General features: G+C 45.3%; 4 protein-coding genes, 3 non-coding genes and 1 pseudogene across 15 annotated transcripts; 6 read left to right on the top strand and 2 right to left on the bottom strand.

Annotated features, from left to right (window-relative positions):
* The first annotated feature begins 512 nt into the window (after window positions 1-512).
* Ubap2 (ubiquitin-associated protein 2) lies at window positions 513-82,216 on the top strand. 9 transcript variants are annotated; one of them, XM_006538225.4, is made up of 30 exons: window positions 513-1,489; window positions 24,858-24,994; window positions 31,037-31,073; window positions 40,935-41,012; window positions 42,815-42,925; window positions 46,681-46,834; window positions 49,253-49,330; window positions 50,195-50,249; window positions 53,070-53,173; window positions 54,908-54,973; window positions 58,166-58,218; window positions 59,896-59,963; window positions 64,635-64,824; window positions 66,960-67,176; window positions 69,425-69,696; window positions 70,204-70,376; window positions 70,792-71,005; window positions 72,957-72,996; window positions 74,090-74,255; window positions 74,996-75,065; window positions 76,627-76,813; window positions 76,944-77,035; window positions 77,264-77,311; window positions 79,721-79,799; window positions 79,996-80,201; window positions 80,486-80,585; window positions 80,676-80,783; window positions 80,857-80,921; window positions 81,004-81,195; window positions 81,283-82,216. In XM_006538225.4, the coding sequence occupies exons 2-30, from the start codon at window positions 24,915-24,917 to the stop codon at window positions 81,376-81,378; spliced, it is 3,399 nt and encodes a 1,132-aa protein (XP_006538288.1). In that variant the 5' UTR covers window positions 513-1,489; window positions 24,858-24,914; the 3' UTR covers window positions 81,379-82,216. The 9 variants fall into 9 exon arrangements, with proteins under 9 accessions (XP_006538288.1, XP_006538286.1, XP_006538287.1 ...); XM_006538223.4 differs by having other exon boundaries at window positions 74,072-74,255; XM_030253756.1 differs by lacking the exon at window positions 513-1,489 and adding an exon at window positions 1,779-2,498 and having other exon boundaries at window positions 74,072-74,255.
* Window positions 23,667-23,912, bottom strand: Gm12401 (annotated as a pseudogene).
* On the top strand, window positions 62,676-62,753 carry LOC115490070. The gene has a single exon (XR_003955540.1). It is a non-coding gene; the product is annotated as a small nucleolar RNA SNORD121A (small nucleolar RNA).
* Window positions 64,947-65,027, top strand: Gm24837. Its single transcript, XR_003955541.1, has one exon. It is a non-coding gene; the product is annotated as a small nucleolar RNA SNORD121A (small nucleolar RNA).
* On the top strand, window positions 73,396-73,472 carry Gm22888. Its single transcript, XR_003955542.1, has one exon. It is a non-coding gene; the product is annotated as a small nucleolar RNA SNORD121A (small nucleolar RNA).
* Window positions 82,217-83,158: 942 nt separating the features above from the next.
* Window positions 83,159-140,508, bottom strand: Ube2r2 (ubiquitin-conjugating enzyme E2R 2). The gene is made up of 5 exons (NM_026275.4): window positions 140,283-140,508; window positions 102,402-102,488; window positions 93,187-93,284; window positions 87,243-87,377; window positions 83,159-85,924 (listed from the first exon to the last, which is right to left on the bottom strand). Exons 1-5 carry the CDS (start codon window positions 140,457-140,459, stop codon window positions 85,705-85,707), a joined length of 717 nt encoding a protein of 238 aa, NP_080551.1. The 5' UTR covers window positions 140,460-140,508; the 3' UTR covers window positions 83,159-85,704.
* An 11,681-nt stretch (window positions 140,509-152,189) lies between these two features.
* Window positions 152,190-162,102, top strand: Nol6 (nucleolar protein family 6 (RNA-associated)). The gene is made up of 26 exons (NM_139236.3): window positions 152,190-152,370; window positions 152,870-153,070; window positions 153,154-153,270; window positions 154,226-154,405; window positions 154,582-154,750; window positions 154,943-155,077; window positions 155,164-155,318; window positions 155,402-155,522; window positions 155,747-155,805; window positions 155,890-155,991; window positions 156,140-156,255; window positions 156,345-156,522; window positions 156,653-156,775; window positions 156,968-157,116; window positions 157,217-157,292; window positions 157,506-157,646; window positions 157,763-157,880; window positions 157,957-158,111; window positions 158,276-158,439; window positions 158,717-158,869; window positions 159,037-159,134; window positions 159,810-159,934; window positions 160,064-160,153; window positions 160,451-160,645; window positions 160,746-160,847; window positions 161,023-162,102. Exons 1-26 carry the CDS (start codon window positions 152,284-152,286, stop codon window positions 161,170-161,172), a joined length of 3,459 nt encoding a protein of 1,152 aa, NP_631982.2. The 5' UTR covers window positions 152,190-152,283; the 3' UTR covers window positions 161,173-162,102.
* Window positions 162,103-178,345: 16,243 nt separating this feature from the next.
* On the top strand, window positions 178,346-183,805 carry Aqp3 (aquaporin 3). The gene is made up of 6 exons (NM_016689.2): window positions 178,346-178,527; window positions 181,258-181,384; window positions 181,691-181,828; window positions 182,145-182,263; window positions 182,530-182,747; window positions 182,827-183,805. The coding sequence occupies exons 1-6, from the start codon at window positions 178,420-178,422 to the stop codon at window positions 182,993-182,995; spliced, it is 879 nt and encodes a 292-aa protein (NP_057898.2). The 5' UTR covers window positions 178,346-178,419; the 3' UTR covers window positions 182,996-183,805.
* The last annotated feature ends 41,567 nt before the right edge of the window (window positions 183,806-225,372 follow it).

Raw genomic sequence — 225,372 nt, 5'->3', positions numbered from 1 at the left:
GGGTGACTCTTGTCTATAATCCTTGAAATACCACCATTTGGGAGACCAAGGCAGGATGACTGCTGAGAGTTAGCGGTCACCATGTACTGCACAATAAGGCTAGGTTAGTCTGGGCTGGAGTTAAAGTGTTTTAAACATCTAAAAAAAAATTATTTATTTAATGTATGTGAGTACACTGTGCTGTCTTCAGACACCCCAGAAGAGGTCATTGGATCCCATTACAGATGGTTGTGAGCCACCGTGTGGTTGCGGGGAATTGAACTCAGGACCTCTGGAAGAGAAGTCAGTGCTCTTAACCACTGAGCCATCTCTCCAGCGCAACATCTATCTATTTATTTATTTTTTAAAGATATGCTAGTGATTAATCTTTATTTGAGTCGGCCTGTGGTGTCACGTGCCTTTACTCCCAGCACTCTGTGAGTTTGAGGCCAGTATGGTCTACAAAGCAAGTTCCAAAACAGGGAAGCCCTGTCTCAAAAAATCAAAAAACAACAAAACTCCATTACTTTTGCTTAATCTCCTGAGGTTAACATCTTTACTAAGAGGTGGATCAGGTAACTTCTCAACAAGGAAAACCTGATTTAGGTTTCTTATGCCAGAAAATAACTTTTCCTTTCCTATTTGCAAAACCGGTCCGATACTAGTAGCCTTTTGGGCTAGAACACCTCTAACATCCCGTTGGCGTTCAAGGAATGGTAGTTGTTTCCTGCAGAAGAGAGTTGGGAATGCAGAAAGCAGTCCACATTTGACTACATTGAAGTCTCGTGGCCTTCAGCCGAGGACGTTCTGGGTGTCTGGCTCAGCAGCTGGCGGTTGGCGTTTTCCCGCGCAGAGGGCAGGGCGGAGCGCCAGCCTCGCAACGTGGGAGCTAGACCCACTCTCCGCCAGAACTACACCTCCCAGCAGGAACCACGCTGGTTCGCTTGGCAGGTGGCACCCATTGGTACTAACTCGGAAGCTAGCCATAAGATGCTCGAATAAGTCAGAATCAGGAGTTGTACTTAGGAGCACGCTGAGAAAAGGCGGTCGTAGAGAGTGCCTTTGCCGCGCAGCACTCTGGGAGTTGTAGTTCGCCCTCAAAACGTCTAGAAGCCAGGCTTGCTTTGAGTGGCTGCACCATGTCACGTGACGAAAGAGCCGCACGCATCGAGCATCTTGCAGTGTTTCTGAGGTCATCATAGCGCGACCGCACGCTTTAATAGTGGGTTCTCTATAGGCGGCGGATAGTACGACCCTGAAATTCTGACCACAAGCAATGTCACCATCTCCGCCGCCTCCACATAGTTCCTCTCGCTCAGCTCCCAGAGCTGTGTTAGCCAGCCGGGTAACCCCGTTCAATCTTCAAGTACTGGCTCCACCCTCTCCCGTGACGTAGGGATCACGTGACGGGCAGGGCCGCCTCTGCCGCCGCCGCCGCTTTGTAAGAGGCACATTGGCAGGTAACGAGCGGCGGCGGCGGCGGGTCCCGAGTCCAACGAGAGCAGCAGCGGTAATTGTCACCCGGTCCCCTTCATCCTGCCTCCCAGGGCCCTGAACCTTGCAGTGTATGCTTTCTGGACCTGGGCTAAGGTCTTCTGAACTCCCAGCCCCCTTTGGGATGCCCCAGCGTCTACTCGGGTGGATCGGGCCGAGCTTCCCTCGCTGGCTTCATGTTTCCGTAGTGTGTCCAGGCCTGAGCACTCTCTTTCCTCTCCCGCTCAGGTTGCCCTGTGCTTCCTGCTCCACCCCCCACCCCCCATCCTAGTTGGCCGGCCCCACCCAGCCCCAGGGGGCGCCTTCCCCTCCCCCCCCTTTGGGTTTTTATCCTGGAGGGTGTGGTTTTCTCTCCCACCTCGGTCCCTGCACGTTGGCAGGAGCTCCTCCGCCACGCTGTCGCCCCATCCGGACCACCTTTCAGCTTTCTAGTCTGGCGCCTGTCCTGGGACTGGTCTTAGTGCCCAACTTCTGCGCTCTAGTCTCTCCCCACTTAATCTGAAGGCATAGTTCAATTTTACTACTTTTCATTACTGTGGTCTTTGGTGTTAGTTGAAACTCTGTGAGTTTCCTCTTCATGCCCTATTGAAGTCTGGTGGTGTCATAGTTTATTTATTCTTTAAGGTGAGGTAAGAGTGCTTGTGAACTGTAAAGCGTTGTTAGAAATTCAAACAAATTCTTTAGCCTGGTGCGTTCCAGCTCAGTTTTCCTAGTCAGCTCTCCCACCTTCCCCCCTGCATTTTCAGGTTTAGTTACCCAGGCATAGTCAGCTCTCCCACCTTCCCCCCTGCATTTTCAGGTTTAGTTACCCAGGCATGTCAACTGTCACCACTTAGGATTCGTGTTTTCTCTTTGGGTTGGTCTTGGAAGTCTTCCTGCAGTTTTTTGCTTTAACATAATCTCGTAGTTTACTACCACTAATACGCCTTTCTACTTTATTTCCAAGGTGCATAGTCTGCCTACTCTTTACTTTTCTCCAGCAATTGTGTACAGTAACAATTGGAGCTTTTAGGTGATTCTATGAGGTACCCAGAGATCATTTATTTGAAGAGCATGCCTTTTTTTGGGAGGGCGTTTTTGAGAGAGGGTTGCACTACCTAGCCAAGGCTGGCTTTTAACTTGAGAGCCTCTTGTCTCAGTCTCTCTAGCTCGCTCGCTCGCTCGATAGTTTTTACAGGGTTTCTTCATGTTACAACCTTGGCTGTCCCCCACTTGCTTTGTAGACCAGGCTGGCCTTGCACCCATAGAGATCCACCTGCATCAGCCTCCCAAGCACTGGGATTAAAGGCATGAGTCACCATGCACCTCTTGCTTCAGTCTTTCTATGCTGGGATTTCAGTTTGCATGGATTACAGTCAAACACTACTGTGCCTGGTTACAATGATCTCTCTCTCTCTCTCTCTTTCAGTGAATAGTGTTTATATTTATATCTTCTATTGTAAAGTTTTTAAGCTTTTTTTTTTCTTTTTTTTTCTCCTATTAATGGGCATGCTAATACGCCCTCTGAATTGTTTATTTTTGTTGTTGTTTAGTTTTTTTTTTTTTTAACCTCCCTTAAGTTTTTCAAGAAAGGATCTCTGTGTGGTCCTGACCGTCCTAGAACTTGCTCTGTAGACCAGGCTGGCCTTGAACTCAAGAGATTGTCTCTGCCTCCCGAGTGCCAGGCTTAAGGGCATGAGGTACCACCATCTGGTGCCTGTTCTTTTTTTAAGAGTTGGTTTTTCAAATAACCAACACTAAAACAGTAAATAAACCAACAGAGGGGAGGTGGCTATCATGCCTAAGTTCTCCTGTAGTGTAGCTTAGACATCGGGATGGTTCTTTGGTGTGCTCTTTACCTAGTTTAGGAGAGAAATTCTACTCTTTGGAGGTGGTCCAATATATCTTGTCTGCCTTCAGGGCCTTTTGGCTAGGGCCCTTTTCCAGTTGCTATGAGATTTGTCTTACTGGGCAAAGGTTTAGTTTCCCATTCTACACTTGATTGCTGTCATTATGTTCCTGCCTGATTTTTCCTACTTAGGGGTCATTTAAGTTCTGTAATTGATCCTCCCCTCACTCCCAGTGGGTGACCTTTATGTTTCCCACACTTCTGACCCCTCCCCCGTTTGTTTCCTTGCTGCCTCTGACTTTCAAAAACTAAACATTTCAGAGAGAGGGAGATTGTTTTGTTTGAAATATGGGTGGAAGTAGTAACATGGCAGAGATGAGGCCATGAGGAAGGATTGTGGTAATTGCTCTCGGGGCAGCTTCCAGCTGCTCTGCTTTCCTCTGGACTCTAAATGTGGATTGGTGAGCCAGGGTCTGCCGTGGGGAACTTCCTTTAGAACTGCTTTGTTTACTTCCCTTTCCAGGTGACTCAAGTACTCATCAGGGGTCTCTCTTAGTATTAGTTTGAGTAAATTTTATTGTTTTGGGAGAAATGATGGAAGAACATGGCTACAAGAGTGAATTTATTTCAATGAATGCACATTTGAGGTGAAGTTTTAGCCAAGATACATAGCTAGGCTGACCTCAAAATCCGCCTGCCCTGGTCTCCTGAGGGCTGGGAGGACAGGCATGTGGCACGCTCTTCTGGCCTCCTTTTAGGTTTGCTGTTTGTTTACCCTTAATGATATAAATGCATCTAGAAAGTAGAATCCCGACTTGCAGTATATAGACTGGTCTAAAGTGATTTTACTTTCCATTGTTAGCCTTGAAATTGTTTTAGTTTAAAACAGGGTCAGCCTGGGAGTGCAGCTTTGATGTGTTACTTTGTAGCCAGGTTGGTTTCTAACTCATTGAGTAGCCTCAAACTTGTTGCAGTCCGGGTCTCTATAAGTCCAAGTGCTGCCATGCTCATCTTCTGATAAGAGTTGTAGCTATTTTGTTTGTAAAATGGGGAGTGGAGATGAACTTGGAGTCAAAGGAAACTGTCACCAAAGAGCTTGAGGTAAAGTTTTACAAGTTTTGACCAAGAAATCCTTTCCTTTCCCTTTCTTTCTTTCTTTCTTTCTTTCTTTCTTTCTTTCTTTCTTTCTTTCTTTTTTCTTTTTTTAAAAATGTATATGAGTACACTGTAGCTGTCTTCAGGCACATACTAGAAGAGTGCATCAGATTGGATCCCATTAAGCATAGTTGTGAGCCACCATGTGTTTGCTGGGAATTGAACTTAGGCCTGCTGAGCCCTCTCTCTAGCCCCTGCTTTAAATTCTCTTGTAGGCACTACTTCTTCCAGAGTTACCTTTGCTTTGCCTTCATTGACTTTGGGGGGTGGGGATGGTGCTGGTGATTGAATTGAGGATGTACCCTGTAACAGTGCTATAACCTCAACTTCCTTCTAGTGGAAGGAAACTTGTTGAAAATACTGTTTTTTGTTTGTTTTTGTTTTTAAATTCAGGGTCTTGTCAGCCTTGAACTCTATAGGCCCACAGATGAGCTTAAACTACCTATTACACTTCCACCTCTACCTCTTTCTTTTTTTAAGATTTATTTATTTATTTTATGTATATGAGTATACTTTAGCTGTACAGATGGTTGTGAGCCTTCATGTGGTTGTTGGGAATTGAATTTTAGGTTCTCTGCTCGCTCTGGCCCAAAGATTTATTTATTACTATAGATAAGTACACTGTAGCTGTCTTCAGATGGCATGAGAAGAAGGCATCAGGTCTCACTACATGTGGTTGCTGGGATTTGAACTCAGGACCTTCGGAAGAGCAGTCAGTGCTCTTAACCGCTGAGCCATCTCTCCAGCCCCCACTTCTACCTTTTACAAGGTGAGATCCACACGCACCTGTCTGGAAGTCTTTGATGAGGCATTGAAGACCAGGTTTTGTGACTTTTTGGCCGAGGGACATAGTTGCTTGTGGATGGAAGTCAGTTTGAGTTGGTGCCTGGTTAAGGATTGGGAATTGAGGCACACATGGATCGGGGCTTGTGATGAGCAGTGAGTGTTTCTGTTAATAGGCAATAGCCTCCCTTTAAAAGTTGGTAGAGCTGGGTGTGGTGGTGCACACCTTTAATTCTGGGGTTTGGGACATGGGAGGTAGAGGCAGGACGAGCTCTGTGAGTTTGAGCCAGCCTGGTTTACAGAGCATTCCAGGACACACAGCCAGGGCTACACAGAGAAACCCTGTCTTGGGGTTATGGAGAGGTAGCTCAGTTTCAGTTGCTGCTTTTCAAGAGGACCCGACTCAACTCTCAGGACTGATATGGTGGCTCACAGCTGTCTGTAACAAATCTCAGGCCCTCTTTTGGCCTTCTTGGGCACCGGGCCTCTGTTGGGATGAATGGAGATACCTGCATGTATACCCATACACATTTAAAACAAAACAAACCCTTGTAGGCCAGTGAGATGGCTTAGTGGTTAAAGGCACATGCTTCCAAGTCTGGTGCCAGGGTTTGATCCCTGGACTCCACATAGCAGAAAGAAAGACTAGACTTCTGCTAGTTGTATTCTGACCTCCACTTACACACTGTGGAACGTGTTCACACACATAAAATATAAATAGTAATGTTTTAAAAAGTTGTGGGGAGGGGCTGGGAATGGAGAAATGGCTCCGTGGTTAATAGCACTGGCTGTTCTTGTAGAGGTCCTGAGTTCAGTTCTCAGAAACACAAGTCTGGCATGTAGATGGGGTACTCATGTAAATTAAATAAATTTTTTTTCTTTTTTAGATTTATTTATTATATGTAAGTACACTGTAGCTGTCTTCAGACACACCAGAAGAGGGTGTCCAAACACGTTACAGATGGTTGTTAGCCACCATGTGATTGCTGGGATTTGAACTCAGGACCTCTGGAAGAGCAGTCAGTGCTCTTAACCACTGAGCCATCTCTGCAGCCCAAAGTAAATAAATGTTAAAAAATGAAAAAGTTGTTAGTAATATAGGGTCATGGGTTAGGCTCAGTAATGGAGGGTTTCCTGCCAAAGGGTGAGGCCTCATCCTAGCTCTGAGAAAAAAGTTGCTTTTCTTTATTTAGACATCTAAAACTTGTTTCTGAAGCTTAAAAATTAATATGGGGGGGGTGTGGCTGGAGAAATGGCTGAGTGGGATAAGAGCAGTTGTTGGTCTTGGAAAGGTCCCAGATTCAGTTCTCACCACTCACATAGTGGTTCGCAACCATGTTCCAAGTTCCAAGAGATCCAATTCTCTCTTCTGACTGCCTCAGGTACCAAGCACACACATAGTGCACATATGTACACACAGGAAAAATACACATAAAACAAAATCTGAAAATCTAATAAAAAATAAATAATTTTCTTTACCGGTGCCTGGTGCCTATGGAAGTCAGAAGAATCATCTGATCCAGTAGTACTGGAGTTATAGGTGTTTGTGAGCCACCATACTAGTGCGGGGAATTGAACACAGGTCTTCTGCAAAAGCATCAGTGCTCTTAATGCTGAGCAGTCTTGCCAGCCTCAAGAATATATGAATAAATATATTTTCTGAGACAGGGTTTCTCTGTATAGCTCTGGAATTCCTAGAACTCACTCTGTAGACCAGGCTGGCCTCGAACTCAGAAATCTGCCTGCCTCTGCCTCCCAAGTGCTGGAATTAAAGGTGTGCTCTACCACTGCCCAGCGAGAATATTTTTTTATTTATTTTATTTATATGAGTACACTGTCACTCTCTTCAGACACACCAGAAGAGGGCGTCAGATCTCATTACAGATGGTTGTGAGCCACCATGTGGTCAGTGAGAATTGAACTCAGGACCTCTGGAAGAGCAGCCAGTGTTCTTAACTACTGAGCCATCTCTCCAGCCCTGACAATTACAATCTTAACCATATTTCACAGTTAGGCTGGGGTCGTCAGCATTCTCAGATTGGTTCAGTGACTGTTTGGAGTGTCTTTGTATAGGAGGTAAAGGAAGAAAAGGGGTGGGGGCTGCAAAGGAAATGGGGAAGAAAGTGGAATTAACAGAGGAAGAACTAACTATCCAGCAATTCTGAGCTCTCCAACTTCTCTCCTGTTTGTTTGTTTTTTTTTTTTTTTTTTTTTTAAAGATTTATTTATTTATTACATGTAAGTACACTGTAGCTGTCTTCAGACCCCCCAGAAGAGGGAGTCAGATCTCATTACGGATGGTTGTGAGCCACCATGTGGTTGCTGGGATTTGAACTTCGGACCTTCGGAAGAGCAGTCGGGTGCTCTTACCCACTGAGCCATCTCACCAGCCCTCCTGTTTGTTTTTTAAATGTGTTTATTTGTTTATGTGTGTGTACGCATGTGGGTATTGGAACACGTGTGCACCTGTGAGAAGAAGGCGTAGGAGTTGGAGCTGGAGGCAGGTGTGAGCTGCCTGACAGAGGTGCTGGTGTCTGCAGGGAGCAGATCCTCTCTCAACTGTTAAGCTAGGTCTCTGGCCAGAGATGTCTGTGTGTGGCCCTTGGGTTTTTGGTTTTTGTATTTTGTAATTTTGTTGTTGTTGTTGAGACAGTTTCTTTATGTAGTCTATGCTGTCCTAGAGCATATATAGACCAGGCTGGCCTTGAATTCAGAGAGATCTTTTCCCTCCACCTCCTGAGTGCTGGGATCAAAGGTCATTCTTGGCTTTTATTCATTTATTTATTTTGAGGCTGGATTTTAGTATATAACTCTGGCTGGCTTGGAGCTTGCTGTGTAGACTAGGCTGGCTTCAGAGTTTCTGTGGTCCTTCTACCTCTGCTTCCTAAATGCTTGGATTAAATTCCTGGGCCACTGTGTCTGATTTTTTTTTTCCCCATTCCAGATAGCTGTCAAGGATGAATGGCTCTGAACTATGTCTGTACTTCAAGACAAGAGCTGAAGGCAGGAGGTTCAGGTCTGTTATTTGTGGTGCTCCTGCCTGCCTGTCTCACAAGTGTAGGAACACAGGAGTGCTCCCAATCCTGGGAATAGTGGATCTCATCAGGATTTAGAGCAATTGTTCTCAACCTGTGAATTGTGTCCCCTTTGGGGGAGTTGTCGAAAGACCCTTTCTCAGGGTTACCTCAAACCATTGGAAAAGAGAGATTAATATTACTATTCATAACAGTAGTGAAATTAGATATGAAATAGCAACAAAAATAGTTTTATGGTTAGTAGTCACTGCAATGTGAGGAACTGGATTAAGGGGTCGGCAGCATTAGGAAAGTTAAGAGCCACGGCTCTGGACCTTTGCTAAAGCTTAGTTTCCTACTTGGGTTATTTATTAAGTTGTCTTTAGAATCTTTCTAGATTAAAGTTCTGTTGTATATACACAATTCAGTAATATCTTGTATTTCTGTTTGCACATTTTAAAAACGTTTTAATTTTTTAATTTATGTGTACATGTTTGTGTGTGTGTTAACCTCATGTGTGGGTTAGCTCTCGTGTTCATGTCTGAGGGCAGCGGAGTTTACAGGCAGTTGTGAGCTACCTTATGGGGGTGCTGGAAACTGCAACACACACACACAAACACACACACACACCATCACGCCAGTGTGTGTGCTCCCCCCATCCCCCTTTAAAAAGACAATGGCACTGCACTCGTAGCTGGCCTGGGATTCTTGTGTACCAGACTGGCCTTGAATTTACAGAGGTTCCTCTTCTGAAGTGCTGAGAAAAGACATGCTCCACTATGCCTATTTTAAACAAGTTTTTGTTTTGTTTTTTGTTTTGTTTGTTTGTTTGTTTGTTTGTTTGTTTGTTTTTGGTTTTTCAAGACAGGGTTTCTCTGTAGACCAGGCTGGCCTCGAACTCAGAAATCTGTCTGCCTCTGCCTCCCGAGTGCTGGGATTAAAGGCGTGCGCCACCAAGCCCGGCTTTGTTTTTGTTTTTAACTGTATTTTCATCTTAAATTTTGAGAGGCTGTAGAGGCATGAGATCATAAGGAGTTCCAGGACAGTCAGGGCTACACATACCTTTTCTCAAAGGAAGTACATGAGGCTGGAGGTGATGCAGCTCTGGAGTAGTGTTTGCCTAGCCCTTCCTCGAGTCTGCTCCTAGCACAGATCCCTCTTTAGAACAGCAGTGCTTGGAAAATATCCCTGCATACTAGGGTAAGCCAGCATCACGTGAGCCAAAAGCCTTGTCAGTTAAATGGCCATTTACTCTTGTATTACCGCAGACGATGGTAATGTGATAGAGCTAGCAGAGCAAGATGTATCTAGACCAAGGTGGCTACTCTAATGGTCAGGCAGGGCTTGGGACAGGGAAATGACAGGTTTTATTTGTTAAATTGTAGTGATAGTTGCAAAGCTTATTAGCAAATACACTAAAAGTCATTTAATTACATACTTAAAGTGAACTTTATGTTTTGAACATACCCTAGTAAAATTATTCAAGTTTTTAAAATATTGTGAGATAAGCAAGTTGAACTGATAAGCATGCATTCTGTAATTATTACTAGTTATAGTCAAGTATTAAAAGTCCATTTGCCTTTTTTTTAGGTTCCCCACTGGCTTGGGAAACCGTATTTGAACAAGGTTTCTTAATCTTAAAATGAGTAGACTTCTGACTTGTACTCTTAATCATATTATGTTAGTACCTGGCCTGTCTGAAACGTGTGTATCTGGGAGTACAGCCAGGTGCTAGGTGATAAATCAAAGTAAGCAATGGAAAGGAAATTTAATCCCTTTGGGGTGTAAAAGGCTGTGTCTTGATTCTAGAAAAGGAATAGGGGTGGGGTATAGAGATGGCGGTGTCTTTGAACGGTGTTCTGTTCCACTAGACTTTTCACATCTATTTTTGCTTTTGTATTTATTCTATATGGAGAGGAATTTAAAATTGGTTGCACTTGAGTTCTGAGATTAAATACAATAAACTGCTTTTTCTTTTAACCTTTTTCATTCTAATTTTAGTAGCTTTTGAATCCACATGAAGCCTTCTGCCCTCTGAAGTAGTTAACCACATACACTGAGCATTTCATTTTCTCAAATGGGCTATCCTCCCAGCCTTCTTTCTTTTCAACTGCTGGTGCTCTGACCCTCCAGAGCCTTGCCATATTAAGCTCTTGCTTTACCCTGATCTGGCTGTTCCCCAGGTAACTGCAGGTGCTAGCAGGGCACACTTTGTGGCAAGGGGGACCGACATACCAAAGGACTGACTCATGTATTTCAGGAATAAGAACTGAATAGTGTGGAGAACAAAGGGAAGCAAGGATGGGTTCTCTGTCTGAAAAGACAAGGGAAGGATGTCTGAAGTTATACTGAGCAGTAGAGACAGATGAAAGAGAGCAAGAGGGAAGACTGCTGACAGAATCCTGACCTGGGGGTAGCATTTCTTTTGTAGGTGTGATAAAGTGGTGGAAACCAGGTCAAAGGTGAAGCAGGTGGTTAGAGAAGAATGGAGACCATGAGTGTATTCCTTAGGGAAAGAGCTTAAGTAGTCATTGCTTAGGACATTGAAGATTTAGCTTCCAGTAGTGATTGAAGGAAAAACTGCAGAGCTTTTTTTTTGAGGAGACTGCAGCTTAACAGGGATTAATTAATTAATTTTTAATGATTTATTTGTTTTATGTATGTGAGTATACTGTAGCTGTCTTCAGACACACCAGAAGAGGGCATCAGATCCATTAGAGATGGTTGTGAGCCACCATGTGGTTGCTGGGAATTGAACTCAGGACCTCTGGAAGAGCAGTCAGTGCTCTTAACCTCTGAGCCATCTCTCCAGCCCTGTTTGTTTGTTTTTAAAGATGTATGTATTTATTATAAGTAAGTACACTGTAGCTGTCTTCAGACACCCCAAAAGAGGGCATCAGATCTCATTAAGGATGGTTGTGAGCCACCTTGTGGTTGCTGGGAATTGAACTCAGGACCTTTGGAAGAGCAGTCAGTGCCATCTCTCCAGTTCTTAACAGGTATTTATAATTACCACCAGGGGATACTTTTTTCGGTACACAGTGGGAGGTCCCTTATTTAAGGGATTCTGTGTTTTGGTGTTTAGTGAGAGCCCTCCCTGGTAGGTGCATAAGTAGCCAGTGTGTTAGAGTTTGAATGGGTCACATCACTTGATTGGCACATTTTTTTAGGTAACTGACATTAAAAAAAAAAAGAAATAAGATGATGATCTGATGGTGGCCCACACCTTTAATCCAAACACTTAGGGGACAGAGACAGGTAGAATCTTTGTGAGGTCCAGGACAGCCTGGTAAACAGATCAAGTTCCAGGACAGCCAGGGGTACACACAAAGAAACCCCAATTTTGAAAAAAAAAAAAACGACAAAAAGAGAAAATTGGTACAGTAAAATAGTAATAAAGATGCTAATAGAATAAAAGCAATATGCTTTTAAAAAAAATTGTAGCTTGGGTTGGAGAGTTGGCTCAACAGTTAAGAGTACTGGGTCCTTTTCCAGAGGTCCTGAGTTCAATTCCCTGCAACCACTTGGTTCACTACCATCTGTAATGGAATCTAATGCCCTCTTCTGGTGTGTCTGAAGACAGAGACAGCATACTCATACATAAAGTAAATAAATACTTTTTTTTTTTTTTTTTTGGTTTTTCGAGACAGGGTTTCTCTATGCAGTCCTGGCTGTCCTGGAATTCACTCTGTAGACCAGGCTGGCCTCGAACTCAGAAATCTGCCTGCCTCTGCCTCCCGAGTGCTGGGATTATAGGCGTGTGCCACCACTGCCTGGCTATAAATAAATCTTTAAAAAAGAATTGTAGCTCCTCCAGAGGCAGATAGATATCTAAGTTCAAGGCCAGGCTTGTCTACAGAGCAAGTCTGGGACTAGCTAGGGGTACACAGAGAAACCCTGTGTTTTGATTTTTTGGGGGCATGGTGCTGGATTGAAGGGGGTGGGTAGTGGTGATCAATCAACAAGCAGCAAATTATAGCTTTATTCTGGATTTGTGAGATTTGTGAGCAAAGTTGAAGAACTGACTAAAAAACTGGGACCAGCTGAAGAGCTGGGAAGCTCATGCTCTCGGCTAAGGCAGGATTGCTGAAACTTTGAGGGTAACACACTATATCTAGCAAGTTCCAAGGTAACCAGGCTACAAAATGAAACCTTGTCTCAGCCCTTCCAAAATTCAAACAAAAAACCAAACTAAAACAAAAATCAAACTGAGAGAGAAGTGTTTTAAGGTATAACTTTTTATTTATTTTTTATTTGTTTTGATAAGACGGGTTTCAAGACTTGAGGTTGACCCTGAACTCAGTATATAGCTAAGAATGACCTTGAATTTCAAATCTTTTACTTCCACAGTCTAGCACCACACCTAGTGTAGGTAGTTTTGGGGAAGAAACACTGGACCTTGGGCACACAGGCAAACATTACCCAATGAGTTACATCCCCAGCCCTTCACTTTTTGATGGTGGCCTCATTTTTGTTTTTGGTTTTTTTTTTTTTTTTTTTTTGAGGCAGGGTTTCTCTGTATAGCTCTGGCTGTCCTGGAACTCACTTTGTAGACCAGGCTGGCCTCGAACTCAGAAATCCGCCTGCCTCTGCCTCCCGAGTGCTGGGATTAAAGGCGTGCGCCACCGCGCCCGGCGCCTCATTTTTGGAGACAAGGTATTGCTATTTATGTAGCCTATGTTGGCCCTTGGTATATGATCCTTGTGTTTTAGCCATTGGAATGCTGAGGTTAGAGCTATGAACCCCTTGTGACAAGGTAGCAGTTTTACAGTTCATTTGGTAGAGTGCTTGCCTACCATATAGAGGTGGTCTTGGATTTGACATAAAACTAGATGTGGTGGTGTGCATTTCAAGCCAGATTTGCTATATGAGACCTTGTCATAAGAATAATTCTAGCTGGGCGGTGGTGGCGCACGCCTTTAATCCCAGCACTCGGGAGGCAGAGGCAGGTGGATTTCTGAGTTCGAGGCCAGCCTGGTCTACAAAGTGAGTTCCCGGACAGCCAGGGCTATACAGAGAAACCCTGTCTCGCAAAACAAAACAAAACAAAACAAACAAGAATAATTCTTAGCTTTATAGTATTATCTATGGATTATATACTTTTGTTTTGAAATAGCTTTCTCACCAGCCCCCTCACCCCCCACCCACCCCTTTATGGGAGTCAGTATCTCTGTATTCCTGGCTGGTTTGGAATTTTGTACATAGACCAGATTGGCCTTGGAATTACATACTTCTGCCTGCTTCTGCCTCCAGAGTGTTGGGGTTAAAGGTGGGTGCCTCCAAACCTGGATTAAAATTGAACTTTTAATCAATTTGTGGGGCTTTTGAGGTGGTGAGTAAGGATACTTGCTGCTGAGCCCGACAACCAGAGGTCAGTATTGATCTTTGACCTCCATATGTGCACTCAGGTGTGCCTGTGCCTGCACCACACATAAGAAACGGATGTAAAAGGTAAGTTGATTCAAGGAGAGACTCAGACACTTTACTGCTGAGCTATGTGCAGTACAGGTTTTTTTGTTTTTTATGCAAGACTTAAGGTTTTGTCTGTTGTCAAGCAGAGTTGAAGTTTCAGCCATTTTGCCAGAGCAGAGTGACCAGATTGGACATTACATAAGTATGAACATAGTAAGTTGAGGTTGGAGAGATAGATGTCTCAGTCGTGTTCACATCAGGCACACGGTACACAGACATACATGCAGGCAAAAAATAAGTGAAAAAAGACAACATCTTTAAAAGGTGGAAATAAGTTGCTGTGAGATGGTAGGTGATTGTCTTCCTTCCAATGCAGTGGGTGAGAAGGATGTGACTGCGTCCCTGCCTCACTGGGGTTTAGAAAGAGAAAATACGCTACATGGAGATGGGCACTTGCCTTCTTCCTTTTTTATAATTTTTATTTTTATTTCATGTGCATTGCTGTTTTTCCTGCATGTATGTCTATGTGAAGGAGTCAGATCTTCACAATTAACAGACAGTTGTGATCTGCCATGTGTTTGCTGGGAATTGAACCTGGAGAAGCCAGTGCTATGAACAGCTGAGCATCTCTCCAGCCCTTTTTTTTTTTTTTTTTTTTCCAAAACTCTGTAGACCAGGCTGGCCTCGAACTCAGAAATCCGCCTGCCTGCCTCCCAAGTGCCGGGATTAAAGGCCTGTGCCACCAGCCCTTATTTTGAGACAGGGTTTCTCTGTGTAGCCATGGCTGTCCTGGAACTTGCTCTGTAGACCAGACTTACCTGGAACTGAAAGATCTGCCTGCCTCTGGCCTCCTGAATGGTGGGATTAAAGGTATCTACCACCACCACTGGATCCCCCTCTCCCCATGTAACTCTTCAAATGGTCTTCCTGTCATGCATTTGTTTCTTAGACATCTTTACTGTTTTAAATCAATGATTCACAGACTTTTTTTTAAAGTACGAAGGGTATTTTTAACCCTATCATTACATTACAAGGCTCAGCAGACCCTTTTAAAAACAGGGTTTGTCACTGTACTTGGAATACTCAGACTTAGTTAGACTGGCAGCCCAGCAAGCCGAGGGATCTTTCTGTCTCCACCTTCATAGTGCTAGGATATACAGGTCCTGATTTTTGTAAATGGGTTCTGAGGATTAAATATTGGTCATATACTTAGTTACTCCAGACCATTGCCTCAGTCCCTGGTACCCTTGCTATCCTGGAACTCACTGTGTACACTAGGATGGCCTTAAATGCAGAGATCCTCCTGCCTCTGCTTCTCAAATGCTGGGATTATGTGTGTAGCACAGTGCTCAGCAGGGCAAGCATATTTCTGCCTCTTCAGGTTAGGATTGAAGGTAGCATGAACCACCATGTTTGGCAATACTGTATTTTAGAAAGAATTAATGGACTGGAGAGATGGCTCAGAGGTTAAGAGCACTGGCTGCTCTTCCGGAGGTCCTGAGTTCCCAGCAACCACATGGTGGCCCATAACCACCTATAGTAGTGAGATCTGGTGCCTTCTTCTGGTGTACAGGCATACACATAGGTGAAATACTGTATACATAATAAATATATCTTTTTTTAAAAAAGGAAAGAATTTATATTGAAAAAGGATGGGACCAAAATTTTTTTTCTCCTTTTACTCTTGTCTTTAGGGGAATGAGACAATGTATGCTTAATGCTAGTGGATGCTTGCAGACAGGAAGATAGCTTCTTAATTATCAGGGGAATCCATTCTGGAACTTGGTGAAACTCAAACTAAGGTCTTTAGAGTGAAGGCTTGCTCTGTAATGATAGGGTTAAAAATACCCTTTGTACTTTAAAAAAAGGTCTGTGAATCATTGATTTAAAACAGTAAAGATGTCTAAGAAATAAATGCATGACAGGAAGACCATTTGAAGAGTTGCATTGCCCTTGACTTTGGAATTTTGGTTTTGGAAAGTAGCCATCTTATGCTGCCCAGAAGTTATGCAGACATAACTTCTGCCACTTTGAGAAATCAGCCAAGGAAAAGAAAACAAAGATGTGATAAACTTATATCAGGAAAGCAAGACCTTAGATATGTCTTCAAGTCAGGCTTGGAAGTCTGTCCTTTTTTTTTTTTAAGATTTATTTATTTATTATATGTAAGTACACTGTAGCTGTCTTCAGACACCCCAGAAGAGGGCATCAGATCCCATTACAGATGGTTGTGAGCCACCATGTGGTTGCTGGGATTTGAGCTCAGGACCTCTGGAAGAGCAATCAGTGCTCTTAACCACTGAGCCATCTCTCCAGCCCAGAAGTGTGTCCTTATGTCCTTAGATACATCTTCAGACAGGCTTGGCAGTGTGTTCTTGGTTACTCACTACACAGAGGAACTGACAAGTCAGGAAAGTTAGTGTGTGGTTGGTTTTTCAGACAGGGTTGCTCTGTAAACCAGGCTGGCCTCATCACCTGCCTCTGCCTTCCAAGAGCTGGAATTAAAGGCACGTGCTACCATGCCCTGTTTAAAATTAGTGTTTGTAACATTCCATTGTTAAGGAAGGAAAATACTGCATCTATCCATCTGTCCATTTGAGACTTTGTCTCAAATGGAGTTCTAGGGTCCTGGCTGTCCTGGAACTTATGTACACCAGGCTGGCCTTAAACTCTTGGAGGCCCCCTGCCTCTGTCTCTTCAGGCTAGGATAGAAGGTGGCATGTATCACCATGCTTGGCGATAGAAAAAGGATGAGACCAAAAATTTTGGGCCCAGCATGATAGTACAGGCCTTTAAATCACAGTACTTGGGAAGTAGAGGCAGGTGGATTTCTATGAACTAAAAAAGGTTAGCCTAATGGGGGACTTTTGGTATAGCATTGGAAATGTAAATGAGTTAAATACCTAATAAAAAATGGAAAAAAAAAAAAAAAAAAAAAAGGTTAGCCTAGTTCCAAGCCAGCCAAGACTACATTATAAGACAAGCATTGCTTGATGGATTGAAAAATTTAGTGCATGGGGGGGGGGTATGCTTTCACGAGTGTGTGCTTCTATGAGTGAGTGCTTGCATGCACGGTGGCGTACATGTAGAAATCAGAGAGAACTATGTGTGTCCCAGTGACTAGACTTGGTTGTAAGGCTTGGTGGCAAGTGCCTTTAGTCGTTGAGCCATTTTGAGATAGGTCTAACTGTGTAGCCTAGGTGAGCCTGGAGCTTCTTATCTTCCTGCTTTCAAAGTCTCTTGAATGCTAGGATTCCTTTGAAGTTTGCTTTCATATTCATAATACTGATTACTCAGATTAACAGGGTAAGTGATGTGCTATATATTTTAAGATTTTTTTTTTTGGCTGGCTCTTTGTTTTTGTGACGGGGTGTATCTTTGTATGTTGGTGCCTGCAGAGGTCATAAGATGTCAGATCCCTTAGAGCAGGAGTCACAGGTGGTTGTCAACTGTCTTTATTATGTACTGGGAACTGAACTTTGTCCACTAGAAGAAAGAATAGTAAGTTCTTTTAACTCCTGAGCTCTCACTCCAGCCCCAACATTCCAGTGATGCTACTTGGCCTTTATTTATGTGTAGCCATCACTGTGATGCAAAGAGCCTTGGATTTGTAGTCACTAAGCTGTTTATTTGTTCTGAGAATGGATCTTTTGTAGCTGTGATTGGCCTACATATAACAATCCGTCTTCACACTTGTGATCGTTTTGTCTCAAGGCCCCAAGACTTAGAGGCACGGGTTTATAGACAGTCACTACACCTGAATCGCTGTGCCTAGTTTGCTTACTTCTTGAAGATAGGGTCTGAAGTAGAGGCTGGCCTCAAACTTAATGTGTAGCTCAGAGAGACTTCATATTCTATTTGTTTGTTTTTTAAGAGTTTCTCTGTATAACAACTGTTCTGGAACATGCTTTGTAGACCAGACTGGCTTCAAACTGCAGACCCCCCCCTCTCCCCAAATGCTGCGATCAAAATGGTGGGATTTGCCATCGTTTTCTTGGCAATTATCCTATTTCATTTTCCCAAGGGAGGATGTGAATTTAAGCGCAGGCTGCTGTGCCCAGCATAGTATAATATATTCCTAATGACAGTATCATCTGGATATTATTTGAGAAGTGCTTGTCTGAATGAATATAAAGCACAAGGTAATTTTGGGATTGGGTGTGTGCATGCTGGACTTGAACCCAGGCTTCAGTGTCCTTCATGCATGCAGGAGGAACACTATATTACACTTGATGCATGCTGTGTGTAATGTGGACTTTTTTGTTTGAGACAGGTCTGTGAGAAAAAATGGTATAGATTAGTTATGAATAATGAGCAGCCTTTCAAGGGGGATTCTCCAATAGAATCTTGAAGAATTCTTGATAGCTGCTAGGTTAGAGAGGGTTTAAAGGCTGGGCTATGTGGCTCAGTGGTATAGAATGGTTGCCTAGCATATCTGATGTCCTGGATTTGATCCCTAGCACCATGAAAGACTGGAGCAATAAAATAATAATAATTAAAAACTGAGGTTCAAGCCGGGCGTGGTAGCACACGCCTTTAATCCCAGCACTCAGGAGGCAGAGGCAGGCGGATTTCTGAGTTCGAGGAGTGAGTTTCAGGACAGCCAGGGCTACACAGAGAAACCCTGTCTCAAAAAACCAAAAAAAAAAAAAAAAAAAAAACCCAAAAACCTGAGGTTCAGAGCTGAGAACGCTGCGTAGGAGTGGGACGTATGTATGGAAGAAGCCACAGGCATGCCATGCTTCTCCTGCTCTGCCCTTTGGTAGCTGAAGAGAATGTGGGCTGTACCAAGGAAAATCTGATATCTTCAAATGTTCAAGAGTTGCCCAGTACCATTCCTTTTCCATGGGCACTCAGCACCGCCCAACTGATAATACTGTGTGGGTGTAGGGAGGCCATCCTTGTCCACCAGCTGCTGGGGGCCTGACCCTGCCCTCTGCAGCTGTGGAGAATAAAAGTATCAGCTTGCTCAGCTCCTGGCATTCCAGCACTAGCAGTTGAGCCTCATAACTGAGTGTTTGGCACCCCTCTTGCCTTGTTCTCTCCAGATTGGCAGTGGTGGTTTCTTCTTGCTGTCTGTTGTAGACTTTATAAACCAGTAGAGAGTCTTTACTAAAAAAGATTGAGAAGAGTGGATTCTGATAGAAAAAGCAAGAATGCAGATTGAAAATTAAATGAAAGTAATAAAACACAGCTAGTCACAGAGTACAAAAATGTAGGGAGTCCTTGCTGGGTATTTGAAAGGCTGTGGAGGGCTGGAGAGATAGCTCAGAGGTTAAGAGCACTGACTCCTCTTCCAGAGGTTCTGAGTTCAGTTCCCAGCCACCACATGGTGGCTCACAACCATCTGTAATGAGATCTGATGCTCTCTTCTGGAGTGTCTGAAGACAGCTATAGTGTAATTAGATATAATAATAAATAAATGTTAAAAAAAAAAAAAAAGAAAGAAAAAGAAAGGCTGTGGAGCTTAGTGGGTTTCTGGCCCAGACTAGATACTTTTGGTTAGGGATAAGGCATTCAGATGATGTCAACAGTAATTGCCTCGTAGAGAGAAGCCAAGATGGAGACTATTGTATTTTTATAATTGAACGTTTGAATATGGTGTAGTGCTTAAGAACACGGACTAGGGACCAGATGGATTTGAATCCTTTTTGTTGTCACTTAACAAACGGTGACTCTGTAAAATGGAAGCAATATGTACTTGTGAGTGCTGGAAAGTTTGTTTTAATCCTCTAAAGCTCTTAAAGGTCAGGCACATACATGTCTGCACTCTTGGTACTTCAGAGGCTGAGACTGGAGGACAGTCATTCTGTGAGGGTATCCTCTGCATAGCAAGTACCAGAGTATCTGTGATCTTAAAGTAGTATCTGTCCCATAGTAAGACAGTGTATGTTTACTGCTGTCAACATTACTTCTTTTAGAATTGTAGGGATGAATGTGTGCCTAGGATCATCCTTACCCAAAATGTCTCTATAGGCATTCTCCCTTATTTGTGAGCTTACAGAGGCCAGAAGTTGATGCTGGGTTGCAACTCACTGGTTCAGAACCATTGTTATAGGATATATATAACGGCTTTAAGCTATTTTTGCCTAAAATTTGGTGTCTCCATGATGAAGTTTGTTTGTATGAATTTGAGAGATGTAGGTGGCTTTTGAGACTTTTAGCTCATTCTAAACTGAGATATCTTATCTTCTTCTTCCCACCATGCCAAGCGGGGATTGAACCCAGGGCCTCTTAAATCCTAGGCAAGGAAAGCTTCACCTGGGGTCCCTTGGAAGTAGTTGTCCCATGCAAAGGAACACAGTAACAGTTTAAACTTTCTCTAGTGGGAAATCACTTGTGTCAAAACTTGACGTCCTGAGTTTGACCTCTAAAACCAGGTGGAGGAAAGAGCTCATTGTCTCAGGCAGATCTGACTGCCAGCCATGTGCCAATGGCACTGTCCTATCACAAATACAGACCGTTTGTACCTTAGGTAGTGGGAGAAAGTTCCCATTTTTGTTTTTATCAGCAATTCTAGGTTAAAATCTACCACTGAACCATATCTTATAGCTTATTATGAATATTAGAAATTTGATTGGGTTTTTGTTTGATTTTTTTTTTTCTATTTTGCTTTTCATTTATGTTTTGAAATTTCACTTGATAGAGAGGGGTAACTGCATGCTTTCTGTAGCTCAAGAACCCGATATGGCAGAGTTTCTGACAGGTTATTTTTAGAAGTCTCTGCTCTTGTCTGTTTCTATTCTAAGAATTCTCTTGGAACCTGTTCCGGAGGAGTAGAGCTGATGGAAAACAAGTGTAAATGCAGTTCCTATGGTCTAGCAGCTGGGTGCGAGCCGCAGGCGCAGATCTATTTACTACACGAGATTCTGTTTCCAAAGGAAGGTGGAATTTCCCCCAAGATTGCTTTGGTGTGCTAGTTGACGGCATTTCCTCAGAATCTGGTCTCCATGCCCTTCACTTTCAGTTAGAAGTGGTAAAAGACTTTAAGGGTTCTTGGTGATTACTTTGGGAAGTCTCTCCGCTCCTTTCCTCCCTCTCTGCCTCCCTTCTTAGTGAATGAGGGGGGAAAGGGTGAACGGTATGAGTGATGTGTATGTGGGCGTGTGTGTGTGGGTGTCGCTGTGCTCAAGTGGATGTGTGTGCTCGAGTGCATGTACCATGGCATTTATGTGCAGAGCAGAGATTTGAAGTTGGTTTTATACTATAGGGATCTTTTACACTATATGGATCCTGGTGACTGAACTCAGAACTTCAGGCTTGTTGACAAGTGCTATCACTTGCTGGGCCACCTCACCAGTCCTTGAAGCTTATTTTTTTTATTTTTTATTATTTTTTTGGTTTTTTGAGACGGGTTTCTCTGTGTAGCCCTGGCTGTCCTGGAACTCACTCTGTAGACCAGACTGGCCTCAAACTCAGAAATCTGCCTGCCTCTGCCTCCCAGGTGCTGGGATTAAAGGTGTGCGCCACCACTGCCCAGCTGAAGCTTAATTTTAAACGATATAGATGTAAAGAAAGTTAAGCATGGTGCTACATAGTACTTAGAAGGCTGAAGTAGAAAAATCTTAAGTTCGCCTAGCCTGGGCTACATGGTGTCACTTTGTCTCAAAAAAACCTAGCTATAACAGAAAATACAAATGTTGGTGATGAAGTGGATTATGAAAATAAGTAGAGGGCTAGAGCTATAGGTTAGAAGTAGAGTGCTTATTTTGTATGTATGAGGCCTTAGGTTCAATTCCCTGTACTGCCAAAATGAATTGCTTCGCTTAAGCTATAGAAATATTTTTTATATTTTTACAATGCTTTGTGGTTTCAAAAACAATCATTTGTCTTATTCCTACTAATAGCTTTAAATTCAGAGAACAGGCTGGTGGGATTGTCAGTGGCGTACTCCCCTCCATGATAAAAACGCACTAACAGCATAAAGTACTTGCTGTACAAGGCCAAAGGCTGCGTTCAGTTCCCAGATCCTCTGTACAAGGAAAAGAGCTGATTCTCAGATGTTTTCCTCTGACCTCCACATATTGACTGTGACATATGTGTTGGGTGTGAACACACAAAAATCATAAGTAAAATAAAAATTCAAAAACTCAGAGGGTGCTCTAAAAGTAATATAATTATGGTAAAAACAAAACTTATTCTGAGTAATGAAAAAGTTCAGAGTGTGAAAGTTGTTAACCTCAAAATAGGATACAGAGTGTGATTCATACAACTGAGAGGCAGTTTGAAATAAGATAAATGTTTAAACTAGCCTTTGGGGCTTGTGAGATGTTCTAGTTAGTTATTTGCTGCTATAATGTAAAAAGCAGTGCAGTGCCGGCCAGTGGTGACGCACGCCTTCAATCCCAGCCCTTGGGAGGCAGAGGCAGGCAGATTTCTGAGTTCGAGGCCAGCCTGGTCTACAGAGTGAGTTCCAGGACAGCCAGGGCTATACAGAGAAACTCTGTCTCAGAAAAACAAAACAAAACAAAACAAAAAAAAGCAGTTCAATTCTATTCCCTGGGGCCTTTAGCCTTAAGAATATCCAGTTAATGCAGGACGTCTCTGTAAGGAAAATCTTTTCTGGCGAACTAGCTGAGAGCTCACATTTGATCCCAAGTTTCAGGAAGAGAGAGACTGGGCTTCTAAGCCCACCCCCAGTGACACACCTCCTCCAACAAGGCTACTTCTTTTTTGAGAGGAGTGTTTTAATACAGGGTTTCTCTGTGTAGCCTTGGTTGTCCTGGAACTCACTCAGTGATCCACCTACTTTTGCCTCCAGAGTGCAAGGACTAAAGGCATGCACCCATTAGAGTTCACTTCTTAATCATTTCCAGAGTTCCATTAACTAGGGCCCAAGTGTTCAAATTAATGAGCCTAAGGAAGCTCTTCTCAGTCAAAGCTTCACATCTGTGTCTTGTAACTTACGACAATCAGATCTAATTTGGAACATTAGGTGCAGTGCTGTGTCTCTAGCCTGAAACATGTAAACTAAAATGAGAGGGATAGCTTTTCTTTTAGCCTTTGAACATTCCATCCTGGTAAGCAGCACTCTGGATATTGTCCTCTGGAAGAACAAGCGCTCTTAACCTCTGAGCTGCCTCTCTAGCTTCTCATTTATTTTTCTGAGGTTGGGTTTCATTTAGTCTGGCCTGGTACTTCCCAATCTAGCTGAGGGTGACCTTGAACTTCTGATCCTCTTAGAATTACAGGGATATGCCACCAATATCCAGTTCTACCGGGAGATGAGGATTGAACCCAGGGTATATGCTATACAGGCACTCTACCAACTGAGCTACATCACCAGCCGGCTGGTCTTACGAACACTTAAGAGTACAAAGACAAGTCAAAAAACAGAATAGGTAAAGTAAAATATGAGAATGTAGATTCTGAAAAGTCCAAAGGGGAGCAGTCCATAAAAGGAAGGCCTGTGGTAACAGGGGGCTAAAGCAAACCAGTTGGTTTTGAGGTCAGCTTGGACAGCATAGTACAATTTCATAGCAAAGACAAGAGAACAGAGGAACATGGGAGATGGGGCGCAGGGAGAAGCTGCTAGGAAAATAATCCTGGGTGCTGGCATCCTGTTGGATATTTCAGTAGATGAACTTGGGTAGAAATGTAACTTGTCATTGTGATATGACCTATTTGGATTATTCCTCTTTATGCTTAGGGGTGGTTATGCAAAAGATTAAAATTATCCAGAAATTTGCATTTAATTTATTTGAGGTAGAGTCTCATGTAGCCCAGGCTTCCCTCAAATTCTATGTAGCTGAGGATAACCTTGAACTTTGCCAGAAATATAGGCATGGGTTAATCACCGTGCTTTAAATAGAACTAGGGGTGGCTTTTGGTTTTTCGAGACAGGGTTTCTCTGTGCAGCCCTGGCTGTCCTGGAACTCACTCTGTAGACCAGGCTGGCCTCAAACTCAGAAATCCGCCTGCCTCTTTTTTTGTTTTTTGTTGGTTGGTTTGTTTGTTTTCTTTTTTTAGTGCCAATTTGCACATTTATTGCTCGCTAAGTCTCAGACTGTAACACTTCTCTGATCTTTCAGTTCCCTGAGTCTTCTGATGGCAGGCAAGATGGTAGAAGTGTTGTTGCAGGTCCAGGCTTGCCATTGTTTTCATGCAGGAACCACAGTGCCACAGAAGGACCAAATGTACTTGGCATGATGGCTAATTTCAATTTTCTTCACCATTTTCTGGAGGGAGGCACCATAGCAGATCCCATGTTTCTTGACAGTCCCAACCAACTTGGTGTATTTAGCCATGTTGCTGTAACCGAAGCCCAAACCCAGAGAGCACCTAGGGGTGGTTTTAAGATGCGCTGGGTTTAAGGCTTCTTCAGTCGGATCTGGGTTAAAGGTAGGCTAGGATAATAAAATCCTGTCCTCACAATTGCACAGCAAATGTTCCTAACTGTTAAGCCAGCTCTGTGCCCCTGGAACTCTTCTTAATCATTTTGTCCAGTGTCTCAAGTACTGACACGGCAAGCATGTGCCAGTGTGTGTGTGTGTATTTGTGGGCATTGAGTGTCAAAGTGAATGAATACAGGAGTTGGTTCTTTCCTGCTATAGGAGTCCTGGGAATTGTGCCTTTACCAACTGAGCCATCAGCCCCAGCCATAACATTTCTGATTGCAAGAGCAAAGTTAACTTAAGATTCAAAAGTAGGTGATGTAGCCAGCTATGTTGTATAGTATACATCTAGTATTTATGAGGCCCTGTCCTGTGCTCAATCCTTTCCCACCCCCCAAAATGATACAAGTATAATTTAGAATGCTACTGGGCTAGGGTTTTTGTTTATTTTGGGCAGGAGGCGGTTATTTATTTATTTGTTTGTTTATTTTTTTTTCATTGAGACCACATCTCTCTATGTAGTCCTGGCTAGTCCAGAACTTGTTATGTAGACCAATTTGGCCTCAATTCAGTTTTGCCTGCCTTTTCCTCCCGGGTTTTGCAGCTAAAGGCATGTGCTGCCATACTTAGCTCTTTTTGAGAAAACATTCTGAAGCATTTTTATATCTTTTTTGTTGTTGTTTTGTTTTGTTTTTCGAGACAGGGCTTCTCTGTATAGCCCTGGCTGTCCTGGAACTCACTTTGAAGCATTTTTATGTTCTATTTTGTGTCTCCCCACTCCCCGAATTAGATGTTTGATTTTTTTTTTTTTTTAACCATGATTTGGAAGTTTTGCTCACAATGCCTTCTTTCTTGCAGATTTTGTATTTTGTACATACATTTTGTATATTCTGTATATGATGACTTCTGTGAGCAATGATCGTTGCCGAGGTGCTCGGGAAAAACCACAGATGCCAACAGCACACGCAGCCCAGTCACAGAAACAAGTGGTGCAGGTAAGCTCCCGAAAAGCCTGACTCCCTTAGACGGAACTACACTTTCATATACTCCCCTTCCTAGGAGACTCAGGATTTAACCTTGTCTTTATAGAGTGACTAATAAGTGTAGGAATGAGGTGATCATGGTAAAACTGAATGTTGTTCCAGGAGAATCATTGTGTAGTTCCGAATTCCAGTTGTCACCATCTCCTATAGCAATTCTACAGCAATTTTCTTCCTTCCTTCTCCTTTCCTTCCCTACTCCTTTCCTTTCCCTCTCCTGCTTGTCATTGTCTGGCATGTAATACTAGGAAGTGAACCCAGAGCCTCCCTGTTCTAGACGAGCACTCTACTACTGACCTGTACCCCTAGCCTGTTATTCTTCTAAATGAGACGGTTGAGTAGAGCATGGAGCACAGGGTCTGGTACAAAGTTAATTTTGTACAACATTGACTCCTCAGGTGACAGGTTTCTTAACAGAAACAGTATCTTTTTCCCCCTTTATATATATGGTTTTTAAAAAAATTTTTATATTTATTAACTGTATATTTATTATCTGTTTATGTGTGTACACGCATGAACATAAATCACTGTGGTTTTTGAGGTTAGACATCAGTTAGAAAGAGCTTCTACCATGTGAGTTCAGGGTTGGAGCTCTGGAGTTGGCAGTGAGGGCCCTTACTTATTGAACCATATTGCTGGCCCTCAGAAGCAGAATCTTAGTGGATAATGAATCATTTCAATTTCAGATCCCTGGCTTGATACATTTTTATTGTTGGTTTTGTGATTTGAGACTGGGTCTTACTTAGGTCTGCCAACCAGGTCTTGAATTCCTTATTCCTCTGATTAAGTTTCTTGGATGCTGGAGTTCCAGAAGTGGACTACTTCAGCTGACTTTGATAATTTATTGTATTAATGATATTGGGGTTGGTTTTACCAATGAGCTATATCCCTTGTCTTTTTCTGGAACTTTGTGTAACTCATACTGAAGTATTCTGTTAGGTTTTGGTACAGAGTAGATTTTTTAATATAATTTCTGTGTTAAATTGGATCTAAAATTAGTTTTGTATCTTGCTGCTGTTAGCAGATAAATAGCTGCTGTTTGAGTGTTTACCCTAAGTCTTTTTACTCTTACATGTGGTCTTCACAGCTGATCAAGAAGAACTGCTATGCCAAGAGTTGTGGCACAAGCAGAGAGGCAGGCAGATTTCTGAGTTTGAGGCCAGCCAGAACAGAACAACATAGGAGACTGTCTTAGGTTTTTATTGCTGTGAAGAGACACCATTTCCAAGGCAACTCTTATAAAGAAAACATTTAATTGGAGCTGGCTTACAGTCATTCTCATCATGGAGGGAAGCATGGCAGTGTCCAGGCAGACATGGTGCTGGAGAAGGAGCTGAGAGTTCTGCATCTTGATCAACAGGAGATTTCAGAGCACCCCCACAGTGACACATTTCCTCTAACAAGACCATACCTACTCCAAAAAGGCTATACCTCCTAATAATGCCACTCCATATGGGCTAACCATTCAAACACATAAGTCTATGGGAGCCATACCTGTTCAAACCAACAGAGAGACCCTGTTGTTGAACTGTGGGCCTAGGCTGTTCTTTACGCTTCTTTAAGGAATTGCCTTGTATTAAGGAAGAAGCATAAGTTAGTAATAATCACAAATCCTAGTAATAGTGTAATAACAATAATGATAATAATGTTAGTCTTTAGAAAGAAATTAAACAAAAACAAAGAGTATGAGCTTTTGAAGGTGGGCCAATGAATGCAAGTGTTCATTTATGTTAGTGGTTCAAATGGTACCCCTGTATGCTTTGCAAGCAGATTTGGGCTTATTGTCAATCAGATTGCAGGTTGGAGCAGGGAATTAATTCTTTTCCTTTTAAAAGGGTTTTATTTTTATTGTTTCCTTTTAGGGTTTGAGACAGGGTTTTTCTCTGTAGCCCAGACTGTTCCAGAACTTTCTATGTAACCAGTGGTGGGCTCAAACTTGGATTTTCTTGCCCTAGCCTCCCTGGGATTGAGAGTACACTAAAAGCTTCTCACTGATAGCTTTTTGTGAACCCTCTAGGGGATGGCTTAGCTTGTCCAAAGGAAAAAGCTGCCGACTGAACTGTGGGGAGGAGTTCTTGATCTTAGGCTTCTTCTTTTTTTTTTTTTTTTTTTTTGGTGTTTTTATTTGCTTTGCTTTTTTCTTTTCTTTTTTTTTCTTTTTCTTTTTTCTTTTTTAGAGACAGGATTTCTCTGTATAGCCCTGACTGTCCTGGAGGTCACTTTGTAGACCAGGCTGGCCTTGAACTCTTGCTTTGCTTTTTAAAAACATCTTTAGGTTATATGCTTGGACATTTTACCTGAGTATATGTCTGCACAATGTGTGTGTGCATGCCTGGGAAGGCCAGAAGAGGCTCTCCTTCTGTCTGTCAGATCTCCTGGAATTGAAGTCCTGAATGGTTGTGAGCCACTGTGTGGGTGCTAGAAATTGAACCCAGCTCTTCTGGAAAAGCATCCAGTGCTCTTAACTGCTGAGCCAGCTCCAACTCACTTTTTGTTTTTTGAGGCAGGTTTCGTAGTTGAGCTGGTTCAGCTTTCTGTGTCACCCAGGCTGTCTAATTGAAGATCTGCCTTTAACCCTCCAGTGCTTGCTTTGTACCATCTTATGTCTTGCTTTTCCTTTTTTCTTTTCTACATCTTATTTATTTTATGTGTATGCATATCTTGCCCTGTGTAACACATGCACAGTTAACAGACAGTTGTGAACCACTGTATGTGTTTTGGGAATCAAACCTAGGTCCTCTGGAGGAGCAGTCAGTGCTCTTAACCACCAAGCCATCTCTATTGCTCTCTTTCCTTTTATTTTTAAATTGGGCCTACAAGGTAGCCTAGTGGGTAAAGTCCCTGCCCTACAAGCCTTTGGAACCCATGTGGAGGGTGGACCCTCTGAACCCTACATGTGCACTATCATGCACATACATACCTTTATAACTGAAAAGAAATGGGGTGTTGTCAGCTGCTGTGATTGCTTGGTTGACTCACCATACAAACCTTGAGCCCTGAGTTTGAGCCCAGGAACTCACATGTTGGAAAGTAAGAGAGTCAGTTCCTAAAAGCTGTTTTACTTCCACATGCATGCCACACCATTCACAAGCCTGCATTCATACATATGTTTACAACAATAATATTAAAAAGGGGGGGCTTTTAAAAACTTATAAAAAATTTACTATGTTACTCTAAGATGGCCTAAAGCATTTGGACTTAAGCTGCTATCCTGTCATGGCTTCACATAGAGCTGAGATAATCAAGTTTCTTTTTTGTTTGTTTTTGAGGTAGATTCTCTATTAGGTAGCCCTGGCTGTCCTGGAGCTTGCTATATAGACCAGGCTTTAAACTCACAGAAATTCACCTATCCCCACCTTCTGAACGTTGGGGCTAAAGGCACTATGCCCTGACTGATAATTAATTCATAATATCTTATACATCTTTTTATAGAATTATTTTGAGAATCTTTTAAAAAATACTACTAGGGAAAATTTTATGTTGGGCTAAGGGCATTGCTTGCTTGGCAGTAAAACATTTGACTAATGTACATGAAGTTCTAGTCTCAAGCCCTAGCACAATACATGCACACAAGCATGTATGTGCGCACATACTGGGGGTATAACCTAATTACGGTAAAGTACTTGCCCAGCTTCAGTCTTCAGTACCATTAAAACTGGGCATGGTGGAACAAGACTGTAATCCTAGCACTTCAGGAAGTGGTGGCAGGAGGATCAGAAATTCAGTATTATCTTTGGCTGTAGTGTGTTTGAAGCTAGCCTGGGCTATATGAGAACCCAGAGAGAGAGAGACTATAAGTATAAAAAATGTTTCCTGGAGTTACCTTAAAGTAAGAAAAATGAAGCCTTTATTTGGTAGAATACTAAGAGAGCTGTTTTGAATTTGTGTAAACCTGAGTGTGGGTTTGGGTCTATGTCTTACTAATTAGGTAGGATGCAGTTTTGGAGCCCCCCCCCCCTCCCCGTAATGTCTGTTCTTTCAACCAAGCATTGTTTAGGTATCAGCAGATCTCCTCAGTCAGTGTGTCTCATCCTCTTCCTTTCCCTCACACCAGTCCCATGATGTCAAGTGCAGGCAGGCAGGCTGTCCCTAAGTCTCCACTGCCTCTCCTTTTGCTTTTTTTTTTCTTCCTACCTTTGCCTCCTGAGTAGCTGGAATTTCACATCTGTGTCAGTAGGATGTGCTTGTGCTTTGGTTTCTTGTCGTTGACATATTTGAAGAACATAGGGTAATTACATTCTACATTGCCTTCTAATCTGGGTTGGTGTGCTTTATGATTAGAATTAATTACATAGTCTTTATATAAGTAGGTATGATCTGTTATTTTCAGTGCTTGGAATCACACACAGAATCTTACATATGTTGGGCAAATGTTCTGCTATTGAACTAGACGGTAGTTTGTTTTTAATGTATCAAATTATCACATGAAATAATAGGGTCTAAGTTAATTTTAAAATATAAAGTGGAGTATAATTTGTAGATTGCTATCAAGAAGTGGTAATTTTTATTGTATATTCCACATAAACTATAAAATAGCTTTTTAAAATTTGAGGTGGTTATAGGATTCTATGCCTGTAATCCCAGTGTGAGGCCGGATAAGGCAGAGGATTACAGATTAGAAGCCAAGGTTGGTGACAGGCTCTGCTGTAAAGGCCCTTGCTACCAAGCCTGACAACCTGAGGTTGCTCCTGTGTCTCACATGATGTGATGGAGGAAGGCATCCACTCCTACAGATTATTCTCTGCCTTCCACCCAAGTGCTGTAGGGGATGTACATGTCCACATAGCACAACAAATACATTAATTAATTAACTAATTAATTAATTAACCCAAGGTGGCAGGTGTGGTGGTGCATGCCTTTAATTCCAGCACATAGGAGACAGAAGCAGCCGGATTACTACACCAGGACTTAAGGGGCTACATAGACAGAAACCCTATCTCAACAAACAAACAAACAAACAAAAAAGAAAATAAAATTACATCAAACATATAGAAAACCCATGGCTTCTGTTTAAGAAGATATGCAAACAATAATATACCTACATAACTTTTTATTTTACTGTTTTGTTTTGAGACAGTATAAACTGTTTAGAGAAGATGCTCTTACTAACATCTTTCTGCCTTTGCCCACTGAGTGCTCTATTACGGGCATGAATCACCATGCCTGTCTATAAGGATGCTTTAAAAAATAAAATAGGCACTCAGTGGATAAAGGCAATTGCTGCCCAGCCTAATGACCTTAGCAGGGTTTCTAGTGCCCACATGGTAGATGTAGAGAGCAGTCTGTCTTCTAACATACATATATGTATGTATATACATATACATACATATATGTATATACATATACATACATATGTGTATATGCATATATATGTATGTATATATATGTATGTGTGTGTGTATATATATATATATATATATGTATATATATATATACACACACACACACACACACACACGCGCGCACGCACACACACATATACACATACACAAAGAATAGATAACTGTGATTTTTAAAACATTTAAAATAATAAAAAAGTAGGCCAACTGAATATGATAGCTGATGTAGGAAGATTGCTGTGAGTTCCAAGGTAGTCTCCTATTGAGTCTAATAATGAGTTTCTGGCTGCCTGGGTTACAAAGACCTTGTCTTGACCTCTGCCCCCAGACAAAACAAAAGCCTAATCCAAAATCAAAAAGATAGCCTTACTTCAATAACTTATCCAAAGATTTTCTGAAAAACAAGTCTATTAAAAAGAAAGCGGGGTGGGGGGCTCACTGGGGAATCTTCCAGGGTAGTTTTCTTAGAAATAAAAAATTATATATGTATGTGATTGCTTTACCTGTGTGTGTATTTATTATGCCTGGTGCCCTTGGTGGCCAGAAGAGGGCACTGGAGTCCCTGGAACTGGAATTACAAACTGTTGGGGAGGGTGCGCTGAAGTTGTTAAAGTTGGAATTATTAGTTGACCCTGCTTTTTCCTCTTTTTTCCCTAAGCTGTACAGACCTCTTGACACTTCTTGAGCTCAGCCTGGTAACTTCCCTATTATACTCTTATGTTTGCTGCTTTGTTTATTGAATTGAATAATTGAATTGTGTATTGAATAAAGTAGTGTTTTATAAGGTTGGTAGAGTATTTTATAAAGGTAACAAGTTAGCGTTTTGACTGAGACTTATTGAAACATAGCATCGCTGTTGTAATAATGTGCTTGTTACAGTTGCTAAGTCTATCAGCTGTGCGTCCAGAAGTTGACTAGTTTGTACTCTGTTCAGAATTAAAATATGATTCACAGAGATATGTAAAGAGTGTTTGTCAAAGTCATAATTCTTAAACTTAAAAGGCTAAGTCTGAACAGATCAGTAGTTGACATTTCCATGAGTAAGTCAAGGAATAGTGCCTTTATCACTAGAAATATAGGAATGACACTATCAACATGAAAATGACACCTAGGCACTGAGATGGTGCTTAGCTTGCTTGAGGCACTGGTAAGGAATCCGCTGAAAATCTTCGACCATGCTCGTTTATGCAGATGCATTTTTTTGATTTATTTATTTATTTATTATATGTAAGTGTAGCTGTCTTCAGACACTCCAGAAGATGGAGTCAGATCTCATTATGGATGGTTGTGAGCCACCATGCGGTTGCTGGGATTTGAACTCTGGACCTTCAGAAGAGCAGTCGGGTGCTCTTACCTACTGAGCCATCTCACCAGCCCCTGCAGATGCATTTTAAGATTAATATTTTATATGATATTTTTATAGGGTCAAGGAATAAAATGTCCTTATAACTTGTGTGTAAATACAGGCAGTGGACATTTATCAAAGAATTTTTAAGCTTAAATGTTGCTGCCTCAGGCTTGGAGGCGTAGCTCAGTGGCTGGGTATTTGAGTAGCCTTTGGTTCAATCAATCCTAGCATTGCAAAACAAAATAACATTCTTTATAGAGCTGACATTTGTTGCTCTTGTTTTCTCAGACATCTTTAGTTTTTCGTACCCCTATTCAGGAAGATAATACACAGCTCCTGGCTTTGTTAATTATTTGCATTCTTGGACTCTCTGAGATTAAAAAATAGATTTATTTTTATAATTTTCAAATAAGGTTGTGTGTGTGTCTGTGTGTGTGTGTGTGTGTGTGTCTGTGTGTCTGTCGATATGCACATGTTGAGTGTAAGAACACAATCTTAGTGGATGCCCAATCCTTTGATTACAACTCAAGTTACAGATGGTTGTGAGCTGTCTGATGTGGTTGCTGAGACCTGAACTCTGGTCCTCTGAAAGGACAGCAAAGTGCTCTTTTCTTTCTTCCTAAGATTTATTTATATAAGCTTTGCTTGCATGTATGTAAGTGTACCATGTACAATTAATAGCTGCCGGGGCTAGAAGAGGGTGTCCAGTCCTCCGGACCTGGGCTTAGAGACGGTCATGAGGTATCATGTGGATGCTTGGGATCTGACTGAACCTGGTTTCTTTTTTGCAAGAGCAACAAGTGGTTTTTGTTTTTTTTTTTTTCTTTCAAGATTTATTTTATGTATATGAGTACACTGTAGGTGTCTTTAGACACACCAGAAGAGGACATATGATTTCACTATAGATGGTTGAGTCACCGTGTGGTTGCTGGGAGTTGACCTCAGGACCTCTGGAAGAGCAGCCAGTTCTCTTACCCACTGAGCCGTCTCTCCAGCCCGCAACAAGTGTTCTTCACCACTGAGTCTTCTCTCCAGTCCCCAGAAAATTATTTATTATCTGTCTTGTTTGTCTGTCTGTCTAATTTGAAGCTATCTATATTTATCTTATGAGCTGTAGACTAGTCTTGAACTCTGTGTAACAGAGGCTGGCCTTGAGTTCCTGGTCGCACTTCATCTACCTTCTCTTTGCTGGGATTATGGGCATGTACCACCATGCTCATTTCTGGTTTTGTATGGGGCTGGGGATCAAACCCAGGGCTTCTTGTGAGTTAAATAGAGAGATAGTAAACTATATTACCAGTCTTGTATTTATTTTTTGTGATGCTGTGTGTCAGTATATAACTCAGGCTGTCCTATTAACTCTCTGTCCAGATATGTTTGTGTAATAATATCACTATTAATTTTACACACTTAAATTGTTTCCTTTTCTCTATTTCTTCACTGTGAGACAATGAAGAGCTCACCTCCTTTAGCTCATGTCTATTTAATACTTGCTTGACTCTTTTCTCTTGGCCTGTTTTAGGGATGTTTGCATATATGAAACTCCTGCCTCTAGCTGTTTTAGTTTGTTCTTAAATAAAAACGTGCAAGCGCTGGGATTTGAACACTGCACTTTACTGATTGAGGCATCTCCCCAGCCCTGTACCTGGTCAGCTCTCATTTCTGTTGCTGCGTTTTCCTTTGAACTCCAGAGACTTGTCAGTTTGCCTGTCACTGATGTGGATTGTGCTTCCTTGGATCTGAGTCTTTGCACTCATAGATTCACCTCAGAAATGTGACACTTGAGTATTCAGTACCAGAAGTAGTTGAGGTCATTGAGACGGCCTAGCAGGTAGAGATGCTTGATGTTAAGCCCAAGGATCTGAATTTGATTATCCTAACCTGCGTGGTGGAAGAAGAGACCCAAATCTCACAAGTTGTCTTGACTTGTACCTGTGGGCTGTGGGATTCTGACACTTAGACAGACACACTTGTGCACACACAATGAACTAATGAGTGAAAGAAAAACACAACTGCCTTTCCCTTGCTTTCTTATCAAGGCTCTGTACTAATCCAGGTTCCTGTTGCTAAAACATTATTACATGTTAAAATTCCTGTGTGGGGGGCATGATTAATGTATTTTCTACTGTACCCAAAAAACGAATAGTTCAAGGTTGTGTCAGTTGGGTTGGACACAGTAGCGTAGAGTTGAGTTTCAGGGTCCTGTCTAGCAGTGAAATCTGTTTTGATTTTGTAATTTTTTGTTTGTTTGTTTGTTTGTTTTTCGAGACAGGGTTTCTCTGTGTAGCCCTGGCTGTCCTGGGACTCACTTTGTAGACCAGGCTGGCCTTGAACTCAGAAATCTGCCTGCCTCTGCCTCCCGAGTGCTGGGATTAAAGGCGTGAGCCACCACTGCCCCACCCTCTTCTCTTTTGACAGGATCTCTCTAGCTCTGCCTGTCCAGGAACTCACGCCTTAGATAAGACTAGGCTCAAACTCAGATCCACCTGCACCTGTGGAGTTAAAGGCTTGTATCATCAGCTTATTTTGATCTTAGGGAAAATGTTTTAGTGTCTTTCATCATTATGTATTACAATTGTCAATTTCTGTAGTTCCTTTTATCAGGATAAGGGTTTTCTCCTCCATGCTGAAATTGTTGAATAGTCTTTATAATAAAAAAAGGTTGGATTTTATAGACCAGGCTGTGGTGGTATATCCCAGCACTTAGGAGGCAGAGGCAGGCAGATCTCTGAGTTCAAGGACAGACTGGTCTACAGAGTGTGTTCCAGGGCAGCCACGACTATCTAGAGAGACCTTTTCTTTCTTTAAAAAAAAAGTTGAATTTGTCAAGTACATTCTGTGACTATGAGGATGCTTATAGGGTTTTGTTGCTGTTTTTATTGATAAAGTATCCTTTTTTTATGTGTTTTTTTTGTATTACTACAATCTGGTTTGCATAGAGTTGAAAAGTGTCCCATGTTGGTTTTGAGAGTTTGTGAAGAATTTGTTGTTGAAATAACTTCTCCCTCCCTCCCTCCCTCCCTCCCTCCCTCTGTCCGTCCGTAAGTCCGTCCGTAAGTCCGTCTGTCCATCCGTCCGTTCGTCTGTCCATCCATCCATCCATCCATCCATCCATCCATCCATCCATCTATCTATCTATCTATCTATCTATCTATCTATCTATCTATCTATCTATCTATCTGGCCCAGCGTGGTGGCGCATGCCTTTGATCCCAGCATTTGGGAGGCAGAGGCAGGCAGATTTCTGAGTTTGAGGCCAGCCTGATCTACAAAGTGAGCTCCATGACAGCCAGGGCTACACAGAGAAACCCTGTCTTGAAAAACCAAAAAAAAAAAAAAAAAAAAGAAAAAACAAACCCCCAAAACCAAAAAAATCTATCTAGATGGGGTCTTAAATCAGGCTGTAAGTGTAATTAGGGTTAAATCAGGCTTGCCTGGGACACACTGTGGCCCAGGTTGCCCTTAAACACATGAGATCCTCCTGCCTTAGCCTCATGAGTGCTACAGATCTAAACCACCAAGCTCCACTTTTCTGGGAAGTTTTGATGACTAGTTTAGTTACTTAATCTATTACGAGTCTCCCTTTATAGTAGTTGATGACCCCATTCCTCTTCTATTCATCTTTGTGGCTTTTTTTATGATTAAAGTGTGAACAGTTACAAGCTACAGTGTGGTTTGTAGGTCAAAGGACAACGTTTGGGTGTCTATTCCCTTGCTGAGGTAGGGTTTCTTTTGTTCCTGCTGTCAGCATATTGCAGGCTGGCTGGTCTTTGATCTTCTGGAACAATTCTCTAGTCACATCTTTTGGTAGACATGCTGAGGTTATAGATACATGCTCCTGCATCCTGACAACTTACATATATCTCTAAGGTGTCAGGTGTCACGGTTGTATGGTTAGAGCTTTTACTAGCCGAGCCCCCTCCTTGGCCCTAGTTTGTGTCTTTTTCAGTATTGTATTTTATCTAGGCTAATTTGGTGACACATACTTACTTGTTCTAGGTTTCCTTTCATAAACCCCGAATTTTCATTTTTGTCGTTTGTTTGAGGCAAGGTCTTACTTTGTGCTAGGATGTCTCTGAACTCACTTTCTCCCTCCCTCCCCTTCAGTAACGGGATGTTAGGGATGTATTAAGCTTTGCAGTCTCTCCAGTAACTGTGCCCCTTCTCTCTTACTCCTAATATTACTACTCTTGAATCTTGTGTCTTTGTAGCTGGGTATTTATTGACATCTCCTCAACTATGAGTCAACTCTTGAACAGGTAGCAAAGAAGCTAGCTCAAAAGAAGAGTGACCACCTACCTTGCTAAAGCCCTGGGTTCTGTCTCGAGGACCACCAAAAACCAAAGCAAAGTGACCCCCCCCCCCCGAAACTTAAAGACTCACGTTTTCCCCGTTTTCTTTTCTTTTTCCTCCTCCTCTTTTTGAGATGGGGGTTTCTCTGTATAGCTATGGCTGTCCTGGAAGTCTCTCAGTCGACCAGGCTCCCTTCACCCCCTTCCCCCCCTTTTAATATAGCATTTTAATCTTTAACACAGGTGATTTGGAACTCAGTACATAACCTGGGATGGATTTGAATTTGATCAGATCCATCTTCTCTGTCTCAGCAGTGCTGGGATTGAGTGTAAGTGACCACACCCAGCTGGGAGTTATGTTCTAATTTGTTGACATCCCTCTTTCTAATCTTCATTTATTTTAGTTCCTCTGTCTTCTGTTCCTTCTTTTCTATTTGCTTAGATGTATTAGTTTGCTGTTCTCTCTTTAATTTCTTAAGGTATAAACATAAATATTTTTTTCTTCTTTCTGGTTTTGTTTAGTTTGAGACAGGGCCTTTGTAGCTTGATTGGCTTCTGCCTCATGATCCTCCCTCCCTGACTCTTGAGTGATGAGCACTGCTGTGATGGCAGATACATGTTATTTTTAAAAGTAAAGTGTGTGTGTGTGTCTGTGTGTGTGTGTCTGTGTCTATCAGTGCATGAAGGCACAAAATGTAAGCTCAGGCACACACACACACACACACACACACACACACACACACACACACACACATGAAGACAAGCATGTCATGGTTGCATATGCTGCTTGGAGGGCAATTTTGTAGAGTTGTCCCCTCTTTTCACCTTTATATGTGTTCTGAGGATTGAACTACATCACCAGGCTCATTTAACCTGCTGAGCCATATTATGCCAGCCCATACGCCTTGGTAGAGACAGGGTCTCACTGTGTAGCCCTGACTAGTGTGGAACTCACTTTGTAGATCAAGCTGTTCTTATAAAGATCTGCCTACCTCTGCCTTCTAAGTCAGTGGTAGGATTATAAACTTTTGTTATGCTCATCTTTTTATGTTGGTTCTAAAATGTATCTCTATTTTATATGTATAGATGTTTTGCCTGCATTAATGTGTGTGCACCATGTGTGCCTATTACCTGCAGAGACCAGAAAAGGGTTTTGGGTCTTTTGAAACTGGAGTTATTTATAGGTGGTTGTTAGTTGTTATGTGGGTGTCGGGAACCGATCCCGGGTTTTCTGCAAGATCTGCCATTATTAATCCCTGCCACTATCATGCACTGATAGACACACACACAGACAGACAGACAGACAGACAGACAGACACTGTACTTTTAAAAATAACATGTAAAGGTAAAATGAAAATACATATTGACAATGAGCCATCACAGCAGTGCGTAGGAATAGAGAGCTCCTATCTTCTACCCTTCCTCCAGACATGTTCAATCAAAAGTAATAGGCAATGTTTAGATGCTATGAAAGACAGTAGGAGGCACTGTATTAATATAGGACAAACTATCCTGGTGTGCTTCTAGCTCCAGGAGCATCCATGGTTTGCTATCATTCAGAAATGGCTCTCATCCAGACTCCAAATATAATGTGATCATTCCGTCAGGTTATTGTTTTCTTTGGTTGTTCCTATCTCCTTGTTCATTGATCATGCTGTTGGGCTTTTGTCTATAATAATGGTACTTCTCAGGTGATGGTGGGTCCAGGGAATGGTTATCTGGTGTGCAGTAGGAATAATGAAAGTATATTTATGGTTTTTGAGTATACTGGGAAAGATTGCATTGACACTGTCAAGAAGTGTGGGTGCTGAATTTCTATACAGACATCTTTCTGGGTTTAATGCAGTAAGTAGTGTTTGGCAGTTAAGCTGAGGTAATAGCATGAAAAGATTGGGATGACAGGCTCGGCATTTAGATTGGGCAAAATAGGCCACAGCTGCTGGAATTTGTATAATACAATCACCCACCTACATGAAATAGAAAGGCCTTGTAAAAGGTGTTTTATGATTCAGAAACTGCCAGTACCCCCTTGTATCTTCAAGTTCCTTGAAATGAGTAAAATTTATAATAAAAGTTGAATGGAGCTAGGCTGTGGTTCAGTTGGTATAGTGTTTGGGCAGCGTGCACAAGACCCTGGTTCAATTCCTAGTTTCACATAAACTGGGAGTGATGGCACAAACCTGTAGTCTAAGCACGTGGAAGGCAGAAGTTTAAGATCATCTTCTGTATGTAGTGAGCTACAGCCTAGCTTAACCTATACATTCTTTCTTACCAAAACAAAAGTGAGAAAAGCTTTGAAGAAAAGCTTTGCTGTGTTGATTGAGACCGGCTCCTGAGTTCTGATCATCTTGCTTCAGGTACATGCCATACTCGATCAGTTATTTAGAGTTTTGCAGACTTGAGTTCAGCATCCTAATTTAGTCAAGCATGGTGGTGCACACCTTTAATCCCACTGCTGAGGAAATAGAGGCCTGTGGATCTGTGTGAGCTCCGAGGCCAGCAGAGTCTGCATGGTGAGTTCCAGGCCATTCAGGCATTCACAGTGAAATCTGTCTCACAAAACAAAACAAAGAATGGGAGTGTAGGGCTAGTGGAGTGGCTCAGCATGTAATGATGCCTGTGATCAAGACTGACCTGAATTCAATTCCCAAGACTCACATGGCAGGAGGAGAATGATCTCAAAAATATGTACTATAGTATGCCCTTCCCTTAAATAAAAAACAATAAATATATATTTAATTATAAAAGAATATAGTTTGGCATGGTACTTCATACCTACAGTCCTGTCATTCTAAAAGTGAGAATTACCACGAATTTGAGGCCAGTCTAGGTTAAAGAGTGACTTCCCAGCCAGACAGGTAATAAGACTTTGTCCTAAAATCAACAGCGACCCAAATAATAGCAACAAAAAATTCTCCCTCTAAATAGTATCCTGGGCCTGGAGAGATGGCTCAGCAACTAAGAGTGTTAGCTGTGCAATCTGAGGACTGGAGTCTGGATCCCAGCACCCATGTGGCAGCCTGGGGTGCCACCCATGCTGATGAACCCAGCTCAGACGGGGCAGAGACAAAGGCTTTATTGGGTTTTCTGGCTTCCATCTAGCCAAGGAAACATGAGCCCCAAGGCTGAGGAGAGACTAACTCCTGGCCCTGTTCATACTGTCCACACGTGCAAATAGACTGTCAACCTGAGTAAACAAAATGGCTTTTTAAGAAAGAACAGTAACTGAAGAAATACTTTTGAAGTAATCTTAATTTTGTTAGAAACTTGTACTGAGATATGGCAGGAAGTTTATATATTTTACCTATTCATTTGTTGACCTAATCCTGGTATATTTTCAAAATTAAGATACTGTATGGGAGCCAGAAATATTGGCGCATATGCCTCTAATCTCAGGACTTTGTAGATTGAGACTGGAGAAAGAGTTTGAGCCTAGCCTGGGCTATCTAGTAAGACTCTTATCTCAAGAAAGAAAATAAAAGAAAATCCAGTCAGGCTTTGTGGTACAGTTTTATAATCCCCAGTACTCAGGGGCTGTAATTAGGACTTCAAGGACTGTCTGGATTATACAATGAGTTCAAAGCCAACCTAGGCAATCTTATCTATTTTTGAGATAAGAAATCTCTATCAAATAGCTCTGTCTGTCCCAGATTTCCTTCTGTAGACCTGACATGTAGTTCACAGAGCTCCCCCTGCTTCGGCCTCTGGAGTGCTTATAGAAAAGCAAGGCATATGCTACCAGCCTGAGCATCTAGAGAGACTTTGTCTCACAACAACAAAAATGTAAAACAGATTGGGGAGGAAAAGAAATAAATATTTATCACTGGTAAGTGCTTGCCTAGCATGTGGGAGGCTCTCGATTCAATTTCTATTACCATAAAAACTAAACAAAACCAGCAAAACATCAAACTACCACAAATCCCAAGTGAGCTTTTGTAGTTCTGATACTGCAGTGCTACTAATATTTAACTGCTGTGTTACATAGAGAGAAACCTTAAACATTGAGGAGTCTGTTTTCTAAAAACAGGATTTAGAATAAAGAATCGTATTTTCTGTGGAATTGACTGAAATCTCCACCCCCTCCCCACCCCCCGACTTATACATTTGTACGATTGTAAGAGAATTAACTTCAGAATTACTCTCTTCAGCTAAATGCATGCAGTTCTTTCCCTTCAGAACCAATCAGAGCCAGTTGGGTGTGGTTTGTAGTGTCTTATGTGCAGCACTGTGACTTGGTGTGTAGATGCTCCTGAGTACTGGGAGTGCAGGCACATGTATTGCCACAGTTGGCATCTTGCTTTGCTTTCTTCCCTACTTTCTCAGTGGAAGGCAATCCAAGCAAGCAGCATGACCCTCGGGTCGTTGGGAGGGAACGAGTCCCTTCGGCTGTTTAGTTGGATGGTAGCTTTCTTTCTTTTTTTTTTTTTAAAGATTTTTATTTATTATTATATGTAAGTACACTGTAGCTGTCTTCAGACACTCCAGAAGAGGGCATCAGATCTTGTTACAGATGGTTGTGAGCCACCATGTGGTTGCTGGGATTTGAACTCTGGACCTTTGGAAAAGCAGTCTTGTGCTCTTACCCACTGAGCCATCTCACCAGCCCGGATGGTAGCTTTCTTATGCGAGCAGGTTATATATAGTCTTGAGTCCCCAATTAAATACTTCCTCCCTCCCTCCCTGAGATAAGAACGCAACAAAGCCCTGGGTGTCTTCCTATTCTCATGTAGTCAAGTGTGACCTTGAGCCTCCTGTCCTTGGCCTCTCCGGTGCTGGGATGAACGTATGCTACCACACCTGATTAATCAGTATTTCTGTCTGTGTCATGCTTAGTGGTTGACAGTTGTCTTTGACTGACATTCCAGCATCTGTTAATATTGTAGTTGCTAAAAATCTACCACTTTTTTTGCTTCCTAGGCAACAGCTGAGCAGATGCGGCTTGCTCAAGTGATCTTTGATAAGAATGATTCAGATTTTGAAGCTAAAGTTAAGCAGGTATGTTTCTATCAAAGAATACTGTGACTTTTCCTTTATTCTTAGTGAAAAAAAAGTATTTTCTAGGAGGCTGGAGAGATGGCTTTGTGGTTAAGAGCACTGACTACTCTTCCAGAGGACCTGGGTTCAATTCCCAGCACTCACATGGCAGCACAAAACTGTCTGTAACTCCAGTTACAGGGGATTTGACACCCTAACACACACATGCATGTAGGAAAAACATTGCATATAATGTAAAAATAATAAATTATTTAAGAGAATATTTTCTTTATGTATGTGAGGGTTTTGCCTACACGTATATATGTGTACCACATGCATTCTTATCTGAGGGTGTCAAAGGGGACATTAGATCTCCTGGAATAGTAGTGATGGATGGTTATGAACCACCGGGCGAGTGCTGGGAACTGAACCTGTGTTTTCTGCAGCAGCAACAAGGGAGCTTAACTGCCAGGTCGTTTTTCTAGCCCCTTCACTAATTTTACTAGGAATTTTAAATTTTAAAACTTATTACTTAGTCTGATCTTGTATTCAATAATGAATTTTGGGCCTGTGATCAAGTACTCAATACTGGTAGCCAGACAAGGAAACACAGCATGAGCGTCTTTGTCTTGACAGTGGGATCTCAGTAGTGTGCTTGCATGTGACCAGTGGGCTAGACATTGCTGCAGTCCCACTGACAGTTCTGTATACCTAGATTTAGAAAGTATAACTTTTGAGATGTGAGGAATATATTTTTAATTGTAGGAAAGAAACAACACCTACCTTACTGTAGAGTACTTGTTGTTCACTCTCATAGTGAAGGGGAAATGTGAATCCAGCGAGTGGTTAGAACTGGTGGTCCTGTGTGCTCATGTAAAGAGCTGTGCTTATGTTTATTAGACCAAGAGGTCTCCTTTCTGCACTTCAGTTTATTTACTTTTGTAGTGCTAAGAATCAAACCTCATACATCCGAGGCAAATGCTCTTACCGCTGAACTACAGATGCAGCCCACAGGATGTGTGTTCTAGACAGGTGCTCCTGTGCTACTACAGACAGGAATCTCATGAAATGTTGAAATCAAGCAGTTTTTGAACTTGAGTACATGTTAAAATAATTAAATCCTGTTAATACACAATACTTATGCCATAGATTTGTTCACCGATATTTTAGGATCGTTCTAATTAGGAAGATGCTAAGAAGTTTGTGGGGCTGGTTAAAGAGAAGGGGATGAGATTTACTTTGACTGCAGCTATAAGATGTGCTGAAGCTGTGACAGCTGTTGAATTCTGCTTGTGAGACTTCAGGCTGTTAGTAAGTTTGTAGATAGGATGTTCTAATGCAATTAGTGAATGCTGACTATGTTCAAATGAAGTCCCAGTTAACATTTTAGGAATCAAAACTTTGCAAATTCTATGCTATTCACTTAAGTTTGAGCATGATATAGGAGTTCTGAGAATGCTGGTCTGTGCATATGTTATGCTGTTTCATAAGCTGAGGGTTGTGATGAACACCTTTCATTCTAGATTCTAGGTAGAAGAGGTAGGCCGATCAATTAGTAATGAGTTTGAGTTTAGCCTGGTCTGTATAGCAGGTTGTTCCAGGCCAGTAACCACTACTTAATTTAAGACTTTGCCTAGTTTTATTTGGGGACACAAGAGACACAGGAATCTCAACCTGCTCTTTGAGCCTAAACATAATAGAGTCTAGAAAAGGCCATTGGGTGGAAGGACAGCATAATTGCTGTATTTGAATAGAAGAATCACAAAGTTAATATTGAATGCCTTTTTCCCCCCCTTTTAACCATTTTCTGATTCTTTTACTAGCTTATGGAAGTGACGGGAAAAAATCAGGATGAATGCATCGTGGCCCTACATGACTGTAATGGTGATGTGAACAAAGCTATCAATATACTGTTGGAAGGGAATTCTGACACCGTGAGTATCACCCACTGGTCCAGCTCCAGTGTCAGATTGCATTTTCAGTTTGACTGTGGATGGGAGCTGTGTTGCAGGGGTTGGGCAGGCTGTATTTTTGAGGGAGTGTTCTGGGAAACAAGCCTGGGGTCATTCACATTATAGACAAGCACTAGAGGAAAGGTCCAACAGGAACCTGGCTGGCTATTTCTTCCAGCTCAACAGTTTCTAAAAGTGTCCAAGCTTGTGGACATTAACACCACCTGAGAAGCTTGTGGCTCCAGACTACTAATGGCTACTCATCTTAGTCACCACTTCTGACTACTAGATACTAAGATACTAAGATAACAGGATGCACCACCATACTGGATTTATGCAGGGCTGGGGATTGTGAATGCTAGGAGCACTCTCCTGACTTACATCCCCAGCCCTACCTTTTTAAATGTTTTTTAAAGAAAAAGATGTATTTATTTTGCTTTATGTATGTGGCTATGTATGTAGTATGTGCATACATATATGAGGTAAGTGCCTGTTTCCCTAGGAGGTCAGAAGAAGGCATTACTATCCCCTAGAACTGGAGTTCTGGGTAGTTGTAAACCACCATGTAGGTGCTGGGGACTGAATCCATGTCCTCCATAAAAACCAGCAAGCATCCTTTGTTGTTGTTTTTCCACTCAGGGCTTCTCTGGGTAATCTTGGAACTCCCTCTATAGCCCAGAGTACCTGCCTCCGAGTGCTGGATAACAAGTGCTCTTAACTGTTGAACCATCTTTCCAGCCCTTTCTGCCCTAATTCTTACATCTGCAGGATTTGCTAGTTCCTTCTTGCTAATGAATGTTAATAAATATTCCATAAGCATGTGGTTTTGAAACTTAGTAATACAGACCCTTACAACGCACAGACATAGAAAATAAGTTGTAGTGCTTAAAAATCATGCGAGAATGTTGTCTGCTCTATTCCTTTGACCTCCTTATGGAAATTTGATTGTATTTGATTTATATTTCTAAACTGAGGAAACTGTTTCAGAGAAAATTTAAACAAATAATATGTCACCTAGAAGAAAATACAGCGATGACTGCATCCAACATGGCTGTCTTGGGGCTGGAGAGATGGCCCGTTGGCTATGAGCATGAACTGCTCTCTAGAGGACCTGAGTTCAGTTTCCAGAGCTCTTCTGTGGTAGTTCATAATGGCATGTAATCCCAGCGCGCGTGCGCACACACACACACGCACACACGCACACAAACACGCACATGCACACGCACACACACACACCCAGAGGGGTGGGGAGGGAGGGAGAGAGAGACAGTCAGACTGTCTTTTTATTTATTTTTATTTTTGGGGGGTTTTGTTTGTTTGTTTGTTTCCGAGACAGGGTTTCTCTGTGTAGCCCTGGCTGTCCTGGAACTCACTTTGTAGACCAGGCTGGCCTCGAACTCAGAAATCCTCCTGTCTCTGCCTCCCAAGTGCTGGGATTAAAGGTGTGTGTCACCATGCCTAGCTCATACTGTCGTTGTTTTAAAAGATTTACGTATCTTATGCATATAGATGCTTTCTTTTCTAAAGATTGATTTATTTATTTATTTTATGTATATGAGTACACTGTAGCTGTACAGGTGGTTGTGAGCCTTCAGGTGGTTGTTAGGAATTGAATTTTAGGACCTCTGCTAGATCCATTCAGCCCCGATTACTCAGTCCCTGTTGCTCCGGCCCAAAGATTTATTTATTATTATAAATAGGTACACTGTAGCTGTCTTCAGACAGCACCAGAAGATGGAGTCAGATCTCATTACGGGTGGTTATAAACCACCATGTGGTTGCTGAAATTTGAACTCAGGACCTTTGGAAGAGCAGTCAGTGCTCTTACCCACTGAGCCATCTCTCCATCCCAGGTGCTTTCTTTTCATGTATGTATGTATGTGTAATACTTGCTAGCCTTGTACATGTTAAGGCCAGAAGAGGGTGTCAGGTCCCTGAGACTGGAGTTATATACGGTTGTGAACTACTACTATATGGATACTGGAAATCAAACCTAGGTCTTCTGGAAGATTTGACAGTGAATGCTCTTAAATGCTGAGCCATCTCCCCAGACCGTATACACACATATTAAAGTAAGTGTGTGTGGTTTTAATTTTATGTGTATGAGTGTTTGACTGCGTGTGTGTCTGTGTGTCATGTGCATGTAGTGCCTGTGGAAGCCAGATGGGTTATCAGGCTCCCCAGAACTGCAGGTACACATGGTTATGACCATCCTGTGGGTGCTGAGAATCAAACCTGGATCCTTTCTCTGGAAGAGCATCCAGTGTCTCCTCTCCTCTCTCTCTCTCTCTCTCTCTCTCTCTCTCTCTCTCTCTCTCTCTCTCTCTTTTTCTTTTTCAATACAGGGTCTCACTATATAGCCCTGACTGTCCTGGCACCCACTTTTAGCTTTGAGTCCATGTTCAAGGCTGGTCTTACACCCAGAGATCTGCCTGCCTCTGCCTCCCCAGTGCTGGGATTAAGGGTGTGAGCCACTAAACCTGACAGGTGCCATTCTTTTCAATGTTTGGGTTTAGTCACATTCTTGCTTTGAGGGGAGGCTGTTACAAATATTCACTGAGTAAAATTGGAGTGCTGTGAGAAAGCAAGTACTGTAACTATACACTGCTTTTTAACATTTTGATGTTGAATAGAATGAAGTTTTTGGGCTGGAGACATGGCTAAGCAGTTAAGAGCACATGCAGCTCTTTCAGAGCACTACACAATAGCTCACGACTGCTCAACTCCAGTCTCAGGAGATCTGGCACCCGTTTCTGACCTTTGTGGGCTCTAGTCAAGCACATGGTACACAAGCCTACATGTAGACGTGTATTTGTGTGTGTGTGTGTGAGAGAGAGAGACAGACAGACAGACAAGTTTTTACTTTCTAGCCCAGGTTGGTCTGGAATTTACTATATAGGGTAGATTGACCTCATACTCAAAGCATTCTTAAGTGCTGGGATTATAGTGTGAGCCACCATGCCTTTAATATTTAATTAATTAAAATTAAAAAAATATTTCTATTGATTTTATTCATTTTTTTCTGTGGGTGTTTTGCTTGCATGCATATATATGTGCTGGGTGGCAGAGGATGTCAGAAGAGGGTGTTGGGTCCTCTGAAATTAGTGTTATAAGTTACAGATGGTTGAAATCACAAATGTAGGTGCCGTGAACCGAGCTTTGGTTTTCTGCAAGAGCAGCAAATGCTCTTAACTGCTGAGCCAATTCTCCAGCCCCATCACCAGCTCTGTCTTGAACATAGAAATCTCATAACTGCGAGCCAGAGCTGGATCTTTGTTTTTGTCAGAGAGCGTATGATAGTAAGTTAGGGGCTGAACATATCACGAGTACTCTTGTTAGCGGGTGAGTGGTCGTGAAGGAAATGGAGCAGAGAAAAGTTCTTTTGGACTTCTGACTCCTTCTAGGACATTGTGGGACATAGTTTCTTCCATGCTTCCTTGCCATGGGTCTTACCTGACAGTGTCAGCAGCTTTGTTTCTAATGACTAACCAACAGCAATGACAGTCTTGGCATACTAACTGCAGTGGGGGTAACTGTGCAAACACTGGAGGGTGGCCAGCAGCCAGAGTGTTTCACCTCAGCCTCAGGTGTGTGCCCACTGAGTCTCCAGGTCTCCCCTTGCTCAACTTTACCTAACTTTCTGTCATAGTTTTACATCCCACAAATGGGAAAGAAATAGAATGTAAGTTTTCAAAGCTGTGTGACCACTTAGTGGTATAGACTCTACTTTTTGACAGACTTCATGGGAGACTGTAGGAGGGAAGAAGAAGAATTTTGGAAGAGAAAGTTCAGAAAACAAAGAAAACAGAGAGAAGAGGACGGAGAGAGAAGCGAGTCGTGGACGGGGAACCAACAACCGCAAGGGAAGAGGCGGCAACCGAGTCCGAGAGTGTGAGTGTAGCTCTTCTCCTAGCCGTTCTCACACACCCGAAGACTGGGAGAACAGCCCGACTACCAATCACTCCCACTGACACTGGGTCACACAGGGCAGTCTGTAAGATCCTGTACCGACCTGAGCTGCAGGTCGTTCATTCTTGTCCTTTCAGACTGGCTAGAAACCAAGCAAGCTGGGAGTGTGGTGGGTATAGGCCTGTTTGTATGAAGCTGTTTTTTCTTCCCCTACAGATATTCATGCTATAGACATAGATTAAATTAATTAGAGATGTCTAGGTGTGTCTTCAGCCCCAGGTAGAGGCATGTGGGTTCCTGTGAGTTTTGAGGCCATACAGATTTACATGGAGTTCCAGGCCACCCAGGGTTACATAGTGAGACCCTGTCACCCACCTCCCCCTCCCACCACACAAAAAAAAAAAAAAAAAATTAAAGGAGGCAGATTCAGAAGGCAGAATTGTTTGAGCAGTTTCCTTTGATCCATATTTTGACACCAATTTACTTGGAACAGCCCAGGAGACAACTTGTTGCTGTGTAGGGAGTACTTGGCAACCTGTAGTAATGAACACATAGATTTTCAAACAGCTCACAGTGAGCTCATGTCTATAATCCTAGAATTTGAGAGCTTTTAATAGAAAAATTGTGAGTTCCAAACCAACCTGAGCTATATCGTAAAATCTTCTCTCAAAGAGCTCTCCCTAGCCCTTATGAAACTGTTATACTTTCAATATATACCTTGAGCCGGCTTTAGCTAAGATTCCTTTTTGTCCAGCAGTGAAATTACAGGCACCCACTTCTGTCCCTCACTCTAAATTTTAAAAGTACATATATATTTTATTTTCATAACGGGTGTGGGTGCACATGTCATGGTGTACATGTGGGGGTCTGAGAAAAACTTTGGGGTTGACTTTTTCCCTTCACCATTTGGGTCCTGGGAGTGAATTCAGGCTTGGCAGGAGCCCTTACCCACTGAGCCACCTCACCAGCTCTATTTTTAAATGAAGGTCGATTGAACAATAACATCAAGATCGAGAAATGAGTATTTAAGTAATAGAAATGTATAGTTTGTGCTGGGGACTCACTCAGGGGCCTTTGCTTGGGCTTTTATTTGACCACACTTCTAGCACTTATAAAATACTTGGTTTTTATTGTTTTTGAGACAGGATCTCACTATGTGGCCTTGGCTGCCCTTAAACTTCCTGAGCTTTGCCAGCCCTCGGCACCCAAGTGCTGGGATTAAGGGGTGGGCCACCACACCTGGTCTCAATAGTTTAGTAATGTTTGTTAGAACTTGTTCTGGGGAGAAATAAAGTTCAGAAGCAGGTGAGGATGATGGGAAGGGATAGGATAAATTTAAATTTGTACTGCAAATGAAGCCAAGCTCATGTGAGCTAAGCAGCAACTAAAAAGTGGAGTAATGATATCAATATCTATTGACTAGTTTTTGTATGGATCTATTGGATCCAGTATGAATATGAGAAACAGAAGTCTGTCCTTGCCTTTTCTGGTAGGATGCTACAAAGCCTGTCTCTTACACTTTACCTTTTGTTCTGTGATGTTTATAGATAGCATTGTTTTGTAGTAAGTGTTGGGTTTTAGTACTTATTTATAGAAAATTTATTTTACAGGAGGGTACATGTAGACAGAAAGTAAAATGCCCATGCTGTATACTGTTTTAGTCATGGTCTGACTGACTGCCCTGGAGCTTGCTCTGCAGACCAGGCTGGCCTCAGAGCTCTCGCCTCTGTTCTGAGTGTTGGGATTAAAGGACTGTGCCACCATGCTCAGCACCATGTGATTTTCATTTTAGTCTTCTATCTGGGATTGCATCTGGTGCCATTCAGGATTTTGTTCCACACCACCCTCCTTCCTTCCTTCCTTCCTTGAGCTTTATTGTAGAAATGCAGAGAGAAAGTAAGAGAAAGAGAGAGGCCAGCCATGGCCATGTGGAGAGAGGGTGGAAGGGAGAGAGAGAAAGAGAGCTGAGAATAAGAAAGGTGAGACCTTAAGAGCTCTTTTTCTTTTTCTAAATACTAGGTCTGATTATGTGGTTCATCTGGCCTTGAGCTTGAATTCACGATTCTCTTGGTTTTGTCATCCTAGTGTTGGATAAGCCTTTGGTCATGTGCTTCTAGATTTGTGCTACTTTTTATTCATCATGATTTCTAAATGTTGTTTACATTTTAACTTCTTTTTAACCTTTTTTTTTTTTTCCTTTTTGGCTTTTGAGACAGGTGCTCCCTCAATATGTAGCCCTTGTTTGAATTTAGACCAGGCTGGCCTTGAACTTGTGGGATTGCAAAGAAGAGTGTTGGGTTTTTGATTCTTTCTGTGCATTTTGATCTTGGTTTTGTATCTCATAAGTTTGGTAAGAGGTTTGAAAATGAAAAGTTGACATGTTTGCTTTTTCTTCTTTAGTCAAAGGTGAAGAGAATGGGATTGACTGCAGCCAAGGAGACAAGCCTGCGGAGCGGGGCAAGCGGGCCCGAGGCAGAGGTGAGGGGGGAGGAGGACCAGGCCAGCTGCTGCCACCCTGGCTATTAAGGATGATTGGAAATGCAGTATGAAGGAGTGTTCTCTAAGATGGCTGAGAAGGAACCCCTTAGATTATGCCCGGTTCTTTTGTTTTTACATTTTGCTTTGGTTTTGTTATTTTTGGTGCTGAAGGTTGCCTGTCCTTGGTAAGAATGGCTCCATCCCTGAGCCATCCCTCAGATCCTGGATTATGTCTGTCACTTTGAAGAATCCTTTTGGTTATTTTCAGATGATTTGTTTAAGCCACTTTTATAATCAGTTATAGTGGTGTACAGATGTAATCCCAGCATTTAGGAAGCTGAGACAGAGGTATGATATACATGGTTACACTACCAACAAAGCAAGGAGAGCTTATTATTTATTTGGGGGTTTGGGGTATTTTGTTTTCTACACATAGTTTCTCCATAGCCCTGAGTGTCTTGGAACTTGCTCTGTAGACCAGGCTAGCATCCAGTTCAGAGATCTGCCTGCCTCTGCCTCTGGTATTAAAGGCGTGCGCCACCATTGCCAAGGCATTATTTATATTTTAAATTGTTTTATCTGTGAACGGTTTGCTTGCATGTACATCTGTGTGCCATGTGTATGCAATGCCTGTGGGGGCCAGAAGAGGGCATCAGATGCCCCTAAGAATGAGTTAGCTGCTTAGCTGCTTTTTTTTTTCTTCTTTTTTAAGGAAAAAAAAAAAGGCTCATACTGTAGTCTGTGATTGACTACAGGTTGAGAAGTCACCCTGTAGCCCCAGATTGGCCTGAAACTCTGCTTTATTTAATCATTATATATACATGTACAAATACAATTATATTCTATAATTGTGTTTTGTTAAAGGATTTGGACGTGGCAGGGGCAGAGGGACAGGAAGGTTCTCCGCTCAAAGCATGGGGTAAGTCACAGCCATCCCACTGCTGTAGGTGCTTCCTAGTTGTTCTGTTTTATCTGCCTTTGACCTGCCTGTACTTTATCCCAGCTAGAGGTGGTTGTACTTCTGAAGGGCTTTCTAACCATAGTGAAAATAGTGTTGTTGTTGCTGTTGCAGTAAATGCTGCGTCAGCACTGAAGCCTCTGCTCCGTGCAGTTTGCTTGGATAACTTCATTGGTGTGCATGTGCTGCACAGTGATGCTACATCATCCTTCTCTCTAACCTGACACCCCTCTCCTTCCTCATGAAGTTACTAACATGTCTGCGGACACCACATGTTCCCAAGGGAGTAGGCATATGTGCATAATGTCCTCGGCTGCCAGGTTGAAAGCCACTTACAGATGCGGCTAAATCTAGCTATTTAACATGAAGTGTTTATGTGAATGATAGTGTTGTCCTGAGTGATGGTAGTGAATGCTGAGCATTCTAGGTAGGTGTTAGAGTTAGCTACTGTTATGTCTAGTTTTTCTTTCTCTTACTGTTTCTTTTGTGCATGGCAAGACAACTTGAATTTGGAACCCTAGCCTTAAACTCATAGCATTTCTGTTTACTTATGTTCTTATGCGTGCATTGTAACATGGATGTAGCCTGTGAATCCTGACAGCTAGTTCTTTTATTTCTGAACCATCTCACCAGCCCCCTCTAGTGATAATACAAAGAAGTGTGAACAAAACATTTCTTTAGCTATATCCATATATGAAGAATATAATTCTACTCAAATCCACAGTTGGGGGTGCTGGAGAGATGGTTCATCAGCTAATAGCACTTGCTGCTATTGGAGAAGTCTTAGGTTTGGTTCCAGCACCCAGGCCTTTCATCATGTCTTACAGCCATTTGTAACCCCAGTTCCAGGGAATCTGATGCTCTCTTCTGGACTCTGGGCAGGCAGCATGCACATGGTACATATATGTACATGTAGGGAAAACACAGAAAATATAAAGAGTTTTAAAGTTCTTTTGGTGTTATGACAGACCCTTCCTTAATCCCAACACTAAGGCAAGAGACCAGCACATTTTTGAGTTCAAGGCTAGCTTAGTCTACAAGCAAGTTTCAGGACAGTCGAAGCTTCAATTCTGACACAAGAAGGAGACACGTTTACACTTGATGTATTTGTTCTCATTGGGACTTTTTTAAAATATGCAGTTTTATGTGTGGGCTTGAATGTATGTTTGTGTGCCATGGGCATGAAGGGGCCTGTGAAGCCAGAAGAGGTTTCCTAGGAACTTTTGAATTCCAGGCCATTTTGAGCTTTCGAGTGGGTACTGGGGATGGAACCTGTCTCCCAAGTCCTGCAAGAGCAGCAAGTGCTCTTAACCACTTTGAACCTTCTCTCTGGTCCTTTCATTGGACATTTTCAATGGTGTTCTTTCTAGACTGGGAAGGCTTCCAGGTCTTCATAACTTTTCAGGATGCCAAAGACTATATTGTAGAAACTTGAAGACCATTTATACAAAAGTAGGTAGATGATCCTAAAGTAACGTCTGTTGAAGATATGTACGCTTGGCTGGCGATGTAGTTGATAGAGTGCCTCCCTAGAACAGGCAAAGAAAATTCCGTCCCCAGCATACCATAAAACTGGGAATGGTGGTATAAACTTGTAATACTTGTAAACTTGAGGTATCCACTAGAGAAGACCACTAGGACACAGCTCAAGCCAATAGAAACTTTTATTAGTAACTACTCCAGGTGTTTGAGACTGAGTTGTAGCCCTGAGCATTTCTCAGAACGGGCTTTTAATCACAAAACCTACATTCCTGGGTTGACACACTTCAGTTAGCCAGAAGTGGAACTATAGGAGCCAAAGAGCAAGGTCACTATATTTAGGGACTTTCCCCAAAGCAAGATGGAGAAGGTCTTCTTTGTTCTTCTTTTGACAGGTGGTGCTGCCTATGTGCTGAGGTACCCAAGGCCTGTGTTAAGGTCTGGGAATCTATTACAGTATCAGAAGTTCAAGGTCATCTTTAGTTACAGCGTTCACAGATAACCAGGGATACATGATACAGACCCCATCTTCAAGAATGATAAGGCTCACTCATGTCTTTAATCTTAGTACTTAGGAGGTAGAGGCAGGCATATTTATGTGAGTTAGAGGCTTGTCAGTGCTACATTGTGATACCCTGTTTAAAAAACAAAAATGAAAACATTCAAATCACTGGACCTAAAGGTTAATAAAGGTCCTTGTTACCAACGCTTTAAAGTTCTGTCCCTAGGACTTTTAAGGGTAGAAGGAAAGTGTGCTGTAGTACATGTGAGTAACTAAATAAAACAGTTTTGTATGGGGTTGGTTGGGGTGTCACAAGCCTTTAAACCCAGCATTTGGGGGCTGGGGGGCAGATCTCTGTACGTTTAAGGCCACTCCTGGTTTACATATTCAGTTTGAATACTGCCAGGGCTACATTGAAAATACTGTGTCTGAAAACAAAACAAAACAGAATAACCCAAACAGAGATCTTTATTATAGGCGCAAAAAGTGTATAAAAAATACCTACATCACAGTGGCTTAAAGAGTTAGCCATTATCCAATATAAGGAGGGAGGACTTTTTATAGCACCCCTTTGAAGGGACTTGAGCTGATTTGGTTTTGAATATTTTCTTTTTTCTATTTTCTTGTTTTTAGAGTCTGTCTATGTAGCTTTGGCTGTCATGATGCTTGCTATATGGATCAGACTGGCCTTGACTTTCAGAGATCTGCCTCCCCAATGCTGTTTGGTATATTTTATACGGTTTATTTTGTGATTTTGATGCTTGCTTTAGTTGCTTGTTTCTTTACTTCAACCCCCCCAGGACATTCAATCCTGCAGACTATTCAGAGTCCATGTCTACAGATGGCTGTGGGACAAAGTTGGCAGTTTGGGAAGCTGCTCAGAATGGTACAGATGAGGGACCGGGTAAGTGGTTTTTTGGTCTTGTTTTGTTTTTGTTAGAAGTCTTTGTTTTGTTCTGTGTCTGTTTTTGAGAAATAGTCTCATTGTACCTTAAGCTGGCCTTGAATTTTCAGTGATCCTCTTGTCTAATATTCTAGAAGTCTGGGATTTCAAGACTCATCACAGCCATCTTCAGAGACTCTTCTAGGATTGATTAGGGGTGGAGTATGGGCACAGTGTGTGTCTGTCTTATCTGTCTGTCTGTGTCTCTGTGGGGTAATGCATGGGAGTTTGGGTGCTTATAAAGATGAGAATAGGGTGCCAAATTCCTAGAGCAATGGTTGTAGGTATTATAATCCACCTGACATAGATGCTGGCAACTGAGTGGAGGGCCTCTGGAAGAATAGCAAGCATCCATAACTGCCAAGCCATCTCTTGAGTCCCTAGAGCTTGTTTTAAAATTGTTCTTATCTGAGTATGGTGGGTCATGCCTGTAATTCCCAGCACTGGGGGGTCTGTTAGTAGCTGCTGAGTTCACAGCCAATCTGGACTGTGGCATGAGACCTTATCTAAAGAAATGTTTTGTGTTCTTCTTTTTTTAATATATATATTTATTTATTTTATGTATATGAGTACACTGTAGCCATACAGATGGTTGTAAAGTCATCCTGTGGGTGCTGGGAATTGAACTCAGGACCCCTGCTCACTCTGGCCCCGTTCGCTCCAGCACCGCTCCCTCTCTCCCAAAGATTTATTTATTATATGTAAGTACACTGTAGCTGTATTTAGACACACCAGAAGAGGGCATCAGATCTCATTACAGATGGTAGTGAGCCACCATGTGGTTGCTGGGATTTGAACTCAGGACCCTTGTAATTGCAGTCAGTGCTCTTTACTGCTGAGCCATCTCTCCAGCCTCTTATGCTCTTGTTATATAAGCATGCTGGATGGAGAATACTCCCAACTCCTTTTAGTTTATTGTTACCTTCAAAGCCTCTCAATGGGAAATCTCATTGACAGCCAGGTGTAGTGTCTCATATCTATAATCCCAACACTTGGGGTTGACAGTTATTAGGCAGTGTGCAGCTAACAGAAGTGTAAATGGACAGATTGACAATGTATTCTACTGCCAATCAAGAGTCTCCTGTCTAGCTGATTGGGGCAAAGATTTGCTATTTCAGTGTTATTCATTACAGAGAATGCAGCCTCGCAATCCCACGTGAGAACATGGGCCCAAGTGAGGTCTATACATTCACAAAGAAGACAGCAAATCTTAATAAGTCATCAAGAATTTGTATCTATGTTCTTGTACCCGTGGGTGTGGGTTCTTGTGCCTATGTGCACACCTACAGAAGCCAGAGCTTGGCCCATGTGTCTGACTTCATGCTCTCTACCTTTTGATCTTTTCCCCCTTCATTTTGTGAAGGATTGTGAGTGTGTACACACAAGCTGTGGAGGGCAGAAGACTTTCCGCTAGTGGATTACAAGAGTGTACTCAGGATCTCCGGCCCTAATGGTTTGATCACCAATCCAGCGTAGTCAGACATTTAATACTTAGAACCAATTACATGAAATAAAAATTATCATAAGCATTATATGAGTGTTGTTGATGTTTTGTTTCTATTATTTTCCATTTAATGGTTTTGGGCCTTGCTCCCTCTATGAGGGACTGCTGTAATACATTGACTTTATTTTGTATGCTGATCAGCTTCTCTTGTTTTCATATACTAAAAGCTTACCTTTTATTTTAATTGACAGAAGGGCTGGCCAAGTCTCACAGTATGTCTCAGGAACCGCCAAGTAAAAGTTCTTATGGACTTAAAGGTATGAAGAATGTTTTGTTTTGAAATTTTGCAGTTAAGCATTATACAGAACTGAGTGTATCATTAATTGGTAGGCTGTTCACGTAGACTTCCTGAGGCCTAGGTTTGAGTTTGACACCAGAGCTACATAAGGAAGTGTGGTCCATTGGTACAGTTTGAATAGGTTTGAGGTCAGCCTCAAAAGAGAAGAAACAAACCCTTTTTAGCCTTTTGGGTAAGGGCACTGGTCCCAATCCTGATGAGTTTGATCCTGGGGCCCATAAGAAAGAGAAAATGGACCCTTACATTCATGCTATAGCACCTGTAACCTTCCCCCACTTCCATCACAACATAAATAAAACTAACATTTTTTAAAAGTGTAAAGTTGTGTGGCTCCTATATAATGGTTTTGGGCTGGGTGCGGTGCTTGTGCACTGCAGGCAGAGGCAGGCGGGTCTCCTCAAGTGTAAAGCCAGCCTGGTCTGCATAGGGAGTTCTGGGATAGCCAAGATCCCATCTCAAAAACACAACAAAAAAGAAAGAGGGAGAGAGAAGGGGGAAGGACAAGCATGTTTACATTGGTCTTTGTGTACACACACACACACACACATACACACACACTCTTGCAGCAATCTAGCTTATGAATGAGACTCCCACTATGGTTACATTATTTGGCTTTGACAATTACTGGGGGGATAACTGCTAATCTACTTTTCTAACTGCTGGCCTGGCTGCCTCCCCAGTGATGTGCCCAGACACTTACTGTTTCTCCTGGCTGTGCTCATGCTCCATCTGCCCTCACGGCAGCTTCCTCTTCCCTCCCAAGTCCTCCTCCTTCCACTCTCTGCAGCCCCTAATCAGGTAACTCAAAACCTCCCTACCTCTATCTAATCCCTCCAGTAATTGTCTATACTATTTTTATTTAACCAATAATTTTAAAATAAAGAACAAGGTTTGTACAACAAAATTTGGTAAGTGTGAGAGTTCACTCATAGGCAAGTAGATCTTTGGGTACAGAATTTTAGCATTACTGTACATAACAACAGACCAAATCGCAACAGTTCTTATCTTCCTCATGGCCCCCCTCTCACTTACTCCAAATGGGCTTCTAGTTTTTAAGTGCTTGGCCTAAACCCAGAGCATTGTATATACTGTGTAAATACTTACTTAGTAGCGAACTAAATTCTCAGCCAGCTCAACCCAAACATACTGTTGCAGGCTGCAAAGGATGTCTTCAAAGTTATCCCATATGTTTTGGGGTATAGGACAACAACATTTCTGAAATGTAGTCGTTTGCATTGAAATTCTTATTATAAAATTGTAGTGTTTTAGAATTGCTAAGAATTAGAGCTCACCTCTTGGCATTTTTATGCGGCTGGGTATGTGGCAAGCCACCGCAACACATGCTTCTGACTTCCCCTGCATTTCCTGATGCAGCAGTTATGGGGTTCATGCTTACAGTTGTTATTATGCATTATGTCTTTCTGCTTGAAAACCAACTCAAGCTTCTCACCTGAGTATGCATGGCCTCGTTTGTGTTAATTCTGGGCGTAGAACAGGATGACATTTAAAGCAATGAGATGCGAACTCTGAAGTAAACTATGTGTTATTGCTAAGATTTTTAAAATCTCGTTCTCTAAATCTTATGGTCAGATATAGATCCGACTTAATCTTCATATCAGGCCTTGGGCAGATTTACATTTTAATAGTGTTCCTTTAAATTTTTAATTTTACTTTTGTGATACAGTTTTATATTCATGTGGATATCCATGCATGTGTAAGCTGAAGTCTCATAGCTTTGTGTTTTGAGACTGGGCCTCTCACTTAGCTTGGAGCCTCCAGCAGGCTCGGCTGGCGGCCAGCGTGCCTCAGAGGTGAGCCTATCATCCTCACTCTTGAAGACCCAGCACATGCCAGCATTCCAGCTGATTTGTGTGTGATGTATGGAGGGAACACACCCAAAATAAGCACTCAGAGAGTCTGAGGGAGGACATGAGGTGTCTTCCTCTCGCTTTCTACCCTCTTCCCTTGAGGCAGGGCTTCTGACTGAACCAGAAGCACACCACGATGGCAATCTGGTACCTGCATGTCTCCATTCCCCAACACTGCCTGCCTGCCCGTGCTCTAGACTTGCGTGCTCTAGGCTTGCACAGCACAGCAAGGACTCTTATCCACTGAGCTGTCTGTTTAGCCCGAGTACTTTTTTTTATCTTAATCATGGATACTCAGTATGGATTTCACGTTCTCATACTTTTTGTTTTTTGGTTTTTGGACACAGGGTTCTCTGTATAGCCAGCCCTAACTGTCTTGACTAATACTTACTCATTAGACCAGATTGGCCTCAAAGTCACAGAGATCCACCTGCCTCTGCCACCTGAGTGCTGAGATTAAGGGAATGAGCCACCACTGCTCAGAAATTCTTATACTTGTATAGTAAGCACCTAACTGGTTGTGCTAACTCTTCAGCCCTGTGTGTTTGTGTTGGCAATGCCAGAAATTGAGCCATTTGTTTACTAGGCAGGTAGTCTAAAGTTAAGCTGGATCTTGCCCTGGTATTCCATTTTATTTGTTTGTTTGAGACAAGCAGGGTCTCCCTACATAGCCCTTACTATCCCAGAAATATATATATACCGGGTTGGCCTTGAACTCACAGAGCTCCCTCCTAACTGCTGGGATTGAATGTGTATCTCATCATATTATAGTATTTAATTTCTAATAATATGCATCAGACGGAGTAAATCATTAATTGTATTTATCTTTTTTGTTTGTTTGTTTTGGGTTTTTTGTTTTTGTTTGTTTGGTTTGTTTTGGTTTGTTTTTTGGTTTTTCGAGACAGGGTTTCTCTGTGTAGCCCTGGCTGTCCTGGAACTCACTCTGTAGACCAGGCTGGCCTGGAACTCAGAAATCTACCTGCCTCTGCCTCCCAAGTGCTAGGACTAAAGGCGTGCGCCACCACGCCTGGCGATTGTGTTCATCTTTAGCATGTTTGTATGTTTTCTTAACAGCAGAATTGCTAAAATATTTTTAAAATTGCTGTTTGGGAAGTATGATTTAAGGATATATAGTTAGGGATATTTTATATAGAAACATTTGATTTTTGTCAGAACTAGATGTAAAGAAATTATGTTTCTTGGATTGTCAAGTAAATACACAGAATCATTAAGTCGTTAGCGTTATGGCTGACTTTGTGCTGTATCGTCTCTTGTTCCGTCAGGTGCCTGGAAGAATTCTGTGGAAGAGTGGACAACAGAAGACTGGACTGAAGATGTAAGTGTTTGGCATCAGTTCAGACCTTTCTTCCCCTTCTTCTTGCTGTGTCACAGCATCCCTGCTTCACAAAAGGCCCGACCACTTACTTCATCATCTTACCTTTTAGTTCTTTTGGCTTCTGTCTCTTGCTTCTCAAGTAGTTGGGTTTTTGTTGTTGTTGTGTTTGTTGTTTTTTTCTTTTTTTTTTCCTAGCACATGGATCTTAGAAAGAAATTGGTATTTTTAGGTTTTTGTTTGTTTGTTGAGACTCTGTTTATATATGGCCCTGGCTGTCCTGGAACTCAAACCAAACTGGTTGAACTCAGAGATCCTCTGCCTCCAGGGTGCTGGGTTAAAGGCACATTCTGCCACACCCAGATTTTTTATATTTAAAGATAATGGCCTTGAACTCTGCTTGCCTGTTGCCTGGGATTAAAGGTGCTTGCCAGCATGTCTGGATCTAAACCTAACTGGATAGGATCTTGCCCCTAAAATCTCTTAATCTGCTATCTCCTAGAACATAGGATTCAGCTCCATGTCACTTCCTGGCACCCCTTTAATACTTGAACCATATATTTTATATTTTTCCTTTCTAAGTGTGCTACGCTTGTACCAACAGAGGCCAGAAAAGACGTTAGATCCTCTGGAGCTGGAGTTGGTTAGCGATGAGTGTTAGCAACTGTATGGGAATGAGAATGAATCTTTTAAAATTAGTAAATAGTTTGTAGGCCTGAGCACCATAAATTGTGTGTTAGTGGGACCCGGTACGTGGTTATGAGCTGTGACAAGTGTGACAGTTAAGGCTTCTGAGTACGAGGGACCCAAGACTAAATGTGTAACATGCCCGTGGCTGCTGTGCAGCCTTGCTTCTGAACACAGACCACAAACATTGCTGGCTCAGGCTAGGGGCTGCCAAGTGTCATGAATTGCAGTCTGTTCACTGTAAGTACAATTCTGTTGTCATATGAACAGTAAAGGTTTACCATGAAAATAACGATGTCCTTCTCAGCATGGAAACCTCCTTAGGATATAACTCTCTCTGGGCTATCTTCCTGTTTCAATTGCTCAGTAGTTCATAAAAATGGTTAATTTTGCCTTGGAATTACAATACTCTTTCCAACAATTTCTAAAGTATCCCATCTGCCATTTTATTCTATATATTTGGGTGAGGTTTTTCCAATATTGATAATTATAAAAGAGTACCTATCTGTGAGCTCTGAAAAATGTTGACGATACTAAACCTAAGTCAAGATTTAAACATTTTTTTAAAATCATTTATTGGTGCAGAAAGAACTGAGCGGCAGGCAAATATTTACGTAAAAAAAAATAAGCCTCTGACTTTAAAATGAAATAAAGATTACTAATCAATTAACGAAATAGAAGACACCAAAGCACCCACTTTCCCTAAATTCACTGTTTTTCAGCACTCCTGTTGCTCTCTGGTGTCGCCAAAAATGGCCGACTAAGGCTAGGAGTTGGAGGCTGGTCTCTGTCATGTGAGGACACTCCTGCAGGTGTACTGAGCTGAGGCTCCATTGCCTGGGGAGATTCTGGGATGGTTTTGTATGTTTCAGTCCTTTAAACTTAACCCTCTGGTGACCATAATGATGCCTGAAGGACCCCAGTCAAACATGCTTTGGGTTTGTATTGTGCAAACAGAGAGTAAAGGTTTTTTTCTCCTAACTTTCCATACAGCTCTCTGAAACAAAGGTATTCACTGCTTCATCTGCTCCAGCAGAGAACCATGTCACACCTGGGCACAGGTAAAGGCTTTTGCTGCTTTGTCTTTTTTTTCTCCTCATTCAAAGCATAATTAGAACATAGGACAACTGTTTACCTTTGAGTCAGATCCTTCCATTTCTCCTTCACTTCTCTATTTTCCTTTATCTCTTCTCCCCACAGTTTTCGGAGGGAGCTTCATTTACGTCTTATTAGTTGTGTGCGGTGGTGATTGGATGACAACTCTTCTTGTGATTTGTTAGCAGTTTGCTAGAGATTATGCTAAACCTAGTTATAACTGGTTAACTATTTACATTGATAACTATTTAGTATAGTTATTAATTACTATACCATAGTTATCTATTTACATTAGTAAACTTATTTCCTGCTCTTCAAACAGGCTCTCAGCTTGGTTCTTAGAATTCTTCCTGCTTCTGCCTCCAGAATTCTGGGTCTATATCATTATTCTTAGCTAAAGCAATTACTTATATACTGATTTAAAGAATAAGCCAGGTGGTTTCGGCACATGCCTTTATTCCCAGCACTCAGGAGACAGAGGCAGGTGGATCTCTGTGAGTTCAGGGACTAGTCTAGAAACTTCTAGGACAGCCAGGACCACACAGAGAGACCATGTCTCCAAAACAAAAGTAAGCTTGCTACATTAAATTCTTTGGTTTCATGCATTTGTTTAGATGATCTCTACCCTAGTTTAAGTGTCATTTTGAATAGGTATATTAGTTCTAATATGCTTAAATTCCAGAAGAAGAGGGGCCTTAGAGGTTAGCATGCTTTGTGTGTCTGTGTGAAGATGCAGGTGTATAGAGATTACAGTACGGCCAGCCAGCCCTGTGTTGTTTTTCAGGAAGGCTGTCCACCCTGAAAAGTACTGCTTTACGTTTGTCTATTCATTTGTTTGTTGTTGTGTGCTTGTTCGTGCATACAAGTTTGTGCGTGTACATTGTGCCTATGTGTCAAACCGCATTTGTGGAAGAAGTTAGACATGAGCAGGCATCTTGCGGGATTCAGTTTTCTGCATCATGTGGGTTTCATAGATCAAACTCAGGTTGTCTAGCTTGGCAGGACCTACCTTTATCCACTGAATCCTGCTGCTTGTCCCTGGCCCACATTTATATTCTTTCTTTGAGGTAAGTTTCTCAGTGGCTGGGAACTATTAAGTAGACTAGGCTGGCCTGCCCAGCACAGTGCCACCATACCCTGCATTTTTTCATACAGATTTTGGATATCAAACTCAGATCCTTAAACTTGCAAGGACATCTCTTTACTGACTGAACTATTTGCAAATGTAGACCTCAGGATAATAACACTCTTAAAGCTGTATTGGATAGTCTGAATCAGTAATGTGTGCTCACTTGCAACCCCAGTGTTCTAAAGGGTGGTGGAAATGCATCTTGAGTTTAAAGATAGTTTCTTGTATATAATGAGACTGAACACAAATGTATACATAGCTGAATTACTTAGTTTCCCCCTCATGATTTTGCTATGTAGTCCAGGCTGCTCTCCCAGCAGTCAGATTGTCTCAGGTCGATTGATTCAGGACGCCAGGCTTCAGTGAGTGCTTACAGTACTACCATGTCCACAGTCATTTAAGCACCTTTGAAAATGGGTTTAAAGGTCTATGTGACTAATCTGTTCTCTCCTTAATCCAATCATACAGACACATATGCATACACATGTTCTAAAGGTAATTTTAAAATTAAAATGTAATTGCTAGAGGACCTGGGAAAATGTGTATGTATCTTAAAGTAGACAAATCTGAATCAAGCATTTTAAAGCCAAACTAAGTGAGACAGTTAAGGACTTTATCATAGGAGAGGAAATGTGCATAGATCTCAATTGCATTTATGACTAAATGAATTTTCTTGTGGTACTTTAATTTTTTTAAGAAGGTAGTTGAGGGCTGGTGAGATGTCTCAGTGGGTAAGAGTACCCGACTGCTCTTCCGAAGGTCCAGAGTTCAAATCCCAGCAACCACATGGTGGCTCACAACCATCCGTAACGAGATCTGACTCCCTCTTCTGGAGTGTCTGAAGACAGCTACAGTGTACTTACATATAATAAATAAATAAATCTTTAAAAAAAAAAAAAAAAAGAAGGTAGTTGAGAGGGCTGGAGATGGCTCAGTGGTTAAGAGCAATTGTTTTTGCACAAGATCAAGGTTAGATTCCCAGCACTTACATGGCAACTCAAAACTGTCCATAACTCCAGTTCCAGGAGATCTGCTGTCCCCTTCTGATTCTCCATGGGTGTGAGCATGCATGCAAGCGAATAGTCACACATTAAACAAACAAACAAACAAATAAGAAAACGCACAGCGTTAGGTGTGCTGCTGACTACCGTTTAACATCAGCACAACTAGTCCTTCTGACTGGTGTCTTCTACACCAGGAGCTACAGACTCCGCTGCTGTCCAAGACTGTTGTCCTTAGAGTTTGGCAACTCACTCTTACTTCAGTATGGTATGTGTTTTTGTTCATTTGCTTATTTGAGATAGGATCTAATCTTGTAACGTTGGCTGTCCTAGAACCTGCATAGACCACGCTGGCCTTAAGCTCACAGAGATCCACTTGCACCAGCCTCCCAATGCTAGAATTAAAGGCTGTGCCACCCCTGCCTGGTTTAGTTCCTTCAGTATGGGGTTTTGAGGAATTCACCTCTTAGCAATAGTCATCAAGAGCTCATGGCTCTGATCTTACAGTTATTTTTTCATAAATACTAAAATGCTGACAGTAAATTTATATCCCGGAAACAATGATGTGATTTCCAAGCACATAGCTGATGATTCCATGTGGAATTTTACCACTGAGTTTCCTGGGCCAAGGTAACAACTTCTTTCCTTGTCAGTAAGTGAAGGGTGCCTCATACTAACGGTTTTTAAGGCCTTTCTCTCCCCACTCCCTCTGTGTGTGTGTGTCTGTGTCTGGAGTGTAAGGTGCGAATGTTCCCACATGAGTGTGAGTGGAGGTCAGAGGTCAGTTCTCTCCTTCACCATGGGAGTGAACTCGGGTTGACAGGTTTATGTGACCAGTATCTTAATTCTCTAAGCTATCTCACTGCTCCAAACTCTGGTCTTCATTCATTCATTCATTCATTCATTCATTCATTCGTGAGATAGAGTCTCTCTCGTATATAGCACTGGCTGTCCTGGAAGTCACATTTGTTTGTTCATTCGATTGTTTGTTGTTGGTTTGTGAGACAGTCTCTCTCAGTATATAGTACTGGGTGTTCTGGAAGTTACTATGTAGAGGCTTCTGCCTCATGAGTGCTGAGATAAAAGGGTCCCACCAAGCCCAGCTATAGCGCTTTTACAGGAGACCCTGCAGTATGGTTACTCACTTGAGTCTTGGAATAGAACTTGCTTTGGTTCTGGTAATGTTGCAAGGTTTATGGTCACCATGTATAATATACATAACTTGTTTGTGTCACTGGAATACATTAAAAGAGAAGCTGTTCACCAAAGCTTCTCTTTTAATGTATGGAATAGAATACTGGGATATCACCGGACAGTGGTGGCGCACGCCTTGGGAGGCAGAGGCAGGTGGATTTCTGAGTTTGAGGCCAGCCTGGTCTACAGAGTGAGTTCCAGGACAGCCAGGGCTACACAGAGAAAAACCCTGTCTCGGGAAAAAAACAAAAAGCAAAAAAACTGGGATATCATACATTAGAACATTGACTTAGGTTTTGGATTATTAGCCTTAGAATTGAAGTTGGTTTCAGAAGAGTAAAAATGGTTGTTTATATAAGAAAAAGAACCCTGCTAGAGGCTTACTCAGTGTGGGAATAAATCCTGATTGACTGACTGCCCAGGACCTGGCTCACTGGCATGGTGAGAGTGTCAGTTAGAGAGCTGTAGTGAGCAAAGCTTTGCAAGGCCTCCAGGAGCATCGTTCTGGCGACCCTCTTGCAGGGCCCACTCTATGGGTGACGTATTTCTTTGTCTGGCTATGTTTATTACGGCCTCATTCTTCTGACACCATACTCATTGGAATATTAGGTGGTCTTTTGGGCAAGGTCATGGGGCGTTATAAGATACTCTGTTGCTAGAGTCTTTGCTAATTTGTAATTCCTTTATTCTTAAGTATTTTAGGGAGAAAATTATATATGTATAAATATGTTATGGGATAGAATACAGAATATATGGATATTTCAAATAAATTTAAGATTTAAACTTCCGCTATAGCTTCATGCTTTGGGTCTTAATGTTTTAAGAATATTGGTTCACTCTGTTTCAAGAAAATTGAAGCTGCAGAAGTGGCACACCTTTTTAATCCTAGCACTGAGACGGTAGAGACAGGGGGGTGGGATGGGTGGGGACGTGGAACTCTTAATTTTGGGGCTAGCCTGGTGTATATAGTGACACTGCCTCAAAACAAATAAAAGCCAAAGGTTCAAGGGGGTGGAGGGGAGAGGAAATTGAAGAAATCTGAGCTCATTAATGGTATCTGTAAGCTATTACAGTTCCTCTCTTTGAATTGGCATGCAATTACAATGCACCTTCTAAAGTGCACTTCACTCTTTGAGTCTCTAACCTGTTTTTGGTGACCGGCTTCTCTTTTCATCTCTCTGAAACTCCATTTTCCTGTGGTTTTGCTTATGACTCTCTATCTTAAGTTTTGTTTGTCCTGATGTTCTCTCCATTTGACTGGCTGGTGCAACTTGCTCATGACAGCTGATTGTGTTTGTCTTTCATGTGCTTAGCATTGATCTGGTGGCCTTGCTCCACAAGCCTGCTCCTCCCACCCAAGCCACCGAAGTCAACTCCTTTGAAACATCCCAGCAGCAGGGCTTTGGCCAAGCCCTTGTCTTCACAAATTCTCAGCACAACAATCAGATGGCACCAGGGACTGCAAACTCCACTTCTGCCAGCTCATATTCTCCTCAGAGTTTGGTAACGCACTTTTATTTCAAGTTGGGGTCTTAAGGAGTTGACCGATTGGCAGCAGCCATCAAGACTCTGGCTCGTACCTTGCCTCTAATTCCTCAAACAGTCAGTGTTGTCAGTGGATCTTCACCCAGGAAACAGTGATGTAGTGACGTCCAAGCACATAGCTGATGATTCCATGTAGAGTTTAACTGCTGAGTTTCCTGGCTGAGATAAAAACTTCTTTATGAATTCTTGTTGGTGAATGGTGACTGGGGTGATGGCATCCTTTTTATTAGTGAGTTTTTAAAACTTTCTCCCTTTTTTATTTCCTGTGGGTGTGCTTGTGTGTCTGATGTGTGCACTCCATGTCCCACTTAGATTAGAGAAGAGCGTGTAGGAGCAGTTCTCACCCTCCTCTGTGTGTGCAGACTATCTAGGCAGCATGGGAGATTGTTTTCCCCTGAGATTTTTGTTTCAAAGTCTGTTTCTATTCTTAATGTTTTTCTTGTCTGTGTATTCCTAGTTTGCACTTTTCTTCTCTATTGTATAAAACATGCCACTTAAATTGCAAAATAATATGTTAGAGGCCCTTCCCTTGGAATGTTTTCCTTGATGGTGTCACCACAGATCCATGTGACTTCTTAGTGCCTTCAGTTCATCAGAAAGAATTTTGGGATTGCTAGTGAAGATGACAGTCAGGTAGGGCTTAGAAGCTTGGAATGCAGTCTGTGAGGGACATCTGGAGCCGGTTCTAGTGCTGAGTAAATATAGAAGAAAGTCCTTGGTTTGTACTGACAGATCAACGTGCATTTCCTCTGCCTTTCCGTTGCTGTTGGTGTGATGTTTTTCTGACTTCTGGAGCCTCTGTCTGGTTGCTGAGATGAGAGGAAGAGCTGGACCATCAAATCTGGTTTATGTATAATCAATGCATTTTAAGAGCTGTGACCTTAAACACTGCTACTATGTATAACCACTGGGGGAAATTAATAAATAACAATTTAATAATAACATTAAAAATAAGAAAGAGTCAGAATGTGTGTGATTAGGGCTGAAATGCTGTGTAGGTATGTATTTCATACACATGCATGTTAATAATATGCTTTCTTGTGTCTTACTAGTTCAGTGAAGTAACTGGAATTCAGAGACCCTATACTGAGTGTTCCTGAGAGCAGAGCAGTGAACACAGTGAAAGTGTGTTTGATAACAGTAGATGCACCTGTGGGTGCTGGGCCAGTGCGAAGAATCACATTTGGGTAGACTTGAGCCAGATGGACTTGAGCAGGAGCTTGATGCAGGCAGGAGCCGTGATTGATGGGCCTCAGCTGTTCATGACTTAGTGTCTGCTGTGGGAGACTCTAAATTTTCTAACTGGTATATTCCAGACTTAGAATATTGATAATAGCTAGGCATGGTGTTGCATACCTTTACACTGGCGCTTGGGAGGCAGAAGCAAGTGGATCTCTTATAATTTGAGCCCAGCCTGGTCTACAGAGTGAGCGAGATCCAGGACAGCCAGGGTTATACAGAGAAACCCTGTCTTGGCAACCCCAAGTGGAGAAGAAGAATATTGATAATAGAAATAACAGTCTCCTCTTCTTTGATCGACCTTGCTCTGAGATACTCTCTGGAGGACAGAGCTCTGCTTTTCTCTTGCTTAGTTTCGGGATGGTTGCTGTTCCTAGTCATCTGAGCACAGGACTGCCTGCTGCTAGGATAGAGTAGGAACACTCAGCATGCCCTGCTCTTCCTACCTGAGAGATGCTCTCACTTCGGGAAAGGTTTGCGTTTGGCTTTGTCATTTACATGTTTGTTTTTTTTAAGTTTATTTTGGAGTTGGAGAGAAGGCCTAGCAGATGAGCGCACTTATTGCTCTTGTAGTTTGGTCCCGAGCACTCATGAATTAAAAACGATAAATCAGTGCTAATAACTAAAACAAGTATTTGTTTTCTAAGTTTGTGGTAAATGTTTCACTTGTCTTCACCTCACTTAGAATAGGGGAGGAAGACAGTTCTATTCAGTGGACTTTGACGGCCTAGTGGCATTTCTTCATGGACTGTTCTCTAAAGAACACCTGCTACAGTGTTCTTCCTTCTGAAGACACGTGTGTTTACAAGCCTGGGGTCAAAATTAAGGGCTTGTTCTCTTTATATCTCTTAAAGTCATCCGTCCTTGGCTCAGGATTTGGAGAGCTGCCTCAATCAAACATGGTGAACATCTCCAACTCCCAGATTTTGGACAAGTTGAAACCGCCAGGTTTGAGCCCATTTCCCGCTGCTTCAAGCGCACAGCAGAATGACACTGCGAGCCCCCCAGCCACCACTGCTGCTTGGGACCTCAAGCCCTCGGCGCCCCAACCCTCAGTCCTCAGTCGTTTGGGTAAGTGGATGTTTTTTGAGCTGGTTTACTATATTTTCTTCATCGGAGCTTCTGTATGTGAACAGTATGGAGGGACTTGTCCAGAGTCTCTGAGAATATGTGCAGCTTGGGAAAATTAAAGTCAGTGGACTTCCTGTATAGTATCTGCATATATTTAACAGGAATAGGTAGATGCCCGGCTAAAAGATAAGAGCAAAAATATTGCATGGTGGCTCCTACCTGTAATCCCAGCACTCAGAAGACAGGTGAGAAGATCTCCATACGCTTGAGACTAACCTAGGGTGTAGAGTGAGAGCCTGTTTCAGAAATCAAGCACAAGCCAGTGTGGATAGCTTGTTATCTGCCTGTGATCTCAGCACTTGGTAGGCAAACTGATCTCCATCAGTTTGAGCCCAGACTGGTCTAGATACTGAGTTCCAGGTTCACCAGAACCATAAAGTAAGACCCTTTCAAAAAATACAAAAAAAGGAACAAAGAACCATAAGCAGTTGAGGCTAGAGCAGTGAATTAGTACTGAAAAGTCCTGGTTGATCTTCCAGAGGACCCATGTGGAATCCCAGCTCCACAGCTGTCTGTAGCTCCTTTTTCAGGCAATCCTGTATCCTCTCCTGGCCCGGATGGACCCATCCATAGGTACGGTACACAGATATGCTCGTAGGGTAAACACCTATACACATAACAAATAATGACTGCAGACCAGGCTGGCCTTGAACTCACAGAGATCCACCTACCTCTGTCTCGAAAGTTCTGAGATTAAAGTCATAGCTTTATTCTTTATTTGTAAAGGGATCATGTGTGAACTTGATGTTTTCTATACAAAACTTCTATCAGCACACACCACACACACACACACACACACACACACACACACACATACCATTAAGGTTTGCTTTCCAGATATACTCGTGTGAAAGCACGTGTGAGGGAATGGTGGGGTGTTTCAGTCCTAGAGTTGATTACATACTTGGTTTTGCACTTACCATAAATGGCAGGCAGATTTCTGTGCCTCATGAAATGACTTGCTATTCTCAAAGTAATGCACGCGAGGGCCACTCCTTCAGTTCTAGTGGAAGCTGGGTTCATTCATAGGCACCCTTTGCCTGACAGATAGCATAATTACAGATCTGATAAAGGAAAACAGATGTTAAGCACAAACCATGTTTGTGTAGATATTCTAGACACAGCAGACCAGTCTTATTAGTTAAAGTATTGGCAGCTAACACACATGCTGGATCCAGCCAGCATTTAAGCACACCATTAACAGCTTCTGCTGTTAGCTTTCCCACATAATTAATAAGAAGAGAAGGTTAAAGATAGAAGTATGTTGTTTCAGTGTTCCGTGTGAAGCCTTTTGGGCACATGCCGCATTCCAGGCTGAAATGAATTGATTTAGAGGAGATGCGCTGCTTTTGTTTTATTTCTTCTTTTTAAACAGGGCATTGTTCCCAGGCTGACTTTTCACTTGCAATCCTCCTGCCTCAGCCTTCTAAAGTTCTAAGATTGGAGTCATACATCCAAACACCCAGTTTGCATTTCTTTTACAAAATTCATTTCTTTTTGCATTTGATATCCATTCAATACAACCAGAAGAAATTTAAAAAAAAAAAAAGGTTGTAATTGGCATAGTCTAACAATTGATCTTGTTGTATTCAGAAATGACTGGTACGTTCATTCATTACCACTTTGTTTTTCATAGCTCATCCATATAATAACAATTGAAAAAAAAATAGACTGAACATCCTGAGTTCAGCCTCCTAAATGTGAGGGAGGAAGCCAGTGTGAATGAGCATGTGTGGCCTCCAGAACTAATGAGATGCTCGTGTCGGTATCTCTGATAGGAACCTTGGAATGGATTTGCATCTCTACAGCAAGCAGGAAGAGCAGTGGAAAGGGTCATGCTTGTCACACATACAATGTTTACAACATAAGGTAGAGAGCAACTCTGGAAAACATGTATTTAGTGTTGACCTCTGGCTACACACACTCTACAGCAAATTGATATATATCTAAGTCTCACCTAATAGACAGGTGTGTGATAGCTCTACATCATGCCCTCTCTGCATGGGAATGAAGAACAGATCATTCAGGCACCTTTCCAGTTACCAAGTGTGTGTGTGTGTGTGTGTGTTTTCTCTTCCCTCCTATTGCCTGCTCTTTTCAAGTAGAGAATTCAGAAAGCCTGTGAGTCAGGATAAACGTGCTCCAGGATTCCTACTCATTGCCGATTGTTTTCCTTCTCCATTTATAGACTTCAAATCTCAGCCTGAACCATCTCCAGTTCTCAGCCAGTTGAGCCAGCGACAGCAACACCAGACCCAGGCCGTCAGTGTCCCTCCTCCTGGTTTGGAGTCCTTTTCTTCTCTGGCAAAACCCCGAGAATCCACAGCTGGAGATGGTCCTTCTACTGTTAGCAGACTTTTGCAGCTTCCTAACATGACTGTTGAAAATATTGTATCTGCCCACCAACCACAGCCCAAACATATTAAACTTCCTAAGCGCCGGGTACCTCCAGCGTCTAAGGTAAGCATTCCATCATGAATTGGGAAGTAGGTATAAAAACATTGTGACGGTATCTTCATCAAAATGTGAAATGTCTTCAGGCATACCATATTGCTTTGGGAGGATTTGGCCATCTTTTAGTGCTTGGGCTAATCTTAGAATGAACTCATGCTGAGAGCCAGTGCAGGCCTGTGAGTGTAATTGAGAGTTATCTTGTCCTTGTGCATGGTATCTCATGGTTGGAGGATGTATGATACCTGGGCAGACAATCTGTCCCTGAAAGCAGTAGCGTATCCTTGCCTACCTGCTCTCCTGACACCTCCCCAATATAATGTTAATGTGGACCATTCCTCCGTGACCCATTAAGTTGTTTGCTCCACTTCCTCACTGTTCAAAAGGTTCTTTTTCCTCTTCCTTTTCTTGTTCTCATTCGTTTTTGCCAGTGTAGCTCAAGGAAGTTACGTCTTTTATAAGCCCGTGAGGGCTGAAGTCCCTGTCCTCTGTCACTGATGAGCTCTGCTTTCCTAGGTTCCTGTGTCCGCAGTGGAAATGCCCGGGTCTTCAGATGTCACAGGGCTGAATGTTCAGTTTGGGGCCCTGGAATTTGGATCAGAGCCATCGCTCTCTGAGTTTGGATCAGCAGCTTCAGCCAGTGAAAATAGTAATCAGATTCCTATCAGCTTGTACCCGAAGTCTTTAAGGTACAAACTCATTTCTTTGGTTGTGACTGAGCGTAGTCCTTTCTTTGCAAATCAAGCCAAAATGGAGTCAAGAGCTCAGTGAGGACAACATGAGAAGTGCTTTAGTGCAGCTCGCAGCGAGCCCACGCTTGCTTGGTTCCCTCCATCCTTGCTACCCTCTGACAAAGTATGTGTCAGAACTCTGAGCTGGACATGTCACGTGACTAGGGTCATGTAAAATGTGGCGTTTGCCCCTCTTATCTTTTACTTAACATTTTCAAAGGTCATCCATCCTGTGTGGGCTTCTGCTGCCAAGCCTTTCCCTGAGCAGACGGGACACATTGTAGTTGGTGGGCGTTTAGGTTCTTTTCTATTTCCCTTGTGGTGATCTTGCTGCTCTGTTGTGTGTCTAATCCTGTGTGTGTCCTCTTCACAGTGAGCCCTTGAATGCCTCTTTCCCAATGACCAGTGCTGTACAGAGCTCTACCTACACAACCTCAGTCGTTACCTCCTCCACTCTGACCAGCTCGGCCTTGAGCTCCACTAGCCCAGTAACAACTTCTTCCTCTTACGACCAGAGTTCTGTGCATACCAGGATTGCATACCAAAGCTCTGCAAGCCCACCCGACTCAGCTCCAGGCTCTGTTGCTGTAAGTGGGTCTTTGGAGTTTCTTTTCTTAGGCTATCCTCCTTTGAAGTTAAAATACAGTTTGGCAAATTATTCTTGAAATTGTAGTATATTTATTGGTGTATGTGTGTTGGGGGGTGTTTGTGTTTATGTCTGCGTTGCACACAAGTAGAAGCAAGAGGACAACTTACAGGAGTTATTCTCTTTTTTGTGTGTCCCAGGTATCTAACTCAGAGCATTAGCCTTGCGTGGGAGTTGGTGCCTTTGCTCACAAAGCCATCTTGCTGGCCCAACTTAATATTTTAGGGGACAATTTGACAGAAACACAGTGCCATTTCTCAAAATAAAAGCAGTTCCTTCCTCCCCAGGCATGACCGGCTGCTGTGGGACAGTCATCAGATGCTGTCAGAAAGCATTGGTTATCCCATAACTGGCTTGTCATTGTTAATCAGCAGGCTGCATTGTTGCACACAAGGTTCACAGCTGAGTAAGACAGATGGTTGATGGTAGCTCTCTCCTAATACCTTAAGGGCTAGCCAGTATATAGACAAGAAGTTTTCTAGCTTGGTCTACTTGATGCCTGTCATGTGGAGCTGTAGCAGTAAGGTCTTAGAATTTGCTCTAATGAGATCCATTAGCAGTAATGAAGATTGCTTGTATTGTGTTGGGGACCTCAGGGACGTTCTTGGCTAAGGATTATAGAACAGGGTATCTAGCTTCCAGTACTGGGAGTTTTGTTTACTGTCTTATTGCTTCTGAGAATAACTTGGTCCATGCATACTGGCTATGTCTATTCAAACAGTCTCAAGAACCATTTTGTTGGAGTTTGAGAGAAAACCAACAGGACAGACAGGTATAAATCCTGTCAGTTGCTGGGAGTAGGGAAAAGAAAGAGGGGCGAGGCGTGGGTTTCGGGAGATGGATAAGCAGCTGTGGATAGGAGCCTCTGAGGAGTGGCATGAAGCCCACTCAGCACCTCAAGCTGGCTGTGGTGGGTCCCTTAAACCTGGAGCTGTAAACCACCACGTGGGTGCTGGGAATCAAATTCAGATCCTCTGGAAGAGCAGCTAACGCTTTCCTGCTGGGCCACCTCTCCCTTGGACATTTGTCACTCTGAGAGGGACGTTAGCTTCTTTCCCTGCTGCTGCCTCTTCCTGGGCGGGATCTTGAGTGCACTGCCGCTGCACACTCTGTGGGTCCTCCCTTGGCTGTGGAGGCGGTGCCAGTTTGTTTTCGTCCACCAGGGTCTCCAGTGTGTTCAAAGCAGTTGCTTTTTTAGGTTCTTAATTTTGTGGACATCATGGTCAAAAGAAAGCTGTGTCTTAAGATCACATCTCATTTTTTCAACATTTGGTTCCTGTTATGCAAATTACTCTTTATATATGTATTTATACTATCTAGAATTTGCATATATATTTTAGAATTATATATTATTTGCATTATGGAATTTGCATGAAAAATGGAAAGTGTCTTACAGTTTCATTATATTGGGACTTCATCTTCCTTTTATGATGTAACAAGTCGATAATTGTTTTAGACATGCTTTTAGCCTCTTGTACTTTTTATTCCCTAAATTCTGATTATGGTTTTCAAAATGCCTACTTCTTGTTATATACTAAAGCTAGTTGCATTGCCTCTTCTCATTTATTTCCATATTCTTTTTCTTGTAAAACAAAAGAATGAAAGAGATCCAGGCTGGAGAGGTGGCCCTGTGTTTAGAGCCCCTCCTGCATCCGCCTCAGGCCGCTCACAGCCACCTGTAACTCCAAGACTCTTCCAGCTTTGACTGGTACCTGAGGACATGCATCCGCCCAAATATACACATAAGATAAAGTAAAATTGTTGCAAAAGATGAGATAATTGTTCCTTTGTTAATCTGCTGTGCATATGGTTGCTGCAGTCCTAATTGAGAGTCGCCCTAGTGTTTGTCTGGGCATGTCTACCTGTTAACTTTTTCTCTTTGCTCTTTGTAGAACGGACATGGCGGTGGTCGAAGTCAGCACACAGTAGACAGTAAGTGTCTCTTCTCTTTATGGCTGCTGGAGACCAGTCAGAGGAATGTGGCTAATGTAATTCGGAAAGCCCCAGTTGATTGGCGATTAATGCTCCAAAATCAGAACTTGCCTGTTTCCCCTGGAAACCAGCGGTTTGTTTTTGAGAAGGTCTCACTCGTAGCTGTGGCTGGCCTGGAGCTTGTGTGCAGACCATGCCGACCTGGACCTTGTGCTAGCTGTGCCTGCCTCTGTCTCCTGAGTGCCAGGATCAAGGATGCATGCTACCACACCATGCCCCCAAACTGCTTGTTTTGATCAGTAATTGTATCCACTCAACCACAGGCTCCCTCTTCCTGTTAAGACTAGAGTGCGTCCTCACAGGGATGTCTACAAGAGGGAAAGCAGGTCTCTCTCCTACCTGGAAAAGGCAGTGATGTTTCCAAGCACATATCTGACTTATATGTGTGGATGGTAATAATGCTGAGTCTTTTCCGAAGGTCATTAATTGTGTCCATAGCACCCCTGAAACATAAAAACCTTATTATCTGTGCTCTTTGATTAATCTTTTGAAACAAAACCCAAGAAAGTTCCCACTGTGCCTTTGCAAGTTGGTGTTGGTGTGCACTCTCCCTGCAGTGCTGAGTGAGCAGACCTTTCACATTTGCCCTCAGGTGCCTATGCACTCTGGCAGCCTGGACCTTCTTCGCTGGTGCCAAGTGGATGGAAATGCTCTGGGGCGGTCTCCCACATCTACCCTCACTCCCTCATGCCATGCTTTTGAAAGGAAAATTGTCTCACTGTGTACACTCAGATTTTGCCCAGCTTTTCTGGGTGCTTATGTCAAGCTTCTGGAAATGGGAGAAATATGTCCGAGTCAAGACAATTTAAAGGTGTCATTTTCTGTTCCTTGTCCAAACCTATCACATCTGGTTCTGTGGTCCTAGCTGCAAGGATTAGAGCTGTCTGATGATATGCTTGTACACAGTTCCAGGAAACATACCATGCTGTGCCCCTTAACTGCATGGGACCAGATACTGACTGTGTCTCCCCTACTGAAGAATGCTTCTGGAGCTAAAGTGGTACATGTCTTACAGCTACTTCATCCGTTCCAGCTCCAAAGAAGACAGACCCTTCCGCACTCCCATCTGTGAGCACCCTGCCCGGCCCCGCCTCCTGCACTGCACTTCTGCCCTCCTCAGCCCAGCACACTGCCACCTTGCCCTCCCTGACCCCGGCTGCTGCTGAACTGTCCAGCAGCCCTCTCTCTCAGCTCAGCAGGTATGTGCACCACAGTGAGAAAGCATGGGGCGTGTCGTGTAGACCCAACTTTCATATGTGGCCTAGGGTTTGTCCTTGTGATATCCCAAACTCACTAGGAATGAAAACCTTGACTACGTGTAATGTTTCTGCTGTCAGGATCCTGGGGAAGCAGAGGGAGGGGACCGCAAGCACACACTTAGTCCCTGTCCTGTCCCCAGTTCTTAGCCTATCCACTTTAATATGAGTAAGAATGATTGATAAATATCTGACTTAGGTTCACCCTGACTCCAAAGATACATTGTTGGAATAGGGTGCAAGAAAAGGAGTTAGCTTGTCACCCAGACCTTCTGGTTAGGGTTCTTGATCCATTTAGTTCAGAGCATTGGTTGGAACTCAGAATCTGATGGAATTCAAGCTCTGCTCTTAGTTATGGTCACACATACATAGAACCTCTCTTGACTGGCAGTGTTCTGAGCTTTCCAGGTGCATTCCTGATTTGACAATTATTATAACCCAAAAAAAGTTATAATTTATTGAAGCCAGGCTGTATCAGATATGTCATAGTGAATTGCCCTGTAGGTCATTTCTGACCACCAGGACTTTGCCACAGGATTCTATGGGCATAAAGTTTGATGTCCAGGCATCTTCAGAGATAGGTTTGATTGATTTTCATTATAGCCTGTTAAACCAGGTAGGTGTATTGCTTCTGTGTATAAATACACTTGGTTGGACATGTGAGCCTCTGTTTTATCTCTTAGCTCCCTCTCTGGCCACCAGAACAGCATGACCTCTGCACATGCGACACGTTCCACAAGCACGCCACACACTGTAAGTGCCTACCCCTTCTGCTCAGTATACCCAGACCTTCCTTTCCATGGTTAACAGGAAACTGGTTAATTTTGATCTGAGATTGATCCAGAGTCTTGTGGCTTGATGCCTTAGAACCCTGTGCATCTTCTTAGGAGATCAGGCGTGTGTGCTTGATCTCAAAGGCTTGGAGAGTGCTCTTTTCATTCTAGGGCACATCTGGTCAGCAGGGACAGTTTGTTTCTTGGTCTTTTTACTTGACACTTTGTTACCAATAGGTTTGTTTCTAATTCCTGCCTGTAGATATCTTTAATTGTTCTGCTCTTGGCCTAAAAGATATAATTTAGTTGCACCCTATTGTATTAATGTCATGGGGGCTTTGCTAGTGGTAGTGATTGGATGCCCACTTTAATCATCCTTCATGCTATCTTCCCATGCTTAGAGATTAACAATTTTCGGGAAGAAGTTTTTAGAAAGTCAGGAAGTCCAGACCAGGACGCTTTGAGGAGGGAGCATGAGCCAGGGAATGCCCTTCATTTATTTCTTCCAAACATGTAAATGCCTATGCATATTTTTTAAATGTAAATGAGTGTTTGCCCACGTTTGTATGTGCACCATGTATGTGCCTGTCACCCACAGAGGTCAGGAAGGGTGTATCAGAGTCCCTGGATTTAAATCTACAGAGAGTTGTGAAACACCAAGTATATGCTCCGGACCAAACCTAGGTCAGCAAGAGCAGCCTGTGGTTTTAATCACTGCACCATCTCTACAGCACCCTTTTTATTTCTATGCATGCATCTACTTGTGTCTGTGTGAGATTGTAGGTACCCATAGAGTCTACCAAGGGGTATTGGATCCCCTGGAGATGGTGGAATAGGGGTATTGGATCCCCCTGAGATGATGGAATTATAGTTGTTTGTGAGCCTTCTGATGTGGATGTTTGAAATAAAACTTCTCTGTAGATTGTCTGTAAGAGTCGTACCACTGAGCCATCTTTCCAGCACCTCATGAATAGTTTCTTTGTCTTCATATATATATCTCAGACAGCATTGTATAGGGATTTTTTTTTTTTTTTTTGAGACAGGGTTTCTCTGTGTAGGCCTGGCTGTCCTGGAACTCACTCTATAGACCAGGCTGGCCTCAAACTCAGAAATCCACCTGCCTCTGCCTCCCAAGTGCTGGGATTAAAGGTGTGCACCACCACTGCCTGGCAGGGATTTTCAATATCTTGTCTTTGTTGCCTTCCCATCCTTGGAGAGATGCCTGCCCTTTCCATGAGACTAGTTATGCCTGCAGTTCGTTCTTCTGTGGTACTGGGGTAGGGGCTGTGCTCTTCCCCTCTAGAAGAGCAATAAGTACCCTTATAGGTTGCTTGCTTGGTTGGATTGTCTGAGAAAGTGTCACTGTCCTGATGGCTGGATCTGGCCTTGCTACTAAGTGTTACAGTGATCCCTAAGAGTAGCTCCCTCAGCTTACTAGAGTCACCAAATACTGGCCTTGGCCACTGCCGGCCTGTCTGTTCAGCCATAGGCCCTTCGTTCTGACTGTTCTACCCCACACGCCTTGGCTTTTGTTTTGCCAGCATGCCAGCGTGGAGAGCACCGCATCCTCCGCCGCCTTCTCAGCAGCGGCGACCTCTGCTCCAAGTGCCCCGTCCTCAGGGGTTGTCCTGCCTGGGAGCATGAGCACTGTGAGCAGCCTGTGCCTGGGGGGGACCACTGTGAGCGTCCCTAGCAGCAGCACCAGGGCCACGGCCTTGGTGACCTCAGGTATACACCCCAAGCCTCTTAAAACCTCCTCAATAAGTGAACTTCCAGACCTGTGCCTCGACCCCTGAGCAGACCACGAACCTCATTGAGAAATGGGTGATCCATTGTGTTTGGGTTTTTCTCTTTTTAGGCAAAGCACCCCCAAACCTGCCTCAAGGGGTGCCTCCCCTGCTACACAATCAGTACCTCGTGGGCCCTGGAGGACTGCTTCCTGCTTACCCGGTGAGTAGGACTGAGGCTGAGGTGCTGGCACCTGGCAGGCCCTCCTGGTAAGAGAGGTGGTGGGTTAGGCCAGGGCTGCGAGCAGTCTGTCCCTGTCTCTATCTCATATCTGATGTATCCTTCTCCTTCTAAAACATCTGACCCAAGTCCCATTCTTGAGTGTGTCTGTTTTGGCTCCCTCTGTGTCTGTGTCTGTGGTCCCTAATGTACCCACCGATTCTCTTGCAGATTTACGGTTATGATGAGCTCCAGATGCTGCAGTCACGGCTGCCAATGGTGAGTGACAGATGCTTAGTGAGGACCTCGGCAGTAGAGGCTCTCGACTTGCTTGACAGCCACTATGCTTGGCCTTCAGAATCCTCAGCTATGGATCTCCCCCAAACCACTATGAGACGCTGTGTCTAGTGGTGCTATGCTTTGTTTGACCATTGTCTTGGCAGATAAAGGTCATTGCTCATCCCTGGGGAATGAGGGACTCTGGAACCCTGAGCATTCACTGTAAGACATGCATAGCTCGTACCAAATGTATTATCTTATTTTCCTGCTCCATTAAAAACAAAACAATACAACAACAAAAACAACCAAATACTAAAAACAGCTGAACATGGAGATATGTTCCTGTAATCCTGGCATTTGAGAGACTAAGCTTGAGTTCAAGACTAGCCTAGAAGCCGGTGATGCACACCTTTAATCCCAGCACTAGGGAGGCAGAGGCAGGCGGATTTCTGAGTTCGAGGCCAACCTGGTCTACAAAGTGAGTTCCAGGACAGCCAGGGGTATACAGAGAAACCCTGTCTCGAAAAACCAGGGCGGGTAAAAAAAAAAAAGACTAGACTAGGCTACATTCTGAGAACAAACTTATCATACAATCTAAGACTTGTGAGTTGTGCCTGGAAATGTCATACTGTCTTCCTCTCATGCTTGGGCACAGGGCTGCATTCACGAGGAGAGCATTGCTGTTCTGCCCTAGGAGGAGGAGCAGCGTACCCTGGCTGACTTTATAAAGTATCATCTGGGTCTAGCCTTCGCCCTTACTTACAAGAATGCTGGCCCAAGTGCTGCTACTACTTCACCTCGTCCAGGGTTGTCTGTCCTCTGACCCTGGGCCTAGGAATAAAGTAATGGATACTGTGGGAAAGCCACCGTGAGATGAGAAGCAAGGAAGCAGGGGCAGGCCATCTCCACACAAGCAAGAGTGCCCTCTAGGTAGACAGTCTCAGCCTTATACTTTGTAGGGAATCTGTCAGTCACAGACACAGAATGTGGTCTTTGATGTTCTCAGAGGATGTGACTGCCCGGGCACGGGCTGCCTGTGCTTGCTGTCGTGCCTACTTCTTGCCTACACCCACTCCTGTTGCTGGGTTCCTTGTCTTCTGCCAGGCCGCCCAGAGTGAGCCGCTGCAGGTAGCGCCTCCACTTGATCGAGTGGAGTCCTGTCTGAGGGAGAGGCTGGCTGAGGGTCTGTTGAGTCTAACAGGATGTAGAAGGACCCCTGGGTAGCATCCAAGATAGCCTGAAGTGACACTCACAGCTGCATCTGTCCTTAGGGGCTTTTCTTGCCTCTCCACCCATACCATGAGTCTCCTTTTCCTTGGATTTTCTGGGTATACAAGTTGGGCTAGGATTTCTGCAGATGCACCATTGTGTGCCTAACCACAGGACAGAAGCCATCGTATCCCTGCAGCTGAAGTGTCACAGTTGTAAGCCGCCACATAGGTTACTGGAAGAGCACCCAGCTTTTTTAACCACTGAGCCATTTCTCCAGCCTCTCCCTTTTCTGTTTTAAAAGTTATATCTTAGAGGACATCTTTAGAGAGTCCGCAGTGGAAACAAGCTTTACATTTTTTCTTGGGTCGTGTTTAGCCTTTCTTTGGGGCTAAACTGCTGCCTTTGGATTTCCTTGTCTGTGAAGGTGCTCCCTTGTGGGCCTCCTTCCTACTAGTCTCCTTTGTCTCCAGCTAGTCCCTGCAAGTTCCTTGTCATTTGGCTAGTTCTTTTTGCCTCTTAGAATTCTGGCTGAGGATTCCATGTTTTCTTGGAGTTTGCCTAGACCTGCAGCCTAAGGAATGTGAGAGCCATTCCCAGCTATGTGTTCTTGACTAGCGTGACTCAGCTCAGACGGCCCAGGGCCCTGGGTGGTGAGGGCCAGGGCAGAGTTTCTTCCTCCAGAGTGCAGCTTTGGTGGCCTGTGTTTGCACTGTTGTACCTGCCATTCTCCCCTGCCATTTAGCTCTGTTGCTGTAGCTAAAGGAGTTGGCAGAAGCTAGACCCATGGTCTTATGCCTGCCTAGCATTGCTTTCTGCCCCTCTTTAAGTCTCTTAGGCTTGGCCTCTTTTACCATTCCCATGGCTGTTCCTTTAGTCTCTCACTCAGTAAGGACCAGTACAGTTGGTTTGGCCTGTAGCATTTACCAAGTCTCCGTATGTGCTGTGAAAAGAGTTGTGAGATTGATTGTGTCTGGTTCAGGCATTAGGGTTTGGCAATCTGCCCACATGCTGTCAGCTAAAGCAGAGGTTCTGAGCTGCACACACCCAGGGTACTGTCATACATGCAGCTCTCTGGACAGCTGCCTGTTCTGGGAGTGTGGCATCACCCAGAGTGTGCATACATGTTCTGCCACCTGGATCTGCTCTCTGGGGATGGGGTGAGACCATTGCTCAGTGAGTCTCCTTGGTCTTTCCTAGGATTACTATGGAATTCCCTTTGCAGCACCCACAGCCCTTGCCAGCCGAGATGGGAATCTAGCTAATAATCCATATTCAGGTTAGTTGGCTCAGCGGGCAAGAGTTGGGGAGGTGATGGGCTGTCCTGTCTAGCCACAGGAGGCCAGAAGGTGGATGAGGCGGGCTGAGGCAGTCTTTGAAGGTGTGAGTACTTGAGCTGGCAGTATGAGCTATTCCTGTTTGTAACAGCTAGCCTGGCCTTTCCCCTGGTAATACAAGGGTCGTTGTTCTTCTAGGTGACGTCACAAAGTTTGGCCGAGGAGACTCTGCATCCCCTGCACCTCCAACGACCCCAGCTCAGGCCCAGCAGAGCCAGTCTCAGACCCACCACACGGCCCAGCAGCCCTTTTTGAATCCTGGTCTGCCACCTGGCTACAGCTATACCGGCCTCCCCTACTACACAGGCGTGCCCAGTGCCTTCCAGTATGGGCCTACTATGTTTGTGAGTATTTCCTGGGCTATGGGTTCTTCAAAAGTTGAAACTTTGGGGATGTTTTCCAGCATCTATCAGCAGCAGATGATGCAGCCACGAGCCCATTGAGTTGCAGCCAGCCTTGGTTCAGGGGTCAGATTGTATTTCCCAGCTCCTTTAGATTCATCATGGATTGCACTTAGGAAACTAGTGGTTCTCTGCGTTCTGACTTATTTTTGCCTGACGCTCAAGCCAAGGCTGATCTCCTCTTTGCATTATTCTTACACTCAAACCTCGCCTGTTTGTCCAATCAGGTCCCTCCAACCTCAGCGAAGCAGCACGGTGTGGCCCTCAGCACTCCCCCGACCCCTTTCCAGCAGGCCAGTGGCTATGGGCAGCACGCTTACAGCACAGGTAAGGACTGCATCACTCCCAGTACTGAGCGGCACATGCTCAGAGAGACCTGCTTAGCCCACACATGCCTCTTGTGCCCTGTCATCCTAGGTTATGACGATTTGACCCAGGGGACGGCAGCAGGAGACTACACCAAGGGTGGCTATGGTGGATCATCTCAGGCACCAAACAAGTCGACTGGTTCTGGGCCTGGCAAAGGTAATGTCAGCTCCTCTCCGGGACTGGAACCTGGAGTAGTAGTCTCCTGTGTGACAGCTGTTTTTTTTCCTAGGAGTGTCAGTATCTTCAGGCACTGGCTTACCTGATATGACTGGTTCCGTCTACAACAAGACACAGGTGAGGTCGCACAAAGGTGGGCACAGTTAGATGGGCGAAGAGTGCAGTTCAACCTGACGGCATTGCCATCTTTATCCTACAGACTTTTGACAAGCAGGGATTTCATGCCGGGACTCCTCCACCATTCAGCCTGCCGTCTGCCTTGGGCTCCACCGGGCCCCTGGCCCCTGCAGCGGCCCCCGGCTACGCGCCTGCCCCGTTCCTGCACATCATGCCGGCCCACCAGCAGCCCCACTCCCAGCTGTTGCACCACCACCTACAGCAGGATGCCCCGGTGAGCGCAGTGATGGAGGCAGCCTCCCCACGTGGGGCCTGGGGTTCTGTTCCAGCCTTTATAGCCTTTTCTCCTCTTCCTCCTCAGAGCGGCTCTGGTCAGCGCAGCCAGCCCAGCTCCCTTCAGCCCAAGTCTCAAGCCTCCAAACCCACCTACGGCAGCGCTCCATACTGGACAAACTAGACCCTGAAAAGGAGGGGGTGGGCTCTGGGCAGGAGGGAACACATGGAGCACCTTCCTGGAGCCCCGTGCCCTTGCTGGGATCCTGAGACAACTGTCAGCTGAGCCCTGTGGGAAGCCTGCCTCCCAGACCCTCTGCTGTGTGTAATGTATTTATGTATGTACTTGTAAATGTGATACAAGCCTGGAGGAGCTGGGCTGTGGTCACGGGTAGCACACAAGTGTGTGCTCCCAGTCCAGACACCCTTACCATAGCCAAGTAGGCCCCACTCCGACCCCTCTGCCTTCAGATCTTCCATGTGGCCCCAGCTCAGTGGGCTGCTGGGTGTGCCACTGAAGGACTGGTGGTTTGGGGCCAGGTCAGTACCAATGAAGAATCACGACTTATCTCATTCCCTGTGAACCATTATGTTTTCTCCTCTGTAATTACTTCATCCTTGTGTTTGAAAAACTGATCCTTCTGTCATTTGTCATGGTCCCTCTTCTAACAAATCTTAATCTGGAAACAGAAGAAATAACCCCTGTCCAGCAGAAGCCTGTCCGTCTGCGCACAGCAGAAGCCTGTCCGTCTGCGCACAGCAGGGCTTCCGCTTTGGGTCTGGTCCTGCTCTGGGGACTTGTCTTTCTAACCAACATTTAAAAACAAAATCTGCACTAGGTCTCAGAGATGTGCAGCCAGTCAGCTCCCTTATAAAGAAATCAAAGATCTGCTTCCATCCATCTCAGTGAAAGCCTGTCTGCAATCAAAGGCTCCCCCATCCCAGTTGTCCTGAGCCAGGTGGACAGCTGTTTCAGGGTTTTCTCTCACCCAAACTCCACCTAATAAAATCCTGAGAGCATTCTTGGTCTCCGTGTTCTGGCTAAGGGGGTGGCTTGGGAGAGGCACTGCCTCACAGGGAGGGTCACTTGAATTGCTGTTCCCTTCTTTCTTCAGGGCCTAAGCTGGGCCTAGTCAATAGTCAAGTTCATGGGCCCAGAGAACAGAGTGCTGAGATAGTGCTGTCCAAACCCCACCTGCCTAGTCTGGGAAGAAGCCGAGTGCCCAGACTCAGAGCTGGAGAGCTGCCGCTGACAGTCACCTGTCCTACCACTGCCTGTGGCTGTTGGTTAAGTCAGAGGTTGGGGGCAGGGAATATTCAGTACCCTGAAGTGTTGGGGCTCTCCAGCTCCACTGTGTGAGACCAGGCTAGAGGAAAGAAGAGTGTGCGTGCCTCATTCAGGATGTTTTAGGTGGGCTCCTTAGGTAGGCAGGGGTTTACTGAGTTTGAGACTGGACATATCTATATGTGGGACACTTTTTTAAAAAGCAGTTCTTTAATGGTCTCAACGTTTTGGGGGAGAATTGGTGATCACGGCATAGTTAGTGATCAAGCCATCAGACACTTAAAGGTTTTGACCCATAGTTAAGGCAAGCATCTGACTGAAACGGGCCCCCGTTTTCTCCTTGCGCCTTCTTCTGCCACCTGAGTGTGCAGACTGAGTCACGGTGCTGCTGCTCGCCATGCTCTTGCTGGACTATGAGCACAAGGTGAGCTCTGTTGGCACAGGGTGGGCAACACCCGTCAGGCAAATTAAACAAATGTCCTTGCCCTTAACCTTCTATCTTAAAAGAAAGTATGGCTGAGAGTAGTTAGTTTCTAAGAAAAGGTCAGTGGAGCCCAAGGAGTGCCTTTAACTTTCTAGCGGAGACCTGAGAATTATTAAGGTAATGAGATGTATTTTTTAACTAGCAAGGGGCTAGGGTCGATCCATGGGGAAATAGCAATACAGGTATTTTTTATTTCACAGTTTTATTAGACAGGTGGGCAGAAAGAGACAAACCACTAAAGGGGAAGCCAACAAAAAGCATCAGATAAACTTCTCATTCGTTAAACTGAAAAACCATCTACAATGAAAACTAAGAAAACTAGTAAGGTCAGGATGTCTGCTGGTTTCAGTTGAAATTGCATCTGAATCTTTTAAAGTTGTAAATGTAAACCTGGTTGATGAGGGCTGGGGAGGGGGCAATTCCCCTTCCAGTGGCCAGGATCAAACACGAGGGACCCAGCAAATGGTGGCCAGGCCAGGAGGGAGAAGTGATTACAAACGTAGTGTGGTTAAGAGAGTTCTAGAATGAGAAAGCCGGGCGACGGAGAGGGAGGGGCAACAGTGGGATCAGGATAAAGAGCACGCACTCAGCGAGGCCTGGATAGACCCAGAGGAGTCACGTTCATCTCACACCAGGCAAACAGCACAACTGCTCAAAACTTCTACTTGCACCCCAAAACTATCTATTCCCAAAAGGGAAAATTAATGCACTCAAGGCTTTTCCCACAGGACAGGTGTTCAGGGACCTAAGTGTGTGCATGTTAACTCAGTTTAGACTGCAGCATCTGGGCTGCCTAAGTCCACACAGCCTTGGAACTGACCACCCCCACCACAGGCTGAGGCCCACTTCCTCTTGCCTCTCTGCCTCCGAGTTAACACGCACCACAGGCCAGCGGGGCCTCCCACTGGCCAGGTGCCTAACCTGCCCTTGACTGGGGTGCTTTAGTATGGAAAGGGTTAGTTTTAGGGTGCCAAGAGAGTAAGGCCAAACAACTGGCTATTGAACTTTCAGTGGTAGGCAGGTGGGCACTGGGGAAGGAGGATCAGAGAGGATTTGGCTGTACATCTATCTGCAGGCTATCTGGGAGCAACAAACTCGAAATGTCTCTTTACTGTGTTCCTGAGTCAGGAGACTCAGGTACAGCCCTGACTGTAAACTCACTAAATTTCACTGTTCACCACTAAACATTCTCATTTGATAACAGACCGAACTTTTGAAGCCAGGGAAATAGCATTCGTTCAGGAGTGTGAAGAGAGAATGAAAACCCTGAGATCAGAAAGGAAAGGGAACCATGAGAGGAGGAAGCATGGTCTGTCTACTTAACCAGAGGGTCAGTCCTTCCCAGTTTCCCTCTGCCCTTTGGTTCCGAGCTGTGACCCTGGCACACACGAATCTTAAGCCCTATCCTTGAAGTCTGGCTTTACTTAGACAGTTTGCTAAACAAAACCCTCTTTCAAGTCTAGGATGAAGCTACCGGAGCTCAGGCTTGGGGGAGCCACGTGTGACTGACACCCAGGAAACAAGGCTGCCTGGAGTCAGCTGGGGCCAGGGGAAGCTCCGCACACCATTTCTGCTTGCACTCCTTGGCCAAAGTACAAGAAGTCCAGATCATCTCCAGTGAGGAAAAGGACCAGTCCCAAGCTGCACACATCCACAGTTGTCACTATCAAGATACGCAGCTCAAAGACAGCACAATCTTAACCCATGCATGTAGGACTAACACTGAGTAATTAAAGTGGCTACTTAAATCAACCCTCTTATGAGTACCTGGGCTGCATCCTCCCGCCGCAGCCCTCACTCTTCCTTCCCCCGAGGCATCAGCCAACACTGGGATAGGCCTTCTGTGGTTTCAGAACCAGGAACGCACACACACTAACCACCTCCCCTCCCCCACTTTCTGGTGGAAAAAGTTATCCCACCTTTAAAATAAATAGCAACCAAGTGCTCGGTTCTATGTAAAGTATGAATATTTATTTCAGGCTTTCAGATCCCAATCAATTCCAAAAAACAAAATCTGATAGCTCCTCAGAGTAGCTGCAGCCTCCATGTTGGGATGGTGTCACTGAGGCAGCACATTTCATCAGACTTAGCGAGAGTAAGTCCCTGATGCCCACCGCAGCCCAGCCTTAGGAAGGGAAAGAAACAAAACTCACCACCACGGGGCTGAACAGATGCACACACGCTAATGGAAAGGAGCAGCTAACCCTTGGCAAATTGGCTTTTTTTTTTTTTTAAGTTTGTTTTGTGGGCTTTTTTTATTTTTATTTTTTTATTTTATTTTTTTTTGGTTTTGTTGTTTTTTTTTTTTCTTTTTTTCCCATTTTCTTTTGCTACCCAATATATGCAGCACTTGTGGACTCCCAGTGGGCTCCCAGCTTTAAACACAATGTCTTGAACAGACTAATTCTTCAAGAATCTAAAAACAGACAAAGGTGTTTTGCTGTGAACATTCTGCAGAGATGAGGTGAGGTGGGAGTTTGAGGGGTGGTGGCTGTTTTTAAAAAAGAATCAATACAGTGATGGAAGGGAAAGAATGCAAGACTTCAGACATTCTGTGGAGGGAACTCTCTCCAGTAAAGGTCCATAAAAGGAGCAAACTGAGATCCGCAAAGGGTCAGCAGGGGCTGTTTGCTTCCCCGCCCCGGGAGTAAGTTTTTGCTGAGTGGCCACTGTAGATCCCCACTTGCTCCCTCCCTTTGGCCTGAGACGTCAGGGCAGTACAGGGGCACTGAAGGAACATGTCACGACTCCTCATTTCCAGAATCATCATCATCATAACAGTCGGCATCTTCTTCCTCTTCATCTTCATCATCAATGTCGTCGTCATACAAGTCGTCATAAAGCAAATCTGAGCTGTTGTCATTGGAAGGCACTTTAGTTTTGATGCAGTATTCTGCCAGGGTTGTGGGGACCTTCACTCCATCCTTCTCCGCCTCAGCTTTAGTGGCTGAGACCTGTTTCCTGCACAGGACAACACAGGAAAGGTTTATAGGTCTGTTTTGAGAGGGTCTCACACTACCCACACTGCTCCACCTTCGTTTCCTCAGTGCTGGGATTATTAGGAAAGCCATCACACTTGGGTTAAGGCGCTGTTTTGAAGACAGTCTTATAACTGAGCATCATCAGATTCCCTGTGACTCACGGTTCACACTCCATACAGAACAGATATCCCACATCACACCACGGCTCTCATCACATACCTTCCTGTCATGGAGGGGCTTTGTCCTAATACTTCAGCCTTGTTTGAGGTAAGATCTCTCTTGTTCGCTGCTGCAGAAATCAGGTTAACTAGCTCAAAAGCATTTGAAAGTTCTGCCTTTTGCCTCCCATCTCTTGCTAAGGGTTGAAGGATTACAGAGGTTTTATATGTGAGGTCTGTTTTCTAAGTGCAGGTTCAGGTTTGCAGGGGTGCTGGGAAGCACACACTGTGCAGCTGAGCTATGGGCCCAGCATCTTTTTAGTGCCTGTCATCTGCTAGGTTCCCCCAGAGCACCAAATGTCATTGTTTTTGAGGTGGTAGGGGCAGAATGCCAGGCAGGAGCTTGCAGCAGAGCCACACCCTGCCTGCAATCCTACTCACACCTACTACTGCCTGGCTCCCATCACAATGTGCCCTGTCTTCCTCAGGCTTTTCCATTATCCTGTGCCGGCTTGGCAGGTAACAGCTCTGCAACAAAATGTCGCCTGTGTAAGTGTAAAACTTTCTTGCCAAAGTACAAAACCCAAAGCCATTGAGATTGGAGAAACTGAAAACATAAGAACACCACTTTCCTGAAGCTTCAGTTTGTTGCCAGGCCTTACACAGTGATGTTCTTGTAGCTTCTATAACACAAGTCTCCATAGTTTACATTAACTATTCCTTTACTCCTTCATCTGATTCATTCAGCTCAGCGGCTGACCACTACAACCAAGCAGGGCACAGGGATGTGCTCTGTAATCCTAGGACCTGGGAGGCAGAGGCTCGATCTCTGTGTTCAAGGCTAGCCTGGTTTAAACTGCACCCCCCCCCACTACCACACACACACACACACACACACACACACACACACACACACACACACACACACACACACGACAACCAAAACAAACCCAGAAGAGAAGGTCTGCTATCCTGTCCAGTGAATTTTTTACTGTGTCTTGTTTCTGTTGGGGTTCTCTTGCAATAGCTAAATTCATTAGGTTACTCCGTAAATATAATTGAGAAACTGTTTTAAAGTAAACCGATTATTGAAGTCTGACTTGAATCCTTTAGTTCCAGAGTGTACATGGTCTGCCTTACCTAATGATCTCAGCATATTCCTTGTCTTTTCCTTTGCTGTCCCTCCATTTCCTGAACATGACTGAAGCATCCACATTGGCTGGAGAAAAGGTGTTGGGCTCATTAAGCAGTGAGATCACACTTAACAGGATAGTCCTGAGAAGGAGAGAAGGTTCACTGTTAAAGTCAGTCCCCACTGTCCAACAGCACAGGCTTTAAGACATCAGTCTCCCTTAAAATATTTCTCATACAAATATGAATACAAATATGACCTATTATGGAAAATGGATTATACAACTTTGGTTTTAGGGCCAGTGAGATGTCCCAGCAGGTAAAGGTGCGGATGACCTGAGTTTGATCACGGAGATGAAGAGGACAGGAGGAGATCTCCCCACAAAGTGCTTTATACTTTATACCACTTACAGGACACGGCGCATAAATATACACACAGTACATGTCTTTAAAAAAAAGGATTGATTGATTGATGTGAGTGCACTGTTGCTCTCCTCAGACATACCAGAAGATGGTTGTGAGCCACCATGTGGTTGCTGGGATTTGAACTCAAGACCTCAGGTAGAGCAGTCAGTGCTCTTAACCTCTAAGCCATCTCTCCTGCCCCGTAAATGTCATTTTTTTTTTTTTTAATTATTCTTTAGGACCAGAAGCCACTTCAGCTGCCAGAACTCCAGGTAAGCCACCCATGCATGACCACTGTGTCATCACACTGACTCTCCCCAATCCCTCTCCTCCTTTCCTTTTCACTGTGTCTTAGGCCAAGTCAGGCAGAGCCTCTTTGCTGGATCAGAGCCCTGAACTCAGGTGGAGACACTACACCCCCACCCCTCGCAGCTCAACACAGGCCACAAATAACAGAAACCAAGAAACAAAAAATACCCATTCAACAAAGACACACTCAGAGATCAAATGGTGCTGCTCTAACTGCGTGTCTACGTGTACAAGAATGCGAAGAGACCCACACCTATCACATAGTACAAAACTCAAGTCTAAGCGGATTAAAGACCTAACATAAAGTCAGATACACATTGGCTCGGGAGACAACATCCTGAACAGAACATCAATAGAGCAGGCACTGAAATCAACAATAAATGGGACCTCAGCTGGGCGTGGTGGCACATGCCTTTAATCCCAGCAGAGGCAGGCAGATCTCTGAGTTCGAGTCCAGCCTGGTCTACAGAGTGAGTTCCAGGTCAGCCAGGGCTACACAGAGAAACCCTGTTTTATAAAACCAAAGGGGGGGAAAAAACAATAAATGGGACCTCATGAAACTGAAAAGCTTCTTTCTATGAGATAAAAGACACTTTCAATAGGACAAAATGGCAGCCTACAGAATAGAAAAGATTTTCACTAACTCCACATCCAACATAGAGCCAATATCCAACACATATAGAGAACTCAAGAAACTAGGTATCAACAACCATATTATCCAATTGTGGGATACAGATGTAAACAGAACTCTCAATACAAGAATCCCAAATGGCTAAGAAGCACTTAAAGAAATGTTCCAATATCCTTAGCCATCAGGGAAATGCAAATCAAAAGATTCCATCTTTTACCTGTCAGAATGGCTAAGATCAGAAACACAAGTGGCAGCTTATGCTGGCAAGGGTGTGGAGCAAGGGGACACTCTAGAAATCAATTTGGCAGTTCCTCAGAAAATTGGGAATAGATCTACCTCAAGACCCAACTATACCACTTTTGGGGCTCCATCTTACCACAAGGACACTTGCTCAACTATGTTCATAGCAGCTTTATTCATAATAGCCAGAAACTGGAAACCACCTAGATGTCTGTGAGCTGAGGGATAAAGAACATGTGATGCATTTATACAATGGAGTACTTACTACTCAGCTGCTAAGAAAATGACATCATGAAATTTGCAGGCAAATGAATGGGACTAGAAAAGATAACCTTTTCTACCTGAGTGAGGTAACCCAGACCCAGAAAGACAAACATGGAATGTACTACTCATCTGTAAGTGGCTATGAGCTGCATGGTAAAGGGAAACACCCTACAAGCCACAGACCCAGAGAGGCTAGCTAAGTAACACGCTGGGCTCTAGAGGAGACGAATGCATCTCCCTGGGAGGGAAAAACAGAACAGACTTTGCGGGTGAGGAAGGAAATAGAAAAATCAGGGTGGGGGGAGGGGTGCATAGAAGGAGAGAGTACAAGGAGGGATTGCTGGAACTGGAGAGCATTTGGGGGTGCTGTGGAAACTCCCTGGAATCTATGAGAGTGACCCCATGGAGGATTCCTAGTAAAGGAGGGTACGGAGCCTGAACTGGCCATCTTCTGTAACCAAGGCTTCCAGTGGAGGGCCTGGGACATCAACCCAGCCACAAAACCTTCAAGCTACAATTTGTTCTTTCTGCAGCTGTGCTGAGGTAAAGGTGGCACAGAACTTATAGGAGTGGCCAGCCAATGACTGGTCTTCTTTGAGGCCCACCCCACGAGAGGAAGCCGATGCCCTACCCTGTCTGGACAGCCCAGAGACCTAGGCTAGGAGAACAAAACAAAAAGCAGTTAAATGATTCCTAGTGACATCTTTATAGACTCAGAGATTGGCGCCTTGCCTAACTGTCATCCAAGAGGCTCCTTGGCAGCTGATGGGAGTGATGCACAGACTCAGTCAAACATTAAGTGGAGAGAGCCCAGGTTGGAGGTCTCCACAGGGTTCCTCCCGTCGGGAACCCCATGGAAGTGGGGGAGAAGAAATTATGGGAGCCAGAGGGGTCAAGGAGTCTAGGAGAACATGGCCCATAGAAGCAACATTCTATAGGTCTACATAGTAAGTTCTAGGATAGCCAGAGCTACGTAGGAAGACCCTGGTCTTACTGTATAGTGCTGGCTACACATGTATTATGTAGACCAAGATGGCCTCAAACTCACCAAGATCCAGCTGCCTCTGCCTCCAGAGCACTGAGGTTAAAGGTGTGTGCCACCACTCTGTCCAACTAAGCAGGGCTTACAGAGGCTCAAAGACTGACATGACAATCACAGAGCCTGCATGTATCTGTGCTAGGTTCTCTGTGTAGGTTGTGGCTGTGTAGCTCGGTGCTCTTGTGGGTCTCCTGACAGCGGGAGTCAGCTAACTCTGATTCTTTTGCCTGCTCTTGGAACCATGTTCCTCCACCTGGTTTGGTATGAGTTTGCCTAGTCTTCTTGTACCGGTTGTCCATGTTCAGCTAACATCCTTGGGAGGGGTGTAGGTGTGTGCGTGTGTGTTTGTGTGTGAATAAATAAATTATAAAAAGAAATTCTTTTTTTTTTTTTTTTTTTAGTATGGAATAGTTTATTTAGGGCGCAAGGAGGGGAGTTAAGAGGGCAGTAGAGGCAGGGAAAAGCAGAGAGAGAGAGAGAGAGAGAGAGAGAGAGGGTAGAGAAGTAGAGGTAGGCCATGACCACGTGGAGAGAAAGGAAGTGAATGGGGAGAGATGGGGAGCACGGGGCAAGAAGCAAGAGGCAAGAGAGTAAGAGCAAAAAGAAATTCTTAAATATGTTTTGGGGCAAGAGAGATGACTCAGTGTTTGTAAAGGGCATGGACTGTTCTTCTAGAGGACCGAGTTTGGTATGTAGTCCCCACCACCCACACCTCCCATCAGGCTGCTCACAACAGCCGCTAACTCTAGCCTTCAGGATCTAAAGCGTCTGGCCTCTTTGCTCACGTGTGCATACCCACAGATAGATACACAAATGCAGAATTAAAATCAAATACATTTGTTTTAAAAACTGTATTTTAGCAATCAGCTGGCTAAGCCACAAAGCAGGCACAGAGGGTGGCACAGGTGTCAAATCTCAGCACACTGCAGTGTCTAAGCTAGAGCAAAAGCCAGTCTCACACAGAGACACCAAGGAAAGTACAAGGGAAAAAGAGAAGCAAGGAAGGAGATGTTTGATTTGAGGCCAGCTTGCACTACACAGCAAGTTCCAAGTCAGCTAAGATTACATAGTAAGACCTTGTTTCTAAATAAATAAATGTATAAATACATAAACAAATGAGTGAATTAAACAAACAAATAAATACAAAACAGCCTGGCCTTTTTTGTCCCACTCCCCCCCACTCCCGCCCCCGTTTACATATAACCACACCCGAATAGCCTTTGGAAAGTAGAGCTCTTTCTTTCTTTCCCCCACCCTTTCTCTTCTCCCTACTGCTTTGGCCCTCTAGGTCACTCTGGCCCATAGGTTTTGTTTGTTTGTTTCTCATTACAGATGGTTGTGAGCCACCATGTGGTTTCTGGGATTTGAACTCAGGACCTCTGGAAGAGCAGTCAGTGCTCTTAACCACTGAACCATCTCACCAGTCAGAGCTTGTTCTTAAAAACCTGACTTAACACGGGAACTTGTAGCTGGGATTTATTTGTAGGTTTAGTATAACCTGGTTCTTTTGCCAGCAGTAAACGCCACACACTGCTGCTATCACTGACATTAGCTTATATTCTACCCTGACTCTGCTAATTAGAAGGGATTCTTTGAAAAGGCCGACAATAATAGCAAAGATAGCCCAGTTAAACTGTCCTCATTATATGTTTCAACATGAAGAAGATATTTAAAGAGGACACCGGGGAAAGAATCCAGTTCTAACTGGTAGAACAGGGCAACACATGGCAAAATATAGTAGTTTAGATGGCTGACATATTAGAGTTTCTCTCACTGCTACTAAAGCAACGGTGTCATTTTAACAGTTCCTGCTGAGCAGTGTTGCAACTGTTGTTGGTGTATTCCTAGCATAAAACGCAAAAACAAGGATTCCCTGGTTAAATGCACAAAAGTACAGAGTTTAAAAACTAAGTTCTAGGATAGCCAGAGCTACGTAGAAAAACCCTGGTCTCAAAAAGATGGCCTCAAACTCACCAAGATCCAGCTGCCTCTGCCTCCAGAGCACTGGTGTTAAAGGTGTGTGCCACCACACTGTCCAAAAAGTATATTTGTTACTTCATCAAAACTATAACTAGTAGGGTGTGCCTAAGTTCCTCAAAATCACCCAGGTGGGGTTGGCAAGTTGAGCAAAAAAGGAGCTTGCATCCTGATGAACAAAACTGGGATCTTGGAATCCACATGATGGAAAAAAGAGAACTGATTTCCATAGTTCACACACACACACACACACACACAGAGAGAATAAAAATTAAACAATTTACACAAAAGCTAAGGGATCTAATGAGGAGTAAATTGTAACGTAAGAGGAAGAAGCAGATAGGGAAATCCGAGTCCCAACTACCACTGCTCAGGGAGCCCACCCTTCCGAGTGATGCAGAGGCATGTGTCAGGCAGCCAAGACCACCCACACACCAGAATCAGGTCCCATGCCATGTGTCCACTGTCCACACTGGTGCATATTCTCCCTACGTCCATGTCCCCATACCCTGCTATAAACCCAAGCCATCACAGCCTGCTCTCTTTCTTATTCCCACTTATGCCCCAACCCTCTAATAACTCGGTTGTATGAGGTCTGTTGTGTGGTGTGAATTTTGTGGCATTCCTTAGCCCGCTGACCACCAGGATACACCTTCACCTCGAAACCTGGAACACACCCTCATGCTCTAGCCAGGGAGAAAACTATCAAAGATTCTATCCACAGGCGCAAACAGAATGAGACACAGCACATACACCCAAAAGAAGATTCAAGGAGCAGATGGCTTGTACTCCCTGTTTATCTGGGAGGTTGAGGTAAGAGGTTTACTTGAGCACAAGAATTTGAGGCTGGTCTCAAAAAATAGCCAGGTTACTGGTGGCACATACTTTTAATCTCAGCACTGAGGAGGAAGAGGCAGGTGGGATCTCAGTGAGTTCGAAGCCAACCTGGTCCACAAATTGAGTTCCAGGACAGCCACAGGGCTACACAGAGAAACCTTGCCTCAAAAAAATGAACCAACTAATTAACCCAAGAGTAAATGAAAGCAAGGCACAGCAGAGTGAGAGTCACTTCATATTGCACACCTTACCTAACGTTCTGAGTAGGGTTCCACCTTTCAGAGGGTAGCTCTCCACTCTGCGGGTCATCTACAGGCGGATGAAGAATTGAAATGCATACATCTCCATTCTACAAGACAATAATACAATATTCAGTAAATATGGAAGAAACTGATATGAGCGACGTGTGACCACACACAGCTGCAATCCCAGTACTCAGGCTGAGGCAAAAGCATCTCAAGTATGAGGCCGAGATGGGCTGCATAGTCACGCCGGGTCTCAAGACAAATGTAACTATGTGCACGCATGTGCACACACACACTCATACACAGAAACACACACACAGGCACACAGACACACAGACAGAAAGACAGACAGACAGACACACACACACACACACACACACACACACACACACACACTCAAAGGCAGGAATGACGATACATGCCTTTAACTCCAGCACTTGGTAGATAGATATATGTGAGTTTGAGGCTAGCCTGGGCTATACAGCAAATCCCAAATGAGCTAGGGCTACATAGTAAGAACCTGACTTTAATAAAACAAAAACAAAAATAAAAAATGTGATAAAATTAGACACATCATTTTTTGTTTAAAAAATTTTTAGCAATAAATTTTTTTAATTAAAAAATTCTCGCGGCCGGGCGTGGTGGCACACGCCTTTAATCCCAGCACTTGGGAGGCAGAGGCAGGCGGATTTCTGAGTTTGAAGCCAGCCTGGTCTACAGAGTGAGTTCCAGGACAGCCAGGGCTACACAGAGAAACCCTGTCTCGGAAAAAAAAAATTTTTTTTTCTCCATGTTCAAATTCTAAGTTAAAGAAGAATTAAACATTATTAACTTTTATTTGGACCAGGTATGGCAGCACATGTCAGCACTTGAGGAGACAAGAGGCCACTCCAAGTCTGAAATAGCCTCATCTATACACATACTGAGTTCCAGGCCACAAGACAGATGGGCTAGTCTCCAAGATGTATGTCCTGTCTGTAGCACCATCTTTCTCAAACAGAAAAAAAACAAACAAGCACGATAACTCCTAAATATATGGTTACAAACTAATTGCTGTGGTCATTATAATTTGCATAATGCATAAACATTATAAGATCTAATCTAACAAGTACATTCAGATTATTTCAAACACACAGGCCACAGGCAAGTATATAAATATGCATACACACTATAGAAAATAATAGGCTAAGTAAAATAGAGTCATTTGTTTTTTTTTTCTCCCCCTACATTCTTTTTTCCTGGTTTTTTTTTTTTTTTTTTCCCCCAAGACAGGGTTTCTCTGTGTAACCCAGGCTGTCCTGGAGCTCACTCTGTAGCCCAGGCCGAGCTCAAGCTCAACAGAGATCCACCTGCCTCTGCCTCCTGAATGCTGCGATTATAGGTGTGCCCCACCACTGACCAGCAGTTTTTTAAGTATCAAGGATGGTAGATAAGAGTTAAGATTTTTGAACTGATATCTATATATACATACACACACACATGTATGTATGTATGTGTATATGTATATATGTTTGTATATGTGTGTATATATATATGTATATATATATATGTGTGAAGTATAAAATTATTGTATATATAACTCGAATTTAAAACAAATACAGATGGTTAGGCGGTGGCAGCATAAGCTCTTTATCCCAGCACTTGGGAAGCAGTGGTGTGGGGCCCACACAGCGGCAGGTGGCATCTCTGAGTCTGAGGCCAGCCTGGTCTACTGAGGGAGTTTCAGGACACCCAGGGCTACACAGAGAAACTGTGTCTGGAAAAATTAAACAAAACACTTGTTTGTACATGTGTGTGAATATGAGTGAGCCTGTGTGAGGGAGTTGGTGGTCACCATCATGTCATTTCTTCAACTGATCTCTACTTTATTTTGTGAGCACTGAGATAGTCAACTACACTGCTTAGCTAAAAATCAGCAGGGAACCTCCACCTACACAGCACTGAATTACAGATGTGCGCTGCACTGTCATACTTGGCTCTTTACAGGAGTCCTGGGGATAAGCACTCAAGTCCTCCCGTTTGCACAATTATCACTTTACTGAGGCATCTCCCCAGTGCAAGGCATCTTAAAATTGTGTTGTTTTGAATTCCTTTTTTTTTTTAAGATTTATTTATTTAGTATATGTAAGTACACTGTAGCTGTCTTCAGACACCCCAGAAGAGGGCATCAGATCTTATTTTGGATGGTTGTGAGCCATCATGTGGTTGCTGGGATTTGAACTCGGGACCTTCGGAAAAGCAGTCGGTGCTCTTAACTAACCACTGAGCCATCTCTCCAGCCCTGTTTTTAATTTCTTAAATTATATGTATGTACCAGGAGGAACAACTGCAATGTATGAGAATTTTTTTTTTAATGTTTTTTTAAAAAGATGGGCATGTTGGGCTGGAGAGATGGCTCAGTGGTTAAGAGCACTGACTGTTCTTCTAGAGGTCCTGAGTTCAAATCTCAGCAACCACATGGTGGCTCACAACCTTCTCTAATGGGATCCAATGCCCTCTTCTGGTGTGTCTGAAGACAGTGACAGTGTACTCAAATACATAAAATAAATAAGTGAATGTTTTTTAAAAACATTTTTAAAAATGTACATGTCAGCTGGGCGGTGGTGGTGCACACCTTTAATCCCAGCACTCGGGAGGCAGAGGCAGGCGGATTTCTGAGTCTGAGGACAGCCTGGTCTACAGAGTGAGTTCCAGGACAGCCATGGCTATACAGAGAAACCCTGTCTCAAAAAAAAAAAAAAGTACATGTCTATAAATCCTGGCCAGTGTTACTACTGCTGTGATAAAACAGCATGGCCAAAAGCAACCTGGAAAGGGCTGATTTAGTCACACTTCCTTATCACTGTCGTCACCGGGGGAAGTCAGGGCAGGAACCCAAGAGGCAGGAACTGGTACAGAGGCCATGGAGGGCTGCGACTTACCTGGTTTGTTCCTCATGGCTTGCTCCGCCTGCTTTCTTATAGAACCCAGGAGTACCAGTCAAGGGCACCTCACACACAGCGGACGGAGCCTTCCCCATCAAGGGCACCCCACACACCATGGACCCGCCTGGCCGACACTGACCTGAACCCCTCCCCATCTCCCCCTCAGCTCTGGCAGAGCTGAGCTAAGCTGAGCCAAGACAGGAGCAGAGGGCTGGCTACTGAGTGAAGTGCAGGGGACAAGTGACAAGTGACACTTCAGTCACAGACAGGGCACCTATAGCGCCCTCCTCAAGTGCACATCTCAGAAGGAAGGGTCAGAAAGGCTGTAAGCAATCTCTAGGAGATTGGAATGCTTTCTTCTATACATGGAGTAGCAGGTGCACTCTTGAACTCACAGCAGCTATGAATACTTCAAAAGCCCTACAGGAGATTACCTGTCACTCAAAGAGCGGAAGCTCAGTCAGCCCCACCCTTCCTTGAGGTTTTATAATTAATGGTTGCTAGGGAGGAAAAGACAGTTTCTCCAATGCTAAAGTGCCGGCACCAGTAGTAAGGTGTCCAGGCACTTGTAAGCAACCGTATGCCACCCATTTACCACGACAAAAAAGCAACAACAGCAGCAGCAGACAGGGTAGAACAAGGACTAGCTGGGCCGAGAAAAGGAATTCAAGAACAACAGTGGGACGGACGAGGGGGAGTAGGAAGGGAGTGTGGTAAAATTATGTCCATGTATGAAACCCGCTGTGTACAGTTAACAGATACTTTTTTGTTGTTTTGTTTTTTTTTTTATTCAGGGTGTCTCTCTGTCCTCAAACTCACAAATCTACTCTTTGGTTGGTTCGTTAGTTTTTTTCCTGAGACGGGATTTCTTTGTGTAACAGAGCCCTGGCTGTCCTGAACTCACTTTGTTAGACTAGGCCAGCCTCAAACTCAGAGATCTACCTGCCTTTGCCTCTGCCTCTGCCTCACTAGAGCCTAGTGATAAAAGATATGCATCTCCACCTCTAGCCACAAAACTACTTTTGTAGAAGGCAAGATCGTATCCTTTTTAATAAATTTAGATGAATTTCACTTATTAAATTAAACTTTGGTCTTGTCGTGCAGCCTGGGTTAGCCTGGGTTAGCCTGGAGTTCTATTTGCACTAGGCTGGACTTGAACTCACTGAGATCCACACATCTCTCTGCCTGCTGAGTACTGGGATTAAAGGCCTAGGTAACCATGGCTGGCTGGAATAACTGGATTGGACATGGTGGCACTTGAAAGGCAGAAGCCTAGTTTACACAGTGAGAGGCACACCTGTCTGTCATCACTACAGTAACCTCAAGCAGGCAAACAGAATGTCAGCAAAGGGGGAGGGAAGACGCTGGACTAGGAGGAGAGCTCAGTAGTAACATGCCCACCACAGAAAAGCAACCTACCACGCAATCAACACGCCTACCACACCAGTTTGTAATACTCTGCTTGGTGGTTTCCCCCACTCCTTTGCCTTCCCAGGCTCCCATTGCTCCCATCTTGCTTTTCTGTTGACTACCTGGACCTTTAATAAAACGTAATCATACACTATGCCACCCTCCTCTGACTCCTCTCACTTACGTGCATGTTTCAGACTCTGCAGCCAGTGCTTGAAAATTACCCATTGCACGGATGTGCTAAGTCTGACCTGTAGGTCCTGATGGGGGACACTGGTGTGAGCAGTGCTGTGCTTGCCTACACTGAGTATTTGTTTCTTGCTCTTAGACCGGAACTGTGGTTAGCTACGAGACCGGCACTTAGCTTTTCCTATGAGCAGATGCGCTGCTCAGTGAGTTAGCAGCGTGTGTGGCATTTCCCTTCTTCCCAGCCTTCCAGGTCTTGTTCTCTGTTGCTCAGACGCTGTTCCCCTATGCTGGTGTGAGGTCTCACCGTGGGTTTGATGCTCACAGCAGTTCATTAACTGTCAGGGTCTCCTCTCCAACAGGTAGTTGTCCAGTGGGCCTCAAACTCCGGGCTTTGGTAACCCTTCTCCTTCAGCCTGAGTATACATTTGCGGCTAACTTTGGCTATTTTTCAATTAGGTTAATCTTCTTACTGAGTTTTTTAAAAATTCCCTAAAGGGCTTTACAGACTGAGCTAGCCTCAAACGCAGGAATCCTCTTGCCTCTCTCTGCCTCTAGAGTTTATTTCTGAGCAGTTTTTGAATACTTTTTTATCATTGTTCATTTTTGTTTGCTTGTTCATGGAAATGCAACTGATAATGAGACTGTCACATCTCACTGTGCTGACTCTTATGTCAGCTTGGCACGGGCGAGGCCACACTGCTCTGTGGACAAGGTTTTCCAGCATCGCCTTGACTACTGATGGATGTGGGTGTTGGGCTGGGGTGGTATCGCCCCTGGGCAGGTGGTCCTTAGCTGTATAAGAAAGCAGGCTGAGCAAGCCGTGGGATACAAGCCAGAAAGCAGACTTTCTCCATGGCCTCTGCATCGACCAGTTCCTGCCTTGGCTTCCCTCTATAGACACAGGATAATGAATACAGCATTAAGGCTCTATAGTGAGTTCTTTCAACATTCAGTCTTACAACAAAGTAGAGGTAGTTCCTTAGCAACTTAACACTGGCTGCTCTTCCAGGAAACCCTGGTTCAATTACCAGTACCCACTATATTTATATTTAGTACTGGGTAAGACGAAGCAGAGATGCGAGAGTCTGCTGTTACCCAGGGCAATGCAGTGAGACACGGCCTCAAAATATCCAAAGTATCAACTGTTTCTGTAACCTTTCCTAAGCCTTTACATTTTACTTTATGTCTATGAGTGCTTTACTTCATGTGTCTGTGGACCGCATGTGTGCCTAGTGTCCACAGATGTCAGAACAGAGTACTGGGTCTCCTGGAACTGGAATTACGGATGGCTGTGACGCTGCATCATGCTGGTGCTGAACACTAAAGCTGGATCCCCTGCAGGAGCAACAACTGCTTTTAACCACTCAACTCTCTCTAGTCCCATGTAACTTTTTTAAAATCTAAAGATGCTGCAAAAATCATTTTTAAGAGTTTATCTAGGGGCTGGCGAGATGGCTCAGTGGGTAAGAGCACCCGACTGCTCTTCCGAAGGTCCAGAGTTCAAATCCCAGCAACCACATGGTGGCTCACAACCATCCCCAACAAGATCTGACTCCCTCTTCTAGAGTGTCTGAAGACAGCTACAGTGTACTTACATATAATCAATAAATAAATCTTTAAAAAAAAAAAGAGTTTATCTAAATGGTTTTTTTAAAAGATTTATTTATTTATTATATGTAAGTACACTGTAGCTGTCTTCAGATACTCCAGAAGAGGGCATCAGATTTTGTTACGGATGGTTGTGAGCCACCATGTGGCTGCTGGGATCCGAACTTGGGACCTCCGGAAGAGCAGTCGGCGCTCTTAACCACTGAGCCATCTCGCCAGCCCTATCTAAATGGTTTTTAATGTGGCTAAAACATTTGGACAATGAAAACAAAGCTTATATAAATATTACACTAAATCTTAATTTAAAAAAATTTTGTATTTAAATTTTCTATGAGTTTAATAATAATGAGATAGTAATAGTTTCTCTAGTTTAAAAGGTCATAAGACTGCAACAGTACAATCTGTGTAATAAATCCTAATGTACCAGCCTTAGCTTTGTCAGTTGACTCCTAATTAAGAGAAATCATTGAAATTAATATTTAGAGAAATTAGAAGTTCTATAAGATAATAGATAATCCTACTACATAGAGAATAACTCAATTTAGCAAAACCAATATAATGACCATAAACAATCAAGAGAAATGAAGCAAAAATGTGCTCTGTCTGCCTCACGTTCTAAGTTCTGCTGCTGTTGAAGTCACTACATAACAATGGTCTTATTACCAACACCACCACAGCCAAGGCTGGGCACAGGGAGGGGCCCCAAGCTGCAGCAAGAGAATGTTCAAGTCCAACTCTGGCAATGTAAGCAGATGGACAGGGGGAGGGAAGGAAGGCAGATCAAGACAGCAAATGCCTGGTTTGTTTTGTCCATGCTGGCCTTTAGTTCCTGGGCTCAGCCTCTCATGATACCAGGCTCTCCCATAAACTGTAAATGGAGGTTGCAGGGTGGGGTGGGGGTGGTAGTGAACAGTAATATTTTGAGTCATCCTATCTGTAAGGTTTGTAATCATCTGTATGAACACAATAGTGTTTATAAGTTCAATAGGACTCCAACTGTATAATTTTGAGCACAACAAAACATATAACCAGAAAACTCTCTATGCAGACCAGGCTTACTTCAAGCTCGCAGAGATCCACCTGCTTCTGCCTTCCAAGTGCTAGGATTACAGTGCACACCATCATATCCTGTTACAGCTCTAATTCTTAGCAGTACGGAATAGTACAAAAGGAGTCTTCTTTTTCTTCAAAAGATTTATTTATTTTACATGAGTGCTCTGTCTGCATGTGCACCTGCACACCAGAAGAGGGCGTCAGATCCCATTACAGATGGTTGTGAGACACCATGTGGTTGTTGGGAATTGACCTCAGGACCTCTGGAAGAGCAGACAGTGCTCTTAACTACTGAGCCATCTCTCTAGCCCTTTTCTTTTTTTTTTTCCATCATGTGGTTGCTGGGAATTGACCTCAGGACCTCTGGAAGAGCACACAGGGCTCTTAAGCACTGAGTCCTCTCTCCAGCCCCATGCAGAAAGGAATCTTACTGTACAGTATAATCACTGACGGCAGGTCCGTGTTAAATTTATTTTGTTTTTAAAGATGCATCTTTAATTCTGAGTATGTAGGATTCAGTTATATGCATGAGAACGTAGGTGCCTGCAGACACTACGGTGTCAGATCCCTGGAGCTGGTGCTACAGTTCTGCACTTGCACTTGACAACAACAGGAGCGTAACCGGGCCCCTCTGCGAAAGTGGTATGCGCTCTTCACTGCTGACTCATCTCTATGGCTCAAAATAAATTTCTTTCTTTCTATATTCCTTCTTCATCTTCATTAATTTTACATAGTATTTTTAAAATAATTAAATTCACAAATATTACAGTAAAGTTTACTTCCTTTTGGGCCATCCCATAAAGGGTTTTTCTGTGTCCCTGACTATCCCAGAACACTCTTTGTAGTCATGACTGGCCTCCAACTGAGACTCACCTGCTTCTGTCGCGGTTAAAGGCAGAGCCACGATGCTGGCCCCAGCTGCTGTTTTTTGACATGTATGTATTTACTGAGGGAGGGGTGCCATGGTACGTGTAAAGACCAGAGGACAACTCTCAAGAGTCAGTTCTCTCCATCCACAATGCACCATGTAGGTTATAAACTCAAGCTGCGGTGCCTCTGCTCATTGAGCATGCAGGTCCTTAGGATTAGGTTAAACAGTAAAGGAGGCTGCTTCTGAAGAGGTAACCACACATCACCATTTGTTAGGTTTGTTCTGGCTGGAAAAACAAAAACTGTGCATGCCCAGAACCCCACGTGGGAGGTTCCAAGGACAAGTGGAAAGACAGCCTAAAATACATTAGGAAAGCTGGTCTCAAATATAAAAGGAAAGGCAATGAAGACACCTCATAGGAAAGGCTAACACATTACTCAGTATTGTCTTGATTTAGCCCAAAGCTAAGTGTGTTTCATGTTTCAACCAACAGTCCTAGCAGAAATGCTGTCTTCAGGCACACAGATGTGTCCACAGAAGAACCTCGCCTTGGATTTACTCCAAAAGAGGCTCATATGCTCAGCAGTAACTCCTGAAAGGAAGCCAGTCTACATCAAGTAGGAGAAATCCCCCCAAAAAGCTGAGTCTCTGCTCACAGCAACAGGTGACCCTTGCTCTGAAGTTAGAGGACAGGCACACAACACACTTATAATACTTTACTAAAGTTTTAAAATGTAATTGTTAACACATGTGCATTATAATCTTAGCAATGAGTTACAAAGACTCCATCTTTAACTGGAGTATAATTACTACATATTATAAAACTACCCTTATTTTAAATTATTAAGCCAGATACTACAAAGTAGAAGAGCAAAAATCATGAATATCTCTCTGTGATTACAGCACAACACAATTTACTAAGATATACTAAGATATACACTTCAATTTAGAGGTGGGCAGGGGCTGTGGTGTTCTGACCGAATTCAGATCTTGTGCATGCTAAGCAAATGCTCTACCACTAAGCCATGCCCTCTAGCCCAAGTAACTTATTTTATGTGGTGCTGATGATCAAACTCAGGACCTTGACTGGTAAAATCCTCATCTCTTTTTAAACAACTAATCTAAAAACTAAAAGCACAGAGAAAGTTATGACAAATATCTCTTACCTCATAAATGTTGGGGTGCCACATTTTGGTCAAGAATCTGAAGGTAGGTGGTGAATATGGGTAATCAATAGGAAACTTAATATGTGCCTGAAAGAAAAAGAAGACATGCTAATAAATAAGTTATTCGTTTGCCTAATAATTCATTCCTTTATATCCCAAACAAACAAAGTTCCTTTCTAATAATTTATGTCAGAGTTATTAGCATGTCCTTTTAGCATCTCATCAAAAATTGATGTCTATGTTAAATTCCCCAACTCAAAAGAATGAAAGGTAGGATACGCCCAGTACTGAGGAAAGGGTACGCCCAGTACTGAGGTTGCTGTTCCCATGCACACAGTGGGGTCAGACCACTGCACACAGAGGTGCACACTCTACTCCCATGCTAGTCCTCATTCTCTGCTACTGTTACTGTTATGTCAAACAAAACAATACAGTTTTCTAGTAAATAATACAGAATAAATACATGTTCTCTTTTTACCAACATCGGGCAAGCACTATCTCCCCACTCAGGAACAGCGAGGCTGACCTCAGTGGCTCCCACATGCTCTCTTCTCCTCTCCCCACCAAACCCAAGTCATTCTGCCAACTCACATGCAGCTCCCCAACACATAATTTTAAATTTGTTATGTTTGTACTGAAAGTCTGTCTGTATGTGCACCATGTTTGCCTGGTAACTGCAGAGGTCAGAAGACGGAGTGTGGCCCTGGAACTGGAGTTATGGATGACTGTGAGCCACCTCGTGGGAACTGAGAATCAAACCTAGGTCCTCTGCAAGAGCAACAAGTGCTTTATCCACGGAGCCAACTGTGTAGCTACTCTAACTAAACACGTTTTTAAGCAGGCTAGGAATGTATTCCCTACCATTCAATCTCTAGCTCTAAGTTCAATTCCAAGCACCCATAACAAGAAAATTGACATGGGGGTAGTAAAGAGGCAAAAATGAACAATATTTAACAAGGTATGTATATTAAAATGTCACAATAGTACATTTATGTTAACAAAAAAAAAGACTCAAAAGGAAATATTAACAAGTAGACATACAGAATTCTATATTCTGGTTTTGCCTATATTATATCATGAACTTTTTTACTATAAAATATCCTTATGCTGGGCCAGCCTAGGCCACTTAAGACTGTCTCAAAGCCACAAACAGCATGCCAGGGTGGGACACACCTTTAACTCCAGCATTTGGGAGATAAATGTAGCCAACCTAGAGGTCAAGGTCACTTTCAGTGGTACAGTGAGTTTGAAGCCAGCCTGGTGCTACGTTAGACACTAGAAAAGTACTTGTTTGGCAGTACATATACTAACACTGGTATCGTACATAGATTAACATGGCCCCTACCCAAAAAAAGATACACAGTTTATAAAGTAGTCCATATTTTTATAACAAATAAAATAATGTATCCTCTGAGTGTGGTTATTAGTGTTAACATAATATTTGATTATATACATATATAGATGAAGCCTTTTTTGGAGACAGGCTATAGCTATGTAGCCAAGGCTAGCCTCAAGCTTGCAGTCCTCCTGCCCATCATGTACTAACTAGGATTATGGGTATGCACCACCACCATACACAAATTCTTTCTTTCAAAAGTGGTTTTCTTACCTTAGGACAATCAGGTTATTCCTTGCTCTTTTGATATGATATCTTATAATATATGTTCCTTTCAAGAATTCATATTTAAAATATTATAAAATACAAAATACGGGCCTGGAAAGACAGCTCAGTGGTTATAAGCACTGCCTGCTTTTGCAGAGGATCCAGGGTTCAGTTTTCAGCACTCACTTGTGGCTCACACTGTCTGCAACTTCAGCTCCAGGGCATCTAACATTCTCTCCTGACTTCCTCACTGCATGTATGACTGCATGCATGTACTCAGACATACATGCAGGTAAAACACTTATATGCATAAGATAAAATAAACTGAGCTGGAGAGATGGCTCAACAGTTGAGCACTAGCTGTTCTTCCAGAGGTCCTGAGTTCAATTCCCAGAAATCACATGGTGGCTCACAACCATCTGTAAGGTTGCTCTCTTCTGCCATGCAGGTGTACATGTAGCAAAGCAAATAAACAAATAGGAAGTACTTTTTAAAAAACTTAAAACTAAAATCATTTTTAAAAATCCAAAATAAGGAGCCTTAGGAGTTCCATCATAAAAGCAATGAAATAGTTTTGTAAAGATCAACTACTTCACAACTCTAGAAAAATAATCAAAGCCAAGCGTGGTAGCACAAGATCTGTGGTACAAGCACTCAGGGGGGCCAAGTCAGAAGGACTAACAAACTCTAGACCAACGCCAGCTACACAGCAAGACACTGTCTGAAAACAAAAACGTCTCTCGTCCCAGAAGCTAGTCAAAAAAGGGCAGGGCTCCTGAAAACCCAAACCTTTATGGCTTAATTCAGTCTAGTCCAATCTGCTATTGCAAAAGCCTTAAAACAAATATTTTATAAATTTAATCTAAAAAAATAAGGTGGGGTGGGATGTGGGTGAGAGGGCACGCACTGGAGAGAACCTGCTCAAACCACATGACACTTCCCTGTACCCCACCCTTGAGAACGTTCATTATGTGACCCTTCTACATGTTTTCTGAAAATGTCCATTTGCAGAGAGATGTCCGTTTCACCTCATTTGAAGCAAGGCCACCATGTAAACAGTTTCCCTTATGGCTTTTGATGAAAATTAGTGCCTAAAATTGATTGTGTTCAAATGTACCCTAGGCAGAGAGAAAACACACACACACACAAAATCCCACCCCACAAATCCCAAGTAAAGCTGTATAACCATCAGCGTATGTTAAACTGAAATGTCTATAAAAATAGATAAAGACCATGATAAAGAAACAGACTTTAGGAAATTAGGTTAAAGTTACTAGGCAAGCTAACAATTACAACAAGCACATTAAATGTCAGATGGTTTGATGGGTAAAGGCAACTGCTACCACAGCTGACGACCTAAGTCTTCTCCAAGCCAGCAGAGCCCTCATGGTAGGAGGGAACCAACACTGGCCTTCATTCCTGCATTGGAACATGAATGTACACAAACATTAACAGTGCCCCCTTCTGGTGTGTCTGTAACAAGTGTACTCATATGCATAAAATTAAAAAAAAAAAGATAATGGATCACAGCTTCTAGGTTTGGGCCCTGACACAGTTTAATTTACTAGTTCTAGTATTTAAGTCCCTAGCCTTTTTTTTTTCTTTTTCCTTTTTAGACAAGGCCTCGTTATAGTAGCCCTCGCTAGCCCGGAACTTAAGAGATCTACCAGTCTCTGTCTAGTCCATGTCTGTAACTAGAGCAAGAGGGCAACAGATTGCCTCAAACTAGTTAACAATGTTGTAAGCCACCATGTGGATGCTGGGAATTAAACCTGGGTTCTCTAGATGAGGGCAAATGCCCTTAACCACTCTGCCAGTTCTCCAGCCCCTCAATCCCCAACCCTCGACTCTTATCAGTAGGCTGTTTGGTGGAAAAATGTCCCTGTCACCAAGGCTGCTGACCTAATTGGGATGACCCTGTGAAATTGCAACACGGACCCCATAACTGTTCTGACCTACACTTGTATACCATGGCTCATGCATACCCACACATATATACACATACAATATAAAAACTGGAGTAATTTTTCAAAATGCTTTGTTTGTTTATTGGTCTGTTTTTGTTTTGTTTTGATTTTTAAAACAGGGTCTTTCTATATAGCTGGCCTGGCACTCAGGTCCATCTGCATCTGGCTTTTTGTTGCTGTTGGGTTTTTTGTTGTTTTTGCTTTCTGGGGATTTTGTTTTTGTTTTGTTTTGAGACAAAGTTTCTCTGTGCCCCACTCTGCTTCCTGAGTGCTGGCACTCACCTGGCCTGTATTTTTTTAAGTACTTAACAAACAGGCTTAGTGGAATATATATAGTGCCAGTAATCAGGCAAACTGAGGAAGGTCAACCTTGAGTTCAAGGCCAGCCTGGTTGCATAACAAGATTCAGGTTAGCCTGGGCTACAAAACCAGGGCCCTGAGAAAGGAGAGAGGTGGGGGACAAACAGTTCCATAAACTATGAAAAGAGCAGATTTTACTTGGCATAGTCCTCAAGTAGAATATATGAGGAACCAGAGGTAAGAGGATCAACAATTCAAGCCTATAGGACTATTCAGATGGTTCAGGGATAAGAACATTTTCTAGCCTGCCATGGCAGTGGTGGTGGCTGTGTGCTCAGGAAGCAGAGGCAAACAGATCTCTGAGTTTAAGACCAGCCTGGTCTACATGAGTTCTAGGACAGTTAGGGCTACATAGAGTATAACCCTATCTTGAAAACCCAAAAGAACATCTACTGCTTTTTCTTTTGTGGGTGCAGCAAACTTTATTGATGGTATTCAAGAGAGATGCTCCTGTTATTATAGGGGTCTGCGGTAGAAATTGTGAGAGAGAGATGCTCAGTGTTGGGGGCCGAGTTGGGACAGGGACTCCTCAGCAACCAAGGGCCTCTCTCTTGCTCTCAGTGTCCTTGCTGGAGTGGGTGGTCCAGGGTTTCTTACTCCTTGGAGGCCATGTAGGCCATGAGGTCCACTACCCTGTTGCTAAAGCTATATTCATTGTCATACCAGGAAATGAGCTTCACAAAGTTGTCATTGAGAGCAATGCCAGCCCCAGCATCAAAGGTGGAAGATTGGGAGTTGCTGTTGAAGTTGCAGGAGACAACCTGGTCCTCAGTGTAGCCCAGGATGCCCCTCAGTGGGCCCTCAGATGCCTACTTCATCACCTTCTTGATGTCATCATACTTGGCAGGTTTCTCCAGGTGGCATGTCAGATCCACAACGGACACATTGGGGGTAGGAACACAGAAGGCCATGCCAATGAGCTTCCTATTCAGCTCTGGGATGACCTTGCCCACAGCCTTGGCAGCACCAGTGGATGCAGGGATGATATTCTGGGCAGCCCCACGGCCATCACGCCACAGCTTTCCAGAGGGGCCATCCACAGTCTTCTGAGTGGCAGTGATGGTATGGACCATGGTCATGAGCCCTTCCACAATGCCAAAGTTGTCATGGATGACCTTGGCCAGGGGGGCTAAGAAGTTGGTGGTGCAGGATGCATTGCTGACAATCTTGAGTTGTCATATTTCTTGTGGTTCACACCCATCACAAACATGGGGGCATTGGCAGAAGGGGCGGAGATGATGACCCTTTTGGCCCCACCCTTCATGGTGGTGAAGACTCCACGACATACTCAGCACTGGCCTCACCCCATTTGATGTTAGCGGGATCTCGCTCCTGGAGGATGGTGATGGGCTTCCCGTTGACGACAAGCTTCCCATTCTCGGCCTTGACTGTGCCGTTGAATTTGCCGTGGTGGAGTCAGACTGGAACATGTAGACCATGTAGTTGAGGTCAATGAATGGGTTGTTGATGACAACAATCTCCACTTTGCCATGTGGAGAGCAGACGGCAACCCTGGTAACCAGGCACCCAATATGGCCAAATCCTTTACCATTTTGTCTACAGGACAAGGCTGGCACTGCACAGGAAAAGAAGATGCAGCTGTCTCTGGAACAGGTAGGAAGAAAGAGCCACATCTACTGCTATTATTGAGTTTGTTTCCCAGCACTGGCAGAAAGAGGACCCAACACCCTTAGCCTTCATGGGCACCTGCACTCATGCACACATATAAATCCACAAATGTGTGTGTGTGTGTGTGTGTGTTCAGACAGGGATTTTTTTTGTGGTAGCCTTGCTGTCCTGAAACTAGGCCTTGAACTCAGAGATCTACCAGCCTATGCCTCCCCCGAATTAAAGATGTGCACCACCACCACATGGCCACACATAAACAAATTTAAAAAAAAAAAATCAAGGCCAGTCTGGATAAGTTACAGAAACCTTGTCTCAAAACAAAGAAAACAAACGTGGCAGCTAAGAGCATTTACTGCTCTGCAAGAGAATTTGGTCCCTAACACCCACACCAGGGTGGCTCAGATTCACCTGTAATTCAAGTTTCAAGACAAGACATGCCTTTAATCCCAGCACTTGGGAGGCAGAGGTAGGAGGATTTCTGAGTTGGAGGCCAGCCTGGTCTACAGAGTGAGTTTCAGGACAGCCAGGGCTACGCAGAGAAACCCTGTCTCAAAAAACCAACCAAAACAAAACAAAACAACACCTAAAGCCCTGTTCTGGCCTCCATGAGCACCTGCACACACGTGATGCATATACATACACTTAGGCACACAGGTAAAATAAGTAATCTTAAACAATAAAATTTTTTTTGAGGCTGGAAGCATAACTCATTAGCACATTTGAGCTCTCTCTCTCTCTCTCTCTCTCTCTCTCACACACACACACACTCACTTGCATTGTGCACAACACTGTAATTTTTTCCAAAGAACTAAGCATATGTCTATGTACCACATGCACACAGAACCCAGAAGACCCAGAAGACGCAATCAGATCTCCTGGGAATGGAGTCACAGATGGTTGTAAGATGCCATGCAGACGCTAGGAATCATACTCAGGTCCTCTGAAAGACAAGTCAATGCTCTTTTTTTTTTTTTTAGATTTATTTATTGTATGTATTTGAGTACTGCCTTCAGACACACCAGAAGAGGGTATCAGATTCCACTACAGATGGTTGTGAGCCACCATGTGGTTGCTGGAAATTGAACTCAGGACCCCTGGAAGAGCAGCCAGTGCTCTTAACCCCTGAGCCATTATTTTATTTACTGATTGTCTTAGTCTTTAATTCCCTGATTTGCTATGGAGTCATGGCTGGTCTTGAACTCTTGATCCTCTCACTCCCACATCAGAATTCTCAAGCCATAGACAGATCACAAGTGTTTGCAACTATCACCAACTTGGAAGACAGCATTTTTAAAACTGAAATATTTAGCTGCACAGGCATGTGTCTTCAGGCTTGTAATCTGTCTGAAGTTTTAACATTTGGTACATGTGAAACCCTGGGGTAGAGTCCCAGTGAGAGTGTGTGTGTGTGTGTGTGTGTGTGTGTATGTGTGTGTGTGTCTCCCCCCCACCTCTCCTTCTTCTCTCGCCCTCCCTCCTTCATTTTTTTTTTTTTAATTTTGTTTTGGTTTTTTTCAAGACAGGGTTTCTCTGTATAGCCCTGGCTGTCCTGGAACTCACTTTGTAGACCAGGCTGGCCTCGAACTCAGAAATCCACCTGGCTCTGCCTCCTGAGTGCTGGGATTAAAGGCTCGCGCCACCACGCCCGGCCCTCCTTCATTTGCTAATTTGAAGAAACATAGGAAATACTTTGGACATGATTTTGGAGACTGACCCTACAGCCACATACATGTCGGGCAAGTACTCTACCACTAAACTGTATTCTCAGACACCACGTAAAATTTAAAAACTTTTTTATCTTATTTAATGTGTATAAACATTTTTGTCTCGAATGGGTATGTATGTACACCAAATGCAAGCCTGATGCCCAGTGTGAAGCCAAAAGAGGACATCAGATCCTCTGGAACTAGAGCTACATATAACCAGTTATAAGCTTCCATGTTGTGCTGGGGAATTGAACCCAGGTCCTTGGCAAGAGCCAAGGACTCTTAACCACTATGCTATCTCTCTCCAGGCCCCCAGCCTGCCAACTCTTGAATACAAAGTAAAAATCACTGAGTGAAGAGTTAACACATCTACCCATCTTCACTCCAGTCCTCACAAAGTCAAGGCCTGGAAACAAAATCTGTCTTCGAAAGCAAGAGGTAGAGAAGGCCTTTTGCGTCCTCAGTATTCTCCTGGACCAACCCTCCAGGATTTTGACAAAGAACCTGGCATCAACAAACCTCACATAAAAATGCTGCCAAAGCCTAGAAGTCTTAGCCAGCTACATCTGCCCCATTACCATTTTTATAATAAGGTAGACCATGGCCACCAGGTGGCAGCAAACTCTCTCCAAGATCAGATCAGATTTAGATGGGAAGGATTTCCTGAAATTCCAAGACAAAAATATCTCACATTTTGTATAAATTGTTTAACTCCACTTATCCCAGTCTGGTGGAACATAGATACCACCCATCATATAACCATCATTCTAGAATATGATGTTCTGGACTTAATACTTGTATACTGTTATATATAAAATAAAATAAAACAAAATTATGCCAGCTTAATATGCGTGCAATAGACTCACATAGGTGCATTCTTGTAATCAGAGCTGTCAGAAGCTGAGTCGGGAACTCTGAGTTCAAAGCTATCCTTATTGCAGGGAGGATCTTATCTGGGGGCCCGCAAAGGGGGCTCTGGCTGTGAAACAATGATAGACTAAGCACTTGCTGCAAAATCCTGGGTGCAGTTTCTAGCACTGTAAAACAAACAAAAATGTAGGGGGTGGTTCTGATGCTAAGGTCCTGTTCCCCAATTGGTTCTCCATAGATCAGTAAAGATGCCAGGAGCCAGTTGCTGGGCAGAAAGAAAGAGACGGGACTTCCAGGAACCACAGGCAAGCTAAGACACTCAGGAGGAGGAAGAGAGCTTTTGCAATGTTTCAGAGGGAGAAAAGGCCACAGCCATGTGAGATCTAGGGTGGAGTGAAAAGTTGAGAACAGATTTAGGATGCTGAGCTAAGAAAATTGGGAAGGGCAAGCTAGCTGTGGGAGATCAGAAGCACCTAGCAATTGAGCCAATAATGCAGGCTGAAAATAAGTTTGTGAGTGTGTGTGTGTGTGTGTGTGTGTGTGTGTGTGTGTGTGTGTTTTATCCACAGATCCAAGGGAACCTTGGTGGGGCTGGTAGAGTAGTCAGTCCACTCAGAGCTTAAAGCCGAGTAGTAAAAGATACATGGAACAGATGGCACACAATGAGGAAGGCAAGAATCCACTATTAGTCTAGGATGGTATACCCACACTCAAATGATGTAAGTCTAGGAAGAGGGAAGAACTGGTTTCTCAACAGAGCAGAGCCCAGTTATGGCTCCAGCTAGGAAAACTGGAACAAAGGAATACAGCCACAGCCAGAGAGAGCTGAAGGGGAGAGGCTGGGAACTCCTGCTGTGCAGTCAGGCTGTGACCAGGAAGAAGGCAGTGAGAGACAAACAAAAAGAGCAGCCTGCTTCTTACAAGCAGGTAATCAAAGGATAGACTTTTAACATTTGATTTACTTGTCTTAAAAGATAGAAGGGAATACAGATTTTGCCCAAGCCACGTGGGAATTTCTTCCTGCGGTTCAGAACTGATACAAAGAGCTTAAGATTTGAGGCAGAAAGCCAGATAGTAGATGCAGCAAATATTAAGCTCCACAGAACAGCGGAGGTAGAGAGAATGAGTGAATAAATGCTTTAAAGATGTGTAAAAGTCTTGCCAAGACAACTTCTAGGGATCTTTGAATGTGGCTGACACAAGATTTCTATTGATTGCTTTTGCCAGGTATGATATAAATAGAGCCTGGAAATAGGTGCATACAGTAAGCAGAAGGAAATTTAAAGTTAATTACAGAGAAATGTATGCCTCAATTGTTTTTCATTGAGGCATATTGATCTTAAAAAATTAGATCATCTGGGCGTGGTGGCGCACGCCTTTAATCCCAGCACTTGGGAGGCAGAGGCAGGAGAATTTCTGAGTTTGAGGCCAGCTTGGTCTACAGAGTGAGTTCCAGGACAGCCAGGGCTACACAGAGAAACCCTGTCTCGGAAAAAAAAAAAAATTATATCAAAGGCAGAGAATAGGTTGCTTAGCCTATCTTAAGACAGTAGAAATTTAGGCCTTGAGAATTATATAGAGAGAGCCTGGAAATAGGCCCATACAGTAAGTGGACAGGAATATTAAATAATTTAGGCCTTGATCTCATGAAGACACGAGACAGCAAAAACACTGACTCGTTTAATATTTGTTTAGATTGCTTTTATCTACTTTGAACTGTTTTATTTATCAAAATGAGTATGGTTTTGAGTTTAGTAGTTATACTAAAATCCCTCTGGGAGAGAGGTCAAGCTAAACAGTTAAAGATTTCCAGTTACTGGACCAAGGACTTGTTAGTCTGGAAGAAAGTCTCTGCTTTTGTGTTGACAGGAAAGGAGAAGAGGCTTCGGACTCCAGAGTGATATGGATCAGATATGACGGGGAGACCCCCTCAAGAACTAGAAAAATTCAAGAGAAACAAACAGGACAGGTAAAGGGTCATCGTGCTACCCTTCACAGGGCATGAATGAACACTTATAATTGGTTATTGATAAAATTAACTCATAAAAAAGACAGCTGTCTACCACCTGCTCAATCAAAGAACAAAACTTCATCCTTAACTGATGTGTGCACCCTGCACATTGCATGAGAAAACCTTAATGGTCCTAAAGTTTTGGTTGTGAGGTTCCAATATTACAGAATGCCCAGCTTTGCTGAGGTTTGTCCTAAGGTACTGAGCTGACCTGCCTGCCCCTGCTCCTGGTTGCTACACAAAACAGCTCTGGGACTTGCTGCTGATTCTAGGCCATCTCACCTCATCCAACCTTTCACACAGACCCAGTCAGAACTCCAGTCAAGCTCCGACCGAGCCTTCCAAACATGCAGAGACTGGATAACAGATGCGAAAGGTAACTTTAAGTCTATCCAGTTTTTCTAATTTCCCTCCCCTCCCCACCCCTCTAGAGAATTTTTTTTTTTTAAACAGTGACATCTGAAAATCTTTTTTTTTTTAAAGATTTATTCATTTATTATATGTAAGTACACTGTAGCTGTTTTCAGACACTCCAGAAGAAGGAGTCAGATCTCGTTATGGATGGTTGTGAGCCACCATGTGGTTGCTGGGATTTGAACTCATGACCTTCGGAAGAGCAGTCGGGTGCTTTTACCCACTGAGCCATCTCACCAGCCCATAGAGAATTTCTTTTCACCCCTATTCAGCAGGAAGAAGCTATGGAGAGTCGCCAACCCAATTCCCTGGGCTTGGGTGTCTGTTTATTTTACAAATTATAGACAGTCTGTCATTTTAAGAGATAATTTGGAAATGGTCATAATTTTGGGAGGAAATAGATGGGATGGATTACTAAATTTTATCCTTGAACAAAGCATTGTGTAGCCATAATCTTAATTGATAGGAATCTTTATAGCTGATACAAATTGAATTATAATTTCTTACATTGGTACAGAATTTATATTGATAAAAATTCAAGGTTTTTATTGGTGTGAATTTCCTATATTGATACAAAATTTGAGATTAATATTGTTACTCTTAGAGAGGCATTGTGCCAATGCAACTCATTTAAGAATATAAAGCTTAGGGGCTGGTGAGATGGCTCAGCGGATAAGAGCACTGACTGCTCTTCTGAAGGTCATGAGTTCAAATCCCAGCAACCATATGGTGGTTCACAACCACCCATAACGAGATCTGACTCCCTTTTCTGGAGTGTCTGAAGTCAGCTACAGTGTACTTACATATAGTAAATAAATAGATAAATAAACAAATAGAATAGAAAGCTTAGACCCAGTCCTTCCCAAACTGCTTATGATTACGAAACACAAGCTAAGGGAAGGATAGCAAACTCATAGCTATACTGATTTAATTATAAAAAGCCCCTTCAATTTACTCAAATAGAAATGGCTAAGAGTAGCTACGGTTTGAAAGCTCAAGATGGTCTTCAAAAACATCAGAAATCTGCATAATGTGATATTTAATGTTATTTCATTACTAAGCTGACAATGAGACGTGTCTGATACAGACAGGCTCCCCATTCTCCTTCAAAGAAACATTGAACACCTTTATCTCCAGGAGAGGTTGCTTATTGTGGCAAGGTAGCCACAGAGCAGAAATTGCTTCTACCATCTACAGTCAATATACTGTCCGAAAGGGACAAACAGGTGGGATAGTCAACTACTAGCTCTGTCAAGACAGCATAAAGCTGGTCCTTCATATTTCCTGCTTCATGAAAGGTCTGCCAGGTGGTTCTGGGCCAGAAGGCTGAAGATAGATGCCCTGATGCGATAACTAGAGGCTGTCGAGGTCCTCAGCCGTCTCTATAACTGTTAAAGTTTGAGAAGCTGTGTTGGGTGCTTCTCAGATTTCTGACAGGGTTGAAGACTAGTTTAACATTGATATTGATAGAAAGGCTATAAAGGAGAAGACATGGTTTTCAGATGGTGTTACAGGCTAAAATCTAAACATACTCCAGGGATAGAATCATAATTCTTTAGGTTAGGAAAGATGGTAGAGTTTTTTATCTAGTTGACAAATATGAAGGACTAGATGTTAATTGTATACCATACTTTGTAATGATTGTTATGGTTTTGTTCCATTTACATCTGGGAGAAGAGGGGTTTTTTTTTGTTTTTTTTTGTTTTGTTGTTTTATTGGACTGAAAAGGTGAGATGTAGGGGTGGTTCTGATGTTAAGATCCTGTTCCCTAATTGGTTCTTGACTGATCAATAAAGATGCCAGGGGCCAATTGCTGGGCAGAAGGAAAAAGGCAGGACTTCTGGGTCCCCACAGGCAGGCTAAGAGATGCAGGGGAAGAAAGAGAGATTTTGTGATGCTTCGGAGAAAAGGCCACCAACCATGCGAGATCTAGGGTGGAGTGGCCATCAGCCACTTCCTCAACTAAGGCCTGGGGTAGCAACTAAAGCTGAGGGCAGGTTTAGGGTGTTAAGCTGGGACTAAATGTAACTGATCAACTCAAATTGTAGACATATTTAGGGTGCTGAGCTAAGTATTGGGAAGGGCATGCTAGCCACAGAAGATAAGAAGCGCCCAGCAATTGAGCCAATAAGGCAGGTTGAAAATAAGTTAATGTCTGTGTGTGTTTCATCCACAGATCTGAGGGAACCTGGGCGGGGCTGGTAGCACAGTCTGCCCAGAGCTTAAAGTAGGGTACAAAAATTACACGCAACACAAAAATACAATACTATTCATTTAATTGATATTTACTAAACACCAATATTATCCATTTAGTAGAATAATAAATATATAATCCAGCTAAAACTGAGAGGCTGAGTCCAGACAGTGAGTGATTTCAGACCAGCCTGGATAGCATGAGACCCTGCTCCAAAATAATTGCTTACCTACTTGAAAAACAGGCAATGGAGCTAGAGAGAGGGCTCACTGGTTGAGAATGCTTACTGTTTGTTCTCCCAAAGGATCCAGGCTTGGTTCCTGGCACCTACATGTAGTAGCTTACAACTGCCTTTAACTCCAGTTCCGGACACGCAACACCTTTGACTGACCTCTGCAGGTACCAGTCACACACATGGTACATACATGCAGCAAACACTCATACATAAAATAGATCTTTTTTTAAAAACAGGAAATTAAATTCTAGAGAAATTAGTAAAAGTTAAATGCTATAGTCTCAGCACTTAGAAGACTGAGAGAGCAGTGCGCCATGTTCAAGCCAGACGGGGCTACAGAGCAATTTCCATGGCAAATGAGCCATAAAGTGAGAGCCCTGTCTCAAAAATTAAAAACTAAAACATAGAAAGATGAATAAGAAATGTCTGGTAGTTCATATTTAGAAATCTAGAATTTGTTAGGTGGCGGCAGAAAGAATAAAGAGTTTGAGGTTAGCCTGGGCTACATGAAGCCCAGTCCCAAAAAAGGGAGAAGGATAGGAGAATGGAAGAGGAGACAAGAAGGAACAGAATTTTACACATTATGAATTACACAGAATAACCATAGTGAAGAAGCCTGGCCGACATCTACAATGACCACAGTACAAAGAAAAAGGGAATTCTACAAACTGACAGGCAGTCTAGCAATAAGTGAATCTTAATGACTGAGCATCAAGGTTTTGAGCATCTAGGATAAGACTAGGAATGCTGACATGCTCAAAGGGTCTACAGGACAGGACAGCTAGAAGCAGAAAAAGACCCAAGTGGATCCTTTTGTTACTATTACTTTAAGATAACTGGCTGGAAAGATAGCTCAGCGGTTAAGAGCACTGACTTCTCTTCCAGAGGTCCTGAGTTCAATTCCCAGCAACCACATGATGGCTCACGACCATCTATAATGGGATATGATGCCCTCTTCTGGTGTGTCTGAAAACAGCTACAATGTACTCATATACATAAAATAAGAAAAAAAACCATAAGATAACTAGACAAATGTAATGGATCTGGGGGTTAGATGGTACTTATGTCTCAACCCTGTTGTCTCTTTTGGGAAGAAGGTAGGAAAATAGGCCTTGCTCTGTATCCCAACCTAACCCCAAACTCACAACCCACCTGCCTCATCTCCTCAATGGTGAGATTACAAATGTGGGAATCATCACAGTCAGCCTCATTTTAGTTTCTTTACTGATAATAATTCTGAGTGTGTAGAATACCATTATTTGTAGGGTATATACTAAATTATTCAGAGGAATAGTGAAACATCAGATACCTTCAAATGGTTCCCCCAAAACAACTCTTAAACTTGTTTTTTGTTTTTTTTGTTTTTTGTTTTTTTGAGACAGGGTTTCTCTGTATAGCCCTGGCTATCCTGGAACTCACTTTGCAGACCAGGCTGGCCTCAAATTCCCAGAGATCCAGTCTGCCTCTGTCTCCCAATTGCTGAAATTAAAGGCACTGGCCATCACGTTCCTACTTAAATGTTCAGTTCTTTAAGAATTAAAGTACCTAAAAAATAATATATTAAAATTGTTGCCCTACAAAGTAGCGGGAGAAAGAAATGGATACATGGGAACCAACAAACAGAAGGTCTAAAATAAAACAGCCAGAGAAATGAACCATAGAACAGGTCTTGAGATACAGCTAAAGTGATCTCAGGCTTCAGACCCTTGGTTCCTTCTCTAGTATCTTAGAAACGGGGTGGGGAATTATGGACTGAAAAATATGATTTTGATCTCAATGCTAGAAACAATCATTTTAAAAAAAGATTTTAAGTACTGAACTATGACTGAATCTAGGACTAGAGCTCCCTTCAGGTGTGGATTTATGAGGAGCTAATCAAAGACTGCATTCTGTAGGAACTGAAAGATGTTGCTACTAGTCAGCTGGTGTGCTTCTTATGTGAAGACAATGAGTAATCTGGATTGACAGGATTTGGAGGAGAGGTCAAATTTTAAGAGGTTAAAACCAGAATTAAGGAATCCAGACAAGCAGGTCAGTTAAGTCATCAGCCACAAGCCACCAGGACATAAGTGACACTTAGTATTGCAAAGGACATCTAAGCCTGAGTCCAGTAGCTCAGGGGTCATCAAGGTAGGCTGGCTTCATCGCCAGATAAGTGGTTACATATAAGGAAAAACTGAAGCAGTCAATGACATTTTGTAACAATTCTCTTTGTCCTGCTGCCACTTTAAAACACACCTATGTCTGTCGTGGTGGCCCACACCTTTAATCCCAGCACTTGGGAGGCAGAGGCAGGCGGATTTCTGAGTTCGAGGCCAGCCTGGTCTACAGAGTCAGTTCCAAGACAGCCAGGGCTACGCAGAGAAACCCTGTCTCGAAAAACCAAAAAAAAAAACAAAAAAACAAAAAAACAAAAAACCACACCTACACTGGCGGACTCCTTTAATAGTTCAGATCCTCAGCTTTGGGGCAATCTTGAACAGCCTAATTAGTAGGTTATAACCTCATTCCTCCATCACAGACACTAGAATACGCTCCAACTCTTGACTTTCCTTCTGAAAATATACTGAGCAAAGTGTAGGTATGTCAGTGGGAGAGCACTTGGCTAGCATTCACAGGCCCTTCAACTTACAACCCAGCACTGTCTACTTGCCCCCAAATGTTGTAATGCTTACTGAGTTTCTGACAGGCATGAACAGGAAGTGTACTTCCTGAAGGCTGCATTCTCTCTCCCAAGCTACAGTCCAACAGCAAGGATCTCTGTAGCCCTCTTCCACACAATCATCTAACAGACCTCCACAGCTGAACATCCAAGTAAGTACTTGAGTAGGGCAAAATATAGTTAAGGCACACAAACTTAATAAGCTATGGAACCAGGAATGCAAACTACTATGTAGCCCTGGGAGTCTCTTAAACTCCCTACAAGCCTTTACTCCTTACCCCCCTGTATAAAACTATGGTTGGTAGTGAAATCGCACCAAACTGCTGTCCAAGTTATATAATGGTGAAGAATGGGAAGATGGCTCAGTGAGTAAAGTGCTTGCTGTGCAAGCATGAGGGGCTGCATTCGGATCCCCAGCACAGCCCAGAGGCTGAGCATCTGTAATGCTTGTAGGGGCTTGGAAGAGAAGCCAGACCCAGGATGATTCTGGGGACTTCCTAGCTAGCTAACCAGCCTAGCTGAAATGGCCAACTCAAGTTTCAGTCTCAGAAAATAATGTAGAGAGCAATGGAAGAGAACACCCAACTTCAACCTCTAGCCTCTATACAAGCATGCACAAGACAGCCTACCCAGAGACACATGCAGACCTACACCCACACTCAATACACATATATAATAGAAGTGAGAAGCTATCATTCACTGGGCATATCCTATGTGCTAGACGCTCTTCTAAATTATATTACATATGATAACTCATTTAATCCCTAAAATAACCCAGGGTTACCATCAAAACCTTATTATAAAGAATATAAATACAAAGTTTTAGAAACTTGTATAGAAGCACATTCAAGTAACTGAGTCTGCATATTATTTACATAAATTTATTTCTCTCTCTGTCCTTCCCTCCCTCTATATACAAATGCAAACAAATGACATATGTTCTGCTCATTTTATTGCTGGGCAGGGCAAATGCTAGTAATACAATGAACAAGAGCTGTATCTTTGTTATTCTATACTAAATAAGACAATTTTCTTATACGGAGAAGCTTAGTTTGCTTGATTTTTTTCCCCCAAGACAGGGTTTCTCTGTGTAGCCCTGACTGTCCTGGAACTCACTCAGTGGGCCAGGCTGGCCTCGAATTTAGAAATCCGCCTGCCTCTGCCTCTCTCCCAAGTGCTGGAATTAAAGGCGTGTATGCACCACCACGCCCGGCTACAAGCTTATTTCTTAATGAAGCTCCTCCCAGGTTTTAAATAAAAGCTTCTCCTCCCTTTTTGGTATTATGCCGATTCTACTACACCACACCCTTGATGCCTTGTCTTTCCAACACAGGGGCTATCATGTAGCTCTGGGTGTCCTGGAACTCACTACAGAGTCGGCTGGCCTTGACCTCCCAGAGAACCACCTGCTTCTTCTAGGATTAAGGCGTGCAATGCTATGCCCACGTGCCTCTTCTTTCTCATGCTTTCCCCTTGAGACCCTTTCTCCTAACAAACCTTATTTCCTGAAAGATAATTCTGTGTTGGCTTCTGTGAACCTACGCATTCTTTCCCTCTTTTAACTCCTTTTTTTAAGATTTATTTATTTTATGTGAGTACACTGTAGCTGTACAGATGATTGTGAGCCTTCCTGTGGTTGTTGGGAACTGAATTTAGGACCTCTGCTCGCTCTGGTCAACCCTGCTTCTCCAGTCAGCCCTGTTCGCTCTGGCCCAAAGATTTTATTATTATTATTATTATTATTATTATTATTATTATTATTATTATTATTATTATACATAAGTACACGGTAGCTGTCTTCAGACACACCAGAAGAGGGCGTCAGATCTCATTATGGGTGGTTGTGAACCACCATGTGGTTGCTGACATTTGAACTCAGGACCTCTGGAAGAGCAATCAGTGCTCTTAGCTGCTGAGCCATCTCGCCAGCCCTTCCTTCTTTCCCTCTTCTATCTAATAAAAAATAAATAAAGCAACTGAGGAGCAAACCCTCAAGACTGTCGTTAGGTTGCCACAGGCACTACAGCTAGTTATATACACAGCAGCAAAACAGGAGACTCTGACAACAGTAGAACACATGAACCATAGATATGTGTCCTCTGACCTCCACATGCCCACCACGGCTCAAACATACGACTGCCTGTCAAGCATGCATATGCTCAGGCTCTCACACAAAGTACTTAAAAAAAGACTCAGCAAAATTTAATTTCCAATGCCATTTAAGTTTTATAATTCTTCAGAAACTGTTTGGCACTGGGCTTTAGGAATAAAAACCACAAGCCAGGCAGCAGTGATGCATGCCCCTACACAAACTAAATAAATCTCCAGTAGCCTCAAACTCTGTATCAGCTAGTCAAATACACAACAGATGAGCAGTATAAAATAGCATTAACATCTGCCCGTTCATCTACAGTTGGGGAAACTACCTGAAATCACTTTCATTTCTAACCTGATTACTGACACTCTTGTCAATGCCCTCCACTTGCTCTGCAACTGTCCTCACCAAAAGCTAACCATCCTTAAAATGTTTATTTTCCTACTGATTATAAGCACGAAGCTGGGCAGTGGTGGCGCACGCCTTTAATCCCAGCACTTGGGAGGCAGAGGCAGGCTGATCTCTGAGTTCAAAGCCAGCCTGGTCTACAGAGTGAGTTCCAGGACAGCCAGGGCTACACAGAGAAACCCTGTCTCAAAAAAAAAAAAAAAAAAAAAAAACCAAAATAAATAAATAAATAAATAAATAAGCAAGCAAGCATGAACTACCAATGGGTTAAGAAATGATAATAAACAAAAGTTTAAAAGTACAGCAAATATACATGCCAGTCAATACCATCAACACAACTACATCAATATTGCTTTTCATTTGTGTTTTGTTTTTGAGTCAGGGCTCTCACTACATAGCCCTGTTTGGTCTAGAACTCATTACATAGACCAAGTTGGCCCTGACTGTGGCTATCGCCCTGCCTCCGCCTGACTCCGTTACTGGGATTTATGGTGTACCATGTGAAAGCGTGAATAGAGACCACCGCATGGCTCCTATGGAAACTACTCAATTTCGCCACACGAGTATTAATAAATGCAAGGTTCTAGCAAAAATTTTATGGACACTGAAATTTAAATTTCATATAATGCTCACGTATCAAGAACATTATTCTTTTGTTTGACCACATACTCTACTCCATGGGTCATTCCTTCCAACTGGAGTACTTTTGAAATGAGACATTCTCCTTCTAAAAAGAATTTCCTTTTCAATTTATTTCTGCATACACATACATGCATGCCACAGCACACTTCAGAGTTAGAGTCAGCTCTCCCCCACCACCATGGCCATGGGTTCTAGGAATCGACTCCAGGCTGTCAGATGCGGTGGTGATCACATTCCTGTGCCGAGTCTCACTGTCCCCATAGCTCCCTTTATACTAATTTTACATTGTTGCAGTATTTATTCCAATAGTACAAACCTGCTGTCAAAACTTGTCATATATTTTTAAGCCAGGCAGTGGGGGTGCATATCTTTAACCCCAGCTCTTGGGAGGCAGAGGCTGGTGGATCTCTGAGTTCAAGGCCTGCCAGCCAGATGTACAAAGAGTTCCATATTTTCTTTGAAAATATGCTTACTGGAGCTGAAGAGACAGCTCATTGGTTAAGAGCATTTACTGCTCTTCCAAAGGACCCGAGTTTGGTTCCAAGTAGCTGTAACTCACAACTGCCTGTAATTCCAGCTATAGAGGACAATACAGTCATAAGTGAAGGCTGTTTTCATGTATAATATTTGTAGTATATTACAAGTCTTTTTGAGCTGATGTAACAGAAGTATCAGAAACTAAATAGCTTCCCCCCCCCCCCCACTAAATAGCTTTTAAGGGAATATTTTTTCTATTCTGAAGGCTGAGAAAATCCATGCCAAAGTGTGTCTGTAAAGACAAAAAAAGAAAGGTATATATCCCAAGTGGTGGCGGCACACACCTTTAATCCCAGCACTTGAGAGGCAGAGGCAGCCAGATCTCTGTAGGCCAACCCGGTCTACAGAGTGAGTTCAAGAATTGCCAAAGCTACAGAGAAATACCCTGTCTTAAATAAATTTGAAATACAAAAAGGTATTTGGGAGCTGAGCACCGTGGTGCATGCTTTTCAAGCTTAGCACAAAAGGAAGGCCAGCCTGTTCTAAATGAGTTCACAACAGCCAGACCCTGTTTCCAAAAAAGGCAAATGGAGATTGGAGGACAACTTTATACAAAAATATGTATGTGGGGTTTTATGTGGTTTTGTTTATATTTGATTTGGTTTTTTTGAGGCAGTCTCACTCTATAGGCCAGGCTGGCCTTAAACTCAAAGATGTGCCTGCCTCTGCCTCCCCAGGACTGGGATTGAAAGACAAATTGACATTACCTTAAGAAAGTACTTTACTAGTTAAAACTGCAAATACATATTATTTTAGCTTAACAGCAGAGGGGATGAAAGCTAGCTCAGCCATTATAAATATTTGCTCTTACAGAGGACACAAGTTTGTTTCCCAGACTTCTCACAACCACCTATAACTCCAGGGCTGAAGGATCTGACCTCTTTAGGCATCAAGTGCACATGGGGTACACAGCACACAAAATGCTCATACACATAAAAATAGCCTTTAAAATCAAACAGACAAGCTCTCTGTGCTGGCATGACAGTTTAGCACTGGCCCAAGCCCAATGATCTGAGCTTAATCCCTAGCACGGACACATGGAAGGAGAGAACCTACTACTGTAAACTGTACCCTGACCTACACACACACACACACACACACACACAGACACACACACACACACACAGACACACACACACACACACAGACACACACACACACACACACACAGACACACACACAGACACACACACACACACAGACACACACACACACACACACACACACACAGACACACACACACACAGACACACACACACACACACACACACACAGACACACACACACAGACACACACACACACAACTCTCTTTTTTAAAAAGCTCTCCGGGGCTGGACTTTAACATAACTCAGTGGTAGCTCTTGGTAGCTAATGGGCCCTGGGCTCCACCCCAGCATTACAGCGCACCGTTAGAAATGTGAAGGGAGTGAATAAAGGATGGCTCAGACAGTGCCAAGCACAAGGACTGGAGCACCAGCACTCACATAAAATGCCAGGAGCTGTGACTCACCAGTGCTTATACCCCTAGCACCAAGGAGATGGGGCATGAAGGCCCCTGGGGCTCATGTACCTTAACTGGTGAGCTCTCAACCAAGAAGATGTGTCTCAAAGAAGGCAGCTAGTTCCTTAAGATCCCACCAAATGTCCTGTAACCTACACAGGCACACACATGCATGCACGCACACATGTAAACATTTTTAAAAGAAAATTAAGTTTTTTAATGTAGAAGGAGCCAGGAACTGGCTGAGGGCAACATGCTTACGAGATGAGGAGAAACCTGACTCCATGAAGCTGTCCTCTGGCTCCACGTGTGCACCATGACATGTGTGTACATGCCCACATCTCGAATGTGCTCTTTTCAAAACATACGCACAGCACACACTAATAAAGTTTTAAAAACCACATGAACAAGTGGAAAGATACACTGCATAATTGAAGTAGTCGACATTCCATGATTGTCTCCACAACAAAAAGTTTGTTTTTTTTTTTTTTTTTTGGTTTTTCGAGACAGGGTTTCTCTGTATAGCCCTTGCTGTCCTGGAACTCACTCTGTAGACCAGGCTGGCCTCAAACTAAGAAATCTGCCTGCCTCTGCCTCTCAAGTGCTGGGATCAAAGGTGTGCACCACCCAGCAACAAAAAGATTTTAATACAAACAGAAGTAGAGATATGGGCTGGCGAGATGGCTCAGCGGGTAAGAGCACTGACTGCTTTTCCGAAGGTCTGAGTTCAAATCCCAGCAACCACATGGTGGCTCACAAACATTTGTAATGAGATCTGACACCCTCTTCTGGTGTATCAGAAGTCAGCTACAGTGTACTTATGTATAATAATAAATGAAGCTTTGGGCCAGAGCAAGCAGGGACTGAGCAAGCAGAGTTGACCAGAGCAAGCAGATATCCTAAAAATTAAATCCCCAACAACCACATGAAGGCTCACAATCATCTGTACAGCTACAGTGTACTCACATAAAATAAATAAATCTTAAAAAAAAAAAAGGGCTGGTGAAATGGCTCAGTGGGTAAGAGCACCTGACTGCTCTTTGGAAGGTCCAGAGTTCAAATCCCAGCAACCACATGGTGGCTCACAACCACCCATAACGATATCTGACTCCCTCTTCTGTCTGAAGACAGCTACAGTGTACTTACATATAATAAATAAAGAAATCTTAAAAAAAAAAAAAGTAGAGCTATACCCCAGAATTATAATGGCACTCACCAGAAAAACAAACCAATACCTAGAATAGACAAAAGCCTTTGAGAATCACATGACATGGATACATTTGTTAGTATGTTTTATTTGCAAGTGACAATAACAAAAACTGTCTGGAAATAGGCCAGCAATGTCTAAAGGAAGGATAGAAAAGTTAAGTATATAAAACTTTGTAACATCCATATGTATTATTTAAATAGAAAAAGTATAACTCATGCAGAATAGTGGTGGTGTAGCACGCTTTTAAACCCAGAGCTTACTTAGGAGGCAGAGGCAGGTGGGTCTCTGTGAGTTTGAGGCCAGCCTGGTCTATTAGGATAGCTAGGACTACACAGAAGTCCTGTCTAGAAAAACCAAAAGAAAAAAAAAGGTATCAGTCATAACAGTGCTTAGCTAACTCTAAAACAACAAACACATGTGCCTCTTATAGTAACAAACACACAAACATATCCCAAATACTTCTACATGACAACTGAGTCTTCCAACATGCTGAGAGCAGATAGATGTAACCTTCCAATCTCTATTTTCCACAGGAAATGAAGGCATGAAGGGATAAAACCATTTACCCACCATGACAATGTAGAGCCTGAACAGAAACTTAGTTGCTCCAGTGCCCACTCCCTCCCTCTTCCCTTCCCCAGACAGGGTTTCTCTGTGTATTCCCATCAGCCTCTGCTTCTGCCTCCGCCTCTCGAGCACCGGGCTGAAGCGTGCAGCAGGCATTAGTGCTCACATTCTCAAACACATCTACCACACTGCCTCCCAACCACTCAACTGTGCTGAGGTTTCTCTGAGGGACAGTGTGTTCCTCAAGCGCGCCCTGAACTCCAAAACCTACTGCCTCAGTACCACAATTGTAAGGATACACCTCTACACGTGGCTCAAGAGACCATTTTAAATGTATTTCATTTACACACACAAAAAATAAACATTTTTTAAAAATTCAGGGTTGGAAAGATGGCTCTGCAGTTAAGAGCACTGACTGCTCTTCCAGAGGTCCTGAGTTCAATTCCCAGCAACCACATGGTGCTCACAACCATCTGTAACGGGATCTGATACCGTCTTCTGTTGTGTCTGAAGGCAGCTGCGGCGTACTCATATACATAAAATAAATAAATAAATCTTTAAAACAAAAATTTAAAGAAATATTTTCATTGCTACACATTTAAACATGATAAACCATTCAACCAACCTATAAGCCCCTTATCCTGTTAATTAAACTTAAGAATAAAGGTTTAGCACAATAAAATTCAAAGGATCAATAAAACACAGACTGCTTGGTCTTTAAGTCCAGTCGAAATATAAATCAACAGTTTTAAGTGGCACTCTTGAGGCTTTTAAAAATCATCTCTTATAGTTGTTTGTATACTCAAAAAAAAAAATCAGCCTATAAAAATTCAAGAAGTTACATGCAATAAATCTAACTTAAAAAAAAATCCAAGGGCATAAGCAGAGAGGAGGTCTACATGGAGACAGAGTACTGAAGGTACTAAAGTGTGCTGTGAGGTGAGCGAGCCTGCGAGGGTGCGACGAGCCTGAGGGCAGGCAGTGGGAGGAAAATAAATGAGAAAATAATATTATATATATATATATATATGAATATATATATATATATGAATTAAGATACCATAATTCAACCCATTGCTTTGTATACTAACCTAAAAAATTAATTTAAAAAAAAAATGAAAAGGAGTTAAACATAATGATGCACATCTTTGAGCCTGGCACTCAGGAGAGAGAAGCAGGCAGGTCTCAGTGAGTTTGAAGCCAGCCTGGACACTACATGGCTAGTTCCAGGCAGCAGGGCTTACACAGATTTTTGCCTCAAAGAAAGAAAGGGGAGGGGAAGGAAGGACAGAGAAGGGGGGGGGGGAGGAAAGGGGGCTAGAGATCTCGATGATGGCTTAACAGTTAAAAGCATGACTGCTCTTGCAGGGAACCTGAGTTCAGTTCCCAGCACCCAGTCAGTTCAGGCTCACATCACCTGCAACTCCAGCTCTGGCCGCCATGAGCACACTAGCCAGACCACCCCAGTTCAGTGCCAGGGAGGGAGGGGATGGACTCCTGAAAGCAGGCTTCTAACCTCCACATGCACGCCATGGCTCCCATACTAATAAATAAAAATCAGCATTACATGCAGATTTCCACCAGAGTCTCATTCTAGCCCATAAGATTCTGATATAAGTACAAGCTGGAGGCCAGAAGTCTAACAGGATGTCTATTGTGGAGATGGGGAACTAGCCTTCAATTCTAACCTTACTTAAAAACAGACTCAGGGGACAGAGAGAAATAGGCAAAATTTTACACCTCCTAGCTGGCATGCACCACCTACCCAGACCTGTATCAATATTCCTTTTTCAACTATTATTTTCAAGTTTCCAGAATGAGTTAAGTAATTTAGCATTTCATCAGATGCTCAATATTCTGTTAGAATACTGCCATAGGTCCCATCTAAAATGCATTTAATGAGCCTCATGGCAAAAATTTCATCATCTTCCCCCAAATATTTGAATACTTGGATGATGAAAAGCACAAATTTGAAATCCTTAGTCAAACTTGAAACCCAACTTGTTCACCTGATCTAGTTTCTATGGTAAAAGAGATTAAACTGAAAGATACTGGTATTCAATCCTTCCAAATTTAGACACTAGCTATCACTTACGAAAAAAAAAATAAAGAAAATCTAAATATCCTTCAGGAACTTGCTACAATTTTATTTTTGTGAAATCATTACATTTACTACCTAAACCTCCACATGTAAACATGTTCACCTGTAAAAATCTAATTCTGCCAGGCAGTGGTGGCGCACGCCTTTGATCCCAGCACTTGGGAGGCAGAGGCAGGTGGATCTCTGAGTTCAAGGCCAGCCTGGTCTACAGAGTGAGTTCCAGGATGCCAGGGCTACACAGAGAAACCCTGTCTTGAAAAACAACAACAACAAAATCTAATTCATGCTAAAGCTAAAGCCAAACAGCATTTACAACATTTGGGGCCAGAGCTTGATGACGGTTCTGAAGGCATTCATCACAGTAATCTGTTTATTTTCCTCTTTGAGATGCACTCTGTGTATGCTGCCTAGATTAGCTTGAACTCCTAAACTCATGGTTCTACTTCCTCAATTCTCTCAGTATCTGGAATGATTGCACCTCTGTATTGGGCTATACTTATAAAATCTACAATATTTCACTGCATAAAATATTCTCAGGATGTATGGAATAAAATTCTTTGAAAAAAATATTAGGGTAAAAGAAAAAAAGAGTCCAACAACAACAACAAATACACACACACACACACACACATATATATATACATACATACATATACATATATATATATATATATATATATATATATACACACATACACACACATACACATATACACACTACAAAATTATAGCATGTATACTAACTAGCAATTTAAAACCTGTAGTATCAACCTGGTGGCATGACTGTCATCTCAGCGCTTAGGATAAACCATGGTGGCATGACTGTCATCTCAGCGCTTAGGATGAACCATGGTGGCATGACTGTCATCTCAGCACCTAGGAGGTGAAGGGAGGAAGACAAGAGTCCATGGTTTATCCCTAAGATGTTTCAAAACAAAAAGAAAAATAATTAAATGTGGGATGAAGACACAGGTCAGCAGTTAAGAACACCTGTTGCTCTTGCAGAGGACTGGGTTCAGCTCTCACTGCCCACATGGTAATGCTAGTCCCAGGCCGACCGACATCATCTGCCCTCCAGGGGCACCAAACAGATATATACATAAATATATACAAAACATTCATACACAAAAAAATTAAGTCTAATAGTAATAATGATGATAAATAGAAAAGCATAAAACTGCTGCAATAAAAGAGGCCCAGGGGCTGGAGAGATGGCTCAGCAGCTAAGAGCGCTGTTTGCTCTTCCAGAGGTCCTGAGTTCAAATCTCAGCAACCACATGGTGGCTCACAACCATCTGTAACAGGATCTGATGCCTTCTGGCCTGCAGGCATACATGCAGATAGAGCACTCATAGGTACTGAGTGGAATCTAAAGAAAGACAAGAAGGCCCAGAGAAGTGTGGTATGTGTTACTTGTAGTGCTAGTATTCAGCCAACTAAGGACAGAGACTAGTTTCTAGGTCAATCTGGGTTATATCCTTCACAATCAAAAAGAATAACAATCACATATAATGCAAGTAGTTCACACATATTAAAAACAGTGAGATCTCCATGAAAAAATAAAATAAAATGTAAAAGCAGAATTATCTGGTTAGCACTTTAATCTCCCCTTGAAGCGTCGACCACTGTGTTTCAGCCTGAGAGTACAGGTGTGTACCATCATACCAGGCTGCAGCTGCTAATTTTAGAGAATATAGATATGTTTGCATATGCATAGACTTACTGGAAGATTACATTCTGAACAGTTAAGTGGCTTTCAGGGGCAAAAAAAGACATTCAGATTGCTTGTTTTCCTATACCACTCTTTCTAAAAAATATCTAGTGTTAACAGTCACCGTTACAAACCTTGAATCTCTGTATCGTAGCTACAGTGATAAAATTATATTCATCCTATCTTATACTTGTTTCCTTACCAAATTGACAAACCTAAATTTTTTTAAAAATATTTAACTAAGTTGTTCTTTCTATAGTTTTAATGTTATGAGTCAAACCAAAGGCTCTGTGCATCCTAAGCACACACCCAACCACATGGCACTGACAGCTTTATTCTGAAGCGCACGCAGCTAAACAAGGGTTAAAGGTTGAAATGGAGAAGAACGAGGCAGGGAACTTTAACAGGGTTAGCACTCCAACTTTCCATGATCGCCTTGTCACAAACGTCTGGTAACCGCCAACCTTAGTTTAGCAGCCTCACAATGCACTAGCGCTATAACAAATATGAGTATAGCCAATCTAATGGTGAACTCCATGAAACCAAAGGTAGCATCACTGCTGTTAAATATATTCAACTGTTACAAATTAACTTTTTAGAACTGGAAAGATGAGATGGCTCAGCTGTTAGATAGTTTTGGGCACTGTGCATTTATATGCTGATTTCTATACCCAGAGATCTGGTTGAAGTCCTACTGTCATTATTATTGAAGCATCTGATGTCTCAATATTGTGTAAAAATTGTTCTCCATCACCCCCGATTGGCTAATAAAAATCTACAGCAGGGCAGTTAAGACTCAACTACTGATCCCAGTGAGGGGGTCCCAGGTGGACAAGAGTTTTGGGACACAGACACATACACACATATCACAAAAGGCAATAGTATGATTTCACTTACATGAAATGTCAAACCTAAGTTAGATACTTGGGGAGATGACGGCAGGAACTCAATATCACCCTGGGCTACACAGAGAGTCCAAGGCCAGCTGGGCTACCAGTCTCAAAAGATGAAGAGGTCCCTATGGTGTTGGCACAGCCTATAATCCCAGCACTTCAGGGTGAGAGGTGGGGGTTGTGTAGTTCAAGGCCAGCCTGGTCTACAGAGCAAGTTCCAAAACAGCCAGGACTACACAGAATAAACCCTGTCAATAACCCTGTCTCAAAACAAAATCAAAAACAAAAACAAAAAAAAGGGCTAGAGAGATGGCTCAGTAGTTAAGAGCACTGTCTGCTCTTCCAGAGGTCCTGAGTTCAATTCCCAGCAACCAGATGGTGGCTCACAACCATCTGTAATGGAATCTGATGCCCTCTTCTGGTGTGTCTGAAGACAGTGACAGTATACTCATACATAAAATAAATAAATCTTTAAAAAAAGAAAAGATAGGAGCTGGAGAGATGGCTGGGTGGTTAAGAGCACTGACTACTTTTCAGAGGTCCTGAGTTCAATTCTCAGCAACCACATGGTGGCAAACAACCACCCATAGTGAGATCTGACGCCCTCTTCTGGTGCTTCTGAAGACAGCTACAGTGTACTTATTTATAATAAAAAAGATCTTTGGGTCAGAGCGAGCAGGGACTGAGCGAGCAGGGCCAACTGGAGAAGCAAGGTTGACCAGAGCGAGCAGAGGTCCTAAATTCAATACCCAACAACCACATGAAGGCTCACAACCATCTGAACAGCTACAGTGTACTCATATGCAAAAAATAAATAAATCTTTAAAAAAAGAAAAGATAGCCTTAACTTGTTATGGGGATACACACCATTAATCCCAGCAGGCCAATTCCACAACAGCCTGATCTATATAGTGTTCCAGGACAGCCAAGACTACACGGAAAGACCCAGTCTCAAAATTCCACATTTCAAAAAAGGTCAGAAAGAAATGTAGGTTTCAAATTGTTCAGGCTAGCCGGGTGGTGGTGGGTGGTGAATGGTGGCAGTCAGGAGGCAGAGGCATTCAGAGATCTTGAGTTCGAGGCCAGCCTAATCTACAGAGTTCAGGCTAGGGTCAGCAAGATGGCTCAGTAGGTAAAAATACTAACACAGAAGCTTGACAACCTGAGGTCCCTTTAGCCCACTTGGTGCTAAGAACCAACTTCCAACAAGCTGTCCCCTAACCTCTGTATGAAGGTTCTGGCACCCACCCACATACACACACACACCTCGTGACATGCTCACGCTCACATATACACGTACACATACACACACTAAATGAAATGTTTAAAAAAGGGACTACAAAAGTGAAAAAGAAAACTATTTGGTTACATTTTATCAAGATTCTTTAATGAAATGTATGCATGATAAGTATTATTAACAAAATCAAGTTCCACTATTAAAATTATATATTCTTAAGTAGCCAGACATGGTGGAGAAAACCTTTAATCCCAGCATTACAGAAGCTGGGGCAGGAGAATGACTACTTTAAATTTAGCTCCATTTGGGGGCTAGAGAGATTGCTAAGAGGTTAAAGCACTTGTTGCTCTTGCAGTGGACCAGGTTCAAGTCCATGAACTCCATGGTAGTTCACTACTATCCGCAACTCCATCTGATGACCTCTTTGGGCAACAGGCACACATATAGTACATATGCATACATGCAGGCAAAACAACTCATACACATTGGAAATATATTAACTAAGTGATGGTGGTACCAGCTTCAATCCCAGCACTCTGGAGGCAGAGGCAGGGGGAACTCTGCTATCCAGGCCAGTTTGGTCTATAGAGTTCCAGGGCTACACAGAAAAACTCCGTCTCAAAAAACTAAATACTAACTAACTAACCAAATAAATAATCAATTAATAAACAAATAATCCCAGTACTTGGGAGGCAAAGGCCAGCTACATAGGAAAAAAAGGCTCAAAAAACTTAAACTCTTTTAAAAATAAATAGCTGGGCAGTGATAGCGAATACCTTTAATCTCAGCACTTGGGAGGCAGAGGCAGGTGGATTTCTGAGCTCGAGGCCAGCCTGGCCTACAGAGTGAGTTCCAGGACAGCCAGGACTATACAGAGAAACCCTGTCTCGAAAAACCAAAACCAAACCAAACCAAAACAAAGCAAATAAGGCTAGCTCCATTTTGCTCGTTCTATGTATGTGCCTTGAACAAGTCCTTTTTCTTTCTTAGTGATATGAGAGACTGAACCTCAAACATGTTCAACTCCCACTCCACCAGTGCTCCACCTGCAGCACAGAATTAACTAGGAATGCCTCCTGGCTAGAGGCAACAGCTTTTTCTTGTCTTTTTTTAAACTATTTTTTAATTTTATTCATTTATTTTTGTATGTATGTGCACCACACACCAACTTAGCGGCTGCCAGAGTCAGAAGGGGGCACCTGATCCCCTGGAACTGGAGTTTCAGATGGTTATAAACCACCATGTGGCTGCTGGGAGTTGAACCATTCTTCACAGCAGAATGGACTTAGACATCTCTCCAACACACTTTCTTTGGGTTTGGGGATTTGCTTGCTTGCTTGCTTGCTTGCTTGCTTGCTTTGAGACAGAGGTCTGAACTCAGGCTGGCTTCAATTCATTTTGCAGTTGAAGAGGATTCTGAACTCCTGATCTCTGCGCTTCCACCACCCACGTGCTGGAAATTATAGACAGGCAACATTCTGTCTAGGGTAATTAATTCTTTGAGAGTTTACTACCTAGTAAATCTTTGCCTCAAAAATCAAAATAAAAAAATTAAAACAAAATCTACTTTTCTGCAAGCTCTTAACTTCTAATATTGTAAATGTTAAGGCAAAAACAGAATTAGGTCTGTTTTGTTCCTTAGATTCTCCAAATGAAGTTAAGCAATCTTTATTTTCATGGGACCACAGTAGTCACGGTTGTTACTGCTAGCAAGTTTTGCTAATGTCCCTCATTATCATTGTTGTGGAATTCTTAGCCTTCCCCCCTGTACATTTATATTTGTATTATAGGAGGCCTTTACAAAGATGCTAATTTGCTATATTAACTATAGATAATAGATAGCAAACTCCAAAATAAAACCCAATTTTTTCCCAGAAGGAAAAATGTAACCAGAGGATCTCCACAGTCCAAATAAACTCAAACCTTAAACCAACCACCTGAGTTCATTTCACTAAAACCTCTTCAGGGGATCACTGACTCCTGGCAGTCAGAGTCGGATAGACAGAAGCTGCTGGATTCAAAAGACTAGACTCCGGCTGAGTGCTGCAGGCTGGGCACTGTGGCTAGCGCACACCTTTGATGTCAGCACTGGGGAAGCAGAAGCAGGAAGACCTCTTGAGTTTAAGGCCACCTTGGTGTACAGAGTGAACACTGAGATAAGGTAGGAAGGACTGTAGAGAAATGCTGGGGAGGGAGGGAAACACAAAGGTGGGCAAGCACTCAAAAACAGAGTACTTAAGTCGTATCAACGCGGGGCTCAGCTAACACAGAAGGAACATTAAGCCCATAAGCTTGAGGTCAGCAGAGACCACACACTAAGACCCCTCTCAAAAAAACAGAAAAATCCCAGGTGTGGTGACATGCCTTTAATTACAGAACTCCAGAGACAGAAGTAGGCTAATTTCTGAGTTCCCAGACAGCCTTTTTTACATAGTGAGTTCCAGGACAGTCAGTGCTAGGGAGAATCCCTGTCTCATACAACAACAATAAACAAAGCTTTGCTGAGGTAGGAGCTCCCTGCAACAGCAGGGGAGCAGACTCAAAGATGAGGCTGCCCTAAAAAGCATTTTTCAAAGCTAGAAATAACAGATGTTCTTCAATTGGAATTTTGTAGTCTTTACCTAATGTCACTTCCAGTTTACCACTTACTATGTTTTTTTCAGTGGCCTCTTTAACTTATGCCACAGGTTTACCCAGAGTAGCTTCAGTTGGGAGTTGTACCTCAGTGGCAGAGGACTTTGCCTAGCATACATAGGTCATCGGCCTTGGCAGCAAGCATCCTTACCCAGCTGAGCCATCTTGTCAACCCCTGTGCCAACTTTTAAGTGAAGCTGTAAAGAAACACACTTAAGCCTTGTTTTAAGACAAAAGTAGGGCTGGTGAGATGGCTCAGTGGGTAAGAGCACCCGACTGCTCTTCTGAAGGTCAGGAGTTCAAATCCCAGCAACCACATGGTGGCTCACAACCATCTGTAACAAGATCTGACGCCCTCTTCTGGAGTGTCTGAAGACAGCTACAGTGTACTTACATATAATAAATAAATAAATCTTAAAAAAAAAAAAAAAAAAAAAAAGACAAAAGTACTGGGGGGGAAATGATCATAAATCGGCCTTTTCCAAGGAAAAACTAAGCAGATAACACAAGGGGAAAAAAAAAAAAACAGAAAAATGCCACTCAACAATTTTCTCACAAGACTGAAACAACTTGAGAGTTCCCATGCTTGGCCAAAGAGCTAGGTCAACAGGCGAAGCAAAGCATTTCCTGCCAAGGCTGAGACCTGAGATCAACCGCTGGTACCCACACTGCAAAAAGCAGAGAACTCCACAATTTGTCCTCTGACCTCCCCATGTGCACCATGGCACATACACACACTTAAATAAGATTCAGGAATAAAGACATCGCTTGGCAGTTAAGAGCACTTGTTCTTGCAGAAGACCAAGGTTTGAGTCCAAGCACCCATGTGGTTGCTCACAGGTTGGATATCTTCAGATCTCTTAAGGCACCAGCCATGCATGGTGTACACAGACACACATGCAAGCCAAGAACTTATGGTTTTGTTTTGTTTTGTTTTGTTTTGTTTTGTTTTTAAAGAGTGTGGGCTGGCTGGGCGTGGTGGTGCATGCCTTTAATCCCAGCACTCGGGAGGCAGAGGCAGGCGGATTTCTGGTCTACAAAGTGAGTTCCAGGACAGCCAGGGCTACACAGAGAAACCCTGTCTCAAAAAACCAAAAAGAGAAAGAAAAAAAAAAAGGAGAAGAAAGAGGAAGAAAGTTCATGGCCAACCTAGATTCTATGAAGCATGTCTTTAAAAGGAAAAAAGCTCAGAGGTTAAGAGCACTGACTGCTCTTCCAGAGGTCCTGAGTTCAATTCCCAGCAACCACAAGGTGCCTCACAACAATCTGTAATGGGATCTGACGCCCTCTTCTGGTGTGTCTGAAGACAGCTACAGTGTACTCATATACATGAAATAAATAAATCTTTTAAAAAAAGGTGCAACATGGACTGGAGAGATGGCTCAGCTTTAAAAGTACTTGATTCTCTTGAAGAGGAACCAGATTCAGTTCCTAGCACTCACTTAGGGGCTCACAACCACCTGTGACTCTAGTCCCAGGAGATCAATGCCTTCTTCTGGCCTCCTCAGAGAGCAGACTGACCACATGATACATACTTGCAAGTACTCACGTGTATACACACACATAAAATATTTCTTTGTTGTTTTTTGAGAAGGGTTTCTCTACATAGCTCTAGTTTACCTAAAACTATGTAGGCCAAGCTAGTCTCAAACTCAATTAGAGACCTGTCTCTGCCTCCAGAGTACTGAGGTTAATAGATATGCATCTTAAACACTCAGGAAGCAGAGACAGATGGAAAGCTCTTCCAGGACAGCCAAAGCTACAGAGAATGCCTAGTTCAGAAAAACAAACTAAACAAAGTGTGTGTGTGTGTGTGTGTGTGTGTGTAAAATACAACCAAACATTTTTAACTTCTGAGTGCCAGACGTGGTGGTGCTCATCTTTAATCTCATCATTCTGCAGGCGGATCTGTGAGATCCAGGACAGCTAGGACTTTAGAGACCCTGTTTCAATGCTTCCAGTTCAAAATGAAAAAGAATTTCTGAGGGCTAGCGTGATGGACCACTTGCTGTTCAATACAGGACCTAAGATCAGTTTCCAGAGACCACATTAGAGGGCTCATAACCCTCCGCAACTCCAGTTCTGATGTCCACTTCAGGCTTCTGAAAGCACCCCACCCCGATTGCAAACACGCACAGAAACACATGTACAAAGTGATTTTTAAAGGTTTTTCTCAATTTTGAGGTTGAGGATATAACTCAATTGGCAGAGTGCTGGTCTGGCACACACCCTGTCTTGGGTTCACTCTCCTGCATAGTGTAAACCTGGCATGGTGACAAAAGACTGTAATGCCAGCCGTGGGGAAGTGGGAGGCTGGAAGATCAGGAGTTTAAGGTCATCCCTGGCTACACAGTTCAAGGCTGCACAGTGGGAGTCCATACCTTTAACCCCAGCACTCAGAAGGAAGAGGCAGGTGGATCTCTGAGTTTGAGGCCAGCCTGGTCTACATAGTGAGTTCCAGGACAGTCAGGCTACACAGAGAAACCCTGTCTCAAAAAAACAAAAGGAGAAAAAAAAAAAAGGAGAAGAAAGAGGAAGAAAGTTCATGGTCAACCTAGATTCTATGAAGCATGTCTTTAAAAGGAAAAAAAAAAAGTATTTTCATACTTTACCAGACAGGGTGGCACAGACCTAGAATCCTGGCTGGGAAGGCTGGGCAGAGGGCTGGTTGGCCAGTACAAGCTCCATAGTGAGTTTCAGGTCATCGTGAGCTACAGAACCAGATCCTCTCCAAAAATAATTTTTTGAGACCGGATCTCATCCTGTAGCACAGGATGGCACTGAGACTACCACAGGGGTCAGGGGTTTTGGATAGTGGCAGGGAATGGAGGTCATTCTTCCTCAACAGAATGCTGAGGGCATAGTTTCAACGGCAGACTTTGGGAAGCCCTGGGTTCAATACCCAGCATCAAAAAAATTAGTACAGGGGCAGAAAAGATGCCTCAGCAGGTAAAGCTCTCACCATACAAGCCTGTAAATCTTGATTTAACCCTAGAATCAAAAATGGAAAAACTACACCCAAAAGCTGTCCTCTGATCTCCACCAACAAGCCATGGCTGCTTGGTCACATGAACATCTCGAATGCACACTTTTTCTTCAAATTAGGATGGGGGAAAAGTAGGGCAAACATATCCTAATATTAAAAAAATTATGGGCTGGGCGTGGTGGCGCACGCCTTTAATCCCAGCACTTGGGAGGCAGAGGCAGGAGGATTTCTGAGTTTGAGGCCAGCCTGGTCTACAGAGTGAGTTCCAGGACAGTCAGAGCTATACAGAGAAACCCTGTCTCAAAAAACAAAAAATAAATAAATAAAATAAAAAATAATAAAAAATTAAAAAATTATGCCAAGCAAGGTAGTGCACTCCTTTAATCCAAGCCAACTCGGGAAACAGAGGCAGATGATCTCTGAACTCAAGGCTAGCTTGGCCTACAGAGTTCCAGGACAGCCAAGGCTACAAAACTCTGTCTTAAAACAACAACAACAAAAAAAAAACAGAACGGAAGGAAGGAAGGAAGGAAGGAAGGAAGGAAGGAAGGAAGGGGGAGAGGGAGAGGGAGGGAGAGGGAGGGAGAGGGAGAAAGAAAGAAAAGAAAGAAAGAAAGAAAGAAAGAAAGAAAGAAAGAAAGAAAGAAAGAAAGAAAGGAAGGAGGGACTGAAGAGTTGGCTAAGAACACTTGCTGCTCTTGCAAAGGACCCAGGTTCAATTCCCAGCACCACATCATAGATGACAACCATCTGTACCTCTAGTTTCAGAGGCTCCAATGTCCTTCTGAACTTCAAAGGCACCAAGCAAGCACACATGTGGTATCCATACATGAATCTTTAAAGGGGGAACATAAATTTGAAAGAGAGAAGGGCATATGGGAGAGGATTAAATGAAGGAGAAGGGGGGTGTAAAATTATAGTCTCAAAACAATAAAAATATTTTTCTGAAAAGGAATTTAAACTAGATAGAGCCAGGTGTGAGGGTACATCTGTGCCTTTGACCTCAGCAACTCTGGAAGCAGAAGCAAGTCTATCTCTGAGAGTTCTAGACCAGCTACACAGGAATAAACAGCAAGACTCTGTCTTGAAAAAACAAAACAAACCATACTCAACAGGAAATAAAGACTTTTTCTTCCTTTCCTCCCTCTGGTTACACAGCCCTGGTTGGTCTAGAACTTACTGTATAGAGGAGGCTGACCTCAGATTTGCTTGCATAACTTGTCCTGCCTTTGCTTCCTGACTGTTCAGATTTCAGGAGCACCTCTGGGTCTGGACAGTACTGGAGATGGAACCCAGGGTTTTCACTATGCTAGACAAGCTCTCTACAAATGAGGTACACCCCTGGTCCCCAAAGGTAATCTTTTTCAAAAGGACTAAAGCTATGATTTGTATATTTTGTTGTAGGTGTGTTGCTGGAGTTTAAAAAAAAGAAAATCTGAGCTTTGGGAATGCTAGGCAAGTATTCTACCACTGCGCTACAGCCCTAGCACAAAGCCTTTATTATTTTATTATTATTATTGTTGTTGTTGTTTGAGACAGGGTTTCTCTGTGTAGCCCTGGCTGTCCTGGAACTGGCTCTATAGACCAGGCTGGTCTCAAGCTCAAAAATTCAAGTGCTTTTGCCTCCTGAGTGCTGGGTTAAAGGTGTGAGCCACCACTGCTCAGCTTTATTTTAAATTAGTATATGCTACAGGAAATATTTCCATTTTATCAATTCAAAATCATTAGTAAGCAAAAGTCTTACTTTCATAGCTTTTTAAAAACAAATTTCAATAAGAGATTAACTACCATTTACCTTAACTATCAATTGTTCCAGAAATAATACTTTTTGGAAAATAGACTGTATCCTTAAGCTCAGCATGGTGCTACTTTAATCCCAGAACCTGGAAGGCAGAGGCAGAGGCAGAGGCAAGAGGCTATCTGTGAGTTCAAGGCCAGCCTGGTCACAGAGCAAGTTCCAGCATAGCCAGGGCTACAAAGAGAAACCCTGTCTCAAAACAAAAACAAAAACAAAAACAAATAAATAAAACAAAACCATCCTCTTTAAAATTAACCAGTAGTCTGCTTTGAAAATGTTTTCTAGGAAATATATCATATGAACTCCACTTTGTGCAATACTCTCAATATCTATAAATTAAAATTTATATTTGACATATAGCATACCTCAACATAGAAACAATACCCTTTCCAATCTATCACTAATAAACTGGAACCTTTGCTTAAACTTTAAGCACCTGCATCTAAAAAGTATACTTGTATGCTGACCACAAAAGATGAAGCAAACAGTTGGTAAGGATGCTACACTCTTATATAACGTTCTAAAAATGTCCTTTTACTAAGTATTCAGCAACTATCACATGCATGAATGTTAAGCATTCCCTATCAATCCTATTTTCAAAAAAGTTGACCCAGTTTAAAGCCTGAAATTTGAGGCTTTTGGACGGTAGAAAATAAGAGGTAAGTAGTTGGGCAGTCCTAAAAATACCCATCACAACTACATGACTAAGATATTCGTTTAAAACTTGTGCCAAGATAACCCCTCCCTTCAAAACAAACGAAAACTGACTCATTGGCCTATTTTACCTAATTTTGGAAATAAAATAATAAATGAATTCCTAAACACCCATTCCCTCTGTCTCTACCCCCCACAACATCTTCACTCAGGGATTCTACCCTCCAAATAAACTGCTTCAGTCAAATCAAGACAAAACAAAACAAAACAAAACAAAAACAGTATCTCCAAGTACTGAACTCAGAAATAATTAATGGAAACAATGTCTATATAGTGGCAGCCTAAGGAAACACTCCACCATGAGAAAGCCTATCACCTCGGATGCAGCTCATCTGTGGGACGACCCCATTTGTTGGAGCTAACCACCTAAGCAAAAGCTTTTAATCTTGTCTCTCGAAAGTGGGAAACTATCAATCTGCCTGACGCGTTCCACCCTTTGTGGATGTTTGTACATGGAGTGTGTGGGGGGGGGGGGGGGGGTGCTAGTAAACTTGGTAGGAAAGGACAAAGGGCATTTTGGAAGCAGCAGAGACTGACTATAAAGTAAATGGAAAACGAGGACAGAAAGAGGACTAAATTAAAGTCCCCTCGAGTGGATGAACAACAAGACAACGGCCAGCACACCACCCTCCCTTTTTTGGCCACCCCCATGGTCCTCTTCCTTATTACCACCTACTGTAATCAAAAGTTGGACTACCACTACCCAAGACCAACAAATCCTCCAAATGTCAGGGCACTAGCAACACGGGCAATGACAGGCTAATATTCCTCCCCCACACCCCCCTAAAAAAGAGAAAAGTCCAATCCAGTAAGTGCAGGTCACCCTGCCCTCTGGGGCAGTTCCAGCCTGCGCAGAGAAGGCTCAGATGGGTCCGAGAAAGAGAAGCTAGACCATCCCTATTTCCACACACCCCTCAGCTGGAGAAACAAAACAAAGGCAGCCCTCCTTCCCGATAGCCACTACCCCAGCCAAAGAGGCTTTTCCTATTTCCCGGTGCAGTCTGGCCTCCCGCCCCCGCCCCATGACAAAGAAAAGGCACTTGGTGAGCAAGGCCTTCCTGCCTCTACGGATGGGGGAGGGGGCTGCGAGGTGAGGAGCCCCCACCCCCCACCCCCGGCTCCCCCGAGCTCACGCTCCCCGCCAGCGGCGGAAAGCCGAGACCGGGGAAGCTGGGCCGAGAAAGGGTGGCGGTACCTTGAAGTAGCCGCCTTCGTAGAGGGTGTTAGGGGGTCCGAAGATGGCCACCTCCCAGTTGTAGAGGTCGGACTCATCCACCAGGGTGATCCGGAAGCCCTCCACCGGTTCCTCCTGCAGGGATTTCAGCTCAAGCATCAGGGCTTTCTGCGAGCTGGTCATCTGCTGCTGGGCCATCGCGGCGGCGGCGGCCGTGCGGGGCCGCGGCCCCAGTCCTCGCGCACCGGCCGGGCCGGACCAGGCCCCTCCCCTCCGCTCGCCCTCGGGCCGGGCCGGGCCCCTGTCTGTCCTCACACGCCTGGCGGGGCCGGACCAGGCCCCAGACGGCCCGCGGGCCCGCCCGGGGTCCTCCTCACTCACGACTCGGGCCGGCCCGGGCCCTCCTCACACTCGGGCCGGGCGGGGGCGGGCCTAAGGGAGTTGGGGGAATCCGCTCCGGGCTCCGGGCCTCCCCCCCCCGGAGGGGGCCTCTACTTATGGGGGGGGGAGTGGAGGTGGAAGCGAAGGAAGGCGGCGGAGGGCAGACGATGGTGAAGACAGGGGTGGGGGGGCCGAGGCGGCCCGGGATCGCCGTGCTCGCTCGCCCTCTCGTTCTCCGCGGGGGCCGGAGGGGCGCACGAGGGAGGGCGCGCCGTGCGCTGGGGTCTCGGGACGGCGGCGGCGGCGGCTGCGCGGGGGGAGGGGCGGAGGAGGAGAGCGAGAGCGCCTCGCGCCGCGGGAGCAACAGAGCAGAGAAGGAGGGAGGGAGGGAGGGAGGGAGAGGAGGAGGGGCGCGCGCCGGGAGGGGGGCGGCTCGCGGCGACAGCGGCCCGGTGCGCGTGCGCGCGCCCCTCCCTCCCTCCTTCCCTCCCCCCCCCCCCGCCCTCCTCGCTGTGCTCTGCTCTACTCTGCTCCTGCCTGCTCGCTTCTCCACTCCCCCCTCCAACCCCCACCCCCAACCCCGGCCAGGCCCCACGGTGGCTGCGCTTTGTGACGCTTGCGCGTGTCCCCCACCCTTAAAGAGCCAAGCGGAGGTGGGGATCAAGGGCGGGTCGCAGAGGATTACTTTGGGCCCTAAGTGACGGTTGTGCGGCTGGACGCCGCGGTTCCAGAGGCGTGTCCCGGAAGGAACCTCAGCTCCTAAGGCTCTCAGCACTAGCGCCCAGTGTGTCCCCTGGCCTCCGCAACCTTCCTGTGAGGAGCCCTGGTCCTCCGCATGCACCCCTCGGTGACACCCAGGCTGTGGTCCTTACACTTAGTAGTGCTTCAGTAGGTTGTGTCTCCCACCTCAGGGGAGGCAGTCTCCCAAAGGAAAGCTAGAGAAAAGCAGGCAAGCTCCCGCTTCCTTTTACCGAGAGTAAGTAGTAGGTTGTGTAGAAAGCGGAGAGAACTAATGTTGAGCCCGATTACGGGGCTTCCATGAGATTTGGGGAAGAGCGCTGGCTATAACTTAGTCTACTTCTTTGCAAAATATTGATGTTGGCCTAGTGTGGCCTTGGAAGGGGACAAAAGCAAAATGATCAGTGTGAGGCCAACCTGGTCTACTTAAGTAGTTCCTTACCAGTCAGTACTACATAATGAGACCCTCTCTCTAAAAACAGACGGCTGCGGTGGAGCTTTTTAACTCTACGGATCTACCTGGCCGTGGCGTGGCTAGGGAGACACAGTCTTCAGTTCCTGGATTAGAATACTCTAGGATTGTTTGCTATAATGGTGGCACATACTTTTGATTCCAGCACTTGATAGGCAGAGACAGTCTGATTGTGAATTCAAAGATAGCCTGGTCTACATAGCAATTTCCAGGCAGCCAGAGCTACATAGAGACCCTGTCTTTAAGAAAGAAAGAAAAAGAAACAAAGAAACAGAGAAAGAAAAAAGAAACAAAGACCTCAGAACACCGAGACAAGTTCCAACCCAAACATTTTGGGTTCAGAAAGCTTCATTCTAACTCCTTACTTGATCAGATTCTGTGAAAGAAGATTAAATACACCTAACGCCAGGAATGGTAATGGTTAAATTAAATCTACAGCTTATAAGACTTTTTTTTTACAGAAGTTTTAGGTTTACAGAAACAGTAAAGTTCTCATGTACTTAGCACCCAGTTTCCTGATTACAACATCTTCCACAGTTTAGAGCAATTACTATGATTTATAAACCTACTGACAGCTCAGCATGATGCTACATGCTTTCAATCCCAAGGTTCTGGAGGCTGAAGCAGAAGGAGCCTGATTTACAAAAGAACCTGTCTTAAAATACAAGTGGGTGAGGTGTGGTGGGGCACATCTTCAGTCCCAGCACTCCGGAGGCAGAAGCTGGCAGAATTCTGTGAGTTCGAGGCCAGCATGGCCTACAAATCGAGTCCAGGACAGCCAGGGTTGTTAGACAGGGAAACTGTCTTCAAAAGCAAAACAAAACAAAACAAGAAAAAAAAAAACAACCCAAGTGGTGCTGCTGCTCACCTGCAATCCCAGCGCTCTGGGATTAGAGACAAGAGGATCTAGGACAGCCTGGACTGGACAAGACCCTGTCTCAAAAACAAGGAGCCTGTGAGAAGTCTCAGCAGATAAAAGAAACTGCTGTTAAGCCTGATAACAGAGGAGTCCCAGCATCATGGCAGGAGTAAAAAACTAACTCCCACAAGTTGTCCTCAGACCTACACCCAGTGCTTCCTGGGACACACACTAAATAAATACGTACATAATGTAATTTTAAATTGTTTAAATATTTTAGATGTATTTTATTTTGTGTACACACACACACAGACACACCTGCATGTTTTTGCCTGATGTGTGTCTATGTTACACATTCAAGCCTAGGGGCTGGAAAGATGACCAGTGGTTAAGAGCATGTACCTCTCTTCGTAAAGGATCTGAGTTCAAGTCCCAGCACCCACATCAGATCACAAGCACGTACAACTCTAGCTCTCGGGAACCTGATGTTCTCGGCCTCTGTGGACACCTACACTCACAGGCACTAACCTATACAAAGATACACACTTACACTTTTTTTTTTTTAAATATAACAGAGGAGGACACTGGAGAAATGGTTCAGCTTTCCCGTTCTTGCAAAGGACCTGGATTCAGTTCCCAGCATTCACATGGCGACTCCAAACCACTTGTAACTCCACCAACAAGGAAATCCAACACCCTTTTCTCGCTTCCACGGGAACTGTATACACATGGTACACAAACATTCAAGTTTTACCAGACAGGGTTTCTTCTCTCTATAGCCTTAGCCATCCTGGAACTTGCTCTATAGACCAGGAATTTGCTTACCTCTGCCTCCCCAGTGCTACAATTAAAGGCCTGTGGCAACATTGCCCTGCTTTGAAAGATTTAAATACAAAAAAACCAAAACAAATGTTTCCATTTCTACTGCCCTCTTTTTCTTTAAGCAGTGGGCTCGTTAGTGGCAGATGCCAATATGCAGGTCTCCACAAAGACCCTGGAGGTTGAGCCCAATGCCACCATCATCAGGGTCACAATCCAAGATAAGGAATGCACCCAGTACCACCAGCAGCAGCTGAGGTTCGATACCAAGCAGCTGGAGGGTGGCCACATCTTGTCAGACTACCATATCCAGAAAGTGTTCCCCCTGTGCCTGTGGGGTGGCGTCATAGAGCTGGCCGTTTGCCAGCTCACACAGAACAACATCTGGGACAACATGATCTGAACAAATGCTACTCATTCCTGCACCCAGGTACAGGGCAGGCTACTGTCACCAGAAGTTGCACCCATAACAACCTGTACCCAAAAAGGTGGTCAACTCAAACAGGGCCTGCTTGGCCGGTGACCCCGAACTTAATGACGTTCCCCATCCATCTCCTGAAAACACAGACATGCTAATCTGCTGCATTACTGCGACATGAAGATCAGATTTATTCATATTTTCCTTTCTTTTTACCTATGTCATTTTTCTATTTTGCATCCTATCTTTTTTGTTTGGTTGGGGTTTTTTTCTTTGTTTTTTCAAGATGGGGTTTCTCTGTGTAGTCCTGACTGTCTTGGCTGTAGACTAGGCTGGCCTCAAACTCACAAAGATCTATCTACCTCTGCCTCCCAAGTGCTGGGGTTAAAGATTTGCACCATCCACTCTTTTTTACTCTATATGTGTGGTGTGCCCTGTATGTGACAGTCAGAGACAACTTTCTTGGGTATCCACCATCCTCCATCATGTGAGTCTCGGGGATCAAACTCAGTCATCAGACTTGGGTATTAAGCTATCTTTTGCTGGTCCTCTTCTTTACTTTGGGGGTGGGGGCAGGATTTTACTATATAGCCAAGACTGACTTCAATTAGCCGTCTCTGCCTCAGTCTCCACAATGTTTGATTATTATAAGAGTAGGCCACTACACTTATCTAGACCAAGAATTTAGTAGAAAAAACTTCAAAATTGGGATTTGAAATGTTTTTCTCATAAGAAAGACTATTTGGGGTATTTTATTTTGGGGTTTTTTTGTGAAAGGGAATGATCACAGAGGTAAAATACCATGTACATCACATCATACCAAGGGCATAGAGCAGAGCATGATTAGCCTTGTTGATGTTGACCTTGGTCACCTGGCTAAAGTAGTATGTCAAGTCTTTCCACTGTAAAGTTACTCTGCTTCCCCACCCCTTCTTTACTGTGTTGTTTGGAAGGAAGTCACTGTACAAAAATCCACTTAATGAGGCATTTATTTATTTATAGACAGGTTATGTTTTTGCCATATAGTCCAAGCTGGCTTATAACTCAGTATGTAACCCAATTGACTTAAGACTTATGAGCCTTCTGTCTCTGCCTGTCTAATTCTGGAATTACAGGCATGTACCAAGCCTAACTTTTTTCCTCCATAGCTGAGACCTCAGTACTTGAAAACATCATTCCTTCATCCCAAGGTCATCTTTAGTTCTATAGTTAAAACCAGCCAGGGTGACATAAGACCCTGTCTAAAACATTTTTTTAAAAGGATAATTGACAGGCTCCCAATTTTGTCTAGGTCATGAGACCAAGTTCTACCACTAGAATTAGAACTCCCCTCAAGGAAGGAGAATATTCTAATTAAAGCATCCTCCCCTCCCAAAATGATGACATATGCCTAGTTCTAGCTTCCTCTCCTCCACTATTCAATTTAAGGACAGGAAGATTGTTGACCTAGAAACCTGGGAGATGATGTTGACACCTTTAATAGCACAGCTGTGAGTAGACAAATAGGCAGAAAGATCACCTTCAAAGCATTTCACCCACATACAGTCACCATAGCCCCACCCTGACCTATAGGATTATAGATCCCTCGACTAACCCATTGAAATATCTGCCTGCATTCCTGGGCTCAAGTCAATTTGCAAACTCATACAGTAGGTATCTGCTCTGGGCACGGCCCTAAATTGGAAAGCTGGCATCTTCCTGTCTTACTGAGTTTTATACACAGGTCTATCCATTGTAAATACAGAGCTGCTGCCCCACCTAACTTGTTAGTCTAGCCAGTCAAAACATCCTTCAGGAAATTGCAACTGTTTCTTATTCACCTCTATCTCAATAAGAGCATGGCATCTGATACAAAGTAGATACTTGAGCATTTGGATACTTTGTTGCTTTTTGTTTGTTTGTTTGTTTGTTTTTCGAGACAGGGTTTCTCTGTGTAGCCCTGGCTGTCCTGGAACTCATTCTGTAGACCAGGCTGGCCACAAACTCAGAAATCCACCTGCCTCTGCCTCCCAAGTGCTGGGATTAAAGGCGTGGGCCACCACGCCCGGTTTATGTCATTTATTTATTTTGTGTAGAGAATTACATATAACACTAGAGTGGGGTGTGGAGGTCAGAGATCAACTTGCTGGAATAGATTATCACCTTGCATGATGTGAATCTGCTAGAACTCCAGTGGGATTTGGGAATCAGTGCCTTTAACCCTTTGAGCCACTTAGCAGCCTCTGTTGTTTATTTGCTTGTTTTTCGAGGTGGGGTCTTCTCTTGTAGTTCATGTTACATAAGTATTTGTTTTGAAAAGCAACCAAGTTTGGTGGCATAGTCTGTAATTTTAGCAGTGCTGAATGGGAAGGCTGAAGCAGCAGGTCCAGAATGTGGGTAGCTACAGAAGCAGGAGAAACACCTTGAGCTGAGTTAGAGCTATCTAAGGAGGATCAGATCAACCACGGCTACACAGCAAGATTATGTCTCAAAACACACACACACACACACACACACACAGAGAGAGAGAGAGAGAGAGAGAGAGAGAGAGAGAGAGAGAGAGCGCACCAGAGCCAAGAAGATAACCAGTATCACAAAATAACACATTGAACCCCACCTTCCAGCTCCATGGCTAAGCTGTCTACAGATCAGGTTTTCAAGACCAAAAAATCCATAATCATATTTTTTTTCTAATATTTTTCACTTATTAGGTTCTGAAATAAAAGTTGACAGACCTAGTGAGGCAGGGGATGGAGGAGATGGCGGCAGGTGAAGGCAGGCGTCCAAGTTCAAAGCCAGCTAGAGAGTTATAAATAAGTCTGGGCAAGTTAGGTCCTATTTCAAAGTGAAAAAGTCTAGGAATACATAGCTCAGTGGTAAAGCAAGAGTGCTACTTGTTCACAGCTACCAAGGTTCCAGGCCTGGTACTGAAACACAACTACCCCAGCAAATAACTGGCAGAAACCGCAGCACTCTCTACTGTTCCTTAAGGGCAGGGAGAGACTGATGTGATTGACTGGTGCCCTCTTGTGGTCAGGCAAACAAAATACTCTCAGTCCAAGGTCTCACCTGGAAGGCACCAAGCCAGGAATCTCAGAAAAGTCCATTGACGTTATTTCAAATGAGAAAAGGCATAATCTAAACAGGAAGAAGTACTTCATTTAGGATGTTTAAAATTTTAAGACACAGTCTCCAGTAGCCCAGGCTAGCCTCGATCCAACTATGTAACTGAGCATGACCTTGAATTTGTGATTCTCCTGCCTCCACACACTTGCTAAAATTAAAGGTGTGTACTGATGTGCACATTTTAGGAAATTCTTTTTTAAAGATGTATTTATTTATTATATGTAAGTACACTGTAGCTGTCTTCAGACACACCAGAAGAGGGAGTCAGACCCCATTACAGATGGTTGTGAGCCACCATGTGGTTGCTGGGATTTGAGCTCAGGACCTTCAGTCGGGTGCTCTTACCCACTGAGCCATCTCACCAGCCCCCATTTTAGGAAATTTAATTGTGTGTGGTTTTTTGTTTTTGTTTTGAGCAAAGTTTTCTTGTATCCCAGGCTGGCTTTGAGCTTGCTTAGTCGAGGCTGTCCTTGAACTCCTGCTTCTACCTACCAAGTTATGGGATTGCAGCTGTGCACTCCATATCCTAGCTCTCAGTTTTGAATTAAAAGGCTGAGTTAGAAATGTGACTGAGCCAGGCAGTGGTGGCACACACCTTTACTCCCAGCACTCGGGAGGCAGAGGCAGGCAGATTTCTGAGTTCAAGTCCAGCCTGGTCTACAGAGTGAGTCCCAGGACAGCCAGGCCTACACAGAGAAACCCTGTCTCGAAAGTGCTTATAAAAATATGGAAGGCCTGCATTCAACCTCCACGAATGCCATGAAAATTTGTTTAAAAGTTTATTTTCTGAGGCTGGAGAGACGGCTCGGGGATCAAGAGTACTGGCTGCCCCCCCCAAGGATTCTCAGCACCCACATGGTGGCTCATAATGCCTGTGGCTCCATTTCCAGGTGATCTGACACCCTCACATGGGCATACATGTAGGCAAAACACCAATGCACATAAAAATTAAAAATAAATTTAAAATATTTTTATTTAGTTTTCAGGCTTATTCGTTTATTTTTCACTCACTATGTTAACCTAAAGCCAGGTGTAACAGTGCATGACTGTCCTCCTAAAACTCTGGAAGTGGAGGTAGGATACCAGGAGTTCAAGCCTAGTCTTGACTGCAAATTGTGTTCAGGAGTAACTTGTGATACACAAAACCCTGTCTCAAAAATATATGCAAGGGGCTGGGGAGCTAGCTCAGTGGTTCAGAGCAGACAATAGTTTTGCAGAGGACCTGAGCACAACTCCCAGCACTCACGTCAGGATGCACAACTGCCACGAATCCAGCTCCACTATTCTGATGCCTTGAGCCTTGGCAGGTACCTGCACTCACAGCTTAGAAATAACCAGCCCTGGGCTGGAGAGATGGCTCAGCGGCTAAGAGCACTGACTGCTCTTCCAAAGGTCCTGAGTTCAAATACCAGCAACCACATGGTGCCTCACAACCATCTGTAATGGGGTCTGACTCCCTCTTCTGGTGTGTCTGAAGACAGCTACAGTGTACTCATATAAATAAAATCTTTTTTTTTTAAAGTAAATTCCTAAAAAGGAAAGGAAAGCCAGGCTAATCTCAGCACTCAAGAGGCAGAGGCAGGCAGATCTCAAGGCCAGCCTGGTCTACTGATTGAGTTGCAGGACAGCCAGGGCTATATAGATAACCCTGTCTCATAAAAGCAAAACAAATAAACAAAGACAGTGCTATTAGAAGCCACAGTCATCTAATGCAAACTAACAATTGTTAAGAAGCTACACATGTAGTAATTTCTTTACATATAACACCTCAGTTAGACATCACAAAATCTATTACGTGGTCATGCATTTTACTGCCCTGAATTGTAAAAACAAAGCAAGCAAGCAAACAAAAACCAGCAACAACAATAAACAACAACAACCAGGCATGGTGGCACGTGCCTTTATTGCCAGCATTCTGGAGGCACAGGCAGGCAGATCTCTGTGATTTCAAGGACAGAATGGTCTATGTAGTAAGTCTTAGACCAGTCAAGTGTACATAGTGAGCACCTGTCACAGACACACACATACAGACACATACAGAGAGACAGAGACAGACCGAAAGACAGACAGAGACAGAGACAGAAAGCATGAGAGAGCATGAGAGAGAGAGAGAGGGAGAGAGAGAGAGAAATATAAAAATATGTAAAGTGGTAAAGTGGTGAATTCCAACTACCGCTCTTTTATTCCAGCTGCCTCTCTTATGTCTATAAGTTCAAGACCAGTTTAGACAATGTAGAAAGATCCTTTATTTCAAAAACAAACAAGAAAGGAAAAATGTAATTACAATGAAAGCAGGAAGAGGAAGAAGGTGGGAAGAGACATGACAAAATTTTGTGAGTTTGTGAAATTTTATATAACTAGATAAAAGAAACTAACCCATGAAACAAAGGCAAGAACATTCTTCCAGGGTTCTGGTTTATGGTCAAGACTTATGAAACTCTCTATTCAAGACACCAAGTGCTCCGGGCATGGTGGTGCACGCCTTTAATCCCAGCACTTGGGAGGCAGAGGCAGGCGGATTTCTGAGTTCGAGGCCAGCCTGGTCTACAAAGTGAGTTCCAGGACAGCCAGGGCGACAGAGAAACCCTGTCTTGAAAAAAAAAAAACCACAAACAAACAAACAAAAAACAAAAATAGACACCAAGTGCACAGGGCTTGACATTTCTTATATACCTCTATGATTATTTTTGCAATAATTTTGACCCAGGGCATCTCAAATGAAAAATACAAACTCTACCACAGAGTTCAGGTATTTATTTTATTGACTTTATTTTATTTTTAATTTAATTAATTTATTTATTTTAAAGATTTATTTATTTATTATATGTAAGTACACTGTAGCTGTCTTCAGACACTCCAGAAGAGGGCATCAGATTTCGTTATGGATGGTTGTGACCCACCACGTGATTGCTGGGATTTGAACTCAGGACCTTCAGAAGAGCAGTCGGTGCTCTTAACCACTGAGCCGTTTCGCCAGCCCCGACTTTATTTTATTTTATTTTATTTTATTTTATTTTTCAAGATTTATTTAACAGAGGCCTGGAAAGATGGATTAATGGTTAAGAGAACTTACCACTTTTGCAGAGTGCCTGGGTTCGGTTGCCAGGACTCACATGGGTTCACAACTGCCTGTAACTCCACTTCCAGGAGTCCAATACCCTCTTCCAAAGTTTCCTGAACACACATGGTGCATAGAAACTCTCCCAAGCACAAACATATACATACTCTAAAATAAATGTTAAAGATTTACTTTCAAAGCCATGGTGTGTATGTGTGTGTGTGTGTGTGTGTTTAATTTTATGTGTATGAGTGTTTGGCTTCATGCGCGTGTGTTGGGAGGTATACCTTTAGTTCTAGCATTCAAGCGGATAAGCCAAGTGGATCTTTCAATTTGTATCCAGCTGGTCAACAGAATGAGTTCCAGGACATCCAGGACTATATAAAGACATTCTTTTTCAAAAAACAGTAACAACAATAATAATAATCACACACACACACGATTTACTTTCAAGAATGGAAAGATGGCTCATCAGCTAGGAGTTCTAGCTGCTCTTCCAGAGAACCTGGTTCATTTCCCAGCACCTACAGTTTGACTCACAACTATCTGTACCTCTAGTTTGAGAACATCCACTGAGCTCATCTGGCCTCCACCTGCACTGTACATACACGGTACAGAGATATACTTGGAGGAATATGTATGTGCCCCACACATAAAATAATATTACTTGCATGGTCTATGTCTATAATCCAGCAGTCAGGAGTCAGATGCAGATGAATCTCTGTGAGATCCAGGCCAGTCCGGGATGCATAGTGAGACTTTAAAACAAAATTATTGCATATAGGTGTGTGTACCACAGGAGTGCCTGGTGCCAAAGGATTTTCTAGGACTGGCATTACAGGCAGTAGTTGAGAGTTTCAAAGCTGCGTGGGTGCTGGGAAACCAAACCTAGGTCCTCTGCATGATCTACAAATGCTTTTAAGCTCTTGGCCATGTCTCCAGGGTGGAATTTTTTTGTTGTTATTTTGCAAAAACTCTTTTCCCCCATAATTATATTTCATGTTGGGTGTGTGAAAGCACACAGGTATCACTTGAATGCACTGTGGAGGTCAGAGGACAACTCGCAGAAATCACTTCTCTCCTTCTACTCGTGTGGGTCCCAGGTCATGGGCTAGATATGAAAGTCTTTTTTTTAAAGATTTATTTATTTATTATATGTAAGTACATTGTAGCTGTCAATTATGGATGAGCCACCATGTGGTTGCTGGGATTTGAACTCAGGACCTTTAGAGGAGCAGTCAGTGCTCTTAACCGCTGAGCCATCTCACCAGCCCAGTATGAGAAGTCTTAAAAGGTAGATGCTAAAGTGTCATTTGAGAGTGTCCCTCATAGTTCAGGTTCAGCATCGTGAATATTACTGGGATGAGCGTCCATGCCCAGTTCCAAGTAGTTTTCTAAAATAATATGTAAATAAAAGTAAATTGGCAAAGTACTTAGAACTTCGCTATTACGATGGTTCTGTGTTTAAAGTTTTGGAGTTTGAATAGGTTATCTTATATTTTAAGAAGGAAAAGCTGGAGAGAAGCTATGCTATTATGCTAGACACTTGAACTTTCTGTTTGTGGAAACAGAAAAAAAAACAAATTCAAGATACATTTTGGAGGTAGAAATCACATAACTTGCTCATAGACACGGTTAGATGCTGTGAACCACTAGCGAAAACAGACAGACGGACAGAGACAGACAGAGAGACACACACGGACACACAAAACCCCACCACACCGGAAGCCACAGTAAGCTGAGACAGACAGACAGACAGACAGACAGACAGACAGACACACACACACACACACACACACACACACACACACACACACACACACACACACACACACACACACACACACACACACACACACACACACACAAAACCCCATCACACCGGAAGCCACAGTAAGCTCCTCCCTTCCCGAAAGGGAAGTGAGGAAAAGAACGCGACGAGCTGCAGTCCCAAACGCTTCCGGTTTAGTGCGGCGTCGAGGCTGTAAATCGGCGGACCTTGTTTGGTTCCTCCCACAATGGGCGGGTTCCTTTGAACCACTGACCAATAGTGAGCGAGACGGCATGCACTAGCCCAATGGAACTGCAGTGGGTGGGGCCTGGGGCAAGGGTTTGAGCCCTGGAGTTGGCGTTTCGGCCCACGTGGGAAGCTACGGGGTAGATCCGGCTTGGATGCCAAGTGCTGGAGAGAGACCTGCTGTGAAGATGGGACCGGCCCCCGCCGGAGAGCAGCACCGACGAGCAACTGAGGACCCAGAGGTTGGTTGCTCAAAATGTGCTTTATTTTGACGACAGAGCCTGAGATAGTCAGGCCTGATACCTAGCCTGCAGGGCGGCCTACTATGATAGAAAAAAGATTACTCCAGGGCGGCCTAGGTTACTGGGAAAATGATTTTTAGGGAATCTAGCCTTGGAGAGATCTGGATAGAGCAGGAGAAGAGGTGATATTTGGGAAGGCCTAAGCCTGTCTCAGCAAAAGATTTGTGGTGTCCGGAAACAGGAGGGCATTGGAGCACTACCTCAGGCAGTGACTGGCAAACTCAGTCAGGTCTAAGCAGGACTGCATCCTCACGCTGTCAGATTTCTCTCAGTGATGGCTATCCCGAGTTTTATAAAAATCTTAACGCCCACTGAAAGGGAACAACTAGAGTAGATGAACCCTTTACCCACAAACTTGAGTCAGCTGATACAGATACCCCCCCCCCCCCCCCCCCCCGATTTCATGTTGGCATGTTGGTTTCTGTCTCTCTGGTCATAGGTGATGGAACTTGCCTTCGAAGGCATGGACAAAGAGAAGGCACCCTCAAGAAAGCGTGCAAGAACAGAGCCACCTGCAGAAGGCCTCCTGCAGCCAGTGAACCTCAGTCGGGAGGAGCTGTACAAGGAGCCTACAAATGAGGAGCTAAATCGCCTCCGTGAGACCGAGATCTTGTTCCACTCCACCTTGCTTCGTTTACAAGTACGTGGGTGGCCAGGGCATAGGTTAGAGGGGTTTCCGTGGGGTCCCGAGGCTCACAGATTCCTCCCTTCCCCCTGCTAAAGGTGGAGGAGTTACTAAAGGAAGTCAGACTGTCAGAGAAGAAGAAAGAGAGGATTGATAATTTCCTGAAGGAGGTTACCAAGCGGATCCAGAAAGTGCCTCCAGTCCCTGAGGCTGAGGTAAGGCAGATGGCCTTGGGACAGTGAGTCATGAGACCCTCTTTGCTGTTCCACGAAACTTGGTTACTAAGGAGATCATTCTCATTGCAAGAAGACTCAACCAGGACACAGGTCATGCATTTGTCTCTCAAATGTAGCTCCATCTTGTACAAGTTTTGTAGGTGTTTTGTTTGTTTGAACAGGGTCTTACATGCCCCTGGCTGGCTGGCCTTGAACTCCTGATTGTCCTGCATAGTTCCCAAGGACGGAGATTGAGGGCCTGAGCCACTTTTGTTTGGTTTTGTTTTTTGTTTCATTTTTAAGATTCATTGATTGATTTTATGTATGTGAGAATCCTGTTGCTATCTTCAGACATACCAGAAGGCAGCATTGTTACAGATGGTTGCAAGGCACCATATGGTTCCTAGGAATTGAACTCGGGACCTGTGGAAGTGCTCTTAACCACTGAGCCATCTCTCCAGCCCACTTTTTTCTTTTTAACATAGGATCTTAACTTTGTAACCCGTACTGTAACTCAAACTGGTGGTGGTCCTCCTGCTTCAGTCCCCTGAGTGCTAGGATTATAGTTGTGAACCTTTACTTCCAACCAAAAATGGTTATTTTATTTTGTGTATTTATTTTTTATTGAGACAGGGTCTCATACAGTCCAGGCTGGCCTTGAACTTGCTTGCTATATAGTCAAGGGAGATCTTGAATTTCTGATCTTCCTGCCTTCCCAAATGCTGGAGTTGCAGGTGTGAGCCACCATTCCTAGCCTGAAAATGGGTAACAATAGAAATAAGTCATGGCGGCTTAGCTGTCAATCAAGTTGTCTTCACAGAGGGAGAAGGCGTTTGTGGAAGATTGTGAGTTATAGTTTCTAACATACTGGCATGCTATCTACTACGTATTAGATTCTATCACCTTTGTGAGGAAGGTGATAGAATCCATATGTTTCCTGCGTCTGTCCCCACAGCTCACTGACCAGTCATGGCTCCCAGCTGGGGTCCGAGTGCCCCTCCACCAAGTGCCCTATGCCGTGAAGGGCTCCTTCCGCTTCCGGCCTCCATCCCAGATCACTGTTGTGGGTAGCTACCTTCTGGATACTTGTATGCGACCAGATATCAATGTGGACGTGGCAGTGACCATGCCCAGGGTAAGGCCCATGGTTTGGGGGCTATTAGAGGATCAGCAAAGGGTCCCTTTGGGACTTTGTGCCCTTTGTCTGAATATTGGGTGTGTTCTTCCTGGGACTTAAGCCTAGCTTTGACCTAGTCCCCAGTTCCATGAACACTTATGTGTCTGACCTTCTCTCTTCCCTGATTCCTCCAGGAAATCTTACAGGACAAAGACGGGCTGAACCAGCGTTACTTCCGCAAGCGAGCCCTTTACCTGGCCCACTTAGCTTACCACCTGGCCCAGGATCCCCTCTTCAGCAGCGTACGCTTCTCTTACATGAGTGGATGCCACCTGAAGCCCTCGCTGCTGCTGCGGCCACATGGTGGGAGTCACTCTCTGGGCTTAGTGCACAGTATGGGATGGTAAATCTGGAGGGGGCCATGAGGTCTTCAAGTCTGGAAGCCTCGAGGCCAGGAGGTCAGAAGTCATGGGTGCCCAAGTATGAGGGGGTGCTAAGGGGACCCACTCAGATTTTAGGAGTTGTAGAATCTCACTACTCCATGTCTCTACCCAGGGAAGGATGAGCGCCTAGTTACTGTGCGCCTGCTTCCCTGCCCTCCCTTGGACTTCTTCCGTCCCTGCCGCTTGCTGCCAACTAAGAACAATGTGCGCTCTGCCTGGTACCGAGGGCAGAGCTGTCCGGATTACGGTGAGCAGGCACTGGTGCTGAAATGTGTTGGTGGGCAGGGGTTTGGTGGAGCCTTCTCTTCTAATAGTCTCCATTTGTTTGCGTAGAGCCGCCTACCCCCCACTATAACACCTGGATCCTGCAGGATGTAGCTCTGGAGACCCACATGCACTTGCTGGCAAGTGTGCTGGGCTCTGCCCAGGGCCTGAAGGATGGCGTGGCACTTCTGAAGGTTTGGCTGAGGCAGCGGGAACTGGACAAGGTGAGTTGTGGGTGGCCTGGTTTCCTCGCCTCTTTGTGGGAAGGGTTGCTCCTGAGCTCAGTCCAGTCATGCTTCTCTTTCAGGGCCTGGGTGGATTTAACGGATTCATCATCTCCATGCTGGTTGCCTTCCTGGTATCTAAACGAAAGATCCATACCACCATGAGCGGCTACCAGGTCCTGAGAAGTGTCCTGCAGTTTCTGGGTAAGGTAACTAGAGTGGACAGGCCAGGGGTTCCGCTTGTCCCCGGGGGTTCTCTTATTCCACCAGAGCTCCGTTAGTTTCTTGTCACCAGACAGAGGAGAAAACTGAGTCTGAGGCAGGCAGTTGTAGCCACCCAGGCTGAGGGAGGCAGGGAGGGTATCGCTGTGGCCAGGTCCCAAAAGGACCTTCTAATACAATACCTACCTTTCTCTGGTTCACTCCAGCCACTACCGATCTGACAATCAATGGAATCAGTTTCTCTCTCAGCTCAGATCCCTCCTTGGTGAGTTAAGTAACGTGGGCAGGTATGTGCTAATGGGCCTGCAGGTAGACCTCAACCCTGATTGGCTTCTCTCTGCCCCTCCAGCCCACCCTGGCTGAATTCCACCAGCTTTTCGCGGTTGTGTTTGTGGACCCATCAGGCCGCCTCAACCTCTGTGCCGATGTTACAGCTTCCACTTACAACCAGGTACCAACAGGTCCTCCTACTCCCGGATCCTCCATACGTCTCCGCTCAGGCTGCCGTGCCTGTGCCAGAACGGCAGAAGTAGACCCGGGCTGCGAGCCTTTCAGCCAGCGAGGGTTACAGCTGTGTTTCCTCCTCATCCTGTGCCCAGGTGCAGTACGAGGCAGAACTGTCTATGGCGTTGCTGGACAGCAAAGCTGACGATGGATTTCAGCTGCTGTTGATGACTCCCAAACCCATGATCCAGGCTTTTGACCACGTTGTCCAGTGAGTTTGGGGTGGTGTAGGGTCACAAGGGAGGAGGAGTCACGGACCTAGTGGGTTCTCATTGGTCCCCTTTGCCCTGTACCCTCCAGTCTCCATCCACTGAGTCGCCTGCAGGCATCCTGTCACCAGCTAAAGCTTTGGCCAGAGCTGCAGGATAACGGAGGGGACTACGTTTCAGCCGCTCTGGGCCCACTAACCAACATTTTGGTGCAGGGTCTGGGGTGCCGGCTGCATCTGCTGGCTCACTCTCGGCCCCCAGTCCCAGAGGTGAGACCCTGTAGACTGGGAAGTTGGCTGGATATAGGGTCCAAAGGGACCCACAGCGTGCTGCCCAGCTGGTTAGCCTCCAGCAGGCTTGGGGCCTTTGGGTTGACATCAACCTGTTTACATCCTACAGTGGAGTATCAACCAAGATCCCCCGAAGCACAAGGACGCTGGGACCCTGACCCTGGGATTTCTCTTCCGGCCCGAGGGACTGACCAGTGTTATTGATCTTGGCCCAGAGGCTGACAAGCCTGAGGTGTGAAACCCCAGCCTGCCCGTGGGGAGGAGTGGGTGGAGCTTCCTCACGATACCTAAGTTGAGGCCTGTCTGCAGTGCTTGGGATTGAGCTCAGGGCTTTGGGCACGTTATTAGTCCATCCCTCTATCACTGAGCTACGCCCCAGCTCATTCTTTCTTGGCCTCTCTTCCCATCCTTTGCTTCTCTCCAGGCTGCTGATTTCCGTCAGTTCTGGGGGACCCGCTCAGAGCTCAGGCGTTTCCAGGACGGAGCCATCCGGGAAGCTGTGGTCTGGGAGGCAGAATCTTTGTTTGAGAAGCGTCTTATTCCTCATCAGGTGGTCACCCACCTCTTAGCACTGTGAGTATCAGCGTCTTCACACCAGGAGGCTGCTGTGGTCAGGGCAGCCATTTTCGGTAGGCATAGCCCCTGACACCCTCATTGTATCTGTGTTCTTCAGCCATGCTGACATCCCAGACACCTGTATCCAGTATGTGGGTGGCTTCCTTGATGCATTGATCCAAAACCCCAAAGAGGTAAGAGCCTGGGGTCTAAGCCAGTGATTGCGGGGTAGTTAGTGCTATGGCAAGACTGGATGGAGAACCCTTTCTACCCTAGCCAGGTTGCATCTCCTAGTGTCCAGCAGGGGGCGCCCCGGTCCTGCCATAGCCTGAATCATGGCAGCATCCAAGGTGGTGCTGGGGTTTCTTAAGACCCAGACTTCCTCCTGAGTGTCTTCTCTTCATCAGATCTCCAGCACGGGTGAGGAGGCCTTGGCGTTGGCTGTGCGTTGCTATGATGACCTCAGCCGCCTGCTCTGGGGGCTGGAGGGTCTCCCACTTACTGTGTCTGCCGTTCAGGGGGCTCACCCAGTGCTGCGCTACACAGAGGTAAGGTGCAGGGGGGCAGGGAGTCCTTTATGGTTAGTGCCCCCACTCACACCTGCCCCATCCTCCCATCTCTGGGCTGTCCCTCCCTCTCAAAGTCACTGTCCTGTCTTCCACAGGTTTTCCCTCCAGCTCCAGTCCGTCCTGCCTACTCCTTCTATAACCGCCTCCAAGAGCTGGCCTCACTGTTGCCCCGGCCGGATAAGCCCTGCCCAGCCTATGTGGAGCCTATGACTGGTAAGAGGGTCCTTGGGAGAGAGTGGGGAAGGCAGCAGGCTGCGGAATCAGATCTCTCACCCCTTCTGTTCTTCAGTGGTTTGTCACCTGGAGGGCAGCGGGCAGTGGCCTCAGGATGCAGAAGCGGTGCAGCGGGTCCGAGCCGCCTTCCAGCTGCGCCTGGCGGAGGTGCTGACCCAGGAGCATAGACTACAGTGCTGCGCCACTGCCACACACACGGATGTCCTCAAGGTTAGGCTGCTACAGGGTGAGAGATCACCACAGAACAGGCTCCAGGGACATCAGGGGCTACAGGAAGATAACTGTCGGTCGTGGTCTGCGGGGCCAGGGATCCAGGTGGCAGCGCACCCCCAAGTGCTCTTGACATTCATTTCCTTTGCCACATCTCTCCACAGGATGGGTTCGTGTTTAGGATTCGAGTGGCCTATCAGCGGGAGCCACAGATCCTGAAAGAGGTGCGGAGCCCCGAGGGCATGGTCTCCCTGAGAGACACACCTGCCTCCCTCCGCCTTGAGAGAGACACCAAGCTGTTGCCTCTGCTCACCAGTGCCCTGCATGGGTAAGGTTACATTCGTGAGCTCTTCTTGGATGTAGGCCTCCTGCCCCCATTCTGCTTACCTGGCTACCAGATTCTCTGGAGGCCAGGCAGCATAATACCTCCCTTGTGAACTGGTAGTAACATTAGTAATAACTTCCGGGCGTTTGCTAGGAGAGCATGGGAGATGTGTACCCCATGTGGGCAGTGCTGGGCAGAGGCCGAGCGACTGGCGGTAGGTCCATCCCTATGTGGGTCTCTCTGAGTTCCCAGGTCTCACTGCCAAGGCTTCCTCCCCCAGACTCCAGCAGCAGTACCCAGCCTACTCGGGGGTGGCTCGCCTGGCCAAGCGGTGGGTGCGTGCCCAGCTTCTGGGTGAGGGCTTCACTGACGAGAGCCTGGATCTGCTGGCCGCTTCACTCTTCCTGCACCCTGAGCCCTTCACCCCTCCCAGGTAATGACCTGGATGCTTTCCTCGCTCGGGAAGTTGCTCTAAGTGATGCAGTCTTTATTCTAACTGGGGGAGGGTGGCGAGTACACGATAGAGGGTGTTTTCAGATGCTTCTCACTGAGGGGTTGGGGACATCAGGCCTCAGATTCTTTCTCTTTCTATCTGCTCAGCGTCCCACAGGTTGGCTTTCTTCGGTTCCTTTACTTGGTATCTACCTTTGATTGGAAGAACAACCCTCTCATTGTCAACCTCAACGGTGAGCTGACTGGTAAGTGGTAGGACTCAGGTCAGACCACTGGAAGAACTTCCCTGTGTAGATGGCACAGTAAGCAGGTGAACACCCTGTGAGTTCGTCCAGGAAGCCTCCTAGATCCCAGATGTCTAAGCCTAATGGTCTGTCTTGGGGAAGAGAATTGTCAGATGGAAGAGGCAGAGGCTATATCAAGTCTGGCTTAGAGAGCTTTGCCTATGTGGTCCATGATAAAATTACTACTCAGGGCTGTGGAGCAAGGGGAGAGCAAAGGAAAGCTTCTTGAATTCTAGGTGAGAGTCTTGTGTGGGGAGCCAGGAAGTTAGACTGTGCCTGCACCTGGGAGGTGGGATTGTTGGTTTCCCATTGTAACCTTAGGAGCTCTTGGGTCCCAGCAGAGAGCAAGGTGTCAGGTTCCTAATTCTCCACCAGGTGTGTGAGAGCCTTGGGCAGGCCTCGGCAGGCCAGGGACTAGTCTGGGGGTGACCAGCAGTGGAAAACTCTGCCTCGGGGCTGAAGCTGGGAGATAAACACCCCACCCCACTAACTCGAATGTGGTGTCCCTTTCATAACCTTTGTTCTTTGGGAGAGGGTATTGGAAAATCCCTGTGATGGGCAGTTGCTGGGTACACACACGGTGGAAAGACCAAGGTCTTTTAGGGAGGCTGACGTAGCCTCCCCTGTCATCTCCAGCTGAGGAACAGGTGGGGATTCGAAGTAGTTTCCTGGCAGCTCGAACACAACTCCCAGTCATGGTCATCATTACCCCCCAGGACCGCAGAAGCTCTGTGTGGACACAGGATGGACCCTCAGCCCAGGTTCTACCCCTTACCTGTCCCTAAATTATTTATTTGTTTACTTACTTACTTATTTTACTCAAAGAAGAAAGTAGGCCCAACCTAAGCCAGAAGCATGGTCAGTCTTGGTGTGATTTTTCTGTGTTCCAGATCCTTCAGCAGCTCGTGAGCCTGGCGGCTGAAGCCCTCCCTATCCTAGAGAAGCAGCTGATGGATCCCCGGGGGCCTGGGGACATCAGGGTAAGGATCTGACTCAGTAACTCCCAGGGCCCGAAGTCTGCAGTTCAGGGAACCTTCTCACGATGCCTAGTTGCTCGCTCTGTTTGGTGAGACTGCATATGGAGAAGGCTTTGAAGCTGCCATGGTGCCTGGTAGTGAAGCCTGGTGGGAATCCTGGGCATCCTTCTGGACTCAAGCTGGCCCTGGCTGTTCTCCCTGGGGTTTGCTGTTCTCGTGTTCCTGGGGCATACGGCCTATAGTGGATGGCTGGATGCCTGGGAATGAGTACGTGGAAGGGTAACTCAAAGGCTTCCGTAGACCGTGTTCCGGCCACCCTTCGACATGTATGATGTGCTGATCCACCTGACTCCCCGCCACATTCCCCGGCACCGCCAAGCTGTAGACCCTCCAGTTGCTTCCTTCTGCCGTGGTCTGCTCGCTGAGCCAGGGCCTTCGTCTCTGATGCCTGTCCTGGGCTATGACCCCCCTCAGCTCTATCTGGCACAGCTCCGGGTAAGTTCTTACAGGACTGGCTGGCCTGGGGAGTGTTCTGTGGAGCTGCAGCCCTGGAGGAGGTCATCGGGCAATCTTGATTCCATTCTGTCCTTTCTAGGAGGCCTTTGAAGATCTGGCTCTCTTCTTCTATGACCAGCATGGTGGAGAGGTGATTGGTGTCCTCTGGAAGCCCAGCAGCTTCCAGCCCCAGCCCTTTAAGGTATGCTGGCCAGTGACCCTGTCTTGTGCTGCCAGCTGTGTACATGTGGTTCACTGGGTGGCTCTGGGTCAAGTGTATGTATGGAGCTCATATATCGATTGACACTGCCCTAACCCTGCAGCTCATGGTATGCCTTTGTGACACTTCAACTCAAATTTGCTCTCTGGTTCTTCAGGCCTCCAGCATAAAGGGACGCATGGTGGTGTCTCAAGGTGGGGAGCTTGTGATGTTGCCCAACATAGAAGCAATCTTGGAGGACTTTGCTGTGCTGGGTGAAGGCCTGGTACAGGCTGTAGAGGCCCGAAGTGAGAGGTGGACTGTGTGATTCTCGCCTTGGGACAAGTGTTGGATCTGTGCAGCAGCAGGTCAGCGGCATAGCCACTCTCAGTGCAGATGGACGCCTGATGAACCACTGAATCCCCCATCCCCAGAGAAAGCCCCGTGAGATTCTTCTGATGTTTCAGCTCTGGGGCAGGGGCCATGGTGTCCTGTGTCCCCTACACCTGACCACCCCAATTCCCAGAGGAGGAGACAGAGCCAGCTCAGAGAGAACTGAATCCACGAGATCCATTTGCCTATCCATCTTGAGTCAGCCTGAACTCTTGTTCATTTTTGTTTTCTCTCCATCTTCATCTTCCCGCTGGCAGGACGGATGTGTCCAGATGTCAGCGTGCCTTTCCCTGTTGCTGCTTCTGGCCTTTAGATTGTGGCCCTTCCTGGGGGTCAGGGCACCAGCACTGAGCAGTGGGAGGGAGCTGTGTGTGTATGAATGGAACCCATTCAGTAGGCACAGTGCCCTGAGGGTAGGAACAGTGGGAAAAGATACAGACCAGGCAGGGCTGGCTGGAGTTGAGGGGATCCCGGTCCAAGAGAGAGAGAGCGCTGGGCGCTGCAGCCTGGCCTCTCTGGGTCCTGCCCCCTCCTTGCTGCTGCCTATCATTACCCATTACTGTGCCATACGCCTGCTCTTGGAACTCTGAGGTAGGCAGGATGCTTCCTCTCAGCCTGATCCACATCCCCTTCTGGCAGCCACTCCCTGCTTTTCTCCCCTAATCCTGACTGTTTTTTTTTTTAGACTCAGCTCAAATAGCACCCCACCTAGTCCCTGCCCTCACCCCCACCCCTCTCTCCCTTCTGTGAACTGTGAATGCGATTATTCCTTGTCGAGTTCACTTGGCAGGCATGCATACCAGTATGCACCTTCTATTGTCCTGAACTCTGATTTAAAATTAAATTGCTTAAGTCTTTCTGGGTACCTGACTTGTCTTTCCTCTTGATTTCAGCCTGGTCTATGAGAAAGCTCTGTGAGGACAGAGCATGCTGAGCGCAGGCAGATAGGTGACTTGGGGTTTCTCACAGCACCTAGAATGAGGCTTGCAGAGCTGTGTGTAAGGGGAGCCCCAGCCCAAGCTGGGAGGCTGGGGTCACCACCACAAGGCCACAGAGAAGCAGAGTCAGAGCCTGTGGACTATGCTGTGAGCAGGCGAGGTGACGAAAGAAGGCCTAAGACTGATGGCGTGTAGTGGTATCACGCCTTTAATCCCAACACTCTGGAGGCAGGGACAGGAGCAGCTCTCTGAGTTCGTCCTCAGAGTGAATTCTGAATTGGAGGCCAGTCAAAGCTACTGAGACCAAAAGCAATGGAGACCCAGTTTTTATGAAAATGGAATCTTAAAAGCCTGATGGGTGTGGCAGTAAGGCTCAGCAGGTAAAGGTGCCTGAGCCTGAGTCCCATCCTTGGATTCACGTGGTGGAAGGATGAATTCCAGTACTTGGGAGGCAAAGGCAGGCAGATTCGTGAGTTCAAGGCTAGCCTGGTTTACAGAGTGAGTTCCAGAACAGTCAGGGCCACACAGAGAAAAATGCTGTCTCAAAAAACAAGGGCTGGAGAGATGGCTCAGTGGTCAAGAGCAGTTATGAGCACTGACTGCTCTTCCAGAGGTTCTGAGTTCACTTCCTAGCACCCACATGGTGGCTCACAACCATCTGTAATGGGATCTGATGCCCTCTTCTGGTGTGTCTAAAGATAGCTACAATGTATTCATATACATAAAATAAATAATTCTTAAAAAAAAAAAAAAGACGGGTTGGTGTGGTACTTGCATTTGATCTCGGCAGTTAGAAGGCAAAGGGGTGGATCTCTGTGAATTCTAGACCAGGCTGGCCTTAAAAAAAAACAAAACAACAACAACAAAAAAAACCAAAGAGAATCCACTCCTGTAAGTTGTCTATCTTCTGACCATTATCTATCATACACTTGCCTAAACACAAATAACAACAATAAAAAAAACCTGAGATTTAAAAACTGATTTGTTATGTGTTTAAATGCACACTAACACTGTTAGGTGTTGGCTACCATACTAGGGACGTATATGCACACATCTACATGCCTGTGCCTGTGTGTGCATAGGGTTTGGTTTTGTATTCAACACAAGAAATTCAATGCAAGTGAGGAAATCTGGCTTTGGGGAGTGCCAGGAGCCAGCCAGCCTGGAATGGTTTAAAACGGGACATAGAGGTAGTTTTAAAGACTGATGGTCTCTGACCTTCTAGCTCTGTAAGCATACTGAATGCTTGCTGATAACTTCTAAAAAAAAATCCTAGTCTTTTGAGATAGTTGTATATAGCCCAGGATGGCCTTGAACTCAGAATTTCTGAATTCTGCTACCTCCCAAATGCTGGAGTTGTGGGTGTGTGTCATCATGCCTAGCTTGGCTTCCATATTTTATGTGTGAAAATGTGGTTATATAATCATTACCAGCCCTATAAAGGAGATAACTTTTTCTTCCTCCCTCCCCTTTTTTTAAAAAAAAGGCAAGGTCTCTCTGTATAGCCTTGGCTATCCTGGAACTCACTCTGTAGACCAGGCTGGTCTCTAACTCAGAGATCCGCCTGCCTCTGTCTCCCGAGGACTAGGATTAAAGTTATGCACCACCACTTTTAACTTCTTTCTGAAAGAGAATTCAGGCTCAGTGCTGGGTGTGACCAGTTGTTCAGGGACTTGGATGCCTGGCAGGTGAGCTCCATCTCGAGAAGCCACATGCAGGAACTCTGGTCTCCTCTTTTATCTTTGTGGACTTCATTCTGTCCTTGCTATCATTAGACAGCTCAGCACAGACTTGAAGTTAGCATGGGAAACTGACCTAATTATGTACCCAGAGAGGTTCGTTTGTGGTTCGTTTGTGAAGAAGCGTCTGTGTGCTGTAGCTCACATCACTTACTGAGCCCTATAGGCCATGGTCTACTCACCTTTGGCTTGTCTCTGCCCCCTTTGCCCTTGGTACTCAGGCCACCTTCTGTAAGTTCCCCTGTGTGCTCCAAGGAAAGCTATGATTGGCTGGCCCATTTCAAAGCCATACTGCTTTATCCCCAGGGCAGCCTCAGGTCCTTGTACAAATCCAGCTGGAGGAACCGATGGATAGTGTGCCCTGGAGGCAGTTCTGTAGCAGGTGGTTCTAAGAGTATAGACAAAAGGACCCAGTCTTGGGCCTCCTTCTGGCTTGGTTCACTCTCACCATCTGTATGCATGCAACAATGGCTTTGCTGAGTGTCCTCTGCATGCCCAAGTGGTAAAGGAAGATGCTGAGTTCTCAGAAACCTTCCTGAACCACTCCTTCCTGGACACTGCTCTTGCCACAGACAGGGCAGGAAGCCTAAGCTTTCATTTAAATCCCTCACAGGGCAGCTCCAACCTGTTTTCCACAGATCTCCTCCAGGAGGCAAGGAAAGAGATGACTCTGCCCTGGCTCTTTGCTACAGGACAGGATGGCGGTTTGTACAGGATGGCGGTTTGTACAGGATGACGGTTGTACAGGATGACAGTTGTACAGGATGAGGGTCGCTTGGCCATTCATGTCTCAGTCCACTGAGGCATCTGAAGGGGAAGCTATTCAGGGTTTTTGTTTTGGTTTGTCTTTAAAAATTTGTTTACTTTATGCATGTGAGTACATTGTTGCTGTCTTCAGACACACCAGAAGAGGGCATCAGATCCCATTACAGATGGTTGTGAGCCACCATGTGGTTGCTGGGAATTGACCTCAGGACCTTTGGAAGAGCAGACAGTGCTCTTAACCACTGAGCCATCTCTCCAGCTTCCAGCTATTCAGGTTTTGATTGAGGGTTGGAGATAGGAGCTAGAACCGGGAAGAGAGAAGAAGAAAGAAGTGAGAGAAGGGAGAAAGGGGAGAAAACTCGAGAAAACCTTGTAGATATGTGCTAGAGATGGTGTTGCAGGTGCACCCCCATGGGGGCACCTGCCTCTCCTTGTTCCTCATTGCACGTGGACATAGATAGGGCAGTCTGATCATGGCGTGATGTCTCTGTTTTATATGCGCTAGGGACGTATATGCACACATCTACATGCCTGTGCCTGTGTGTGCATAGGGTTTGGTTTTGTATTCAACACAAAGAATTCAGTGCAAGTGAGGAAATCTGGCTTTGGGGAATGCCAGGAGCCAGCCAGCCTGGAATGGTTTGAAGCGGGACATAGAGGTAGTTTTAAAGACTGATGGTCTCTGACCTTCTAGCTCTGTAACCATACTGAATGCTTGCTGATAACTTCTAAAAAAAATCCTAAAAACTGTCTTGCTTATTTCATGGTTAAAAACTACTGGCTTGGGCCATTAACACCTGTTGCCTAGCGTAAAAAAAAAAAATTATTGATATCACTCCCTTCTCTATCCAGGCAGCTAGAAGTTTCTCTGGCTAAGCTGCTTAATTCTTTGTGAATCAGATAGGAGGAAAAGGAAAAGAATTAAGGTGCTTTATACAGGCAAATATGCACAGACACACACACATCAATCCATACATTTACATATTTACATTCTCATTCTCATTTACATATTAGCACATTTACATTAATGTTGGACACAACCACCTGTCTCATACACTCCACAAGTATTCATGCATGCTTACATTCATACACACATACCTACACACATATGTACAGACAAACATATACATTTGGATGGATGGATGGATGGATGGATGGATGGATGGATGGATGGATGGATGGATGAAGCAGAGCTCCCTAAGCCAAACCAACCAACCAACCAACCATTTTCTTTCTTTTCTCTGGCTTTTTATACCTTCTTAGACAAAAAGTTCTAGCCGGGCGTGGTGGTGCATACCTTTAATCCCAGCACTTGGGAGGCAGAGGCAGGCAGATTTCTGAGTTCGAGGCCAGCCTGGTCTACAGAGTGAGTTCCAGGACAGCCAGGGCTACAGAGAAACCCTGTCTTAAAAAGCCAAAAACAAAACAAAACAAAAAAAGACAAAAAGTTCTTTAGAAAATTACCTCAGAGATAAAATGTTACATAAAAAGGGAGTTACAGACGAATGCTGATATAAGTTCAAAGCAGTGCTTCATTCTATAAGTTAGCTATAAGTTCAAAACAACAGTTTCTAAAAACCTTGCCTTTTCAAGGTGCATACCTGTGACTTTATCCTTGGACCTAAATGTTTTTCCTTGAACACAAATTTTTCCCAAGACTATTTCTCTTTTTAGTGTAATTATGAAAACTCACTGTATTTTTTATTATTCAGCGTTTATTTACTACATGAGTGGGCACATTCTAGTCTTCATTTTAACTTTATTACATCTAGCAAAACAACTAAGACCATCTCTAAAAACTTTCCTCCTGGAGCCGGGCATGGTGGCGCACGCCTTTAATCCCAGTATTCGGGAGACAGAGGCAGGTGGATTTCTGAGTTCGAGGCCAGCCTGGTCTACAGAGTGAGTTCCAGGGCAGCCAGGGCTACACAGAGAAACCCTGTCTCGAAAAACCAAAAAACCAAACCAAAACAAACAAACAAACAAAAAAATCCTTTCCTCCTGGACTGGAGAGATGGCTCAGTGGTTAAGAGCACTGACTGCTCTTCCAGAGGTCCTGAGTTCAATTCCCACCAACCACATGGTGGCTCACAACCATCTGTAATGGGATCTGATGCCCTCCTCTGGTGTGTCTGAGGAGAAATGGTGTGCTTATATACATAAAACAAATAAATAAATAAATATTTAAAATAAAAACCTTTCTTCCTAAAATTATTTGAATCAAATCAGGAATTCTATACAATCATTAATTCATCTATACATCATTAATTCATGAAAGTTCATCTTTATGTTGATCTGCCGGAAATCTGGTCAATAGAGTGGGCTAATGCCCAGGGATTATTATATTAATTTAATAATGACAGGAAAGGCGTATCATCTGTGAAAAGCAATCCTGAGATGAAGTCTCTTTGGAACCTTGCCATGGAGGTCACCCATTGTAGACCATGAGCCACCTCCAGGAAGGCCACCCACTAGTCTTCGCCTATCCTAGGTGGCTCCTGACAGGAGAGGACGTCAGGAGAAACCCATGACTCCTTCCCGTGGCTCTGAGAAAAGCTTTCCCCTTTGGGAGGGGGGTGTTTAGACTTCCACAGTTCTGACCTTTGAATCTTCTTTTGCTCAGTGTATGAACTCTGAAGCGGCCTTCCTTTCTGGCAGCAGTGTGGTCAACGTCCTCTCAGTCTGAACCTTCTCAGCTGATGACCCCTCTCTTCCTCACCCAGCTTCTTTCTTTGGAAGAAAAAGCACAAGTCCCCCTAAAACCTTGTCTGCCCACCAGGTTATACTCAATGAAGTCTTACTAAGTCAGACTTGGGCTAACTAGCCTCTCCCCAATATACATACCCCCCCCCATCCGGTACTTATTTGTGAGTCATGTATTAATCCAGCTGAGTGATAAGGGAGAGGGGAAGCGTGGGGCACGTGAGTCACTCTCACCCTTCACGGGAAAGACTGCTCTGCCCATTCCCCTGCTTCAGAGCTGGAGGAGGCACCTCGGATTGCTCCAGGAAACTAAGCAAGACCAAGAAAAGGGGTGTTCCAGAGGAGACTTCCTCTTGCTCCTCAAGTTTTAAGAGGTGGGTGGGGAACATAGTTTTTCTGGTTTGTATGATGTTCAGCCATGTAGGAACTTGTCCAGGGACACAGGGAGTTGGGGGTAAAGCTACATTGGCTATGCTGAGCCTGTCCTTTGGGCCAAGGGGTGAAGTGAGGTGAGATGTGGTGAAGGGAGAAGGGAGAGAAAGGCCTTGAGGTCTGCTCAGAGGGCAGACTAGGAGGGAACCACTCAGACCGCTTCTCTCTTCTGGCCTGATAGTTCCCTTCAGCTCTTTTCCAGGCCCTAAAATATAACAACAACCAAGACCTAGATGGTCAGGGTCAATGGTCAACATGCCCCCTCCCATCTCTAAATTTATCAGCCCACTGACCCCGAGATCTAGAGACCCTTAGGAAGAAACTTCTGGAGCTCTAACTGCCGGCCGAGTCTCCTGATGCATCCTGCCCGCTCCCCTGCAGCCTTCCCCTGGGAGCCCTCTCCCTCTGCCATGCCTACAAGCTACCCTGTAATTAGCAGCCATTTCTGGGCTAGAAGAGGACCTGGGACTCAGGCAGCACATAGCCTTTGTGGCATGTCTCCTATGGTGCCTCCTGCTGTGGAATGCCTAGGAATGCACCTTCTGTTGTGAGGTCCTTCCAAGAGCCATGGCCTGGCGCCATGGCCTGGCGGGTCCCTGGTTCAGACCTCACTTCTGCCCACCGGCCTCCTCCCTCCCTCTCCCTCCTCAATTCTCTCTTCCTCAGGCCATCTCTATGCCTCTACTCTTTTTCTTCTTCATGGCTCCTCCTAGGCCCCCTGGTTTCAATCCCTTTCCTTCCTACCCATCCTCCACTGGACAGCTGTGGAGGTCCTTCCCAGTGCAAATGCTTAAACTCTTGGCAGCAACTGTCAGCCACTGCTCCTGGTGGGTGAGCATCTGCCAGAGGTTCTGGCTTTCCTACTCTTCACCTCCAGCTGCATCAGTCTCACATCCTCAGAGCCCTGGAGCTCAAATAAGTGCAACTTAAATACCCCCTGGTTCCTGCGAGAGATCTAGGCTCTTAGCATAAATCCCAAATGCCCTATCTCCCTCTCTAGCCTCTCTATGGCTGCTCTCTCCCTGCTAGACAGATGGTCATCCAGCCATCTGGAATCTCTCACATAGAACCACCCCATTCATGCCTACTTCTGCAGGAAGCCAATTAGGCTAGCCTTCTTTTCCTGGCACTGACCCAATTCTCATCAGCTCCAGTTTGGACCCAGGAAGCCTGTGAGCATTGCTATCGTCTTCACGCCTGGCCTTGTCCTCTCATCTTCTGGAAGAGTCCTCTTGGCCCCACAAGCTTTTTTGTCAGCGAAAAGGAAGAGGGGAAATCAGAAAGCAGGGCTTCAGGGATCTGCTTCCTGAGAGGAGAGCTAGAGCCCTCCAGATATCCTAGGCCTGCTCACACCCAGGGGTGGCTTGGTTTGTGTCATCTCCGTATATTAACTCCATTCCCCCAGCAGCTGGCACAGGGTAGGCCCAAATGTTCAGCAGTTTTTTTGGCAGAACCTTCAACAGATTCCCCTCCACTTATCCTTGGTGTTTCTAAATACCAGACCCAGACCAGGTCCTAGCAGGGTCATGCATGAATATGCCCACAGGTACACATATGCACACCTGAATCCTCATCAACACCCACACAGCATGCACACATGTCTAAGCATGCACCAGGATGTACATGGCTAGTCACACATGCACACATGAGGCTAAAGATCCAGCTTTTGGGCATGACCCTTGATGAGGGTGTGGCACACTAAGCCTAAAACAGTCCTAATACTGTCCCACTCTTATGGAGGCCCTAGAGGTGCTTCCAAAGGAAACCTCCATGGACCGGAAGAAACTGAGACTCTCAGGGGCACCCAAGGATCCGTGGCAAAGCCCAGGTTAAAGTTCAGATTTGGGGTCTGTCAGAGGTCTCTGTCCCACCAGCCTAGTACCCACAATTCTGGGCTGTTTCTTAGCAAGGGCTCTAGGCTTTGTCCCATCCTGTTCCTCTCTGGCCTCGCTCTTAAGTCTCCAGTGTCCTAATTGTCAAAGAGTGTCGAGAGCAGCCCAGGGGCACCAGTGGTTGAACTTGACATCTATAAAGGTACCCACAAGGATTTGTATTTGTGGACTCAGGGCCACCTCAGCTGTCTGGAGGTGGGAGTAACTCTGCGAGTACACGAGGAACTGCCCACTGGGCTTCCAGAGTGGGGAACGCTCAGATAGACTGGTTCATTTCCATTCCCCACTCTCTCTTGCAGGCAGCATAGTCAGTCGCTGGCCCTCAGTATGCAGAATCAGGCACTACAGATCGAGAGCGAGCGAGTCACACTCTGTAAAGAGGGCTGTGCAGAGGGACCTCAGTGGTCCCTGTTTCCCTTGGGCCTCAAACCTGCGGGTCTCTCTCACTCTGCTCTCTCACCCCTTCCTGCCAGCCTCCTACTCTCGTTTTGTTTTGTTTTGTTTTGTTTTGTTTTGTTTTGTTTTGTTTTGTTTTGTTTTGTTTTGTTTTGTTTTGTTTTGTTTGAGGAAAGGTTTCTCTACATCATCCTGGCTGGCCTAGAATTCTATATAGACCAGGATGGCCTTGAGTTCACAGAGGTCTTCGTGTCTCTATCTGTTCGTCCGTCTGTCTGTCTCCTGAGTGCTGGAATTGAGGTGTGTGCCACTGTGCCTCCCTTTGTTAATGCTATGGGAGTGGTTAAGAGGTTGGGGAGTCTTAGGGGACGCTAGAGTGAGTTACTTTCTATGTTTCTATCCCCACTGTCACCTCTGCTTCTTTGACAGTTTAGACTTCTTTCTGTCTGTCTATATGTTTATCTGCTTTTCCTTTCTTTCTTTCTTTCTTTCTTTCTTTCTTTCTTTCTTTCTTTCTTTCTCTCTCTCTCTCTCTCTCTCTCTCTCTCTCCCCCTCCCTCCCTCTCCCTCCCTCCCTCCCTTCCTTCCTTCCTTCCTTCCTTCCTTCCTTCCTTCCTCTCTCTCTCTTTCTCTTCCTTCCTTCCTTCCTTCCTTCCTTCCTTCCTTCCTTCCTTCCTTCCTCTCTCTCTCTTTTTCTTTGTTTCTTTCTTTTTCAAGACAGAGTTTCTCTGTGTATCAGCTCTGGCTGGCCTGGCTTGGGACTTTCTCCGTAGGCCTATCTAGCCTTAAATTCACAGAGATCTGCCTGCCTCTGACTCATAAATGTTGGAACTAAAGGCACATACCGCCACCAACTTGGCTCTTTTTTTAAAAGATTTTATTATTTATTTATTTTATGTATATGAGTACATTGTAGCTGTACAGATGGTTGTGAGCCTTCATGTGGTCGTTGGGAATTGAATTTAAGATCTCTGGTCAACCTTGTTCACTCTGGTTGGTCTGCTCAGTACCCACTTGTTCTGGTCGGCCCAACTTGCTCAGTCTCTGCTCGCTTCGGCCCAAAGATTTATTTATTATCATAAATAAGTACTCTGTAGCTGTCTTCAGAAGAGGGCATCAGATCTCATTACGGGTGGTTGTGAGCCACCATGTGGTTGCTGAGATTTGAACTCAGAACCTCTGGAAGAGTAGTCAGTGCTCTTACCCGCTGAGCCATCTCACCCCACCCCCCCCCTTTTAAGATTTATTTTAGGACTAGAGAAATGGCTTAGTGCCTGTGATCCCAGCATTCAGGAGGCAGAGGCAGGCATATCTCTGTGAGTTTGAAGTCAGCCTGGTCTACAGAACGAGTTTCAGGATAGCCAAGGCTACACAGAGAAACTCTGTCTTGAAAAAAAAACAAAAAACAAACAAAAAGAAAGAACAGATGAAAGAAAGAGAGAGAGAGAGAGAGAGAAAGGAAGGAAGAAGGGGAAGAGGAAGAGAAGAGAAGAGGAAGAAGAAGAAGAAGAAGAAGAAGAAGAAGAAGAAGAAGAAGAAGAAGAAGAAGAAGAAGAAGAAGAAGAAGAAGAAGAAGAAGAAATGGCTTTGGCTTCGAATACTGGGGCTGGTGAGATGGCTCAACGGATAAAAGCACTGACTCCTCTTCCAAAGGTCCTGAGTTCAAATCCCAGCAACTACATGGTGGCTCACAACCACTCATAATGAGATCTGACGCCCTCTTCTGGTGTGTCTGAAGACAGCTACAGTGTACTTCATTAAATAAAAAAATAAGTCTTAAAAAAAAAAAAAGAACTCATACTAAATCTAGAGGACTGAGTTCAGGTCTCATCACCATGTAAGGTGACTCACTAATTCCAGCTCCAGGGATCTGGTGTCTCCTTCTGGCCTCTATAGGTACCTGCATTCACATGCACAGGCTCCTACACACACACACACACACACACACACACACACACACTTTAAAAGTAAAATAAACAATTTTTGAGAAGATTTATTTTAGGGGCTCAGGCCAACCAGACACACAAGTGGTACACAAATATACATGGTGGCAAAATACTCATATACATAAAAAAGTTAAATAAATAAAAATCTACTTCAGTCAGATCAGATATGGTGGTGTATCCCTTTAATCCCAGCATTCAGGAGGCAGAGGCAGATAGATTTCTGAGTTCGAGGCCAGCTTGGTCTACAGAGTGAGTTCTAGGACAGCCAGGGCTACACAGAGAAACCCTGTCTCAAAAACCCAAAACAAAAAACAAAGAAGAAGAATGAGAAGGAGGAAGAAAGACCAAAATACTTATTTTGACCTGCTCTATGTTGTACTTAGGCCAGTTCCACCCCCCACCCCTTACGCACCTGCTCCCAGAAGGTTACAACACTGATGCTGAACTTAGTGAGGACATGGCTCAGTGCACTACAGCTTAGCACTCCTGGACTCAAATAATCCTCCTGCCTCAGCCTCCAGGAGCTGGGAATATAGGCATATACCACCGTGCCCAACAAGACACGTTTTAGTTTTTATTTATTTATTTATTTATTTATTTTAAAGATTTATTTATTTATTATATGTAAGTACACTGTAGCTGTCTTCAGACACACCAGAAGAGGGCATCAGATCTTGTTACGGATGGTTATGAGCCACCATGTGGTTGCTGGGATTTGAACTCCGGACCTTTGGAAGAGCAGTCGGGTGCTCTTACCCACTGAGCCATCTCACCAGCCCTAGTTTTTATTTATATGTATATACATGTGTGTGTATGCATGTGAGTGCAGGTGTTGGGGGTGACAGAAAACGGTATAGGATAGTTTGGAGCTGGAGTTCAAGTTGTTGTGAGCCACCTGCCTGGTGTGGGTGCTGGGAACAGAAGCCAAGTCCTTTGGAAAAGAGGCAAGCACTCTTAACCGTTGAGCCATCTCTTCAGGCCCTGGGCTGCTCTCATTCAGGCTGAAAAAATTTGGGGGGCAGGAAATGAAGGGTGTGCCACCACTTTGAGGGCCCCAGACAGCACCTCTGGACCAGCAGGCTCAGACTTGCCCATCCCTAGGCTGGGAACCCACTCCCCCAGCTCTGCCTTAGAGGAGTCATGGCCTCCCACAGTAGGATGGGCTGTCCAAGTCCCGTCCCTAACTCAACTCTGCCTTAGAGGAGTCATGGCCTCCCACAGTAGGATGGGCTGTCTAAGCCCAGTCCCTAACTCAGCCTCTTACCTAGATGAGGCATAAGCCTTGTTCAAGTTGCCCTAGGAGGAGGCAGGACCTTCTCCTTGCCTCTCAGGAGCTCTCAGAAGAGCTGGTTGGCCACTTGCCCTCAGTCTTGGCTCTCTTTCATGGAGCCCAGAGGACTCCAGGGAAGCTGTGTGACTCAGAGGGTTGGGACCAACCTTGCCAAGGTTGTCTGTGTGACTTTTCTCTATGACTTTCTTCTGCTTTCTGTGGTGTGTGTGTGTGTGTGTGTGTGTGTGTGTGAGCTTACCAGTCACATTAACTACACTGAAAATGATGTCCCACAGTTACTCAACAGGGAAACAAGGGAATCCCTTTCTACCCCACATTCAGGCCAGCCTGGCACTTCTGTACATGTGTCCTTCGCCCTCTCTTGCATCCCATGTGCAAGAACAGCTGACAGGTATAAGGGACCTTTGGAAGTCATCCTTCCTCTCCTTCAAGTAGGGTCCTTTCTCATCCATCAGTGAGTACGAAGCCTACTTGTCTATACCATCCTAATTCAAACCCTGCCCATCTTAATGGCCCTATGTTTGGATATGTGCATATACCATGGTCATGGATATGAAAGCATTTGGTGGAATTACATGGAGTCACAGTTCTGTATGCTGGTCCTGAGTAAACTGAGAGAGGAGACAAAGAAGACTAAAGCTCTAAAGACCCTGGCTTTGAGCCAGGCAGTGGTGGCACACACCTTTAATCCCAACACTCTGGAGGCAGAAGAATGTGGATCTCTGACTTTGAGGCTAGCCTGGTCTATAGCATGAGTTCCAGGAGAACCAGGACTACACAGAGAAACTTTGTCTTAGGGGGGGAAAAATAAATCCTTGTTTTGTGTCACTTACTAAGCTATGTTCCTTGGCACAGAGCTGACTAGAGGGTATCAAAAAGATGCTTCAGCCCCAGATACATCCATAGTGACATACAGGGTCACAGACACAAGTGTGTAGAGCTGCTCACATTTAAACACACAGAGCTGCAGGAGAATAAGACACACATATCCAAGTTTGTACCCGCCTTCTGCATGCACTCCTATGTGAGCTGGGTACAGGAGCCTGCATAGCACTCGGGTATATATATATGCATGCACCTGCTTTTATCCTATGCTCTAGTTTCTGGGCCAGTCTCTGCTAGTGGCAGGCTAGGATGGGCAGGGTGGGGATGGGATGCTGTGGACTGGGATCTTGTCTCCCTTTCATGTTTGAGGATTCCTGCCTTCTGCAGTCTTTGCAGAGCCACCCGAGGCAGTGAGAAATCTGAAAGTGCCACACGGGTGTAGAGCAGAGGGCAGCTTGGCGGGAGATGTCCTCCACTCCCACAAACCGCAGCTGGAAGTCTGGCACCAGGTGTCTAGCGTTCTGCCTTGAGTCACAGGTTGACAACAGGCAGGGACTCAGTGATGGCTGCCTGATTCACCATGGAGCCTCCCAGCCCGGGGGAGGGATGTCCGGGAAAGGGGCATCTCTCTGGGCCAAGGACTATGAGAGGCTTCACGTATCGGTTCTATACACCTGTGAGCCTATGGGCAGGCTCTTATTACATGAAGTGTCTGTAGGCAAGAATGTAATTACAAGCTGTGTGTGTGTGTGTGTGTGTGTGTGTGTGTGTGTGTGTGTGTGTGTGCATGTATGTCCCTGAGCAATTGTGAATCTATTGCTAATTCTCAATGTTAGGATTCTCTCCATTTAAGTTCGACAGGCCTGGAACTTGCTATATAGGCTGACCTCAAATTCACAGAAATCTCCCTGCCTCTTCCTTCTCACAAGCTGGGATCACAAGTGTTCGCCACACTACTATGTCTGGCTTTTTCTTTCTTTCAGTATTTTTGTTTTTATGATTATTTATTGGAGTGGGGGAGGGGGCATGCCACAGTGCATGTGTGGAGGTCAGAGGGCATGACCTCTGACTTCTCCTTCCACCATGTAGGTCCCTGTCACCTCAGGCCTGGAGGAAAGTGCTGAGTCCACTCACTGTATTTATTTTCTGAGCAAAGGTTTCCTGTAGCCCAAGAGTGGCCTTGAACTCCTTGACCCTTGGGTCTCCAATGCCCCATTGCTGAGATTTTAGGCTTGGCTCCTCTCTACCTTTCATATGCTAATCCTTGTTTCTGACAGCCATTCTCCGAGGACAAGTCCCCAGGACTCAGCTCTTCCAGATTAAGTCCTCCTGAAAAATGTAGTTTCTTGGTCTTCTCTGGCAAAGAATGCATCTATACAGACGGGGGGGGGGGGGCACGACACCCCCATTTCTCCCAGTTGTAAGGAAGCAGGGCTCAGGCTTCTATACCCGTTTCCAGATGATTGGTTGATTGATTGATTGTTTTGATGCCAGGTATCAAACTCAGAACCTTGGACATGCTAGGTAAGGATTTTACTGTTGAGCCACAACCTCAGCCCAGTTTCCCAGGTACTAAATGAAGCATTAAACTTGTGTGTGATGGTTCATGCCTGTAATCCCATCACTTGAGAGGTTTAGGTAAAAGGTTGTCAAGAACTGGAGGCCAGCCTGGGCTACATAGTGAGTTGAAGGCCAATTTGGGCCAGTTTGTGTGACTTTGTCTCAAAAACAAACAAACAAAAATCAACCAAATCAACCAACGAAACAAATAAACAAACAAAAAACCAAAATGAATGAATGAATGAATGAATGCAGCACTGGGAAGGGATGGCACTCAATGGTAGAGTACATGCTTAGGATGCCATGCCCCAGGCCTGAGCAGAAAGAGAAAAAGAAGGGAGGGAGGGAGGGAGGGAGGGAGGGAGGGAGGGAGGGAGGGATGCAGGCAGGCAGTACTGAGAGCAATGGTGCCTATGGTGTTCCTCTGATGGATCAGACATTTTTACAGTTTGATGTAATTTCTCTCCATATTTTAGACTTTGAGACACAGTCTTTTTTGTGCAGGATAGGAACTGAAAAGAGAGGAGTCTCACTCTGTAGCTCTGGATGTCCTGGAATTTCACTACGTAGACCAGGCTGTCCTGAAACTCACAGATCCACAAACAGCTGGGATTAAATGTTTTCACCAACATACCCCTTTCAGCCATTTAAAAAATAGTTATTTTTATTCTTTTTAATTATGTGTCTGTATGTGGGTTTGCACACTTGGGCCACACTTACCCACAGAGACCGGAGGTGTAGGGTCTCCTGGATCTGATGGTGATGATGCCTGTGTGGATGCTGGGAACTGAGCTTGGGTCATCTATAAGAACAGTTCACTATAAACCACCGAGCCACCTCTCCAGCTTTCTCTTCTCTTCTCTTCTCTTCTCTTCTCTTCTCTTCTCTTCTTTTCTTTTTTTGAGACAGGCAGTTAGTAAGTTGCCCAGGCTAGCCTTGAACTCACCCAGTAAGATAACTGCTGAGTCCCACCCTCAGAACCCGTCGGGGGCCGAGTGCAGCCACTACCCCTCTGCCTAGCCTGGAGGCGCTGGTGGGGAAGACGGGTGACAGTTGTAAGGAGGGTCCTGTGGAGCTTGAATTTGTAAGCTTCCTGTCACCCTCCCAAGTAGCTGGTGAACTCTCTCTTTTTGAGACAGGGTCTTATTATGAAGCCTAGGCTAATTCCAAATCCACAATTTTCCTACCTTAGCTCGTGAGTGCTGGGATTATGGGTATGTGCCATGAAACCTGGTTGAGTTTAATCTCTCTCTAAAAAAAAAAAAAAAAAAAAAGCCAGGCGTGGTGGTGCACGCCTTTAATCCCAGCACTTGGGAGGCAGAGGCAGGCGAATTTCTGAGTTCAAGGCTAGCCTGGTCTACAGAGTGAGTTCCAGGACAGCTAGGGCTACACAGAGAAACCCTGTCATGAAAAAACAAAACAAAACAAAACAAAAAAAGTAAAAATAATTATGCCAGATGTGGTGGCTCCCGTTTTTTCAAATTCCGGCCCTTGGGAGGCAGAGACAGGTAGATCTCTCTTAGTTTAAGGACTGGGGCTACATGGTGCGTTCCAGGCCAGCCAGGGTTGCAAGGTAAGGCCTTATCTAAAAAAGAAAGAAAGAACGAAAGAAAGAAAGAAAGAAAGAAGGAAGGAAGGAAGGAAAGAAGGAAAGAAAGAAAGAAAGAAAGAAAGAGAGAGAGAGAGAGAAAGAAAGTGAGAGAAAGAAAGGAAGGAAGAAAGAAAGAAAGAAAAATTAATGATGATATACATGTGGGCACATGCACTGCTATGAACGTGTGGAGTTGGTTCTTTCTCTTCGGGTGGGTTTCAGGGATTGAATTCGGGTTGTCAGTCTGCCCTGGCAAGCGCTCTTCCTGTTGAGCCTACTCCCGGGGCCCCAGCTTAATTACTTAAAAGAGTAGATTTACATCGATGGGAGTGGGAAAGGAGGAGTTAAAAACAGCTGGAATTCACATGATGTAGCATGTGACATGTCAAGACAACAGCAGCTCAGCCAAGGGGGAAGGTCCACAAGGAGAAAGCCCAGGTATCCCGGCCCGCACGTGGCGCGTCCAGACGGTGTGACCAGGTCACAGGACATATACCATGCTAATCAACACATGCAACATGTGACATGTTCCCAGGGCACACGAAGCGCTGGTGAATTCTGGTTAGAACTCTGCATACACCTGCCTACCAGGGTCGTCACTCTGAGGTCTCTTCCCACTAGAGGTTTATAGCCTCCTTTAAAAATCAGCCGCCCGATTGAAGACCTGTTCTATCCAGTCATCGCAGCAAGCTGGTTCCTCACTCCTAGCGTGAGACGATGCCCACAAAGGCTCTCTGTGAAGGGGGTTGGGGTAGGGGGGTGGGGGGGGGTGGCGCTCGGGAGACCGCTTGCTCTTCCCGTTTTCACAGTATCCCAGTCCTCTCAGTACAACACTCACTCCCCTAAGAATCCTGCAGAGCCAACCCACCCTTAAAGCTCCACAGGACCCTCCTTACAACTGTCACCCCGCGTCCCCACCAGCGCCTCCAGGCTAGGTGGAGGGGTGGTGGCCGCACTCCGCCCCCGCGGGGTTCCGAGGGTGGGGCTCAGCAGGCTGAGCGTATAAAGGGCGCCACCTGCGCTCCGGGCCACCGCTCTCGGTGCCTTGCGCTAGCTACTTTGCACTCGTACGCCGCCGGACCTCGCCGCTGCCTGCCTCGCGCCATGGGTCGACAGAAGGAGTTGATGAATCGTTGTGGGGAGATGCTTCACATCCGCTACCGGCTGCTTCGCCAGGCGCTGGCGGAGTGCCTGGGGACCCTCATCCTTGTGGTGAGTGCAGGGTAGTGAGCAGTCCTATCTATTTCAGGCCCCGTGGTCCCCAACTCCTTATTCACTCCAGGGACAGTTTTCCAGGCAGACACGACCAGTTCCCCAGCTCTGCTCCCGAGGCTTAACCCTCAGGGTCAAGCTGACCTCCAAAGCCTTCAACAGTCTTGACAGTTCTAACTCAACTTGTGACAGTGCTACTTACCCAAGAACAGCTCTGCTATTTTGCCTTTCCCCCTGGAGACAGAGACCAAGGCTGCGGAGGGTCACCCCTTAGTGTGGGACCTCCCACACGTTTCCTGGCTTCCCAACTTTCCCAGGGCTCCAACCTCAGGACACAGCAGAGAAAGGCAAATGGACACCCCTATTAAGTTATTTGGGTCTTGGGTGTCTGGCCCCTAATGAATAATTAAGCCTCAGAAAGTCCAAAAGTTGCAGTGAAGTGAGGGCGGATTACGGCAGGTAGGGGCAGAGGGCGCAGATTTCTTGGGCTGTAAGCAGCAAAATCGGAAGAACGGAGATTGTGGAAGGAAACAGAGCCTAACAGAACAGTGGGCGCGTCTAAATGTGTTGTGCACACGCTGTAGGAGTCCTTCGGATCCTGCGACCCAGATGCTTCCAGCGTCTTTGCTGGCCTTTTGATCCCCCCTCTGCCTCTCCTCTCAATGGCCCCTGGTGAACCCCCAGATCTCAGGCTTCTGCAGTTTTGCCCCGAGTTCTGGTTAACTTGGCGCACTTCTTGATCAGACAGACACTATGGCTTTCATTTCCTGTCCCAGTTACTCTGATTTTCAGCCACTGACTTGTTTTTCTGAGTCTCTTCTCAATTCCGGTGTCCCTTTTTGCAGTGGGGTGGGTTACTTGAGTTCCAGCAACAGCCTCAGTCTTGGGTAGTGCAGATCAGTCAACTGGCGAGGGAACATGGTGGGGCAGGCTACACATGGAGAAAGGGGGCCCAAATGTGCCTCTGACTTCATAGACTAGTGGCCTATCAGTTGTCCCCACTCCCTCCTGCCTCGGTGGTTCCCTGTTTCCTATCTTGATTTGTGAGTCTGGCCACCTGTTCGGTTGAGAGCAGCAAGAGGACAAGGGAGGGTGTCTTACAGTTTCAAAATGGGGCCCCCTCATCCCGTCCCAGTTCTCAGAGCCTATTCCTCTGTAAAAGAACAGTCAGTCCCCCCACTGAGTCCCAGGATCACTTGGCTTAGCCTAGACCACAAAAAGAGGGTTCTGGATTTGTGGTGAAGGCTTTCAGGCTCAGGTAGATGCGAGAGATCAGGTGTCAGGGAAAAGCTTGAGGAGAGGGGAGAGCAAGCCTAGTGGATCCCCTGATGACTGAGGGCCTGCTCGTGTCCCTGTGTTGGGGACTTGAGACCTCTGTGTCAGGATCCAGGTTGACTTTGGGGTGAGGAAAGCCCCCTTTTTTCTGAGGTATATAGTTGGGTGGTATATGGGGTGAGGGGCTGGCTAAGAACCTGCAGCTGGGTGAAAGTGCAGGATAAGGAAGAGGAAAGATTAGCCCCAAGGTGGTGGAACTGGCTTTGACAGCCTCCTCCTCCGGAGGCCCCTTGGCACGGAGCCAAGTCTGGGCCTCAGGCAAAGAGCTCAGGCCAGGGTCTGACTGGACATAGTGCCCGGGACGGCCACATGCCTCCACCCCTTGCTCTTACAATCTCTGACCTTTGCTCTCACCTGCCGGAACACCTTTGACCTACATCGCTGCCACTGGCCTCCCTGCCTCATCTTCCCGAGTGATAATAATCAGTGCTTAACAACCCAGCACCCAGGCTTGGACCCATTAGAGTTAATGAGGCACAGCTTGCTGCTGGCCAGCGTAGCACTTACTTGTTTGTGAGACCCCGGGTCTCCTTCGCCCTAGTCCTTGGCTGTTCTAGAACTCACTCTGTAGACCAGGCTGGTCTCTCTGCCTCGAGAGTGCAGGGATCAGGCCTGGCTCAGCATAGCACTGGTTCAGTTATGGAGAACTGAGAAAGGAGTCCCAGGGCCGGGCTGGAGGAGCGTGGAGGGCCACTAGAGACTTGAGGCAACAGCACTTAACAGTTGGTGGAGAGTATTCACACTTGAACATATGTCTGTCTGTCCCTGCCGATCCTGAGGCACCTTTTAGTCCCTCTATCCCAGGGTTAGAACAGATCTCACGGGACCTAGAGGGAAGAGCTGCTTAAAACCTTCTATTTAGGACTCTACAGATCAGAGTGGAAATCCTGGAGACAGCGGGCTGGAGAAGGAAGAGGAAAAGTGGCCTGGGGAGGGACCGGCAGGGACAGATGTGAACAGGGAGGCTATAATGAGGAACACGTGAGGACCAGATACGCAGACATTTCTCCATGCAGGAGTAGATTCAACTTCTCTTTTGATCTCTCTCCGTGGCCCCCACCTCCTCCACTATGACCTGGGCTTTGGAAGAGTCCAGGACGATGGGGTATTTCCTACCTCTGTGTGCCAAATCTGGAGGACGGGCAGAAACTGCTGTAGTGATAGCTCCCTTCTGTGCCCTTCCCGGATTCAAGAAAAACCAGTGGATGTCATTTAACCACCTGGGTCCCCAGTCATGTACCCATTACTGATTCCCCCCCATCCCCCCATGAGGCTCTGCACGTCTCCTCTTTCTGGGACTTAAGGAGGGATTTGGGTTATATCCCAGGAAGCACCTTCAGTGGTGTCAGGCATGTCTGATCTCAGTGGGACTTCACTTGCTTTGTTTTCCGACAGATGTTTGGCTGTGGCTCCGTGGCTCAGGTGGTGCTCAGCCGTGGCACCCATGGTGGCTTCCTCACCATCAACTTGGCTTTTGGCTTCGCTGTCACCCTTGGCATCTTGGTGGCTGGCCAGGTGTCTGGTAAGGCCTCAACCCCAGCTTCAGTTTTCAGCCCTCACCAGCATTTCCAACAAGTATCTGCCTAGAGAGCAGAGGGGGAGGAACAACTCCAACCAAGGACGCACACTAACAGCACCTCAGCTTTGGGCCCTTTGGAGGCAAGGGTGGAAGAGACTTCACAGAACCTTTGACTTTCACCTTGGAATCAAAGATCAGTCTGTGACATAGTCCAACTGCCATCCAGGCTAAGAAAACCTACCTACACCCCAGAAAGGAAGAGCCCAAGGTGGCAGGCTGTAACTAATGGATGCTATCTCCTCTTCGCAGGTGCCCACTTGAACCCCGCTGTGACCTTCGCAATGTGCTTCCTGGCACGAGAGCCCTGGATCAAGCTGCCCATCTATGCACTGGCACAGACACTGGGGGCCTTCTTGGGCGCTGGGATTGTTTTTGGGCTGTACTACGGTAAGCATTCCCCATCCCGCCCTCCCTTCTCCACACTTTCCCTCTTTAAGTACTTGTTGGCACCAAGCCCACTGATGACAACCGGGGCCTGCCCAGGCCCAGGGCCCGTGACTCATTCACGAACACTCAGGCCCAGGTTGGGGGCCTAGGGGAAAGAAACGAGTTGGGCAACAACAGAATCTCAGGTCCTCCACCCCGCCCCACCCCCTGAGCCTCTACAGTCATATGCTTACCCATGACCCCTGGCGGGGTGGGGAGGGCAGCTCTGAGAGGAGAGGCTCTGCCCTCACTCACAATGGCTCTAATCTGTCACCAGATGCAATCTGGGCCTTTGCCAACAATGAGCTTTTCGTCTCTGGCCCCAACGGCACAGCTGGAATCTTTGCCACCTATCCCTCTGGACACTTGGACATGGTCAATGGCTTCTTTGATCAGGTATGGACTAGGGACATGTGAAGTAAAGGTAGAGGGAGGAACAGTCTTGTTTTGGACAACGCTCCTTGATTGTAGCAGGATTTCTTCTCAGTTCGTGAGAACCCCAACCTCAGAACATGGTGGTGGCGTTGTCTTTTATAAAGCATGGCGCTTCCCAGTGAGTTCTTGGTTTTGCGATCATCCTAGAGTCAGGATGGTCTCTAGCGTGGAGGACTGGAGCGTGGGAGAAGGAGCTGGCCCTCACCGTGCTCTCTCCCCTCTCCCAGTTCATAGGCACAGCCGCCCTTATTGTGTGTGTACTGGCCATCGTTGACCCTTATAACAACCCTGTGCCCCGTGGCCTGGAGGCTTTCACTGTGGGCCTGGTGGTCCTGGTCATTGGAACCTCCATGGGCTTCAATTCTGGCTATGCCGTCAACCCTGCCCGTGACTTTGGACCTCGCCTCTTCACCGCCCTGGCTGGCTGGGGCTCAGAAGTCTTCACGTGAGTACAGTCCCCACTCCCCAGCTTGCCTCCCCTCTTCCTGCCGACCTGTCTCTGATTTCCGGTGTTCTCCCTCCAGGACTGGCCGGCACTGGTGGTGGGTACCCATTGTCTCCCCACTCCTGGGTTCCATCGCTGGTGTCTTCGTGTACCAGCTCATGATTGGTTGCCACCTGGAGCAGCCCCCACCCTCCACCGAGGAAGAGAATGTGAAGCTGGCCCACATGAAACACAAGGAGCAGATCTGAGTGGGCAGCAGCCCCCCTCCCCCACTGTGCACTCTCCTGAGTGTCCACTGACTGTGTGGGGACCAGTCCCCGAAAGCCCTTTGTGATGCCTCTCTCGGGCTAAACCGCTCCCTGTGTCCACCCCTGCTGGATGGGCCCTCCAGAATTTCTATGAACTCTGCCCATTAGGGCATTAGGTTCCCACCCACCTTTAAGCCAAGGTAGGATAGCAAATAAGATGGAGAGAGAGAGAGAGAGAGAGAGAGAGAGAGAGAGAGAGAGAGAATGAATGTGTACATGTGTGCTGTTTTCTAAGCTGAATGATGCAAAGGCAAGGGACCAAGTTTTCAAAACAAACTGTAGCAGCTCAGGGGAAGGGAGCCCAGGGGAAGGGAGAAAGTGAGTCAGGAATGTGCCAGAGTGTGCATGCTTCAGGGACTCCTCCATGTGGAGGTGGACCCAGAAGTGAGTTTCTAAGTATGCGTGTGCCTACTGTTTTTTTTTTTTTTTTTGAAATGGACTTCTAGGCTTGGGGAGGGGGAAGGGATAAGAAGGGTGTAGCTCACATCTGGAGCTATGACCCTTGACTGGGGGCTGTGTAATATGTTTCTGTTATAAGATAGACATTGGGAGGGGCTGAAGTCCAGGTCGTAAGTTTCATAATTTGTTTTTTAAATATATAAATATATACATACATATATGTTACAGCCCTAGGAATAGGGGTGGGAAACTCCACTTTTTAAAAGGGGTTTCCTTTCTTTAATCCTCCAATCAACAATGTACTGTTGCCTTTTATATATAAAAAAGAATAAAACGTATACATGCTACAGGAACTTCTTTTTGTGTGTGTTTTTTGTTTTCAAACAGGGTCTCTAGTCCTGGCTATCCTGGGACTCTGTATACCAGGCTGGCCTTGAACTCATGGATACCCCCCTGCTGACATTAAAAGCATGTGCCACCACACCAGAGTCTTGTTTTTCTGGGAATAGCATTCGAGCGTTGGTTTTATTTGGCCATAAATTTCCAGATGTTTAGTTCAGAGTCTAATCTTAGCTTGTATTCAGTGGTCTCAGATTCCATCCAATGGAGCATCTTCCGAATCCTCCTGTCTCATCCCCTTCCACAAGGAGGAAGTTTGGAGCCCCTCTGGTAGGCAGAGCCACCCAGAGACTGGAGAGGCTAAGCCTATGGCTCAAAGAGGCCAGTCAGACTGGGGACCTGTATTGTCCTCTAGAGTTGCTAAATCTCCATCCAGACTCTTGGCTGTGGCACTCTTATCAGCCTCCCTCCAAGGAGTCAGTCCACACAGGTTCCTCAGGGTATCTTCCTGTGGATAGGTCTCTTTCCATGGTCCTCACCACATCTCCACAGTCCATCTGCATCGGGTTCTCTTGTAGCTGTCCTTACCCACCCTGTCACAACGGTCTCCCTTCACTCCTGGCTACTTTCTCTCTTTCCTATCCCTCTTCTAGGAAATGGGTTACTCCTATTCTTCATCTTCCAACCTAAAAGCCACTTGCCTGGATCAAGAACCTCTCCTGTTGCCTTCTGGGACATGTCCGTGCCCAGTAAGGCAAGGGTTATGTGACTAGCCTGGCACACCTGAGCCCAGGAAGTGCGCCTCATTTCCAGCTTCCTTAATACATCTGACTTAAATTTCACCAGGAATATAAGGGAAACCTTTCTGCAGCGTTAACCCTGTAGGAGCCAGGAGATCCCCGGCCTGCATAATTATGCCCTTAAGGCTCTTGCTCAGTAGCCCCTTCACAGATGAGACCCATGCCCAGAAAGGGTGACCTGCAAGTTCAGGCCACAGAACTAGGGTTGTGAAAGGAGTCCCTGGGACAAGACAATTCCTTCGTGGATCTCCACCCTTTCCTTATTCCCAACTTCCAAGAGGCATCTCTGGAATGCTGGAGAGACCTGAGCCAGAGGGAGTGTCCCTTTCCCAGACCCCGAGGGGGAAGAACGTTAACCTTGAGAGCAGAAGGTGCCTGTGAAGTTTCCTTCAGTGTACCAAGCAGTTTCATTCAGCCACACCAGTTCCCCCTTGGCCCCCATCCAAGACCCTGCCTCAGCATCCTTCTTTTCAGCCAATGGGGAGCAGGAAGCTTGAGATGCCATCACTATAGGGTAGTGTCCATCACAGCTACTAGGTGTGTTTGTGTGCCTTCTCTGGACCTTAGTTTCTTTATCTGTGACACTCGGGTTAATAAAAATGGTAAATAGGCAGAGATGATTCATAGAAAGGGCTTAACGTAGGCTGGCGAGATGCCTCAGTGGGTAATGGCACCTGCCGTCCAGTCTGGCAAGCTAAGTCTGATCTCTGGAACCCAAAGACTAGAAGAAAGAACCAATTCTCCAGAAAGTTGTCCTCTGAACGCCACACTTGCACTCTGGCCTGCTGATACATATACATACACGCGCGACAGTAAATGTAATTCAGAATGTAAGTGAGCTAAGCAGTGACCAGGAAACAAATAATAAATGGGGGCTCATGATGGCTTTACCTGCAGAACCAGGATGGGGCAGGAAAGAAGGAGTGGAGGTGGGGAGCTGTTTTGTAAAGACCATTGGATTTAACGAGCACCTTTCGTCTCAGATCCATCCACAAGTGTGGATTTACTGAAAGGGGAGTGAGGAAGTGGGGTGGTGGCTTGCCCCGCTGTGTCCTGACCCTACGAGGCTCTTGGGTTGGGTAGTAAGGAATTGGTATAAGAAAGGCAAGACAGAGGGAGCCACGAGTGTGTGGGGTGGAGGACGGAACATGAGCTAGGCAGCCACTCTGGGACTCCTCCAGATAAGGAGTTCCCCTTTAATCCTCCACTTGGAATAGGCAAAGTCGTGACTATTACCAAATTCTGGAAGGAAAATTCCTTACTTCCTATAAGAAAGCTTCTCCATTTCACAGAATTTATTTTCAGGGAAGCCGGAGGAGGGGGGAGGGAATTGTCCCACGGTGTGGCTGCTTTGTCCCAGGGCTTGCCAAGGGCTTTTTATGTGTCTGTACCAAGCCCTCACCACAACCATTTTAAAGAGCCAGTTTTCTTCTCTCTGTCTGTCTGGTCCCGTCCCCCCCCCCCCCGCTTCATTTTTCGAGACAGGGCTTCTCTATTTAGCTCCTGGAACTCACTCTATAGACAAGACTGTCCTGGAACTCATATAGATCTGCCTGTCGCTGCCTCCAGAGTGCTGGGATTAAAGGTGTGTGCTACCACTGCCTGGCTGGAGCCATGTTTCTTAAAGCCGATGATTTGCACCAGTGAAATCAGCTCCCTGAAACATGAGCTGTTTGGATACCTGGCCCTGTGTCTGTGCACACAGGGTGCACACAGCCCTGTGTTTCTCAGGGCTCCTTGTGGGCCTGTTTTTCTCTCACAATGTTGGGCTGTCTGAATCTCTAGTTTTCTTCATCTTTGGCTTTCTCTGTGTGTTACCGCCTAAGTCTTCATTTACCTCTTAAGAGGCATCTCTGTATGTACCCTGAGTCCATTTCTCTGTGCCCTTGGACTGTACCTCTAAGTGCAAGTAACACCAGCCAACCATCTCTGCTCCAGGGCATGTCTTCTGAATTCCTGGTAATGAGCTCTGGCTTGCTGCTAACTCTTATAGATTTTGTTTTTTTTTTTTTTTCTGAAAAACCTGGGTGGGGCATCCACAAGCTTGGAGAAACTTGGGTGAGGTAGAGTTGGGTGGGGTGGGAAGGCAAGAAGAAGGCCAACTCCACCCAGTATAGAAACGCTAGAGCAGGAGTTCTCAATCTGTGGGTCGTGACCTCTATGAGGCTACATTGTGCACACCTTGCTTGTCAGATATTTACTTACAATTCTTCACAGTAACAAAAATACAGCTATGAAATAGTAACGAAATACTTTTATGGTTGCAGGTCATGACAGCATGAGGAACTGGATTAGACGGTTGAAGCATCAGGGAGGTTGAGAACCACTGCCCTAAAGCCTAGGGAAGATATGGTGACCCCAAGGATCTAGGAGGAGGCTGGCTGAGGAAGGGAGGAGCCTGTGCTGGGAGTGGGGAGCACGGGAGCTGTCTGGAGGAAGAGAGGATGTGTGAAGGAAGGAGGGGCTGAGATTTACCCACCCCTTAGACCTAAAAGGGTCTTGACAGTGGAATGACTGAGCCCTAAAAGGTCAGGTATCTGGGAGAGGGCTACTCAAGGACCCAGGGAGGGTCTGCCTGGATGCAGCTTTGGCCATAGGCCTCAGGGTAACAGCAGAAACAGAAACTGGTTTAGGCATCTTTGTTGCTGCAGGGGGCTTCGAAGGAACACCTTTTCTCTTCAAGGAAAGCAAGAATTGAACCTGCGAGTCTCTTAGGATCACATAGCAGAAGGAAGAGCAGATCCCGATCCAGACCTCTAGGTCTCCAGGATTGCAAACTGACCCTTGCCAGCAGCAAGGCTTGGGGCAAGAAGGAGTCTGCTAGCATGGCTCCAATCACTGCTCTGCTCCGTGCCCAGTTAACAAACACGTATCACACGTATCACCTCTTGCCACGGTTTCCCGTTGACTTTGGCAAGTAGGAGGCAGATCTAGGAAATAAGAAGGCAAGGAGGGTGAGACAGGAAGGTCAGGGCATCAGTGCCCTTTGCAAGAATCCATCTTCTGCCTTCTAGACTGTTGCCCATCTCGCTGGCTCCTTCTGACTGAGGGCCAATGGCTGTGGTCCTTCAATGGCTGTTGCCCTTTCTTCTTAACGAAGGGCTGCCCTCTGCACTTCTGTTGGGCCCCTTTCTGTGGTCTGGCTCTTCATCTGTAAAGTGGGGGTAGTCATGGCATCTGCATCCTTAGATTGCAAGAGGTGAGGATGAACTGAACTAACAAGTGTTGGGGCAGGGACAATGCCGGAGGAGAAGCACCAGAGGTGATGATGGTGACAGCAGTTCTCTTCCTCCTTCATGCTGGAGAGGAGCCAGACAGCCAGGCTTGGAAGTGAGACCCCCCAGCTCTTCAGCACCAGGAGCCTGAGGTTGGGATTGAAAAACAGCTGAATCTGGAAATCTCCAGTGCCCTTCTTCCACCCCATTCACTGCCTCTGCCAAAGTGCCAGAGAGGATGGGAGCAGTATCAAGAAGCGGGGAGCGTGACCGTTCCCTACCCGCAGGGTTCTCTGGAGGAGAAAACCTTCCTCCTCCATCACCTCGACTGACTTTTCGCTTCTTGAATCCCCGGCTTTGAAGCCATCATTTGGGTAAGACTTACTAAACTCATGGTCAGTCTCGCTCCCCCCACCCCCGCCTCCCTCCTTTCTCACCTCTCACCCCTGTCTGTAGTGCTAGGGTTAGAACCTTGCTTGGGCTTTTTGTGTGCTAGGTAAACGCCTTAGTCCTGAGCTCAACCCCACAGCTTCCACATTGTTTGAAGGCTCCTGCGATCTGTGCTGGACTCTAATGTCACTTCCTTACTGCTCAGAGCCACCGAGGGCTGGCTGGAGAGGTCAGGGAGGGAGAGAGGACTCTGGGAGGCCTGATAATCATCTGGTTAGAGTTCGCTGCTTGTCTCCATGGAAATGCCCCCCATAGTTGAGGAGGTACCTGGAATGTCAAGGTACACCTCCCTTTGCTTCTGTGCTCAGGTCCTGCCAAGCCCGGAAACCTGCTGAGGAAGGGGAGGAGATGCCGGGCCTGAATCTATGAGCAAGCTGTGGGCCCCAGACTATGGTGGCTCTTTTCTGATAGAGGTAACCTGTAGCTGAGAGATCTCTGGTTTCATGTCAGGGTTGGAGAGAGTAGTCTGACCCTTGATCCACAGACAAAGTCATCCCTTTATCAGACAAATGGTTTATAACTTTCGACGCCTTTAGCCCTCAGAGCTGTGTGTGTCCACATACATGAACTGGAAGTGTGCATATGTTCACATTGGTATGCTTACCCTCTTCCTCCGCTCTCCCCAATACTTATCCCGCACATGGCCCATCTACTTTCAGCATGCTCTTACCCTGATATCGGCTCAGTGTTGTGTGGCTTCTCCTGGGGAGACGTGAGTGATGTCTGTTCATTCTAGATAAGGCACCGAGGACAAAACGAAGCAACAATTCCATCCGAGCCTAGCTTGGCCAACTAGAGTTTAATTGTCGTTACTTACAAGAGCATGAGAAACGTATAGATGGCAACGCCATCAAAGAAAAGTCCCCTAATTTACATATCCTCAGAAGGGAGCAGAGCCTTTATTGCCTCTCCCCACTTCCAAGGGGAAATGTTCGTGGGTCCAGTTCTGTGAAGGTCATCTGAGGGTAACTACGAGGTCTCCGATCTCAAGACAGCAGCACCTTTCCTCATGCGCACACTCAGACTCAGACAGATGCTGTGGCACACTCAAATATACCAACAAACACCCTTACACCTCCATGCTCATCGGCTTGCACACTAACGTCCTTACACTCATGCTTAAGGGCATGTAGACACTCCCAGGTTCACGCCCACTCAAGTATACCGACATTCCTCCCTGTAGGGGCCCAAAGCTACCCATGAGTGCACTGAGAATGAAGTGTCGTAGAGAGAGTAGTGGGGGAGGGAAAGAGGAGGGTGTGATACTATGGAGCCATGACCAGGAGGTCAACAAGTGGGTTTGATGGGCTGGGCAGATGGCTAATGAGCACTTGTCCATCTTGCATAGGAGCTGGCTTTGATTCTCAGCACCTACATGGTGTCTCACGGCCATCTTTGCAACTCAATTTTCATGAGGATCCAATATCCTTTCTGGCTTTGCACACATATGGTATACTTCCAACTTGCAGGGAAAACACGTGTACACATTTTAAAAAAAGTTTTTTAAAGTGAGACTAGGGAAGTCTTTAGATTTTGAGATTACAGCTAAGATTTTCAGAGCAAGGGGTAAAGAGGCTGGGACAGCTGACCTTCTTTTCTTTCTAAATAGCGTCACTATGTAGCCCAAACTGCCCTTGAGAACTTGAGCACCTCCTGCCTTAGCCTTGCAAGTGCTGAGATTGTAGAGTTATACCAGCACACTTTGCTTTGAAGGTTTGGCATCTCCACATCTGGGTGGGGCACACAGACACTTTCAGCAGATACTTGCTGGATAAGCAAATAGCAGGCTTGGCTAAATCCACAATATTTCAACAGGAAGAGCTGGATATCCAATGGGAACTCAATATCCAACTGCTCTGTCACACAGAAGTTTAGCATCCTAGGCAACCACGGAGTCACCTGCTTGTATCCATGGAATGCTTCCATGTATTCCACAGAGCACAAAGGTGAGTCTCAAAACACAGGGAACTTGCATGAAGCTAATCGGAAAGGCAGTGACAGACCAGCTCTGAGTCATCAGCGTATTGCTCGTCTCCTAGACCCAAGAGAAACCTCAGAGCCCAACCTGCTTAGGTGGATGAAGAAATGACTGTTTGGGGTTGTACCAGGGATTTGGGGCCTAGCTAGGAGAAAGCAGGTAAGGTTTTTTAAAAGTTTATTTTGAGACAATCTCATTATGTAGCTCTGACTGTCCTGGAACTCATTCTGTAAACCAGGCTGGCCTCAGACTGATAGAGATCTGTTTGCCTCTACTTCCTAAGTGCTTGAATCAAAGGTGTATCCCATCACGCACGGACATATTTTTTTCTTTCCATCTTTATTTTTTCTTTTCAAGACAGGGTTTCTCAGCGTAGCACTGGCTGTCCTGGAACTCACTCTGTAGACCAGGCTGGCCTCGAACTCAGAGATCCACCTGCCTCTGCCTCCTGAGTGCTGGATTAAAGGCGTGCCCCACTACCAGGCTTCCTTTTTATTTTTTTCAGTTTAACTTAATATTTTTGTGTATATGTACATGTGCTACACATGAAGTTCAAAGGAGAATTTTGGGAGTTAGCTTTCTCTTTCTACCATGGATTCCAAGGATCAAACTCAGGTCATCCATCAGGCTTTTTACTCACAGAGTCATGTTACCTTCCCTCAAACCCCACCCACACATTGCAGTTAGCCTTTCTGGCAGAGGGTTTGGGCTAATTCACCTGTGTATTCATTCATCAGATATTCTTATTTGGGGCGGGGGATAGGGTCTTATGTAGCCCAGGTTGGTCTTGAACTCTTGATGTAGTCAAGGGAGACCTTGAATTGCCTGCCCTTCAGCTTCTACCTGGCAAATGTTGGTGTTGTAAGTGTGGACCACCAGGCCAAACTTCTGTGTGTATCTGTGCACCTGTGTGTGCGCGCATGTGTGTGTGTGTGTGTATGCTCTCATATGCGTGCCTATGTCTATGTGTTCTATGTGTGTTGCTGAGGTTGCGATTCAGGACCTTGTGTGATGCATTCTATCACTAAATTACATCCTTGACTCAAGTATCTTTTTGTTTGTTTGTTTGTTTTGTTTTTCAAGACAGGGTTACTCTGTGTAGCCTTGGCTGTCCAGGAACTCACTCTGAAGACCAGGGCAGGCCAGCCTCCAATTTAGAGATCCTCAAAAGCATAAGCCACCACCACTTGGCTTCATGTATCTTTTTTTTTTCATGCAGACTATGATAAGTGCCAGGAGTAATGTGATTGGCAAGATACATACGACAATATCTAGCAGGAAGTAGCTGCATGCAAAAAGACATCTGATCCAGTATGCCTTAGGTACTAATGACAATCAGGGGAGAGAATGAGAACTCGAGATCAAAACTGCAAAGACATCCGATCCAGCTTGCCTTAGGTACTGATGACAGCTGAGAGAATGAGAATTTAGATCAAAACTGCAAACCCAGCATCCACAAGTTCCCGTCTCTTCCCTGTTTCCTTCCATGCTGGCAGCCTCATGGTTCCAAGGCAGCTGGTGGTAGGTGCACTTGCTGGGTCCTAGAGGACCCAAGATCGGTTCCCAGCACCCACATAGCAGCTCACAACCATCTGTATGTTACTCCCCATTTCTAGGGACTCTGATACCCTTCTCTGGCCTCCATGGACCACGGGCATACATGTGGCTCACAGTTATACCTGCAGGGGAAAACATCCATACACAGAAAATAAAATAAGGATTAAGATATTTAAATGAGTTGGGAAAATGGGTGTAAATCAAACTTTGGTTGACAGAGAAGACTTTGGAGGCAGGATTGAAGGGGTTGGAAAGCCTGCCAAAGACATGATCCTGTCCTGAGTCGGATCTGTCAGATTCAAGGAGGGAAAAGCAGATGCCCTGTCATTCCTGCCACCGCCTTGGCTGAAACCCTAGGACCCCAGAACCATTGCCATGGTAACTGTGGTTCTTTCTTCCACCTCATCACTGGGGTGTGGGACAAAACGCAGGGGCACTAGACCACATTTCTTCCTTGCCTCCATGGGGTGACAGGTTTGTGGGACACGCTGACACACTGCTCAGGGGAAGCGAAATGTAGCCTAAGATGAGGGCCCTAGCCCGTGGTGTTTCTTCAGGTGAGAAATGGAGCAGCCTGGGGCTGATTGGACTGACTGAATTTAGACTGGGTCGGTGCAAACAAAGTGGGAAGAAGACAGAGTGTCTGTCTTCAGAATGGGAAGGCCTGGCTCTTTTAGGCTAGTGCCAAAAGATGGTGGGCCATGGGCCAGGGGCTACTCACCGTCTTTGTTTAATTCAGAGTTCCTTTGCGGGTCTGCGTGGGCCACCGTGGGTATTCCCAGGAAGGGTGCAAAATATGATTCTTTGTTCTGTCTTACCGCTGGGTCCCGGGACACCCATCTGGGGAGACTAACGCAGAGATACTTTGTTCCTTCCTCACTGCCATCAGGATGCAGGACTCCTGGGATACATCGCTCAGGGAAGGAAAAATGTAGCCTAAGATAGGAGCCCCAACCTGTGTTTCTCCAGGTGAGAAACGGTATAGGCCAGGGCAGAGGCTGTGGTTCCCATACTCCTGGGCACCCAGACGTGCTGGGATCCATGAGGAGTTAAGAACAAAGGTAGGCTGGCCTGAAATGAGCCCGGGGGCCGGCTTAGTTTAGGGTGAGCGCCAAACGTCCAGAGAGACCTTCTGAGTGAGACTTAGGCGAGCTCAGTCTTGGCAAAGGCTTCCTCCCTACTGTGGTCTTTGAGGAAGGAGACAGTCCTTGCTTGTCCAAACTGTTTAGTCAAGGTGGGAAATGGATGCATAGGATTTATTCAGGGTGGACCAGAGACTCAGGGATGCTGGAGAAGGGAAGCTTATTGGCTAAACCCCCTGGGACTGGCCTGTCTGGATACGTCATTAGCATGGAGGACTCTGGGCTCTATACTACCTGACTAGTTGTCACCGTCCTCTTAGTGAGGTATCATAGTCAAGTGCTCTATCTAGGACTTGAATCTGGTTGGGAGCAGATTCAAACGCCTGCCCTTCCCCATTACAGGAATTGCCCGGATTCCGTAATCTGCTGAACCTTTCCAGGTTTTCTGTCTGGTGACGTGGTTCAACTTGCCCCACAGGTAGCCTATGGTTAGTCCCGCTGTGGATCCTCCTTACCTCTGTATCCCACTGACAAAGAATGAGCCTGCTGTAGTAGTCCCGGGCCTCAGAAGACTGAGGCAGGATGATAAGAATCTGAGGCTACTTGGCATATGTAGTGAGAGAGAGAGAAGGCACAAGAGTCCACATGTCAGGGGCTCAGCTGTTATCAGCAATTACTGTTAGAACACTGTTCAGGCCAGGCAGTGGTGGTGCACGCCTTTGATCCCAGTACTTGGGAGGCAGAGGCAGAGAGGCAGAGAGGCAGAGAGGCAGAGAGGCAGAGAGGCAGAGAGAGGCAGAGAGAGGCAGAGAGGCAGAGAGGCAGAGAGAGGCAGAGAGAGGCAGAGAGAGGCAGAGAGAGAGGCAGAGAGAGAGGCAGAGAGAGGCAGAGAGAGAGGCAGAGAGAGAGGCAGAGAGGCAGAGAGAGGCAGAGAGAGAGGCAGAGAGAGAGGCAGAGAGAGAGGCAGGGAGAGAGGCAGAGAGGCAGAGAGAGAGGCAGAGAGGCAGAGAGAGAGGCAGAGAGGCAAAGAGGCAGAGAGGCAGAGAGGCAGAGAGAGAGGCAGAGAGAGAGGCAGAGAGGCAAAGAGGCAGAGAGGCAGAGAGAGAGGCAGAGAGAGAGGCAGAGAGGCAGAGAGAGAGGCAGAGAGGCAGAGAGGCAGAGAGAGAGGCAGAGAGGCAGAGAGAGAGGCAGAGAGAGAGGCAGAGAGGCAGAGAGAGAGGCAGAGAGAGAGGCAGAGAGAGAGGCAGAGAGGCAGAGAGGCAGAGAGAGGCAGAGAGAGGCAGAGAGGCAAAGAGGCAGAGAGGCAGAGAGAGAGGCAGAGAGAGAGGCAGAGAGAGAGGCAGAGAGGCAGAGAGAGAGGCAGAGAGGCAGAGAGAGAGGCAGAGAGGCAGAGAGGCAGAGAGGCAGAGGGGCGCAGAGAGAGGCAGAGAGAGGCAGAGAGGCAAAGAGAGGCAGAGGCAAGGCAGGCAGATTTCTGAGTTTGAGGCCAGCCTGGTCTACAGAGTGAGTTCCAGGACAGCCAGGGCTACACAGAGAAGCCCTATCTCGAAAAACCAACCAAACAACAACAACAAACCAAACCACTGTTCAGGTCCAGCACCCACATCAAGTGGCTCTCAATCCCTTGTAACTCCAGTTCCAAGGAGTCTGGAAACCCCCGTCTGAGCTCTGTGCATATCTATAGCCACACATGCACACACACAAACACACAATACAAATTTTTAATGAATCTTTGAGATAAAGGAGGGTGGGGCTACAGAGAGCTGGTTCAGCAGCTGAGAGTACTTACTGTCCTTGTAGGGTCAGTCCCCAGCACCTGTGTGACAGCGCTCCACCGCCTGTAACCCTGCTCCCATGGGCTCCAAGGCCCTCGTCTGACCTTCATGGGCTGTTGCATGCATGTGGTACACATACTTACAGATAAAATAAATAACTTTTTTAAAAAAAGAATTATTTATTATATGTAGTTGTCTTCAGACACCCCAGAAGAGGGCATCAGATCTCATTACAGGTGGTTGTGAACTACCATGTGGTTGCTGGGATTTGAACTCAGGATCTTGGGAAGAACAGTCAGTGCTCTTAACCGCTGAGTCATCTATTCAGCTCAATAAATAACTTTTTAAAAAAGATTTATTTATTTATTTACTGTATGTGAGTACACTGTAGCTGTACAGATGGTTGTGAGCCATGTGGTTGTTGGGAATTGAATTTTTAGGACCCCTGCTTGCTCTGGTCAACCCTGCTCCCTCTGGTCAGCTCCTTTTGCTCTGGCCCAAAGATTTATTTATTATTATATATAAGTACACTGTAGCTGTCTTCAGACGCACCAGAAGAGGTGTCAGATCTCATTACTGATGGTTGTGAGCCACCATGTGGTTGCTGGGATTTGAACTCAGGACCTTTGGAAGAACAGGCAATGCTCTTACTCGCTGAGCCATCTCTCCAGCCCAATAAATATCATTTTAAGATGCCAAAAATTCTATGACATGCACAGAGGTTGCCAGGGGCTTGGTAGAGGAAGAGATGGGGTGTCACTGCTAAAGACATGTAGTTTCCTTATGGATGACAACATGTTTTGGAATGAGACAGTGTTGATGGTCTCATGAATCTGAAAGCTCACAACCTTGCTGACCTGTATTCTGAAGCATGTTTGTTGTTAGAATTAAACCCAGGCCCTCAACCTGCTAGGCAAGAACTCTATCATTGAACTACATCCTAGCCCCGAATTGCACTATTATTTAGAAGGGTAAAATACTTACCACCAAACTGTGTCTCGATAAAAAAACATAAAAAGAGCAGGGTGGTAGTGTTCCAAGCCTTTAGTCCCAGCACTTGGGAGGCAGAAGCAGGCAGATTTCTGAGTTCTTGGATAGCCTGGTCTACAGAGTGAGTTCTAGGACAGTCAAGGAAACATAGAGAAACCCTGTCTTGGGAGAAAAAAACCCTGCCAAATAAAAAACAAACCACAAAAAATAAAATAAAATAAAAATAGAATAAAATAAAAAAGAAAGGAGGGACAAGGGAAGAAAATACTTTCTGTTTAGCAGGTTGGTTTGTATTGAGATAAACTGTGAAAGTTTGGGGGGTTCAAAAGGAGTTTACTAAATTCAAGCCCAACACATTCCAATTGACTGTTGAAGGCGTTCTTGTTCTTCATAACCATCTTATTGGGCTGGAGCGATGGCTCAGAGGTCGGGAGCGTGTTCTTCCAGAGGGCCGGTGTTCTGTTCCCAGCACACACACACCGGACAGCTCACAACTTGTGACTCCAGCTCCAGGTGATCTAAACCCCTCTTCTGGCTTCCAAAACCACCTGCACTCACCTGCACGCAGGCACACATGCATACACAAAAGTTTCTGAGATCAGTTGGGACTAGAGAGATGGCTCCGTGGTTAGAGCAATGGCTGTTCCTCCAGAGAACCCTGGTTCAGTTCTCAGCACCCACATGGCAGCTCACAACCATCTGTATCCCCAGTTCCAGGGGACTGAACCCCCTCTCCTGGTCTCAGTAAGCACCTGGCACGCACACAGTATACAGACCTATATGTGGGCAAAACATTTATACATGGAAAAAAATCATTTTAGTTTTTGGTTGGTGACATCACCCCCTTTAGCACCCTAACCTCTGGCCTATCCCAGGCTTTAACCTCCTATTGAGCTTTTCTTTGGTTTTTCTTTTTTTTTTTCTTTCTTTCTTTCTTTCTTTCTTTTTTTTTTTTTTTTTTTTTTTAAGATTTTATTTAGCCGGACAGTGGTGGCACATGCCTGTAATCCCAGCACTTGGGAGGCAGAGGCAGAGGCAGGCAGATTTCTGAGTTCGAGGCCAGCCTGGTCTACAGAGTAAGTTCCAGTATAGCCAGGACTGCACAGAGAAACCCTGTCTCGAACCCCCCTGCCAAAAAAAAAAAAAAAAAAAAAGATTTTATTTATCAGTGCCCTCTTCTGGTGTGTCTGAACAGTGTATATAATAAATAAATAAATAAATAAATAATTCCTTTTTCTTTTTTCTTTTTTTTTTTTTTAAAGTAGCTTTAGTCAGGCAGTGGTGGCACACTTCTTTAATCCCAGGAGGCACTCACAAATGGATCTGAGTTCAAGGCCAGCCTGATCTACAGAGTGAGTTTCAAGACAGGCAACATAGTGAAGCTGGGGGAAAAAAAGAAAGAAAGAAAGAAAGAAAGAAAGAAAGAAAGAAAGAAAGAAAGAAAGAGAGAGAGAAAAGAAGGAAGGAAAGAAAGGAGAAAGAAAGAAAATGTCGTCTCTCAATTGCAGTTAAATCACACATCCTGGTACAGGGCCTGGCTATAAAGCAACTCCCAGAATGTCATAAGGGCTCAGTCAACACCTGTGGGATGAATAGATGGAGTTATTCAGAATCTACCCTCAAGCCCGCCTTCCTTTCCACCCCAATTCCCCTTTCTTCCCTTCTTTCCTTCTCCTCCCTGTGATTAATAGAAAGCTTTTGAAAACCAGAAAACTAACGGGGTGAGCTGTGGACAGAGCCCGGAATAGACTCTGCCTCCGTAAGAAGGTTGTGGCAAAAGTCGAATTCCCCACATAGAAGAGAGCCTTGGTGGAACACATGGAGGTGTATGCAGACCCAGAAGGGAGGAGGCAGCAATGACACTAAGGTTCCATGCCTGAATCCCTCCAAGGGCCGGGACACAGCCAGGGTGAGCATTCAGCCCTCCCTGCTGGCTGCGGCTGTGCCTGGAGATCTTATCATGGAACTGAGTCACAGACCTGAGGCCTAGAAAACAGTTGCGATGTTGAAACAGGCCTAAGGGAGGTGGGTAGAGTGAATGTCTCTGAAACACCATGGGCACACACATTGCTACTCACACTTCCTGTCACTCTGGGTCACCTTGATGGTCATCACTCCTTTGTGACCCTCTTATTTATCACCCTTCCCGTCGTCCCTGTGTGACGTCATGTTCACGCCGACACCTGACCCCTTTCCCATGACAGTCTTATGTTCCCCAGCCCTATGCTAAAGTTGTTGCTGATCTTAGCCAATCCTGCCGCCCCTCAGCTGTCTCCACCCTGGTGCTGGCACTTGTTAACTCCATTCCCATCTCCTGTCACCTAGATTGTCCTCACCTGTCCTTGTCACCTTAGTCATCTTTGTGGTCACAGCCCCAGCCTGCTCATCCATTTCCCAGCACAGCCTCTTTGCTCATAACTGCCTGCATTAGTCCATGTCACCTCTAAGTCCTCCGTCCACCTGACACCACCTATCTCCACCCTGTTGTTGGTTCACCTTCCCTGATCCCGCTCTGCCAACTCCCTTCTTGTCTCTGGCTCCTCACCTGGGTCCCCAAATGGCACACAAATGAGCATGCCCACCCCCCACCTCTGAGCGCCAGACCAGATCTTTCAGGTTAGGCAGGGTCTCTGCTCAGCCTCTCTACCTGGGTTCACCACGGCCCTCACCTTTGCAATGTGTCCATGTGATGGGGTTTCATTTCCACCCTAGGTTGTCTGGGCTCTGGGACCAGGCTCTCCCTTCTCAGGGTTCCCAGGCAGAGGATTGCCAGGAATTCCTGAATCTCTCCTCAGCTACCAACCGGGCTCTGATAGTATTCTTTTTTTCCTCTTTCTGAATTAGAGAGACCTCTGTAGCTATACTACTCTGACTGGCCTCAAACTTGAGATTCTCCTGCCTCTGGAGAACTAAGATGATAAGCTCCTATGCTTGGATAAAATTCTTATTATATTGTTATTTCCTCTTGCTCAATCCCCAATGCTTCAGATAATTGCCTATGATATCCCATCTCCTTCCCCCACCTCCCACCCCGTACTTGACACTATGTAACATTTATGATAACCTCTTACTTGGGTAATTGTTTTTAAGGCTGTCCTACCAACAGGGTCAGCTGGAAGGCAGCAACTGTATCCATCTTAGTCTTTGGCAGGTTCCTGGGACCCAGCACAGAGCCTTGTTTTTGGTGGGGACCCAGTGAATCCTGTTGAATGAATATATGCCATTTACTGACCCTTTTACCATGTCCAACACTGTGCTAAGTGCTTAACATCTCCCAGTCTGCCTTGTTTCGTCCTGCGTCTTTTCTTAAGCTTTGAGTCTTCAAGAGTGTTTAAATGATTCGGCACAGACAATCCTGACAAAGTTCAAGCCAGAAGCAAGTTTCCAATTACTCATCAGAAAGTGAAGCGACAGAGAAGGCGGGTTACTCATGGAACAAGAACACTTTCTTGTAATTAGGGCAAGGAAAACCTCAGCTTGTAACATCACCTCTTGATTATATCTTTCGGTTTTCCAAGGAGGGCGAAGACACCAAGGGCCGAGGGGATGGAGAGGGATCTGAAGAAGAAAGCTCCCGATCTCTGGGAGGCAAAAATCAGATTCTCTCCTCATACTACAAAAACTGTGGTTTTCAAGAAGTAAATTTAGAAAGAATGTAAATTAACCTGGATATTTCATGTAATTTGTCCCACCTACACGATGTCTCGGGATTTGTCATTTGGAAAATGATTAGAGAGGCAGACAAAGCCTTTGCCAATTGCAAGCTTCCAAGCTACTTTTAATATTTAAATTCACAAATGCATTTATAAATGCCAGTCTAGAGTCTGGTCTATAGAGAGAATTACAGCCAGGGTCACACAGAGAAACACTGTCTTGAAACACCCACTAGGAGGAAAGACAGACAGACAGACAGACAGACAGACAGACAGAGAGACAGAGATTCAACATGGAAAAGTTGAAAGGTTGAAAGCAGACCAGTTAGTGGTGGCACACAACTTTAATCTCAGCACTCGGGAGGCAGAGGCAGGCAGATCTCTGTTAGTTCAAGGCTAGTCTGGTCTACAGAGTGAGTTCCAGGATCAGCCAGGGCTACACCGGGAAGCTGTCTTGGAAGAAAAAAAATAAAGGAAGGGAGAGAGAGAGAGAGGAGTTGGAAGTAAATGAAATTCACAAATTATGGCTGTCTTTTGGTTACCCAGGTCTTGGGTCTGAAGACTTGGTCATTGTTCTTGAATCACCGTGTGTAAACCAAACAGGCTTATACGGAACTACTTTCCGTGATGTCAACAGAGAAGGTAGAGGAATGGACTAACATTACAGACATTATGCTGTCCCTGAATATGAGTAACTTCTTGCAGTTCTCATTTTCTTTAATGGGTATCATTACATTTATAATAAAAAGTCTGTGCTCTCCCAAACAGAGCTGGAAATGCTGCTTTATGTGACGGTGACCGTGCTTCAGGAGTCTGTCCCTCATTACCTTTGGTTTTACTAGACTGTAAATCCCATGAGGACAGAGTCTTTGCCTGTTTCCCAGCAAAATGTGCTTTTTAAAAAATTTATTTTTTACTTATTCATCTTACATCCCACTCACTGCCTCCCTCCCATGGGCTTTTTAAATTTTTTTCTTTAACTTTTATTTTTATTTTGTTCTTTTGTTTTTTTTTAAAAGATTTATTATTATATGTAAGTACACTGTAGCTGTCTTCAGACACCCCAGAAGTGGGCATCACATCTCATTACGAATGGTTGTGAGCCACCATGTGGTTGCTGGGATTTGAACTCAGGACCTTCAGAAGAGCAGTCAGTGCTCTTACCCACTGAGCCATCTCTCCAGCCCTCTTTTGTTTTTTGTTTTTGTTTTTGTTTTTGTTTTTGTTTTTTGAGACAGGGTTTCAATGTGTAGCTCTGGCTGGCCTCATACCCACAGAGACTCTCCCTCCCGAGTGCTAGAATTAGTGTGGGCCACCACTGCCCGGCTTAATTTTCTTTTCCTTGGTTTTTCAAGACAGGGTTTCTCTGTGCAGTCCTGGCTATCCTGGAACTCATCGAACTCAGAAATCCACCTGCCTCTGCCTCCCAAGTGCTAGGATTACAGGCATGCGCCACCACTACCCGACCCCAGCTTAATTTTTAAAAATATTTATTTATTTGTTTGTTTGTTTGTTTAATGTATGAATGATCTACCTGCATGTACTCCTACATATCAGAAGAGACATCAGAAATCATTACAGATAGTTGTGAGCTACCACGTGGTTGCTGGGATTTGAACTCGGGACCCCTGGAAGAGCAGTCAGTGCTCTTAAACCCTGAGCCATCTCTTCAGCCTTGATTTAAAAATAAAATAAAATAGGTGTTTCACTGTGTATAAAGCTTGGTTTGGAACTTGCTGTGTTGTCCAGGATGATCTGCAATGCATTAATTAATTAATTAATTAATTAATGTAACCCAGGATGGCTTTCAACTTGTTGAGATTCCCCTGCCTCAAAGCCTCTGGAGTTGGTAGATTATGACTCCACACCACGCTTGACTTTTTAGCTTTTCAGAGTAATCCTTGCCTGAATGTCTTGGCGGCTTCCTTGATCTCTAAACCTCAACCGGCACTCGTGTAACAGCTGGCGCGTGAACTCCTCCTGATGGATCGGAGAAATCTCATCAGCTGTGACAATGAGACCCGAGCGTCGCGTTGAGCCAGCGCTTTTCTGCTCCGTCCTGTCTTAGAGAGGGGCACCGCTCCAGCCAGAGTCTCAGGGTTTCCCCAGCCTCTTGTCCGTGCACCCTCACGGTCAGCCATTCAACACATACCTTCCCTCATCTTCAAGCTGCGTCTCCCACCAGTGCTCTACCCATCCCGAATCCGTGTCTCCAGGGCCACTAGAAGTTTTTAGGACATATGTCTCCTCTTGCCACTTCCCTATTCAGAGACCTTTAATGGCTTCCCGTCATTCTCAGGAGCAAGTACAAGACAGCACATGATCCCTCTCCTTGCTGCAGCCACAGAATTTCTCGGGCCCTTCACATGTAGGAACCAGGAGACCCACCCCCTCTTTCCACACCCACCCCTTTGCCTGACTTCATCTTACCCCAGCTGTCAGAACGGATGCCCTCTCTTCTAGGAAAGTGTCCTTTATGTCCCCTACCCCCAAGTTTGGGTCAGTGCCCAACTGAAACTCCCAGAGGCCCCGTGCTTGCTGCCTGCAGTGCAACTCCTTGTTTAGGAAACAGCTTCCAAGCCGAGGTGGACCGGCTCCACACACATCCAACCCTCAGCATTTGGGAGGACGCCCACTGCTGTGGAAAGACTGGAGTAATAACCAAGAAGTGCCCTCGGGTGAGTATTGCTTGGGGCAGGGGATCCAGCTCCAGAACAAAGGCCATTCTCAGTCTGCATAAGACCCAGTGTAATCCCCAGCAGAAGAAGAACCAAAAAAGACTGTCAGGACTTTCTGAGGCGATCAGAGTCAGCACACATGGAAAGCGGACATACACGCTTCATCTTGCGAGGCTTTCTCTGTAGCTCAGCATGGCCTCACACTTGCAGTCTCTATTCCTGCTTCAGTCTTCAGAGTGAGGGGTGTACAGAGGAGACCTGCCAAGCACAACTGAGAACATTAGCATTTAAGAACTAGGTGTTGGGGGGTTGGAGAGATGGCTCCGAGGTTAAGAGCACTGACTGCTCTTCTAGAGGTCCTGAGTTCAATTCCCAGCAACCACATGGCGGCTCCTAACCATCTGTAATGGGATCTGATGCCCTCTTCTGGTGTGTCTGAAAACAGTGACAGTGTACTCATATACATAAAATAAATAAATAATTTAAAAAAAAAAACTAGGTATTCGGGGCTGGCGAGATGGCTCAGCGGTTAAAGACCACTGACTGCTCTTCCGAAGTTCAAATCCCAGAACTACATGGTGGTTCACAACCACCCGTAATGAGATCTGATGCCCTCTTCTGGTGCTTTTTGAAGACAGCTACAGTGTACTTATTTATAATAATAAATCTTTGGGCTAGAACCAGTGGGGTTGACCAGAGGGAGCAGAGGTCCTAAAATTCAATTTCCAACAATCACACGAGGCTCACAACCATCTGTACAGCTACAGTGTACTCACATACATAAAATAAATAAATCTTTAAAAAAAAAAAAAAAGAACTAGGCGTTGGTTTCTGCAGAACTGGAAGCAGAGTGCAGGCAGTGTCTGAATGTGGACAGCCGAAGGGGAAGTCAGCCTGGCGATGAGAGTCTTTCCGGCAGAGGCAGAAGTTCTGTAGAATATGACCTGGGATGGGTTCCTGCTACCAAACCTCAGAGATCAGAGCCAACTCTCAGATCCTTCCTTTGACTAATCAACTGGTGTGTGGTGAACCAGGCTTCAGGGTCCTTCACAAAACTGGCTGGCAACGGAGACAGAAGGAAGTTGCCTTCTCGGAGTCTTCTTCCTGCTGTTCTCCGATTTAAGAGAGGCATTCTACCACAGGGGATGGCCTGGGTTGGGCACATCAGGTAGCAGGACAGAAGGCAAGTCTGGACAGGTGGACAGTGGAGCCTAGGCTGTGGGGTAGGGTGTGCATGCTAGTCATAGGGAGTGGGGAGGCCGAGGTGGAACCTCAGCAAAGGTCAGGGGTTGGAGAGTGACTACTGCAGCAGACGAGCTGTCCTCATTTGGTGACTGCTTCTCTGAGAGAGAGAGAGAGAGAGAGAGAGACGCTGGGTTGGGTCACATCTTTGCCATGAGGTTGGGGAAGAGATAGAAGATGGGGAACAGGCCCCTTTGTGAGGTCATTGCTCGGGGGAAGGAAAGGCAGTCACGAAAGCAAGAGGGATTTGAGTTAGCTGACAGGAGGGTCAGGGAATAGCAGAATAGGAAGGATGAGCTACATCCTTATTTGTACTGCTCCTGAGAAGGAAAAGAGAAAGCCACAGCAGCCAGCCCCCAGAGAAAGGCTTCTGAGGCAGGGGAGATGGCTGGGGGGAAAATGGCAGCTTCAGCTAGGGTTTGGGAGACTCATAGCCAAAGAAAACACCTAGGCCATAGCTAGGTGTTCCTGAGTTGTTCCTCTATGGCATGGGTCAGATTTAGCTATGACAACCCAAATATAAAGCCTGGAGACTCCCCTATATGTGATTCTGCTGAAGTCTGGCGTTGATAGGAAACACAGCTGAGACATGAGCTGAACGGAATGAAATGAGTGTTGTCTGGTCTCAAGAGCACAGTGACACTCACTTAAGGCTGCCAATGACCTGGTGAGGCCAACCCTCCTGAAGGCCCTCACAGTAACAGGGGCGTCTGACTCTGCCTTCCCAGACGTCTGAAGCCCTGGGGAAAGCCCCCTTCATCAGACTTCTCCCATCTTACTTTTCAAATCTCAGAACCTATCTCTCTGCCCCGCAGTGCTGCCTGAGTCCATGAGAATTTACCGAGGGTCTTCTACCTGCTAAGCTCTTCCCACGCATCCTGAAATAAGAAAACTGTGGGTCCTTGTGCTCATCCCTCCTCCAAAAGAAAGCTGGCAAAATAAAAGAATGGAAATAACCCAGACTGTGGGCCACAGAGAGAAGAAAGCCCATATAGCCGCGGGAACCCACAGAGCATCACACCCAGTCCAGGGGAGGCAGGCTCTGTGGATCCTGAGTGGGAAGAGCCAGTTGGCATTTGCCAGGGAGAGCACGGTGTGCTGGAGACACGCCAGCAGGTTCAGAGGAAGCCACGTGTTAAATCTTCAAGAACTCTGCAAGGCTGCTTGTTTCGTACTTTAAGAAATTAACTTATGCAAACATATAATTAGCTAAATTATTTTTAAAACAAAGGTGATATACAGTCGCTTGCTAATTATTCCCGAATTTTGCTATTATCTGTGCTCTTCAAAGCACTGGCATCTGCTGTATCTTCAAGGGAGGTGAGCACATAATTGTGCAGGGCTGCCTCTCTCCTCCCAGCTCCCGGTTCAGTGACATCACATGGACAGAAAAGCCCACGGGGAAGCTCATTACCACACTATACGACACAGATTAACTGACTGAGTCCAGGGGTTGTCAAACCACATCTGGCAGATCAAATCCAGGCAGCAAGCCAAGAAAGGTTTTATTTGCTGGGCCTTTTGACAAAGGCCTGCGGTTCCAGGTACTCAAGAGGCTGAGACAGGAAGATGGGTAGTTTAAGACCAGCCTGAACTGCTGAGTTAGCAATTACAAGGCCAACCTGGGCAATTTAGTGAGAAGTTGTCTTAAAATAAAGTAAAAAGTGGACTGGGGCGATAGCCTCGTGGTGGGGAACTTGTATATCTGTCATGAATTAGGCCCTGGTTCACTTTTTTTTAAAAAAAAAGATTTATTTATTTATTTATTATATGTAAGTACACTGAAGCTGTCTTCAGATGCACCAGAAGAGGGCATCGGATCCCATTACAGATGGTGGTTGTGTGCCACCACGTGGTTGCTGGGATTTGAACTCAGGACATCTGGAAGAGCAGTCAGTGCTCTTAACCGCTTGAGCCATCTCTCCAGCTCTCACTTTGGCCCCTGCTTGCTCCAGCCCCTGATTCAGTTCTTAATATCGTGCATACACACAAAGAAAAAAAAACAACAGAAAAAGGCTGGCAAGACGGCTCAATGGCGGCAGTACTGGTTGTGCAGTCCTGACGAGTCAATTGTTTTTTGTTTCTGGAATCCAGGTAAAGGTGGGAGTAGAGAAATGAGTTCCTAAAGTTGTTTCCTGACTGCCTGCCACATGTATGATGCACATGTATGTATATACTACCAACCCCAAAATAAGACACGCATGGTGGTGCATACCTGACACTGGGGAAGCAGAGGTAGGTGGATCAGGAATTCAAAGCCAGCCTTGGTTACACAGTAGGTTTGTGGCCAACCTGAGCCACATGGACCCAGACTCAAAAAAATGAGATGCTGGGTGGTGGTGGCACACCCGTTTAATCCCAGTACTCAGGAGGCAGAGGGCAGGCAGATCTCTGTAAATTCGAGGCTACAGAGTGAGTTTCAGGAAAGTCAGGGCTAAACAGAAAAACCTAGTCATCAAAAACCTAAGCAAGCCAGGCATGGTGGTGCACACCTTTAATCCCAGCACTTGGGAGGCAGAGGCAGGCGGATTTCTGAGTTCGAGGCCAGCCTGGTTTACAGAGTGAGTTCCAGGACAGTCAGGGCTACACAGAGAAACCTTGTCTCAAAAAAACAAAACTTAGAATACCCAAGATACAACTTCCAAAACACAAGAAAATCAAGAAGGAAGACTAAAGCAGGGATACTTTATTCCTCCCTAGAATAGGGAATAAAATATCCATGGAAGGAGTTGCAGAGACAAAGTTTGAGCTAAGACGAAAGGATGGACCATCCAGAGACTGCCCCACCCGGAGCTCCATCCCATAGTCAGCCACCAAACTCAGACACTATTACACACGCCAGCAAGATTTTGCTGAAAGGACCCTGATATAGCTGTCTCCTGTGAGGCTTTGCCAGTGCCTGGCAAATACAGAAGTGGATGCTCACAGTCATCTATAGGATGGAACACAGGGCCCCTAATGGAGGAGCTAGAGAAAGTACCCAAGAGCTGAAGGGGTCTGCAACCCTATAGGTAGAACAACAATATGAACTAACCAGTACCCCCAGAGCTCGTGTCTCTAGCTGCATATGTAGCAGAAGATGGCCTAGTCAGCCATCATTGGGAAGAGAGGCCCCTTGGTCTTGCAAACTTTATATGCCTCAGTACAGGGGAACGCCAGGGCCAAGAAGTGGGAGTGGGTGGTTAGGGGAGTGGGTGGGGAGGGTATGGGGGACTTTTGGGATAGCATTTGAAATGTAAAAGAAGAAAATATCTAATAATAATTAATAATAATAATAATAATAATAATAATAATAAACTAACCAAAACTGCCCCGACCTGCAGGACTTAAACAACAGGGTTCTCAAGGGGAGGGAGCCACAATGACAAATTTGGGATCAGAAGACGCAAAGAAAGGAGACAAGACAAAAAATTCTGTTCAAGTCTCGATTACTCTTGGGAATGGAGGGCTTATCAAGCTGAGAACCACAGACAGCATTTGCTCAGGTCACAGGCCAAACCTGTGTTATCGCTTGGTAACAACACGTTGACCAAAGGATTGTCCCCATTGTGAAATGTCTGGAAAGCCCCCTATTGTAAAATGTCCTGAGAGCCCCGAGTTAGGGAACAGAAGCGAGATAGAAGAAACAAAGTAGTGTTAGTTAATAGATGATGGTCCAGGGTCAAGATGGAGACTGAGATACCAGGGGCTTTTGGGCCCCAACACAAAACCACTAACCAACCAACCAAAACAACCTGAGAGATGAGGCTCAAGAGACAAAACAACCGGGGCCTAGCAAACACAGAAGTGGATGATCACAGTCAGCTATTGGATGGGTCACACGGCCCCCAATGGAGGAGCTAGAGAAATTACCCAAGGAGCTAAAGGGAACTGCAACCCTATAGGTGGAACAACAATATGAACTAACCAGTACCCCGGAGCTCTTGTCTCTAGCTGCATATGCATCAAAAGATGGCCTAGTCGGCCATCACTGCAAAGAGAGGCCCATTGGACTTGCAAACTTTATATGCCCCAGTACAGGGGAACGCCAGGGCCAAAAAGGGGGAGTAGGTGGGTAAGGGATTGTGGGGGTGGGTATGGGGGACTTTTGGGATAGCATTGGAAATGTAAATGAGGAAAATACCTAATAAGAAAATCAGGAAAAAAAAAAAGAGACAAAACAAAGGGATTTTCTTTTTCTAGGTATTGTGGCACATACTTGTAATTCTAGTACTCAGAAGGTAGAGGCAGGCTGACCTAACCATTGTTCAAAGCTGGTTTCATCTGCTTAGCAAATTTCAGGCCAGCCAGCATTGCATAGCAAAATCACATCCAAAATAACTCACTCACTCACCACTCACTCACTCACTCACTCACTCACTCACTCAAAGAGCCAAAAGGTGCTTGCTGTCAAGTCAGACATGTTGAATTTGATTCCTGGGTCTCAAATGGGAGAAGGAAGAACTAACTCCAGCAAGTTGTTCTCTTACCTCCACAAGTGTGCTGTGGGACAAATCACAAAATCACACACACACACACACACACACACACTTAAAAAAATTATAGGCTAGCAAAATGGCTCAGTTTAATGGTGCCGATTGCCAAATCTAATCACTTTTGTTCAATCCCTGAAGCTGAGATGGTGAAAGGAGAAAAATGGGAAGTTTGTCCTCTGACCTATGGACACCAAGGCACATGTATAAACCCCATACATACATGCATGCATACACACATACATACATACATACATACAAGAAGTGTTAAAAACATCATACCATTGAATAATTTATTCCAGTTTCAACAGGTCTTTCTTAAATTGTTTTCTTCTGTAGGCTTATATTGTTCAAAACTCCACTTTAATAAGGGTTCTTAAGTGTTTCAACCTCCCTCACAGCCCACTGACTAAAGATGGGGGAAGAAGATGATTTAATAGGACAAGGGGGACATGATCCTGTTTAGAAGTTGTTGTTGTGGTTCTTCCTCCTCCTCCTCCTCCTCCTCCTCCTCCTCCTCCTCCTCCTCTTCCTCTTCCTCTTCCTCTTCCTCTTCCTCTTCCTCTTCTTCTTCTTCTTCTTCTTCTTCTTCTTCTTCTTCTTCTTCTTCCTCTTCTTCCTTTTCGAGACAGGGTTTCTCTGTGTCGCCCTGGCTGTCCTGGAACTCACTCTGTAGACCAGGCTGGCCTTGAACTCAGAAATCTGCCTGCCTCTGCCTCCCAAGTGCTATGATAAAAGGCGTGTGCCACCACCGCCCAGCTTAGAAGTTCTTCTTTGGGGCAATTCCAATCTTCCTTGTCTGTAGTCCTTCCTGCTAGCAAAATATCCAACACAAACCAGCAGCAGCAGCTCAATCCAGAAGAAACAGCAAGGCTCCACCCAATGACTTGAGCCTGTGAAGCATCAGGACCACAGGTGGTCTTTGGTGTGTTTCTCTCTGCAAAGTTAGGACAAACAAAGATCAGAGAAGAAAGCAAGGCAAGCCAATGCCAAAGTGTCATCCACTGTCTGTTGGGTTATACTTATACTCTTTCCAAACATCACATGACCCCTCAAGCAACGGATCCATCACACGCCTCTCACCAGACAGCTTCCAGGAAAACACCACATGACACAATTCAGTCTCCCACTCATTCCTCTCTTATGCAAATGAAAGTTTCAGCTAACATTCACCGAACTACACTCAGTTGCTGTCACCAATAACTGTTGAATTGGTTCGTAATTTAGCATTTGTTCATGTTTGGTTTTGTCAAACTCTTGAGTTGCAACCAGAGATTGGCTGCAGATATAAGAGCTAGCAAAAAATAAAGTATACTATAGAGCAGTGTTGTTGTTGTCTTGTTGTTTTTGTTTTTTGGCTAGGGTCTTGTTACACAGTCCAGGCTAGCCAGGATCTCTTTCTGTAGCCCAGGCAGCCTCACGCTATGGTAGGCCTCTCCCCCGCCCCACAGTCTGGGGACTATAGTTGTGTACCACCGCCTGGCATTTGCAGAGCGATTGACTTTAAACCCTAAGCTACACTGGACATTTTAGCATTATGGTCAACTAGGCACAGTTTTATATACTCTTTATGCTAGTGAAATTTCACAGTGAACTTAAGTAAACAAAGTATTATGGATATATATTTAAACCACAGAACCAGTTGCTAAAAGCATTCACTAGCACACTATGAGAGAGTGGGCTCTGGAAAAGAAGGTCAAGGGGGATGGAATAGGGTTGTTTAAGGTAACATGGGAAGAGATGGGGCTGGTAAGATGAGACTTGTGAGCAGGGATAAGGAGACAGACACTGTCCTGTAGGCCATGCAGAACTGTAGGGGATCACAGAGTGGTAGTGAACTTATATGTGTTTAAAAGGTTTTGCTGACAGCTGTATGAAGATTGGATTTCTGGGGGTAGACTATAAGGAACTAATTTAGTTCCAGGGGAGAGAGAGAGAGAGAGAGAGAGAGAGAGAGAGAGAGAGAGAGAGAGAGAGAGAGAGAGAGGAACTCTGTAAGAGTAGTTATGATGGCCAGTGTGGTGGTTAGTTCTGACAACTACAATCTCCTGAAAAGAATATTAATTGAGGAATTGTCTAGATCAGGTGGGCCCCTGAAGACTTCTCTTGAGTACCTGAACTGGTGTGGGAAGACACCGTCCATTAAGGGTTGCACAATTCCCTAGGCCTGGCGTCTTATACTGTATACGAGAAGAAAGCTTAGCTAAGTAAGAGCAAGCAAGCAGAGATGTGTTTACTCCTCTGTGTTCTTATCTGTGGCTATGATGTGATCAGCCACCTGTAGCTACTGATGCTGTAACTTCTCTGTGGTGATGGGCTAGAGTGTAGGATTGTGAACTTAGATAAACCATTTCTCTCAAAAGTTACTTGCTGTTGGGATAGTTTATCCTGAAGGTGTTTCCTACAGGGCATTTGGGCTAAGCAAACGCTGGCTGATAGCCCTTGAAGCATAGAGAAGTTAGCTACTCCACCCCAGTGTGTGTGTTTGTGAGTGTACGTGTACACCGGGGACTAAATCTAGTACCTTGTACTTGCTAAGTTTGCGCTATGCGCTATACCACTGAGCTACACCTCTGACCTATCATATATATGTTTTAAAAGAACAGAGGTTCTTTGTTCACATGTATGAAATTAAATAGTTTTTTATAGGAGATTTGCCTTTAGTCTAGGAGGCCTGGCTAGATGTGGAGGCAGAGTGGAGGCAGAGGGTTGTTCCAGGGAGCTTGGAGCTTCCTATGTTGATGGCTCAGCAGATCCCAAAACCTGGCAGATGACTCATCCCTTATCCTATTATGACTGTTCAGGAAGTGGCAGAGGTCTACAGAATGTAGCACCCCTGCCCATCTCTATAGCTAGATATGTCGTGTTGCGACTTGGATCTGTATGTAAACAGGATATCACCATGCATGCAGCTGGGACGGCCTATCTGGGTAATTGAGGCAGAGGCACTGTAAAGGAGCAAATAGTATGTGGGCAGAAATGTGGGGTGTAGCTTCAAATCCTGGTGAGCCACTAGGTAAGGAGGCCTTGGTGGTGGCAAGGTGCCAATGACAGCTCCTTTCTCAAAGAGCCTGGCTGGCACAGCTGGCAAAGCCAGACACCCTAAGTCTATGATGATGATGGCTGGCAACTTTCCTATTTATTCTTTAAGCCCCCCTCCCCTGCAGGTCATGGCAGCTCTCACACCCTGTCCATGAGAGGGCATACACAGGCTATAGGCCACAATCTCGGACCTACAGGAGCAAGAACGGAAGGTGGTGGTGGATTCAGATGTCAGAGCTCCGTCTCACCTTTCTGCACACTGTCTGCTCTGTGGGAATACACAGAGAGCCTCAGGTTGCCCATGGAACTTGCTTGGAGAGTGGTTTCTGCACAGGCCTGTGTTGCGTGCATACACCAGAAGTGGACATGCTGGCCCCTGCCCCAATGCCTGTGGCCTGGTTCTGCCTTCCTGGTTTGCTCTGTGATTTGAGAGACGCCTGAAGTGGGGCAAAGAGTCTGGGCCAGGAGCCAGGAAGTATGGACTACCCCAGGCTGTCACACAGTGACTGTCAGAGGTTTCTTTAACTTGTCCACTCTAAAAAGCAGAGGGGTAGGGCTGGAGAGATGGCTCAGCAGGTAAGAGCACTGACTGCTCTTCCAGAGGTCCTGAGTTCAAATCCCAGCCACCACATGGTGGCTCACAAACCACCCATAATGAGATTTGACGCCCTCTTCTGGGGTATCTGAAGTCAGCTACAGTGCCCTTATTTATAATAACAAATAAATCTTTGGGCCAGAGCAAACAGGGTCTGAGCAAGCAGGGTTGACCGAAGTGAGCAGGGTCAACTTGAGCCATCAGAGGTCCTAAATTCAACTCCTGGCAACTACATGAAGGCTCACAGCCATCTGTACAGCTACAGTGTACTCATGTACATAAAATAAATAAATCAATCTTTCAAAACAAAAACAAGAACAAAAACAAAAACCAGAGGGGTAGTAGTCCCTTTAGGGTTGCCATGCAACCCTTGTGAACTGTCATGGCTGTCATGGGTATATGGGAAATTGGGAAGACTGTGTCTTCCACAGTGGTGACTGGCGTTCCTTGAGTAATGTAATAGAAGGATTAAGGGCGGCAAGGGAGAGAGGATTTGTACTCTGTTGAACTGTGCGTTTAGCCTTTTGGAGCCTCGAAACATTAGCGTTCTGGGGCTGAGCTTCAAAAACAAATTAGCTATGTAACAGGTTAGGACCTGCCAGTAGTGAGGCTGGGAAAGTCTCTCCACCCATCCCTGCCCCTAGGCTGTGTCCCAGAGGTGGGGAATGGGGTGGTGGTGTTGAACAATTGCTCTCCCCCAGCTGAGAAGCCCGGACTAGGTTCTGTCCCTCCCTCGGTTTCCCACCCCCACACTCGCTTGTTGCCTTTTAGCTTCACACTTTCAGTTCAGAGATTTCCTCCTCACTCCGTATGTAGGCTTAGCCACAGCAAACAGAGATGGCGCTGAAGTCAACACAGCAAGAAGTGAAGCAGGTACAGGTGACAAGCGGCGGGTAAGAAAACTTGGAAGCCACAGGAAAGTGTGTGGGCTGCCCTGATTGGAGCCAAGTATCTCCTTTAGAGGAGGACCCCGGGGCTAAAGCCAGGCGGACAAGATTCTCAAAGCGAGGCGGAGTTTTCTAGTTAGGTGGGGGTTCCCAGCTGGCTGGTGCCTGCAGGGATCTCCAGCCCAAGAAATCTGCATAGACCACCAGTAGGGGGCGCCAGTACAAGCCTCATGTAGAAGGGGGCAGAGTCTGAGGGTTAAGAGTTGCCCCCAACACTTACCCCCACCCCAGTTGTCACACGTGGTGGGGAGGGGGTTCAGGCTGGCTGCTGCAGGAAAGAAAGACTTGAGGCTTGTTATGCCCAGGCTAACTGGGCCAGGTTGCCCCGAGGTGCTAACAGCCTGGAAGTAGAGACAGGACCATCTTCTCCTAGGATCTTGGAGGCGTGAATTCATGCAGATGCCTAAGAGACTCTCCCCATTCTACTTGCAGACAGGCTGCTCTCCAGCATAAACGATTTCTCTTCCACCGAGGGCAGAGAGGACTCGGGTCTTTCAGCATCCAGTTATCGTGCACTTGCTGGGTTCCCTCTGAAGGAAGGATCCTGGAATCCCTGTTCCCAAAGAGCTCAGGAGGTCCAGTGTCCTTAAAAGGCAGCCTGATCAGGCCTTGTCACACCTGGATCCCCCACAACAGTCCAGTGATTTTGAGCCAGCTGCCAGCTGATTACACTGGAGATTGGAGAGTGCCTGAGGCTGCCGGACCTCTTGACTATGCCAGGGGTTCAAGCTGAGAGGCCAGGCTGCAAAGGGAAGGGCTGGTCGGCCAGCCCCACATGCTGGCAATCTATCTCACTGCCTGGGAAATGAGCATATAACATCCTACTGCTGGACTCAGGGTCAGGGACTGGCAGCAGACTCTTGCTCAATAGTCTCTCACCTAGCACTGAAAACTACCAGGCACCTACCACACTCCATAGCAACTCAATCTACTCTGCCAGCATTGGTGCCGATACCCACATAAGTCTTGCACTAAAACTCACCAGTACAAATGAAAGGGCTGAGCTGCAGTTAAGCTCACAGGATCCCGTCTACAAAGCCTGAGCCACAAAGGACTCACCACACAGACACAGGAGTACCCCTGAATAAGGATGCCTCCAACAAGCTAGCACAGGCTCCGGCCAGGAGGCTCCTATGCTGCTCCCCTGCTCTCGCTCTTAGTCCATCGAGAGAGAGAGAGGGGGGGGGGGAGAGAGAAAGAGAGAGAGAGAGGATGGATCTAGGCGTAGGACTCATCAGGCATCTTACATGCTGTGTAAGTAAGCGCTCTATCTCTGAGATGCATGCTCAGGCTTTTCTCCCATCCTTTCATGAGGGTGAAAGTCCCTCAACCTGACTCCTCTGCTATTCCACTTACTCTGACAGAAAAAATCTCTACTCTTGTTAGATCCTTTATTTCCCGGGGGGGGGGGGGGCGTTTTAGCCAGGTGTGGTAGGTAGCATTCATTTATAAACTCAACACTTCGGAAGTGAGTCAGGTCCAAGGTTATCCTTAGCTGCACAGTAAGCTTGGGCTACATGAGTCCTTCTCTCAGAAAAACAAAAAGCTTTATTCTGGAAGACTTTTTAAATTGATTTAGGTAAAATTCAAAGGAAGGCTGAGGATATAGCTCAGTTGGTAGAGTGGAGGCAGGAAGGTCACCCCTTGGCTACATAGCAAATTCGAGGCTAGCCTGGGCTAAATGATATCTATCATAAATAGATAGATAGATAGATAGATAGATAGATAGATGATAGATAGATAGATAAAGTCAAGGAAATTATCAGATGGTGTAAGATAAGAAGATGGGGGAACTTGACATGGAAGGACCAGGCTGACATCCTGAATCCACTATCCACTCACACTGAATGTGAAGCAGACGGACTTGTGAGGCTTGCAAAAGTATCATTTAGTCAGCAAAGTGGAGATACTAGATGTTACTCTCTAGTCCTGCTCTCTCCCACAGAGGAGCTACCTCCCCTTCAGAGCCTCTGTACAGCAAATGGAGACAGTGCAGAGATCCATGGGCGGACTGTGTGGCACACAGCCCCAGCAGATACATCTATAGCACTGCTCCTGCATCTGTGGCTCAGGGAACATCGAGGGAGAGGGGGCCTAAAGATCGTAGGTGCTGTGGTCTTCCGTGAAACTGTCTTTCCTAGAAATGGCTATAGCAGCATGGTAATGTGAAGAGGGAAACTTCATGGGGTCCTGTGATGGTTTGAATAAACTCAGCTCCCAGGAAAGGGCACTTCCAGAAAGTATGGCCTTGTAGGGGAAGTGTGTCACTGTGTAGGCAGGCTTTGAGGTACGAAGCTCAGGCTCTGCCCTGTGCAGGAGACCCTCCTCCTAGCTACCCGTAAGACAGTCTCTCCTCTCTGCCTTCAGATCAAGATGCAGAACTCTCAGCTCCTCCAGCACCGTGTCTGCCTGCACACTTGCCATGCTTCCTGCCATGATGATAATGGACTGAACCTCTGAAAGTGTAAACTGGCCCCAATTAAATGTAACTCATAAGAGTTGCCTTGGGGGCTGGTGAGATGGCTCAGTGGGTAAGAGCACCCGACTGCTCTTCCGAAGGTCCGGAGTTCAAATCTCAGCAACCACATGGTGGCTCACAACCATCTGTAACAAGATCTGACGCCCTCTTCTGGAGTGTCTGAAGACAGCTACAGTGTACTTACATATAATAAATAAATAAATCTTTAAAAAAAAAAAAGAGTTGCCTTGGTCTCTCTTCACGGCAATGTGAAACCCTAACTAAGACATGTCCCATCCCTAAACTAAGAACTATAGGTAACTAATGACATCTGGGAGAAGGAGAATTAGTCTCTCCCAGGGATCCCATTATAGATGGTGAGGTCACATGGTGGCTGTTGGGAATTGAATTCAGGACCTCTAGAAAAGCAGTCAGTGCTCCTAACCACTGAGCCATCAATCAGCCCCATCAATCAGCCCCGACAATCCGTGCCTTTGATCTCAGTACTCAAGAGGCCAAAGTGGGCAGCTCTCTGTGAGTTTGGGGCCAGCTTAGCCTACGTCTTGGGTTCCAGGTCACTTGGGTTATGGACTTCAGACAGAGCCTAGTGCCTGCCCCAGCGGGAAGGAAGCTGAGAGCTGAGTTCTTGTTCCTGCTCAGGAATACCTGGATCGTCTCCCGGACAACCAAGATGAGCAGGGACCTGGGTGGGGAGAAGAGCTCTTTGGATGCCCTCCTGTGTCCTCCAGAGCAGGACCATGGAGACACTTAGACCAAGAGCCAAAAGTTGAGCAAGCTGTAGACTATTTCAGGAGGGTCTCTTCCAGGAGGGTCTCTTCCCAAACCCTTATTGATTTTTATCCAGATTTTATCGTTCAACATCCTCCTTTTCTTCTTTTTTAAAAAATATTTATTTATTATATGTAAGTACACTGTAGCTGTCTTCAGACACTCCAGAAGAGGGAGTCAGATCTCATTACGGATGGTTGTGAGCCACCATGTGGTTGCTGGGATTTGAACTCAGGACCTTTGAAAGAGCAGTCAGGTGCTCTTACCCACTGAGCCATCTTACCAGTCCCCTCCTTTTCTTCTTATCCCACATGATCATTAGACAACCAAAGGTCTACCTATGCCACAATCATACTGTTCTCCTCTATCACCAACTTCTCCACCAACAACTTCTTTCAGTCAGTTAACACCACTGTAACGCTCATCTTCTGTGACGTTCATATGCTTGCCTTAGCAAGCCCAGATGGGCCTCCTCCAGGAAGACTCATCAAGGAAAGTTAGGGCCGTGGCAAAGGTGCAGATAGGCAGCTTGGAGCCAGGAAGCACTGATGAGCACTGAAGACAAGATGCTGGGGTTGGTCCCAGAAGTTAGCAGAGCTCTTCCTGTCCTCCGGGAAGCAGAGCTGGTACCATGCCTGTAAGAGTGGTAAAGGAATAGAAATAGCATGTCCTGCCAGGAGCTGTCCTGTTTGGAAGCCTGGATCTACGTCTCTGCATGGTGAGGAGGGAGGGTTAGACAACTTTAAACTAAAAACATGGCAACTTGGGTGGGAGAAATGTCACTAAGGTGGGGAATGGGTGAGGGGGACACAGGCAGCAAGACCCAGAAGAGGTTCCTGAAGATGGCACAGATTTGGGGCCTGGGGAAAGGGCAGGTCTGGGGCATTAGATGTAAAGCTGAGTTAAAAAAGGGCTTTGAGGCCAGCTGAGGAGCTGCTAGAGAAAGAACAGACTCCTAAGTGGAAGGCTCCAGAGACAGTGGGGAGTTGTGTGCCTTGGAGTGAAATCTGGAGTTGGTTAGACAGTAGGGCATGAAATTAGACAGGGGCAGGTGAGGTATCATGTCTATTAGATATGGATGATAGGGCTGGAGAGCTGGCTCAGAGGTTAAGAACACTGACTGCTCTTCCAGAGGTCCTGAGTTCAAATCCCAGCAACCACATGGTGGCTCACAACCATCTGTAATGAGATCTGATGCCAGCTACAGTGTACTCATATACATTAAAAAAAAATAAATAAATCTAAAGCTATGATAGAGGATATTTAAAAAAAAAAGATGAAGCACACATAGACTGGATGGTCCAGGAATTCAAGGAAACCAGAGAGCAGAAGACAGCTACAGCAGGACTGCAGTTGTCAGAGGCGGGCCCTGGACAATATCGAGGCAGAGAACTTCAGCTTTGCAAACGAAAGTTTCTGGAGAATGTACTCCCATTACTAACTGTACACGTAAAAACTTGATGGAGCCAGGCGTGGTGGCACTCGGGAGGCAGAGGCAAGCATAGCTCTGTGAGTTCCAGGCCAGTCTGGTGTGCAGAGAGAGTTCCAGGACAGCTAGTGATTTAAAAAAAAAAGAAAAGAAAGAAAAAGATGCTTGAGTGCTGAGTGTGTTGTGTATGCTTGAGTGTGTTGTGTATGCTTGAGTGTGTTGTGTATGCTTGAGTGTGTTGTGTTTGCTTGAGTGTGTTGTGTTTGCTTGAGTGTGTTGTGTATGCCTGAGTGTGTTGTGTATGCTTGAGTGTGTTGTGTATGCTTAGTGTGTGGTGTATGGTTGTCATCTCAGCACTTGGGAGCAGCAGGAGCAGGAGCAGGAGGCCAACTAGGGAGATTAAGTGAGACCATGATGTGCAGTCTTTTTTTTTGTTTTTCGAGAAAGGGTTTCTCTGTGTAGCCCTGGCTATCCTCAAACTCACTCTGCAGACCAGGCTGGCCTCCAACTCAGATCCAGCTGCCTCTGCCTCCCAAGTGCTGGGATTAAAGGCGTACGCCACCACACCCAGCTAGACCATGCTCTAAAGAACAGGAAACAAGGGGCTGGAGAGATGGCGCGACAGTTAACAGCACTTGCTGCTCCTGCAGTGGGTTGTAAACAGCATCCATGCTAGGTGACTTACAACCACCTCTAACTCCAGCTCCAGGGGAACTGCTGCCTCTGGCCTCCAAGGGCACCTGTACACACACACACACACACACACACACACACACACACACGCACGCACGCACACACACGCGCACACACACACACGCACACACACACACACACACACACGCACGCACACGCGCACACACACACACACACACACACACACACACACACACACACACACAATCTTCAAAATAAAAGTGCAAGCAAGGCCAGAAGAGCCGGCTCAGCAGAGAAAGCTGGCTCTGCTCTTGAGGTCCTGATCGGCTTCCCAGCACCCACACCAGGCAGCTCACACCTGCAACTCCAGCTCTGGAAGATCTGACAGCCTTTTCTGGCCTCTGCAAGCACTGCATTCACACACACAACCCACACACCAATCATTATGTGTAGGTTCTGCCAGGTCTCCTAAATACATGCTTTGAACCATGAAACTCCTGAATTTTTAAAAATTAATTAATTTATGTATCTGAGTACAATTATAGCTGTCTTCAGACACCTCAGAAGAGGGCATAGGATCCCATTACAGATGGTTGTGAGCCACCATGTGGTTGCTGGGAATTGAACTCAGGACCTTCAGAAGAGCAGCCAGTGCTCTTACCCGCTGAGCCATCTCTCCAGCCTCCTGAGTTGTTTCTATGTTTCTATGTTTCTATGGCTGTGGGCCAATAGGAGTCCAAGGCTCCAGTTTTTACGTGTACAGTTAGTAATGGGAATACACTCTCCAGAACCTTTCATTTGCAAAGCTGAAACTCCTTTCTCAGCAGGAGTTTCTATGAGGCACTTAACCACTATTTTCCTTCTTAGGTTTCACACATACACACACACACACACACACACACACACATTGATGTTTTTTAATACCATTAGTCCACATGCCATAAAATTTTTAAGTAAAAAAGATGACAAATTTTAACTTATAATTTTTTTTTTTACTGTAGGAAAAAGAAAGCCATAGGTTCATGAGTCAGAGTGAAGGTCCCCTGGGCTGTAGGGGAGCTTCCAGGTATGGACTGTGTGAGGCAGTGAGAAGGCTCAGCGTCTATGCTGAGAAATGACTCCAGTGGGGACAGTTCCCTCCCTCCCTCCCTCCCTCCCTCCCTCCCTCCCTTCCTCCCTCCCTCCGTGGAGCATCCTCATCATCGTCGCTCATGTTCAGCTTCACACTGGGGCATCCTGGAGCTGGGCTAGGAGCCAGGACACCTGAGTTTGACTCATGTTGCATCTTGGGCTATGCCAGGAGGTGAAGAGAAGTGTTTGCCTGCCCAACCCAGTAGGCCCATCCTGTGCCACAGGGACCGACCGCTGTGGGTGTGGGAGGACCCTCAGATGACACAGGGAGAGGCCCAGGCACAGGGAAGGCCCCACCCTGCTCGAGGCCCTTATGTTTTACTAAGCCTTCCTGGCCGAGGCTCAGTGCCCACGGATGTTGGCATCCCAGACACTTGTTCCACAGGCCTCTGAGCAGGTCTTCCATGTAGCTGCGGGAAAGCTGGCTCTGGTGTCCCTCCTTCCGCCAGACTCCCAAGGCCATTTCAAAAGTGCTTTGTTGTTAAAAGGTTAACTGTGAGCATTTCCTGGGGTCTCTGCCCATATTTGTCCTCCAAAGAACAGATGTGTATGGCAAAGATGTGGGATTATATCAGGCTTCGGGTGGCTTCCCATACTCTGGGAGGGTTCTTGTCTGGGATCCTCCAGTAGATATGGGGAGGCAGGCAGTCACACCATGTTGAAGCTGTGTGGCCTTTGGGCCTGCCTCCTTCCTCAGGCTGAACAGGGAGTGAAGTGTGGCTTCCCTGGGGGAGCTGATGGGCTCCTTGCCCACCCCAAGCCCACAGTTCCAGGCCCACAGCCCCTAACCAGATCAGATAGGGCACGTTCCCACAGCAAGCTGCCTGCTGACTGGGGCCATGCTGACGCAGGCAGGAAAATATTAACCCAGCCCAAGAGGAGCATGCTCACGTGTGCACAACAGTGTGTGTGTGTGTGTGTGTGTGTGTGTGTGTGTGCGCACACGCATGTCTGCCCACACATGTGAAACCAGATACAGAAGAGTCAGGCATGGTGATGATCCACACCTGTAATCCCGGCTCAGGAGTTAGAGGCAACAGGATTCTAATAGTCTGGAACACACTATTAGGTCCTGTTGCAAAACAAACAAACATCAGCTGGGTGGTGGTGGCTCATGCCTTTAATCCCAGTTAGTTTCAGGACATCTGGGGGCTACACACAGAGAAACCCTGGAGAGAGAAAGAAAGAGAGGGAGGGAGAAAGAGAGAGAAGGGGAGAGAGAGAGGGGGAGGGAGAGAGAGAGAGAGGGAGGGAGGGAGGGAGAGGGAGAGGGAGGGAGAGAGAGTGCACTCAGTGTGGCAGTAGCTCAACTATGACCTCAGCACCTGAGCGGTGGAAGCAAGGAGCTCAGAGATCCCTGACTACTTACAGCTAGTGTGGGCCAGTTTGGGCTACTTGAGATCCTGGTACAAAAAACCAGAAACAGGGCCCACACAGTGGAAGGAGAGCCAAGTTCTAACAATTTGTTCTCTGACCTCCCTATGTGAGCTTGTCTGTCTACCCCCTCCATAAAAATGTAAAAATATATATTAATGTAAATATAACCCTATATATAGATATATAGATAGATGTATCTCAAAACATCCAGACACACCCCAGCACACACACACACACACACACACACACACACACACACAAAACTTCCATTCTTCTCACACATGCAAATTTTGTGATTTCTCCCCAGCTGCCTCTATGACTGGTCCTCCTCTAGGCTTCAGGAAGCCTTCCTTGGTTGCTTATACTACAAATAAAAGGCTCAGGCTAGGCCGGGCGTGGTGGCACACACCTTTAATCCCAGCACTTGGGAGGCAGAGGCAGGTGAATTTCTGAGTTTGAGGCCAGCCTGGTCTACAGAGTGAGTTCCAGGACAGCCAGGGCTACACAGAGAAATTCTGTCTCAAAACAAAACAAAACACCAAAAAACAAAAAGCAAAAAACCAAAAGGCTCAGGCTAGGGGGCTGGAGAGAGATGGCTCAGCAGTTAAGAGCACTGAATGTTCTTATGAAGGTCCTGAGTTCAAATCCCACAACCATCTGTAATGACATCTGACACCCTCTACTGGTGTGTCTGAAGACAGCTACAGTGTACTGTACAGGCCCAGGCTTTCTTGTCTGGCTGGTTCCTGATGCCCAGTCAAACCAAACAGCTTGACATGGGCTTTTTTTTTTCCCCCCTTTCTCTTCCTGAGACAGGGCCTCACTGTGTTGCAGCCCTGGCTGTCCTGGAACTTACTACCCACTACCCAGAGGGCCTCTTCATCCCATGTGCTAGGATTTCAGGCGTGCACCACCACACCTTGCTCACAGTGTAAACTCAGCTGGCCTTGACAGGAACCTCAGAGAGAGCAGGACTGGGCTTAAATTCCTATACCTCAGGGCTGAGGAGCACTTGCCTGACGTGTGGGAGGCACCGGAGTCAATTAAAAATTATATATGGGCTCGTGTGCGCAGACACATTCATTCCCTGCATACCTTGTCCGCAGCACTTCCCCTTGGGCAAATCGCCAGGATGCTTGATCATGTCTGCCTTATCACCCCTAACTCCACCCCGTCCTCCATACTTGAGGCTCCCGCAGGCTTTTGGAAAGGGTATGCATCCAGTGGGCTAGGCCTGAAGGAGCTCTGGCAACCTGTAGCTGTCGGGGCGGAAGTGCACGCCAGCACCGTCACCCGATCCCTTGCCTTCTTGCTAGGGGTGGGGGTGTCTTAGGTCTCTGGGTGACCTTAGGAGAGGAAACTCAGTTTCCCTTCCTGAAAAAGGAAGTAGCAAGGATGTAGTGTGAGCTCGGGAGCAGGGAAACTTGTCTAGCACGTGTGGGGGAGGCTCCAGGTCAATCTCCTGTATTCCATAAAAAACGAAACTAAGCCATTTGCAAGTGGAGACCGTCTACGTGCTAGGGGATTCCACACTGCAGATCCACCAGGCCGAATGCTGGACCGGCACACTGCAGAAGAGTGTGCGCCTACTTGTAGGCAGAATAATCTAATGACTGCTTGAATGAAAAGAAGTAGTTAAAAACCTCATGCCTCCGCGGGTGGTGGTTTGGCCCTACACTTGGGAGGCAGAGGCAGGTGGCGCTCTGTGAGTTTGAAGCCAACCTGGTCTACAGGTCTACAGGCCAGTCAGGGCTTCACAGTTAAGACCTTGTCTCAAAACCAAACCTTCCCTTATATAAGTACTATTAACTTATCATTTAGACAGTGTCAGGGGATGTGTGTATGTGTGTAGACAGAGGACGGATTCACAGGGGCAAGAGGTCATGGCCAGTGAAGGGAAGCGGGCCCATGAAGGTGCCTGAGGCTCAGCTGGTTTCCGCTGATTAAATAGTAAAAGAAAACATTTTTTTTAAATTTTTTCCCCCTTTTCAAACTTTCCAGCACAATAGATGATTCTATCTGATGAACTCGTTTGGCTTTGTGTCAATAAATAGTTAAAATTTTCAGTTAGGTAGAGAGTAATGTCCCAGTCACCAGTGTGCACTCAGATTCTTAGTGTAGCAACGAGATAGAGGTCAGTGGGTGTCAACCTTCCCCTAGCAATCACCGACAGCAGACGAAAATAAAATTGGAAGTCCTGCTTATAGTCGTGTGTGTGTGTGTGTGTGTGTGTGTGTGTGTGTGTGTGGTGGCATATGTCTTTAATACCGGCACTCAGGAGGCAGAGGCAGGTAGATCTCTATTTGAGGGCAGCTTGGTCTACCATAGTAAGTTTCAAGCCAGCCAGTGTTACACGGATACTATGTCTAAAAGTGAAAAAAAAATTTTTTTTTGGATATATGGTCCTGCTCTGTAACCCAGTTTGGCTTGGAATGCACTGTTTAGCTTAGGTTGGTCTCAAACTCAGGACTCTTCCCCTGCTTTGGCCACAAAAGTGCTAGAATTATATGCATTTTTATATCCTTTTTAAAAAGACAGTGTCTGTCTGTTCTCTCTCTCTCTCTCTCTGCCCCTCTTCCTCCCTCTCACCCTCCCCCAAGACAGGACTTCTCTGTGTAGCCCTTGCTCTCCTGGAATCCACTCTTTAGATCAGGCTGGCCTTGAACTGAGAGATCCACCAGCCTCTGCCTCCCAATCGCTAGGGCTAAAGTTTCGGAATCACGCCTGGCGATTGTTGGGTTTGATCCCAGGGCCTCTTGCTTGTCAGGTAATCCCCATTCAGCTACAGCCTCAGGAAACAAAACAGTTAGTTTCTAAGAGAGAGAGACAGAATGCCCGAGGGCATCAGAGGACTTCCCTGTAGAACACCCACACTACAATTTTTTTCTTGGGCTTTCTCAGCCCCCAGCAGGCTGGGTTTTTTTCCCCCTCAGGGATCTGCAGTTGCCTTCACAATTCTGTTCTCATAACTGAACAGCAAGAGCGTTATCCTCTGGGCCTGATTCATAGGCGCAGAAGCAGAGGCTGGAGGCTGGGATTCAAATCTAAATCAGTGTGCAAGGAAGACACAGAGGAAGCACTTCATTGCAGGGCAGAGAGCGAGAGAGAGAGGTGCTGGCTCTCTCTCTTTCTCTCTCTCTCTCTCTCTCTCTCTCTCTCTCTCATACACACACACACACACACACACACACACTCCAAAACCAAACAACTAAATAAACAAAAATAAAATAAAGCCAAATCACTACATACATAGTAAATAAATAAAATGCAACTAAAAACCAAGAACTTTGCCAGGTGGTGGTGGTACACACTACCTTTAATCCTAGTCACCAGGAGGCAAAGGCAGGCAGAGCTCTCTTGAGTTGGAGAGCTGGTCTACAGGGCAAGTTCCAGGACAGCCTGGGCCACCCAGAGAAAGTGTCTCAAAAACAAAAACAAAAACAAAAACAAAAATAAGCAAACAAAAACCCTCCCCCCCCCCCAAAAAAAAACCCAAAAAGAAAAATATAAGAATTTTGGAATTTCAGGGCATGTAGCTCAGTAATAGAGCGTTGGTTATTTTTGTTTGTACTTTTTGGGGAGGGGGGTGGTTAACAAAAATAGTGCCTCTGATAAATCTCATTTGCCATGATACTGCCATTTTGCAAAGGTTTCTGTGCTTTTTGTCTTTATCTTTATTTATCTTTTTTTTTTTTTTTTTGGTTTTTCGAGACAGGGTTTCTCTGTGTAGCCCTGGCTGACCTGGAACTTACTTTGTAGACCAGTTTGGCCTCGAACTCAGAAATCCGCCTGCCTCTGCCTCCGGAGTGCTGGGATTAAAGGTGTGCGCCACCATCGATACCTGGATATTTGTACTTTTTAAAAAAGAAACCACATTTTTAGTGTGTGTGTGTGTGTGTGTGTGTGTGTAGGTCAGGAGACAACCTGTGTAGTGGGAGTTTTTTTTGGCTGTTCCACTTTGTGCTCCCAGCTGGTTGCAGGCACTTACCTGCCCAGGAGCTATCTTGGATCTGCAGATGAAAGAACACTCTACAGGATGTGGCAGCCCTACACGGAACCTATCCCTAGGAGAAAGGGCTCCAGTGTGTCTTCTCTGTGCCCAGCTATCTGCATTGGTCCTGTCCAGACTAGTGCGATTCATTGTTCTAATCCCTCCCTCCCTCCTGGGCCCCGTGCTGCTGTCCCCCTACCCCACTCTCCACCTTGGAACTCCCTGCCTCCAGCAGACACCCGCTTCCATCTTGTCAGCTCTCCCAGGTAACCCTTCGCAAACACATGTCTCATCGGCCCCTCTACAACACCACTCAGTGTAGCTAGCGACTGGATCCATAGCCTCTGGGCAGCCCAGGGCCTAGGTTCCCATCTCCCTCCACCTATTCCTTCTTAGTCCTCCCTAAGGTCCTAGCCCCTGGTTACCTGCTCATTCTTTGACTGGGCCCTCCTCTGGAGTTTGCCGGAAGTTCAGGGCCTCGGGGATATAGGAAGTAAAGAAGCTCTACCGTGTTCCTTGCTTAGGTCCCTTTAGAGTCTGCTTGGCTCTTAGGATAGCATTGAAAACCAGGTAAAGGGCTGGAGAGATGGCTCAGCGGTTAAGAGCACCAATTGCTCTTTCAGAGGTCATGAGTTCAGTTCCCAGCAACCACATGGTGGCTCACAACCATCTGTAATGGGATCTGATGCCCTTTTCTGGTGTGTCTGAAGACAGCAATGATGTACTCATATACATAAAATAAATAAATAAATAAATCTTTAGAAAAAAAGAAGACAGCCAGATTAAAAAAAAACAAACAACAAAAAACAAAACAGGTAAAGCGTTTCATGGTAACCCCAGCCCATCCTGCACCCTCCGTAAGCTGGTCTCCGTTTTCAGGTTAGGTTTTCACAATCCTGGGTTGAGTCAGCTTTAAGAGTCATTCACTTCCTCCCTGGCTGAATCTTGGAGGATCTGGTTTCCACGTCACCTTTTCTGGAAGACTCTTGCCTCTCTAGACTGATATATTCCTATTCTCTTTCTAGTCTAACAGCCAACTTCTGGCTTCAGATAAGATCCTAGCTTTATTGATTTGACTCAGAGTTCTTCTGTGTTGCTCAGGCCATCCTCAAACTCAATACATCTGCCCCCAAGCCTTCCAAATGCAGGGATCTTGTGTGCACCTCCACACCCAGTTCCATAGCTCTCCCCCACCCAAGAAAATGTTTCTCTGTGGCCCCCTGGCTGTCCTAGAGCTTGTTCTGTAGACCAGGCTGGCCTCAAACTAGGAGGTC

Source organism: Mus musculus, chromosome 4 (genome assembly GCF_000001635.26).
Source record: "Mus musculus strain C57BL/6J chromosome 4, GRCm38.p6 C57BL/6J".
Lineage (NCBI taxonomy): Eukaryota > Metazoa > Chordata > Mammalia > Rodentia > Muridae > Mus > Mus musculus.
Note: the sequence above shows the minus strand (reverse complement) of the source record. Positions and strands in the feature narration are given on the sequence as shown.

Excerpts from the sequence above, each read along its gene's own strand:
- Ubap2 (XM_006538223.4), top strand. The coding sequence starts at position 24,915 with ATGATCGTTGCCGAGGTGCTCGGGAAAAACCACAGATGCCAACAGCAC. Across the intron at positions 49,331-50,194 it reads CAAGCGGGCCCGAGGCAGAG|GATTTGGACGTGGCAGGGGC; the intron begins GTGAGGGGGGAG and ends GTTTTGTTAAAG. Across the intron at positions 67,177-69,424 it reads CTCAGTCCTCAGTCGTTTGG|ACTTCAAATCTCAGCCTGAA; the intron begins GTAAGTGGATGT and ends CTCCATTTATAG.
- Nol6 (NM_139236.3), top strand. The coding sequence starts at position 152,284 with ATGCCAAGTGCTGGAGAGAGACCTGCTGTGAAGATGGGACCGGCCCCC. Across the intron at positions 157,293-157,505 it reads TGATCCAAAACCCCAAAGAG|ATCTCCAGCACGGGTGAGGA; the intron begins GTAAGAGCCTGG and ends TCTCTTCATCAG. Across the intron at positions 158,440-158,716 it reads CTCACCAGTGCCCTGCATGG|ACTCCAGCAGCAGTACCCAG; the intron begins GTAAGGTTACAT and ends TTCCTCCCCCAG.
- Ube2r2 (NM_026275.4), bottom strand. The coding sequence starts at position 140,459 with ATGGCCCAGCAGCAGATGACCAGCTCGCAGAAAGCCCTGATGCTTGAG. Across the intron at positions 102,489-140,282 it reads ACGAAGGCGGCTACTTCAAG|GCACATATTAAGTTTCCTAT; the intron begins GTACCGCCACCC and ends TTTTTCTTTCAG. Across the intron at positions 87,378-93,186 it reads AACCCTACTCAGAACGTTAG|GACTATCCTGTTAAGTGTGA; the intron begins GTAAGGTGTGCA and ends TCTCCTTCTCAG.
- Aqp3 (NM_016689.2), top strand. The coding sequence starts at position 178,420 with ATGGGTCGACAGAAGGAGTTGATGAATCGTTGTGGGGAGATGCTTCAC. Across the intron at positions 181,385-181,690 it reads GGTGGCTGGCCAGGTGTCTG|GTGCCCACTTGAACCCCGCT; the intron begins GTAAGGCCTCAA and ends TCCTCTTCGCAG. Across the intron at positions 182,748-182,826 it reads TGGGGCTCAGAAGTCTTCAC|GACTGGCCGGCACTGGTGGT; the intron begins GTGAGTACAGTC and ends TTCTCCCTCCAG.